This window comes from Somniosus microcephalus, chromosome 14 (genome assembly GCF_052327205.1).
Source record: "Somniosus microcephalus isolate GS21.2 chromosome 14, FLI_Smic_1.0, whole genome shotgun sequence".
NCBI classification, from domain to species: domain Eukaryota; kingdom Metazoa; phylum Chordata; class Chondrichthyes; order Squaliformes; family Somniosidae; genus Somniosus; species Somniosus microcephalus.
In genome coordinates, this window is record NC_141000.1 from 112945155 (window position 1) to 113229914 (window position 284760).

The window sequence follows — 284760 nt, forward strand, 5'->3', positions numbered from 1 at the left end:
ATAGAAGATATAATTACACTTTTCACCAGCCTTGTTAGCATATTTTCTCATTTCAGATCCCCCCGCCCCCAATCTGTTTCCTGTCCTCCTCTCCTGCACGCATCGACTAGTTTCCGTGGTTACAGTTTCATGGGTGTCATCCTGCCCAAGTGTCCACCTGTAAGCCTCGACAACGAGGCTTGTTACAGCTGTGAGGAACATCATAGACCAACCCAATCTTGCTGTCACATGACATCCACACACGTGACCTTTCTAACAGAGGTCTCTGGACAGGGCTCAGGAGCCCGAGCCATTCCTCCCTTCCTCTTGTAGTCCACTTTAGTATTCAACTGAGACAGAACTCCCCAATGGCTCAGCTGCGATGACATGAATTCATGCTAAAAATTGTCATCAATCCTATTCATTACTACTGCTGCCCTCCACGGCCTTGTCCCAACCTAACTCCCTTTCACGCCTTTGGCCTCCAGTGCATCGCCAACCTGCTCCACTCCTCTGTTGGCGGTAGTCTGGTAGGGAGTGATTTTCTGACATCAGAGGAGGCAGGTTTGGAGGCAGGAAAATCAGAATCGAAGAGGTCGGGTTCAGAACCCGCCTCCGTGGAATTGCGCCGGTGCCGGTTTTGGAGGTCGGGAAAACACTCCCGCCTCCAGCTGGCCATTGTGCTATTAAAAATCCTTAAATGCTCGTTAATGGCCTCTCTAAGCCTATTTTGAGAGGCCTTTGTGATTTTTCCAGCTTTTTGGCGTGATCCACGCACCTCCTAAACCACGCCAGGTAAACCTGGCGGGTTGACTCGTGGGTGTCCTCCTCACTGCTGCAGGTCTAACAAGATATTGTTTATTGCAGCAAGGATTACTTGCAGGTGCCAGACCTTGGCTTTAAAAGGTCTCTGAGCACTTTTAGAAGGCCTTCCGAAGTCGGAGGTGCTGCAGCCTGACTCCATCAACTGTGGGACCTCCTTGGAAGACCCTCTCCCCAATTACAATGAGCGCTTCCCCAAAGGAGGCATCTACAAGCAGCATGGGAACCATTCATTTTGTTTCTGCATGGACCTCAGATGAAGATGAAGAGGAGGAGGAGGAGGATCTGGAGGAGGAGGAGGAGGAGGAGGTCGGAGCGCCGGTGTTTCGACCAGTGACAGTGGCAGCACGCGAGCATATGTCTGCCCAGGATGCAAGGGATGAACTTATCATGGCCAGATTTGCATAGGTTGCCCAAGTTGGCACATGTCCTTGGCTCCATCCTAGGACATGTGACAATGGACATGACTCTCTGGCCTCCTTTCACTCAGGCCACCAACCTGACAACGCAAGTGTGGCGGTGCCTGCAATGTGGAGCTGTCTAAGGCAAAAGAACAGATGGCATAACGCCAACATTTTGGCTTCAAATCATTTTAATGCTTTCCAACAGGGATGGCATTTCATCAATACACAGAAACAGTCTCCCAATCTGCACACCGATCTGGAGGTTATATCCCTTGCCAGCTGTACCCACACAGCCTTGGTTTCTTTGGCAGGCCTCTTCCTCCGAGATGAGTGGAAGAGCACCTCCATGCTAGCCGTCACCCCCTCAAACAACATTTGCAGCGCCTCATCCGAGAGCCTCGGGTAGACCCTTGCCTTGGAATTGGACATAGTGGTTTCTCAAAAGATGTTGGAGGTGGTGCAGGAGACGCAGAAATGCTGTGGAATGAGCCAAGGGAGCAAGAAGCCATAAAATCAGACTGGAAAAGTGATGTCAACAGAGGCGAGTTTCAGTCCCAAAACACTAATTGAGTAAGGGCATCCCACACCTCTGAAATCAAGTGGCCAATCATGGGAAAATCGCAAATTTTTGACACCCATCAGTGGAAGCGAGTTTCAAACTCACACAAACTGAAACCCGCCTCCATCTCGCCTCCAGTGGGAAAATCGCCCCCGTAGTCTCTTGTAGTCTGACAGTCTGGCTTTGAAACAATTCAGCTCTCTGCCTCCCTCCCCACCATTAAAAACCTGCTCAAAACCCATCTATTCGACTATGTATATATATATCCATCCCTCTATGGTCTTGTGTATCCCTATCTCTTGTAACCTCCTTCAGCCCCAGAACCCTCCAAGAACTCTACGTTCCTCTAACTTTGGTCTCTTGGGCGTCCCCTACTTTCTTCGCCCCACCATTGGCGGCTGTGCCTTCAGCTGTCCAGGCCCCAAGCTCTGGAATTCCCTCTACAAACCTCTTTGCTTCTCCACCTCTCTCCTCCTTTAAGACTCTGCTTAAAACCTAACTCTTAGACCAAGTGTTTGGTCGCCTGTCCTAATGTCTCCTTCTTTGGCTCGGTGTCATATATATATATATATATTGCTGTGTGTCTTGGTGGAAGGAGATTGGAGTGAGTACATTGTGCTTTCTTGTGTTCTCGACATAACCTTTTCCACACTCGCCACAGTATCAGTACCCTCTGGCTGCGGTTTTCCCGCACTTGAACAATAACACTATTGCCAAGTGTAACTGGAGCATATTGTTTAAGTGAGCATTTGACTTATTCTACTATACATACTAGTTTTCTAACAAGGTAGGGTGCCAACAGGAGTTTAGACAACAAATTTAAAATGGTGCCTCTCTGTCGCCATTAGTGCACGTATATCTAGGGAGTTCGAGGCATGTTTCCCTAGAAAATGTTTGAATTTTACTTTAAAATGGTGCATTCTTATTCATTATAAACACCGTTCACTAACAAAATGTAAGAAAAATAAATATGAATGAAAGAACTTACATTTATATAGCGCCTTTCACGACCTCAGGACATTTAAGGCGCTTTGCAGTCACTGAGATACCTTTGAAGTGTGGTCACTGTTGTGGTGTAGGAAACGCGGTTTATTTGTCTTCCAAAGTTTACATTTCCACATTTTTTACCCGGACGTACCGGGGGGTAATTTAAAATCCCACAGGACGGGCGAGACATGTTGGGGAACATGACCTCAACTGCCCGCAAACGTGTTTACTTACCGTTTAACTGGGGTGGCAGTGGTCGGACGAGCAACCCTCTCTGGAGAGGTGGGTCGGTCACTAGAATAGGTTAATGAGGCCGCGTGCCTCAGATTTTATCATCGATTTGGATTTAATGGCCACGGGCCGGGATTCTCGAGGCTCGGGAAACCCGGCTGCTAAAGGGAGGCGAGAACTGCCGGATCCAGCAAGCAAATGCTTTTCCAGCAATGCTTGTGGACCAGGAGTGCTTCTCCCCACCCCAGGCCCCTCTAGTTAACCTGCCGTGGCTTGTCTCTCCCCCCGCGCCCCCTCCACACAATCGGCTGACCCCCCTCAGTCACCACGATCTCTCGGACCCCCCTCGCTGTGATCTCTCCTCCCCACAATCTCTCCCTGCCCCATCCCGTGATCTCGCAGCCACTATATTACATCAGGGGTCTCTGTTTGTACAATACAATTCTTTCCACATTGTACCAAAGGCAATAAAGGCCGGAGGAACAGGAATTGGAAAGACTTTCGCAGAACTAAAGCCAATGACTGGCAGTATAAATCCTGCGGGAATGTGAATTGGGCAAGAGGATTGGAGAGAAACATCTGCAGAACTCCAAAGTATGCCAAACTAGAAGAAAGATCATGGTTACCGAGGTGGATTTAATAGTAGGGAAGCTTTAACTAGGCGGGGAACTAATAAGTGAACACAACTGCTTCTGCCTGAAATAAACGGAGCACTTAAGACGTTGTAGCCGGCAACTTTGAAATTGGCGTTAATGCAAATGGCTTTTTGGCCGAGATAAGCGACTGTCCATGTTAAACGTGGACTGTAACACATACCACAACATTACATATGCAGTAACTCCCACACAACAGGCCAGGATATCCTTATTAACTGTAATAGTCAATCAAAGAAAGCAGAATAACAGGCACGTTACTTTGTTCTGTTCAAATAATGATGGGCTGAGGCATCGTAACCACAGCTAATAGTCCCGTCAATAGTGTAACTATTGCTAATGCACCTCACATTGTTTGCAATTCCAAGGCATAAGTCACCTTCAGAATGAACATTCATTTCCGGTTATTAACAAGTATTCAAACCACATAGCAACAATTACTCAGTCAGTGCCTTATATTTTATCGTTTTATTCGTGACAATTGATTTATGTGATGACTTTCATTTCTCCAGCACTTATAAGGCTAAAATAAAAACAGAAAATGCTGGAAATAGTCAGCAGGTCAGGCCGTGTCTGTGGAGAGAGAAACAAGAGTACAATTTCAAAATTTGCGGATGACACCGAATTGTGGGATGCAGTTAATACAGAGGACTGTGACAAAATACAGGAAGACATTAATAAACTTGCAGAATGGGTGTGTAATTGGCAAATGAACTTCAATATAGATAAGTGTGAGGTGGTACATTTTGGTAGGAGGAATAAGGAGGTTGCATATTCCTTGGAAAATAAGGGGGAGAAATTCGGTGGGCTGCGCCACCAGTTAGCGCCTAAAGAGGGCACTCAGTGGCTTTAGCGCCACTGGCCACGCCTCCCGCGATATTTAGCTGGGGCGCTAATGGCGGTGTTAGCCTGTTGCGCTGCACCGCCGCCGATGATGTCATCAGTGTGCGCAGCGCCCCGCTACCGCCCCGATCGCAATATTTGGCAGCGACCACCTCTGTAGTGCCGCTCGCTAATCGTGCCCGGTTCACGGGGCCTACCTGTGGCGGCACTGGTGCAAATTAAGGTGGAGGTGCGGGGCGGCCGTTTTTTTCAGCGGCCGCCTGCCAGCACCTCCGTCCCCGGCCTCCTGATCTCCGCCCGCGGCATTGCCGGCTGTTTTCCGAGAGCCCGGCACTTCTCCTCATTGCCGGGCTCTTTTGCCGGCACTCGCGATCGCTCATCGCGCTGGTGCAGGCCCCTCCCCCTTAACAATGGGAGGAAGGCCTGCAGTACCGCAGCGCGCCGTGCCACAGCGTATGGCGCTGCGGCACGTTGCGCTGCGATATTCAGTTTCAGCGCCCTAAGAGGGACGCGGAGCGCCTCGAGCCTCGCCCCGTGTCCCTCTTGGGGCGCTCAAGCTGAATTTCCGGCGATCGCTGCTGCTCCGATCGCAGCGCTAAATCTGGCGCCCAGGCGAGCTTGGCGCCCCGTTTGCGGCTCCACCCAATTTCTCCCCCAAAGTGTCTAAATGGAGTAGAGGAGCAGAGGGATCTGTGGGTACAGATACACAAATCACTAAAAGTAGCGACACAGGTTAATAAGGCCATAAAAAAAAAGGACCGGGGTTCATCTCTAGAGTGATAGAGAGGTTATGTTAAACTTGTATAGAACCTTGGTTAGGCCACACTTGGAGCACTGTGAACAGTTCTGGTCTCCATATTATAAAAATACATAGAGGCACTGGAGAAGGTGCAAAATAGATTTACTAGAATGATACCAGAACTGAGAAGGTTATAACCTATCAGGAAAGATTGAACAGGCCGGGGCTCTTTTCTCTAGAAAAGAGAAGGCTGAGGGGTGACCTGATCGAGGTCTTTAAGATTATGGAAGGGTTTGATGGGGTCGACGTGGAGAAGATGTTTCCATTTGCGGGGGAGTCCAGAACTAGGGGCCATAAATATAAAATAGTGACTAATAAATCCAATAGAGAATACTGGAGAAACTTCTTTACCTAGAGAGTGGTTAGAATGTGGAACTCACTACCATATGGAGTGGTTGATGCGTAGATGCATTTAAGGGGAAGCTAGATAAGCACATGAGGGAGAAAGGATTAGAAGGATATGTTGATGGTGTTAGTTGAAGAGGGTGGGAGGAGGCTTGTGGAGCATAAACACCGGCATAGACCAGTTGGCCAAATGGCCTGTTTCTGTGCTGTAAATACCTTGTAATACTTTGTAACATTTCAGATGACCTTTCATCAGAACTGGAGTCAGACACTGTTGCTGAGTAAAGAGATGTGGCTGTGAACCCCTCCAAACAGGTTCCCACCTTTGCCATAGCTGATGACACCGAGCTCTACCTCACCACCTCTCTCGATCCCTCCACCGTCTCCGATTTCAAACCCAACACAGACGGATAAGATGAAGGTCTCCTTTTTCTGTTGGGTGTAAGGATATCACTTAAAATAGGTTTTGTTCCTGGCCCATGAATTGTTTATAACTAATATAATCCTCTGAGCAACAGCATAAGGTGTAGGAACAGAAGGAAAGTCACAGTTGAAAGTGCTCTTAAAGGGAACATTACTGAGGGGTGACCTGATTGAGGTCTTTAAAATGATGAAGAGTTCGATAGGGAGTCCAAAACTAGGGGCAATAAATATAAGATAGTCACCAATAAATCCAGAAGGGAATTCAGCAGAAATGTCTTTATCCAGAGACAGGTTAGAATGTGTAACTCATTACCAAAGCAGGTAGAATCATAGAATGGTTACAGCACAAAAGGAGGCCATTCGGCCTGTCGAGCCCATGCCGGCTCTCTGCAAGAGCACTTCAGCTAGTCCCACTCCCCCGCCCTTTCCCTGTAGCCTTGCAAATTTATTTCCTTCAGGTACTTATCCAATTCCCTTTTGAAAGCCACGATTGAATCTGCCTCCACCACCCTCTCAGGCAGTGCATTCCAGATCCTAACCACTCGCTGCGTAAAAAGTTTTTCCTCATGTCGCCTTTGGTTCTTTTGCCAATCACCTTAAATCTGTGCCCTCTGGTTCTCGACCCTTCCGCCAATGGGAACAGTTTCTATCTATCTGCTCTGTCTAGACCCCTCATGATTTTGAACACCTCTATTAAATCTCCTCTCAACCTTCTCTGCTCTAAAGAGAACAACGGTAGTTGGGACGAATGGCATAGATGCATTTAAGAGGAAGCTAGACAAGCACTTAAGCAGAAAGGGTTAGAAGGATATGCTGGTAGGGTGAGATGAAGTACGGTGGGAGGAGGCTTGTGTGGAGCATAAAACGCACCTGCAGTTGGGTCGAATGGCCTGTTTCTGCAATTGCCGTAAAGTCTATGTAATATTATTTTTAGTTAAACTGCAAAATTGAGGGCAATTTAGGAAGTAGAGGTAGAGTGGAGGAGTTTCTCTGGACTACAGGCTGAGGAGCTGGTTGGTGCAAACCCGAGTGCTGCAGTGCCATCTGTTGTGTCCGTCAGTAATAAGACACAAGACTGCAGGAGAACGGTACAACAGGTGTTTACTCAACGTGGCTCACTCTGGAACTGAACTGTACAGATTACTACTCAGTGCTATATACAGGTGTGGTCACTGCCGGTACATGAGCTGTAAAAAGTAGTTCCCCCCTTAAAGGTATATACATTCTATATATACATTACAGTTCCTCCCCTTTTAGATTAACAGTACCATAACACTCATTTAACAATTAAATATCAAACTAATTACAATTAACACTTTTAACATACAACGTTATCTGAAAATAGTCCATTTATATATTCAGTCTTTGGGGAGGCTTTCTGATCCTTTCTGGATAATGTAGTGTATGTACCCGTCTACCTTTAAGGGAACTATTGAATGTAACCGTTCACCTTTAAGGGAACTACTTTAGGTGTGGCACTATTTGTTTGGCTTCTGTATACTGTAATACCGATAGTGACCACACCAGTATATAAGTGTTGTAGCAGGATTTCTGGGGCAGATTCGCCCGGACCTTCGAATAGTAAAGACCTGTTTGTTTGTTACTTCTGAAGTCTGTGTATTTATTAACTGCACAACCCACAGACTTTACAGTGGCGACGAGTCCGATCGTACCCTGCGGCAAGATTACCATAAGCAACGAAGAGCGTCGAAGAGAGACAACCGCCCTCGTCGTGCTACCAAAAGAAAACACGAGGCTGCAACAACAGAAAGCAGGAAGACTAACAACAAAAGCTGTATCAGCAACAGGCACTGACTACCCTTCTGCCACGGTGCGGAGTGAGCCGACCAGCAAGAAACAAGGCGGCCGACGAAACTGTGAGTAGGGGAAGGTGTAGAAGTATCCGGAGGATAAGGGCAGAGCACTCGACCTCGGTCGAGGGGGAGCTGTGCCGGCCAAAAGTCGGGTCCAACGGCGTCGGGTGACAGCCGGACCGCGATCGGCGGGAAAACTCCGGGCAGCGACCGCAGCCACGAAGCGCTGAGCCTGCGAGTAGGCGCGGGAAGAGAAACCCAGCCGCAGCCGGGGAGGGGAACACCGGTCTGCGAGAGGGCTGGGGAGGCGAACGGGAACCGTGCGGGTGAGAGCCGGGTGCGGAGAGAGAGACTGCGAGGAGCCGGTCCAGCGGCTGAGCTGTTCTCCACCAACGGGGTACTCAGAGCCGGCAAAACCGAACGTGCGGGAGTGGGTGAGAGACACAGCCGAAAACGGGGTGAGAGACTGCGCGAGAGCCAGTCCAGCGGTGAGCTGTTCTCCACCAACGGGGTACCCAGGGCCGGTAGCATCGAACGTGCGGGTGAGAGAGACAGAGCCGGGTACGGAGAGAGAGACTGCGCGAGAGCCAGTCCAGCGGCTGAACTGTCCTCCGCTAACGGGGTGTACCCAGCGCCGGTAGAGCCGTGCGGGCGGGAGGAAAAGACATAGCCGAGTAAGGGGAGCTGTGCGGTAGCCAGCCAGCGGCTGAACCTGTCCGCTGAAGGGGAAGCGTACCCCTTCCACCGGGAAGAAACACGGGAAGCCGCCATTAGGCGGAGAAGACGCCAGAAGCGGGAAACCGCCATTGAAGTGGGCGGGGCGAGAAAGGAAGAGCGGGAAACCGCCATTTTCGCGGGAAAACCGCCAACTTGATTGACATACCGCCATTGAAGTGGGCGGGGCGAGAAGGAAAGAGCGGGAAACCGCCGATTTCGCGGGAAAACCGCCATCTTAGAAACAAATAAATAAATAAGAAATACTGGTGCTGCTCCCAAGGGAAGAAAGATGCCTAAGCGAGGGAATATTAACGACTTTAATTCTGAAATAGAAGACTGGGCCACGTACGTGGAACGCATAGAGATCTATTGCGAAGCCAACAAAATAGAGGAAGACGACAAGGCGATAACATTGCTAAACTCGATGGGGGCAAAAACATACGGGCTCTTGAAGCATCTAATAGCACCAAATAAACCAGTGGATCAGACCTTCGAAGAGATTGTGGCTGTGCTGAAGGACCACTTGAACCCCACACCGCTGATGCTGGCTGAACGATTCAAATTCTACGCAAGAACGCAGAAGAAAGATGAAAGCAATGCGGAATACTTGGTCGAACTGCGTAGGCTAGCGAAATACTGCCAGTTCGGAGGGAATCTGACAGAAGCGCTGCGGGACAAGTTCGTATGCGGATTGTCCAAAGAAGGGACGCAGAAGCGACTACTGGAAGAGAATGACCTCACACTGGACAGTGCTGTCCTTATAGCTGCATCGCACGAAGCCGCAGCGAAAGGAACGGCGGAAATGCAACTAAAGGCGGCGGCACTCGGGGTGGACCAAATTACTTCAAGCACAACAAAATGCTACCGTTGTGGGAAGACAACGCATGACCAGAATCAATGCTGGTTTAAGAACCAAGAGTGTAGGAAATGTGGCAAAATGGGTCACATCGCGAAGGTATGCCGGTCCGGGAAAAAGATCAATAATCAAAGGAAGCCACCACCAGAAAAGTACAACAAGGTACACAAGGTGGCTGAGAAGAGTTCAGACGAACAGAATTCAGACTCAGACCCAAACAATCAGGAGCTGGGTAGTCTGAGAATCCACAATGTGGGTAAAGAAACGGATCTACAGACCATCTGGGTCATACTAAAAATAGCTGGAGTCCAAATAAGAATGGAGCTGGACACTGGATCAGCTCTATCAGTCATCAACCGAAGGGACTACCACCGGCTATTCTCTCACATACCTTTAAGAAATACCAAGTTCGTATTACAGACATACACGGGGCATAACGTATACCCCGTGGGGAAAATAAGGGTCAAGATCAGAGACTGAATCTATGAACTGTTTCCGCAGAGACGGAACCTGTGAACTGTTTCCACCGAGATTATATTTGTAAATTGTTTTATATGACATTGACTCCACCGAGATTATAGCTGTAATTTGTTTTATAGGAAGTTGAAGATATGTATGTTTAACGGGGACTCTGTAAGTAATAAGCTAAAAAGGGAGGATTGTAGTGTATGTACCCGTCTACCTTTAAGGGAACTATTGAATGTAACCATTCACCTTTAAGGGAACTACTTTAGGTGTGGCACTATTTGTTTGGCTTCTGTATACTGTAATACCGATAGTGACCACACCAGTATATAAGTGTTGTAGCAGGATTTCTGGGGCAGATTCGCCCGGACCTTCGAATAGTAAAGACCTGTTTGTTTGTTACTTCTGAAGTCTGTGTATTTATTAACTGCACAACCCACAGACTTTACAGATAATGCCTTTCCCGAGTGTCTCGCTCTTGGTGCAGAGGCGATTCTGGCACCCTGTCGTCGGTTGGGTCATCAGCTTCCGATGCTACTGTTTCTGAGGTAGATGCGACCTGTACGTCGGGTTCCTCACCAGGTCCACATGGGCGAGACATGGGGTTGACTTGTTCCTGTGACTCTAGGATCTGGTCAGCATGGCGTCTCACGATGTTCTCTCCAACGTCCACTGTGTACATTAGTGGGCCCTGTCGTGTGCATATCGTTCCTGGCTGCCATTTTTCTGTTCGGTAGTCGCGGGCCAAGACTGGTTGCCCTACATTGAAGCTCCTTGTTGGCTTCTCATGGATGTGCTGGAATTGCTTACTCTCAACATCTCTTCGTACGTTTGGTCTGAGCAAATCCAGGCGAGATCGTAACCTTCGGTTAAAGAACATCATGGCCGGGGCCTGGTTGGTGACTGCATGTGTCGCATTCCGGTAGGCGAACAGGAAATTGTCCACCTTATGCTGCAGCGGAATGTTGTCATTGTACATAGCCTTTATTGCCTTCTTAAAGGTTTGTATGAACCTCTCAGCCAATCCATTTGTGGCTGGATGATACGGGGCGGATGTGTAATGCCTTACCCCATTCTTCTTCATAAACCTCTGGAACTCTTCGGACACAAACTGTGGTCCGTTATCGGAGCAAATCTGTTCTGGCAAGCCGTTCCTGGCAAAAATGGTCCGTAGGACTGCAATAGTTTTCTCCGTGGTGGTGGTGAACATTTTGATGACCTCAGGCCATTTCGAGTGCGCATCCACAGCTATTAAAAACATTGAGTCCATGAATGGACCAGCAAAATCAATATGCACCCGTTGCCATGGAGATGAGGGCCACTCCCATGGGTGTAGAGGGGCATGTGGTGGTGCATTTTGGACTTTCTGGCATCCTGAGCAGCTCTTGGTCAGGTCCTCGATTTGTTTATCGATTCCCGGCCACCACACATAAGCCCTGGCAAGGCTTTTCATTTTTACCCCTCCCAGATGACCCTCATGAAGCTCATTGAGCACTCTATCCCTTAACTTGGGTGGAATTACCACTCGGGATCCACACATCAAGGTCCCCCGGCACACTGACAGATGTTCTCTTCTTGACGAGAATGCTAGCAACAGTGAGTCGCCATGTGCTGGCCATCCCTTCACCGTCAAATCATATACCCGAGACAGTGTCGGGTCATTTCGGGTCTCCTTTTCTATACGAGCGTTAGTTACCGGTAGGTATTCAACTATAGTCGAATGAAATATTTCGACAGGATCCACTGCTGGTGCTTCCTCCGCAGTAGGCAGTGGCAGGCATGATAGCCCATCAGCATTTCCATGCTGTTTCGTGCCCTTATATTCAATCGCATAGTGGTGCGCCCCTAGAAAGAGTGACCATCTTTGTAGTCATTGCGCAGTCATCACCGGAACGCCCTTCTTCGGATTAAAAATGGAGACAAGGGGCTGGTGGTCAGTCAGCAAGGTGAACTTCTGCCCGTGCAGATAGTGATTGAACTTTTTCACTCCCCACACTAGGCTGAGGGCCTCCCTGTCAATCTGGGCGTAGTTATGCTCGGCTGAGGTTAGTGATCGTGACGCAAAGGCTATTGGCCTCTCTGAGCCGTCCGAGAATTTGTGCGACAGCACCGCTCCAATGCCGTAGGGTGACGCATCACACGCCAACCGAATTGGTAGTGCTGGGTTGAAATGGGCCAATACCTTTTTCGATGTGATTAGTGTTTTGCTCTTCTGGAAAGCTCGTTTACATTCGTCACTCCATTTCCATGGCACCCCAGTTTGCAGTAGGGTGTTCAGTGGGTGTAGTATTGTAGACAAATTTGGCAAGAACTTATGGTAGTAGTTTACCAGCCCGAGGAATGACCTCAGTTGTGACACGTTTTCCGGTGCTGGAGCCTTGACTACTGCCTCAATCTTTTCTAGGGACTTATGTAACCCCTCTTTATCGATAACATGGCCACAATACGAGATCTGTTTTTAAAAAAACTCGCATTTGTGGCGGTTAGCTCGGAGCCCATATTCCTTCAATCCAGTGAGCACCTGCTCCAGGTTGGCGAGGTGATCACTGTCATTTTCGCCTGTGACCAGGATGTCGTCCAAATAACACTGGGTCCCTGGGATCCCTTGCAGGACTTGTTCCATTGCCCTTTGCCAAATAGCCGGAGCTGATGCTACCCCGAATACCAGCCGGTTGTATTGGTAGAGACCTTTATGGGTGTTGATTGTGAGGTATTGTTTTGATGCTTCTTCTACCTCCATTTGCAGATACGCCTGGGCCAGATCAATCTTAGTGAAGCGTTTCCCTCCAGATAGCGAGGTGAAAATATCTTCAATCCGCGAAAGTGGATATTGTACAGTGTGAAGGACTGGGTTCACTGTTACCTTAAAGTCCCCACAGACGCGAACCTTCCTTGGTTCCCCAGGCGTGCTGCTCAACGACTTTTTCACCACAGGGATGATGGGCGTAGCCCACTCGCTCCAGTCTACCTTGGACAGTACTCCTGAACGTTCCAAACTCTCCAGCTCTGCTTCGACGGCTGGGTGGATCGCACAAGGTACCGGTCTGGCCTTAAAAAATTTTGGGCTTGCGTTTTCTTCGATTTTAATTGTTGCTGTCATGCCTTTTAGTGTTCCGAGTCCTTGCTGGAACACTTCTTGTGCGTCGGTTAGGATCTTTGACAGTCGCCCAGGTGTGACGTCGTCATCCTTTTTGGCAGCCACAGTCAGTGCTTGTATGGAATGCCAATCCAGCTGTATTTTCCGGATCCATTCACGTCCCAGTAATGGTGGTCCTCCATCTTGCAATACATACAGGTCTAGTTTTGGTGTTTCCTTGCCGTTATATATAACGGTCACCCTTATTTTTCCTTTGGGGTAGACTTTTTGCCCCGTGTATGTCTTCAAAATAATTTTTGTGTCTCTCAAGGGTATGTGTGAGAATAGCCGCTCGTAGTCCCGTTGGTTTATGACTGTTAGGGCTGATCCTGTGTCCAATTCCATTTTTACCTGGACTCCTATCTTGAGAGTGACCCAAATGGTTCGGTGATCCTCCGTTGTGATCACATTATGTAGTTTCAGACAACTTAGCTCCCTGCTTTCGGAGTCGGTATCACTCTTTTGTTCGTTTGAACTATTCTCCATCACCTTATGTGCCTTCTTGTACTTTTCTTTTGGAGATTTCTTATTGCTGGTTTTCTTTCCCGACCTGCAGACTCGTGCTATGTGTCCTACTTTTCCACACTGTCTGCACACTTTGTCTTTGAACCAGCAATCATTCTGGTCGTGTGTTGTTCTGCCGCAGCGATAGCACTTCTCTGTTCTGTATGACATTTCGTTTGTGCCATATTCTTGTGGTCTCTGTTGTATCTCTGCAGCGCCCCGTGCTGTTGCTTCATATGATACCGCAATGCTGAAAGCCTTGTCCAGCGTAAGGTCCTTTTCAGATAAAAGCCGTTTCTGGGTTCCTTCACTTTGAAGCTCACACACAAACTTGTCCCTTAAGGTATCTGCCAGTCCCGTTCCAAACTGGCAGTGTTTCGATAGTTTGCACAGTTCTGTTAAATATTCAGCATTGCTTTCATCCTTATGCTGGTTCCGTTTGTGAAACTTGAATCTTTCTGCTATCAGCAGCGGTGTGGGGTTTAAATGTTCCTGTAGTATCGTTACTATGTCTCCAAAACTCTTTTCCACTGGCTTCGCTGGGGTTACTAGATTTCGTAATAAGCCATACGTCTTTGCACCCATTAAGTTTAACAATACCAGCGCTTTCTTGTCATCTGGCACTTCATTTGCCTTGCAGTATACCTCTATTCGTTCGACATATGTAGTCCAATCTTCGACTTCATTGTCAAATGCGGTGATACTGCCACTCTTCGGCATTTTGGGTGTGGTTTAAAATGGCGTCTCCCGTGCTTTCCTTCCTCCCCCGCTGCTGCCAACGAGTTTTCCGCGGGCCTTCCTACGCTGCTGCCAACGCCGCTCTCAGCGGTCCTCGTGGCAATGGCGGCGCCTCGCAGGTTTCTGCGCGTCTCTCTCCTCGACGCTGCTCGGCCCCTGAACACCGACTGCGCCCTGTGCGCTCTGCCCTCTCTCTCTCTCCCCCGTCGACGCTGCTCGGCCCTTTGCTGTGCCGCTCAGTCGGGCTCTAGCCCGCCGCTGTCCGGGAAGGGTCTGCGCACTACTTGTTGCCAGCCCGTTTCGTTGGACCACCGCGACTGGAAAGCCAAGCCTGGCTCTCAACAGCCTCCCCCGCAATTCTCAAGTCTCTGCTGCTCTGATGGATGACTGGGCGGTTGCCCATGGTCGACGCCCGTGTCTCTGGCCTTGACCTCCAATCTTCTGGTCTCCAGGAACGAATCCCTGGGAGGTGATGCAGAGTTGCAGGTAGGATCGAATTTTTCTCGTCGCCAATGTTGTGTCCATCAGTAATAAGACACAAGACTGCAGGAGAACAGTACAACAGGTGTTTACTCAACGTGGCTCACTCTGGAAATGAACTGTACAGATTACTACTCAGTGCTATATACAGGTGTGGTCACTGCCGGTACTGCAGTATACATGAGCTGTAAAAAGTAGTTCCCCCCCCTTAAAGGTATATACATTCTATATATACATTGCACCATCACTGGTGGGAGGATGTATATACAGCAGGACAAGTTCACATAGGCTGTTTCCAATATAATTGTTGACATAGGAAGTTATACTGGAGGACATTGACACAAAAGTGTGACAAAAACAGAACAGGAAGTGACTGTTTGTGGACAGGAAATGTGCGCAGACACAATATTTTTAACATATTGATACGTTAAAAGTAACATTTGTGGTGTAGACATGTGACCTGAAACTACGCAATAAAAGTTAAAATTCTCTTCACTACATTTTCATGAAGGTATCTTTTGTAACCTAGGTGCCAATATCCCCAGGGTACACAATTTAATAATGCTAGTTGATTGCCCGAGCCGTTGCAAATGGTCCGTTAGAGGATTACGGTGTTTTATAAGGAATGTTACATCATGTAATTATTTGAATGTGCATAACTTAGTATGTTCCTTTAAGCTTTCTTACTGTGCATTCCTGGGTCAAAGTAGAGGCTAATTAGGCATCAGCTTGGTTCAGTGAGCAAAACTTTTGCCCGAGTCAGAAAGAACCTGGAATTTGAGCTATTCTCACATTAAAACAGATTCTCTGGTCATTATCACATTGCTGTTTATGGGAGCTTGCTGTGCGCAAATTGACCATCACATTTCCTACATTGCAGCAGTGGCTACACTTCAAAAATACTTAATTGGTTCTAAAGCGCTTTGGGACACCCCAAGGTTGTGAAAGGTGCTATATAAATGCAAGTTTTTTGTTATTTAAAATATACTCTCTGGAATTTAGAAGAATGAGAGGTGATCTCATCGAAACATAGAAGATTCTAAGGGGGATTGGCAGGGTAAATGCTGAGAGGTTGTTTCCCCTGGCTGGAGTCTAGAACTAGGGGTCATAGTCTCAGGATAAGGGATTGGTCATTTAAGACTGCAATGAGGATGAATTTCTTCACTCAGCGTGTTGTGAATCTTGGGAATTCGCTACCCCAAAGGGCTGTGGATGCTGAATCGTTGAGTATATTCAAGGCTGGGATCGATAGATTTTTGGACTCTAGGGGAAATCAAGAGATATGGAGATCAGGCGGTAAAGTGGAGTTGAGGTCGATGATCAGCCATGATCTTATTGAATGGCGGAGCAGGCTCGAGGGGCTGAATGGCCAACTCCTGCTCCTAATTCTTATGTTCTTAAACGGAGCTGTATGTTTTAAATAATACAGCTGTCCCAAGGTCTGTGCTGAGGAAACCTTTTTAGGCATCTTCCCTCCCGCAGGAATGAGAAAAGCCACATGTCTGGCCCATAATGGCAACTAGTTTAATATGCCTTAGGTGCTTTTAATATCGCAAGTAGAATTTGAACTTTAAGCTGGTTCCAAGGAACGTGGCCTGTCTGGCTGCAGTCATGTTGGGTCCGGGTGGGCAGGAGAGGTGGCGGAAGTACCCACAGAAGCCATTTTGGCAGGTGGCACCGTCCACGTGTTGTGCAGACGGAGCTGGGCTGCCTCAGAGGTAGGTACGCAACAGCACCGCCTACAGTGACAAATGAGGCTTGGAGGACTTAAATCAAAAAAAGTAAGCAAAATTAAGCTTAATCGTGACAGAAAGGCATGACATAGGCCAGATGAAAATAAGTGTACCTGCTTTGGTAATGAGTTACACATTCTAACCTGTCTCTGGATAAAGTGAGACACAGGAAGTGAGTAAGACACAGAAACTGAGCACTACAGTATATGAAAGACCTTTAATATATCAGATAGTAACTACTTAGAAGAAAAAAAAATCAAAATTTTATTTGAAGTATAAAAAAGTGAGAAGAGTTAAGTTTATAAAAGGCAACTTCTCTAAAAAGAAATCAGTGTATACTTATTAAAAACTCAGTTCATAACTTGTACTGATTTTATTATGGTCCAAGATAATGTAACATTTCAGATAACATTCAGTGGAATTTGCGTTAATTTAAAAAGCAATACAGCAGAGTATGGGGATGGGGCAGGAGTAAGATATACTCTGGTCTGTATCTGTAACAATTATAAAAGGGATGTGTATAAAGAACAGACTACAAAGAGAAAACAGGAAATCTTCCCTTTCTTGTCTCAGTCTCAGCTACCCAGACAGATCAACAGATCAATACTCTACAAACTTCCCATCAATCAGTTTGGCTTTTCCACGATGCATTGTCTTTATGTTTTAAAAGGGAGCCAATCTGGACACAGCACTATATTATAAAGCCTGCTATATTAGACAGGCTATAAAGCCTGCTATATTACACAGGCTATGTCAATGCAGTATAATTGTCATCAATGTTCCCTCTAAATTGTCTTTGTTGTGCGCGGCCTGTTTATTTCAATGCACGGTCCCTTTAAATTTCTGCGCATGTGCGGTATTTCCAATGGAAAGGCTTGTGAGCAGCCTGCGCGGTACCTTGCAGATTTACTGCGGGGCCACGCACGCAGCTTAAAGGGAACACTGATTCTTCTAATTAATGAGTCAACAACTCGATCATAGCATGTGACTACCAGGGTGGTAGAAGGCCAACTAGATGGACCTCAGACTTTTCCAGTCTAGCAATTCTTATTCAAATGTAGTTACCGAAAGCCCACCCGGGCAAGAGATGTGCGATAACAAATAGGAAGTTTCTTTAGTAACAGCAGCCCCCCCCCCCCAAAAAAAAGGTGCCTGAAATGTATTCTCAATTTGTCACAGAATAAACATGGCAGACTTCCGAAAGCAAACTGAACACATTGTTAGCACCAGTTCTTTCATTCGCCACTCCCAATTTTGTCTTGTGCATTTTGGACGCTCTCCAGATTATTTAGAAATACGCGAGGCATCAGAGGCACATTCAGTGGACAATGAGGCCGAGAGAAAGGCGTACTTCGTCTTAAACACATCCCACGTCAAAAAACGTTTACATTTCCAACTATATACACGTGTGCAATATGCATAAATTATGATTTACATAAACACAAGTGCACATCTGTCACTAAAAAGCACCAGCTCAAAACCCTCACGGGAAACAAAGATACTAACACATTTCTGACCTTTAGAAGCAATTAAAAAATATATAAAACCAGTTTTTATTTAAAGACTGTATGCTGTTCTTGTGGACACATGACAGGACTGCGCCATTATTGGCAGTCTTCCTTTCCGTGTTAATCTAAAAACTGTATCTGTAGGCACTGGGAATGTTAGGGTGGCAACGTCAGAAATAATCTTTGGCATGGGAGCTGAGGATGGAGTTTGTTAATGTGGAACGCTTTGTAAACATTTATAATAGGAAAAAAATGGATAAAATTATGATTAGAAGTCAAGCTATTTCAGGAACATCCACACTAGTCAGTCATTGGAAATCAGAATCCATTTTAATTTTGAGTCTGTGCGAAGCAGTTTTGCGCGTGGATTGACATCCAACTGGCAGCATTAACTCCAGAGTCAGATCTAGTGCTGACCCCACAATGCAATGAAGCCAAGCTTCACACTGCTCAGAGGCTGGGCGTTTGAGTGGAATAGAACTCGTGGGAGGTGTGAAGCTGGGTTTAAACAGCGCTGAAGCAAAATAGCCCGTCCAATCTGAAGACATAACAACTGGCAACTCCACTTCGGAAGTTAATTCCTGGTTTGCGAAGTACTTCATAGGGCATCTCTACAGGAAACATGGTAAGGCACGGTAGAAATTCACGTCCCTTTTTAAAAATTAAGTAGCCCGCTGAATATTGTGAGCACTTTAGAAACACGCTCTAATCTTATGAAAAATAGCCTCAGGGGAGTGAAGTTGTATGCAAATGTACCGCCATACATGAGCTGAAAACTGGAGATTTGCAGTCCGCAATGTAAATCAGGTGTTGCGGATGTACCTCGCACTGTACAGCTATCAGGAACAGGCCAGTGCAGTGCAACTGCAGCCTAACTCTATACTAAAGTAATGGATTAGACATGGCAACAACTGCTTTAGAACTATGCTCCAAAAAGCCAGTGGCGTACACATGCAAGATGACAGGTGGGTTAGTTAGGGCTGCACAGTCCAGGCAGTGCCGTCAAAACTGAACTGCAGCGAGCAATTGTTAATTATTTGGCAGCAAAAAACAACCAGATCTGTCATAAGGATACAGACACATGTCCCCGAGTGAGATACATTCACAATTACTAAAATATAACGCAACTCTCGCGTGCATGGTGGGAGGTCCTTCTAATGCATGCAGAAAGCTACCTCTGCAACTGCAGGCTATTTCCCAAGCACCCATTAAAACTCAATGCATTCAGGCAGGAGGCAAAGAGGAAAGAGAACAGCACGTTCCAAAGTGATCTCCATCACTTGCTTTCAACAGAAAAATAACTTTTACTGGACGAGTATTTCCATGAAAAAAAAACGTCTTCTGCTTTACTGGGTATAGCGCCTCAAAATAAGACTCAAGAAGCTCGACACCATCCAGGGGAAAGCAGTCCGTTTCACTGGCACCCCATTAACCACCTTAAAAATTCACTCCCTCCACCACTAGTGCACCATGGCTGCAGTGTGCACCATCTACAAGATGCACTGCAGCAACTTGCCAAGGGTTCTTCGACAGCACCTCTGAAACCCGCGACCTCTTCCACCTAGAAGGACAAGGGCAGCAGGTGCATGGGAACACCACCACCGCCAAGTTACACACCATCCTGACTTGGAAATATATCACCATTCCTTCATTGTGACTGGGTCAAAATCCTGGAACTCCCTACCCACATCACTGTGGGAGTACCTTCACCACACGGACTGCAGCGGTTCAAGGCGGCTCACCACCACCTTCTCAAGGGCAATTAGGGATGGGCAATAAATGTTGGCCTTGTCAGTGGCACCCACATCCCATGAATGAATAAAAAAATGATTGGATGAGGCACAATATTGGCTATTAAAAATCCAATGGTACTTTTGATCCTGATATAATAAACTCCGACTGCTCTTAAAATGCCAGGACTGTTCTTTTTAAGAGCCAGTGAGTAGAGGGGGAATTTAAAAAAATAATTCCTGGGATATGGGCGTCGCTAGTAAGGTTGTGATTTATTACTTAAATGTACACACAGCTGGTAAATTCCTCCACAGCACTGGGAGGGACAAAGGTGGGGGCAGAAGTAGTTGAGCAGCTGTGTTAGATACAACAGCAAAGTGCTGTCAAATAATAATGATAAAGTAAACCTTGATTTATCAAAGCTCTTCTTTACAGCAGTAGTGTCTTTACACTGTAACCCCCCTAGTGGCAACTGCAATTAAAAACTATTACAAATAACACAGTATTAAACATCTATCGTACACACAAATGTTAGCTTTACACGTCTGCACTCGCTGGGTGCGCGGGACTGGGCTCCTGGTGGGTGAGGCTGCCAGTTGGGAGTGTGGTCTCGTAAAAATACCCTCCCACCTCAGACAGCTCAAGGTGAATCATGTTTACAACAGTGCTGTCACCAGGCTGACTGAGCACACTAATTGCAATACACGGCAGCAAAATCACACTGAAACCAGTATACAGGTAGACTATCCTTTTTCCGAAAACCTCGGGACCAGCCGAGTTTCGGATAAAGGAGAATTTCGGATTTCGGAAGGTGGGTCGGCGGGGGGTCGTGCGCACGACTTACGCTGACGCTCAGCGTAAGTCAGTCGGGGTCGGCGGGGTGGTCGGCGGTTGTCGGGGCCGGCGGGGTCCGCGGGGGGGGTCGGCGGTTGTCGGGGCCGGCGGGGTCCGAGGGGGGGTCGGCGGTTGTCGGGGCCGGCGGGGTCCGCGGGGGGGGTCGGCGGTTGTCGGGGCCGGCGGGGTCCGCGGGGGGGGTCGGCGGTTGTCGGGGCCGGCGGGGGGTCGTGCGCACGACTTACCCTTTATCCGAACTTCCAAAACTGGAACCCTCTAAAAACCGAAGGTTTTTTCGTTCGTACGCACGACTTACGCTGAACGAAAAAACCTTCGGTTTTTAGAGGGTTTCGGTTTTCGGAAGTCCGGATAAAGGGTAGTCTACCTGTACTATATTGTTCTGCAAACGGGCATGGAACACCTCAGGTTGCTCCCAGGACTACGAGTACCAGTGGCAGCCTTTGAGGTACCAGCAACATCATGCTACCAATATACACAACTCAAGTTTACAATGTCCAACTCTATCATTACAAAAAAAAACCAGAAAATGCCGGAGATACTCAGCAGGCCAGGCAGCATCTGTGGAGAGAGAAACAGAGTTAACGTTTCAGGTCGACGACCTTTCATCAGAACTGTAAAAAGGTGCTGCCTGACCGGCTGAGCAATGTTCCTTTAAATTTTTATTCGGGGCTGCGCAGCCCATTCAAAATACCGCACAAGTGCGGTTTTTCCTATTTAAAAGCCGGTGAGCCAGCTGCGCGGGAATGCAGAGCGCTGCGTGGCCACACAACTTAAAAGGGAACAAGGCCGCTGAGTATTTTCAGCATTTTCTGTTTTTATTTCAGATTTCCAGCAACTGCAGTATTTTGCTTTTCTATCATTACAATACTGGGTGCTGTCCACAGTTCAAGAGGACACAGCAGAGATTTTAAACTACCACCACAAATTGGTTTACTGGAATCCTAGTGACAACAGTTTTACAACTTATTCGACTGACGGGATGTCGAGTTAAAATATAAACGCTCGACGTCATTTCACAGTTTAGAAAATCTTCCATTTGATGGAAAGTTTCATGTGCTCATTGCTTTTGACCTTTTACAGATTGCAGTTAAGACAATCCAGTACAGAAGGCACCAGTGCATAAGCCGTAAACTGGACCCACGGTAAGTGTCAGAAATGGCTCAGCCACCTTGTCTAGTTTATAAACCGGGCAGCCTGTTTTTTTTTTCTTCTTTCCAGTAAGCTATCCGGAAATTTCAAAAATGTAACCCAAAGCATCAAGTATCTGAATGTTAAAAATAGAACACCCCCCTCTCCGCCATTTTTGCTCCTAGCTTACGATGTGGCAGTGTTGGTTAGCAAAGCTTCAACGACTTTCCATTCAAGCCAAGATCCCACTTCCCGTCCCAGCCACCTGTCGGGTTTCTGCAACTTGGCAACATTCCCTTGGCAACGAGACCTGCCCTCCTGTTTCAAGGCCATGTTGGCGGCAGGAAGAAGCAGTTTATAAAGGGTTCTGCACAGCCTGCTGCATTGTCGGGACAAGAGTGTTGCTGCTGGCGCTATGCGTGGGAGGAAAACACCCACCTGTTTCAATTTGTTATTGCTTTGACTTGCTGAAGGTGTACCGAAGTTACTGGAGGGAATCTGTAATGCAACACTGATTGGAAGATTAGGGCCGCAGCCACGATTTATAAGTCCAGTCCCGATGCCGCATGTCTCACGCTTTACCCCCTAGTTGTCCTGGCAACAAGGAGGGGCGGGGCGAGGCGAGGCGGGGCTGGGCTTAAAAATGGGTAAAACTGCAGTTGTACCAACATCGCAGACCCTGCACTAAGCCCAGGGGGCACAGATTTAAAGTAATTGGGGGAAGGTTTAGCAGGGAAATTTCTTCACCCAGAGAGTTGTGGGGGTCTGGGACTCACTGCCTGAAAGGGTGGTAGAGGCAGGAACCCTAACCACATTTAAAAAGTACTTGGATGTGCACTTGGGATGCTCTAACCTGCAGGGCTACGGGCCAAGAGCTGGGAAGTGGGATTAGGCTGGATAGCTCTTTGTTGGCCGGCGCGGACACGATGGGCCGAAATGGCCTCCTTCCATGCTGTAACTTTCTATGAATTGACCAGGGTCATTCTGTTTAACCAGGTTAAGCAGAGTTTGCTGGGGCTTCAGTTGTAGCAGTTCCACAATGTGGTGGGGCGGCTCCCTTCCAAATCTTAAAAAGGTAGCAGCCTGGAATTTGTGGTCAGCGGCGAAGCAAAGGCGCTCGCCACTGGCCCCAAAATAAGCTTCGCACAAAGATTTCGCCATCTCTGTGGTGAGAATTTGGGGTTTTCCGACACGCAATTGAAATCAACAGAAGTCAACAAGCTGTCTAAGCAGGCAATCAAAACACAGAATTCTCACAGACAGTGGGTAGGTTCCTAAAATTCTAAATTTAAAAAAATGTTAAGAGAGAGCAAAACAAAGATTGGGGCTCTCACATGGGGGAAAAGGCAAACCTGAAATAAAGATGAACAAACTTAAATTTTTTTATTTTTTAATGTTTCTTAATTTTATTTTTTTATTAAATCTATTTTATTAAATAGATAAATGTGACACTCCGCAAAACTAAAATTAGTTTTTCAGGACCATAACCTTTGTTTAGCAGTCAATACGCTGTTAAAACCCCAGTTATACCTAATCCAAGAGTCTAACTTTTAATGGGGTGTTTTAACAGCGGTATTATCGCAGAAGAGACAAAGTTCTCATCAGTTACAATGATTTGAGTGATTGCACTGATTGCCGGCTGTGAGGGGTTAGGTCCACAGCGCAGCCAGTGTCGGAGCAGTGAATGACAGACCGGAACTTCAGGATTTCTGCGTTAGGCTGCGCATGCGCTAAATCCTGACGTTGCGGTCAGTTTCAAAGTGGTAATAACAGCGAACGCTGCCAGTTCGCTGTCATCAGGACCGCAAATTCAGAGCAATTATTCACTCTCGGGATTATTTTATTTTATTCATGAGATGTGGGCGTCGCTGGCATGGCCAGTATTTATTGCCCATCCCTAACTGCCCTTGAGAGGGTGCTGGTGAGCTGCCTTCTTGAACCAGGCATCGCTAGCAAGACTGGCATTTATTGCCCACCCCTAGTAGCTCCGAGTGACTTGATAGGTCATTTCAGCAGACAGTTAAGAGTCAACCACATTGGTGTGGAACTGGAGTCACATATAGGCCAGACAGGATTAGGACGGCAGGTTTCCCATTCACACTGAAGGGCGTGAACATGCGGACTGACAGTCGCTCCAAAGCCTTGGTCGCACGCTACTGGCCACTGATCGTCCTGATTGTCGGGGTGAAGGGGATGGAGGTGAAGCAAGATTTAAAATTTCACTGACAGCAGTCACTGGCTATTTACCTCTGATGCCGGGATGGTGTTCCGTGCCACAGATGCAGGCAGCACTGTGATAGAAATGGGGCATCGATCTAAGCATCACAGCGCAAAGCAGATTATTGCTGCCCGAGAGTACGGGCTGTTCACCAGTTACAGCAAGAGGCTTACAGCAAATCTGAAATGTTGGAAAGTTCTCAAAACCTATGAAGCTTTAGAAACCCAAGCACTCCCTTTGGTTTTATTTATTTGTTGAAGTGTAACAAAGGTAAATCTGAGTCACGCTCCTCACTTTAGAACAGGTGAGGTCCATCATATAATCTTGATAAAAATTTCCATTAATAAACACTAAAGAAAAACCAATATTTGTGTTTAACGAGAAAGGAGGAAAGGGTGATTGGCATGAAGGGAAAGGGGGTTGCCGAATGTCAACATAGAACATATCACAGGGAAGGTTCTCCGCACACTGGGAAAAATAAACACCATTGCAACAGAACTGACGACACTGCCCACTCACCACGGAGTCATCTCTGGAACAGTCAGTCAGCTTCCTCTAGGGGATAGAACAATGCAGGTGCTGAGCCCACAGCCCATTTGGCAGCCTGCTTAATCTTCAGGCAGTGCTTGGGAGTACAGGGCTTAGCGAGGTGCCTGGCCCGATGTCACCATTCGCATCTGTGCCACGCCTTCTCAATTCAATTTTTTTTTTAAGGGAGAAAAACTGAGCCAGACACAGCGGCAGACACAGGTTCACACATACACCAGCCCTGGCTCTGCAGCCAAAAAAGTGACATCTCAAGAGGGGCCATACGGAGATACTTAAACGGGATAAAGTAAGCTTGTATCAATGCGTTAAGAGATGCAAAAGTAGGAGAAAAGGGTTCAGGGTTGGAAAGGGAAATTGAGAACAGACACCCGGGAGCATTTCTTTACAGGGAGGGATCAACAGATGCAACGGGATGCCAGGAAGAGTGGCTGTAGCCAGGACGCTGGACTTATTTAAAGAGCAGCTGGATATTGTAATGACAAGACAGGTGCCTAATATCTCCTCCACTGGCTCGGTGTCCATCATACTTCTGTGAAGCACCCTGGGATGTTTTTCTACGTTTAAAAGGGTGCTATATAAATGCAGGTTGTTGCTGGTTGCTTTTCAGAAGTAAGGGCCCTCATCATCTGAACCCATCTGGTCATCCCCTCAATCTCAACAATACAAGCGCAGACCAAGCTCTTCCTGACAGGAGAAGCAGGGGCAACAGTTAGAGAGAGGGACAGACCACCCTCGGCCCATTCCAAAGCAAACAGAATGCAGGCTTCTGAATTTGTTTGGTTTGCTTATAAAACGCCACATGCATGTGGAAAATAGACCCACACACATGTGCATGCAGCAGGTATTGAACGGCAGCTGTGGAAATACAGGCTTTGCCTGTCCGGCTTTCCCCCAACACCAGCTACATGCTCATCCTATCTTGTGTGTGGCACAAGGACGGAAACAACAGGAAAAGGTCCAAGGCGATATCCTCCCCACCCACCCCCGTACCTTTTCTTTAAATAGAATTCTCCCCCCACCCCAAAATCGCACAAAACCGTGTACTTTTTCCCAGGTTCCATTGGTCTTCTCAGGCCTCACACGCTTGCAGGGAAGAGGACTGCAGACCTGCTGCTCAGCCTCTGAGTTGGCTGCTCGGAGAGTGGTGGCCCAGGTTCCCCTCCCTTCACCGCTGGAAGATGCTTCGCAGGACAAACTGCAACTTCGTGTGGGAGAAGGCAAAATAAGAATTTGAAAATAAGAATTTGATCCAGAATCCAGTTGTTGGTTATCTAAAACACCTGAACACTGCAGCAAGAAGCAGCAGCCTCTCAATTCTGATAATGCAGAGTCAGCAGGACTCCGTTGAATTTTAACCCCCTACTTCCACTTTATTTAGGCAACCATTCCTTAAAGAAGCTAGGGACCACGGTTTTACCGACTCGCCACCAGCAACAGTGACTATCCGATTATCTGGATCCCAAGGCCTCGCGCTACTTTCTCCAGCGTTTCCACGGGGTCGAGGGAGGAGCTGTCTTCATTCCTTTCAGGGGCAGCAGGAGGCTCGGGCGCCACCTGGGCTACATTACTGAGGACACAATAGACAGGAGAGTCGCTTCCAGAAACCCCTAGTTCCTGCTCGCCCCCTTCCAGGGCTTCTGGGGAGTCACGCCGCACCAGCTGAAGGGCCTCCGGCGAGGGCCTGGCTGACGGGATGGCGGTTTCCTGCTGCCCGGCGCGCCTCAGCCGGGCGGCGGCGGCAGCAGCAGCAGCGAGGTAGTCATCCTCCTTGCCTGCTTTGCCGGCGGTGGGTTTCAGGGAGAGTGTCTTGCGGCGGGACTCCGGTGCTGGGAAACACACTTCAGTCGCCTTCCTCCGGGGCCCATGCCTCTTCTCCAGGTCCTTGATGATCTGCTGCGTCAGCTCAGCGGTTTCATAGCGGACCATGTGCAACTGCAAATATCCATCTGCGTGTTCTTTGTATCTAGACAGTTAAAGCAAAAGAAAAAGGGTTGGATTTTTTTTGGGTGTGGAATCCATTTTCACCGTCAGACATGAAATATTCAATTTAAATTGGGGGAGGGGGTGGACGCCGAGTGGTGCAGTAGTCTAGATACTGACCTTTCACCTCTAGGACTGGGTTCAAATCCAAACCGGGTTGACGGGAAACTCACACGGCTAGTGAAATCCCCGTGTGAAGTGAATTGGGTAACCTCAATCTGGCTAATGGGCATCGATCCACAGCATAAAATGGCACTCAACTGGCAAATCTCACTCGGAATGCCTATTGTTTGACCAAAGTGGAACAGCACCAATGTTCTTCACCTCGCTGGAACACAAAATCCAGGGGGGGTGGGGGGTGGAAATCTGAAATTCGGTGAAAAAAAACCCCCAAGTTCCTGCCCTGGTGCGCCCTCTGTGCCCACAGGGAACTGGACTGAATCTGCCCAATCTCTTTCACATGGGACCCAGAAGGTAGAAGAATTTGAGTCCGTCTGGATCTGAACCCAGGTAACAGAGGTGAAAGGTCAGTGTTTAAACCAGTACGCCACCCAATCAACAACGTGTAGGACTTTTAGAATTGAGGAAATTAAACTCTTTCCATTTTAGGCATTTACCATGAAGACCAGGTATTGCACAGACAGGGGTAACGTGATGCTCCCTCTATTCTGCTCCAACGACATGCATCAGCCATAGTCTAATTGCACCATTGGGTAAGCATTAGTAAAGTGGTTTCCTGCAAAACCAGGTATTAACCAACCAAATTTTAGGTGGGCAGTAACCGATGGTATTAAGGGGACGCTACAGTGATGAATTTACAATCCTGAAAATAGAAGATCTACGTCTTTTGTGTTGGAACAAAAAGGGGACAGAAATCCTGCTTATATTTATCAGTGCCCAGTGAAGAATCATCTTAGCTGTTTATAGGCTGGTCAACTACCCAAACTCACTTCACATCTGCTATAGTTATTATATGGTTCCCCATCTGCCATCCTGTTTTATACTGTTTGTAGAATGATAGGATTTCAGTTTCCCCTTTCAGATCTCTGCACTCGCCCCGCCCCCCACCACACCCAAATTGGCAAAATTAATTCCACAGTGCCCACTGAATATACCTTGGCCAGAGGGGACTGTAGATGCCTTCTGGATAGAGGAACTAAAGTGGCCAACCTCATCTGTATTTAAGGTGGGATCTCCTACTTCTTTCAACCTGCAGCATTACAAACCTTGACCTGACCGTTTTTCAAAGAAGCACCACTGAAGTCAGCTCTCCGAGTCGGAAGGTTGCAGGTTTAAATCCCGTTCCACACAGATTCACATTTTGGGTGGGGTCAGCGATGCTATCTTTTGCTAAATCCAATGTTGGGATCGAGAGTAGTTCTAAACTGGTATGAGAAGTGGGAAGTGGAAGAGCGGGACAGGGTGAACTCAGGCTTAGGTTATGATGTATTGAGCCCACTCAAAACCAAAGCAAACTGGACACGTGGTAACCAGGAGGTAGGATCCTTTATCAGAACACCCACCCAAAATGTTAACCTATCTGTTCTCTTTTAGATGCTGTTTACCCAATGTACACACACGTGCACATGCGTGCGCACACACACACATACTGTATTCTCCCAAGAAGCCATTGAACTTTCTTGAATCACTTAGGATTGCGAGAGGAAGCAAAGCGTTTTAGCTCTACACCTAAAGGCAATATACAGTCCACTGGAATAAACAGCATCAGCAGTAAGAAGACAACACCTTAGAGCTCTGGGCAGATCATTGTCCTACCTGAACCGTGCATGCCCAGAAGGCCACTTTAGCTGGTGGGTCTTGCGGAGGTGCATTGTTAGTGTGTAGGCCCAGGAAAAACACTTGGCACAGATGTGGCACTTGTATCGAGGCTTTGTTTCACCCTGCATAGGAGAGAGGCAGCAGTAACCCAGTGTATTGTTAACCTGAAAATGTTTTGAAAATAAAAACCAGTGTTCCTTTTACCACCCTAGTGCCATTAGATAAAGCGCTTTAAAGCTCATTGTCCTCCTGGGAGCTATTCTTCCCCAACGTGGCAGCCAATCTAGGAAGAGCCAATGTAATTCCCCATTTATGAGAAATCAATTCCAGTGGTTATTCAACATGTGTTCCGAACTCGCCAACACCAGAACAGCTGTGTAGTTGCTCAGGAGTAGCAACAAAACAAAAAGGACTCTACAATTCTGGCCACAGATCTTGCATAATGTTGAGGAAAGTCCACACAGAAACCCACCAAGAGTGGGCATGAGATACAGAGAGAAAAAAAAGAGGTGGCAAAGAGCTAGAGGGAGACAAAAACAAAGAAAAAGATGAATAAAAAGAGTTCCATGCCACTAGTCTGAAGTGGGTTCAAACTCGGGTCTCTGAGGTAAAGGTAGATGAAATTCCATATTACTTCACAGATCAGTTGGTCACCCACCTCATGTATTCTTCTGTAGTGCTGTTTAAGGGTTTGCACACTGCGGGCGCTAAAGTTACAGCCATCCGAGCTGCAGTGGTACGTGGGTTCATCATTGTGCGTTTCAATGTGCTTCCGCAGGTCGTACAAATTCTTAAAACTGGAAGTGAAGGAAAAACATGAGGGAAGCAGCTTTTAACAGAAGGAATTTTAGGAAAAGGTCACTGGGCCCAACGAGCCGGTCCCTCTCTGCTACATTAACCTCAGCAACCCACCTTCTCACTACATCCCTGAAACCCCTACTTTGTTCAGAAATAGATTTCATTGTCACACACCTCTCAATCTGCAAGCCTGAATATCAGGGACACATTATTATACCCGGCACAGCACTGTAATATTCAAATAGCCCAATATTTTCAGTTTTGTATTGCGAGTTTAATCCAAATCTGAGGGAAAAAAGCAAAGCTCGTCACTTCCACATAAAGCAAGAGCACGATAGTATCGCACAGCGTAGTTTCTACCTTTTTATGTTAAAATGACAATTAAGGCAAAATAAAAAGTTTATGGAAGCCTCTGCCCATCTCAAAACAAACCCAATGATTACCTCATCAAATAATCACCACGATCTGCTCCCACTATTCCCTGATCTTAATGACTAAATCGCAGATAAACCATTGCATAATCCAGGGAATTGGTCGCTACATGAGTTCGTATCAAGGGGATCAATAAAAGCAATAAGCATAAATGAAGTGGAGCAGAGAAACAGAAGCTTGTGTGTCTTTGGGCAACTGGATATTCTGCTAAATATTCCGATTAGGTGCAACACTTGAACTTGCCTTGCCTTGATGTTACATACTAATATCATCTCAAACAAGCCACAGCTTGCTCTACTGCACCATTCTTTGCCAATGCACAGAACTGACAAAGCTTAAAGATTAAAAGCCCATCTCTCAATTGTGTCAGCACTGCAGAACTGGTTCTGAAAAGTGTGAGTCAGACGTAGGTACAGCACTGCTCCTTGCCTGCACTCACCGCCCCAGCAACGAGCCACGCGATCAGGACAGCTTTCACTCATAGCACTGTTGGCAAAATACACTGCCCAGGGTGCCTTTGAATCATACAAGCCAGGAGGATCTAGGCTCAAGCTCTAATCTGCGCTGAGCTGCCTGATCTGAGCCAAGGCAGTAGTGGACACGTCTCAAATGCCCCGAGGTTCCTGGGGATAGACAGTAGGGAAAAAAAACGAACACACACACACAGCCTGGTGGTAAGAGCGGAAACCTGATCGAAAAGATTCAAGCAGGGAGTCGCAGGAATGATGGACACGGTTTTGGGAGACAACACATTTAAAGACTTGGGGGAATAAATGAAGGTTGGAGATGGGCGGTAGTTTGCAAGGACAGAGGAGTCAAGGCTGAGTTTTTTTGCGGAGGGAGTGATGACGGCGATTTTGAAAGGGAAGGGGTAAGTACCTGAGGACGGAGAAGCATTTACAATGACAGCTAGTGTGGGGGCCAGGAAGGGAAGTTTGATAGTCAGCCATTTAGTGGGACTGGGGTCAAGGGAGCAGGAGGTGGGTCTCATGGATGTGGGTCGCCGTGAGAGGTCATGTAGGGAGATCGGAGAGAGACTATCGAGAGACGCGAGTTCAGGGCTAGGGCAGGAGGGAGCCTGGGGAGTGGTTTGGCTTGGTGGGAAAGGGGAAAGGCAGCTGAATGGATGGTCTGAACCATCTGCGGTCTTACTATGTTTTTATAGATTCACCATTACATCTCAACTTTTATATTCTGTACCTCTTGCCATAAAACCCAGCATTTCTTTCGGGTTTTCGGCCTCAACCACTTGAGATGCTGCTTTTAATGTCTTGTGAATTTGAACCCATCATTTCCCCACTCGTCCACGTCAGCCAGCTTTTGCCAAAGTATAATTATTACTTTTTTAAAAATCATACGTACCATGTCACATTTACTAACACCGAATTCCATGACTTTTTTTTACCTATTCCATCAATCTTACCAATAATCCCTTTCAGTTTCCTCTGATCCCCTCAGAATTAATGACTGTAGGAACTATGCCTCCTATTTGAGCATCATCTGTAAATTTGGACACCACTCCCTCTAGCCCTATATCCAAATCATTGATGTACACAGTGAGCAGAAGCAGTCCCAGAACAGAATCCTGTGGGACATCGCTAACCACTTCCAACCATTCTGAGAAACTGCCCTCAACTCCACTCGGTTTCCTCCCTTTAAGCATTTAATAAAAATCCAATTTGCTGCTACCCTTCCCTTAATTCCATACCCTTAATCTTTTTCAATCGTCTCCTGTGTGGTACCTTGTCAAAGACTTTCTGAAAGTCCATGTACAACACATCCACTGCATTTCCCACATCCGCCAAGTCAGTCATCTCCTCAAAGAAGTCTGTCAGGTTTGTCAAGCACGATCTTTCTTCCCAAGTCAGGGTTGGCTACTTCTAATTATTCATCACTTCATCTAAATATTTAGTAATTTCATCTTTAATTAAAAGTGCATTCATACGGATGGTGGGTGTCAGTATAGGATCAGTTCAGCAGTATAGCTCACCTCCCTCGCTCCCATCTACAGTCAAATGACCTGCCAAAGTTCACACACAAGAGAGTGGCTGTGACGGAACTCCATGCACCCATGGAGACATACCCCAACATGAGTCAGTGCTTTCAGGAGCGGAGGGAAGATAATTGGAGGGGCAAAAAAAATGAAACTATGTAGTTCAGCCAGTGACCCAATGGGTCAGTGAACGAATGCCCGCCTCACATAATGAGAATAATGTGGCTTAGGAGAGCATCCAGATAGGAGTATAACAAAATAAAGTCAGCACTTTATTCTGTTATAGTACCTATATAGTTCTGGATCAGTATGCCAAGACAACTGTCCAATGCTTATGCAATTTGGGCAACAACCACAACACTACCTGTTCTCACAGAAGTCACACCCATACGGCCTCTCATCACAGTGGCGGAACTTGATGTGGGTCCTTAATGAGGAGAAAGTAGTGCAGGTCATGTCGCAGAGTGGGCACTTAAACTGGTTCACTGCAAAGCAGACATTAAACTGTTAGAGAACCTAGTTTCATTACCGGGTACATACGAACATACGAATTAGGAGCAGGAGTAGGCCACTCGGCCCCTCGAGCCTGCTCCGCCATTCAATAAGATCATGGCTGATCCGATTACTCCACATTCCCGCCTACCCACGATAACCTTTCACCCCCTTGCTTATCAAGAATCTATCTACCTCTGCCTTAAAAATATTCAAAGACTCTGCTTCCACCGCCCTCTGAGGAAGAGAGTTCCAAAGACTCACGACCCTCTGAGAAAAAATTTCTCCTCACCTCTGTCTTAAATGGGCGACCCCTTATTTTTAAACAGCGACCCCTAGTTTTCAGAATTTTTCAAAACAAAAGCAACTTTTATTCTGCCCGTCTTCTTGAACTATTTTCCCTTTTTAGCTTCTCTCGCTCTCTCGCCCTTTCCATCACATTTTGTGGAAGTGTCTAGCTTCTAATCCACTGGTGACTACAAGACAAAAGGAGCTGGGATTCTGGAGAGATGGGTGGAGCAGCAGGGGTTAAAAGGTGGCAGAAGGAAACCCACAATGCCTTGGAGCACCGGTGCACTGATCCTTAGATGGCCACATTTCTTCACACTGCCACAAGCCAAGAGATTAGCAACCTTCAGTTCATGTTAGGAAAAAAAAGTTATTTTACAAAATGATCAACTCCTACCTAAATTATAGTTCCAAATACTGTACTGCTAAATAGTTCAAAACTCTAAACAACAACTGTGCATCACATGGTCAACACAGGTTGCCTCTTTCCCCTCTCAGTGCTAATGGCATTGGAGATTGTACGGGTCGCCAATTCTGCATCTCTGACGACATCCAGAACGGACTTGCCACTTACCAGACATGGCAAAATATTGGCCACTTTCCATACTGGGCCTGTGATAGCACATTTTATGCAAAAGCGGGGAGGATCAGCACTCATAAGATCTACTGGATCAAAACCCACAACTGTCTTGCCGACAGTCCAGCGCAGTACTGAGGGAGTGCTACCCGGACAGAGGTGCTGTCTTTCGGATGAGACATTAAACCGAGGCCCCTTCTGCCCTCTCAGGTGGACGTCAAGATGCCGGCCCCGACCCCCGCCGACCCCGACCCCCCCGCCGACCCCCCCGCGGACCCCTGCCGGCCCCGACCCCCTCGCGGACCCCCGCCGACCCCGACCCCCACCGACTTACGGTCGGGGTCGGCGGGGGGGGGGGGGTCCGCGGGGGTCGGGGCCGGCGGGGGGGGTCGTGCGCACGACTTACGCTGACGCTCAGCGTAAGTCGGCGGGGGTCGGGGTCGGCGGGGGTCCGCGGGGGGGGTCAGCGGGGGTGGGGGGTCGGGGCCGGCGGGGGTCCGCGGGGGGTCGTGCGCACGACTTAAGCTGACCCTCTGCTCAGCGTAAGTCGTGCGCACGACTTACGCGGAACGAAAAAACCTTCGGTTTTTAGAGGGTTTCGGTTTTCGGAAGTTCGGATAAAGGGTAGTCTACCTGTAGGGGCCGAGGTTATGATCTGAAATTGTTGAACTCGACATTGAGTCCGGAAGGCTGTAAAGTGCCTAATCGGAAGATGAGGTGCTGTTCCTCGAGTTTACGGTGAGCTTCCGTGAACAATGCAAGAGGCCGAGGATGGTGAGGTTCGAGTGGGAGTGGGGCGGTGAATTAAAATGACAGGTGACCGGAAGCTGTTAGTTTTGTGTTGATTGATGGAGAATGTTGGCCAGGAAACTGGGAGCATCGCCTTGCTCTTCTTCACATAGTGCCATGGGATCTTTTACATCCACCCGAGTGGGTGGACGGGACCTCAGTTTCATGCCTCATCTAAAAGGTGGCACACCTGCGACAATACAGCTCTCCCTCAGTACTGCACTGAAGTGCCATCCTAGGTTACGTAGCAATTTTACTGTCTCCGGACTTTTATTTCAAAACTGCAGTACTTGGCAGCGAACTGCACTACGTAGGGCCAGTGTAGATATTTTCCACAGATCACTTGCAACCTACACTGTTTGGTTTGCCTCAGAGCACTGCCACCAGAGTCGGGCAGGGAAGAGCTGCACTGTCTGATAAACACATCAGCCTTGCCCCTCGGACCAGTGAAGGAACACCCGCGGCCTTCACAAACATCGACAAGCACTCTGCTGCGGCCTACCGTGATTTCGCACATGGTCCCGTAGCAGCCTCTCGTTGGCGAACTGCTTGTCACAGTGCTGGCAGGGAAAGGCCTTCTCTAAAGTTAAACAGAGGTTAAAAATTATAATTAAATGTCTTCTGTCAATCAGTGCAGGGACCATCCTTAATATCCATCCTTTTAATTTTCAGTACTTTTGCTGAGTAACTGTTCCCTCCCTCCAAATCAAAAGTAAAGGTGGGGGAGAGAAGAAAAAAAACACATCCAATGATAGAATGCTGAGGTAAAAAAAAACAACAAATCATTCGCTCATCAGTTCAATGCAAAAACGGTATTTAAAGGCTTGGCGTTGACAAAGAGAGATGAACTCAGCTCCAGTCATAGGGTACCTTCATTGAACCATCCTCCACTCAATCACAGCCTTACTCCAACAGCGTCAGAAGGATGCAGTTTGAAGGCAAGAGGCATTTGACGTCATGTTTAGATTCCCGAGGGTAGCCTACAAAAGGGAATTGAATACTTGAAGGAGAAAAAAAATCGCAGGGATTTGGGGAAAGAGCAGGGGAGTGGGACTAACTGATTGTTCATCGAAAGAACTGGCGCACAGACGCGGTGGGCCGAATGGCCTCCTTCTGTGCTGTACTATTCTATGAGGCAGACTCAGAGCACCAGCAGCAAAACTGGCCGTGCAAAGATCGGGTGTGCACAGTTGTTAAAAAGCTACGAGTTTCCCCAAGTTTCCCAGTTCTGTGCAGCCCAGTGTTGCAAAACTGCAGCATTGGCCTGAGCAAGCTGAGATTGGTGGGGAAGTGGGGGGCCGTTGGGGGGGGGGCGGGGGGTAGTGAGCGTCAGCCACGAGCCACCTTCTGGTGATGCCCCATGACTGAATAGCTGGCTAACCCTCACTGCCCAAGCCCGCAAATGAAGAATGGCCACTTGGGAAAGGTACAGCAGGGTCACTGATAATCAGGGAATTATGCGGCAACACTTGAATATCACCGCAGAGATCATAGCAATATTTACAGAAGACCAAGTGTTGAAAATAATTGCAAAAAAATAAATTAAAATAAAGGACAGCAGCAGGTATTAAATTAATAAAGTAAGGGAAGGGCTTGAGATTCAAATTCAGCCCCCAGTGACGAGAGAGACAGGGAAGTGGTGCTCAGCATAATCAATGTTTAGAAATCATAAGTGAGGTTGATGGGACACATGTGGGAAATTTATTTTGTGCAAAACCAGAAGAGGCTGGGAATGCTTATATGTTCAAAAAACTTTGATCGAAATAAACTTTTGAGTAACTACTTTATGCTTAGCGCCGTTTCCTATGGAACAGACTGCCCTCTAGTGCTGTGAATGTGAACTCAATTTAAAGTATTCGACAGAAACGTGTTCCTGATACATCAGGGGTTGAAGTGCAGGAGCGAGAAAAGCAGGTCACCGGAGTCCCAAGGCACTGCGACTACAAGTGGTAGGGACACGCTGCCAGTTTCTGGCCTCCGAATCTCAGCGGTACGGCAATAAAGGAGAAGTTAGCCACGTCCCCACAGGGGTCAGGCACTTTGTGCCTCAGACGAGATGTTTCCACTTGTGGGGGGAGATCAAAACTGTACAAGATAGTCACTAATAAATCCAACAAGGAACTCAGGAGAAACCTCTTTACCCTGAGAGTGGTTAGAATGTGGAACTCGCCACCACAAGGAGTAGTTGAGGCGATTAGCATAGACGCATTCAAGGGGAAGTCAGACAAGCACACGAGGGAGAAATAAATCGAAGGATATCCTTATAGGGTTTGATGCAGCAGGGTGGGAGGAGGCTGGAGCACAAACACCAGCATGGCCCAGTTGGGCCGAGTGGCCCGTTTCTGTGCTGTATGTTCTGTGCAAGACCACTGATGTAGGCATGGGAGGAGATTGCCGGTCTTCCTGGATAGGCACCAACAGTATGGGAAACGAATGAGGGTGCTGGGTGCAAACTGGCCAAAGGTTTGCCTGAGTGCTTAAATGACAGGGCAGTTAGATTGTCTGAATGACAAGCTCATTTAAAAACGAAAATCTTTGCTTAAAGACCTGACTGGCAATTTCCTTTTTATATAAAAGATGTGATCATTTTTCACACAAGCAGCCGATGCTCATTGCCAGCAGTTTGTAGTGTATAACCTGAAGTAACTACAAGGCTTCCGGGACACCACCCTCACCCAATAATACGACAGCAGCAAGCAAACCCGGATTCTCAACAAACCCGAGGATCTATCTGTACATGGAACAGCAGCATCCTCAGCTTGTGCTTCACCATTAGGGTGAATTAAAATACCAGAAATAGCATACTCGTCCCTTCAAATTCCCCAAAAGCAAATGCATCAGCTAAGTTACATCATCGGGAGAGGCATGATACAGAGACCCAGCACTCCTACACCCCACTCCATTTGGGGGTTGGGGGGAAATGGAAACAAATCAAAGATTCTGTGCACCCTATTGTCCTATCTGTTTTCATACAGACCAAGAGGTCAATCTTCATGTGTAAAATTATTGATGCCAGAAGGAAATTCAACCACAGAGGGCATCACATCGGAGTTCCTATCCTCGACTCACCTCACGCATGCACGCTCTCCACTGGGGCAGTCACTGAATAGTGAAGAGGAACTTTGCTGAGAATCCCCAATGCAAGGCACTGAGGCCAATTAAGTAAATATAAATATATACATAAAAACTCCCTATCCCCACAAGAGACATTATGCCAAAGGGTGTTTTTTTTTAAAGTTTGCAACACGATGCATATATGAACTACTTCTCCTGAATAATTAAGATAAATTTCAAGAAGTAATGTCGACAATGACACACCATTCACAGTATGCAAAATATATATATACACAATCGTTAACAATTCAGTTGCAGGAATCACATACGTTCGTTTGAGGTCTGCCGGCGGACATGGTCGTAGAACTTGGTGTTGTTGGAAAACATCCCTCCGCAGTTGGGGCAGGAGACGACCTTCTCCTGGGTGTGACTCCGCAGGTGCTCCCGAAGTTTAAACTTGATTTTAAATGTAGCACCACATCCTGGTGCATTAATAAAATAGAGAAGGAAAAAAAAAGGTTTGGAAATTGTTCATTAATTCTTGGGGCAGGTGACGGAACAAAAATGTACATAACATTCATATAATCTCACAGCACCGGAGGGGGGGCCATTCGGCCGGTCGTGCCTGTGCCGGCTATTCCATGACCATTTCATTAGAATTAAAAGGGAGTCCAGTGGCAGAGGAAGAGGGGAAGGGAAAACACTTCCCATTCACCAAGCTGCAAATGTCATCATACGGAACCTTCACCCTGGTGTCGGCTTGGTTCAGTTCCAAATCAAATCAAATCAAATCAACTTTATTGTCATTGTTAGTGCACAAGTGCAGTACAACGAAATGTAGGCTTGCGGCTCCCGAGAGTGTACATTTAGATTAAGACATTTAAACATTCAACATACATTTGGCTTGTAGTATATTAACATAAACATAACCCTAATAAAGTGCATTGGCAGATGTGCAGGCTTTAGAGTTTATTTGTGGAGTTCAGTAGGATGACAGCCCTGGGAAAGAAGCTGTTCCTAAATCTGGTCATACGGGTGCGAATGCATCTGTGGCGTCTCCCAGATGGCAGGAGGGCGAACAGACCGTGGCTGGGGTAGGAAGGGTCTTTGATGATGGACCGTGACCTCCGTAGACAGCGTTTCTGGTATATGTGCTCTATAGTCGGTAGCTGGGTGCTGGTAATTCGTTGGGCAGTTTTGACTACCCGCTGCAGGGCTTTCCGGTCACAGTAGCTACAGCTGCCATACCATACTGTGATACAGTTTGTCAGGATGCTTTCTATAGTGCAGCGGTTCCACTCTCACCTCAGAATGTCAAGCCCCAATCTAGGATCTGAGCAGATAATAGAAGATGACATGTCAATGGAGCAACAAGGGAATGTTGCATTGAAGTTGTGGATAAGCATTTAAAAACATTTTTTTTTAATGGACCATTTAGGATTGAGAGAAAGAAAGACTATATAGGGCCTTTCATGTCCTCAGGACATCCCAAAGCACTTTACACCCAATCAATTACTTTTGATGTGTAGTCACTGTTACAATATAGGAAACGCGGCAGCCAATTTACACGCAGCAAGATCCCACAAACAGCAATGCGATAAATGACCAGACTATTTCTTTTTAGGTGTTGGTTGAGGGATAAATATTGGTCAGGACACCAGGGAGAACTCCCCTGCTCTTCTGCGAAAGAGTGCCATGAGATCTCTTACTATTTAATGTTTTTTATTGTTTAAATAAACGATTTAAAACTCAACGACAATCCTTTAATCTCCAGTGCTACAATGGCCACAAACAAGGCCATGGCAATTGGAGGCAGAGGGAGGAGGTTTATGGTGGGTTAAATTTGCACGCCACTACACAGTGCTGTGGGAAGGTGCTCGGTGAGGGTCAGAGGCCTACCCACAGGGGGCAAGGCCATCATTCCACGGCTGCTGCGGTACAGACTTCCCTCGCCCCTGGATCAGAGGCGCACCGGTAGAGAACGGTGAAGCATGTCATCTGCACTTGGCTGCAGGAAAGTTGTTCCAGCAAGATTAAAAATAAAAGCTACAGGTTTCAGATAAATATATAAATAAACAAGTAAATGGGCAAAAGTGGGGTTCGGAGGACACTCAGACCCCAGAATTAAAATATCAGCCTTGTTACTTGCTCCACACAGTTGGTTCTCCAGATTACCTTTCCAGCAGCACGAAATGGCTTCATTTTTGTTAGGAAGCATTTCTTTATCCATGCACTGTCCATGCATGTCCACGTGCCGGTAAAACCATTCCGGATTGTCAAATGTACTCTGGAGGCAAAAAAAGAAAATCAATACACAAGTAAAAGATTTCAAATCGGGGTTTGAAAGCTGCGATGTTACACATTCAGGTCTAGTCTTTAAACTTTCAAGTGCATGTCCAGCCATCATATATCAACAGCTCGGCTTCACTCATTTTAAACGTTACAGAAATTCCAAGTAGGTTTAAGACAATTAACATGATAAATACTTCCGCTTATACAGTGGCATTGTCACACTAAAACAGCTCAAAATTCTTCACACTTTTAGTGTTAGGCGTGGCTCAGTTGGCAGCACTCTTGTGTTTTGACTCAGAAGGTTATGGGTTCAAGTCCCAGTCCAGAGACTTGAGCACATAATCTAGGCTGACACTCCAGTGCAGTACGGAGGGAATGTTGCATTGTCTGAGATGCTGTCTGGACGTAAAAGATCCCACGACTTTATTCGATAAAGAGCAGGGGAGTTGGCCAATATTTATCCCTCAACCAACTGGTCAACCTAAAACTGGTCGTTATCACACTGCTGTTTGTGGGAGCTTGCTGTGCGCAAATTGGCTGCCATGGTTCCTACATTACAACAGTAACTACACTTCAAAAAGTACTTCATTGGCTGTAAATCACTCTGAGGCGGCCTGCGGTTGCGAAAGGTGCTATATAAATGTAAGTTAGTTCTTTCTTTCACAATGAGTTACTTCATGCAGTGACTGTTATGTAGGCAAATCTGACATCCAATTATTTGTATTTTCTTCAACACCCTTCCCCCACAATTTTCTCCTCCCCTCTCCTAAAGGCACTGACTGTTGAAGGGTAATTTTATAGGTGCCAGCTGCCCATGAGTTCTTCCTCCATGTGGGCATTCCTCACACGTGAGCCAATCAGTGACACCCAACAGGGTATTGGACTGTGAGCAGTATCACAGCCAAGCTCATTTCTGTCCCTACCTGATGTCCATAGTGAATCACTGGTTAACAATCAGGCACCTTGGCGGATATGTTTTTAATTCATTCATTCTCGGGATGAGGGCATCGCTGGCATTTATTGCCCAGCCCTGCAGCAACAAGATGCACTGCAGCAACTCGCCAAAGCTCCTTCAACAGCACCTTCCAAACCCGCGACCTCTACCACTTAGAAGGACAAGGGCAGCAGACGCATGGGAACATCACCACCTACAAGTTCCCCTCCAAGCCACACACCATCCTGACTTGGACCTGTATCGCCGTTCCTTCACTGTCGCTGGGCCAAAATCCTGGAACTCCCTTCCTAACAGCATTGTGGGTGTACCTACACCATATGGACTGCAGCGGTTCAAGAAGGTGGCTCACCACCATCTTCTCAAGGGCAATTAGGGATGGGCACTAAATGCTGGCCTAGCCAGCGACGCCCACATCCCATCAATGAATAAAAAAAAAAAGCCCTGATTGTCTCAAGTTTGTTACAACTGAGTGGCTTGCTAGGCCACTTCCAGCGGGCAGTTAAGAGTCAACCACGATGGTATGGGGCTGGAGTCACCTACTGGCCAGACCAAGTAATGATGGCAGGTTTCCTTCCCTAAGGGACATGCATGAACCAGTTGGGTTGTTACGACTATCCAACAGCTTCAGTCACTTTTACCGGTAATCGAAGTTCCACTCAAGTTTTTGAAGCTCCGAGGGCTGTTGTGTAAAAGCCCAACACTCCCGTCCATACCACAGTGGCAGTAACGGCGTTACAACTGGCCTCTCCTGGGCTTTGGAGGGAAGGGAAAAGAAATGTCAGCCAAGGTTTCAGTCTTGATCGTTACTGAGCAATTCCGGTTGGAAAGTAGGTCAGCATGGATAGTCAGGAGAAGACGTGATCAGGCTCAGCTATGATGCCCCACTCAGTCGAATAGCTCAACTGCGCTGTCTCGCTTGGGCGAGATCCCGGAGGGGGGGGCTGAGGTCTGTGGAACTGTGCCCTGCCAAGAGTCAGCATCTCCAGAATAGGGGAGAAAATGGGAAGAAGAAGAACAATTTCCAAAAGGATTGGCCCAGATTTTGTTGGAGCGGGGCATCTTGCGGTTTGCCCAGTGAGCTGGAATTTTTATCCCCTCACCTTTCAGCTTGAAAAATGTTTACGTCACAAATTGCTGGAACTGCGAGCTCGGAGGTCAAAGATCATCTGGGACCTTGGTGAAAGACAGGACCAACAGTCTATCTCCTTAACTAATGAGATTTAAGGATTGAGAAAGAAAGAGAGGAACGACGGAGGAGGTAATAGGGTGAATTAGAGTCAAATCAGGCACAGAAATAGAAATAAAGAGAGGGAAAGGTTGGATTAAAAGAGAAAAATAGACATAATGGAAAAGGAAAAAAAATCATTTAATGTTTTACAAACCTCCCGGAACAATTTACTACCTGTAGGAATGAGACCAGAGTTTCAATTGTTCTCTTTCTGGGCCCCCAAGGTTGAGTGGCATTGCAGGAACATAAATCTCATTATTAAACGGGGTCCTTACGTTTTTATATACCAGCCCTAACTCTCTGCGGCGAGTTTAATTTGTTTTAACAGTGCAAATCCAGCAATTTCTTAAAACTCACGGGGAGGTTGAGGGTGAGCTGCTGTTCTCGCGAGGCTAACGGCGGAAATCGTCCAGCAACTTGTGGCGATTCGCAACTCACGGGGCATCTCATCCTTGCCACAAATTGCTGTTAATATTTTTTTATAAACACACTAATAACGGCTTGCGCCTTTAACTCGCCATTATTTCCCCAGCAACTTCTGGGTTGCTATTTTTCTTTCTAACAAAAAAAAATAAGCGTTGATAATCTAAGTCGATACTCACGTCGCAATGCTCCCACTGGCAGGTGAAGGTCTCGGCAATCTCCGGGATCAGGTTTTGGTTCTGGCTGTCCAGGGAGCACATGGGCAGATCGGGACGCAGGCGCTGCAGCTCCGAGCCAAAGTATTTCAGCTTGGCGTGATAGCTGTGGAAGTTCACGTGCACCACCAGCTCATTGGGGCCTTCCACAGCCAGGAAACCACAGCCCCGCCACAGACACTGGTACTCGTCTGAAAGGAGAATTTAAGAACGAAGGAGCTCGTTATCCAATGTAAGCTCATCTCTTAGCGATCAAGTCTGGGAATCATGGATTGATTGTTTTTGGTGTCCTACTCCTTGGTGTTCTCCTGACCCCAGGAGAAGTGGGAATGTTCGCTGATGATTGCACAGCGTTCATTTCCATTCGCAACTCCTCAGATAATGAAGCAGTCCATGCCCGCAAACAGCAAGACCTGGGCAACATTCAGGCTTGGGCCGATGAGTGGCAAGTTACATTTGCGCCACATAAGTGCCGGGCAATGACCATCTCCAACAAGCGAGAGTCTAACCACCTCCCCATGACATTCAACGGGATTACCATCGCCAAATCCCCTGCCATCAACATCCTGGGGGGTCACCATTGACCAGAAACTTAACTGGACCAGCCACAGGTCAGAGGCTGGTTATTCTGTGGCAAGTGTCTCACCTCCTGACTCCCCAAAGCCTTGCCACTGTCTACAGGGCACAAGTCAGGAGTGTGATGGAATACTCTCCACTTGCCAGGATGAGTGCAGCCCCAACAACACTCAAGAAGCTCAACACCATCCAGGACAAAGCAACCCACTTGATTGGCAACCCCATCCACCACCTTAAACATTCACTCCCTCCACCGTCTCTTACGTGACACCATCAAGACCGGAAGCTTGCGGTATGGGGAACGGAGGGAGCAAAAATTCTTGTCGCACACAGGCAATAAATTAAAAGACTGAATTGTGAGAACCCTTCCATGGGATTAGAGCATTGAAAGAATCCTGCATGCTTCACCGTGGGGAAATGGAAACGATTTTATTCCGCGGAGAATCTGCATTGCATTTGCTTGTCAGCAGATGTCCTTGATGCAGGTACTTCCTGAAACACTTTCCTCTCATCAGGGACACTGTCAAAGGGATATTGGCAAATTTATATTTTATGGTTGTCGTGATCAGGCCAAATCCTGGTGCACGGAGGTAGTTGTCTTCTCTCACATGTTATAATCACCAGCAAACTGCCTCGCTTGTTGCCCACAGCAAGTTGATGAATGCATGTTCTTTCTTTACAATTACAAGATGATACGAGGTAAACCTTTTTAACGCAACGAGTGGTTAGGATTTGGAATGCACTACCTGATAAGACCGTGGATACAGATTCAATAGTTGCCTTCAAAAGGGAGTTGGAGAAATGAATTGCAGGGATATGGGGAAAGAGCGGGGGGAGTGGGACTAACTGGATTGCTCTTCGAAAGAGCCGGCGTGGACTCGATGGGCCGAATGGCCTCCTTCTGTGCTGTCCTATTCTATGAGCCGGGAAGAGAGATTTCAGAAACACGCTCCACAGCTCCACCTACTGGCCAAAGCCTACAATTACATATTTACATGCAGCTGTTTACGTATAGGATTTATTACACACAGGATTTTCATTCTAACTGCTTATATAGGCAGTTGCAATGCTAAATGTAGACATAAAAGCATGACCAAAAATTGGAAGAGGAAGTTGTACAGGAAATACATGCTTACACTAAATTTTTAACATAAACAGTCTGCTGATAGTCATTGGAAAGGCTCACGCGTAGACTGACCACTTGGGGGAGGTACCAGCGCCCGTGGAACCATATGCCGACAAGAGTCAGTATCTTCAGGAAAAAGGGGGGGGGGGGGGGGAAAAGAGAGAAAATTGGGAGCGAGAAGGGGAAAAAAAGTCAAAGGGTGATCTCCAACGCAGTTTACCCAATTCTCCAAAGCTGTCATACTCATTGAGGTGCTCTTTCAAATGGGCAGCTATGTGGTCGCAGAACTCCTCCATCGTCTTCCCCACATGGACACAGCCTTCCCACTCACAGGGCAGCACCAGCTCCAAGTACTTGATGCTCTTTCCAGGGGCCATCTTCCAACCGGAGCCCACTGGGACCATACCACCAACGAAGATGTTCCTATCACCACCTGCTGTAGAAGATGGAAAAATGAACGAGATTCTCCAGAATGTTCTAAAAACATTTGCCAACTCAATAAATTATTTTTTTTGAAAGCTAAAAAAAAAAACCACGCAGAACCTCATCGTCCCTACACAAAATCTAAATGTGCATTTGGGGCTGCCACTGGAATATTTTCCTATAACGGCAGGTGTATCAAAAGTAAAACCAGATCTATTAAGGAGGCTGGATAATTAGGGAAAAGAGCTGCGTGTTTCTGGGAAATCAGGAACAATCTTCTAATAATATTAGGAGAGATTTAGCTTCAAACACTTGCAATAAGAGGAGAATCTGAGAGGGTTTGCTATGTTAAAGGCACTATATTGCTGGGAATGAAAATTATTATAAAGACTTGCATATATACAGTATAGCATTTTTCACGGCCACCGGACGTCCCAAAGCGCTTTACAGCCATTAAAGTACTTTTTGGAGTGTAGTCACTGTTGTAATGTAGGAAACGCAGCAGCCAATTGCGCACAGCAAGCTCCCACAAACAGCAATGTGATCATGACCAGTGATGTTGATTGGGGGATAGTTATTGGCCAAGACACCGGGGATAACTCCCCTGCTCTTCCTCGAGATAGTGCCGGGGAATCTTTTACGTCCACCTGAGAGAGCAGACGGAGCCTCGGTTTAACGTCTCATCCAAAAGGCGGCACCTCCGACAGTGCAGCGCCATCACTAAGACTCCCTGATTTTAATCACTCCACCATTGGCAGCTGGGCCTTCGGCTGCCAAGGCCCTAAGCGCTGGAATCCCCCCCCTAAACCTCTCCGCCTCTCTTTCCTCCTTTAAGACTCCTTAAAACCTACCTCTTTAACCAAGCTTTTGGTCACCAGCCCTAATATCTCACGTGGCTCAGTATCAAATTTCGTTTATTACGCTCCTGTGCAGCGCCTTGGGACGTTTTACTATGTTAAAGGCACTATATAAATACAAGTTGTTGTTGGTTTTGATAGTGTGAATTAGGGAAAGACCGTTTCTTCTGGTGGAGGACAGTAATGAGAAATCATCATCAATTCAAAACCGTTACCAAGAGAGTGAGGAGAGAGGGGTTGGGAGAAATATCATTACACAAAGGATTGTTGCAGCATGCAATGTTTTGCCACAGGGAGTAGTGGAGGCAGAAACAACTGCATCTTTTGAAGCAAAGATAACTATTTGAAGCAGAGCCCGATACAGGGCTATGGGGAGAGAGTAGGGCAGTGGGATTAGTTGCGGATTGCTCTAGCAAAGAGCCAGCAGTCATGATGGGCTGAGTGGCCTCCTTTATGTGCTATAAACTTCTACAGTTCTAATGCAGCTCTCCCTCCGTACTGCATTGGAACGTCAAGCCTCGATTAGTTACTCAAATACCGACGTGGGGCTTCAACCCACAATCTATGACTCAGAGGCAAGAATACATCCACTGAACAAGGTCAATAATTATTGTACATAAATAGGGTTTCTTTCCCTCCTCCCTAAAACATTTGAGAAGTGATATATCCATTATCTTGGCCAATATTTATCCCTCAATCAATATCACTAAAAACAGATTATCTGGTCATCAGCACAATGCTGTTTGTGGGAGCTTGCTGTGCGCAAATTGGCTGCCGCATTTCCTACATTATAAGTGACTGCACTTCAAAAAATACTTAATTGGCTGCAAAGCGCTTTGGGACGTCCTAAGATCGTGAAAGGTGCTATATAAACACGTCTGTCTTTCTTTTCATTAAAAAACATTTTAATGAAAGGCAACATGTTCCTTTCAGATTGTGGGATTTTTGTTCTTATGGAACAGGTATGCAGGATGGGTGCACCAGAGCTACCAGGAATGAGGGAGGTATGGGCTGGTGCTTGGGATGGATATTCCCTATCGGTACAGCCGGTGAGATGGTCCGCTCCCCTGGGGTCCACCTGCCTTTCATCTACCACATTCCTGGGCCAGGTGAGCATTCTCTACTTTTGACAGAATTCCCACGCTTCCTTCCCCCTTTGCTATTCTGCTGTAACCATTCACACCTCCTCTGGACACAGTCTTTTGTTTCACTAATTTCTCATGATCACCTCCTTTTGCCTTGCACCATTATCACTTCTGCCATTTTATCATCTCCTGCCCTCCACTCAATGACGGAACCCTCCTTTTTTTCCTTTGCCTGTCCCCCCCCCCTTTTCCATTGATTTATAATCTGTAACATCTTCTAGTTCTGATAAAAAAATCAACCTGAAACGTTAACCCCAATATTTCTCTCTCCAAAGACTACCTGGCCTGCTGAGTGTTTCCAGCATTTTATCAAGATCCTAAAACCAATCATGACCCTAAATCCAATCATGATTCTAATCCTAATCCATGATCATAAATCAAATCATGACACTAATCCTAAAACCCATTCATGACCCTAATCCTAAAACCCATTCATGGCCCTAATCCTAAAACCCAATCAGGACCCTAATCCTAAAAGCCATTCATGACCCCAGTCCTAAAACCCATTCATGACCTAATCCTAAATGTTGAATGTTTAAATGTCTTAATCTAAATGTACACTCTCGGGAGCCGCAAGCCTACATTTCGTTGTACTGCACTTGTGCACTGACAATAAAGTTGATTATGATTATTATGATAAATCCCATTCATGACCTAATCCTAAAATCAGTGACCCTAATCCTAAAATCCATTCACGACCCTAATCCTAAAACCCAATTATGATCTAATCCTAAAACCCATTCATGACCCTAATCCTAAAACCCAATCATGACCCTAATCCTAAAACCCATTCATGACCCTAATCCTAAAACCCCATTTATGACCCTAATCCTAAAACCCAATCATGACCCTAATCCTAAAACCCATTCATGACCCTAATCATGACCCCAATCCTAATCTTCAGACCTAAAATTTCAACCTAGTTAATTATCCTAAACCCGACCCTAAAGTTGAGCCCGAAGCGGCTCCTCCCTGAGCGCCCTCGGTGCCGGGAGCGGAGACTCACCGGCCGGGCCGCTCACCTCCTCTCCGCGCTCCCACCCCACCGACCGTTACTGTGGCAACCGGCCAGCCCACTCACCGAGCCCGAGGGGGGGGAGCCCCTCCCCCAATGTCCGGGTACCGGCCCTCCCCACGCGCGGTCTGGTCCACTCCACTCGCTCGCGAGCCCTCTCCCGCCCGCCCGCCAGCCGCCGCTTACCCTCGCATTTACCGCCTTAATGACGTCCGCCAACCCCGCCACGCCCATTGGTCGGCTCTGCCCGGCCCTTCTACGCACGCGCGAAAGACGGGGATTTCATCCAATGGGCAGCCGATGGCTGCACTGGACATTTGCCGATTGAAGCAGGGCGGGCGCCATCTTTGTGAGGGGCAAGAGAAGTTGCAGTATTTAAAAGGGATATCTTCACACATTGTCAGCTGTGGCTCAGTGGGTAACACTCTGGTCTCTGAGCCAGAATGGTTGTGGGTTCATAGTCCCACTCCAGAGCTTGAGCGCAAAAATCCAGGCTGACACTGCAGTGCGGTGCTGAGGGAGTGCTGCACTGTCTGAGGTGCTGTCTTCCGTCTGCTCTCTCAGGTGGACGTAAAAGATCCCATGGCAGGATTTCGAAGAGCAGGGGAGTTCTCCCCAGAGATTGGGTCGATTGGGCTTGTACTCGCTGGAGTTTAGAAGAATGAGAGGGGATCTCATTGAAACTTATAAAATTCTAACAGGACTGGACAGACTAGATGCAGGATGTTCCCGATGGCGGGGGAGTCCAGAACCAGGGGTCACAGTCTAAAGATAAGGGGTAAGCCATTTAGGACAGAGATGAGGAGGAATTTCTTCACCCAGAGAGCGGTGAACCTGTGGAATTCTGTATCACAGAAGGCAGTTGAGGCCAGTTCATTAAATATATTCAAGGAGTTAGATATATTTCTTAAGGCTAAAGGGATCCAGTGATATGGGGAGAAGGCAGGGACAGGGTACTGAATTTGGATGATCAGCCATGATCTCATTAAATGGCGGAACAGGCTCGAGGGGTCGAATGGCCTACTCCTGCTCCTATCTTCTATGTTTCTATGTCCTGGCCAATATTTATCCATCAATCAACACCACTAAAACAGATTATCTGGTCATTATCACATTGCTATTTGTGGGAACTTGCTGTGTGCAAATTGGCTGCCACGTTTCCTACTTTACAACAGTGACTACACTTCAAAAAGTACTTCATTGGCTGTAAAGCACTTTGGAACGTCTGGTGGTCGTGAAAGGCGCTATAGAAATGCAAGTCTTTCTTACAAGAACTGCCTTAAAGGGTTGAAAAGTATTTTTTGGACACAACAGACTAGCTGGACATTTATTTCATTGTTGTTTGTGGGACTTTGCTGTGTACAACCTGCCTTCAAAAGTAGTTTATTGGCTGTGAAACACCTTGGACCATCCTGAAGACATGAAAGGCACTCTGTAAATTCAAGTTCTTTATTTTACCATCTGTTAATCTTTATTTATTAATGGGAGATTCTGTGCTTGCCTAGTTTGACCACACTGACAATTAAACATTGTTCCACTCTTTTCACCAGGAGATTTTTTTTTTTCCAGTTCAGATATAGAACAGCAAGCTGCAGGCTAAATTAACTAAAGGACAGAAAACTGCTGGAAATATACAGCAGATCCAACAGCATATCAAAAGGAAATATATTTTCCCATTTCAAATGTCTCATCTACACTTTGAGTACATAATCCAGGCTAACGCTTCATTGCAGTACTGAGGAAGTGGCTGCTGCATTTCCTACATTACAACAGCAACTACATTTCAAAAGTACTTCATTGGCTGTAAAGCACTTTGGGGCGTCCTGAGATCGTGAAAGGCGCTATAAAAATGCAAGTCTTTCTTTTTATTGTTGTGTCAAAACTTCTCCAATAGCCTCTTCCCAAGATCCAACCCTACAGAAATTCCAACTGATCCCTAACTCTGTCCCTACACCCTGTCCCGTTTGCCATAACCACTGTTCTATCAAATTCAAAATCTTTGCCAGTTTCTAAATCACTACAATGGCCACATCCTAGTCCTACCTCCGCAATCTCCTTCAGGCTCTTGGTCTGATACCCAATACCCATTTCCCCAATGCTCCTCCGTCCGTGGCAGAGCTTTCATACATCTCAGCCTTACTCTCTGGAACTCTCCCTCTAAATCGCTTTAATTTGATTTTATCGCCCCACTTTTAAAAGCTTCCTTTTCCATTGTGTATTCAGTCATCCCTTGTAACTCTTTTAATAGCGCTGAGCGTCCACTCTCTCCGATATGAAGTGTTTTGGCACATTTTCTGAAAGGCATAATGATGATGGCGTTGCTATGCATTTCCAGCATTTTCTGTTTTGATTTCAGACTTACCTTTTTTTAGAATAAAAACACCTCCCACTCTGCCTTAGCCCCAACTGCAAAAGAGTGACACCAACATGAAATAAAAACTTGCAATTATAAAGCGCCTTTCACAACGTCCCAAAGCATTTTACAGCCAATGAAGTATTTCTGAAGTGTTGTCACTTAACGTGCTAGCCAATTTGTGCACAGCAAACTCCCACAAACAGCAATGTGATAATGACCAGATAATCCGTTTTTAGTGCTGCTGATTGAGGGATAAATATTGGCTCAGGACACCGGGGAGAACTCCCCTGCTCTTCTTTGAAATAGTGCCATGGGATTTTTTTACAACCACCTGAGAGAGCAGATGGGGCCTCAGTTTAACATCTCATCCCACACAATTTAGCACTGGAGAATCTGCGGAGAAGAGCAACATTATATGATTTTAAGGGAAAAGTAGATATACTATTAATCTCCATAGTCTGGAGAGAAGATAGCTGAGAGGGAGCCTCAGTGAAGTACACAAACTATTAAATAGCTTAGATAAGGTAAATGAAAAATACTTTAAAATAAGGTAGGCTAAGAGGACCAGCAGTTAAATATAATCTAGTTTTAGATCAGATATCAAAAAAACTTCTTCACAAAAAGGACAATGTTTGGACAAAAGCAAAATACTGGATGCTGGAAATCTGAAATAAAAACAGAAAATGCTGGAAATACTCAGCAGGTCAGGCCGCATCTGTGGAGAGAGAAACAGAGTTAACGTTTCAGGTCGATGACCTTCCGTCAGACGAAGGGTCATCAACCTGAAACGTTAACTCTGTTTCTCTCTCCAATAAATGTTTGGCGTTGGCTGCCACTGTGAGAAGCTAGAGGGATGAGCTTTCATGGGACAAACAGCCTATCATCCTTGACTTCTGTACACCCCACATCTTCAGTGTCAACAAAGTACACAAAAAAGCCCCGCAGATGCTGGAAATCTGAAAACAAAAAAATGAAAATGCTGAAAACGCATTGCAGGTCAGTCAGCATCCGTGGAGGGAACAAATTAGTTCATGTTTCAGGTGTAGATCCAGTTCTGGTGAAGGGTCTATACCCAAAACGTTAACTCATCTGTGTTCTCCACAGATGCTGAGCGAGCTGCTGTGTGTTTCCAGCATTTTCGATTTTTGCTTTCACACCTTCAGTGCTTGGCTGAATCTTCACCCTCAAAGTCTTCCTCAGGTTGGAAGATCAGTACTGCACACTGGAACATTTTTTCCTGTATACTTGAAAAGGGAATTGGGTTTGGGGATGATTACTGACTGACCATTCACTGAAAAGACCCAGCCAGTGGGAACCGGTCAGCAATAAGGTTATTCCTTCTCCAGCTCATGGCATTGTAGTGATAGCATTCATAGGTTTACAATTACATTAAAAAAAATTACCAAGAAAAGTAGCTCAAAAATATCAGTCAAAGCTTCATTACACATTCACGATGTAGAAATATGCATTTTACACCTCCCTCCTGGCATCGCTGGCGAGGCACTCTGTATCTGAGCTTATGTGCAGAACAGAAGGTTGCAGGCTCAATCCCCAGCAGGTGCTGAGTTGGGTGAGCTCAGTCAGGGTAGCACTTGGGGTTGTAACAATTGGCCTTTGTGGCCATAGGATAGGGAGAAAAAAAAATCTGCTGCTACTCCCGATTTCTATGCAATGCTGGAAGGTGTATGTGTACGTGCGCCAGATGAGGAGAGGGCGGGGACTGGATCTGATAGCCCCGCTGCACTCAACATTAAGAATGTCAATTTGGATAAGATACAAGATGAAACCAAACTCCAGCAGGGACCATTGCCTTTACTCCCTGGAGTTTAGGAGAACGAGAGGTGATCTCATTGAAACGTATAAAATTCTTAGAGGGCTCGACAGGGTAGATGCTGAGAGTCTAGAATGAGGGATCAAAGTCTAAGGATAGGTCAGCCATTGAGGAGTAAGATGAAGAGAAATTTCTTCACTCAGAGAGTTGTGAATCTTTGGAATTCTCTACCCCAGAGGGCTGTGGAGGCTCTGTTGTTGAGTATATTCAAGATGGAGATCACTAGATTTTTGGGTACTAAAGGAATCAAAGGATATGGGGATAGGCCGGGAAAGTGGAGTTGAGTTCGATGATCAGCTATGATCTTATTGAATGGCGGAGCAGGCTCGAGGGGCTGTATGGCCGACTCCTGCTCCTATTTCCTATGGTCAGTGGTGGAGGATGACAAGATTGGCAAAAAAATAAATGCATTTACTTCTATTGCCACTTTCTTCACACAAACCCGCTAAGTAAAACGATCTTGTACACCAGCCAGTTGTCCTTTCATGAAGAAACCTTATTGCTGAAGGTTTTCCTTCAGTTGGCCGACACACATTGCTCTCTTTTATTAGTGTAAGTGTTTGGCAGCTGTTAGTTGTTGCTCTGGTCAGCACACTGAGCAATCCCTTAGTAACTGAAGAAAAAAAGTTAAATATGTATGTTGGGGGGGGGGGGGGGGGGGGTGAAAAAACACAGATAGAAGAGACACAGCTCTAGATTTTCAGATCGGTGTTATCTTACCACCTGGCGTTAGTTAACACATTCACTTTAAATGGATGAGCGCTAGTTTTAAAATCAATCCGATTAAAAAAAATCTAGGCTACAGAATGAGAAAGAGACACAGATAAAGCAAATGGGCAGATAAAGCAAAACATGTACAGAGACAGAAAACCGAGCTGGAAATTCAGCAGCTGCACTGACTGATTCACAAATCCAACATATTTTTAAACTCATGTTCTGAAGTGTCACAGAATCAGAGATACATTTTCTTTTTAAATTGCGGTGCACTTCAAGTCTGATTTTTTTTTAATGATTTAATTTTAAAAAAATTGTTCATTTTAAACTGCTAATTTTACACTCCAGACACATTCTGCTGTGTTCAACAATCACGCCTCCTCAGCCAGGAAATCTGTGGAGTGGACTACAGTGAACACGGAAGGGATTTTGGTGCTGCGGAGTCACAAAAGTCTGGAGCGGATCAAGTGGAGTAGACTGTTTCTTTCCACTCTGTAAAGCCACTGAATGTCAGTCACAGTTTATTTTGCATTGATTGTTCCTAATGTCAGGAGGGTGAAAAGTTTATTTATTTTTTGTGGGGCGGCGGGGGGTCTTTAGTAGCTGTACATCTGTTGTTGGGGCTGTTGGGTTTGCTGTGTCTGTATCTGAACCTGCTGCTGCTGCTGCTGCTGCTGTTGTTGCTGCTGCGCCGGTGCCGGCTGAGGCTGGAGGATGTGGTGCGAATTGTCCGCGGCTTGGGGCACGGCCCTCCAGGTAATGGTGTGCTGCTGTTCGGCCAGCGGGCTCTCCACGGGGGCGATGGAGTTGACAAAGGTGGTCAAGTTCATGGACTGGGTGAGGGAGTGGGCCTGCGGAGGGGCGGCGGCGGCGGCAGCCTGCGCCTCGATCTGGATCTCCATCGGCCGGCTGTGCACCACGGCGGAGCCGCTGATGGAGTCGAAGCTGACCGTCAGGATGGAGTCGAGCTGCATCTGGCGGTCCTGCAGCGTCAGGTTGGTCACCGTGATGGGCTGGAGGTTGGTGAAGTGGGCGCCGGCCACCGTGCTGATGTTGGGCGACACCGCGATGTTTGTCAGCCCGGCGGAGCTGGTTGCCGTGGTAGCATTTGAATCTCCGAGTGTCACGACCACCTAAAGCAAAAAAAAATTTTTTTTTAAAGTGGTAAACACAAATTGTACAACAGAAAGAAAGAACTTGCATTTATATAGCTAGCGCCTTTCACAGCTTCAGGACGTCCCAAAGCGCTTTACAGCCAATGAAGTACTTTTGAAGTATAGTCGCTGTTGTAATGTAAGAAATGCAATGGGTGGATGTAAAAGATCCCATGGCACTATTTTGAAGAGGAGCAGGGACGTTTCCCCCAGTGCCCTGGTCAATATTTATCCTTCAATCAACATCAGTAAATCAGATAATCTGGTTATTTATCTCATTGCTGTTTGCGGGACCTTGCTGTGTACAAATTGGCTGCCGCATTTCCTACATTACAACAGCGACTACAAAAGTACTTAATTGACTGCAAATTGCTTTAGGACGTCTTGAGGTCGCGAAAGGCGCTATATAAATGCAAGTCTTGTCTATTTCTTTTACCTTTACCATCAGGGAAGCATACGCCGATATTACAGACTGATCCTAACTCGGTTTCTGCCACTAACCTGACTCATGTTCTGCACTGCTGAATCTGTCTCGTCCTCCACAGTTCCCGTGAATCCAGTCTCTTTATCCGTGTAAGAGTACAGCGTGGCCTCTTCGGGAGCTGCTGCTGAGTCGTCGTCGTCGTCTTCCTCTTCATCGTCCTCCTCCTCTTCCTCCTCCTCCTCCTCCTCCGTCTTCCGTTTCTTCCTTTGCCCTCGCTTCGATCTCTTCACCTGGCCCATTTCCGCTAGCTCGCTCTCGTGTAAGCTTATGTCCTGCTGCAACATGGAAAGGGTAAAATACGGCCAAACGTCAGCGACAAACGGTGTCGGTTACTGAGAGTCAATCCCTCCCCCCCACACACAAGGCAGCAATCAACAGCTCCAGCAGTCATAGAACAATACAGCACAGGAGGAGACCATTCAGCCCATCCTGCCTGTGCCGGCTCTTTGAAAGAGCGATCCAATTAGTCCCACTCCCCCTCCCTGCCTACTCTTTCCCCATAGCCTTGCAAATTTTTCCTTTTCAAGTATTTGTCCAATTCCCTTTTGTAAGTTCAACAGGGGAATCCATTCCGTAAGGAAAGGGTCGAGACCGTTTTGGTGAAATTGGTGCCGAAATGGCTGCCTCTTCACTGCTGTGATCGGAGTTCGAATCCAGCCCTGGCAATGGGACGATCGTCTCCTCTTTCTGCTGGTTCAGTTCCGAGGGGCAGGGGCCCACAGCACGGAATGGGTACTAACTGGCAACCCCACTCAGATAAACCTGCAAAACGGCTGGTGTGGGAAATGAGGAGCTCATACTGGCTCAGTAGAGGGCACTCTTCTGAGGATGGGGCATTATTGTTGATGCCAAGGAAAAAAAGGGGGCTTCACTCTGCATCTAACCGTGCTCGACCTGACCTGGGAGTGTTTGTTGCTTACACTAGGCGGCAGAAATGAGAAGAGGTTTTACTCCCAGCACCAACAGCCCAGATCTTGAGGGGTACAAAATAAAAGTTTATATTTTGGAGGTTTATACTGTGGAGAGAGTGGAGTAGCTTAGAGCAGAGAAGCTTAAGAGGAGATTTGATAGAGGTGTTCAAAATCATGAACAGTTTTGGTAGAGTAAATAAGGAGAAACTCTTTCCAGTGGCAGGAGGGTCGGTAACCAGAGGGCACAGATTTAAGGTGATTGGCAAAAGAACCAGAGGCGACATGAGGGAACATTTTTTTTTTTTTTAAACACAGTGAGTTGTTGTGATCTGGAATGTGCTGCCTGAAAGGGTGGTGGAAGCAGATTCAATAGTAACTTTCAAAAGGGAATTGGATAAATACTTGAAGGAAAACATTTACAGGGCTATGGGGAAAGAGCGGGGGAGTGAGAATAATCAGATATCTCTACCAAAGAGCCGGCACGGGCACGATGGGTCGAATGGCCTCCTTCTGTGCTGTATGATTCTAGTGCACAGTCATGAATCTGCGGTGGTTAGAGGGGGCGTGTGGCTACTAAATTGCTACACATTTCTAAATGTTACAGGTCAGAGCGATGATTTTCCAAACTGGGTCCACGACACCATCAGATTTCTGCATTTGTTGACTTACTGACATCTTATTTCTATTGCTGCGTACAAAGAAGGACACGTTTCCGCAATAAAAGCACGGTTTTCATTTTGTAACGGGCACCGTCTTTCAGGAGTTCTTGAGTAGATTGGGCCTATACTCGAGTTTAGAAGAATGAGAGGTGATCTCATTGAAACATACAAGAATGTGAGGGGAATTGACAGGGTAGATGCTGAGAGATTGTTTCCCCCTGGCTGGAGTGTCTAGAACTAGGGGGCATAGTCTCAGGATAAGGGGTTAGCCATTTAAGACTGAGGTGAGGAGGAATTTCTTCACTCAGAGGGTTGTGAATCTTTGGAATTCTCTACCCCAAAGAGCTGCCAATGCTGAATTATTGAGTATATTCAAGGCTGAGATCGATAGATTTTCGGATATTAAGGGAATCAAGGGATATGGAGATCGGGCAGGAAAGTTGAGGTGAGGTTGAAGATCAGCCATGATTTTACTGAATGGCGGAGCAGGCTCGAGGGGACCTATGGCCTACTCCTGCTCCTAATTCTTATGTTAGGACAGGAGGTCCCTCGCAGCATGTCAGTATTTGTAGTGGAACTCCAGAAATCAATAACATCTGCAGGGTTCCTGATTATGAACACCTCTATTAGATCTCCTCTTAAACTTTTCTGTTTGAAGGAAGAAGCTCAGTGTTTCTTCTCCCTCACCTTGCAATCCTCACCTCTATCACTATAGCTTGTACTGATCTAAAATGAAGCAGACTTGCTCCCTTACTCACACTATTGTAACGGAAGATCCCTCAATGGTAGTGGTCCCTGGAAGCTGCTGTATTGCGCCAACTGGTATCCAATCATCCAGCGGTCAAATATACAGTCAGTACGACTATTCTGCGGAGTTTCTACTCAAATGTGCCCTGTGATAACTGCGCCACATGATTGTCACGAAGCTGCACTGAGCTACTGTCTAATAAAAAAGCTTCAGGTGGGGCATGTGGGAGCGAAAGTCTGCATTACTAGAGTACCTCAAATGTTCTTTCTGGGCAGTCTGTCGGATCAGCACAGCACAGCATGTGTGGTAAATTGTGTAAGCAAGCCTAAAAGCAAGGATATCTTCACAGGAAAGTAAAATAGTCGAATGTGTAAGAGTCATTCAGCCATATCTGTAATGGTCTGGAATAGGTTAGCTTGCGTTTAGGGAAATGGGAAGAGTTTATGACGGCAGTTATGTCACTTCTGGTCATGACAATAAAATAATTAGAACAGTTAAATGCATGTTTGTTGGGTTTATGTTTTTCTGTTGGCATTTGTATGTATCTTTGATGTACTATGATTTATTGGTAGTATGCGTGGAACGTAGTAATCAAAGGTGAAATTTGATACAAAAGATGTGAGTGAACCACTGCTTAGCACTGGAATCGTGGAGTGTGACGTCTCACAGAGCTCACACTGGAATCGTGGAGTGTGACGTCTCACAGCTCACTGGAATCGTGGAGTGTAACGTCTCACAGCTCACACTGGAATCGTGGAGTGTGACGTCTCACAGAGCTCACACTGGAATCGTGGAGTGTGACGTCTCACAGAGCTCACACTGGAATCGTGGAGTGTGACGTCTCACAGCTCACACTGGAATCGTGGAGTGTGACGTCTCAGAGCTCACACTGGAATCGTGGAGTGTGACGTCTCACAGCTCACACTGGAATCGTGGAGTGTGACGTCTCACAGCTCACACTGGAATCGTGGAGTGTGACGTCTCACAGCTCACACTGGAATCGTGGAGTGTGACGTCGCACAGCTCACACTGGAATCGTGGAGTGAGACGTCTCAGAGCTCACACTGGAATCGTGGAGTGTGACGTCTCACAGCTCACACTGGAATCGTGGAGTGTGACGTCTCACAGAGCTCACACTGGAATCGTGGAGTGTGACGTCTCAGAGCTCACACTGGAATCGTGGAGTGTGACGTCTCACAGCTCACACTGGAATCGTGGAGTGTGACGTCTCACAGCTCACACTGGAATCGTGGAGTGTGACGTCTCACAGAGCTCACACTGGAATCGTGGAGTGTGACGTCTCAGAGCTCACACTGGAATCGTGGAGTGTGACGTCTCAGAGCTCACACTGGAATCGTGGAGTGTGACGTCGCACAGCTCACACTGGAATCGTGGAGTGAGACGTCTCAGAGCTCACACTGGAATCGTGGAGTGTGACGTCTCACAGCTCACACTGGAATCGTGGAGTGTGACGTCTCACAGCTCACACTGGAATCGTGGAGTGTGACGTCTCACAGCTCACACTGGAATCGTGGAGTGTGACGTCTCACAGTTCACACTGGAATCGTGGACTGAGACGTCTCACAGAGCTCACACTGGAATCGTGGAGTGTAACGTCTCACAGCTCACACTGGAATCGTGGAGTGTGACGTCTCACAGAGCTCACACTGGAATCCTGGAGTGTGACGTCTCACAGCTCACACTGGAATCGTGGAGTGTGACGTCGCACAGAGCTCACACTGGAATCGTGGAGTGTGACGTCTCAGAGCTCACACTGGAATCGTGGAGTGTGACGTCTCAGAGCTCACACTGGAATCGTGGAGTGTGACGTCTCACAGCTCACACTGGAATCGTGGAGTGTGGCGTCTCACAGCTCACACTGGAATCGTGGAGTGTGACGTCTCACAGAGCTCACACTGGAATCGTGGAGTGTGACGTCTCACAGAGCTCACACTGGAATCGTGGAGTGTGACGTCTCACAGCTCACACTGGAATCGTGGAGTGTGACGTCTCACACAGCTCACACTGGAATCGTGGAGTGAGACGTCTCACAGCTCACACTGGAATCGTGGAGTGTGACGTCTCACAGCTCACACTGGAATCGTGGAGTGTGACGTCTCACAGCTCACACTGGAATCGTGGAGTGTGACGTCTCACAGCTCACACTGGAATCGTGGAGTGTGACGTCTCACAGAGCTCACACTGGAATCGTGGAGTGTGACGTCTCACAGCTCACACTGGAATCGTGGAGTGTGACGTCTCACAGCTCACACTGGAATCATGAAGTGTGACGTCTCACAGCTCACACTGGAATCGTGGAGTGTGACGTCTCACAGAGCTCACACTGGAATCGTGGAGTGTGACGTCTCAGAGCTCACACTGGAATCGTGGAGTGTGACGTCTCACAGCTCACACTGGAATCGTGGAGTGTGACGTCTCACAGCTCACACTGGAATCGTGGAGTGTGACGTCTCACAGAGCTCACACTGGAATCGTGGAGTGTGACGTCTCACAGAGCTCACACTGGAATCGTGGAGTGTGACGTCTCAGAGCTCACACTGGTTTTGTGAAGTATGGAGTTCCAATAAAGTCCTGATCCTGCATTGCCACAACTGAGTGTGTGTGTGTAATCTGGCATTTAAAGTAACGAGATGAAAAGGAACAAGAAAGCAGTCCAACAGGGTGAAGGGCTGATTTCCCTTTTACCAATGTGTAAAAACAGAAGCTGCCATAAAACAGATGTTGAAACACTGCCCTCTCCCCTCCCCACCGATGGGATATTGTTCAGGTGGGTGCCCTTGTTACCAGAGCAGCCCCCCCTCCCGCCCGGCAGTCAGTCAGTCAGTCTATCCCTAAAACCTCTCACCTCGGGGTGTTTGCGCCTCATGTGCCTATTCATCGAAGCTCGTGTAGAAACCTTGGTGCCGCACAGGTGGCAGTTCTGGGCCTCCACCTTTTTGTGAGTCAGCTGTATGTGTTTGAAGAGCATGTACTCGGTGACGAACTTCTTCTCACAGACGCTGCAGGTCCACTGCTTTCCGACTGCATGGTGGGCGGAGGGAAGACAATAATAAAAAGGACTCAAAAGTGGGATCGCTGCTGACTAAAATTGGTTAATGAACAGTTGATGGATGGGAACACTCCTCAACAGAGATTAAAAAACAGTATGGATATAACTTGGTACTTTAACACAATTTCTCGTGCTCATTCCTGTGAATCCACGATATATTCTACAGATGAACCACCTGAACTCAAATTGGATTCCTGCTTGTAACTCAATCCCAGGTATGCTTTATTCCGTATATACAGGAAACTTTTTTTTATCCGGCACGGACGGGACCGACGTGGTGCCGGTTCATCAAAAATTCTGGATAACCGAACGCTATAGTAAAAGATACGGCGCTGAGAGCTCCGTATAAAGCAACAAACCCTGTTGCTTCAGAACAATGGCCACAAGTTGCAAGCGTCTCTGTAGCTTAGCAACAGCTGCAGCCACACCCTTGCACAGCAACAAATGGAGGAAGGCAAGTAATAAAAGTTACCTGAACCTACTCCTGAATTTTGCCGGTTAACCGAGATTTCCGGTTATGTAGGTGCCGGTAAATCGAAAGTTTCCTGTACACATTTTGTACCCATGAATTAAAACTCCACCCTGTAACCACGGTTTCCGCTAAGCTGCGCAGCCGCTCAGCTGTCTGGCGATCCCGCGCAGGCCGTTTTCCGGCTTCTCAATGGGATATTTTGTGCTCACGCGCAATTATGAATGGGCCGCGCAGCCCATTAAAGGGACCACGCAACCCAAAAAAAATGCGGGGGTAACATCGCCTGTAACTCACTCTTATGGTTATCCATTATTCTCCATTTAATTGGAATTATGCAGCACAGAAGACCATTCAGCCCATCGTGCCTGTGCCGGCTCTTTGAAAGAGTTGTTCAACTAGTCCCACTCCTCTGCTCTATCCCCATAGCCATGCAAATCTTTCCCTTTTCGTTCTCAATAAAATCAATCAGTAGGCTCTTAAAAATGATTCATCAGTGACTCCTGGGCCCCGAGACACCTGGTCCTAGCTTGAATGTGAACCAGTTTAGTTTGGCACACGCACCAGTATGAAGCAGTTTATGGTTCTCCATACTGTTCCTCTCACTGAAAGTCTTCCCACACAGCTCACACATGAAGTCCTTCACACCTGCAAAGAATAAAAAACACACACAATGCACATATTAAGAAAGTACACAACATGCAGTGTCTGTCAGCATGCATTACACCGAGCTGTACCACATCAAGTGGTGTGTATGGAAACCAGTGACTCCTTAAAAAACTCAGAAGTAATTCCTATGATGTCCTATTTTCTTGCGCTAGCTCTTATACTGAATTTTAAAATTCTCACCCTTGTTTTCAAATCCCTCAATGGCCTCGCCCCCCCACCCCCAATCTCTGTAACCTCCTCCTACAACTCTCTAAGATCTCTGCACTCCGCCAATTCTGCCCTCTTGCGCATCCCAGATTTTCATCGCTCCACTATTGGCGGCCGTGCCTTCAGCTGCCTGGGCCCTAAGCTCTGGAATTCCCTCCCTAAACCTCTCTGCCTCTCCACCCCTCTCTTCTCCTTGAAGACGCTCCTTAAAACCTACCTCTTTGACCGAGCTTTTGATCGCCTGCCCTAATATCTCGTGTGGCTCGGTGTCAAATGCTGCTTGATAATCGCACCCGTGAAGCGCCTTGGGACGTCTTACTATGTTAAAGGTGCTGCATAAATGCAAGTAATTGTTGTTATGCATCCTACAGGATTGAAAGGACAGTGTGGTGATCCTCTATGCCACCTGGCCCCGAATATACACATGCTTTAATAATACTTCAGGCCTAGGTAAGGAATGGTGAAGCTCCCCGTCACAAAATACTCAACTTCCACCTGGGGGGGGGGGGGGGGGGTGGAAACAGTTCGCAGCTGCAGGTAGGGCGAGCGAGATTGGACAGGTGCCAATTACTGCTTATCTGTAACTGCAAGGTTGATGGGTTTTTTAAAATTCGTTTATGGGATGTGGGCGTCTCTGGCAAGGCCAGCATTTATTGCCCATCCCTAATTGCCCTCGAGAAGGTGGTGGTGAGCCGCCTTCTTGAACCGCTGCAGTCCGTCTGGTGAAGGTATTCCCACAGTGCTGTTAGGGAGGGAGTTCCAAGATTTTGACCCAGCGACGATGAAGGATCGGCGATATACTTCTAAGTCAGGATGGTGTGTGAATTGGAGGGGAACTTGGAGGTGGTGGTGTTTCCATGCGCCTGCTGCCCTTGTCCTTCTAGGTGGTAGAGGTCGCGGGTTTGGGAGGTGCTGCCGAAGAAGCCTTGGCGAGTTGCTGCAGTGCATCTTGTAGATGGTAGACACTGCAGCCATGGTATGTCGGTGGTGGAGGGAGTGAATGTTTAAGGTGGTAGATGGGGTGCCAATCAAATGGGCTGCTTTGTCTTGGATGATGTCGAGCTTCTTGAGTGTTGTTGGAGCTGTACTCATCCAGGCAACGTACTTCCCTCAAGAAAGAAACTGCTTCCATTTACAAAGCGTCTTATTACGTCCTCAGGATGTCCCAGAGCACTTTACAACCAATGGATTATTTTTGAAACGCAGCCCCTCTTATTTGGGCAAACAGGGCAGCAAGATCTCACTGTTTCCTTAAACCTCATCCATCACCTTCAAATCTTTTCGGTCATCTCTCTCAACTCATCTACTACCCCCTAGGCATCTGTTCTGTCCTACATGATGTCCCTTATTATATTAAAGGCACTATATAAAAGCAATTTGTTGTTATAAAACTATTCCGTTTTAAGCACTGGTACTGATTTTATTTGGGCTTGTATCCCCTGGGATACAGATGGTTAAGGGGTGATTTGATTGAGGTTTTTAGGATTTTGAAAGTAACTGATAGGGTAGATTGAAAGAAACCTTTTCTGCTGGTGGGGGAGACTAGGACAAGGAGACATAACCTTAAAATCAGAGCCAGGCCATTCAGCAGAGAAGTTAGGAAACACTTCTTCACACAAAAGGGCAGAACTCTCTCATAAGAATTGGTAGCAGGAGTAGGCCATACAGCATCTCGAGCCTGCTCCACCATTCAATAAGATCATGGTTGATCTTCGACCTCAACTTCACTTTCCCACCTGATCCCCATATCCCTTGATTCCCCTAGAGTCCAGAAATCTATCGATCTATCTCAGCCTTGAACATGCTCGATCATTCAGCATCCACAGCTCTTTGGAATAGAGAATTCCAAAGATTCACAACCCTCTGAGTGAAGACATTTTTCCCCATCTCAGTCTTAAATTGCTGACCCCCTATCCTGAGACAATGCCCCCTAGTTCATTAACAACCTCTCAGCATCTACCCTGACACTCCCCCTCAGAATCTTGTACGTTTTAATGAGATCACCTCTCAGTCTTGTCTCCCACAACAAGCAGTAGTTGCTAGCTCAATTACTAATCTTAAATCGGAGATCGAAACATTTCTGCTAGCCGAGGGTATTAAGGGATATGGAGCCAAGGCGAGTGGATGTAGTTTAGCTATAAATCAGCCATGATCTGAATGGCCTAGAAGGCTCGAGGGGTTGAATAGATTACTTCTGGTCCTATGTAGGATGGACTCCCCTATTCACATGACACAGATACCGAGCAGGACAACCATTATAACTCCCATAAACCCAGAGTTGGGTTTGCGGGCGTTATAATGGTTGTCCTGCTCGGTATCTGTGGATCTCCCTGAACCAGGAGAGCCACAGTACTCCGATATGGAAACAGGTAGACGTCACATTGCGATTGGTCTTAGCCTGGATTACCCGTGTGCCTCTTGTAGTGTTTGAGCATGTTGACCTTCTGTGCAAACTTCCGATGGCACTCCTTGCACTCGTACTCTTTGATCCCCTTGTGGAGCTTCATGTGATGGCGTAGGGCGTGCTTGGTTTTCATCCCTGGGCGCCGAACGGCAAAGAGAAGGAAATCATTAACAAGTCTTGAGCAAGGCCGGAGCTTAGAATTCGCACCCCACAGCTGGCTGGTGAACAGACTAATAGACAGAAAGGAACGGGATCATATAACGGTTGATAAAGGGGTTGGAGGATTCTCGAGATATTAATACATTTGTTTCATTCACATGGAGATTAGGCAAGAGTATAGCAATCTTGGGTGGGTGTGGGTGGGTGGGAGAGGAGAGTCTGCGATTGCAGGAGATGTGCAGGAGCTGTGAAAGGAATAGGCTTGATGTCCTAATGGCCTTTTCTTGGCCAAGTTCTCTTATGATCATGAATTCTAGACAGTGGTTGGTTACATTTTTCAATAACTCTCCATGACATACCAAGGTGGCGCGAGAGAGAGGAGGGGGCGTGCGAGAGAGGGGGGAAGAGGGAGATGGGGGAAATGGGGGGGAGAGAGTGTAGACGGGGGAGAGTGGGAGGGGGGGGGTAAGAGAGAGGGAGCCGGGGGGGCGAGGAAGAGGGAGACGGGGGGCGAGGAAGAGGGAGACGGGGGGGGCGAGGAAGAGGGAGACGGGGGGCGAGGAAGAGGGAGACGGGGGGCGAGGAAGAGGGAGACGGGGGGCGAGGAAGAGGGAGACGGGGGGCGAGGAAGAGGGAGACGGGGGGCGAGGAAGAGGGAGACGGGGGGCGAGGAAGAGGGAGACGGGGGGCGAGGAAGAGGGAGGCGGGGGGCGAGGAAGAGGGAGGCGGGGGGCGAGGAAGAGGGAGGCGGGGGGCGAGGAAGAGGGAGGCGGGGGGCGAGGAAGAGGGAGGCGGGGGGCGAGGAAGAGGGAGGCGGGGGGCGAGGAAGAGGGAGGCGGGGGGCGAGGAAGAGGGAGGCGGGGGGCGAGGAAGAGGGAGGCGGGGGGCGAGGAAGAGGGAGGCGGGGGGCGAGGAAGAGGGAGACGGGGGGCGAGGAAGAGGGAGACGGGGGGCGAGGAAGAGGGAGACGGGGGGCGAGGAAGAGGGAGACGGGGGCCGAGGAAGAGGGAGACGGGGGGCCGAGGAAGAGGGAGACGGGGGGCAAGGAAGAGGGAGACGGGGGGCAAGGAAGAGGGAGACGGGGGGCAAGGAAGAGGGAGACGGGGGGCAAGGAAGAGGGAGACGGGGGGCAAGGAAGAGGGAGACGGGGGGCAAGGAAGAGGGAGACGGGGGGCAAGGAAGAGGGAGACGGGGGGCAAGGAAGAGGGAGACGGGGGGCAAGGAAGAGGGAGACGGGGGGCAAGGAAGAGGGAGACGGGGGGCAAGGAAGAGGGAGACGGGGGGCAAGGAAGAGGGAGACGGGGGGCAAGGAAGAGGGAGACGGGGGGCAAGGAAGAGGGAGACGGGGGGCAAGGAAGAGGGAGACGGGGGGCAAGGAAGAGGGAGACGGGGGGCAAGGAAGAGGGAGACGGGGGGCAAGGAAGAGGGAGACGGGGGGCAAGGAAGAGGGAGACGGGGGGCAAGGAAGAGGGAGACGGGGGGCAAGGAAGAGGGAGACGGGGGGCAAGGAAGAGGGAGACGGGGGGCAAGGAAGAGGGAGACGGGGGGCAAGGAAGAGGGAGACGGGGGGCAAGGAAGAGGGAGACGGGGGGCAAGGAAGAGGGAGACGGGGGGCAAGGAAGAGGGAGACGGGGGGCAAGGAAGAGGGAGACGGGGGGCAAGGAAGAGGGAGACGGGGGGCAAGGAAGAGGGAGACGGGGGGCAAGGAAGAGGGAGACGGGGGGCAAGGAAGAGGGAGACGGGGGGCAAGGAAGAGGGAGACGGGGGGCAAGGAAGAGGGAGACGGGGGGCAAGGAAGAGGGAGACGGGGGGCAAGGAAGAGGGAGACGGGGGGCAAGGAAGAGGGAGACGGGGGGCAAGGAAGAGGGAGACGGGGGGCAAGGAAGAGGGAGACGGGGGGCAAGGAAGAGGGAGACGGGGGGCAAGGAAGAGGGAGACGGGGGGCAAGGAAGAGGGAGACGGGGGGCAAGGAAGAGGGAGACGGGGGGCAAGGAAGAGGGAGACGGGGGGCAAGGAAGAGGGAGACGGGGGGCAAGGAAGAGGGAGACGGGGGGCAAGGAAGAGGGAGACGGGGGGCAAGGAAGAGGGAGACGGGGGGCAAGGAAGAGGGAGACGGGGGGCAAGGAAGAGGGAGACGGGGGGCAAGGAAGAGGGAGACGGGGGGCAAGGAAGAGGGAGACGGGGGGCAAGGAAGAGGGAGACGGGGGGCAAGGAAGAGGGAGACGGGGGGCAAGGAAGAGGGAGACGGGGGGCAAGGAAGAGGGAGACGGGGGGCAAGGAAGAGGGAGACGGGGGGCAAGGAAGAGGGAGACGGGGGGCAAGGAAGAGGGAGACGGGGGGCAAGGAAGAGGGAGACGGGGGGCAAGGAAGAGGGAGACGGGGGGCAAGGAAGAGGGAGACGGGGGGCAAGGAAGAGGGAGACGGGGGGCAAGGAAGAGGGAGACGGGGGGCAAGGAAGAGGGAGACGGGGGGCAAGGAAGAGGGAGACGGGGGGCAAGGAAGAGGGAGACGGGGGGCAAGGAAGAGGGAGACGGGGGGCAAGGAAGAGGGAGACGGGGGGCAAGGAAGAGGGAGACGGGGGGCAAGGAAGAGGGAGACGGGGGGCAAGGAAGAGGGAGACGGGGGGCAAGGAAGAGGGAGACGGGGGGCAAGGAAGAGGGAGACGGGGGGCAAGGAAGAGGGAGACTGGGGGGAAAGAGAGGGAGACAGCGGGGGGGGGGGGGGGGAGGGAGGAGAGAGAAAGAGGAGGGAGAATATAGCTGTAGCAAGCTTTATTCACACTCCAAGCGAGAATGGTCCTGATATTGCTCAGTGTTTTATTTTCTACAAAGTGCTGGAAGGATCCCGTGGTACTATTTCGAAGAAGAGCGGGGGAGTTCCTCCACGGTGTCCTGGCCAATAATTATCTCTCAACCAACATCACTAAAAAAAATAATCATTGCTGTTTGTGGGAGCTTGCTGTGATTACACTTCCAGTATTAACTTTGAGGAAACAGTTGCTACTCTCCTCTCCCACTCCTCCCCCCCCAATTCGGCACCTGTAGCAGGCTGGCTGAGACCAAGCTCAACTCCTCTGCGCTGCAGCTCGTGGACTGCAGCACCGGTCCCTCCAGTGTCGGGAGTGTGTCTCTCACCTTTGCCGCACTCTGCACACAGATAGTCTCGAACATTGTCGTGCACCCTCATGTGTTCCTTCAGCATGTCTCTCCGGGCAAAGGACTTCCCACACTGCTCGCAGGTGTGGCTCTTCACTCCTAAACAATGAGGAACAAGATAAAAAATGTCAATACGGAAAGACACACAACAGAAGCAAAGACACTTTCCGATGCCTGGCAGCCCAGGGTGACTCGGGAGTCAATTTATCTTCACAGTTTGACAGGCTTTTTTTGCAATAGATCAAAGCCCGAGGAATATTTTTAGGCCCGTTGTATTAATGGAAATGGGCCTTTTTTTGCAACAGGTATTTGCGGACTAGTACAGACCAAGATTGGGACTTTCTTTCTGTTCTTGGGATGTGGGCCGATCCTGCTTTGCCCTGGATGGCATCGAGCTTCTCGAGTGCTGGGGCTGCCACAGTTTTTCTCCAAAGGCAACTGTAGCACCCCCAAAGTCAGCCGAGACCAGCTAACTCCGCCCAGGCCGGGAGTCTTTAGAAAGGGGGAAGGTATTGATTGAATCTCTCCGGCGCTCTGCGTCGCACCCCCTCTGCAACCAGATGAACAGGCGGCAAGCCTCTGCCATTGCTACCCTTTCACCGGCCAGTAGATGGCAGCCACTCCCAGCCCATGGTTGCTCTGCTTTGATTTTCCAGGGGAGCCCCAGCCCACGTTTGGTGCCTCCGCGCACTCGCAGGATTAAAAATCTGTAACTCACCTCAGCGTGTGCGAGGAACTGCAGGCGTGGGTGCTTCTAATTTTAGTGAAAAACATTAAAGTTACATCCTGCAACTGGAAATTCACACCCTGTAAATTTCTACACTTGCGCAGGTAGCTTAAGAACAGCAACTTGGCAGAAAAGTATTATCAGGGATATACTGTAGCAAACACTCTGTGTTCTGAGCGGACTTGAATGAAAACAAATGACTTGCCCCAATTATTATTTGGAAAATACCTCTCCAGGTCTTATGATCGATAGCCTCCCCGCCACCCCAGCCCCCAAACAAAACATAGAATCTTGCTACAGCAGAAATCAGGATTATGGCAAATTAAACCAAAAGTCTAATCTAAATTGTACTTTGCTTTTTAATAAGGTGAGGTGTGGAGGGAAACCCAAAAGGAAGAGTTCAGATAACTTGGAGAATGCGATGGTTTACCTGTGTGGATTATTTTGTGACGTTCTAAGTTCCCAGTGCTGTTAAAGATCCTTCCACAAATATCACAGGGATGGATGTACCTGGAACAGAAATACAACCACACAGCTCAGCAGAGAGAGGATCAGACAGGAACAAATCCTGCAGGTGGGGCCACATCACACGCCACCGAGAAAGAGAGATTACAGCCTTAGAAATCGCTACAGCCAAACATATTCCCACCAATAAAAAAGGACATAGAGGCACTGGCAGAAGGTGCAAAAAAAAAGATTTACTAGAATAAATACCAGAACTGAGAGATTATACCCATCAGGAAAGATTGAACAGGCTAGGGCTCTTTTGCTCTAGAAATGAGAAGACTGAGAGGTGTCCTGATAGGGGTCTTTAAGATTATGAAAGGGTTTGCTAGGGTAGAGGTAGAGAAGATGTTTCCACTGCATTCCAATAGGGAATTCAGGAGAAACTTATTTTCCCAGAGAGTGGTGAGAATGTGGAACTCGCTACCACAGGGAGTGATTGAGGCGAATAGCGTGGATGCATTTAAGGGGAAGCTGGATAAACACAGGAGGGAGAAAGGAATACAGGAAACTTTGTGATATCCGGCACCGACGGGACCGAGCTGTTGCCGATCTATCAAAACTGCCGAACATACAAAGTTAATGTTGAAGCATACGGAGGTTTTCATCTCCGTATCTGACAACAAACACTGTTGCTTAGCAACAGCTTGTAAACAGTCAGCCCGTACCTTGGAAGCATCTCTGTAGCTTAGCAACAGCTTCAGAGAGACTTTCCAGAGCCCGACTGTTGAAAACAAAGCCACGAGAAGAAAAAAAACCTAACAAAACGGCTCCTGATTTCTGCCGGTAGATCGAGGTTTCCGGACATACAACCTCCGGATAAACCAAAGTTTCCTGTAGAAGGATATGTTGATGGGGCTGGATGAAGGAGGCTCGTGTGGAGCATAAACACCGGCATGGACCAGTTGGGCCGAATGGCCTGTTTCTGTGCTGTAAATACTATGTAATGTAGGTGCTTCCTCTCCTCTGATCCTGACTACTTGTTGGGATACAGTTCTATGAACACCAGTCATCTGCTTCTACCTAGCCCAAGTGACCATGCAAGTCTAGATGGTGAGCATCAATGTGCTATTCGGGCACACATTCAGGTGGGACAGTGGGGGCTGATGACCAAGAAATTGTACCAGGGCAAGTGTCTGCACCATCCGGAGAAGAAATAGGGAGCAGCTTAAACAATCTGAGAAATCTTCCACCCCATGGACCTGGCCTACAATGCTCTCTATATATAGGTCCATCTATTAAAAAATGGCACCGGCATCACAGGTTTCCTTAACTCCCCATCGAGGAGCTTCAGCCTGTGCCCACACAGCAGAGAGACCAAGATTGGGAACTCAGCATGCCGGGAAATCATAGGCCTGTCAACCCGTGCACCGCCACCTCCGTGAAGCGGCGTGCTGGAGATCCAGCCCATCCCAAACATTCACTCCCTCCACCACCGGCGCACCGTGGCTGCAGTGTGTACCATCTACAAGATGCACTGTAGCAACTCGCCAAGACTTCTTCGACAGCACCTCCCAAACCCGCGACCTCTTCCACCTAGAAGGACACGGGCAGCAGGCACATGGGAACACCACCACCTCCAAGTTCCCCTCCAGGTCACACACCATCCTGACTTGGAAATATATCACCGTTCCTTCATCGTCGCTGGGTCAAAGTCCTGGAACTCCCTCCCTAACAGCACTGTGGGAGTACCTTCACCACACGGACTGCAGCGGCTCAAGAAGGCGGCTCACCACCACCTTCTCAAGGGCAATTAGGGATGGGCAATAAATGCTGGCCTTGCCAGCGATGCCCACATCCCATAAACGAATTAAAAAAAAAACTCTCTGTATGTAACTGGGTACAGCATCTCTATGACAGATTATCTGGTCATTATCACATTGCTGTTTGTGGGAAGCCTGCTGGGCACAAACAGGCTGTCGCATTTCCTATACAGGTAGACTATCCTTTATCCGAACTTCCGAAAACCGAAACCCTCTAAAAACCGAAAGTTTTTTCGTTCAGCGTAAGTCGTGCGCATGACATGACCAGAGTGGCGCACGACTTACGCTGAGGAGGGCAGAGGGTCACTGAGTTCCCTCCTGGGTAGGAGATTGCAGGCCGAGCCGGGCAGTGTGAAGGAGGTATACCGGGAGAGTGAACCCAACAATACAGAGGCCCGTCCGATAGCTCCAGCGGCCTGTCCGATATTCTTTTCTCCCCCCCCGACCCCCACCCTTTCGGATAAGGGATAGTGTATCCTTTATCCGCACTTCCGAAAACCGAAATCCTCTGAAAACCGAAAGTTTTTTCGTTCAGCGTAAGTCGTGCGCACGACCCCGACCCCCGCCGACGCCAACCCCCGCGCCAGCCCCGACCCCTGCCGACCCCGAGCCAACCCCCACCCCCGACAAATTTCCCAGTCTTATAAAATACCTTCTGAAATCCGAAATTTTCCGAAAACCGAAACACGGCTGGTCCCGAGGTTTTCGGATAAAGGATAGTCTACCTGTACTACAACAGTGACTACACTTCGAAAGTACTTAATTCACTGTAAAGCACTTTGGGACGTCCTGAGGTCATGAAAGGTGCTATATAAATGCAAGTCTTTCTTCCTTTAAGTTTAAAATCTACGGAGGCCTCAGTTCTGTGGGGGGTTTGTTCAGTTTCTTGGCATTTTCTCCTTTGTTCGTGTCCAGGTTCAGATACTCATGACCTGAAGTTTGAAGTGGAGCCAATTTAAAAATACCACAATTCAATGGGCTGCTTGTCTCTCTCTCTCTTTTCTGTGGCATTTTCTTCTCTTACCTCCTGCATGGTTCCATGGTCACTCCTCAGTGCCGTGCCCAAGTGGCTACTTCATGTGTGAGACTCGAGAGTGCGTGACAAGAGAGTCCTCAGTCATGGGGGGGCGCGTCACAGACCAAATCCAATCCTACTCTCCCCTGACCTCCACATACACACACTTCCAGCATTGGTCTCTGGCTGACTTTCTTCTCTTTCACTCAAGGCCAATTTTCTACCACCATCAACCAACTCAGCATTGCTGGTAACTCAGCACCCAACCTGGCTCAATAAGAGGCGGTGGAGAGGTGCAGCATTCACTGGGGGGGGAGGGCCGGGTGGCTGGAATTCTTGGCATTCGGCTCCAGACAACTGCGCAAACCAAAGCATTATCTGGCAGAGTGGTCCCCGTTGGACACACAAGAAGCTTACCAGTGCTCAATGCTGGCACGCTGCTCAAACTCCAGCAGCACTCTCGTGCACACTTGGGAAGAGGAGGGGGGTCCCTCTAATGCTTGACCCTTACCAAGCTGCAGCTAAGTCTTCCGGGCTTGATAAGTAGGAAGTGCCCTGCGGGGGGAAGAGAGCGTGTGCACTACCTGAATGGATGTCTTAGTACTTTGGTTGGACACCTTGAAGGGCAACAATGGATTTCCCCAGGTGTTACTCGCCCAGCTGACCCACAAAGGGAGCCATGAAGCGATAGCGGAATTTAACGCCACTCACTTTTGCACGTTGGGGTCGGAGTCCGGCAGCTCCTCCCTGTGAATGACCATGTGGGCGTGATAGGTGGCCTTCAGCGCAAAGCGACGATTACAGATTGTGCAGCCGTAGCCCTTCTCTTTGTGAATCTCCATCAGGTGTTTCAAATACTGACTGCCTTTGGCAAACGTGGCCTGCAAAAAAAGGAACAAAGCTTGCAGCGTTCAGTGGGAGCCCTGATACAGTCAATTTAATCAAATAAGCTGTATATCAGATGGTCTGTGATGTGTACACATGTACCGTGTAACATTACCTTACTGAAAAAAAATCAGCCTTTAGAACGAATAATGCAGCAACATTTTAGATGCTAGAACAACACATTTTGTAAAGGTGCCATCAAGCGTGGCACTGAAGCAAAAAAAGAGCGAAAAGCCATAGGTTCAAGCCCGGGTCTCTGCTGAGCTAGCTGATGTCATAGGAACAGGAGGAGGCCATTCAGCCCCTCGAACCTGTTCCGCCATTCAATGAGATCATGGCTGATCTGTATCTTAACTCCATCTACCCGCCTTGGTTCCGCATCCCTTACTACCCTTTGCCTAACAAATATCTATCAATCTCCGTTTTGAAATTTTCAACGGACCCCCAGAGCCTCAGCAGCTTTTTGGGTGGGGGGGGGGGGGGGGCGGGGGGAAAGAGATTTCCACCAGCCTTTGGTGTGAGGAAAAGTCTTCCTGGCGTCACCCTGGCTCTAATTTTATGGTGATGCTTAAAATTAAAATTGCTCTAATTTTAAGGTGATGCCCCCCAAATGTTGCGTCAGTCGCGCATTTTTGAAGTGGTATCGGGCCCAACCATTCATGTAGCGTTGGGTGGGAGGGTAACATCAGCCAGTCTTCCCTACTTCTAATCATTATCCAAAGACCCTCTCTGCGGGAAGTACAGATATCGGGTGGGCGTAGGATTGAGTTTCACTGTGATGTTGCCCCTCGTCATCCCCACCCTTGGTGAAACTCATGGGGCGGGACTTGGCCTGCTGAGACGAGTTGGGGGCGGGACTGCTGCCTTCCAGATTCTAGTCCCGCCCCCAGCGACGTCCAATGCACAGACGCTATTTTCCCGATTGGCCTTGTTAAGCCCGCCCTGCGGGCTTGCTGGCCAACTAATGGAAAGCTGGTGTCAGATGACGTCAGTTGATGACGCTTCATCTGCCAGTTTTTTTTTTAAAGTGACATGAACCATTTATTTTTGACAGATGATTTGATAGTGTTTGACAGCATTGAGGTGCTGTCAAACACAGACAATCACTGTACAAAGGTGAGCCCTTGCACCCAGGCTCTCCAATGACTCTCTCCTTAGGATAAAACAGATGGCAACTGCAGGTGAGAGTACAGAAGCGATCTGTCACTTCTCCCAATGAGGTGAGGCCACAATGGAGTGTCCCATTGCATCCTTCACACCACCACTTCATCTATACAAAAACATTACAACAGGCCCACAGCACGCCTCACTTACCCTGGCGGGGTTCCCCGACGTCGGGAAGCCCGCAGTAGAAGTCTCAAAATGGGAAAAAGCCTCTTAACTGCCTGTTAACTACCTGTTAACAGGCAGTTATGTGGCTGTAATTCTCTTCCCGCCGCTAGGAGTTGGGTGATCTGCTCCTCCTGCGATATGTGGGAACTCAGGGACACTTCCTGTGTCCCTGACAACTACATGTGCAGGAAGTGCATCCAGCTGCAGCTACTGACAGACCGCATTGCGGCGCTGGAGCTGCGATTGGACACATACTGGAGCGTTCACGATGCTCAGGACAACGTGAATAGCACATTTACAGAGTTGGACACACCGCAGGTAGAGGTTGGACAGGAAGAAAGGGAACGGGTGACCAACAGGCAGAGTACTAGGCGCAGGCAGGTAGTGCGGGGGTCCCCTGTGGCCATCCCCCTCTCCAACAGATACACCACTTTGAGTACTGTTGGGGGGGATGGCTTATCAGAGGAAGGCAGCAGCAGCCAACTTCCTGGCACCAGGGGTGGCTCTGCTGCACAGAATGGGAGGAAAAAGAGGGGTAGAGCTATAGTAATAGGGGATTCAATTGTAAGGGGAATAGATAGGCGTTTCTGCGGCCGCAAACGAGACTCCAGGATGGTGTGTTGTCTCCCTGGTGCAAGGGTCAAGGATGTCTCCGAGCGACTCCAGAACATCTTGGAAGGGGAGGGTGAACAGCCAGTTGTCGTGGTGCATTTAGGCACCAACGATATAGGTAAAAAGCGGGATGAGGTCCTAAAAGCGGAGTATAGGGAGTTAGGAGATAAATTAAAAAACAGGACCTCAAAGGTAGTAATCTCAGGATTGCTACCAGTGCCACGTGCTAGTCAGAGTAGAAATAGAAGGATACTTCAGATGAATACGTGGCTAGAGGAATGGTGCCAGGGGGAGGGATTCAAGTTCCTGGGACATTGGAAGCGGTTCTGGGGGAGGTGGGACCAGTTCAAACCGGACGGTTTGCACCTGGGCAGGGCTGGAACCAATGTCCTAGGGGGAGTGTTTGCTAGTGCTGTGGGGGAGGGTTTAAACTAAAATGGCAGGGGATTGGGAACTTGAGCAGGGAGACAGAGGAAAGGGAAACAAGGATAAAAGCAAAAGATAGGAAGGAGAAAAACAAAAGTGGCAGTCAGAGAAGTCAACGGTTTAAATCAAACGTGGCCACAGTAAATAATAATTCTAATTGGTCTAAGAGCGTTAAAAAAACAAGCCTGAAGGCTTTGTGTCTTAATGCGAGGAGCATTTGTAATAAGGTGGATGAATTGGCTGCGCAAATAGAAGTAAACAAATACGATTTGGTTGGGATTACGGAAACGTGGCTCAAGGAGGGCCAGGACTGGGAACTCAACATCCAGGGGTATTCGATATTCAGGAAAGATAGGCAAAAAGGGAGGTGGGGTAGCATTACTGGTTAAAGAAGGGATTAACACAATTGTAATGAAGGATATTAGCTCTGATGAGGTGGAATCTGTATGGGTAGAATTGAGAAATACTAAGGGGAAAAAAACGTTAGTGGGAGTGGTTTATAGACCTACAAACAGTAAGGCGGAGGTTGGGGATGGCATTAAAAGAGAAATTAAAGAAGCGTGCAATAAGGGCACAGCAGTCATCATGGGTGACTTTAATCTACATATACATTGGGCCAACCAAATGAGTAACAATACTGTGGAGGAGGAATTCCTGGAGTGTTTACGGGATGGTTTCCTGGACCAATATGTCGAGGAACCAACCAGAGATCAGGCCATCTTAGACTGGGTATTGTGTAACGAGAAAGGATTAATTAGCAATCTTGTTGTAAGAGGCCCCTTGGGTCGGAGCGATCATAATATGATCGAATTCTTCATTAAGATGGAGAATGAAGTAGTTGACTCGGAGACTAGGGTCCTCAATTTAAATAAAGGAAACTATGATGGTCTGAGGAGCGAGTTGGGTAGGATTGATTGGGGAATGGCACTCAAAGGGTTGACGGTGGATAGGCAATGGCAAACATTCAAAGACCGAATGGATGAACTACAGAATTTGTTCATCCCAGTTTGGCATAAAATAAAACAAAAAAGGTGACCCAACCGTGGCTAACAAGGGAAATTAGGGATAGCATAAGGTCCAAGGAGGGGCATATAAATTGGCCAGGAAAAGCAATAATCCTGAGGATTGGGAGCAGTTTAGGATTCAACAAAGGAGGACAAAACGATTAATTAAGAAAGGGAAAATAGAATATGAGAGTAAGCTTGCAGAGAACATAAAAACTGACTGTAAAAGCTTTTATAGATATGTGAAGAGAAAAAGATTGGTGAAGTCAAGCGTAGGTCCCTTGCAGTCAGAATCGAGGGAATTTATAATGGGGAACAAAGAAATGGCAGACCAACTAAATACATATTTCGGTTCTGTCTTCACAAAGGAGGACACAAATAACCTCCCAGAGATGCCGGGGAACATAGGGTCTGATGAAAGGGTGGAACTGAAAGAAATCAGTATTTGTAGGGAAATGGTGTTAGGAAAATTGATGGGACTGAAGGCCGATAAATCCCCAGTGCCTGATAATCTACATCACAGGGTACATAAGGAAGTGGCCCTAGAAATAGTAGATGCATTGCTGGTCATCTTCCAGGGCGGTACCCATGGATTGGCGGGTAGCTAATGTTACTCCACTATTCAAAAAAGGTGGTAGAGAAAAGGCGGGGAATTATAGACCGGTAAGCTTGACATCGGTAGTGGGGAAAATGCTAGAGTCCATTATAAAAGATGTAATAGCAGAGCACTTGGAAAGCAGTGACTGAATCGGACAAAGTCAACATGGATTTACAAAAGGTAAATCATGCTTGACTAATCTACTGGAATTTTTTGAGGATGTAACTGGTAAAATAGATAAGGGAGAACCAGTGGATGTGGTGTATTTGGACTTTCAGAAGGCTTTCGATAAGGTCCCGCATAAGAGATTAGCGTGCAAAATTAAGGCACAGGGGATTGGGGGCAAGGTATTGACTTGGATAGAGAACTGGTTGGCGGACAGAAAGCAAAGAGTTGGAATAAACGGGTCGTTTTCCGAGTGGCAGGCAGTGACTAGTGGGGTACCGCAAGGATCAGTCCTAGGACCCCAGCTGTTCACAATATATATTAATGATCTGGACGAGGGAATTGGATGTAATATCTCCAAATTTGCAGACAACACACAGCTGGGGGGGAGGGTATGCTGTGAGGAGGATGTCGTGAAACTCCAGCACGATTTGGACAGGTTGGGTGATTGGGCAGAAACATGGCAAATGCACTATAATGTGGATAAATGTGAGGTTATCCACTTTGGTGGCAAAAACAGGAAGGCAGATTATTATTTGAATGGTAATAGATTGGGAGAAGGGGAAGTGCAAAGAGACCTGGGTGTTCTTGTACACCAGTTGCTGAAGGTAAGCATGCAGGTGCAGCAGGCGGTTAAGAAGGCAAATGGTATGTTGGCCTTCGTAGCAAGAGGGTTCGAGTACAAGAACAAGGATGTCTTGCTGCAGTTGTACAGGGCCTTGGTGAGACCACACCTTGAGTATTGTGTGCAGTTTTGGTCGCCTTACCTGAGGAAGGACGTTCTTGCCATGGAAGGAGTTCAGCGAAGATTCACCAGGCTGATACCTGGGATGGCAGGAATGACGTATGAGGAGAGATTGTGTCGATTGGGCTTATACTCACTGGAGTTTAGAAGATTGAGAGGGGATCTCATCGAAACCTATAAAATTCTGTCAGGCCTGGACAGACTAGATACAGGAAGGATGTTTCTGATGGCCGGGGAGTCCAGAACCAGGGGTCATAGTCTAAGGATAAGGGGTAAGCCATTTAGGACTGAAATGAGGAGGAATTTCTTCACCCAGAGAGTGGTGAACCTGTGGAATTCTCTGCCACAGAGGGCGGTGGAGGCCAGTTCATTAAGTATATTCAAGAAAGAGTTGGATATATTTCTTAAGGCTAAAGGGATCAAGGGATATGGGGAGAAGGCAGGGACCGGGTACTGAATTTGGATGATCAGCCATGATCTCATTGAATGGCGGAGCAGGCTCGAAGGGCCGAATGGCCTACTCCTGCTCCTATCTTCTATGTATCTATGGGTCCCTGTGCAAATCGGGGACCCAACTCCAGGGAAAATTAGTTGAAGGCAGGTTCGGGACCTGCTCCCATTCTTTTTGATTTTCCCAGCAGTCCCGCCTCCAGAGGGCTGGTAAAATCCAGCCCATGGTCTTGGCTGATACGTGAATACTGTCCACTTTGGCAAGACACAGGGAGGCTGGTCTGCACACTGGCCATAGCTTGCTGGCGGGGGGAGCTGCCCCCTTGCCAGCGGCTGCAGTTTTAATCCACAAAAGCGCCTGAAATCTATATTTATATATCGGAATTTATATATACAGCGGAAGGTACTTAGAGGAGAAAGAAAGCCAATTAACTCTGATTTACAAAGAAATCCAAACAGCAACAGAAAATACATTCCTGACAAAGGAGTCAGAATGTCTGTCATCTGTAACTGACCATAGCAATCACTTACAACAACAACCTGCATTTATATAGCACCTTTAACATAGTAAAACATCCCAAGGCGCTTCACAGGAATGATATCAAACAAAATTTGACCGAGCCACATAAGGAGATATTAGGACAGGTGACCAAATGCTTGGTCAAAGCGGTAGGTTTTAAGGAGCCTTTTAAAAGCCCGTCACTTAGGATTCTCAATGACAGAAAGAAAGAAACACTTACCTGGCATTTCTTGCAGCTGTATTTATGTGGAATGGGTTCCCCTGCTCCGTCAGAAGTGTCTTCCGTTTCCTCCGCCGTGATCCCAAGTTTGCTGATGAACTGCTCTCGTTGCTGCTCATTCATCAGCGGAATGTCCTGGACACGAGAGAAAGGAGAACGTCACACGGGGAAACTATCTCCCGGTGAATTACAGCGTCACTTCTGGGTACCGTACGATTCCCGCGCCTCTGTATAAACTTATTTATTTGGCTGCCATTTTGCTCGAAATGGCACTTTACTTTCGCGGTTTCGATTTTGGCAGAGCGGCACCGTACCGGCCTCCTGGCACACCCGCCACACGTTTACGTCTCCATCATCAGGTGCCGAGCAGACAGGGCCAGATACCCACGTAAAAGCAGCACTCTGCTTCTGCCACAGCTGCACACTTGCTCTTAAGAGAGAGCTGCATGTTTGCTGTTGGGAGGGTCGCAAGCTTTATCCGGAGGCAGAGCTGCGCGTTTGCCACGGGGAGATGTGCGGACCATTCAAAATTCCACACATGCACGGTTTTTCTATTTAAAAGCCAGCTCGCCGGCTGTGTGGGACCTGTAGAGCACGGCATGGCCGCACAGCTTATAGGGAACATTGTGCGTGGTCCCTTTAAAGTGGCTGTGCAGCAGCAGCTGGTGAGCGGCCTGCGCGGGACCTCCCGATTGGTGCATGGCCGGCCACCTTAGGGGGAACCTCTTATAATACCTTAAAATGGACGTGAGTGTGATCCCTCAGGACATCTACACGGTAGAATTTGCGCCCACAGATCTCACAGGTGTACTTCTTGTCCCCGTGTGTCAGCAAGTGCTTATTCATGTTGCTTCGACAGGAGAATACCTGCCAACAAAATGTAAAATGGGACACAGGTCATTTATATGAACGGGCACCGCGTTAAGACAAATACTTTCTTTCACCCTTTGAAATCATTCTATGCCCGTACACTAAATGGAAAATTCCAGCCCTGCCGTCTTATCGGATTGATTGTCACCCACTAGCCCCTCCCCACAACCAGAGGGAAAGGCAAGTCTGGGGAAGGGGCGACTTTATAATTCAAAGTACTCCCCCCCCGCACCTTTTACTTCATTGCGATTGTCTCTACCTGTGGGGCGCTCCAGAGACCAGCTGTATGTGTGGAACAGCACCCCAGAAAGGAGCAGTGCCTGCAGGAGAGGACGAGAGCGAATTGGGGAGAGGAAGAGTGAAAGAACAGAACGCAGAATTTAAGAATTGGGAGGGTGGGTCTGTGACGGCGGACGGATAGCCGAGGGGTGAGCATTATCCAGCATCACCCGGATAAAATTATTGGAAAAGAACAAATGGAAACGTTTGTTCATAAACACTGAGGGCAAACGAAATTTTTTTTTTTTTATATTCTCATATTGCTGTACTCGGTGTAAAGTGTCCATCACTGTTTGTACCTTTCCACAGACAGGACACCCCGACGGCTCCTTTTTGTACTTCACCATTCCGTTGGTCTCACTTTCATCTTTTTTCACACGTTTGCCACCTATTAAAAAAAAAAGATTTGGAAAAGTTAATTTAAGAAAAAGTGTGCCTTGCGCACAATACAAGTCAAACGTAGCAATGAAGCCCAAAGTGGCCAGTACACTAGTAATAATCCTATCGAATAAACAGAAGTGTCCAATGGTGAAAGTAAATAGTAAATTACTCCCACTAGTTGGTAAGTCAGTAGCGAGAAGGCATAAATTTCGGATTTGTACTAAATTCCTAAAATAAGCCAGCTCCTACATGCCCCCTTTTACAAGGGGGCAACTGCACAATGTGGACAGAGACTAGCCTGAATTTGGGAGATTTACCAAAGGAATAGCTTAACAGAATTAGTGTGAATGAGGCCCAATGCATACCAGTAGCCCGCCCAAGTTCCCGACCTTCTCCTCCCAAGTTTCTGACCTCCACCCCCCATGTTCCTGACCTTCTCCCTCCCCCGCACCCCCCCCCCAACCTCTAAAGGCTGTGGATGCTGGGGGACAATTGGAGCTTTCGAGACTGAGATGGATCGATTTTTGTTGGGTCAGGGTATCAAGGGATATGGAGCAAACGCAGGTGCCATAAATCGCAACTTCTGCAAGAAGTAACTCAGGAAGTACTACTGAACAGCCAGCTGAGGGCGCCGCCCGAGGAGTATAAATACTCAGGCGTGGGCCCAGCTTGGCCAGAGACAATCTGGAAACAGGAAGCTAGTGACTACTAACTAGACCTCCATGTTTTGTTACAAGTCGATTAAAGCCTTGCTTTATGTACAACCAAGTGCGTAGTGAGTCTTTATTACGTCAGCAGGTAAATGGAGTTGAGATACAGATCAGCCGTGATCTAACTGAATGTTGGAGTAGGTTCAAGGGGCTGAATGGCCTACTCCTGTACCTATGTTTCGGTTCCCGTACAATCTCACGCTAAATAGGATAAGGAGGAAACTTAGAATCGATTTACGTATTAAAACCATAAGGAAGTAACGCACACTTCTAGCATGTCCGCAATCGCTGGTGCTAACACCAGCAGAGCAATGCAACTGTCCTGTTTATCGTGAGCCCTGGAAAGCAGCGGGGACCTTTCACGCCACAGCGTACCTTCTGTGTGCCGCCTCTGGTGGTCCAGCATGACGTCCTTCCGGTAGAACATCTTTCCGCAGGTATCGCAGGAGAACTTCTTGTCTCCGTGTTTCTTCTTGTGTTTCGAGAGGTTACTGTTGGTTGAGAAGAACCTGAAGCACATGTCACACTGGAATGTTTTGTCGTCTAAAAGAAATAAATAAATAAAAACACACAAAAGATGCAAGAGAAAAGAAAAATTAGCCGCAAGACAGATTGCAGCACAGGCGGGTGTTCGCAATTATAGAATCATACAGCCCAGAAGCAGGCCATTCGGCCCATCGTGTCTGTGCCGTCTCTTTGAAAGAGCTATCTATCCAAATCGTCCCACTTCCCCATCTCTTTCCCCCAGCAATTTTTTCCCCTTCAAGTATTTATCTAATTCCCTTTTGAAAGGTACCACTGAATCTGCTTCCACCGCCCTTTCAGGCAGTGCATTCCAGATCAGAACAGCTCGCTGCGTAAAGAAAAAAATCCTCATCTCCCCATCAATTCTTTTAGCCAATTACCTTAAATTTGTGTTCTCTGGTTACTGAGTTAAGATAATTGGCAAAAGAACCAGAGGAGAGATGAGAAGTTATTTTACGCAGCGAGTTATGATGATCTGGAATGCGCTGCCTGAAAGGGTGGTGGAAGCAGATTCAATAGTAACTTTCAAAAGGGAATTGGATAAATAGCTGAAAGGGGAAAAATAAATCATCTGACAGACCACATAATGAAGAAGAAAGGAGAAGCCTCTTACGACTGGTAAATGAAACTGAGAAATGTTGTACTGAGCCATTTCGATCAAGAAGGCCACACGCTGAGTTCGCTGATCTCAGTTAAGGTAATATTGGAGGCCCTACATTTGGCCTCAGTACCCCTGCCTAGAACATGGAATTTAGGTGGGGCATAAGAAAAAAATTAAAAATCCGTCAATGTTCCAGCTCCTGATTGGTGAAAGAGGACAGGATCAGGATCAGCGGTGATGCCCTTGTGAGTGATCAGCCGGTGTGCACTTACCATTAACAAAATGGCCGCTTGATCAAGGACATCCTGCATGAGTCACCGCTTTCACAAAAGGGAAGCTAACCGAGGTGACATCTCTCAAGTCACCTCTTGTCCCTGCACTGGCTGTTTATAAATACAACCCATCGTGTGGAACATGAAGTGTCAGCAGGCTGGGCTCCCCGATGATCGGTCAGGTCGCTCCTCTCCAGGCCTCCGGATTACTAGTCCAGTAACGTGACCACTGCACTACCGCACCCCCTAAATGACTTTGTATTCTAAAGTAAGTAACCAGTAGTTTGATATTGCTAGTTTTTTGGGGTAATTTTGTATTGCTAGTATTTCTTGGCAGCTTTTCAGTAGTTTGTATTGGTAGGATTGTCAGTAATTCTTTATTACTATTTTTTCAGAAGTTTTGTATTGCTTGTTTTCTTGGTAGTTTTGGTATTACTAGTTCAGTAATCTTGTATTGCTCAATCGTTGCCTCAGAATATCAACAATTATAGAGTGCATTTAATGTAGCAAAACGTCCCAAGGTGCTTAACAAGAGTAATGTCAATAACAACATTTTTGACACCAAGCCACAGAAGATGATATCAGTACGGATGACCAAAAGCTTGGTTTTTAAGGAGCATCTTAAAGGAGAGAGAGGCAGAGAGGTTTAGGGAGGGAATTCCAGAGCTTGGGGCCCAGGCAGCTGAAAGCACGGCCGCCAGTGGTGGAGCGATGAAAATCGGGGATGCGCAAGAGGCCACAATTGGAGGAGCGCAGAGATCTCGGAGGGTTGTAGGGCTGGAGGAGGTTAGAGGGATAGGGAGGGGCGAGGCCATAGAGGGATTTGAAAACAAGGATGAGGATTTTAAAATTGAGGCGTTGTCGGATCGGGAGCCAGTGAAGGTCAGCGAGCACAGGGGTGATGGATTTTTAAGCATATAAGCTCCCTGTAATCCATGCGTATTTGACAACCTTGGGCAACACACTCTCTTCTTTCTTTACTTTGATGAATTTAATCTCAATGTGCCAACACAATGGCACGCAACTGGCCCAAGAGGTCAGTGAGAGAAGCCATTTAACATGCAGCACCAGTGCTGGGTGCCACAGAGGAGTCTGCAGGAGAATCCTTCAAAAAAAAAGTGGGAGTCTGTGGAAACCCAGCCACTGTAAGAAATGTAAAGGCGGGGCGGGGAGGTGTGCAACGCACGTTACATCCACAGGATTTCTCCCAGCTCCAAACCCCTCCATGGCTTTGTGACTAAACGCTGAGCTATACAGGCCCGGAAAATCCCAACTTCTCGTCCTGGTCCTGGCTCAGTCTGGGCAGCAAGTGAGCTGCAGTTGGCCTCAGCACCTCTGGGACAGGGACAGGCCAACACCAGTTTAACGGGAGTCAGAAAGTTTACAATGGGCGTGCCCAAAAAACAGGGCCGCTGCTTCCACTAACAGCAAATTTACCTCTTTTACCTGTTCGGCAGTTGTGAAACTCCAGCGCGGTCCTGATACGAAAAGCTTTTAGACACGTGGCACACTGGAACATGTAGATATCGTCCACCTGGGGAACAACAGCAGGGACTGTATAGTAACTGATATAACGTATAACTGGTACACAATGTGACCAGTGTATGGTATACAAACTGACACACATCATAATAACTGGTACACAATATCGTAACTAGCGCAATAAACTAGTATGTGGAATAACTAGTATAATAAAGTAGTATACAGTATAATTGGTGTAATAACTTGGTACATGGAATAAGGTGATATATGGTATAGCTAGAGTGTGGTATAATAATTGGCATAATAAACTGGATAATATCCAAAATCAACTGTATAATACAGGGGATAAAAGCTGCTCTATGGTATAACTATGGTATATAGTATCTGGTTGAAATGTAAACCAACAGGCTAGATCTTAAAGTGGAGTGTCTAGATAGTGTAAAAGCAAAATACTGCGGATGCTGGAAATCTGAAATAAAAACAGAAAATGCTGGAAACACTCAGCAGGTCGGGCAGTAACTGTGGAGAGAGAGAGAGAGAGAGAGAGAGAGAGAGAGAGAGAAAGAGTTAACGTTTCAGGTCGTTAACGTTTCCCTGCCTCTGTACTTGCTTAAAATCTGTTACATCTCTAACTTTTTCCAGTTCTGACGGAAGGTCACAGACCTGAAACATTAACTCTTTCTCTCACATGGTCGTAGCGGTTTGGTACAACTGAGTGGCTTGCTGGGCCATTTCAGAGGGTAGTTAAGAGTCAACCACATTGCTGTGGGTCTGGAGTCACGTATAGGCCAGACCGGGTAAGGACGGCAGATTTCCTTCTCTAAAGGACATTAGTGAACCAGTTGTGTTTTTACGACAATCCTGTAGTTTCACGGTCACCATTACTGCTTTTTAATTCCAGATTTATTTAATTAACTGAATTTAAATTCTCCAGATGCCCTGGTGGGATCTGAACTCACTTCTCCGGATTATTAGTCCAGGCCTCTGGATTACTAGTCCATAGTTACATAACCACTATGCTACTGTACCCCTTGCTGTGCACAATTGGCGGCCGCGTTTCCTACATTACAACAGTGACTACACTTCAAAAAGTACTTCATTGGCTGTAAAGAGCTTTGGGATGTCCCGAGGTCGTGAAATGCACTCCAGAAATGCAAATCTTTCTTTCTCCCTCAGTTTTCCATTCCTCATATAATCCAAGGGCTTTTACGATCCACCTGAACTACTTCCTGATTTACCTCATCTTCTCTCTTGCTCTTAGAGTTCTAGAGGCACAGAAGGAGGCCATTCAGCCCATCGAGTCCGTGCCGGCTCGCTGTAGCGCAATCCAGTCAGTCCCATTCCCCCGCTCTATCCCTGTAGCCCTGCAAGTTTATTTCCCTCGAGTGCCTATCCAGTCTCCCCTTGAAAACATTGAGTGTGTCTGCTTCCACCACTTCCGTCGGCAGCGAGTTCCAGGTCCTCACCACTCGCTGCGTAAAAAAGTTTTTCCTCACATCCCCCCGTATCTCTTGCCCAAAACCTTAAATCTGTGTCCCCTAGTCCTTGTACCATCAACTAGTGGGAACAGCCTTTCCCCGTCTAGCCTATCCAAACCCATCATAATCTTGTACACCTCTATCAAATCACCCCACAACCTCCTTTGCTCTAATGAAAACAAATCCAGCTTCTCCAACCTGTCCTTGTAGCTAAGATCCCCCATCCCTGGAACCATTCTGGTAAATATCCTCTGCACCCTCTCAAGGGCCTTCACATTCTTCCTAAAGTGTGGTGACCAGAACTGGACGCAATACTCCAGTTGTGGCCTAACAAGCCTAATAAAGGTTCAGCATAACTTCTCTACTTTTGTACTCAATGGCCTAGAAATTGGGTATAGCCCCGCTTGAGGCATTAGAACTGGCGCTGTGCAAAGTTTATAGCCAGACGAAACTTATCGCCGCCTGGCGCGATATTGGGTTGCATCGCCCCTAAAGGGGATTGAGGCGCGAATTCAGGCGCTACACGGGACTCCTAAGGCGCTAATCTTCCGGCGCAACCCAATATCGGAGCAGACGGGCGCAGCGCAGGTGCTCTCTATTACTGATGACCACGAGACTTCCAGGCGCCGGCCAGCTCTTAAAGGGGTGGGTCAGTCAGCTTCAGCATCCACACTCTGCACCTTGCAGGCCTCAGAATCGGCGCAGGCCCTTCTCTGGCGCTAAAAACTTGGACCAGATGGAGAAGGTGAGACAGAGAGCAGAGCGCTTCACCAATGAGGCTCTGGAGCAATTGGTGGCCGCAGTGGAGCGCCGGCGAGATGTTCTCTACCCAAACAATGGCACGAGGCCGAATCATAAGGACTACCGACGAGCTTGGAGGGATGTATGCCAGAGGGTCAACTCCAGCAGCATGGTGACCAGGAGCCCTGTCCAATGCAGAAAGAAATTCAACGACCTCACTCAGGTCGTGAGGGTGAGTGTTATTTCTGCAAACTTCTGCATCTCTTCATTTGCACCTGACTTTATGGCTACAGGGTGGGCTGTGCCCCATTGGCCATCTGCCAGCAAGCACCCATGGCCCTTTCTGGGCACACACATGCACATTTGACTCAAGGCGTCATGTAAGGGCTCTTGCACCATGGGTGGCATGAGATGATCACTCAGGGCATCGTGTAACATAACTTCCCCTCCTTTCCCCTGCAGTCCAAGCTGGCGAGGATTGGCAAAGACCAGCTTCGCACCGGTGGAGGACCTCCACAAGTGGTCCCTCTCATGGATCTCGAGGAGAGAGAGTCCACCAGATTCTTGGAGGACGTCTGAGTGGTCCTGTAACCACTGCAGCTACCGACCCCATTGTCGACAGCGATGGTAAGGTTCTCACCTCTTACAACTGTCTCCTTCCACTTGTTCCCCCCGCCAGCATGCTTTCTCACTGTGGACCCATGTCATAGCCTTGCCGCAATCTGGCATCCCTTGCTGCCAAGCTGTCCTTTTGCTAAAGCCACTCTTCCACCTCCCTGCTTTCAGATGCTGCATCACCAGCTCGGGAGCCGGGCCCTCAAGCTGCCAGTGCCAGTGCCTCCGAAGGCTCAATGAGAAAATTACTGTCCAACAGAAGGTCAGCAACTCTCTCCAGCAACGATCAGAATGGCCAGGCCAAATGGCTGCAGCTTTTATACTAGTGCTGTCCCCTTTAAATAGCGGCCCCCCCCCACCCCCACGAGTCCGAGAAGGGCCTGGGAACGCTCCATCCAACTGTCACTAATAGCGCCAGGCGAAAAGGTTGCGGGCGCCACCGAATATCCGGTTCGGGGCGCCAAAAAGGCGTTGCACACTGAAATGACGTCATGATCTGCCTGCGCCCGCGGGCGAGCGAAAAGAGTTAGCGCCGGCGCTAAAAGGATACTCAATATGGGAGGTGGCGCTATATTCACTGCGCCCGCCCGAAAATTGGGTAACGCCCCAATTCTTGGGCTCTTTAGGCGCTAATCGCTGGCGCTACCAACCTAATTTCTAGGCCAATGTCTCTATTTATGAAGCCAAAGATCCCATATGCTTTGCGAACCACTCTCTCGATATGTCCCCCCACCCTCAAGGCCCTATGCACATTAACACCCAGGTCCCTCTGTCCCTGCACACTCTTTAAAACTGTGCCATTAAGTGTATATTGCCTCGCCCTGTTCCTTCTGCCAAAATGCATCACCTCACACTTCTCTGTATTAAATTCCAGCTGCCACTTGTCTGCCCATTCTGCTAGCCTTTCTATGTCCTGTTGCAGTTGATTGGTATCATCACCACTGTTTGCCACACCCCCAAGTTTGGTGTCATTGGCAAATTTAGAAAGTCTACTCTGTATTCCAGTATCCAGGTCATTTATATATATCTTCTCAACATTGGTGGTGACCTTCATCGAGGTTTCAGAATCAGGAACAAAAGCCTCACAGTGGGCGGTTACAAAGCACATTACGAGAGATCCAAGAGGGCCGCTGGATGTCCTCTCGCTACGCTGCACGGCACAGGGATGGGGGAGGGAAGCGTTGAGTTTCTGCCCAGCTGACTGCAGTAAAAGTTGCTTACTTTAGTGTAGCAATTTCAATAAAGGGGCAATCCACCTCAGTGATTCAGTTCTCACCTCATTCCTGCTGTGCTTATAGGAGACGTGTTGTTTCAGACTCTCCTTCCGGCTAAATTCTTTCTCGCACTCTTCACATTTGTAAAGTTTATCACCTGTGGCCAGAGGAGAATCAAACAAACAGGTCAATAATGTCGTTACCCTGCTATTAAAGGGGCAGTCCAGCATGGGTTGGTAAAGCATCAGCAATGGTACAGGGGAAACTCAATGGGTCTCTACCCATTCGTGATCCGACAGGAAGAGCTCAATGACTCAGTGTTTGTCAGAGATCGTACAGAAGGAACTCAATGGCTCAATACCCAGCCATTATTGTAGAGCTAATCTTAATGAGTCAATTCCCCTACGTGATGGTATAGAAAGAACTCAATGGGTCAGTACGGAACGGTGATGCGAGGTGGAATTCAGTTAAGTATATGACGGGCACTGTAGAGGGAATTTTACCCTGCATCTAACACTTGTTAAATGTGATCTTAAAATGGTAATATAGAGAGAACTTTGTTCCACATTTAACCCTCGCTATATCTGACCTAGACTGAAGTATAGGGAGCCTAACTCGTGCCATACCTGACCTGGGGACATACGAGAAGGCAGTGCAGATGGAGTCTCGCTCTGTATCTAACCCATGTTATAGCTGACCTGGGAGTGCTTTATGAGGCAACGTGGAGAGAACCATGTTCTGTGTCTAAGCCACGCTCTATCAGATCCAGGGGTGCTTTAAGTGGCAGTGTAGAGGGAAAAGTACTCTTCTGTGGGCATTGGATGAGGTCAAGACCGGGTTCCTCCTCCTCCAATGAAATAGTTTATTGGCACTCATTGTCTAGGAGCAGACATGAAGAATCACCACTAGCGCAAGGTACCAGTGAGCAGCCAAGTGCCCTGGTGCCACACCCCAGCAAGGGGCACCACCCCCTGTGTCAGCTGTGGCTCAGTGGGCAACACTCTCGCCTCTCAGCCAGAAGGTTGTGGGTTCAAGTTCCACTCCAGACAACGGAGCACAAAAATCTAGGCTGACACTCCATTGCGGTGCTGAGGGAGTGCTGCACTGTCGGAGGTGCCGTCTTTCGGATCAGACGTTAAACTGAAGCTCCGTCTGCCCTTTCAGGTGGACGTAAAAGATCCCCGGGCACTATTTCGAAGAGGAGCAGGGGAGATATCACTGGTGTCCTGGCTAATATATATCCCCCAATCAACATCACAAACAGATTATCTGGTCATTATCACATTGCTGTTTGTGGGAGCTTGCTGTGTACAAATTGGCAGCCGTGTTTCCTACTTTACAACAGTGGCTCCACTTCAAAAAGTACTTCATTGGCTGTAAAGCGCTTTGGGACGTCCGATGGTCATGAAAGGCGCTACATAAATGCAAGCCTGTCTTTTTTCCACAAAGTTAGCAAAAGTTTTTTTATATATAACAAGTGGGGAAAAAGCATTTGGTATTTATATTTGCACCCCCTGGTCAGATATAACACGGTGTTTACATTTATAAAGAATATACATCACACAGGGGTCATGTTACTGCCCCCGAGAACGGCCTCGAGCATTTGCTTGTTTTAAGTAACAGGGCTTGATGTTAAAGCAGTGGCGTTACCATGGGAACGGATATGTCTTTTTAAGTTGCTGCTGTTGTTGAAGAACTTGTTGCAGAGGTAGCACTGATAGACTCGCTGGTCACCCAGACGTCTCAACATCTTCCTGCGCGTGTCGGGCCTGTGGGATGGTACAAGAGTACGCCTTAAACCCAACTGCATTACACTGCTCATAAAGGCATCTTTTCACAAAAGCACAAGATAGATATGGATTAAGAAATGCTATTTGTCTTGCCCCAGCTCATTCACAGAAGCACATCGAATTCACAACACAGAAACAAGTCCAGCTAGTCCACGTTGGTGTTTATAGGACCAGGAGGAGGCCATTCAGCCCCCTGAGCCTGTTTTGCCATTCAATGAGATTATGGCTGATCTGTATCTCAACTACATCCACCCGCCTTTGGCTCCATATCCCTTAATACCCTTGGCTGGCAAAAATCTATCAATGAATCTATTAATTAAGCTCGCATCTACTGCTTTTTGTGGGAGAGAGTTCCACACTTCTACCACCCTTTGCATGAAGAAGTGCTTCCTAACTGCTCTCCTGAATGGCCTGGCTCTGATTTTAAGGTTACGTCCCCTTGTCCTGGACTCCCCCACCAATGTTCCCTGTAAGCGGCGCTTTGTTCTGCGCGGCCCGTTTCTTTTACTGCGCAGTCCCTTTAAATTTCCGTGCCTGCGCCGTACTTACAATGGAAAAGCCGGTGAGCGGCCTGCGCGGGGCCTTTCCCATTACTGCGCAGTCGGGCAGCTTAGAGGAAGCATTGCTCCCCCCACCCCCATGTAGCCCCACCTACATGACCAGTAGTCCTAATCCCATGTACCTGCCCTTTTTCCTATATCCCCAGAAAATCTTTCCATCACAGAAGAAATTATAATCACATCCAAGACGAGGGGACAATTTTGGTGGTGCGCAGGCTGCTGGTAGGAAGAGGGGTGGGGGAGGGGGGCAGGGGAAGTAAAGAGACGGTGGACAAATAAATAAAATTTTCACCTCCTTGGGACTTGCCTCAAGTTGGGACGTACGTGACGGCCATTTCGTAACATTTTCCCAGGATTTAACACTTCACCCAATTTTCCTTCACGTGCAGGTGCTTCCAAAGGTACAGCTGTTAAAGGAGTTTTCACAACACTCTCAGACACTGCAAGAAAATACAGGAAAAAGAATTAGAGAAAGGGCAGTGCAATAGGTTTTAACGCCATCATTTCCCCTGTTGGGACCCAGATTCTACTCTTGCTGAGAGAGACAGAATCATAGAACAGTACAGAAGGAGGCCATTCGACCCATCGAGTCTGCGCCGGCTCTTTCGAAGAGCAATCCAGTTAGTCCCACTCCCCCGCTCTTTCCCCATATTTGTGTAATTTTTTCTTCAAGTATTTATCCAATTGCTTTTGAAGGCTACTAGGGTTGCAAAGGGGTGGAAAGTTTCCGGTAAATTTCTGGAAATTTTCCACGGGAAGTTTAGCTTGGGAATTTTGCCCAAAAAAGCACATGCTAGCATAATATTGTTTTTTTTGTATTTCTTTTTTTTCCCCACAGGTCCTCTCTTAAAATTACTAACAGAGATGGAATCTTAATTATTAAGGAATTTCTTAATCAATATATGTTTATCTTCTTACTTGGCTTGTTTTAATAATTACAAGTTTTGTATGTGACTGTGAACAAATGTGTCCTGATTGGTTGGATGAGTGGATGAGCGATTAGCTCCCTCTATTTGTAATATTTGCATATCAAATTGTGATTGGCCTGCAGGCATCTGTAAGACTGCTATAGTTTTTTTAAGATCCAGGTTAGGGGTCCTGAGGGAAGTCATTTTGTTTTCTGCTGATGTTGTGATGATGCAGTAAGTAAATCAGACTTTATACCAAATAAACCAGTTACTTGTTGAACTCTGTTGTCCTTCAATTTAAAATATACAAAATAATACACTATTGGTGATGTAGCGTCATGTGTTTACAGGTCATGCTTCCATCACATGGAGCATCAGCAAAAATGTACTCACCCTGTTGCAATCGTGCTGATTGACCGCAGTTCGACACAGAGATGAATGCCCTTTATTTCTCTGCATAGAACAATGCCACGTTTACCGTCGGATGTGTGGAAGCATTTTACCCCAGGCATTAAGGATGGAAAGACTGTGTACATGTGCAAACACTGTAGAAAGCCATATGTAAAGAATGCCACAAAGATGCAGCAGCATTTATCCAAATGCAACAACTTCACTCAAAGCTCACAGCAGTCAGCCCAGAGTTCCTCTGCTTCCATTCAAGAAGATGATGGTTCTCATTCAGCATCAGGCTCCTTATCATCAGCAACTCCTGGCCCACTTGGAAGGTTCTTTGATACAATGGATAACCATAGCCAGAAGAATGCAGATGAGTGCCTTGCTCGAGCTGTATATGCAACAGGCTCACCCCTCATGCTCACAGCCAATGTGTACTGGAAGAGATTTTTCAATGTTATTCGCCCTGCATACTGTCCTCCCACCAGACATGCTTTGTCTACTTATTTGCTGGAGGCTGAGTATAACAGAGTCCAAGGAAAGCTCAAAGAAACGATAGCAATGGCAGACTGTGGTGCAGTTATCTCAGATGGGTGGTCAAATGTACGAGGGGCGGGCATCATAAACTACATCGTCTCCACTCCTCTCCCAGTGTTCTTCAAGTGCACAGACACGAAGGACAACAGACACACAGGCACATACATTGCTGATGAGCTGAAAGCGGTCATCAACGATCTTGGACCACAAAAGGTCTTTGCAGTAGTTACTGACAATGCTGCGAATATGAAGGCTGTTTGGGCTCAAGTGGAGGAGGCCGACCCTCATATTACGTCTATTGGGTGCGCAGCTCATGGGCTTAACCTGCTCCTCAAGGACATCATGGGTTTGAGAACCATGGAAGCACTGTACAAGAGAGCCAAGCAAGTTGTTAAGTATGTCAGGGGAAAACAGGTAGTTGCAGCAACCTACAACTCCAAGCAAATGACAAAGAACAAGAACACCACACTGAAGCTGCCCAACAACACTAGATGGGGTGGTGTTGTCATAATGTACAACAGCCTTCTGGAGGGTAAGGAGTCGCTGCAAGAAATGGCAATATCCCAGTCTGGGGATATGGAAACCACCATCAAGAAAATACTGCTGGATGATGTGTTTTGGGAGAGAGTGGTTAGCAGCCTTAAACTACTCTCACCAGTAGCATCTGCAATTGCTCAGATTGAAGGAGATGACGCTGTCTTGTCAGATGTTCTCAGGCTTTTTACGGATTTAAAAGAACAAATCAGCATTGCCCTACCCACATCCCTGCTGCTCAAAGCAGAGGAGAAGGCAATTGTTCAATTCATACAGACGCGTCAAGAATTTTGTGTCAAGCCGATTCATGCTGCAGCATACATGCTGGACCCAAAGCATGTTGGGAGACCAATACTTTCTGGAGAACAGATCAACAGCACTAACAGTGTGATTTCTACCCTCTCACACCATCTCAATCTGGATGTGGGCAAAGTTCTGGGAAGTCTGGCAAAGTTCTCTACCAAGCAAGGTCTTTGGAATGGGGATGGGATATGGGAATCATGCAAACATATCAGTGCACATACCTGGTGGAAGGGACTTTGTGCATCTGAGGCCCTGTCACCCATTGCATCGGTGATACTCCAAATCCCACCTTCATCAGCGGCCTCTGAACGAAACTGGTCACTTTTTGGGAATACGCATACAAAGGTGCGCAACAGGCTGACTAACAAGAGAGTGGAGAAACTGGTGGCTATCTGGGCGAACCTACAACTTATTGAGCCAGATACAGAAGTGTCCATCACACAGCTAGACAGTGACACAGAGGAGGAAGTGGACACGTCAGAGCCAGAGTCAGAGAATCAGGAGGAGCAATGAGGAGTAGAAGACTCAGAAGACTCATGAGTAGAAGACTCAAAGGGACAAAATAAGGACAAATTACAGGCTAAATAAGCTGACGCTCTTTTTATTTTATTTTAGATGGGTCTTTTTTGTGGGGGTTCAATAAAGTTCAAAATTATAACCTAAATAAAGTTTTGAAAGCCTGTTTTTATTTGTATGGAACAGTATGTCTATTTTGACGACAAAGATAATATAAGGGTCAGAGACAAAAACCATCAGTGTGCAAAAAAACTCAAAATTCCCATAAATTCCCAAAGTTCCCATAAATTCCCGAAAATTCCCATGGAAAGTTTCCTCTTTTAAAAATTCCCAGAATTTTGCAACCCTAAAGGCTACTATTGAATCTGTATCCACCACCCTATCAGGCAGTGCATTCCAAATCCTAACCACTCGCTGGGTAAAAAGGTTTTTCCTCATGTCGCCTCTGGTTCTTTTACCAATCACCTTAAATCTGTGTCCTCTGGTTAGTGACCCTTCAGCCATTGGAAACAGTTTCTCTTTATTTACTCTACCTAAACCCTTCATGATTTTAAACACCTCTATCAAATCTAAACTTAGCCTTCTCTGCTCTAAGGAGAACAATCCCAGCTTCTGCAGTCTATCCACGTAACTGTATTCCCTCATCCCTGGAACCATTCTAGTAAATCACTTCTCTACCCTCTCCAAAGCCTTCACTTCCTTCCTAAAGTGCAGTGCCTAAAATTGGACACAATACTCCAGCTGAAGCCAAACTAGTGTTTCAAATAGGTTTAGACACAATTATAAATATAGATATATTATTATAGCCAGGTTAAGGTGAAGGCAGGCCCATTTGGTCTCCCCTTTCCAAAATAACAAGCCTGCCATCGCTGCGTTAACATCCACCTGAACGTTAGGTGTCAGCTGTGGCTGCGTGAGGTTGGGGGTTCAAGTCCCAGTCCAGAGACTTGAGCACATAATCTAGGCTGACACTCCAGTGCAGTGCTGAGGGAGTGCTGCACTGTCGGAGGTGCCGTCTTTCGGATGAGATGTTAAACCGAGGACCCGTCTGCCCCCTCAGGTGGGCGTAAAAGATCCCACGGCGCTATTTCAAAGAAAAGCAGGGGAGCTCTCCCAGTGTTCTGAGAAATATTTGTCTCCCAACCAACATCACTAAAACAAATTATCAAGTTATTTATCACATTGCTGTTAGTGGGACCATGCTGTGCACAAATTGGCTTGTGGCATTTCCCTACATTACAACAGTTAACTGCATTTCAAAAGTACTTCATTGGCTGTGAAGCGCTTTGGGACGTTTGAGGTTGTGAAAGGTGCTCTAGAAATGCACGTTCTTTCTTTTTATTAGGATAGGATGAGTACTGATGGGCCAAATTATCTTTTCATATGTGCTTGGTACCTACATACGTTAGTATGTAATGCTGCCTAATGAGAAAGCATCGCTCCCTCAACATTGCACTTGAATTTAAACTGAATGATGTGTTCAATTCCTGTAGTAGGGCACGAACCTTCTGACTCGGAGGCAAAAATGCTGCCCAACGAGTCAGGTCGATACTCAGACTGCAGGAAGAACACCTCGCACTGACAGCTGCAAAACAGAACATTTCTGGACTTTTATCAAATCTGCTTTTCAGATGCAGAAATCCACAACAGCAAACTGTTCTTGACTTGACCACCAATAGGAAATAGCTCAGCAATCTCACTGAAGAGACACTACAATTATGGGAAAGGATAACGCGGATTCAAGCAACAATACACTTGAAAGGTTGCGGCTGAGGCACATTGTTCAGCCGTGTAGAGGGAGCTCTACGCTGTGTCTAATTAGTGTCTTATCTGAATTTGGAATTTCTGACGCAATCAGCGATAAAACAAGAAGGGAGTTGTGGTAGAAGATTAGCCATGATCCTATTGAATGGCGGAGCAGGCTCGAAGGGCTGAATGCCCTACGCTCTTGCTCCTTATGTTCTTATTTGAGGGAAATACATTCCCAACAATCACAGCATCTCAAAAAGTAAGAGTGCCAAAAAACTGGAAACTATGGCCTAGAAATTCGGTGGGCTGCGCCACCAGTTTGCGCCCAAAGAGGGCACTCAGTGGCTTTAGCGCCACTGGCCACACCTCCCGCGATATTTAGCGGGGCGCTAATGGCGGCGTTAGCCTGTAGCGCTGCGCCGCCACCGATGACGTCATCGGTGTGCGCAGCGCCCCGCTCCCACCCCGATGACCATATTTGGTCGCGCCCGCCTCTTTAACGCCGGTCGCAAATCGCGACCGGTTCACAGGGGCCTACCTGTGGCGGTAGTGGCGCTAGTGAAGGTGGAGGTGCGGGGCGGCCGCCTGCCAGCACCTCCGTCCCCGGCCTCCTAAACCACCCCCCCCCCCCTCGCGGCATTGCCGGCTGTTTCCCGAGAGCCCGGCACTTCTCCTTGGTGCCGGGCTCATTTGCCGGCACTCGCGAGCGGGGATCGCGCTGTTGCAGGCACCTCCCCCTTAACAGTGGGAGGAAGGCCTGCAGTACCGCAGCGTGCCGTGCCGCAGCGTGTGGCGCTGCGGCCCTTAGCGCGCCGATATTCAGGGTGAGCGCCCCAAGCGGGGCGCGGGGAGCCTCGAGTAGCGGCCCGCTTCCATTTGGGGCGCAGAAACTGAATATCGGGATGGCGCAAGTGGCTCCGCTCGCAGCGGTAATTCCGGCGCCCAGGCGAGTTTGGCGCCCCAAACGGCGCCCAACTGAATTTTTAGCCCTATCTGTTTATAATCTATATATGTTACTAAAAATCTTACACACTTTCTTGTCTGCACCACTTGACTTCTTGTCACATTTTAGTCACATTGTCAACTTTTTCCCCCATTATAAATTCCTCTCTCCATTTTTATAATGGGTTCAGCCAGTGTAAATGCGATACTTGGGTTACACAGTCTGGCCACCGGGTTCTCACAAATTGCTTTCTGAAAATTATTTTCTCAGTAACTGAAATTTCTAATGTCCAAAAGGTACAAACAATTTTTTTTTTTTTTTTAAATCAGAAAGTTACAAATTCCACAATAACATGATTACATTTATCCGCAAAATTGTCGTTTGCGTTTTTCAATGCCACCATTTAGATAGATATATACGTATGTATATATATCTCAATTAGGGCCCCCCCCACCCCAGTCCAAACTGCTTTCTTTCTACAAGAACCACCAAGAGCCGAAGTCCAAACCTGCGGCCTGATTCCGATCCGGGGGCAATGGCTCGGGCTCGTCCCTGCATAGCTTCGGCTTCCGAGGCCTTCTGGTCCTCGTCTTCTGCTCCGGATTTGGGGCAACTTCGACGATGGGCGGGCAGTCAGAGGGGAGAGGGCCCACGACTTTATCGGGAGCCGAATCTTTCGTGGGCGGAGACATTCCGTGGACCTGCTCCAAGTGACTCATCAGATGGTCTGCAGGAATCGAGATTATATATATATTTTAAAATACTATCTTTAAACAAGGAACAACAATGCCCGCAGCCAAAGTAGAGCGAGCGGTGAATACGCCATCATCTGTCATAGAGGTGTGGTTAAAAAAAAAAGCCACGAATGCTGGAAATCTGAAACAGGAACTGAAAATGCTGGGAAGGTACAGCAGGTCCGTCAGCATCTGTAGCATTAACATTTTGATTCAACACCTGCTGAGGTAGATTTTAAACTCTGTGCAACTTTCCCGATTTTTTAATTTCCCGCGACATCGCGAGAGATGGGAGCGATGTAAAACAGGCGGCCGATTTGCCATTACCCGTTCTACACTTTCGCACAGTCAAAGTCTACCCCGCTGTTTTTTTTTCAAGCATTTTCCGTTTTGTCCCAGTTTCAAACATTATTTTCAGAGTGAATACCCAGAAGTCAATCCCAGGAATTGATCATTTTTTATGTAAAATCATAGAATGATACAGCACAGGAGGCGGCCATTCGGCCCATCGTGCCTGTGGTAGCTCTTTGGTAGAGCTCTCCAATTCGTCCCACTCCTCCGCTCTTTCCCCATAGCCCTGCAATTTTTTTCTTTTCAATTATTTATAGAATTCCCTTTTGAAAGTTACTACTTCCACCGTCCTTTTAGGCAGTGCATTCCAGATCACAACTCGCTGCGTAAATTTTTTCCTCCCTCATGTCACCTCTGGTTCTTTTGCCAATCACCTTAAATCTGTGTTTTCTGGTTACCGACCCTTCTGCCACTGGATACAGTTTCTCCTTATTTACTCCAGCTAAACCGTTCATTAATTTGAATCAAATCTCCCCTTAACCTTCTCTGCTCCAAGGAGAACAACCCCAGCTTCTCCACATAACAAAAATCCCTCATCCTTGGTACCATTCCAGTAAATCTCTTCTGCACCTTCTCTAAGGCCTTGACATCTTTCCTAAAGTGTGGTGACCAGAATTAATCGCAATACTCCAGCTGAGGCCTAACCAGTGTTTTATAAAGGTTTAGCATCACTTCCTTGCTTTTGTACTCTATGCCTCTACTAATAAAGTCAAGGATCACATGTGCTTTTTTAACAGCTTTCTCAACTTGTCCTGCCACCTTCAAAGATTTGTGTACAAACACCCCAAGGTCTCTGTTCTTGCACCCCCTTCAAAATTGTACCATTTAGTTTATATTGCCTCTCCTCATTCTTCCTACCAAAATGCATCACTTCACACTTCTCTGCGTTAAATTTTACTGCCATGTGTCTGCACATTTCACCAGAGCAGTGGTCCCAATACCGACACCTGGGGAACACCACTGTATATTTTCCTTCAGTATGGAGACCAACCATTCACCACTACTCTCTGCTTTCTGTCCCTTAGACACTTTTGTATCCATGCTGCTACTGTCCCTTTAATCCCATGGGCTTTAATTTTGCTATTACTAACAAGTCCTTTAAGTGGTACTTTATCAAACATCTTTTGAAAGTCCATATACACATTAACCGCGTTACTCTCATCAACCCTGTTACTTCATCCAAGAACTGAATCAAGTTAGTCAAACATGATATGCCTTTAACAAATCTGTGCTGACTTTCATTTATTAGCCCATACTTTTCCAAGTGCCAATTCATTTTCTCCTGGATTATTGTTTCTAAAATTTCCCCACCACCGACGTTAGGCTGACTGGCCTGGAATTGCCGGGTTTATCCCTTTCCCCTTTTTTGAACGAGGTGTAACATTTACAATCCTCCAGTCATTTGGCTATATCCAAGCAGGATTGGAAGATTGTGGCCAGAGCCTCCGCAATTTCCACCCGTACTTCCCTCAGTAACCAAGGATGCATCCCATCTGAGCCGGGTGACTTTTCTACTTTGAGGACTGCCAACCTTTTAAGTGCCCCCTCTTTATCTATTTTTATCCTATCCAATATCGCTACTGCCTCCTCCTTTACTGCTATGTTGGTACCATCCTCTTCTCCAGTGAAGACAGATGCAAAGTACTCATTTAGTACCTCAGCCAATCCCTCTGCCTCTACAAGAATATCTCCTTTTTGGTCCCCAATAGGCTTTACTCTTCCTTTAACTCCTCTTTTATTATTTATCTATACATATAAAACAGTATGTCTCTCTGTCTGTCTGTCTGTCCGGCTATACAATCAAAAGTTATAGAGCGTACCTACACATGTGTTATAGCAAAAGAAAGCTCATCATTAGGGGACTCTTGTAGGTGTATTTACTTTTTGGTCGGACAAAAATTGTTCGCACATTATACAAAAAACCTTCAAAATTCCACTCATTATCCACTCATTAGCATTGACTGACGTCAAGGTCGACCAATCCTGTGCCGTCATGATTGACCAATCCTACAGTTCAGTCACCTGATGGTTGACCAATCAGTGTGTGTGGGCGGGACTAATCGTTTTCATATCAGGGATCTGTCAGCCATTATACAGCAGCCAGGGCAGCTAAAACCTTTGGTAATCCAGGTCAGTTTCTTTTAAAAAAAAAAATAAGATTTACCAAAAATGTTTTATAAGTACTTTAACTTTCATCTTTGAAGGTATTAAAAGCTAGAAATGTTTAGGTTAAAAAACAGTGCAAAACGGGCCTAGGCTTCTCCAACTGCCGACAGCCCAAATCCAGTCCCAGGCTCCCGGCCCACACATCCACCAGCCCCAAAATTGCCCTGTAACGCGGGGCTCCCCTGCTAGTAAGTTTATAAAGTAGTGCTTCCGGACATCCGTCCTAATTTGACTTTTATTAGTTTGTACCTACATCCCGTTGTCCTGCAGTCAGGGTTCAACTTGAAATTATGCTCAGGGTTAATATTTTCTATTGCACTTCGTGTATATATATATATACACACCTCTATAAATGACCCCTTGCATTTGCTTCCTTTCAAGGATGAAGTCTTCAAGTTTTTTTTTTAACCTTTCCTCAAAGCTCAGTTTTCTTACACTGGGGATCATTCTCGCGATTATTCGCCGTACCAGGGCTTGGCCAGAACTGAATGCAGTGTTGAAGGTGCGGCCTGACTGGAGCATTATACAGACACAGCACGACAATCTCGAGACTTAAATTCTACTGATTTGGAAATATAGCTTAGCATTTTGTTAATTACTGCTCGGTAATGACTGGAGTGGTCTACCATTACTCCCAGATTGTTTTTAGCCTCTTTCTTTGCTTTTGGACACTTTCTTCCCTTCCTTTTCACCTCTTTCCTAGCTAGTTCAACAACATTCACCAAGTATGTCCTCCATTTCAAATCCCACTTCCGACATTCAGTCCTTTACATACAAGAAACAATTTTAACCATTCGGCCCCATCATGTCTGTGTCGTAAATTTCTATGATTCGATGATTTGTATCTTCCAATTTGCAGGACTGTTTGCTAATTATTATCAGCTGCTTTAATTCTGTACACTTGCAAATTATGTGCGAGTCCTTCATCAGAATCCGTGGCTCGCTCTAGTTTATCATGACTGCCGCTTCTGAATCTAAGTCATTTATATAATCAGAAGCAATGAAGGTGACATCACCAATTCCTGGGGCAGCCAACTCGATAAGTCAGGCAAAATGTAGCTTTGCTCACCTGTGAGAAGCTGAGGTTCCTGGAAGATAGCGGAACAAACTCTACAAGTCCACTGGTTCAGGTCCACCGCAGGGACTACACCACTCTCTTTATCCCTGACTGAAAAAAGAGCAAAATAAGCCATGACAGAAAATATCAGACATTTAAACTTCAGGGGATTTTGCCAGCCCTGGGGAGGCGGGTCTGCCGGGAAAATGGCAGAATTTGGGGGCGGGTGCCCAACCCGCCCCCATGCCATCTTGCCAGGAGGCGGGTAGCCGTCCCACGCCGGGTCCCATCTCCTTGGGGGCGGGAAGGGATTGCATCCACTTAACTGCCTGTTAACAGGTAGTTAACAGGCAGATAAGAGGGTTATCCCTATTTCGCCCACACAAATACGGGCTTCCTGAAGGCGCCGAAACCCGCCAGGGTCACCGAGGCGAGTAGTGGGTCTATGGGGGTCAGAGGGGTCCAAAAGTGCGCTGTGGAGGTGAGTGATGGGTGCAAATGTGGAGAGGTGAGTATGTAAGGTAAGTGCAAAGTGTTAGAAAACGTTTACTTACCTTTGTTTCTTCCTGCAGGCTTCAATCGTTGGGGATGCGGAGAGTCTCGCACCTCCGCGGCAGAGATGACAGATGGCCGTTGCATTCTCCAATGCAGCAACCATCTAATTTCTCCAAAAGAAAGAAGTTTAATGAGGTCTTGAATTCAAGAACTCATCAAACTACAGAGAACGTCAGTGTTTGACAGCTTCACAGCTTCTCTGTAACCGGCTTTCCCTTAATTGGCCTGCTAGACCCGCTGGGCGGGATTACCAATGTCAATCAAAGGAAAATAGCGTGGGTTGGCCAGAAGTCGATGGAGGCGGGACTGAAACCCGACAAGTGGGAGTCCCGCCTCCAAAAGCTCTCCATTGACAAAATCACCCCCTATGTGTGGAATGGGCCATCAGGTAGGATAACAAAGGCAAAAACCTAGACTCATTTAAGAAACGGCTACAATGGGGGAACTGTAGTTTCTTCCTGCGTGGATAAGCTAGGGTCTGTCAAATGACCTTACTCGTCCAGATCTATCCTGGAGCAAGTTTGTAAAGGAGTCTGTTAAAGGTTTCCCCTCTATGGTCGTTTTAGCGCTATTGTCAACATGTTCTTTTATACATTCACTGCACACGGCATACCAAAAAAAAATCCTAATTTCCGGGGCCACTTGAAGCAAAGGACCCCCCTCACACGCGGCCCTCGATAAACTTGCTGCTTACATCATCCTCTGCCTACACCACATTCAGTTGTGGGATGAGGCCAGAGTTAAAATTCAGGCTATTCCCTCTCCTCCTCGTGGTACAGCAAAAAAGTGCAGGAACACGATGAGGAGATGGGGCGATCGAAAGCATGAGTGAAAGGGCCACTTGCCAATCCCCACTGTGACATAGTTAACGTTAGCCCACCATGTAAGGGATGCTGGGCGCAAGCCCACATGCAATGACTCCAGGGTACAGCGCGCTGGAGTACAGAAGAAATGATGTCTGAAGCAAACACTGCTATGGCTCTTGTCAAAAAGTCAGTGAGTAAACACAACAACAACTTACATTTATATAGCCCCTTGAGCGTTCTCAAACAAAATTTGACACCGTGCCACATAAGGAGATATTAGGACAGGTGACCAAAAGTTTGGTCAAACAGGTAGGTTTAAAGGAGCATCTTAAAGGAGGAGGGAGAAGTAGCGAGCGCGGAGAAGTTTAGCGAGGGAATTCCAGAGCTTAGAGCCTAGGCAGCTGAAGGCACGGCCTCCAATGGTGGAGCGATGAAAATCGGGGATGCGCAAGGCTGAAATTGGAGGAGCACAGAGATCTTGTTAGGTTGTAGGGCTGGAGATTAGAGACAGGGAAGGGTGAGGCCATGGAGGGATTTTAAAATTGAGGCATTGCTGGACCAGGAGCCAATGTAGATCAGCGAGCACAGGGGTGATGGGTGAACGGGACTCGCACAGATGATGCGGTGTTGGGAGATACCCAATATTTTTCCATGTGCATCTGATCGAACCACCAGAGGATGAGAACATCACAACCTCCTTCAATGGGCTTGTCCCTCCCTATCTCTGTAACCTCCTCCAGCCCTACAACCCTCTCAAATCTCTTTATTCCTCCAATTCTGGCCTCTTGCATGTCCCCGACTTTAATCGCTCCACCACTGGCGGCCGTGCTTTCAGCTGCCTCGGCCCTAAGCTCTGGAATTCCCTCCCTAAACCTCTCCGCCTCTCTTGCCTCCTTTAAGACTCGCCTTGAACCCTATCTCCTTAGTCATCTGTCCTAATATCTCCCTATGTGGCTCGGTGCCAAATCTTGTTTGATGACGCTCCTGTGAAGCGCCTTGGGATGTTTTACTACGTTAAAGGCGCTATATAAATACAAGTTGTTGCTGTTCCAGTGGTCTGACTCGTGAAAGGTAGAAATGTCTCACCACTGGCTGGAACTGCATGCGAGTTCACTCGATCTTTATACGGTGGCAAGATGTTAAAATAGCTTTCAATGCATAACACATGGAAAGAGAAGCAGCAACTTGTCTCCAAGTAAAGATGCAACCGTTCCCAACGAGCCCACGTGACGAGGTCCTGATCAGGGACAGTGCCTTTCTATATACGATGGATTAAAGTGGGAAACAGGGCACAGAAGCTGGTTTGCATCATGTGTTCTTTGGCGCTGTCTTACAGGGACAATTAAAAAAAACATGGGGTCTGGGTGGGATAGTGTTTCTTGGATCTGAATCCAGTGCAAACTGATTCCCTGGCAGCTGCCAGGGAAAGAGTCCTGAAGGACCCGAGCTTGGACAGTCTCAGCCCAGCTCCCACCAAGTGTGGGCGGACAACGCTAAACTACCACTGCTTTGTCACAACTGAATGAATTAGGCAGGCTCACTCGGAGATGGAAAATCTGACACTGGTACTCTAGGGGTTTCTCTTGAGGTTGGGCCCTGAGTCACAGTACTTCCTGGAGTTAATGGAACTTTATCCTATTTTTAACTGAACTAGACCTGACCTCAGAGTGCTTGATGATGACACTGGGTACCTAAAGTTAGATTTAAAAAAATATATAATTGATGGTCAGGAAAAGAACAGCTGATCCATCAAGCCTACCCCACATTCATGATGGCCGGATCATCATAACTAGACACTCCACTCCCCCCCCCCCCGCCATTCTCTCCCCCTCCATTCCCTCCCCCTCCCCTTCCCAGCCCCTCCCAGCCCCATCCCCCCACCTTCCCTCCCCACACCACCCCATCCCCATCCCCCCCACATCCCCTTACCTTCCCTCTCCATCCCATCCCCACACCACCCCTCTCTTCCCCTCCGCACCCTTCCCCCCAGCCATCTCCTGAAAGAGGCACCAAACAGAGAAAACCCAGGGCCAATAAGGGACAAAATACTCTGGAAAACTCCTCTCCGACCCCCTCAGGCAATCAAGACCAGTCCAGGAGATCACATGGACCGTGTGTTATCTATAAAGCCACTTAGCATGTTCCATACCCCAGCAAGCACGTCCCCCACAACACGAGCACCTGCTCTCAGAAGCTTTAACAGACTGTGGCCCCTTTAGCAGAATGACACTGCAGTGAAAGGATACAGCATAGCTCACCTGGAGTCAGGGCCAGAGACACTGTGGTGTTAATGCCCTTGTCACATAAAGATGTTACAGATTGGATCTTTGGCAGCAGTTTGGCCTCTTCAATTTCACACTGCCTCTCATCTAGGGAAAAAAGGGGAGAGGCTTTTAGTGATACGCGTTTCATTCACTCAGAACTGATCTCTGTTCCAGCGACTTCATAACTGCAATTAAGGCATAATTAATGATTACAAGCCAGATTTATCCATGTTCATAACCTAGTCCAAATGGCACACTACAATAATATGGATTCCAAACAACATTAATTTTCTTTCCTCCCTCCTCCCAGCCTCGTGGGTGTAGGACCATACAAACCGAGAGGTCCCAGGTTTGACCCCTGTTTTGCGCTGAGCTAGTCAATCTGAACTGGGGCACTGCAATTGGCGTCATTGCCCTGGGCTACAGAGGGGTAGGTACAATGATCGGTCAGGGTCCCTGCTCTTGATTGCTACTCAGTGACCACTAGATGAGTACGGTAGCATAGTGGTAACGTAACAGGACTAGCAATCCAGAGGCCTGGACTAATGATCCAGAGACAAGAGTTCCCATGGCAGCTGGGGAAGTTAAATTCAGTTAATTAAATAAATCTGGAATAAAAAGCTAGAGTCAGTAATGGTGACCCTGAAACTACCGAATTGTCGTTAAAAACCCTTCTGGTTCACTAATGTCCTTTAGGGAAGGAAATCTGCCGCCCTTACCCAGTCTGGCCTGTATGTGGCTCCAGACACACACCAACATAGTTGCCCTCTGAAATGGCCCAGCAAGCCACTCAGTTATATCAAATAGCAATTAGGGATGGGCAATAAATGCTGGCATTGCCAGCGACGCCCTCATCCCGTGAATGAATTAAAAAAAAAAATTCAAGGGATTTGCAAGTGTGTGGATATCAGGCAAATATGGGACTGAGTATAGCCTGCCAACACTCCCTGTCTGGCTCGTATACGAAGAGTGGCTACTTGGTACCAGCGAGATACCTATACCAAAGAAACCCAGACCCCAGCATGATCCTACAGGTGAGGATCCTACCACGGAGAATTTCACAGCACAGAAGCAGGCCAGATAGCCGCGGCATTGCCAGATCTGTAATTTTGGTGTAATTCCAACCGGGAAACAGGCCGTTCGGCCCAACCAGTCTGAGCTGGTGTTTCTCCGCCACAGGAGCAGCAGCCCTAATCCCATGTGCCCCTCCCATTCCCACATCCCTGTGTTTCACTTTCCTTCAACCACCCATTCTTGAAAGTTGACACGGTCTTTTTTTCTCCACAAGGAACTCGGTCTAATCCCACTCTCCTGTTCCCTCTCCATATCCTTTAATATTTCTTTTACAAGCAATTATATAATTCCTCTTTAAAAAGAATTTAAGGACTCTGCTTCAACAGATTGTGGCAGAGAATTCAAGATCCCAATCATCCTCTGTGTAAAGAAATGCTTTCTCACCTTCAATTTAATTCTTCCTGTGATTATCTGAAATTTCTGACCCCTCATTAACATCTCACCGATCTAAGGAAACAATCTATTCCTAATTATAACCCATCAGGTCGCCTCTTAACTTTCTCAGCCCGTGTGATCAAAGTCCTAACTTCTCAAGTCTCTCTTCATAACAGGAACCCCTCATCCCTGGTTCATTCGTCCTCCAACATCGAAGACGACAGCCGGAATATCATCACATTTTCTGCAGTGAGTTCCTAGGAGACCAATTTTCGCTCAGAATGAGCGACCCAGATTGAACAGTGGATCCCGGATACACCAGGTTGAGGGAATCTTGATTTTTCGAGCGAGACTTCCTCAGCTTGTGATTACATTCAGCATCAGCGATGCGACGGACCTCCTCGTAGGAAGTGCTTCGTGGATGGATTTGCGCCACGCTTTCTTATCCTGAGCAAGTTGCTCTCACTTATGGACGTCCATTTTGCACAGTTTCAGAGTCGCTTTTAAGAAGTCTTTATATCTCCTTTGACGACCACCACAAAATTGCTTCTCAGTTGTCGATGAGCCATAAAAGATCTTCGAATTTCGTACCACGTGACCTTACCATCGTGGCTGTGCCTTCATGATCAGAGCATCTATGCTTGGCATGTCAGCTTCTTTACAACATTTGGTTACATAACCTATAACATCCCTCATCCCTGGTAACATCCTAGTGAATCTATGCTGCATATATTCCATTGTTCTTTTATATCCTTTCTATATAATGTGGTGCCCAAAAGTTACACAATACTCTGACTGCAACTTAACTAAAGTCTTGTACAAGTTCAACAATACTTCCTCGCCTCTGTATTCTATGCCCCTGCTCCAGCTACAAAATCATGCATTTAAAAAAAAAATGGTTTTATCTATTGGAGCTGGCACGTTTTAATGACTCGTGTATCTGCACACCAAGGTCCCTTTGCTCCTTTACAACATTGTCAGCTGTGGCTCAGTGGGCAGCACTCTCGCCTGAGTCGGAAGGTTGTGGGTTCGAGTCCCACTCCAGAGACTTGAGCACAAAAATCTAGGCTGACACTCCAGTGCGGTGCTGAGGGAGTGCTGCACTGTCGGAGGTGCTGACTTTCAGATGAGATATTAAACCGAGGCCCCATCTGCTCTCTCAGGTGGAAGTAACAGATCCCACGGCACTATTTCAAAGAGCAGGGGGGTTATTCCTGGCCAATATTTATCCCTCAATCAAAATCACTAAAAACAGATTATCTGGTCATGATCACATTGCTGTTTGTGGGAGCTTGCTGCGTGCAAATTGGCTGCCGCGTTTCATACATGACAACAGTGACTACACTACGAAAAAGTACTTCATTGGCTGTAAAGCGCTTTGAGACGTCCGGTGGTCGTGAAAAGCACTATGCAAATAGAAGTCTTTCTTTTATTAAAATCCTACCATTTGAGGCACATGGAGAAGGGAGCACCAGGAAACACAGAAACGGAAAAACATGCACCAATCCCACCCGTGAACCACCCCAACAAGTCCGGGCCACCGTGTTCCTGTTCCTTACCCTTCACTGCATTCGTTGTTTGTTTGAGCATTGATTTATCCATTTTCTTTGCATAAAACACAGCATACCAGACTCGAAGCTCGGTACCGGGCTGGATATCCTGTGAGGGAGAAGAAAAACGGCCTGAAAAAAATAAACAGACTCAGGCCCAATTCAAACAGCTCCCAGTGTAATCCTTTTCCCTCTTTTACCGAGTTACACTCAAGTAGTTACTGTCCTGTGCCATTATTTTTTTTTTTAAACAAATTATAGAAAGTGCACATTGAAGTCTCATTCATCAAAATTCTGAAAGTAGGGAGTAAGAATTCCTCTGGTCCAAATGAGCTTGTTGCGATACCCTCTGGTTGCTAGATTGCGTAATCCAGGTGCATCACAGTCCAGCTCCAATAATTCCAGGCTCAGGAAACAAACTGGCAAAATCACTACCAGTTGAGGATGCAGATAATACCCAGCCAGTAATGACAGGAAGGATGACAGGGTTTTAAAAAAAAATACTGTATGGCAGCGATTGGAAGTAAAAACAAAATAGAAAATTCTAGGAATACGCAGCCTATCAGTGTGAGCGCTCTAAGCCCGCACAACACCCATCGCTCCTGCTACTAGCAGAGCCAGAGATGTCACGGTCTCCTCCCTGCAAAAGGATTTTGCTCCAGATCACTCCTCAAACCCCCAATACCTCCAACCAACAGGGGATTTCTCTCTCTCTCTCTCTCTCTGTTCTCTCTCCTCCTGTAAGATGCTCCTTAAGAACATAAGAAATAGGAGCAGGAGTAGGCCATACGGCCCCTCGAGCCTGCTCCGCCATTCAATAAGATCATGGCTGATTAAAGCCTACCTATTTGACCTAACTTTTGGTCACATGTCCTAATATCGCCTTATGTGGCTCAGTGTCAAATTGTGGCCGATTACACTCCTGTGAAGCACCGTGGGGCATTTTACTACGTGAAAGGCGCTATATAAATGCAAAATGTTGTAGGTGTTGACAAATGGGCCTCTGAAGCCGTCTATGCTGACATGTGAATGACGGCACTGGACTATCACCAGTGTTGATGAAACCATACCCCAAAAGGAGTCAATGCCTTACGGAGAGGATGGGAGACAAATGTTTGTGAATAAAATAAGGCTAGTTCATGGGATTCTACAGGCACAGAAATGGGTCATTCGGCCCATCAAGTCTGCACCAGTGTTTTTTTCCAACTTTGTCTCATCCCACTCTCCTGTTCTATCCTTACACCCTTTAATATTGCTCTTTTTCAAGCAATTATTTAATTCTCTTTTTAAAAGAATTTATGTACCCTCCTTCAACAAGTTTGTGGCAAAGTATTTGACTCTAAATATCCTCCGTATAACAATCATTTTTCTAGCCGTTCCTTTAATTCTTAATTAAGTTTTAAATTGGTATCCTTTCGTCAGCATCTCGCCAATCAGTGGAAACAATGTCACTATTTATAGTATCAATCACTATTTAGCTTCATAACCTTTCATAATCTTAAAGACCTCCATCATCTCACCCCTTAACCTTCTCATCTCTGGTGGGGGGGAAAAAAAAGCCCCATCTTCACAAGTCTCACCGAAACCCCTCATACGAACATACCAAGTGATGGACAGGAAAAGACCGGCTGGTCCATCAAGCCTGTCCCAAACGGTCATGACGCAATGAGACATCATGGTTCCCCCACCAGTGTTCCCTCCAGTCAGTCGTGCAATCGCCCGGAAGAAGCAACTAAAAAAGGATTTTAAAACCCTAAGCCAATTCAGCAGGGGGAAAAATGTGGGAGATTTCTCTCCGAGCCCCTAAGGCGATCAAAACAAGTTCTGGAGGTCACAGTGGCGATGAGGTACATACACAACATCCCACCTACATCCTAGTTGGTAAAGAAAGTATGCCCGACCTCACCACGACCTTTCACTTTCCTTCAATTTTATTGGAAGTTTAGAGCATTGCCAGTGTATGGGTGCTGGGGTTATTGGCCAACTCGGTACCTGTAACGTGTTGAAGTAAACATCACGGCTGTGTTGACAGGCTGTGAGATTTTGATGATGAAAATCTGTTGCCGGTCTCACAAATATCATCCAGTTGCAGTCCTCTTCATTCGCGGTGTCAAAGCAAACATCAGGCCCATCCTTCTGAAAAACCTTGTACATAAAATTAAATAGAGTGGGAGATTACCACAGGTACAACTCGCAAAATAGCACTTACACAGCAAGGGAATCACACTACCGAGCTCCTAAACTTGGCTGCGTCAGTCAGCGAGGGGCTGGAGCGCAAGGCGGAAGGCAAATATTTGCTCATCGGAGGACGAGGAGAAAAGGAATTGCTAAAATAAATGCAATTATCTCCCCCCGACTGCTTTTTGCATACCTCTTAGGACAGTGACAATTTAATCCCAATGACAAAACCGTTCATGTTAAATGTGTTGTATTAACGAATGTGTCAGACCAGCAACTTCCAGGATGGCTGGCTGAATGTCAAGATGGCTGACTGAATTTCAAGATGGCCACCTGGGTGAACGTTCACATCACGGTTTTCTATTGCTGCCCGTGGTCATTCAAGAAATTTTATTTTCTCCCAGCTGGTTTCTTTCATCATTGCCAGTGTAATTTCCACAGCTCTTTGTTTCGCTGCAGGTCCAGGCAAATCGAATGGCCCTCAATCGATCTACTTTGTCATTTTAGGAAGAAACGACAGGCTTATCAAAACCCAGCTTGTTTCCATTTCAGGGTTAGAAAGCGTGAGGGTTTCTGTATGTTCCAACATTAAATGTAATACAGGAAACCTTTTTTTATCCGGCACGGACGGGACCGACGTGGTGCCGGTTCATCAAAAATTCTGGATAACCGAAAGCTATAGTAAAAGATACGGAGCTGAGAGCTCCATATAAAGCAACAAACCCTGTTGCTTAGCAACAGCTTCAGAACAATGGCCACAAGTTGCAAGCGTCTCTGTAGCTTAGCAACAGCTGCAGCCACACCCTTGCACAGCAACAAATGGAGGAAGGCAAGTAATAAAAGTTACCTGAACCTACTCCTGAATTTTGCCAGTTAACCGAGATTTCTGGTTATTTAGGTGCCGGTAAATCGAAAGTTTCCTGTATTCTGTAATCAGAGTCCAGATAAAATAAAGTCTAGGGTAGACTGGTTCGAAGAGCAACAAAGGCCTTAGAGCAGGAGAAGGTTAAGGGGAGACCTAATAGAGGTATTCAAAATTATGTGGGGTTCTGATAGAACAAGTAGGGAGAAACGGTTTCCTCTGGCAAGTGGGTCAGTAATCAGAGGTCACAGATTTAAAATAATTGACTGAAGAACTAGAGGGGAAATGAGGAGAATTCTTTTCACACAGAGGGTTGTTAAGGTCTGGTACGCACTACCCGAAAGGATGGTGGAATCAGATTCCATAGGAACTTAAATTGGACGTGTACTTCAAGAGGACTAATTTGCAGGGTTCTGAGGAAAAAGCTGGGGTGTGGGACTAAATTGGAGAGCTCGTTCAAAGAGCCGGCACAGGCACGACGGGCCGAATGGCCTCCTTCTGTGCTGTAAGATTCTAAGCTGCTCGCCAGCCCAGGAATCTTGAATGTGACTGGAAGAGCTTAGAGATTAAGAACAAATAAACGTTGAAGTGTAATGTCTCTCCCATGGCATTGCTCACAGTAATTTGGAGGGTATGCTTCTTTGACAATGACAGGAGCACGATATCATTTCAGACACAAAGTATGATTCTGTTGCTGTGGTGGGGCTGCAATTAACAGTCGCCTGTCCCCTTATGGCCACAAGCTTGGATCGCTGTAAATAGGCGTAGCCCAAGGTCAATTAGAGGCTAATTGTTTCTATGTACCAAGAAAAACCAGCAGGAAATGAATGGCTTTCTTTCTCTTCCTCACGCTAGGTCAGCGGGTGGTGGATGTTGGGAGTCCTTAAAAGGATAAATATTAAAATTGTGGGATGTGGGGAGAGCAGGAAGCGAGCAGGTATGGTGGGGGGGGGGGGGGGGGGGGGGTGATGGCTACACCACGAGCTGGTAGGATGTATGTTCATTCCCATAATTCCCCACACAGCCAGATCTTAGTTCTGCCTTAGGGAGCGGCAGGAAGTGGAACGATACCAAAGGTGAATCGGACACGTACCCCTCCCCAGCTTCCAAGGGGAGAACGGAAAACCCAAAGGATAAATCCCATACCACCACAGCAGATATAGGTCAACCAAGCGCACACCACCCTTGTCCCAACTCAGAGACTGGACGATGGGAAGGAAAGGAATGTGCCTTCTTTCCCCCACCAATCACACGCACTTTGTAACTAGGGAGTCAAAAAGAAATCAGCTCCTGAAAAATTCAGCTCCGGCATTTTGTCTTCTTACTGATTTTTCTCCGCTTTATCTTTTTCCCTTCTCTCTTGAAGATATGAATTCTTTGCTGGATACAGTCTCACGGGACCAGCATGCCCGCCATCACCTCACCCACGGGGTCTTTATCCGTCAGGCTCGGCAGCAAGAATCGTCAAGTTATTTAACCACAGGGGACACTGTGGCCGAGCCCAATCCTACCTTCAATGGACGTCCACATGCATGGATGGCAGCAGAAGTTGCTGGATAGCGATCAGAAACAGGAACCGAAACGCCTAGCCTATTTTCCCCTTTCCAGCCTATTTTCCCCTTTCCAGCCTAAGAGCAGGGGAGTTCTCCCCAGTGTTCTGGCCAATATTTATCCCTCAACCAACATCACTAAAAAAAGATGATCTGGTCGTTATCTCGTTGCTCTTTGTTGGACCTTGCTGCGCGCAAATTGGCTGCCGCATTTCCTACACTACAACAGCGACTACGCTTCAAAAGTATTTCATTGGTTGTAAAGTGCTTTGGGACGTCCTGAGTGGAGGTAATGAAAGGCGCTATATAAATGCAAGTTCTTTATTTCTAGGAGACTTGAGGGCAATGATAGCACCCCTATAGCTAAGACATACCTTAAACATTCACTCCCTCCACCACCAGCGCATCTTGGCTGCAGTGTGTACCATCTACAAGATTCACTGCAGCAACTCGCCAAGGCTTCTACGCCAGCACCTCCCAAACCCACGACCTCTACCACCTAGAAGGACAAGGGCAGCAGGCGCACGGGAACACCACCACCTCCAAGTTCCCCTCCAAGTCACACACCATCCTGACTTGGAAATATATCGCAGTTCCTTCATCATCACTGGGTCAAAATCCTGGAACTCCCCCCCCCTAACAGCACTGTGGGAGTACCTTCACCACACGGGACTGCAGCGGTTCAAGGCGGCGGCTCACCGCCACCTTCTCAAGAGCAATTAGGGATGGGCAATAAATGCCGGCCTTGCCAGCGACACCCAGATCCCAGGAGCGAATAAAAAGATTAGCGAACGCATCGCAGACCAGGAATTGAACCTGGGAGCACTCTGGTCTATTTGGCTCAGCTACTCCCTGAAGAAACTCATTGAGCCATTGGTGGAGCAGACTAAAGGCTCAGCCTACCTTCAGAGAAAACATCGCTTCTTTTTCCAGTTCGGAAACTCTTTTGGCTTCAAATGGTCCAAATTGCGTGCGTTTTACCAGGGGCGACAATGCAAAGACCCCTTCGCTTCCATCTTCCAACTGCCTGATCTCCAAACTGGATGGCAGTGAGGACCTAGACATTATAAAAATTACAGCATTTGTCTTCACACCATTGACCAGAATAATATGTCTTGGTAATTTATTTTTTTCCAGTATACATTAACTCAATCAGCACTTCTTTAACAAGTCTGACTTAGAAGGGCCGTAGACATAGAGGGGTTGATTTTAACTGGGGAGGAGGCAGAAAAGAGCACAGGCACTTTCGGGACGGATTGCGTCATCGGACCGTGACTTTTGAATTTAAATTAGGACCTCGCCTGCCTGCAGCGGGAACCTCGGCCGATTTCAAAGTCGGTGAAGACCAGATGTCGCCGGGCGGGAGATTGAAGTGGCTCCGGTGTCAACCCCTCCCGCGCTCCATTCTCGCTGGGCGAGGGTTAAAATCGACCCCAGACTGTGGAAATATTACCTTTGATTTACCATGTCACGGTAAATCATATAGATCAGAGGTCTGTGTTTATCTATGTGCTTATAGAGTAATATTAGAGCAGTCCAGGTTGACAGAAACTACACCGAGTACTTTCACTTTTAATCTGCTGGCAAAAAAAAAATCTAAAATTCCATTCGAATACAGAGCATAAATCCACCCCAGGCTTTCCACAGACCAGCCAGCAAGGACCCTAGAGTTCTTCCTCTCTCAGGAAAATAGCTGCCCAGTGTCTGCCTCATGATTTGCTGTCAAAAGTCTGAAAGGCATAATTGTCCCACGATGCTACAGAATGCTTTGCCATAAAACAAGACAGAATTAAAGACTAGGACAGGGCAGAGATGGAATCGGGTTGAAGTTCCGTCGGGACATTTGGCTGTTGATAAAAGAATCATTGCAAACCATGACAATCTCAATAAGCTAACACATTACACTACACGGGAATCAATGGAAAAAAATTCACATCAATTTTAGAAACAGATTTTTGCTGTTTGGTTTCCATTTCACGAATCCCTACATTTCTTACCGCGCTCTGCTCAAAACGAAAGAGTCGCTGACAGTCACCAGCGGGCCGAGCTCAGGACACTCCGAGTCATGGTACTCCCCACAGTCTTCACACCCTGTGAATAAGAGGAGAGATGATGCTTCCCCAATATGCCTTGGTCCAAATCGCTGGAGCATTCAGTCTGCCCGACAAATTTCTACACTATACTGGGGACCCACCTTGTTCCACTAGTTTCACAGGACACTGATGGGTCAGACTGAGCAGGAGTAAGGTACTGGCTGCAGAAGAATCCGGAGCAAGTTAGAAGCGACGTGACACAAATGGCTCGCTTTCAGCAACCACTTGTGTCTCTTTACACAACAAGTTTTAGTTGAAATTTATAATTTTGTATAATTTTTCGATAACTATTATGCCAGTTTCACTCAAGAGTCACGAGTTCAGATGTGGCAAAAGGTTTCAGGGAGTTTGATTTGCGATCTACTGACCCAATTTCATTAAAAAGCCAAATCATTCTCGATCTGGTAACGTTGCTCCTCGCTTTTTACTTTCTCTCCATGTCGTGAGATATGTCATTTATATATTTCACAAGTAGTGTAACAAGGGAGTCCCAAGGCTGACCATGGAGGGAGTGCAGCGAAGATTCACCAGGCTGATACCTGGGATGGCAGGAATGACGTATGAGGAGAGATTGTGTCGATTGGGCTTATACTCACTGGAGTTTAGAAGATTGAGAGGGGATCTCATCGAAACCTATAAAATTCTGTCAGGCCTGGACAGACTAGATGCTGGAAGGATGTTCCCGATGGTCGGGGAGTCCAGAACCAGGGGTCATAGTCTAAGGATAAGGGGTAGGACATTTAGGACTGAAAAGAGGAATTTCTTCACCCAGAGAGTGGTGAACCTGTGGAATTCTCTGCCACAGAGGGCGGTGGAGGCCAGTTCATTAAATATATTCAAGAAAGAGTTGGATATATTTCTTAAGGCTAAAGGGATCAAGGGATATGGGGAGAAGGCAGGGACAGGGTACTGAATTTGGATGATCAGCCATGATCTCATTGAATGGCGGAGCAGGCTCGAAGGGCCGAATGGCCTACTCCTGCTCCTATCTTCTGTGTTTCTAGGTTACCCTATAGGTACCCACAACCTATTTCCAGCTGGAATAGTTTCCATTTGTGGATACCCTCTTGTTTCCTGTTTTTGAGGCAATTGTCGAGTGCTCCACTTTTAAGAAAGTCTCTCATAAATGTTTCAAGTCACCTCACATACAATGGGCTGCTTTGGCGTGCAAAGGCAACTCCCGTCACGTAGACAAACGCAACAGCCATTCTACACACAAAGTCCCTCAGACGTGAATGACCAGTTCATGTTGTGGTGGTGCTGGTGGGTTTTTTTTTTTTTTAATTTGTTCACGGTATGTGGGCATCAATGGCAAGGCCAGCATTTATTGTCCATCCCTAATTGCCCTCGAGAAGGTGGTGGTGAACCACCTTCTTGAACCGCTGCAGTCCGTGTGGTGAAGGTGCTCCCACAGTGCTGTTAGGGAGGGAGTTCCAGGATTTTGACTCAGCGACGATGAAGGAATGGCGATATATTTCCAAGTCAGGATGGTGTGTGACTTGAAGGGGAACTTGGAGGTGGCAGTGTTCCCACGCACCTCCTGCCCTTGTCATTCCAGGTGGTAGAGGTCGTGGGTTTGGGAGGTGCTGCCAAAGAAGCCTTGGCGAGTTGCTGCAGTGCATCTTGTAGATGGGACACACTGCAGCCATGGTGTGCCGGTGCTGGAGGGAGTGAATGTTTATAGTTGAAAGAGAAATTGTTGGGATCCGACATTCCCTTAACACTGCAGTGGAGACACAGTTTACATTCCGTGCTCAAGTCCTGCAGTGTGGCTTGAGCCCACAACCTTCTGATCACAGGGCAATACCGTCAACTGAGCAAAGCTGACTTACATCCCTATTTCATGGTCTTTCATCTTGACCATTAATCTCCGTCGGGGAACTTGGTCAAAATCTTTGATGAAAGATTTCAGAAAATAGTTCAATGCAGTTTGATACCAGCAGGCCTGTAGTGATACTTTCTCCAGTTTTGAAATTAAATATTTTTTAATCACAAGTTTTTTTTGTGTGCTCAAAGTGAGGGAGGGTTGTTAGCGCTGGGAATGAAATTCTCCCTTTCTCTCACCCAGTGCCTGCATTACACACTGCTAGATCAGGTATAGTGCAGCCAGATGCAGAGGAAAGCTCCCTTCACTCTGCCTGAACAGCACAGCTCAGCCCCAACCTCGGAGGAGCACCGGTGTGACTTTTCCCCCCCACCCTCCGCCCCCCCCGGCTCCATCTTTCTGACTGAGGTTAATCATTAGTGTCAGGTTAGTGACAGTCTTTGTGCTGTCAGCCCATGCCCACTAGGAATCAGATTAGGCCTGTCCAAACTCGCTTCCCGTGATACCCTTACAGCCGACAGACAGAGAGGACTTTCATACAAGTCAAGACAAGAACCCAGGTCTAAACCAATGCGCCAGCAACTTTCCCCAAATTCAATTAATAAGTTTTCTCGAGTTCCAGATGCAGGGAGGATGTTTCCCCTTGGCTGGGGAGTCTCGAACCAGGGGTCACAATCTCAGAATAAGGGGTTGGCCATTTAGGACTGAGATGAGGAGAAATGTCTTCACTCAGAGGGTGGTAAATCTTTAGAATTCTCTACCCCAGAGGGCTGTGGAGGCTCAGTCGTTGAGTATATTCAAAACAGAGATCGATAGATTTTTGGATATTAAGGGAATCGAGGGATATGGGGATAGTGCAGGAAAGTGGAGATGAGGTAGAAGATCAGCCATGATCTTAATGAATGGCGGAGCAGACTCGAGGGGCCGAATGGCCCACTCCTGCTCCTATTTCTTATGTTCTTATGTAAACAGTGGTAAGATTGTCATTTGCAGAAGTCCCTCATTACAGAAGATCAGGCAGCCACCCCCTGCCACGCCCCATGCTCAGGGGGAGTGTGAAAACAGGGGGAGAAACTACAGCACTTGATTACCTCATCCACTAAGTCGCATTAGCATTGCAGACCATGCAGATTATCCTGAATATTTGCCGGAACATTCTGGGAACAAAGTTTTATGCACTCTGCACTCATTTGGGGGGGGGGGGGGGGGGGGGAATTTTGTTTAATGTATATTCACCCACAAGTGTTCGATTACTTACAGACAAACAATCTCTCTTCTGTACCATCTCCTGCCATCATCTGGATCTGTGAGAACAAAAATTCAAGCACACAAGAGTTACCCAGGGCAATGGGTTTTTTTCAAACTGTGTGTATGGAACCTGTATAAACAGTGAGACATTCCCAGAGCCCCTGAAAATACCAGCATGTGCCTGGGGAGCCCCTGCAAAGAGTGGCATGGTCCCACAAACACTCCACCCACCGCCCCCCCCGCATCACCCCACTAACACTGACACACTCTCGGAGACACCCTGCAAATATCAATTACTGGGAATTCCTAGCAAACAATGCCGCAATCCTGGGAATCCCCTATCCTAACTTCCAAAGATGCTAACTGCACAAAGAAAACGGTGCTACCACTGCTGAGAGCGTGTTTATGAACAACAGAAGAGATATGGTGTTAGCACATGAATATATACAGAAAATATAAAATCGAACGACAGATGGATAGAAATCTGATGACCTTGGGGAATCCAGAGAATCCCTCGTGGACCCTCTCGGATCCAGAGAATCCCTCGTGGACCCTCTCGGATCCAGAGAATCCCTCGTGGACCCTCTCGGATCCAGAGAATCCCTCGTGGACCCTCTCGGATCCAGAGAATCCCTCGTGGACCCTCTCGGATCCAGAGAATCCCTCGTGGACCCGCTCTGATCCAGAGAATCCCTCGTGGACCCTCTCGGATCCAGAGAATCCCTCGTGGACCCGCTCTGATCCAGAGAATCCCTCGTGGACCCTCTCTGATCCAGAGAATCCCTCGTGGACCCGCTCTGATCCAGAGAATCCCTCGTGGACCCGCTCTGATCCAGAGAATCCCTCGTGGTCCCTCTCTGATCCAGAGAATCCCTCGTGGACCCGCTCTGATCCAGAGAATCCCTCGTGGACCCTCTCGGATCCAGAGAATCCCTCGTGGACCCTCTCGGATCCAGAGAATCCCTCGTGGACCCTCTCGGATCCAGAGAACCCCAATTTGTAAAGTTATGCCCTGGATGATGGAGAAACCCAGAACTCCTCTCACCAAATAACCCAGATCTGGACTGAGCTCAGAAAGTAAAGGAACTTGCATTTATGTGGCACCTTTCACGGCCTCAGGGAGTCCCAAATCGCCTTACAGCTAGTGTAGTACTTTTTGAAGTGTAGTCACTGTTGTAATGTAGGAAATGCAGCAGCTAATTTGCGCACAGCAAGCTCCCACAAGCAGCAATGTGATAATGACCAGATAATCTGTTTTAGTGATGTTGATTGAGGGATAAATATTGGTCAGGGCACCGGGGATAACTCCCCTGCTCTTCTTCGAAATAGTGCCATGCGATCTTTTACGTCCACCTGAGAGAGCAGACGGAGCCTCGGTTTAAAGTCTCATCCAAAAGACGGCACCTCCGACAGTGCAGCGCTCCCTCAGCACTGCACTGGAGTGTCAGCCTAGACTTATGTGCTCAAGTCCCTGGAGTGGGACTTGAACCCACAACCTTCTGACTCAGAGGCGAGTGTGCTACCCACTGAGCCACAGCTGACACCGTGCAGCTCAAACATTAAGAGAACAAAAAACACTTTGTAAATGTAAAAAAAAAGTAAAAATATCAAAAAAAAATGACTGCTGGAAATAAACAGGTCAACACCTGTAAAGAGCAACGGCATTAATGTTTCCAGCGAGATCTTTCAGCAAGTAATTTTCCATTTCTATTCCAGAATTCAGGCTTTTCTTTTTATCTTCACTGGGGGGAAAATAACAGCCTATAGGTGTAGTCATATTGGCAATCCAACTTTACTATATCCTCCCGTTCTGCGTACTGCCCATTGGCTACCTGCTTCTATGGAACACACGAGTTAATGGGGCTGCGGTGGAAAGGGTGGACAGCTTTAAGTTCCTCGGAGTCCACATCACGGAAGACCTCTCCTGGTCCCTCAATACCTCCTCTCTGGTGAAGAAGGCCCAGCAGCGCCTATATTTCCTAAGGAGGCTGAAGGGATGTAACCTGTCACCCCTGATCCTCTCTAACTCTTACCGCTGCACAATAGAGAGCATCCTGACGAACTGTATCACAGTATGGTATGGCAGCTGTAGCTACTATGACCGGAAAGCCCTGCAGCGGGTAGTCAAAACTGCCCAACGCATTACCGGCACCCGGCTACCGACCATAGAGCACATATACCAGAAACGCTGTTTACGGAGGTCACGGTCCATCATCAAAGACCCTACCCACCCCAGCCACAGTCTGTTCGCCCTCCTGCCATCTGGGAGACGCTACAGATGCATTCGCACCCGTACGACCAGATTTAGGAACAGCTTCTTTCCCAGGGCTGTCATCCTACTGAACTCCACAAATAAACTCTAAAGCCTGCACATCTGCCAATGCACTTTATTATGGTTATGTTTATGTTATTGTATTACAAGCCAAATGTATGTTGAATGTTTAAATGTCTTAATCTAAATGTACACTCTCGGGAGCCGCAAGCCTACATTTCGTTGTACTGCACTTGTGCACTAACAATGACAATAAAAGTTGATTTGATTTGATTTGATTTGATTTAAAAGGGGCAGAAGATGTGCTAGACAAAATGACCCTCCGTTAGAGAGTCAGACAGGGTCTTTCTGAGCACTTGGCACAGACCTTTTGGTGATTTTATATTTGCCGATTTTGTATGATGAAAGATTACACACAGATTTCTGGCTTCATTCCCTCAGTCCCCAGGTATGCACCAGGCACTGAAGACCCCCCCCAACACCCGCTCCCCCCCCCCATCTCACCCCCTCACTGCCAGCCGCTCAGCAGCTTTAGTCGCTGATTGGATGAGCCTCAAAGAGAAGGCCAGCAAGGTCGCAGGTCTGACTTTGTGCTGAACTACCTCACAGACCTCGATCTTACATGAGCTGCAGGATAGAAACGGGCTCAGCTAGGACGGTGCCCTTTATTAAACAGATTAAATACAACTCTAGGCTCACACAGAAAGAATAGCTGCTTGGGCATCGAACGTCCATCGATCGAGAATGTCTTCTGGAGGGAAAGGGAGAAAATCGGCAAATATAAAATCACCAAAAGGTCTGTGCCAAGTGCTCAGAAAGACCCTGTCTGACTCTCTAACGGAGGGTCATTTTGTCTAGCACATCTTCTGCCCCTTTTAACTCACGTGTTCCATAGAAGCAGGTAGCCAATGGGCAGTACACAGAACGGGAGGATATAGTAAAGTTGGATTGCCAATATGACTCCACTCCCTGATTATAGAGAGTCAGGAAATTAGAGAAAACTTCAAGTGGAGCGAGAGAGAGACACACACACACGTCACATTGCAGGCCACAGTGAGTGAGAAGCATCATCATTTCAACGCCTGAGATCTGGGTACATATTATGGGACAGGCTGTGAGGTGATTCCCCTGTTTCAGATATAATGTGCCCCACCTGAAATGGTTAACTTACTTTCTCTTTCAGCTTATCAAGGACCTGCTCTGTATTTGCAGCATTTTCTGTCTTCATTTCAGAATTCCGGTATTTCTTGTTTCAATTATTATCTAAAACATAAAGGTTACATATTCTAAATCCTACACCCCTTCAGTGCATATTCTGCGAGATTTACAAAGGCCTGCCTCATGTTTCTTTCATATGACAGAATCTGATCTCCTGCATTCTTTAGCATACATACAGACACACTCAGTCTACCACATCCAAAGCAGGTTGCGACCATCACCGTTAATCTCTCACCTCACGGCCGTTGCCAGAAGAGGTTTTTAAGGGCGACGCGCCGGAAGAAAGACAGCCCGCCACATGTAATCCCTCAATGCGCTGGGCGTTTATAAACAAGATGAGCTAAAGTGGCTGGGACTGGTGCCGAAACAGCTGATTTCAACAGCAGCGGAGGCCTCAGCTCGCTCGGGGTGGGGGGGGAGAAACATCAGCCAGGGTTCCTGCTTTCGGATCGCTATCTGCTGACCCCTGCTGCAGCCTGCATGTCTGGACATGGCTGTGATGAAATTCACGGTCAAATAGCCAGCCGCTGCTCACCATCCAGACTCAGGCATGTAAAGTAGCCGTAGGCTAATTGAATGGCCAAACAGGGTCGAGGGGCTGAACGGCCTACTCCTGTTCCCATGTCTGCTCAAGGTACTGGGCGGTGTCCATGAAACCACATCCCAGCGTCAGAGAGGAGGTGGGGAGGGACTAAAAAAGATGATGGAGATGTTGGGAGTCTTGCTAGTCAAATCTCAGAGCTGTCAACACTGTCAATCTAGGAACATAGGAACAGGAGTAGGCCATAAAGCCCCTCGAGCCTGTTCCGACATCCAATTAGATCATGGCTGGTTCCCTATCCCTTAATACTCTTGCCTAACAAAAATCCATCAATCTCAGTTTTGACGTTTTCAACTGACCCTCAATCTCAACAGCTTTTTGAGAGAGTGTTAACAGATTTCCACTATCCTTTGTGTGAAGAAGTGCTTCCAGGCCTAGCTCTAATTTTAAGATTATGCCTCTTTATTCTGGACTACCTCTCCAGAGGAAATAGTTTCTATCTACCCTATCAAATCCTTTAATCATCTTAAACGCCTCAATTAGATCACTCTTTTTTTTATATCCATTGGATGTGGGCGTCACTGGCAAGGCCAGAATTTACTGCCCATCCCTAATTGACCTGGAGAAGGTGCTGGAGAGCTGCCATTTCAGAGGGCAGTTAAGAGTCACCACATTGCTGGGGGGGGGGGGGGGGGGGGGTCTGGTGTCACAAAGGTAAGGACGGCAGATTTCCTTCCCTAAATGACATTAGTGAACCAGATGGGTTTTTATGACATTCCGATAGTTTCATGGTCACCATTACTGATACTAGCTTTTTATTTCAGATTTTTTTATTTGCTGCCATGGTGGGATTTGAACGGATGATTAGTCCAGACCTCTTGCTTACTAGTCCAGTAACATAACCAGTATGCTACCGTACCTCAAACTCTTCTGTACTCAAGGGAATACAAGCCTAGTCTATGTGACCTGTCCTCAAATCTCACTCCACAGTGGCAGCATTAGGGAAACGTGAAATTTATGGGATGAATGGAACAATCCCATTTAGGATGTTGCTCTACTATACGTAGGGTAAAAAGCATATGGGATCCTAGGTTTTATACGCAAGAATACAGAGTATAAAGCAAAGTGGTAATGCTAAATGTGTAATAAACACAGAAAATGCTGGAAATACTCAGCAGGTCAGGCAGCATCTGTGGAGAGAGAGAAACAGAGTTAACGTTTCAGGTTGTTGACTTTGCAACTGAACTGGAAGAAGTTAAAGATTAAGCAAGTACAGAGGCAGGGAAAGGGGGGAGGGGAGGAAAGAACAAAAGGGAAGGTCTGTGATAGGATGGAAGGCAGGAGAGATTAAAAGACAAAAGGGATGATGGTGCGAGGCAAAAGCAGATGGTAATGGGACAAGTAAAGAAACAGAAGATGGGTCTAGAGGAGGTGTAAATGACAACAGCAGGATCAGCACCAGCACCTGCTGTTCATAAAAATGGGAGCAGTAATTATGATCTGAAACTGTTGAACTCAGTGTTGAGTCCGAAAGGTTGTAGAATGCCTAATTGAAAGATGAGATGCTGTTCCTGAAGCTTCATTAGAGACATAGGAACTGGAGGAGGGCATTCAGCCCCTTGAGCCTGTTCTGCCATTCAATGAGATCATGGCTGACCTGTGACCTAACTCCATATACCCACCTTTGCCCCATATACCTTAATAGCTTTGGTTAACAAAAAGCTATCAATCTCCGATTTAAAATTAACAATTGATCTAGCATCAATTGCCGTTTGCGGAAGAGAGTTCCAAACTTCTACCACCCTTTGTGCGTAGAAGTGTTTCCTAATTTCGCTCCTGAAAAGGTCTGGATCTACTTGTCCTTCTGAACTGTTAGAACAGTGTCGGCGGCCGAGGACAGTGAGGTCAGAGTGGGAGTGGGGCGGTGAATTAAATGCTAAACATGTCACTGCTTAGGCTGCAGTTAAAATACCGGGGTCAGTTTTTGGGCTCTGTACTTTAGGAGCGATGTCAAGATCATGGAGAGGGTAAATTCACTGGGACAGTACCAGGGATTAGAGACTTTATTACGAGGGAAGCCCAAAGAAACTAGAGCTCCTTTCATTAGAATAAAGAAGGTTATGAGTCGATCTGATGGAGGTGTTGAAAATGTATGACTGTTCTGATGTGAATAGGGAAGAACTATTGCCACTGATCACTAACTAGAAGGGATACATTTAAAATAACTAGGATGTGGAATTCCCCACCAGAAACAGTGGTGGGAAGGATTCATGACATCTATTATGAGGAAAGTGAACAGTAGGGGGAAAGGACAGTGAATAGCTCTTTTTGTAAACCAGAACAGACTCAATGGGCCGAATGGCTACCTTCTGTGTTCTACAATTCCATAGTTCTAAGTGATGTATCTCTGAGAAATCAACACTTTCGCTGCCTCCTGGATTTTTTTTAATACATCAATTATGGTACTTGGGTAGCACATTACAGCTCACTGCATGGAAACATGCAGGACACTATTGTGGCACGTCGAGGCAATTGTCCCAATTACAGGCATCGGTGCGAGACTGATGCCTGCTTTAGAATGGAGTGAGTTGGCAGCACTAAGTTAGTTACACTGTCTTCTCCTCCTTGTCACTACTAGGCCAGGCAAGCACAATGCCGACTAATATTTAGCATCAGACGTGGCTCAGATGCCAACAGCCTCGCCTTGGAGTCAGAAGGTTGTGGGTTCAAGCTCCACTCCAGAGACTTGAGCACAAAAATCTCAGCTGACACTCCAGTGCGGTAGTGAGGAAACACTGCACTGTCGGAGGTGCCGTCTTTCGGATGAGAATTTAAACCGAGGCCGCGCCTGCTCTCTCGGGTAGAAGTAAAAGATCCCGTGGCACAATTCAAAGAGGAGCTGGGGAGTTCTCCCCGTGTCCTGGTCAGCATTTATCCCTCAACCAACACCTAAAAACAGATGATCTGGTCATTTATTTCACTGCTGTCTGTGGGAGCTTCCTGTGTGCAAATTGGCAGCTGAATTTCCTACCTTACAACAGCAACTACACTTCAAAAGTTCTTATCGGTTGTAAAGCGCTTTGGGACGTCCGGAGGTCGTGAAAGGTGCTATATAAATGCAAGTTAGTTCTTTATTTAAAAAATAAGTTCAACAACCTCCCAAATGGCACAACAAACCCAAAGGGAACATTTAAAAGTTCTCGTTGCATAGGTTCCAGTTACATTATAGCTGGTGGAAAGCCTGGTGTGAGACTACCTCCTTCAGGTGATGCCACGTCACATGCCAGAATTCAATTTGTCCGACCTCACCTCCGGGTTATACTTCCGCGTACAGTCCGTGTTGACGCAAAGACCAAGGCGTTTTCACAGCGGCACAAACCCGGCTTGGCTGTTAAATGTGCTTATATTTCAGAATGAAGCGCGTCAAAACAGCTCGCACTTTTAAACCGCGCATGAACGGGTCGCACCACCAAACGAGTAAGAGACGGCAGACCTGCCCAATTCCAATGCTGCAGCAAGCAAGGGTAAACAACACACGCACACAAAACTGGCCGATATTGATGTGTAGAAACAGCCCTGAATCTATCTGCAACCAATGTCACTGACCTTGCAGAACCATACTCCCACTGCATATGAAAGTCTAAAAAAGCACCTATAAATAGGTTTTAAGGAATTCCAAAATACCGCCAGGGAAGGATTTAATAAATCACTTGTAATAAAAAAAAACTGAGGTCTAGCTAAAGGGCTTGATGAAATCTCTGCCATGGTTGTCCAGCCTAACCAAGACCCATTCGAGCCTCATTCCTCTCAACAGCTCTCGCTGTTGCAAAATAAACTCACCTCCACATCTTGAATGGGTTTACAGTTATGGCTCACTTTTTGGTTTAGTGATGACAGATCCAACAATATCACCTCCAACAGTTCTACACTGTCCTGGACCTTTAGTCTAATCTGGACCAGAGCTCATGTCATAGAGCAGGACATGCCTACATCTCCCACATGATCAGCAGGTCATGATTATTACAGATTATTCATTATCCACAGCATTTTCTTTTGTAATTTCTCCCTAGAAAATATACGTAAATTGGTCTGTGATCAATTGTTGCAAGATTGCAAACATTTTGACACACAAGTACAGCAGCTGGCAAAAAAAGTTGGAAAAAATTGTAATAATGTGGATTTTTGATGGAAGAATTTTTTTTAAAATGTCATTTAGGTATTAAAAAAACTTGATGCACGGTGACCCATTAAGGTATTAAATTAAAAATACTGATGCATGGTGAGCCTGCAGTGCCTTTCGTTATGCCCAGATTAAGAAGCACTGCCTATCCCTGCTGCTGGAGAGAGTTGAATGAGTTGCTCTGGATGTGGAGCAGATTGCAGGAGTGGGAGCTGCTCTGGATTATGGAGCAGATTGCAGGAGTGGGAGCCGCTCTGGGTTATGGAGCAGATTGCAGGAGTGGGAGCTGCTCTGGATTATGGAGCCGATTGCAGGAGTGGGAGCTGCTCTGGATTATGGAGCAGATTGCAGGAGTGAGAGCTGCTCTGGATTATGGAGCCGATTGCAGGAGTGGGAGCTGCTCTGGATTATGGAGCCGATTGCAGGAGTGGGAGCTGCTCTGGATTATGGAGCCGATTGCAGGAGTGGGAGCTGCTCTGGATGTGGTGGAGCAGATTGCAGGAGTGAGCGTTGCTCTGGATTATGGAGCAGATTGCAGGAGTGGGAGCTGCTCTGGATTATGGAGCAGATTGCAGGAGTGGGAGCTGCTCTGGATTATGGAGCAGATTGCAGGAGTGGGAGCAGCTCTGGATTATGGAGCAGATTGCAGGAGTGGGAGCTGCTCTGGATTATGGAGCAGATTGCAGGAGTGAGAGCTGCTCTGGATTATGGAGCAGACTCCAGGAGTGGGAGCCGCTCTGGATTACGGAGCTGATTGCAGGAGTGGGAGCTGCTCTGGATTATGGAGCAGATTGCAGGAGTGGGAGCAGCTCTGGATTATGGAGCAGATTGCAGGAGTGGGAGCTGCTCTGGATTATGGAGCAGATTGCAGGAGTGAGAGCTGCTCTGGATTATGGAGCCGACTCCAGGAGTGGGAGCTGCTCTGGATTATGGAGCCGATTGCAGGAGTGGGAGCCGCTCTGGATTATGGAGCTGATTGCAGGAGTGGGAGCTGCTCTGGAGGAGGCGGTTGTTGTGGTTGTTTTGGGGGGCGGGAGGATTGCACGGTCCGGGTTGCGCTGGCGATCCGGGCGCCGGCGCGCTATTTTAAGCCGGGTTTTAAGAGCGATCCGCTCGCCACATTGTAACAAAGAACAGGCGGAATGGCGGCCGGAATGGAAACCCCAGCGTCCCTGGCAGCGCAACCTTCCCGAGCGGGTCACCCGGGCCCGAGGCAAGCCTCCCGAGTGTAGGGCGGGCTGCAGCTCCCCACCCCATCCCCCCGCACAGCCCGGGCTCACCGAGCCCCCAACACCCCCCGGTGCCCCACCTACCTCCCTCCCTCCGGGGCCGGTGCCGGGACCACGGCCGCGCCGGGTTTTGCCCCCCGCTCCTTTCTCCCTTCCGCAGCTTCGAGTCTCGCGGATCCTGACTCCGGGTTCCAGTCCGCTCCCGCCTCAGTGCGCAGGAACGGACGCCTCCCTCGCCCAGCTGCCTGCCGGGCCTTGTAGTCTTTTTTTCTCTTCTCCGGCCGCGCTAATTGGACTACAACTCCCGTCATGCCATCTTGCTCAGCCCCCCCGGGAGTTGTAGTTTTTCCTCCCGCTGCCTGCCGGGAGTTGTCGTCTTTTTCCCGCCGAGTCCCCGGTTGAAAAGCGTCTCTCCGCGGCCTGGCGGACTGCAGCTCCCCCGCATGCCGCTCGGCTTTCTTCTTGACTGCGAAGTGGCTTTCCTCCTTTAAGACGCTCCTTAAGACTTACCTCTTTGACCAAGCTTTTGGTCACCTACCTGATATCTCGTGGCTCGGTGTCAAGTTTTGTTAGATAACGCTTCTGTGAAGCGCCTTGAGGCGTTTTACTGCGTTAAAGGTGTTATATAAATGCAAAGGGTTTGCCCCGAAACGTTGACTCTATTTTCTCTCCACGGATGTTGCCTGGCCTACTGAGTTTTTCCAGCATTTTCTGTTATATAAATGGAAGTTGCTGTTAAGGACAAGAGCAGCAGTATGATTGGGAACACCAGCACCTCCAAGTCACAAATCATCCTAAGCTGGATGTAAATTGCCATTCTTTCATCTTTGCTGGGTCAGTATCCTGGAATTCACTGCCTCGTCCCATTGTAGGAACATCATCACCCCAGGGACTGCAGCGGTTCAAGGCCCACCGCCATCTTCTAGGGATGGACAACAAATGCAGCCTTGCCAGAGTCGCCCACATCTCAAGAGCAAGGATTAAGGGCCAGAGTCACCTTCCTGCTGTTTCCAAATGTGCGTGTGGTACAGCCGTATTTCAAATCAAGTCCTGGTGAAAGCCCCTCAGGAAAAAAGTGTGGACCAGCTATTTTCCTTGTGGGTGCGATCATGGCACGCCCGTAGCTAGCATAGAGCCTGATAGTCATTTTCCTCCATTACAACAGTGCCTACACTTCAAAAGGACTTAGTTGGCCATTAAAGAGCTTTGGGATGGCCTGAGGCCGTGGAAGGCACTGTAGAAATTCAAGTCTTTCTTTTAGGACTCATTAACATTGGACAAAGAAAGTACTTTTAATTTTACTGGTTGGTGAAGTTCCTAAAGATCTTTTACAAAGAACACAACATGGGGCCCAAAAATGGTCTGATTTAGGGAGTACTGATTATTAGAGTAAATAAGGAGAAAGGGATTCCAATGGTGGGTGGGTTGGTAAAAAGAGGATATGGATTTAAGATAATTGGCAAAAGAAACAGAAAGGGGAGATGAGAAGAATTTTTTGAATGTAGTTATGATCTAGAATGCACTGACTGAAAGAAGCTGATTCAAGTCACTTTCAAACAGGAATTGGATGAATACTTGAAAATGTTTCCTTTTTAGGGCAATGGGGACAGCGTGGGGGAGTGGGACTAATTGGATAGCTATTCCAATCAGCAAACACAGGCACAATAGGCCAAATGGCCCATTCTGTGCTGTAAGTTTCTAAAATATCCTTTAGGGAAGGAAACCAGTGGGTCTGTATGTGACTCAATTCCCACACCAACATGATTGACTAGTAACTGCCCTCAAGTTGATTCAAAACTGTTACTTATCACAGACTGCAGCTGAAGGCCCACCACCACCTCCTTCGGAGAGCAACTAGAGATGAGCAAGAAGTTGCTAGCCTGGCCAGTAAAGCCCAGATCCCTAGGATCATTTAAAATTCACCCTAGAGGTTTGGTGGATAGATTGTTAAACCTGTTGGTTCAGTGTTCACAGGCAGTCAAGAAAGCAAATAAAACCTAGGAATGTATAGCCAAGGATGGGATTTTTAAATCTATGACATTTTAACTGGCCTTGGTGAGGCCACATCGGGAGTGCTGCGTTCAGTTTTGGGTTTTAAAAAAAAATAAAAGATGTAGAATTATTGGATGGAGTCGTTAATAGCTAATAAATTGATTCCTGAACTTGGTTTGAATTAGAACGGATAAAAACCTTTTATTTATATAGCTTCTTTCACAACCTCAGGACGTCCCAAAGCGCTTTACAGCCAATGAAGTACTTCAAGTGCAGTCACTGCTGTAATGTAGGAAATGCGGCAGCCAATTGCACACAGCAAGCTCCCACAAACAGCAATGTGATAATGACCAGATAAATCATCTTTAAATAGTGCTATGGGATCTTTATGTCCACCCAAAAGTGCAGACAGAGCCTCAGGTTAGTGTCTCATCTGTAAAGAAATCACCTCCAACAGTGAAGCACTCCCTCAGTATCGTATTGGAGCATCAGCCTAGATTAGGTGCTCAAGCCTCTGGAGTGGGGCTTGAACCCACGACCTTCTGATTAGAGGCGAGAGTGCTCCCACTGAAACCAAGCGGACACTAACGCAGGTTTTGTTAAAGATTTTCACAAAGAGGTATGAGAATTTGGTTCCAGGAAAGCACTGTTAGGCACAGGATTCAAGGACTAGAGGACACAGTTTAAAATTAAAGGCATCAAAAAATAAGGAAATTTAGGCAATGGCCCAGAAATTCGGGTCGGGGGCTTCCCGCGGGTGCAAGCCCCCGACCTGCACTTACCTAGCGTGCCGGCCATTGAGCTGTGGGCCCGCATGGGATGCCGATCCTGGGCCTCCTCCAACTGCCGGCGCGCAGTGCTTGCGTATCCCAGGGCGCAGTTAGTTCGATGCGTCCCCTAGGATCACGTGGGCCATGGAGAGCCAATGGTAGCAGGGAATGCTTCATTCATAAGTTTGACAGGAAGAGCTGTCAAACCTATAAAATACTATAAGCCCCAAAACATCACTAAAACCTCAAATAAATTTTAAAAATCACATGAAATAACTATTTTAAACAATAACTTTAATTTTTGAAAAAATTACATTTTCTAACGGGGCTAAAAATAAACTTACCTTTCTTTAAAGTATTTAAAAATAATAAACTTGTGGAAAAAATGTTTTAATTTTAATTAATTCACCACTTACCTTGTTAAAAGCAGGCCTTGCGCCTGCTTTTTAAAAGTGTAACTCCTGGAGACTTACCCTCCCGGAGAAACCTGGAAAAAAAACATAAGTTCAATGTGCACGCGCTGCCTCTCCAGCGCATGCGTTCAACTTCTGAACCCCTTCTTTCAGGGGAACGGAAGTGCCGGTTTCCCGCGCATGCACGAAACCGGCACTTTCGTTGGACCTACGCACGAGTACCCCGTGCGTACACACGCGTTGGGACCCGAATTTCTGGGCCAATATATTTTTATGTAACAGATTACCAGCAGGGTAATGGAACAGAAAGCCATGGCAGGGTACTAAAAAGGATTGAATGAATTCTCATTAGGAAAGGGCATACAGCAAGGAATCCAGAATCACAGTAAGGAAATTGATGGTTGGTTTGGGTAGCCTAAATAGACCAATATTAGCCACAATTGGGAATCCAGATGTGACCAATTGTATTTTTGAACGATAAATAAAAAGGTACTGGACAGTTGTCCATTATGATCCAATGATCGCACCCATTCACACGGTATTATGAGCGTGTACTTAAACCTTCTTGTTTAGTGTCAGCTATGGCTCAGTTGGTAACACTCTAGGCTTAAGTTTATGGGCTCAATTCCCACTCCAGAATTGGGCACATAATCTCGGCTGACATCTTATGGATGAGATGTTAAACAGGTGGACGTAAAAGGTCTGCCCTCAGGTGGATGTAAAAGATTCCATGGCAATATTTCAAAGAACAGCGGGGCCGGTGATGTCCTGATCAATATTTATCCCTCAACATCACTTCTTAAAACAAACCAGATTATCTGGTCGTTATGTTGCTGTTTGTGGGACCTTGCTATGCTTTTCCTACAATGATCGACACTTCAAAAGTACTTAATTGGCTATAAAGCACTTTGATTGTGAAAGGTGCTAAGGAAATGCAAGTCTCTTATGTTAAATACTTAATGCATTGCGCGCAAAGAGTTTTCTGCTAAAATGAGTGCATGTGGCTAGTCAGCAATTTCTATTGAACCGTGGCTGCAGTGTGTACCATCTACAAGATGCACTGCAGCAACTCCCAAACCTGCGACCTCTTCCACCTAGAAGGACAAGGGCAGCAGGCGCATGGGAACACCACCACCTCCAAGTTCCCCTCCAAGTCACACACCATCCTGACTTAGAAATATATCGCCGATCCTTCATCGTTGCTGGGTCAAAATCCTGGCACTCCCTCCCTAACAGCACTGTGGGAGTACCTTCACCACACGGACTGCAGCGGTTCAAGAAGGCAGCTCACCACCACCTTCTCAAGGGCAATTAGGGATGGGCAATAAATGCTGTCCTTGCCAGCGACGCCCACATCCCATAAACAAATTTTAAAAAACACGGAGGCAGACCACTGGCGGTCTTCTCCCCAAATGTGACAATGATGAAACAATCCCATCTGCCCTGCATTCGGCAACAAGAACAAAAGAGCAGAGAGTCACGATTCTCAATATTTATTGCATTAGTTACATAGAATTAAGACACTGTAGTTTTACATACAAAGGCAACTGGGGAACTTCAGTGTTTCTGCTTTGAAGCGAGACTTAACATGCAGCATTTCCTTTGATAAATCATCAATAACTTAGTGTGCAATCCATTTTCAGTTCTGTTTTCTGGCTCAGTTCCATGAACATCATACACGTATATATTTTTTTCCCTTTACTAATTCTAGGTAGGTAGAGAGCACCAAAGGAAGGTTCCAGTTACGGTTTACGGAAAGCCTACAATGTGCCCGTGCTAATAAAAAAAAATATTTACAAGTTTATACGGAAACAGTACACTTTTAATGGAGATATAGGATTCTTATAGGCAGTAGTAATATAGGGAGGGGTACACGGCCCTTTTTTCACTCTTTGGTCACGGGTTTAATTCCCTAGTAAACACTGGGCTCGACGTGCAATAATTCACATGCGAGGACTTGCCTGTTCCAATTTGATAGAGACTCTATGTAATTGGATTAATACCCTCTTCCCCCCCCTCATCTCACCCCAAACAAAAGGGCAGTAAAAGCTTGGAAGTCTTTTCAGGAAAAATAAAAGTTAGGTTTGAAAGAGTGGGGACTGCGGAACTGTGTACAGTACTTTGATAGCACACCCCCCTCAACTATCAGCGGGCGCTGTCAGTACTGAACACTAAAGTCCTGAATTGACAGAAACCACACACAGACACACACAATAATGATTGGCAGGTCACTCGTTGGGAATAATTTTAGACTCTATGCTACTTACATCATCATTACTTGTAATGTAATTTAATTTAAAAAAAAGTCACTGAGCTATAAAGAATACCTGGAAGTCCGTAGTGGAAGAACAGCATCATGTAAACCCAGCACACAAGTTTACCCCACCCCCAAAATAACTCAATAATGAAATAGAAACTGGGGGAGGGAGGAAAGAGAGCGGGGAGAAAGAAAGAGGAAAGCAGGGAAAAAGTTTTATTTTTTATTTTTTTTATTTAAAAAAGTGACAAAATCCACAGGGTCTGTCAAAAATCATGCCACCTCTCGGGCAACTGAACTGCGTGGGAAAGAGTAACAAGCTTTTAATTGGTCTCTATACCCCATTCAGTACTTGGCGTGGGCAGCATGGTAAAATGGAGATCTGCCCTAGGATACATGGAACTGGAATGGAATTCTGGAAGAGTACAAGTTATTTTGCCCTCATCTATTTGATGTTGTGGATTTTGTCACTACATTTGAGTTTGTAGCAACAGTAAATATTCCATCAGCATGGCTAGATGACAAAAACGGACATCAGTGGCATTGTCAGAGTGGCGGGACTAAAATATGGCTATAACCCAAGCAGCGCTAAATTCCAATACATCCTGAAGCGGAGGAGGAAAGACAGGCCACCACACAGTTATTCAATGACCCCCGAAATACTGTTAGGCAAAACTGACAGTAGCAAAAATAAAGTCACAGCATAAAGAGCAAGATGTCAATTGGTCGCCCTTGTAAACCAAATAATTTGGGAATTTTTTTTTAAAGTCACCCGAGGTAGGAAGGTACAAATTCTGAGGTTGTTTCCTTTTGCTGTATTCTTAAAAGTCCGACAAATGTTTCAGTCTGAAGCCTGGCTTAACATCCCAGCAAACATCAGGGATGCCAAGGTGGTCAGGCATTCACCCTCCAAGCCCAACAATAAAATGGCACCTTCAGAACTGGGTATCTGTAGCCTTTTTTTTTATTTTTATAAATTGCCCCCCACCCACCACCAGAAGGAAGTGCACCCTGAAGGCTTCAGAAGTAGCACAGCAGCAGCCGCACCACATTCCCCGGGCAGGACGGGAACTTGGGTCAAGTTACGAGAAACGGGAGGATTCAGGCGACAACTTCTCATCAAAAAAAAATTCAAGTGCAGTTTCAGAAGATTCCTCGGGTTCCACTAAACATGTGGCACTTAAAGTGGCACAGTGCAGCAGCATGCTCACATGGCCTTTAGGAAGCTCAAGATTGTTTATTTTATTTTATTTTTTAAACAGTGTTAAAGGTGATGTTACATTCCCTAAAATACTACCCAATGAAAAAATGGAGGGTGCTATTTCATATACACACACAAACCTACTGAACGCTGATTTTTGTCCTATTTCAAATACCTTCAACACAGTGAACGATTACATACTTGGTGTCATTACAATTCTATTTTTGTAGTGGTGGTTTTTCTTCTGTGTGCGCCTCTTCCTTGGTTCATAGTCCCAAACTGTAAGCTATATAAAGAGCCAAGAAGCAGGCTTGCAATCTTGTCAGAAACTTCGCCAATTCAGTGCCGTAGAGGGGAACCGGACACTGTCGAGCTCGATCCTGGAGCCCCTGTAGTGTAAAATATCAGGCTACAGGACATAGCTTCTTTTTGGCACACACCAAACTTAATGGTTCTGATATTTTGGCTTAAAAATTACAAATTAAACAAGGTCGCCCAAAGCTACTTAGTCAACAATATCAATATTTTTCATTTGAATTCCATCATTTGTGTTTTAGAAGGGACGCAGTCATTCCTCTCGCTGCGCTCATTTGATTATCTCGTCTCAGAACCTTCTCTCTGTTTCAGGGAATTTCACTCTGGTCACACTGCTTTTTCCCCCTCCGCGAGGAATTCTGTGCCAAGGGGGTCGAGGCAGGGTGCTGGTTCCCATACAGCACACACTTCACTTCCTGCCTCCCACCCCTGCTACACGATGGCTATTTGGCAGCTTCTACAAGAAGAACCACTGCTCCTCCGCGATCTCGTTCACCCACAATTCTCAAGGTACAAACGGTCTCATTAGATCGGCACCATTCAAAAAAAAAGGTAATTAGTGTTCTAACCACAAGTTGCTCACAGAATGACTCTCTTATCAGAGCAAGTCTTCTGAAGGAACAAAATGAAAACAGCGAGCATTCAAAGATTATGCCGCTTGTTCACTTCTTTATAATTGGCTCAGTGAGGCCTGGAATTAGGTCTTGGAGCAGACACATCCTGCTCAGGCCTGGGAGTAGGCCTCTCGGTCAGTTTTATAGACAAATGGGGAGATGAGAATGGAAGTGGTGAGGGGGGCGGGGGGGCAGTGGACGACAGAAGGAAGCAGCGAGAGAAATTACTGTAACAGGAGAGCAGAACAATGGAATTGAGGAAATGACAGGTTACTCGGGGTTTAAACCCCATTTTGTGTATATATACCAACTGAAAATTAGTCTGGACGCCAGACCTAAATCTATATTGCAAAGCTGCCTCTAACCTGGCAAGGTTAGCTCAGATAGAGATGAATACTTCAGCTGAAGAGGAAGGTTGCATCTTAAGCAGGTTTATCTGTGGTAGGAACTGGGTGAAACTTAGTGTTAAAGACGGCCCCGACATGTCTGAAGACTTGCACCATACCCGCTGCTCGTTAGAGAGAAAATCCAAAAGCCCACAGAACCCCTCCACACACACAAAATGGTGTTGCAATTTTCCTCAATGAGCAAGAAGTAAAATTTAAAAAAAATAAGCTTCCTTCTAAACTGGAATAATTCTGATGCAGCAAGCCTCAGTCACGACAAGTCAAATAAAATCTTGAGGCTATTGGTGTTTGCACATTCCCGAGTCACAGTGCAACAGAGTGGGACGGAGGAAGAGGGCAGGAAGAGAGAGAGAGAGGGGGAGAGAGAGAGAGAGAGAGTTAAACTCAAGTGTTCGGGACTTTTAATCCACGGTGGAGCTGTTAAATTTAGCTTTGCTTTTGGATTTCGGGAAAAGCCTTTTAATGTGCTTCCTGGCCGACTTCCTCTCCTTCTCCAGGGGCGTTGGCTGCTCCAGATAAACCAGGTCATTGTGCGACTGGCTCATCCCAGGTTCCTTCTGATGATGTCGCCGCCGGAAAAAGAATTTTGCGCCACTCCGCATAAAGCCACCTAAGAAAAACAAACCACATTTGCATAGCAAATCAGGTCCTGCACAAAAGCAAATCAAGAAATAAAACACACACAAAAAAGCAAAATACCGCGGATGCTGGAAATCTGAAAGAAAAACAGAAAATGCTGGAAATACTCAGCAGGTCAGGCAGCATCTGTGGAGAAACAGAGTTAACGTTTCAGGTCAATGACCTTTCGACAATATATATATTATATATTAAATTAAATGGTTTATTTTCCCATCCTTAATGGAAACAAACAGGCTTGTGTTGGAGGGTTTGTGCATATATTGAATTACAGTCTCTTCCCCCCCCCCCAACAATTGAGTGCGGAAAGCCTTTGTGCCATGTGGCAGCGGATCAGACATTGCCAGTTTCGCTCTCTTCTGTCCAGAGTTAGTGGATTTCAGCTGGGGTGTTGCTTCAATTGGACTCACTGCTCTTCAGCCGAGTTGGGAAAAAACCCACCAAGCTCCTGCTCACTATCTGGTAACCCTGACTGGAAGAATGCACGTGCAGGAGTTAGGTTAGGACAGGATCAGGCTCACTGCAATACTTCCTTCCTCTCCTCCCCCAAATACCCTTCCGACACGGAGTCTAGGAACACACGCACACGAAGGATGGCCACTTAGCGGAGGTACTGGAGGGCCTTATAGAATCACGTCCCAGCAAAACCTACTGGGTTCTGAAGCGGGGCTGGGGGGGAGCGAAGGAGGCTGCAGATTCTTCTTCTTCTTTAGGGACAATTCAAATCCAATAGTTGCAGTGGTTTCCTTTCCTTTTCCCAACGAAGGTGATGGACAGACAGCTGCCCTCAATCCCTTACTCCACTTTAAAAATCGGGTGAAGAGAAGCTCAGTTCTCCCTAAAGTTTCTTTCTCTCTCTCTCAATGCCTCCCCCCACTCCTCCTTACTGGTGCTCACTATTAACTGAACCTATATTCTCAACCATGGCACAATGCATTGAGGCAACAGGTCGCCGAGGTCTTGTACCAAATCAATCTCCTGCGCCAATGGTTAGCGTTATAAATTTCCCACACAGCAAGTTTTTTTTGTCAAGTCCCTGAATCTCTACAAATTCGTTGGTGAGGGGAATCTAATGATTTGCATTGAAGTCTCCAAAAAGCTACGCAACAAATATGTTTCAACAAAAAAAAAATCAAGGGCTCCTTCCTTCACCCACCCTGAAACTTGAGAACCCGAGCCATGGGGTAGGGGGCAGAAAAGAGGAACACACGGCCCTACCATTTAAGGAGGACTGACACAATGGCAACACAACTCTGGAGAGAAGAGATTCCAGTGAGTGAAGGTGGCTTTTCACTTCTCTCCAAAAAGAGTTAAAAAAACACATTTCCAGGTTTTTGGGAACTCAAAAGAACATTTACCTCTGGATTTTTTCATAGTTCCTGCTTCCGAGCCACCGATGGAAATATCGGACCTTTGTTCAAAATCCAGGTCTTCCTGAGAGCCATCGTTCCACTGGTTCAATTGGCGAGCAACTCGAATTGCGGGCGCAGCTCCCTCGCCAGCACAAAGCTCCGTCTCGGGTAAACCGCGAGTTCGTGTTTTTTCTGTAGAGAGCCCAGCGATGCATTCGGAGGAAGAGTGGGGATGAGGTTCCTGCCTCAGGGACGCGTCCATCGCAGCTGCATAATCAGCAGACGGGGTCATTTCATCATCTACAGCCAAGGGAGCCTAGAGGGCAAAAAATGAGAAATCATCTCTTCAGATTAGGAATTGCTTGCAACCAATTCAAACATCTTTTTGGGGGGGGGGGGGGGGGGGGGGGGGGAGTCTAAATTTGAACCAAATATTCAATGCCAACAAATCAAAACCATCAAAAAAATTTCCCTTGCGCCACTAAATGAAATCCCATGAATAGGAACCAAGTGTGCGTTAAGAGAAAACATCCTTCATGAAGTTTGACAAATATGCAACAGGTTTTTTAGAAGCAGAGACAAGACTTGGTGAAACACAGGTTATTCAGACACCCCAAAAGAAAAAAAATATTTCCACCACCAAGTGCGGAGATTCTAATTTATATACAAGTCTCCCAACAGGACAAGAGAAGCAAAGTCGCCTCCAAGTCACACACCATCCCGATTTGAACATATACCATTTCTTCATTGTCGCAGTCTCAATATTCTGGAAATACCCATCTAACGCCATCACCGGAGCACCATCACCAAAGAGCAAGGCGGCCACTACCAATGTTGTCGCTAATTCTTTTTTGGCTGTGCGGCTGCTTTAAAGGGGCGGCCCAGCCCATTCAAAATATCGCAAGCACAGTGGTTTCCATTACAGAGCCACTGATTGGCCTACGTGGGACCTCCAGATCGCTGCACCGCTTAACGAGAACATTGCCCATTACCAGGGATGGACAATAAATGCAGCCATGCCAGCATTGCCCACATCCCGAAAACATAACAAAAAACATACATCATACCACCTTGAGTTACTACAGTTTAGAAGAATGAGAGGGGATCTCGTGGAAACGTATTAAATTCTGACAGGGCTAGACAGACTGGATGCAGGGAGGATGTTTCCCCTGGCTGGGGGGGTCTAGAACCAGGGGTCACAATCTGAGGATACGGGGTAGGACATTTAGGACTGAGATGAGGTGAGGAGAAATGTCTTCATTCAGAGGATGGTGAACCTGTGGAATTCTCTACCACAGAAGGCTGTGGAGGCCAAGTCACTGAATACATTTAAGGAGATAGATAGATTTCTAGACACAAAAGGCATCAAGGGGTATGGGAAGAGAGCGGGAATATGGTATTGCGATAGAGGATCAGCCATGATCATATTGAATGGCGGAGCAGGCGCGAAGGGCCGAATGGCCTACTCCTGCTCCTATTTTTCTATGTTTTGTGCCCTACCAGCATGTGTGTGTATTGGTAAAGACGAGTGGCTAGAATACCCGTAACATTTTTACATTTCTGAGCTGAAGGGAGAGAAAGATCATCAGGTCCATCAATGCGAAACCCACTTCGTGCCTTGCCCTTAACACCAGTAACGTTAATCCCTAACCAAAGAAAAACAAATAAACCTCCATGACCAATTTGACCGGAAAAATCCTCCCCAACTCGACAAGGCAAACCAAGCAATCTCCAGGAGACCACAATTACCCATTACGCATCATATTCCACACAAACTATAATCACCGCCCCCCCATTAACGCGACGCCTAAAATGAATCCCAAATTTGTGAAGTGTAGACATTGTTTGAGAAAGGGAGAAGAAAAATTAAATTGACTGATGGAGAGGAAGCTAATCCCCGACATGATACAGCACCTACCTTTGTAACACCCGAAATTAGAATTGTACTTTTCTTGATGGGCGATTTCAACTTATGCTTTGCGGACTCAGTTAGTTGTCGAATCGCTGCTTCAGCCACCGGGTCCGAGCCACTCAACTGCAGGAGCTCTACAAGAATTTAAAGATTGAAATCAATGCACACATCACTTCCAAACACTCCGTGTGGTTATCACAGTAAGAGAAGTTGACCAAAGGCAAACTACACCTGGTATAACTACAACCAAATCCAAGTTATACATAAAGACCAATACAAAAGCAAAATATGGCAGATGCTGGAAATCTGAAACAGAAACAGAAAATGCTGGAAATACTCAGGTCAGGCAGCCTCTGTGGAGAGAGAAACAGAGTTAACATTTCAGGTTCTGACTAAAGGTCATTAGCCTGAAATGTTAACTTGGTTTCTCTCTCCACAGATGCTGCCTGACCTGCTGAGTGTTTCCAGCATTTTCTGTTTTTATTACACATAAAGATCATTCTCCTGAACTGGCTTATTCCTTTCTATGATGCCATACTCAAGACCCACTGACAATTTTAGTGTAGGGGCAGCAGCAACCAGTGTCCCTCTAGTTCCTGCTCAATCAGAAATCTTACTTTTTGTGGATTAGAATAATGACAACATTGGTTACAATAAGGAATAGGCTGCTGCCCATGTACGGTGTAGTTATGTTAATCCATTCAGCCCATATTCAAGTACTTCATTGCAGAACGTTTTAAAATTCTTGGTAAACTTTTAGAATTAAGCAGGCACATTAGATCAGCAACACTTGTGAACTATGGATGGATATGGGGAAAGGCAGAGTTGACCCTTCCCCAGTGACAGAGTTGCCAAATATCTCCCTACCAAGACAGAAAGATCAGAGCTTCCCCGTCAGGCATCTCCTCAAATCTGTCAAGAGCTCAGACAGTCTGCCCACCGTCTGCTAGAGTGCCGGGGACAATTCAGAGTGATTAATACAGTTCCCAGCTTTTTAGAAAGGAAGAATTTCTATAGCGCCTTTCACAACCTCAGGACGTCCCAAAGCACTTTACAGCCAATAAAGTACATTTTTTTTTGAAGTGTAGTCACTGTTGTAATATAGGAAACATGGCAGCCAATTTGCGCACAGCAAGCTCCCACAAACAGCAATGAAATAAATGACCAGATACGGAGGGATAAATGTTGGCCAGGACACTGGGAGAACTCCCCTGCTCCTCTTCGAAAGAAAAAAGTGTGTCATGGGAGCTTTGACGGCCACCTGAGAGCAGACGGGGACTCACGTTTACCGTCTCATCCGAAAGACGGCACCTCCGACAATGCAGCACTCTATCAGTGCTGCACTGGGAGGGGCAGCCTAGATTTCGTGCTCATGTCTCATGGGACTCGAGCCCATGACCTTCTGACACGGAGACAAAAATACTACCCGAGCCACGGCTGACACCCAAATAATAGGGTTATTAGTTAATAACCTTCTCTGAATCATTATGCTCATTTTTGAGCTTGCATCCTTGAGAGCTTTGCACCAACACATCTAAAAGGCAACTTAACTGAACCGAGGGTTATGGGGAGGGAGGGGGGTGAAGGGGAAGAGACACTTGTTGATTAATTTAGGTAACCATGGTGATCGAACAGAGGATACTGGACAGTCGAGCCCTGGCTGGCCAATCAACTGCCAAGCATGGGCTTTGCACTTCCTGCCAGGATAAAGGCACAGCAGCTGGCAATACATGGAGCAGTAATGAGCGCACAAGTATAAAGAAAATGGATATGAGCAAGTGAAACAAAGATAAAAAGACACAACAGGGGAGTAGATGCAGTGCTGAAAATATGATTTTTTTTCCCCCAAATTGAATTCTCTTTTTAAAGCCAGTGTACATTTTGAATGCCTGGTGCCTGAGGGGATGTGAGCGTGGTTACATTATACTTCCTTCCCATATCCAGCTGTGGTTGTAATTTAATCCCAATGCTCAACGCTGCTCTGTACTGGACAGTAGAAAAGCGCATTAAACTAAGATTTCTCCTTCCATCCCACGGGGAAATATCTTGATTTACATGAGGGGGGGGGAACCCCAAGAAAACAAAGTTCAATTGTTAAAATACAAAAAAAATGTTAAGACCGGGACAAGTCATTAGGTCCAAGAGGCCGACACCTTTTTAATTACATAGTATTTACAGCACAGAAACGGGCCATTTGGTCCAAGCCAGTGTTTATGCTCTACACGAGCCTCCTCCCACCCTTCATCTACATACCCTTCTATTCCTTTCTACCTCATGTGTTTACCTAGCTTCCCCTTAAATGCATCTATGCTATTCACCTCAACTACTCCTAACCACTCTCTGGGTAAAGAAGTTTCTCAAATTCCCAATTGGACTTGTTAATGACTATCTTATATTTATGGCCTCTAGTTCTGCTCTCCCCGCAAGTGGAAACATCTTCTTTAAGATTATGAAAGGGTTCGATAGGGTAGACGTAAAGACCTTTATCAGGTCTCCCCCCTCAGGCTTCTCTTTTCTAGAGCAAAAGAGCCCCCGCCTGTTCAATCTTTCCTGATATGTATACCCCTCAGTTCTGGCATCATTCTAGTAAATCTTTTTTGCACTCTCTCCAGTGCCTCTATATCCATTTTATAATATGGAAACCAGAACTGTGCACAGTAATCCTAGTGTGGGCTTACCAAGGTTCGATACAAGTTTAACATAACATCTCTGCTTTTCAATTCTATCCCTGTAGAAATGAATCCCAGTGCTTGGTTTGCTCTTTTTTTAATGGCTTTATTAACCTACATTGCGACTTTGTGATTTGTGGATTTGTATCCCCAGATCACTCTGCTCCTCTACCCCACTGAGACACTATATTCCAAGGAGTATGTGACCGCCTTATTCTTTCTACCAAAATGTACCACCTCACACTTATCTATATTGAAGTTAATTTGCCAATTACACGATCATTCTGCAAGTTTATTAATGTCTTCTTTTATGTTGTTGCAGGCCTCCTCTGTACTATCTACACCCCCCACCCTGACAATTTGGTGTCGTCTGTAAATGTTAATCAACAGCATCTACCCACCTGGTCACTATTCGCTATTTAGAAAATACATTGAATGGTCTAGATTCATTTACACCTTCAATAACCTGTCCTTTTGTTCAAAACAAAAGTTCTTCCAACTCCCCTTTCTGTCCTACTTGTGTTCCCTGGTATTGGAACAATTTTCCCTGAACAGTAAATCTGCAATTACTGTGGACACGTGGCCAAACCGACTCTTCATAGGTCACGTCAGATGCTTTGCCATAGCACTGAAGGATCAGACTCCAGAGTAAACAATCTTAGCATCAAATGTCCTTTAAAATTAGTTCCAGATTCACTAAAATCGTCAAGTTTTAAGAGCAATATATATTAGAAACTCAAGAAAAGTCAATGGCAATGAGACACCTTTCATTCCTTTAGTAACCAACTCAGCTAAGCATCTAGCTCCATTTTGAATGCCCTTAACGACTACTTGACTTCACCCAACGAATCATTCACCCAACAACTTTGACCAAGGACGTTTCTCCCCCCCCACCCCCCCCCCCCCCCCGCTACCCCCATACATCGATTTTACTTTTCACCAAGTTGATGTCCTCTGATCCTACTGGGCCAACATTCATTGAAGCAGCAACAGCTTGCATTTGTGTAGCACCTTTAACGTAGTAAAATGTCCCAAGGCGCTTGACATTTTGGGTTTATCTTGTCTATATACAATTTAAAACAAATTAAAAAAGTTACTTAAGGATAGCAAAATTCACAGATGGAGGGAATCAAACTACAAGAGAAGAAATTGGGCCGGAATTTGCTGAAAAAAATAAACGGCATGTGAACGACTTACGCCATTATTAATGTGCAAAAAATTGGCTAGCAACATGTGGGGAGGAAGAGATACCCAGTGAAATGTGAATCACAAGTTGCTGGCCGATTTGTGGCGCTCCGCCAGTAGCTTTGCGAAAGCGGCATCTTGCACGTAACCTCCAGTGAGTTTCATTAAGTTGCTGCATCTGCACATTAACTGCCCATTAAACTCACCTCAAAGTCAAGCCTAGCAATTAGTAGCATAAGTAGCCTTTTAACAATGTGGTAATTGTTAATGATGGCCAATCAACCTCTCTGGCCCAGAAAGTGAACAATTAAAAGTGTGGAGTCTCATTCCTTTAGGTAGTGAATTGTTGAGAGATTTTAAAAATGTCAAATTTATAATTAGAATTTTTTCTTTTCAACTTTTCATTTGTCTCTTGTCTCTCCCTCTCTTAATCCAGTCTTAATATTTCCCCCTCTTTCTTTTACAGTACCTAATTTGGCATTGAATTCACCCTCAGTCCCTCCTCTGTTTATTTCTCAATCCTTTAATCTCATTGGTTAAGGAGATAGACGGTTGGTCCAATCGTTCACCAAGGTCCCAGGTGCCCTGGCTGCACCGTGATCAGCTCGCACTTCCAGCAAGTTGCAGGGCAAAACATGTTTGAGCCAAATGGTGCAGGAACAAGTCTAATTAACCTGGCAAGCCGCGAGATGCCCCACTCCATTAAATAAATATTCTGCATCAGTTTTTACAAGTGATGGTATAAGAATGAATCATAAAATGGTTATAGCACAGGAGGCCGCCATTCGGCCTGTCGAGTCTGTGCCGGCTATCCAAGAACACTTCAGCTTGTCCCACTCCCCCGCCCTTTCCCCGTAGCCTTGCAAATTTTTCCCCTTCAGGTCTGCCTCCACCACTCTTTCAGGCAGTGCATTCCAGATCCCAACCACCTGCTGCATAAAAAGGCTTTTCCTCATGTCGCCTTTGGTTCTTTTGCCAATCACCTTAAATCTGTGACCTCTGGTTCTCGACCCTTGCGCCAATGGAAGCAGCTTCTTTCTATCTACCCTGTCTAGACCCCTCATGATTTTTGAACACCTCTCTCAAATCTCCTCAACCTTCTCTGCACTAAGGAGAACAACCCCAACTTCTCCAGTCTATCCACGTAACTGAAGTCCCTCATCCCTGGAATCATTCTCGTAAATCTTTTCTACATCCTTCCTAAAGTGCGGTGCCCAGAATTGGACACAATACTCCAGTTGAGGCTGAACCAGTGTTTTATAAATATTCATCATAACTTCCTTGCTATTTACTCTAGTGTCAGCTGTGGCTCAGTTGGTAGCATCCTCGCCTCCGAGTCAGAAGGTTATGGGTTCAAGTTCCACTCCAGGGACTTGCGCACATAAATCTAGGCTGACACTCCAGTGCAGTGCTGAGGGAGTGCCGCAGTCAGAGGTGCCGTCTTTCAGATGAGACGTTAAACTGAGGCCCCGTCTGCTCTCTTGGGTGGACGTAAAAGATCCCATGGCACTATTTCGAACAAGAGAAGGGGGGTTATCCTGGTGTCCTGGCCAATATTTATCCCTCAACCAACATAAGAGAGAGATTATCTGGTCATTATCACATTGCTGTTTGTGGGAGCTTGCTGTGCGCAAATTGGCTGCCACGTTTCCCACATTATAAGAGTGACTACACTCCAAAAGTACTTCATTGGCTGTAAAGTGTTTTGAGACGTCCAGTGGTCGTGAAAGGTGCTATATTAATGCAAGTCTTTATTTCTTTCTCTCTCTTTTTTAACTGCTTTCTCAACCTGCCCTGCCACCTTCAACAATTTGTGCACACATACCCCCAGGTCTCTCTGTTCGTGCACCCCCCTTTAGGATTGTACCTTTTAGTTTATATTGCCTCTCCTCGTTCTTATCAAAATGTATCACTATGCACTCTTCTGCACTTCATATCTGCAAATTTTGAAATTGTGCCCTGTACACCCAAATCACTAAAATATATCAAGAAAAGCAGTGGTCCTAGAACCGACCCTTGGGTAACACCACTGTATACCTTCCTCCAGTCCGAGCAACTGTTCACCACTAGTCTCTGTTTCCTGTCACTTAGCCAATTCCGTATCCATGCTGCCACTGTCCCTTTTAATCCATGGGCTTCAACTTTGCTGGCAAACCTATTATGTGGCACTTTGTCGAATCCCTTTTGGAAGTCCATGTACACTACGTCAACCGCATTGCCCTCATCAACCCTCTGTTACCTCCAATCAAGTTGGTTAAACACGATTTGCCTTTAACAAATCTGTGCTGGCTTTCCTTAATTAACCCACACTTGTCCAAGTGACTGTTAATTTTGTCCCTGAATGCATGTATATTAGGAAAAAAGATATGGAACGATTAGCAGTTGCTGTAGAAAAGGAAATGGTTCTACAAAAAAGAAATATGAGTAGAACTTGATATGGCTGTATCACTGGGCCCTGATGGCATACAACCTAGGTTGTTGAAAAATCAGATCACATTTTTCAATCCTCTTTAAATATGTACAGGAAACTTTGTGCTATCCGGCACCGAGCTGTTGCTGTCCCATCAAAACTGCCGGACAAACCAGCGCTAATGTTGAAACATACGGAGATTTTGAGCTCCGTATCTGGCAACAAACCCTGTTGCTTAGCAACAGCTTCTAAACAGTTGGCCGTACCTTGCAAGCGTCTCTGTAGCTTAACAACAGCTTCAGCGAGACCTTGCAGAGCCTGACTGGTGAAAAAAAAGCAACGAAAAGAAAAAAAAACTAACGAAACGGCTCCTGATTTTTGCCAGTGGCTCGAGCATTCCGGACAGTTAACCTCCGGATAAACCAAAGTTTCCTGTAGATTGTGCCACGACATTGGAAAGTAGCCAGCATAACACCTTTGCTCCAAGAAGGAAGAGACATAGGCTAGATAACTACAGACCAGTTAGTCTAACTCTTAGAATCCTAATTGAGATAAAATTAGTGAGCATTTACAAATGCTGAAGTTAATCAAGGGCAGCCAGCCAACATGGATTAATTAAATGAAATTTGTACAAAACATTGATTAGGTGACAGAATACCATGTGCCGTATTGGACAACCCATTATAGAAAGGACATGAAAGCCATTGAGTGTAGATTCACCAGGATGACACCAGGGATGGGAAACTGCAGTTATCAGGAGAATTTAGAAACTGGAGACTCTGCACCAGCAGAAATCATCCGAGGAAATGTTAGAGGCTTTTAAAATTATGAATAGTTTATAGAGGGAAAAGGAGAAAAAACATTTTATTTGGTTGTGGAGTTAGTGACCAGAGGTCATCAATCGAAGACCATCACTAAGAATGAGGAGTGGGATTAGGAGAAATGTCTTTATGCTATGGGTTGTTGGAACAGGAAATGATTCACAACAGGGAGTGGTTGAGGCAGATACCATTGCATCTTGTAAGTGAAAATTGGATACAGGGGTATGCAAAGACAGGAGCTGAATCACCTCTGCTCTAAACCTCTATAATTCTACTTCACATATCTGGATGAGATTTTCCTTCTCCACCTTCTTATCTGCAGCCTGTAGAGCTCAAGCTTCTCTAATCTTTGCCCATAGTGTCAGCCGTGGCTCAGTGGGCAGCACTCTTGCCTCTGTTAGAAGGCGGTGGGTTCAAGTCCCACTCCCGAGACTTGAGCTCAAACATCTAGGCTGACGCTCCAGTACGGTGTTGAGGGAGTGCTGCACTGTCGGAGGTGCCGTCTTTCGGATGAGACGTTAAACTGAGGCCCCGTCTGCGTTCTCAGGTGGATGTAAAAGATCCCCAGGCATTATCCCTCAATCAACATCACAAATAGATTATGTGGTTGTTATCACGTTGCTGTTTGTGGGAGCTTGCTGCGCGCAAATTGGCTGCCGCGTTTCCGACATTACAACAATGACCACTTCAAAAGTACTTCATTGGCTGTAAAGCGCTTTGGGATGTCCGGAGGTCGTGAAAGGCGCTATAGAAATTCAAGTCCGATTTTATTTTCATAGCTCATCTCCTTTACACGGGTCCACTCTCATTACTCTTCTCCGCATCCTTTTGACGCATGACCAAAACAGTACTGTACATGGAACTTCAAATAGGTGGCGAGAAGCTCCAGCATAATTTCTGCAGGGCTGTGCTCCATTTTTCTGGCTACATAAATGGTTCTTCACATGGAACTCTATAAAAAGGACTTTCACATCCTTATGCAAAGAATGTTTGCGCATTATTTACCATGATTCAAGGCGTTGCAATATCATACACTACTAACGTGGCTAACCCACGCCAATGGAAGAGTGTTCAGCAACAGAACAACTTTGCCTCTCATTCGTCACACATTTGGTCATCGCACTCAGCTATGCCACTGGATGCCAGACTTGCACAGTACAGGCCGAGGCACATTGTTGAACAAGTTCATAAAAGGAGCTTTAGTTCCCATCCAACTGTGCTACACCTAACCCAGGAGTACTCGATTTCGACACCAAGGACCTAAAATGGATTTAAAAAAAAGTGTTCCAGTCCTCACTCCCTCAACACAGACCCCTCACACAAAATTCACAATTATTTAAAGAAGTAGACCAATGTCCCTCTTTGGATGCTCAAACATCTATACAACCGTGAAACAAGAAGTCCCAGAAAAAGCACCACTAGCATCAGACAATTAGTACCTGTATCAGATGACGACAAGACTTTACTAACTGGGGCACCCTGTCCAGAGTTTCCCAGGGCCAAGGGCTCCTCGTCAGCATCTTTCACTTCTGTAGAGTTGTTTATGGGTGAGTCTGCAATATTGTGAAGAAAAAAAAAAGGCTTGAAGTCAATTGTTGTCAGGCAATTGGTTCTGGCACTGGACTCCTAATGAAAAGGGCCCTATGTTTCACTCTGTATCTTGGTTGTCTCCTGGTGCACCAGAATCATAGAAATTTACAGCACAGAAGGAGGCGGAGAAGGAGGAGATGAAGGGGTTGTCTTATGAAGAAAGGTTGAGCAGGTTGGGCCTATACTCATTGGAGTTTAGAAGAATGAGAGGTGATCTTATTGAAACGCAAGATTCTGAAGGGGCTTGACAAGGTAGATGCAGAGAGGATGTTTCCCCTCATGGGGGAATCTAGAACTAGGGGGCATAATTTCAGAATAAGGGGTCACCCATTTAAAATGGAAATGAGGAGGAATTTCTTCTCAGAGGGGCGTGAATCTTTGGAATTCTCTTCCCCAGAGAGCTGTGGAGGCGGAGTCATTGAATATATTTACGGTGGAGATAGACAGATTTTTGAATGGTTAAGGGAGTCCAGGGTTATGGGGAGCAGGAAGGGAAGTGGAGTTGAGGCCAAGATCAGATCAGCCATAATCTTATTGAATGGCGGAGCAGGCTCGAGGGGCCAAATGACCGACTCCTGCACCTACGTCTTATGTATCCAATCTTTCCTTATAGCTAAAATTCTCCAGTCCTGGCAACATCCTCGTAAATCTCCTCTGTACCCTCTCTAGGGAACAGGAAAGATAGATTAAAAAAAATACAAAGACTTGCATTTATTCCTCAATGACAAAGGTGTATGAACTGGAAGATGGTGGTGAAGTCTAGTATGCCAGGGATTGTGGGGGGGGGGGGGGGGGGTGAGAGAAAACAGGAAAGATAGGAAGAAGCAACCTGACCAGATTCAATTTCCACCTCCATACTCTGCCGATATGGAGCAGCAAGCGGCAAATCCCTGGTCTTGCAGTTGGAAGAGGAAACTGGACAATATGCAACAAAAAAAAGGGAGTAAAATGATACAAAAGCAAAATACTGCGGATGCTGGAAATCTGAAATAAAATCAGAAAATGCTGGAAATACTCAGCAAGTTAGGCAGCATCGAGAGAGAGAGAGAGAGAGAGAGAGAGAGAGAGAGTGTTAACGTTTCAGGTCGATGACCCTTCGTGATGGTCATTCTACCTGCAGATGATCACAGATTAGCAAAGATATCTGGGCATCGAATACATAGCAAGCATGTACACATACATTGGCATACATGATCGACAGAGTCAGAAAGAATTATGAATGTGTATAAAGGTTGAGACACATTGAAAAAGACAATGAATGCAAGTTAAATATCAGTTCCAACATTAGTTTTAAAAAAACCTGAACAAGATAGTTTAAAAATACCTTGATTGCTCTTCCAGGCAACATCTAGGAGCGGTAACATTAGAATAACCTTCTCAGCAATTTATTTCTTTGACAAGTCCGGCAACCGGCAGTATAAAAAATTCTTTCAATGTCTCTCCTGAACTATAACCGCCACAAGAAAACGAACATTCAAGTGCATTAAAAAAAAGTGTATGTACCCATAAAAATATTTAAATTTTAAACAGAGGCCTGTTCCTGATCTGCTGAATTGAAGATTTGTGGTACACAGCGGGTTGGCATGAGCAGGCCTCGAAATGCTGAGCTCCTTCCTGCAAGGATGTACCTGGACCTCTGGCAGAGCCGAGGCTGGGAACTGCAGACGTGAATCTGCATCTTATCGTTTTATAGACTGCTCTAGAGTTATTTAGTTCATACATTTACTTAAAAGAAGTTCCGTACATTGTTAGAGGTAAAACATTATTTTTACAAAAAAAATAGGCATTTCCATCTATAAATAAATCCCTCTAGCAATTAAAAAAAAAAAAAAAGTCTTCCCATTGACCTCAAGACTTAGCAATTACACCTTGTAGCCAAGTTGCACTTTAGCAAGCAGATACGACATTGTGCATTACATGGTATAATGCTCCTGATCCGATAGAGTGGTTTGCCCTCCAACTTACCGTGAGTAGCACTACAGGACATCGGCTATTGTACACCTACAACTGGTGTCTATGGGCTTGGGGTGAAGAGGAGAAACAGAAAAAGTAGAGTTCCCAGTTGTGATCGATGTCCATCGACTCCTGGTGAAAAGTTTGGATGGAGATCTCTGGTCAGGATGGGATGAGGCTCAGCTTGGAACTGCTCAATATTATTAGAATAACCCACTGACATTCTGTCGCAGCCAGTCTTCATGTTCAAACCACTTAGGTGAGGAAGATACTGGATGGTGCCCAGCATCTGCGGAACCATACTCCAGCAAGTTAGTTTCTTCATAGGAGGAGAGACGGCAACTTTAAAGATTTCAGCAGGACACGAAGGTGCAAAAGAGTCGTAGGAACAGAAGTAGGCCATTCAGTCCCTCAAATCGGTTATGCTATTCAATTAGATCATGGCTGATGTATCAACTCCAATTACTCACCTTGGTTCCATATCCCTTAATACCCTTGCCTAACAAAAAAAATCAATTTCAGCCTTGAAATTTCAATTGACCTCCAACCTCAACAGCTTTTTGGAGGAAGAGAATTCCAGATTGCCACTACCTTTTCTGAAGAAGTGCTTCCTGACATCACCCCTGAAAGGCCTAGTTCTAATTTTAAGGTTATGCCCACTTGTTCTGGACTTCCTCACCAGAAGAAAAAGAAACTATCTACCCTAAACTATATCCTTTAATCACCTTAAACACGTCAATCAGATCACTCCTTAATCTTCTATAATCAAGGGAATACAAGCCTGGTCTACACAATCTGTCCTCATAATTTAATCCTTTTAGTCCCAGTATCATTCTGAAGAACTTAAGAATTCAGAGCAGGAGTCGGCCATACAGCCCCCTCAAGCCTGCTCCGCCATTCAGTAAGATCATGGCTGATCTTCAACCTCAACTCCACTTTCCTCGTGTGATCCCCATATCCCTTGATTCCAAAAATCTATCAATCTCAGCCTTGAATATACTCAATGAGCATCCACAGCCCTCTGGGGTAGAGAATGCCAAAGTAATGAGAGTCACTCATGATGCGCAGATTTTAAACACTTGGGTCACAAGAGACAAACTTATAACTACTTCAGTCAATGCTTTTATTACCTGTAGGCGTTCCACAAGGCTTCCCATCGGTTCGAGGCTTGGACTTAACAGCAGTTACTGTGGTAACAACAGTGCCACAAGGCATGACCGTGCGATCCTTTTCCACTTTCTTTGCTGGAAGCAGTGTGGGAGATTGCCGGGATTTAACCTCATTAGGTTCCATGTAATAGAACTGAAATCAGACAAGGATTATGGTGTTCACATTGAAGAACTGTTACAAAGCCTCTTCCATCACACATCTCCAAGCTATGTCCCAAGACGGAGGGAGATTCAACTGTGGGTACAGAGTATCCTTGTGATCATGTGCTTTCTCCCAAAGCTCTCAAATGCACTCCAGGCAGAGAACAAGGAGTTTCACCATCTGTATTCCCTTGAAAAAGAACTGGGCTCTCCCCCATAGCTCAAGACTTTTGTCAAGCAAGTGTCTGACCCATACTGACCAGAAAGTCTCAGATTTGTCTCCGGCCTGTGCTTTTACTTGATGTCAGCCAGAACAGTAATAGAGACGCTAGAAGTAACCTCAATGCCAATAGGTTGGACTGGGTGGAAGAAAGATTTTTTAAAAAGCCACCGATCACTACTGGAAGTGCATATGTGGACCCCTGGGCGAGGACAGGATCGAGCTTAGCGGCAACACCTCTTCCTCCCTACCTCCACCCCGCCCTCCCAGCACACCACAGCTGAATAGGCTGCAGACACTCACCCATAAATAACAGGCTCCTGGTAGAGGCCCAAACCTGTAGTCAATCCGTTAAGAGGGAAGGGAAGAAAATGGGCAGGAAAAAAACCTTCAGTCTATTTCAGTTGTTTTTAAAAAGGAGGGGAAAAAAAGTTTTAAACAGCAAGAGCAGATAACAGGCAAAACCAAATATGAGAGGAGCACGAGCGTAAACCATGCATGAGGGAGGTACTTAAATTACAATGGCAGGATTGCTTAATAAAAGGTAAGCACTGAATAGTAATCATGACAAGGCATTGGAATGCTGTGGCACCCTGGAGTCTGATGTGTTGAGTAGGGGGAAATTAATGTTCAAACCTGCATCTGCATCATTGACCTTGGGTGGGTAGTTAGGTTGAAAGGCGGCAGTGCTGAGTGTTTGGTTTTTAACCTAGGTTTTATTTACAACAAAGTCCCCATAGTTGAAAAACACAAGAGAAAAGAGGATTGATGAATTAGGAAATAGTGATAGAACATCAAACCACCATTTTAAAACATTGGATTAAAAAAAAATATTTGGGGGGCAATCTGCAAATCGTCAGCCTGCTTGTCCGATATCCAGTGCGGGATGAGCAGAAATTCTCTCAAGTAAATATTGGGAAGACTGAAGCCAATATTTCGGTTCCCACCACAAACTCCATTTCCATGCCACGGACTCCATCCCTCTCCCTAACATCTGCGAGGCTGAACCACACTGTTCACAACCTTGGTGTCATATTTGACCCCGAAATGAGCTTCTGCCCACATATCCGCAGCATAACTAAGACTGCCTATTTCCACCTCCGTAACGTTGCTCGTCCCGCCCTTGCCTCAGCTCATCCGCTGTTGAAACCCTCATCCATGCCTTTGTTACCTGTGTCATCTCCTTCAGCCCCACAACCCCCCCCCCCCCACCCCCGAGTTATCTGCGCTCCTCTAATTCTGCCCTCGAGAATCCCCGATTATAATTGCTCAACTATTGGTGGCCGTGCCTGCTGTTGCCTGGCCGGGCCCTAAGCTATGGAATTCCCTCCCGAAACCTCTCCACCTCTCTTTCCTCCTTTAAGATGCTCCTTAAAACCCACCTCTTTGACCAAGCTTTTGGTTACCTGTCCTAATTTCACCTTGTGGTTCGGTGTCAAATTTCTTGTCTTGTAACACTCCTGTGAAGCGCCTTGGGACGTTTTACTACGTTAAAGGCGCTATATAAATACAGGTTGTTGTTGTAGTAGTAGTAAAGATTGAGGGAGGTAAGGGATTTCCCAGTTGTGAACATCTGGAAAAGATGCAACAAGCCTCGACTAACAAAGAGAATGAGGAATGTGTTGTAGAGGTGAAGTGCTTCATTACAGGGAGAAAAATTGGAATGGAACACCCAACACCCATCCCAATTGGCAGATTGCAGGGTATTACTAGAGGGCAGGACGTAGATGCTCTGCTCATTCTTTCCATAGTACGGTTCACTTTGTTCAGCAATTCCTTCCCACTAGTTTCCCCATCAGCGCTAATATTTATCCCTCAATCAACATCACAAACAGATTATCTGATCATTATCACATTGCTGTTTGTGGGAGCTTGCTGTGCGGAAATTGGCTGCCGTGTTTCCTACATTACAACAGCGACTACACTTCAAAAAAGGACTTCTTTGGCTGTAAAGCGCTTTGGGATGTCCGGTTGTCGTGAAAGGCGCTATATAAATGCAAGTCTTTCTTTCTAAACTACTTTTTGACAAGTTAAAAATATTTTCTTTCCTTCAGCTCTCTGTCCCTTGCAAATAATGGTCTGCAGCCAAGCACCAGCAGCCTGGATCAAGTCTTCCCCCCCCCCCCCACCTTTTGAAGCCACATGTGGGAATCGGAACTCGGCATGCAGTAGGATCCCACGTTATAGCGGGCTGGAGCTCAGATTAAAAATCCAGCAGATACAAATAAAACCAAAAAAAAAGTGATGAATGCTCAAGAGGGAGACAGGATGATTGGAAGGGGAAATGGGAATGGAGAAATGTCAGCACTGGTGCAGTTAGGAGCTGCTCTTTTGAGGTCAAGGCAGAGTAGATGGAGCTTACCTCTAGCCTCTAACCAGGACAATCTTCACCTGGGAGTGATCATTACCAACCGTAGGTATCCAAATGAAAAATATCCCATTCCCAGCATCAACATCCCTCACATCAAGTACAAAGATATTTTATTTTTCCAGAGGACGGCTAGTCACTTTCAAACATAACCCAATGAGTATTTGTAGGTATAATCAGATCATAGTTCGGTTTGAAATAAATTGATTTTGCTTCAGATTGGCCATTTCCTACCACCCAATTTTTTATTAAGCTCTAACCAATTTTTATTTGATTGAGTCACAATCTAAGTCAGTAAAACTGTGCAGGTCAATTTGAATAAAGGGCATTAAATTCCATTTTGAAAATAACACAGTACCCCCACCCCCAGAGATGCAGAACTCAGGATTGAACACAAAGTTTGTACTGATTATTACCTCAGCTGTGATGGATCCCGAACTATTCCCATTCTGTGCGTTTGCCAGACGGAAGCTTTGTCTCCCGCTGGGCTGTTTCTTGAACAGGTCTATAGGCACCGTCACCTCACCGAGGACTACATCTACAGTAGAAAGTAATATGATCAAAATGAAAAAAAAGCCTCAAAATATACACAGTGAATCAGTCACAATCGGAGAGCAATAAGCCAACCTTTCAGGTGGGACCACTCATTAGAACGAATAACATTTCCACCCATAAACCTCTGCTAACTGACCTGCTATGCATTTCCAGCAATTTCACTTTATTTTACACAAATAGCAAGCTAGATATTGCTATTTCAGACATCCAAGTTTGCAGATGACACCAAGTTAGGAGGCACAGTAAGCTGCGAAGATGGGATCAGGAAGTTACAAAGGGACACAGACCGATTAAGTGAGTGGGCAAAACTGTGGCAGATGGCACTCAATGTGGAGAAGCACGAGGTCAGCCACTTTGGATCGAAGAGAGACAAATCGGAATATTTTCCTAATGGCGAGAGACTAGGAACTGCGGAGGAGCAAAGGGATTTGGGTGTCCATGCACGCAAATCACTAAAAACTAGTGTAGGTACAAAAAGTAATCAAAAAGGCTAATGGAGTGTTGGCCTTTAGCCCAAGGAGGCTGGAATGCTTCAGCTGTACAGAGCCTCAGTCAGGCCCTATCTGGAGTACTACGCTCAGTGTTGGGTACCATACCTCAGGATGCATACATTTTCCTTGCAGGGGGGTGGGTACAGTGCAGACTCACTAGAATGATACCAAGACTTAAAGTGTTAAGTTACGAGGGCAGGCTGCATAGACTTGGCTTGCATTCCATTTTAAAAGGTTATGGGGTGATCTAACTGAGGTCTTTAAAATGGTAAGAGATTCAATAGGAAAAGATGCAGAGAAACTATTTCTTTTGGTGGGGGAATCCAGAACAAGGGGACGTAATCTTAAAACTAGAGCTAGGCCATTTAGGGGTAAAAATCAGGAAGCACATTTAAATAAAATTAAAAAAAAATAAAAAATGCACAAGGGGTAGAGGAAATCTGAAACTCTTCCTCCCCCAGAAGGCTATGGGCTGGGTCAATACAATAGAAATTTTCAGACAGATATACTTTCGTTAGGTGAGGGTATCAAGTGATATGGAGAAAAGGCAGGTAAATGGAGTTGCGGTACAGATCAACCAGAGCAGGCTCAAGGGGCTGAAGGGGCTGAAGGGGCCCACTCCTGTTGCTATGGAAATGAACTGAATTTTTTTTTCAACAAAAACTGGAGGTTCACTCTGTAGTGCATCGTGCAACAAACTTAACCTGGAAATAGTACAATTTAAATGGTTTCATGTATCAGAGCACTTAATCTCACGTGATGAATGTTCAATTACAGAAATAATTGGTTGGCACAACCCTAACGATGTTGTCAGCTACGCACTCTCTGAGGGTCTTCCATCCTCCAAAACCTGCATGTGAAGTTTCTTTGACTTGGCGCTCAACTCGCTGTTTTGGGGGGGGGGGGGGGGGGGAAAAGAGAGGGAGAGCAAGAGAAAAAAAGGGATAAAATTAGCTGTTGATTCCAGGCTTCTGATGCACTGTGCAGCACAATTTAAAATTCTCTTCTAACCTCAGATTAGACACACACACACCTCCACCAGTCTGAAAACTCTCGAGCACTCTACGTTCCTCCAACTCTGGCCCTTTGTGCATCCCCCCCCCCACTTCCTTCGCCCGTCTAAGCCCCAGGCTCTGGAATTTCCTCCCCAAACTTCTCTGCCTCTCCACCTCTTTCAAGACTGCGTGAAACCTGCCTCTTTGACCCAGCATTTGGTTACCTGTCCTAATGTCTCATTCTTTTGTTCGGTTTCAATTTTTGTCGGTTTACACTTCTGTGAAGCGTCTTGGGACGATTTACTACTATGAAAGCCGTTATATAAATGCAAGTTGTGGTACTGTACCTTCCAAAGAGCTGTAATTCAAAAGGCAATGGGCTGGATATCAGCGGAGGTGAGGGCTGTTGAGGTCCTGCCGAATTTAAACGGCAGGACCGGTTTACCATTTTTTGTCCGTTTCCCGGCCGCAGCCAGCCAGATTGAGAGGCAGGTTGGCAGGCCTTCGGCACCAGGCTGCAGCCAGGGAGCAGAGAGGTGGAAAGGATCGGAGGCCTTGGGGAGATCGGAGGGGTCGGTGGTGGAGATCATCGGTCCTCGCCTCCCTTTAGCAGACGGGTTACCAGAGGCCCAGGAAACCCAGCTGGACAAGGTTACATTTAAAATGGTGGTTAATGCCGAGGCACGCAGCCTCATTATAATATTTAAATGACCAACCAACTTGCGGGTGGTTTGGTTGACCCCCCACAGCCCATCAAAACCGGAAGTGGGCGGGTTTCAATTTTTAAAAAAATTTTTACATGCCACCTGACCTAAACCCACCAGTTTTTGGTGGTTAAAATTTCTCCCAATGAGATTGTGTTTCTGCATCAGGATTCCAATAATCCTCCCCAGGGACAGCAACAGGAGGGAGACTGACAGAAATGCAAGACAATTAAACAAATTATTTTTTAAAATTGCAATGTTCAAATAAATCACGACCACAGGATCAGATTTACTTTAATTTTCCAGAATACTAAAGTTCAAGGAGGTAACCCGTTTAAAATCCTAACGAAGCGTATTATAATGTGGTGTTTCCTGTATGAGGTCAAACACCCCACAGTACAGTCCCATCACATTTTGCTTCTTTGTTAGTTAGTCACCTAATAGAAAATGAATTAAAGCTAGATCAAGGCAAGGAAGGAGATTCAGGGCACTAAATTCTCAACCACACAGGAGTGGGGCGCAAACACAGCTAATCTTTACTCTGCCCAGTTCAAACTAGAGCAGAGGCACCTTCTTGCAGGTGGAGAAGGGGTTGAGGGTGGGGTGGGGAGAAGCATACCTCACCTAAACATAATCAAAGTTATGGACAAGAGCAGCACTCCTACCATAGGACTGCCATCACTCACCAGAGTCAGTCCCCAAGATCACCCACTAGCCAAGTCACTGCAAAACTCACTTATCACAGTACCACACACACACTGAACGTTGTATACTGTACAGTATAAATGTGAGATATGACAATGCATTTTAACCAGAAAACAATGGCAAGTAAAATAAAATAAAAGCCATGTTTGATTGTTCCCATATAGAACATTACTGGCAATCTGAGAACAGGTCAAATGTCCAGAGAGACACCAAGACCAGGCAGACTGCAGATATACATATAAAAAAATACATCGAAGCTTCATGTAGTGGGTTTTTTTGAGGGGGGAATATTAGGAATTTAAAAACACCTCACACAAGACTATTTTTCAACTCAGCAAACCTCAGGAGCAATACAACAGCAAGAAGAGCAAGACAGCGAGAAATGAGTGTCTGCTTAAAAAAAACTCAAAACACGCAATACTCACAACACAAACTGCTGGTCCCACAAGGGGTTGGAAGTGCTGTTCATCACCGAGCTGGAGACTTTCTGTCCTGGGTTGTCCAACTCTACAACACAGTATGGACGGACACTCTCTGTGACAATACCAAATACATTCAGAACATTAGAAAAGAAAGACTTGCATTTATATAGCGTCTTTCACGACCACCAAACGCCCCAAAGTGCTTTACAGCCAGTGAAGTACTTTTTGAAGGCGTAGTCGCTGTTGTAATGTAGGAAACGCAGCAGCCAATTTGCGCACAGCAAGCTCCCACAAACAGCAATGTGATAATGACCAGATAATTTAGTGATATTGATGGAGGGATAAATATTGGCCAGCACATGAAATCTAACTTTATCTTCAGTGACTGTAAAACAGAAACAATTGAATAAATTGCTGTTTAGAATTAATTCCACAATTATATAACTGTATATAACTTTAATTAATAATCCAACATTTTTAAAGAAAACTTCTACAATTTTAAGCAAGATTAATATCCTTAAGGTCCTAATACTTAAGTGCAAGCAACAAATGGCATTGAAACAGCCCAACATCCTAATTCACTGTGGTCAATAGGGCTTCAGCAATGCAGAGCTTGGAAATTTTCACACAGCCACAGCCACTGCATTTTATCATCAGCATTTCAGTAACAGGCGTGTGTTCCACGCAGTATTCCGTCTGATAGGACCTTACTGTACTCAAATGACATGTGGTTGGGTGTGCTTACCTGCAAAATCTGGAGCAGCAAGATCGTCCACTTTAATGATCTTCACAAGAAGTTTTCGCTCATGAGCTCTTGGTGGTTTGGGAGGCGAGAAGAGCGGAGAGGACAACTCTATACTTGGTAAATTTTGAGAGATTGGCAAATTCTAAAAAGGGAGCGGGGGGGCGGTAAAAATTACACAAGGTAAGAATGAATCCATCTGAGCAGCTATATTGCACCAGAAATCCAGCTGATTATATACTGAGATTAATGGTCAAGTTTAACATACAAGTACTTAATTGGTTTACCAAATAATAAAACTGCCCCTCGATATCCAGTAGTCCCCATAACTTGGTGGTTTATCTTGAAGGCAATTGAGTAATCATGGTGTAAACCAGATACATGTAGAATTAAAGCAGCTGGGTATGGGTGATTCTTTCAACAAGGGCTTTCCATCTACACAATGTCAATAAAAGCATCCAAAACTACCATCACTTCCTAATAATAGGACATTCTCTCTTCACCGCTTAGTACCATTTCTCCTGCCTGTTAAGACACCCCACTTCAGATTTCCCTTCTCTGCAGAGATTGCTCAGTTATCCATCAGATACAAGACCGTCAGCAAGCACCTCCCACAGAAACCCAAAGATCAGCTTTGACGCAAGAAAACTACTAGGCACTTGGTCTAAGCGTTAAACAAAGCTTTAATCAACTGTGTTACAACATGGAGGTCTAGTTGTGTCCTTCACTAGTTCCTGTTAAGAATGTCCTGCGCAAGCTGGGCCCGTGCCCGAGTATTTATACTCTCCCCGGACAGCGCCACCCACAGGCCGCTCAGTTGATTCATGTCAAGCTTCGTTCCCTCAGTAATTTCAACTTACACCCAAGCTCCCACAGCTCGTGTTTCCATTACTTACCCGCCTCCTAGTTTCACTCAATGGCCCTCCGCCACAAACCCTCTCTCATGATTGCTAACCCCTTGACCTTGCACAGCCTCACCACCTCCAAGATCTCAATCTCCAGTAAGGATATGGCCACTTCCTTGTCTCCCTTAGACAAGCCCCTGCTTTTCTCCACCACCACCACCCTTACCCCAACTCACTGTGGAAGAAAAACCCTCAAACTCCCTCTGCCTCTGTTGACCTGCTCCCTCACATCAGCTTTCACCAACCTCATTCCTGCCAAATCACTCAGCATTTCCCACCGCTGTTGTTGCTACCCTGGTACACTTCTCATCTTAATTCTCCTGTGTCCAAGGGCAACAAATTGCACACAACTGGCTGAATCATTCATCACTAACTCTGGTTTAAACATGTTCAGTTTTTTGTGGTCGCCATGAAGGAGAACTCGACTAGTCAATGCGCTCCTTGCTGGGTCCTCTTCATCCAAGCTCCATGAACTCCAGCCTGTTCAAAACACTTGGGGTACACACCCTGTCCCGCACTAATCCCGCTCACCCAACACCTGCCCTCGCGGATTCACACTGGCTGCCCATCCAATAATTCGTGAAATTTAAATCCCCTCCATGGCCTCACCACATTTTATCCCTGCAACCATCTCCAGTCTGACATTTCCCTGTTGGCTGTTCCCAACTGTCCTACTTGTGCAGATCTCTTCTTCCACTTCTACCTCCCATCCCACCCCCAATATTGGTGACAGGGCCTTCACCCACCTGGTCTTACTCTCTGGAATTCCCTCCCTAATCCCCTCTGCCTCTCCACCTACCTTTTTTTAAATTAAAAAAAAAAAGACTTCACAAAACCCATCTGTGTTTGGAGATCATGACTGGACTGTATCCTAACTCCATTACCCTTGTCTAGCAAAAATCTATCAATCTCATATTTAAAAATTATTGATTGAGCTTCAGTGGTACAGTAGCATAGTGGTTATGTTACTGGACTAGTAAACCAGAGCCTGGACTAATGATCTGGAGACAGGAATTCAAATCCCACTATAGCAGCTGGGGAATTTAAATTCAGTTAATTAAATAAATCTGGACTAAAAGCTACTGGATTGTTGTTTAAAACCCATCTGGTTCATGAATGTCCTTTAGGGAAGGAAATCTGCCGTCCTTACCCAGTCTAGCCTGTGTGACGCCAGTGGTTGACTCCTAACTGCCCTAGCAAGCCACTCAGTTGTAACAAAACCGCTACAAAAGAAGTATACGTGGACTGCAGTGGTTCAAGAAGGCAGCTCACCACCACCTTCTCGGGGGCAGTTAGGAATGGGCAATAAATGCTGGCCTCGTCAGCAACGCCCACATCCAGAGAACGAGTATAACAAAAAAAACACATCTATTGCATTTTGTGGGAGTGAGTTTCCAAACTTCTATCACCCTTTGCGTGACGAAGTGTTTCCTAACCTCTCCTAAATGGCCCGGCTCTGATTTTAAGGTTATGTCCCCTTGTCCTGGGCTCTCCCAGCAGCGGAAAAATTTATCTATCCTATCAATATACAAAAAACCTCAATTAAATCACCCCTTAACCTTCTATATTCCAGGGAACACAAGCCTAGTTTATGTAATCTCTCCTCGTAATCCACCCCTTGGAGCCCTGGTAACATTCTGGTGAATCTTTGCCGCACTCCTTCCAAGGCCATTATATCCTTTCTAAGGTGTGGTGCCCAGAACTGTACACAGCGCTCCAGATGTGATCTAACTAGGGCTTTGTATAGCTGCAGCAAAACTTCCTCTCCTTTATATTCTAGCCCTCTAGTTATAAAGCCTTGTTGATTTGCTGAATGTGTATATTTCAATCAGTTTCTCTTGGTGTTTCATCAGCTACATATAGGTAGAGTGTGTCAATAACTATGGGCTGGACATGCATAAAGAAACTTGTATTGCATGGATATCGTCTAACACAGTGTATACAAGGCACAATTCTACACAATGAACATTCGTAGAGTTATAGGCAAATATGAATCGTGGGGATTCATAATTCCAATGTGTTAGGCTGAACAGTGAAAAGTGAGGAACTCAGTGTGGGGGATATTCACTTTAGAAATGAAGACAATGTAGGCTGAAAACCCCCATACTCACATGGTTTTCCTTTAAAGGTGCAGCCTTCATACTCAGCAAGACCATGGGACGGGCAGAAGTTAACATGTCCTGTAACAGCGTATAGATCGTCGCCAGGTCTGTATCCCCTTCATCCGCCTAATTTAGATAAGAAACTAGTGAGAAATAGACTTCAAAATATGGTTAAAAGCGGTCGATTCAAAAGGCACAAGCTCAGAGGCAGGTCCAGTCACTTCCCTTCAAAATCGGCAAATTTTAGTAGATCCTAGCCTGAGTAAATGCAGAGAGATCAGGATCCCATTCAGCTTCACCCAACTGACTGAAGTGTGGAAATGGGGAATATATTTATAGAAAAGTACGACCATCACGATACCTTTAAAAAGTTACCCAGTTAAAGGCGATTGCAAACAAAACATCATCGAAAGTTGTTTTGTAATGGGATAACTTGAAGTTAGGGAGTTAATTTGCACAATTTATCATCTATCTACATTTTCTCTTGAAAAGAGAAGGCGGAGGGGTGACCTAATAGAGGTCTTTAAAATTATGAAAGGTTTTGATAGAGTAGACACAGAGAGAATGTTTCCACTTGTGGGGAAGAGCATAACCAGAGGCCATCAATATAAGATAGTCACCAAGGAATCCAATAGGGAATTCAGAAGAAACTTCTTTACCCAAAGAGTGGCGAGAATATGGAACTCGCTACCACAGGGAATGGTTGAAGTGAATAGTATAGATGCATTTAAGGGGAGGCTGGATAAGCATGTGAGGGAGAAGGGAATAGAGGGTTATGCTGATAGAGTTAGATGAGGAAAGACAGGAGGAGGCTCGAGTGGAGCATAAACGCCGGCATGGACTGGTTGGGCCAAATGGCCTGTTTCTATGCTGCACATTCTATGTAATCTTTGACAAGTACCTCCGATTTGAATTGGTAGACAACTCGGGCCTAGAATAGTTGCAGAAAAGAAGAGCATACTGTGTGAATCTCCATCCAGTATATAGTACTTCAATTCATTTTGCAATATTGAAGCCATCCAGACTGGGCTCAGAAGACTATGCCAGCTGGATGATGAACAGAGTCATTCTCTGCGCTCTATTCCCTTCTCTTTTAGTAATAGAATTGCCAGCACAGGAGACAATTCAGTCATCTTGCCTGTGCTAATTTAGGCCCTGCTCTCTCCAACAATTTACCCACCTAGATTGATATATTTAGGCAGCTACAACTTCTTCCCTATCCTCCCCCTAAACAAACACACATAGCACAGGACAGGAACATTTTAACTTTGTGCTTTATACATGCTCAGGGTATCTAAACAATAAGAATATCTACAGTCGTCCATTTTCTTGAAAGTATCAGAGTTGAAAACAGGATAATCAGTTTTTAAATAATTATATGCAGCATTCATTTACAAACACTCCCTGCTTCTAAACTTCATTTTAATGCCCAATTTGACAAATGATACAGGGCTTGTTTTTTTTCCCCATTCATGGGATGTGGGCGTCGCTGGCAAGGCCAGCATTTATGGCCCATCCCTAATTGCCCTTGAGAAGGTGGTGGTGAGCCGCCTTCTTGAACCGCTGCAGTCTGTGTGGTGAAGGTACTCCCGCAGTGCTGTTAGGGAGGGAGTTCCAGGATTTTGACCCAGCGACGATGAAGGAACAGCAATATATTTCCAAGTCAGGATGGTGTGCGACTCAGAGGGGAACTGTTTAAGGTCTGTTACTTATAAATAACTGTTTGCATGGATGTCGTCATTCAAACTCCCACCTCCTAGAACTCAAAATGGCAGACTTGGCCAGGAATTGGAAGTGGCCCCATGGGTTCTATTAAGACTGGAACATTAACCACAGCAAAAATGGCACTGCCGAACTGTACAAGTTAGCCACTTCCCTTTTCGAAATCATTAGCGCAGCCTTAACTGCAATCAAGATAGAACACTGTATTTGAGTCTGTTTCTCATACAGATCAGTATACATCGCAGCCTCCTAGCACTTCACACATTAAACATAGATGAGAATAAGCACAATTTAACAAAAACTTGATGGAACAAGACAGCACAATGGCTAAGTGCATTACCCTGTGAGAAACCAAGTCAAATGGATCAAATGGCCCCAAATTTGACTTCTAAGTTGTGCCAAGTTAGCAGATTTCAGCTGATCAGGGGTGCAGCAAATGGCTTCACTGCCCGTGGCCTGGGTGGGCAGGGTCCAAAAAGTTAAGTAGGATTCCCATTCATGGCCACTATCCAGTTTCTCCAGCTGGAAAATGCTTGGCTTTAGCCAGGGTCAGTGGTCAGTTTTGCCAAATCGAAGCGTGCAATGGAGATCTGCTTTCTAGCTTCTATATTCAGGATGCCAAGGCTGGAAAGTAATGAGACAACTAAAGTAACACCCGAAAAAACTAGTCAGTCACTCACTCACCTCCTTTCTTACTCTTGGTGTTACTTTCAAATTTATGTTTTGCGAGTCCACCAGACTCCACGTGACTTGGACAACATCAACTTCTTGAATGTGAATCTCCAGCTGTGGAAACAGGCGAAGTTACTAAAGGAAGAAAAATCCCCCCCCCTCCCAACCCAACACATTCAATTTAGGGCTCAGTTATGCTACATGTAGCAGTCTGACTTACTTGGAATAATGTGGGACTGGTAGGCCCAAGTTATACAGTGAGCTTTGCAGTGCCCAGATGTCACTTACATGGCCCTAATCAAAGTCATGAATTACATTCTCTGTCACTGTCCGTCCTCTCTACAACCTTTGACATGATCAATCACATTATCCTCCTTCAATGCTTCCCCTCTGTTGTCTTGACTTAGAAGGACTGGCCTCGCTGATTCCAATCTTTTGCACCCAATCGTAGCTAAACCATCACCATCAACGGCTTCTCTTCCCACGCCAACATGATCATCACAGAACTCCACCTGCACCACCCCATCCCCACACCAACTCATTGGGACCCATGCCTCCAGCTGCATAGCCCCTATGCTCCTCTCTAAATCCCATCTCTTTGATCAAGCTTTTGATCATCCCATCCAATACTTTTTTTTCTTTCTTATGCCTCTGTGAAGCACTTTGGTTTTTCTTTACCCTACCTTCAAAAAAAGGGGTTATATAAATACAACTTGTTATTGTAAATTTTAACATTAAAAGACTATCGATTGTAGTTATACTGCAACTGGTGTAAAGCCGAAACAAAACATTAGTAAGTTACCTCCTGGACATCTCACCAGGTCCAAATTCAAAACCTCATCATAGCAACACAGAAGGCTCGCTTTCTTCCAGTCTCCCCCCCCCACAAACACTCTGTACATGCAAAGTGCACCATGCTTGCTCCTGCTCTAGTAGCGATAAGTTACAACAGAATTTTTAATTGCTCAACCGGAACCTCGGGAAGATCACACAATGAAATTATGGAGCAAAAAAAGCCATTGGTCCCATCCCTCCAACAGAGCATGGACAAGCTGCACGTGCAGCTCGTGGGCTCCACCTAGCTTACACATTGTGAGGGAGGTGAATAACCACAGGAAATACTTCCAAGCAGATTTCTCACTGTCCTCAAAAAGGGCAAAACACAGTGAAAATTCCTAGTTATTGATCAAAGATCACAATTTATGGGGGGGTGAAATTGCACCGAACAGAAGTCGAGCATGCCACCTTTTCTCTAATTAATAATTTGCCGTCAAAAAAAAAACCTACTTAGCCCCGCAATTTCCATTAGTATTGTGAAGAAAAACAAGCCCACTCTTGGCTGTCCTTTTTGAAGTGAACTAAAGCGGCTTTTAAAGCCCATCGCGCTGCGTCCTTGCCCAAGAAATGGAACTCTGCTCGGAACATTTCAGATCGCTTGAACTACCAGAATTACCGATGCCCTGTCGTGGAGATTTTAGCAAGCTCTTGGGACGTGGGATGAGCTCAGATTTATTCAATTCCAATCCTTCATTAAGAGGTATAACCCTGGGACTCATACACCAGTTAGCTCAACATCAATGGTAAATAAAGAACTGGAATATATCATCAAGTAATTCAGAAGCATCTAGCAAGAGCAAAGGCAATAAATTACAGCCAATCCGTGGCAGTGGAAAGACTGCATTAGCTTACGAATGCACTGGGATCCTCAGGACAGAATGGAGAGAGTGGATATGGGCGATGCAGTTGATTTTATGAATCTAGAGTATCTGGTAGAAAGGCATTTCACAGGAGGGGAACAGCTAAAAATCAAGAACCCATGGGATCATGAAAAAAGCTGTAAATCGATTAGAAAGTAGCAGCAATTTGGACACTCCAGAATTGGAGTGGAATGAGCCAGAGAGAGTATTGCAAGCAAAATGCCCAATAACCTCATTATGGGATTTTCACATTGCATTTATAATTCAAGTGGTGCAAAACCCAGTGTAAAATAAGCCAAAAGTCAAACCTGCCCGCCGTGTGCTGCCTACACGCAACCTCCAAGGGTCTGGAGCAGTAATCTGGCATTGGCTCCACTGTAACACGAAGAGCAATGGGATTCTGTAACCCAACACAGGTCATGATGTGCGTTAATACCGCAGACCTTTGTGTGTCTGCACACGGTTACTCCTCAGGTCAGACTGGCAGGTTAGGTTACACCAGCTGTGCATGACAGCCTTCTCAGTGCTTCTGGCAGAAACCCAGGCTTGTGCTGCTCGAAAATGTCAGTAGAGTATAATCTGGCTACCAGAATTTTTTTTTCCAATTATTCATTCACAGGATGTGGACGTCGCTGGCAAGGCCAGTATTTATTGCCCATTCCCAATTGCTCTCGAGGAGGTGGTGGTGAGCCGCCTTCTTGAATACAACGGAGTGGCTTGCTAAGCCATTTCAGAGGGCAGTTAAGAGTCAACCACATTGCTGTGTGTCTGGAGTTAAGTTCCCATTACTCAATGAGCCTCTCATGCCAGCCAATTAGATTCGGTTCCCATTAGAAGATAGATCAAAGAGAAGCATGATTCAAGCATTCAGAGTCTTGGTGGAAATTAAAGAGAAAAAAAAATCCTAAGCTAAACAACAATCTGTTTTGTCAATCATTTCCAGCACATCACTGCTGTTTTGTGGAAAACTGCACACAACTTGGGGGATTGGGGGGGGGTGGGGGTGGAGGGAGGAGGAGGAGGAGCAGGGAAACGGGATGGAGACAGAGACAGACACAGAGCCTCACAGTAAGCCAAATGCAAATACACAAAAATATTCTTTGTATTTAAAGAGGTTGCGTCATTGAAAACTGATATTTAAAAAAAAAAGTGTTGGCCCCTATTTCAATGTTTAATAGCCTCCTTATAAAAAGAGTTGTTCATAATTCTTTCCAAGTTGTACCTGAATATGAAGTGGCGACACTTGGACATTAAAGGATTCCAGTCTCATGGCAACAGGCGAGTCTTGGGTCACAGTGATAGAAAACTGAGCGTGCTCTCCAGTCACATGGCATCCAAAAACCTAAAACCAGATTCACAACAAGCTTTACTGCAGAGTTTGTACCAAATTCACTACATGTCCCATCAGCTAGCCTATAGAATGCAGTTACTCACAGGTCAACTAGATGTTTACGGCAGTACTATACTAGCAGATCTCAATTCTCTATTTTACTCAGTTGTAGCCACTTAAATATGATTTATCTTTGAAAAGCAAACCCAGTTTTGTTTTGTTAGCCCTTTCCCTGCACCTGCAAGTGCTAACTCATGCTGGGGTATGCTCCCGCAAGTGCCTGGCCCCTTCTGATACTTCTCCATTCCTCATGCGAGTCTAGACAGCGAGTCTAGTGGAAAATGGGCTGGAGCCATCAGGAGCAGGAACTCTGGCCGACTTCCCTCTCCTTAGCTTAGGAAAGGAATGTGGAATCCAATTGCCGAGCCTTTGGAACTGCTTAATTCAGTATATAGATGAAGGATTGTACCTGAACCCTTCCTGATCGCTCATGCCTCAGCACTGTCTTTATTAACTAAGCCGTCAACAGAATTTTTTTAGCGAACGAAGGTTTAACAGCATTTGGCCGGTACAAAATTATGTAGAATTTTTCTGGTAAATCAACCACAAATTGTTTTCATGGAGTTGCAGCAATGACAATCGCACATCAACAACTCAGAGCACCGATTGGCAGTGGAGATCTTCAACCCAACCCAAGCCACCCTGGCACAAATTCACAGCTTCAATCTAATCCAAGGATAATCAGATGGTGTGGACAGGATTCACTAGTTTTTCCTCATACACAAAGCTAGCAAAACCCCTTGATTAGATGACAGCTTTGGGAACATCGCCAGCCAGGGATGCATGTGTTAAAATGTGTAAAAATATCAACAGTACCAATATTGTCACAAAAACTATTAAGTCTCCGTCAGTAATTTGATGGCCAAGTGAACTTCCCCACATTCGCGCAGAACAGAGGTTTCCAATCTTTGCTGAGTTAGCTGATCTCAGCCAGGGGAAAATTTGTGGGGTGCTACAATTGGCTCTTGTGGTAGGGAAGAGAGGACGGGTGCGAGGGAAAGGAAGAACGGAGGCGGAAAAAAGAGAGTAGGGACAGTTAAGGTCCCTGCTCCCGATCATCCAGAGTTATCTGCTGAAAAGGTTCCATGTGTGGACATTGGATGAGAACTCCCAAAACAAGCCTTCAATGCCCACACCACTAGCTGCATGGATGGAGGTAAACAGGTGACCCGTGGTCAGGCCTTCAATGCCCACACTACTAGCTGCATGGATGGAGGTAAACAGATGACCTGTGATCAGGCCTTCAATGCCCACACTACTAGCTGCATGGATGGAGGTAAACAGGTGACCCGTGGTCAGGCCTTCAATGCCCACACTACTAGCTGCATGGATGGAGGTAAACAGATGACCCGTGGTCAGGCCTTCAATGCCCACACTACCAGCTGCATGGATGGAGGTAAACAGATGACCCGTGGTCAGGCATCTGGCCAAAGATGAAGGAGATGCTCAAAACAAAAATGCACTAAATACAAGACAGTAGTTCTCCGATAATCACTTCCAATTTAACTTTATAATATGGTATATCATTTTATAATTCACACAAAAGTAACCAGTCATTTTTACTTCCGTCATCATTACTCATTTATACTTCAAAAGCTATATACACATCAAGAAATCACGTTGCAGAGATAAATATAAAATGGAGCATATATGGTGGGAGACAGCGCAACAAAAACCCAAGTAACACCTGGTGCATAAATCAGTGAATTACCTTTCTATAAACCAGAATCTTGTTGTAATGGGTTGCTTATACCTCACAGTGGCAAATTTAACAAGTTTAAAAAGGACTGAACACAAAAAAAAGTGTTTTATTCTCGGGCCACATACCACACAAGACTGCTGCATGTTCTGTGGTACCAAGTCGCTGTATTGTGACATGATCACGTGTGACAGTGGATAAATTATCTTTCTAGTGAAGGAGAGGCAAATATTGTCCCCCCCCACAACCTCATTCTAAATCTTCGGTTATGGTAAATGGAAGCATTTGGAATGAATACAGGAACCTGGGGAGAAAGCCGGTTTATATTGTATTGACGCATAGAAACATAGAAGATAGGAGCAGGAGTAGGCCATTCGGCCCCTCGAGCCTGCTCCGCCATTCAATGCGATCATGGCTGATCATCCAAATTCAGTACCCGATCCCTGCTTTCTCCCCATACCCCTTGATCCCTTTAGCCTTAAGAAATATATCCAACTCCTTCTTGAATATATTTAATGTATTGGCCTCTACTGCCTTCTGTGGTAGAGAATTCCACAAGTTCACCACTCTCTGGGTGAAGAAATTCCTCCTCATTTCTGTCCTAAATGGCCTACCCCTTATCCTTCGACTGTGACCCCTGGTTCTGGACTCCCCGACCATTGGGAACATCCTTCCTGCATCTAGTTTGTCCAGTCCTGTCAGAATTTTATAAGTTTTAATGAGATAAGAACATAAGAAATAGGACCAGGAGTAGGCCAATCAGCCCCTCGAGCCTGCTCCACCATTCAATAAGATCATGGCTGATCTGATCCTAACCTCAAATCTTCTATCACTCTCCATCCACCCGAACCCATGTGATCTCCTGGGAGAGGCAAAAAACCAGATAAAAAACCCAATGGCCAATTTGGGAGAAAAAAATCTGGGAAATTCCTCTCCGACCCATCTAGGCGATCGAAACTCGTCCAGGAGATCACTGTCCCTATATTTTCTACAGTACTTACCTTCTGTAAAAGGTGATCTCCACCCCAGCCAGGAACAGGAATAGAACCATCTCCTGAAATCTAACGCAGAATTAGAACACAAGTAGGAGCAGAACCAGGCTACACGGCCCCTGGGCCCGCTCCGTTACCCACAGGGCCATGACCGTTCCGAACATAGACTCATGTCGAATTTCCTGCCCGCTCCCCGTAACCCCTAATTCCCTTTACTTCTAAGAAACTGTCTATTTCTGTTTTAAATTTATTTAATGATGTAGCTGCCACAGCTTTCTGGGGCAGCAAATTCCACAGACCTACTACCCTCAGTGAAGAAGTTTCTCCTCATCTCAGTTTTGAAAGAGCAGCCCCTTATTCTAAGATTATGCCCCCTAGTTCTAGTTTCACCCATCATTGGGAACATCCTCACCACATCCACCCGATCAAGCCCCTTCACAATCTTATATGTTTCAATAAGATCGCCTCTCATTCTTCTAAACTCCAGCGAGTACAAGCCCAATCGTCCCAATCTCTCCTCATAAGTCATTCCTGCCATCCCAGGTATCAGCCTGGTGAATCTTCGCTGAACTCCTTCCATGGCAAGAACATCCTTCCTCAGATAAGGCGACCAAAACTACACACAATACTCAAGATGTGGTCTCACCAAGGCCCTGTACAACTGCAGCAAGACATCCTTGTTCCTGTACTCAAACCCTCTCGCTATGAAGGCCAACATACCATTTGCCTTCTTAACTGCCTGCTGCACCTGCATGCTTACCTTCAGCGACTGGTGCAAAAGGACACCCAGGTCTCGTTGCACTTCCCCTTCTCCCAATCTATTGCCATTCAGATAATAATCTGCCTTCCTGTTTTTGCCACCAAAGTGGATACCTTCACATTTATCCACGTTATATTGCATCTGCCATGCTTCTGCCCAATCACCCAACCTGTCCAAATCATCCTGTAGTTTCTCGGCATCCTCCTCACAGCACACACGCCCACCCAGCTTTGTGTCGTCTGCAAACTTGGAGATATTACATCTAGTTCCCTTCTCTAGATCATTAATATATATTGTGAATAGCTGGGGTCCAAGGACCGATCCCTGCGGTACCCCACTAGTCACTGCCTGCCACTCGGAAAAAGACCAGTTTATTCCAACTCTTTGCTTTCTGTCTGCCAACCAGTTCTCTATCCAAGTCAATACCATGCCCCCAATCCCATGTGCCTTAACTTTACACGCTAATCTCTTATGCGGGACCTTATCGAAAGCCTTCTGAAAGTCCAAATACACCACATCCACTGGTTCTCCCTTATCTATTTTACTAGTTACATCCTCAAAAAATTCCAGTAGATTAGTCAAGCACGATTTACCTTTTGTAAATCCATGTTGACTTTGTCCGATCCTGTCACTGTTTTCCCAAGTGCTCTGCTATTACATCTTTTATAATGGACTCTAGCATTTTCCCCACTACCGATGTCAGGCTTACCGGTCTGTAATTCCCCGTTTTCTCTCTACCACCTTTTTTGAATAGTGGGGTAACATTAGCTACCCTCCAATCCATGGGTACTGTTCCAGATTCCATCAAATGTTGGAAGATGATCAGCAATGCATCTACTATTTCTAGGGCCACTTCCTTAAGTACCCTAGGATGTAGATTATCAGGCCCTGGGGATTTATCGGCCTTCAATCCCATCAATTTCCCTACAAATACTGATTTCTTTCAGTTCCTCCCTTTCATCAGACCCTATGTTCCCCGACATCTCTGGGAGGTTATTTGTGTCCTCCTTTGTGAAGACAGAACCAAAATATGTATTTAATTGGTCTGCCATTTCTTTGTTCCCCATTATGAATTCCCCTGATTCTGACTGCAAGGGACCTACGCTTGACTTCACCAATCTTTTTCTCTTCGCATATCTATAAAAGCTTTTGAGTCAGTTTTTATGTTCCCTGAAAGCTTACTCTCATATTCTATTTTCCCCTTCTTAATTAATCCCTTTGTCCTCCTTTGTTGAATCCTAAACTGCTCCCAATCCTCAGGTTTACTGGTTTTTCTGGCCAATTTTTATGTCCTCTCCTTGGATCTTATGCTATCCCTAATTTCCCTTGTTAGCCACGGTTAGGTCACCTTTTTTGTTTTATTTTTATGCCAAACTGGGATGAACAAATTCTGTAGTTCATCCATGCGGTCTTTGAATGTTTGCCATTGCCTATCCACCGTCAACCCTTTGAGTGACATTCCCCAATCAATCCTACCCAACTCGCGACTCAGACCATCGTAGTTTCCTTTATTTAAATTCAGGACCCTAGTCCGAGTCAACTACTTCATTCTCCATCTTAATGAAGAATTCGATCATATTATGATCGCTCCGACCCAAGGAGCCTCGTACAACAAGATTGCTAATTAATCCTTTCTCGTTACATAATACCCAGTCTCCCCAATAGTGGCAGAGGTAATATGTCCCAGTGAATCATATTAGGAAGGAACATAGGAAGAGTGGGCCATTCAGCCACTTGAGCCTGTTCCGCCATTCAATTAGATCATGGCCGATCTGTATCTCAACCTATATGTGCCCATCTTAGCTCTATATCCCTTAACACACTTCTCTAATAAAATTCCCTCAGTTTTGACAGCTCGAATTGTCCCAGCATCCACAGCCTTTTGGGGGAAGAGAGCTCCAGATTTCTACTACATTGTGAGAGAAAAAGTGCTTTGATTTCACTCCTAAATGGCCTGACTCTAAATTTTAAGGTTATGTCCCCTTGTTCTCGATTCGGCCACCAAAGGAAACCGTTTCCCCATATCTAGCCCATCAATTCCATTTAACATTTTAAACACTTCGATCGGATCACCCCTCTATCTTCTATACTCAAGGGAATACAAGCCTAGTCTATGCAACATGCCCTCATAATTTAACCCTCCAAGCCCAGATGGTAAAGTAGTTAGATTTTTTTCATTGGTCGGCAATACAGTAACAAGAGGGCACAAATTAAAAGGTTAGAAAAAAATTGTATACAGTGTGATTAGAATGTGAAATTCTCTGCCAAAAATGTTCAAAGTACGAGAGTTCTTTGGGAATAAGATAGTTACTTGGGAAGAAAAAAAAAGATTAAAAGGACACGGGGAGCAAGCAAGAGAGGGGCATCAGGCGTGGAGCCTCAGGTGGGTAAAATAACAGGCACAGACTTACGGAGAGAATAGCCTGTTTCTGTGCTGCAACATTCAATGATTCTGTACAGCAGTTGATGAATTCTGTGTTCAATCAAGCTAACTGGTAGAGCCCAATAAATTAATCACCAATAATATTTTTTAAATGCAATGCTTAAATAACTAAACAGTAGAGCGCAGTATTGGGGGGGGGGGGGGGGGGGGGGAATTGTTTAAAAGATGATCATTGACTGGGTTAACATATTATAGTTTCATTATTTATTAAATGCTTTCACAAATAACCAACTACACAAAGATAAACCATATAACACAAAACTATGGTAATCTATTAATAGGTAATCTATTAATAAACAAAATGAGTGTGGACAGAACATTTCCTGTTCATACAAGTCACTTGAGATAATCACTCACTAAGTGGAATCATGGACCCGTGACTGGGAGGAACACATCAGAAGGAACGTAAACTGGGAACAAAACCAAGGCTGCCACAGCTCCGAAAGTGGAGGATTTTGATCATTTCCCATCTATGTACCTTTTAATTTCCTGCCATAGCAGGAATGCACCATCGCTGCCAATTCTACTTCCACTTCCCAGGACATACTGGTTTGAGAATCATTAAAAAAAAATTCTAAAAAGATTTCTCTGCGGAGACTGAGATCAGAACAGTTTGTACATTGCTGGTTAAAATGATAAAGATAAAACTCAATGTTTCATCCTATTCAGAAATGCGGAAAAACTACTGGTGAACCATCAAATAGCAGCAAACGGAAGGCTGCTAAAATAGCAAAAAGGTGCAACTGTTTATAGGTTAACAAAAAAACCCCGAGCCATTGCCTATGTAACTCTCACTAGGTGCAGTCTGCTATCACCAAGTCAACCAAAGCCCCTTAAAACCTAGGTCACTCCAATTACAAAGTTGCCATCCCCATTTGCAATATTTAACCACTGTGCATTCTAGCACAGACTACCCCTTCAGTTCCTTCCTCCCCTACCCTGCCTGCCTCTGCACCTGCGTAAAATCTGTTACATCTCCAACTTTTACCAGTTCTGAAGAAGTGTCTCCGACCTGAAAGGTTAACGGTTTCTCTCTCCACGGATGCTGCCTGGCCTGCTGAGTATTTCCAGCATTTTCTGTTGTTATTTCAGATTTCCAGCATCCGCAATATTTTGCTATTGTGCCAGATGGATAAGTTCATCTTTGGAATAATTAAGCTGTCTCTAAAATGAAATTCCAGAGTTCGCTTCCACTACAATTCAAATCGATAAGGAAGGATTAAACCTGGTTGTGTCAAAGCTTGGCTTGTGATGCTCTTGAACTATGTGGGCTTCGAGAGCTGGCCATTTGACGGCCTCATTGTTTGAATCACATCTACTTCAGCAAGATGCTTCCGTTGGAGCCAGCCACACTCACCAATATAGACTTTGCCATATGTGAAGAGATGAAATAGATGTTAAGCTTGATAGATGCAATTATATAGGGCCTTGGTGAGACCATGCCGGGAGTACAGTTTTGGTCTCCTTACCAAAGGAAGGATATACTTGCCATAGAGGGAGTTCTCCGAGGATGTATCTAGTGGAGTAGACAAAGGGGAACCGGTAGATGTGGTGTATTTGGATTTTCAGAAGGCCTTCGATAAAGGTCCCACCCAAGAGGTTGGTGAACAAAATTAGGGCACATGGAATTGGGGGTAATATACTAGCATGGATTGAGAATTGATTAACAGACAGAAAACAAAGAGTAGGGATAAACAGGTCTTTTTCAGGATGGCAGGCTGTGATTAGTGGGGTACCGCAAGGATCGGTGCTTGGGCCCCAGCTATTCACAATCTATATCAATGATTTGGATGAGGGGACTAAATGTAACATTTCCAAATTTGCTGATGATACAAAGCTAGGTGGCAGTGACAGTTGTGAAGAGGATGTGAAGAGGCTTCAAGGGGATCTCGACAGGCTCAGTGAGTGGGCGAGAACATGGCAGATGGGTGGATAAATGTGAAGTTATCCACTTTGGTAGAAAAAACAGAAAGGCAGAGTATTTCCTAAATGGTGAAAGATTGGGGAATGCAGATGCTCAAAGGGACCTGGGTGTCCTTGTACATGAGTCACTGAAAGTGAATGTGCAGGTGCAGCAAGCCATTAGGAAGGCAAATGGTATGCAAGCCTTCATTACAAGAGGATTTGAGTACAGGAGTAAAGAAGTCTTACTCCAATTATATAGGGCCTTAGTGAGACCACACCTGGAGTACAGTGTACAATTCTGGTCTCCTTACCTAAGGAAGGATATACTTGCCATAGAGGAAGTGCAATGAAGGTTCACGAGATTGATTCATGGGATGGTGGGACTGTCATCTGAGAAGAGATTGAGTAAACTAGGCCTGTATTCTCTTGAATTTAGAAGAATGAGAGGGGATCTCATTGGAGCATACAAAATTATTACAGGGCTTGATAGGGTGGGTGTTCCCTTGGCTGGGGAGTCTAGAACCAGGGGCCACAGCCTCAGGATAAAGGGTCGGCCATTCAGGACAGAGATGAGAAGACATTTCTTCACACAGAAGGGTGGTGAATCATTGGAATTCTCTACCCCAGAGGGCTGTGGAGGCTCAGTCATTGGGAATATTGAAAACGGAAATCGAGATTTCTGACTAGTAAGGGCATCAAGGGATAGGGCCGGTGAATGGAGTTGAGGCAGAAGATCAGCCATGATCTCATTGAATGGCGGAGCAGGCTCGAAGGGCTGAATGGCCTACTCCTGCTCCTATTTCTTATGTTATGTTCTATGTCTGTCCAACTGCTTGGTCAAGATTGGGAAGTCACTCCATAAGCAATTATAGGGCACACATTCACATCTTACACCTCTACAGCACTGTGTTGGGAACACAACATAGTCTTGGGATTGAATAAAGTGTAAGATACTCAAATGGATTCACTTCGCCGCCGTAAACACAACAAACCTACCAGAGCCCTACTGCCAACACACTGCATTATACTCACCAAGTGTTGTTCCGATTTGATAACACTGGTAACATGACTCAAAGCAAGTGGAGATGAATGTGGACCCACTTTATCAATGGTGAGCTGGAACGAACTCTACAATAAAAAACAGAAATGAATTCCCAGTTATTTGACAGCAAACCCCAAAAAGGTACATTATTGACAACCTGCGGCAGCAGGGGTTCAGTATTGTCGTTAAGACTTTATTTGTACCTGTAAGCTATAATGGAGGAAAGAAAAATGCATTCAACAAATGTTTAATGTTGTGCGACATGCTTTTTTGTGATCAACGACAGATGTGTAATGACTTGTTCTGTACTCCCGGTGTTGTATAACTCCTGCTACTCTCTCCAGACACATCCCAAGTTTGGCAATACAAGAGTCAAACAAGAAAGAGGAAGATAGATAGATCACACAGTAGTTTCTGTGCGAGTTCACGCAAATACATTTAAGCAAAGCACGAGAAACACCTGCAGCACAAACACTATGACCGAACTTGCAGAAGAGGTTCGATCCTACCCAGTGTCCAACCATAATGGCCCATAATTTGCAGTCAGCGGCAAAGCAAAGGCGTTCGCTGCAGGCCCCCAAACAAGCGTCCCACAAAGATCTCGCGATCTCCGTAGCGAGCAGTTCGGCTATTCCAACGTGCAATTGAAGTCAGCGTTAAGTTAATGAGGAACCCCTAACGCGAGCTGCTGTAACGTCAATGGGCTGTCTAAGCAGCCAATCACACTGCAGAATTCTCAAGACAGCGAACCAGGAAGTGGGTAAGCTTCTTTGATTCTAACCTTTTAAAAATGTTAGAGAGCAAAACAAAGATTGGGGCTCTCACATGGGGAAAAGACAAACCTGAAATAAAGATGAACAACGTTTCTTAAAAATGTAAATTTTATTAAAATGGATAAATTTGACACTCCAAAGTTAAGATTAGTTTTTCAGGGCCATAACCTCTGTTAAAGAGTCAATACGCTATTAAAACCCCAGTTACACCTAATCCAAGAGGATCTAACTTTTAATGGGGTATTTAACAGCGATATCACTGCAGAAAAGCCCAAATTTTCATCAGTTTTTCTGATTACACTGATTGCCAGCTCAGTGGAGGGGGGGGGGTGGAGCGCGGTTCCACAACGCAGCCAGTGTCGCTGTTGTTACCCACCGCAAAGTCTGGGCCAATATAAACTGGTTGTGAAATTCAGTCCCGTTGTAAACTGCAAGACTTGCAGTAACTCGAGCAGTTTAATCAATTATGCACAAACAAGTTTGGACGCACCGATTCGTTGGGCTGATATGATTAAAAAAAAACTCGAGTAAACCTAATGGAGAGGGGGGGGGGGAAAATGACGGCACTGGCCTTTCACCTCTCGGCTAAAGTTCAGCTCAGACTGATTAACGTGGGCTGCACCTTGCCTATAAAAGGTCCTAGTTTGGGGCAGCATCAATCTCGATTCTTGTGGCAACTGCTAATTTGGCCCCTACTTTAGTAATCTCATTCCAAGACGTCACAGAATCTTACAGCACAGGAGGTGGCCATTTGGCCCATTGTGCCTGTGCCGGCTCTTTGAAAGGACACCCCCACCCCTTCCCCATAGCCCCAGCACAGTACGAGTAGTTGGGGAAATAACGGGAGGTCACACAGGGATTGCTCTCAGAAAGAAAAAAGGTTCAAATTACTTGTCTTTTTAAAGAGCCTCGTGGATGCAGCCAGAAACAGGCTCTACAAGATTGATGCCATGAAAGTCGCTACCACTAAACCAAGGACACGGCGTTCGTAGCTTTGGAGAAATTAGGCTGGGAAACCAACAGGCAAGTTAGACCGCCCTATTCGAGTTTAACAGACAATAGTCAACGGTGGCGAGTGGACACAGAAGTTTATAAATGGATAGACAGAGGGTTGTGAAAAGCTTTGACCCTGGTACAATTTGTGGACTTTCTGGATAGATACAGAATGCTGAAGTGCAGCCACTGGCTCTTGCATTATTGGCTTAAATATGGAAGCTTGGCTTCGTGGTGGGCAACCTCTGTGGCGTCCTGTAGCGGACAAATAGTCTGGCCATATCTTACGGAGGTGGACAGCGGCATGGATTCAGACGTACAAGTTTATTGCCTGAATGATCAAGAAGCTAAACGCTGTGGGGAAGCAGGGAGATTTGGGGCTCCATGTACAGAAATCACTAAGAGCTGGTGGACGGGTACAAAAAAAGGCTAATGAAATGTTAGCCTTTATCTCAATCGGACTGGAATACAAGGAGGGGTGGATGTTATGCTACGGATGTATGAAACTCTGGTTAGACCGCACCCTCAGGAAGGATACATTGGCCTTTGAGGGGTATACAATGCAGATTCACCAGATCTTGTCTTAAACACGACCACCCCCTACGGTGCTGAAATGAAGTCAGTCACAGCCTCCTATTCTAACCCGGAGAAGTACACGGCAGAAAAAGCACCAAATATGCCATCCTGCAAACTCCAGTTGACAGCTGACTCGGCACCATCTCGACTCCCACTCACTTTTCCCAAAACTGTGAACGACTGACCTCCCTCCCCACCATTCTCGGGCTTCTAAAAGCTCAGGCTTGGCATGACCTAATCAAGCTGGGATCTTCTCCATTGTTCCCTTGGTGATTGATGCCCGCACTATGGACCTTGGCCCTTCCCCGCGTTTTCATCAAATTTAGGCTGCGCGCCAAGCTTCACTCTCACATTTACAGCATCCAGACTTCGGAGTTCGAATACTGCCAGGTATAATCCACCTTTCTCTGTATAGATCGTCCCATGTCTGAAGCTCATTTCCACATGATGCAGCTGTACCCTGGGCGTGTGTTACAACAGTTTTCCTGTTGTCAAAACAATGCAGGGACCGACAGTAGAGTTTTCAAACTTTCCTATAAGTACAGTCTGTTCTTACAATCAAATTATCTGGTTATTCAATTTTTAAACATTTAAAAAAAAAACTTCAAATCATCCGGAGTAGACCACATTGGAAACTATTCCTGGGGACACCCTGCAAATGCTGACACACTTCCGGAATCCCTTTCTCAACTTCCAAAATACAGAGTCAGCTACCTAAAAGGAAGGCCATTATTGCAGAAGATTAGCGTACAGCAACAAAAACAAGAAGCTAGGCTAATAAATACGGAGGAAAAAAATAGAATACAGAATCTCAAGACTCTGTGCTCACAGCATGCAATATGGCCAGCCCCAGAAAGACCGACCAGGAATATTGCCTATCTATAGACTGCCCGCAAGGTCATCATGCACCCCAGTGTGCAACCCTATAGGTTAAAAAAAAAAATCAGCTACGAACAAGTGGTCAGTAACAACTAGAACCACATCTCAAGCAATAATGAAGGACTGGAGATGGTGGGATTAGACACAGCAGTCATTCGAAAGATGGTCTGTTGCTTTCTTTTACAGCCCTGTTAAGAGCTGGAAATTGTCATAAGGAGCAATTTCCAACCATATCCTGTTATATATACACACACTTGCAAATGTTTCTGAATGGAAATACTGACTCTCAAGTAAGACGCACCACTGCAGTCTCTGCCATAACAAGGCTCACTTTATCATCCAGCTTGAAGATGTTTCTGGAACTCGTCAGACCCGAGAATAGGATGCGGCATGCTCAATAGCCAGCAAAACACTAGAATTTTGATAGACATTCCCTGTGGGTGACAGGGGACTGATGCAACATCGCCAGTGCAACTGAAACATTTGCATCAAAACAAATACGTCTTAATTCAGCCTTGGACTGAGACACCAAGGAGCCTCTCTTTCTCCCAACCCCCTCTCGTTTTCGATTCTCATTTTCTGAGGCAGCAACTCACTGAGGTACAACTCCACCAGCAGCAGCAATTCTCTGGCCTCCTTCCCAAGTGGCCATCCTTCACATGGGAGTCTAGGTAATGAATGCTGACAGACTACTGTAAAAGACTTGCATTTATGTAGTGCCATTCACGACCTCAGGGTGTCCCAAAGCGCTTTACAGCCAATGCAGTACATGTGGAAGAGTAGTCACTGTTGGAATGCAAGAAAGGCAGCAGCAAGATCCCACAAACAGCAATGTGATAATGACCAGAAAATCTTTAGGTTCTGATTGAGAGGTAAATATTGGCGAACTTGTCCTGCTCTTCTTCGAAATAGTGTCATGGGATCTTTCACGTCCACCTGAGGGGCACCTCCAGACAGTGCGGCACTCCCCCGGTACTGCACTGGAGCGCCAGCCTAGATTTGTGTGCTCGGGTCTCTGGGGTGGGACTTGAACCCACAACCTCCAGAGGCGAGCGTGCTGCCACTGAGCCACGGCGGACACTATTTTACCATGGGAGCGGCAACCAACAAGCCAATCATCTCCTTACTCCATGTTTATACACAGGAGAGAGAAAGGAATAAACAGGTAGGGTTAGATGAAGTAGGGTGGGAGGAGGCTGTTGGAGCATCATGGGCCATTTCTGTGCTGTAAATTCTAGGTAATCCAGCAGGAATCAGTTAATAGGTCCAGGTGCATCCATCAAGACTAATTATATCTAGTGACCCATTGCTACACTGGCTTGAGATCAGCTAACTCCGAACAAACCAGGGATTGAGCCTGGGACCTGTCTAGTCTAAGATTCAGTACAACAGCACATGGCGCACTTGCTCACGGAGCCATCAAGCATTTTTTGAAGCCCTACCACCTGAGAATTTTCACTGGTCCTGATTATTGAACCCAAGTGTCAGATTGGCCCAGTTAGAGGCACTCTTGGCCTCCATGTCCAGGTTATGGAGCACACAGGCTGACACCCTAGTGCGGTACAGAGGGAATGTTGCACAGTCATGAGCAATGTCCCCTTTAAGCTGCACAGCACTCTGGAGCTCCCGCGCAGCCAGCTCTTAAATGGGAAAAAACCGCGCGTGCGCGTTATTTTGAATGGGCCGCGCAGCCCCTTAAAAAAGGGGCCACACACCCAAAAAAAATGAAAGGGAACGTTCCCTTGTCATAAGAGCCATCTTTTGGAGGAGTCATTAAACTGAGGCCCTGTCTGCCTGATCGGGTGAGCATAAAAAGTCCATGACCTCATGCAGCAAGACCTGGACAACATTCAGGCTTGGGCTGATAAGTGGCAAGTAACATTCGCACCATACAAGTGCCAGGCAATGACCATCTCCAACAAGAAAGAGTCTAACCACCTCCCCTTGACATTCAATGGCATTACCATCATTGAATCCCCCACCATCAATATCCTGGGGTCATCACTGACCAGAAACTTAACTGGACCAGCCACATAAATACTGTGGCTATCAAACAGGTCCAAGGCTGGGTATTCTGTGGCGAGTGGCTCACCTCCTGAATCCCCAAAGTCTTGCCACCATCTACAAGGCACAACTCAGGAGTGTGATGGAATACTCCCTACTTGCCTGGATGAGTGCAGCTCCAACAACACTCAAAAAGCTCGACACCATCCAGGACAAAGCAGCCCATTTGATTGGCACCCCATCCATCACCTTCAACATTCACTCCCTCCACCACCAGCACCCCATGGCAGCAGTGTGTACGATGTACTGCAGCAACTTGCCAAGGCTTCTTCAACAGCACCTCCCAAACCCACAACCTCCACCACCTAGAAGGGCAATGGTAGCATGCGCGTGTGTACAGCACCATCTGCAAGTTCCTCTTCAAGTCGTACACCATCCCGACTTGGAAATATATTGCCCATCCTTAATCGTCACCGAGTTGAAATCCTAGAACACCCTCCCCAACATCACTGTGGGAGTACCTTCACCACACAGACTGCAGTGGTTCAAGGCAGCAGCTCACCACCACCTTCTCAAGGACAATTGGGGTTGGGCAATAAATGCCAGGCCTGAGCACGACACCCACATCCCAGGAACAAATTTTAAAAAGAATAAATAACAAGACAATCTGTTTTGGTGCTGTTGGTTGAGAAATAAATATGGACAAGGGCACCAACAAGACTCCGCTGCTTCTCTTCAAATAGTACCATGGGACCTTTGCTGTCCAATTGAACAGCTGTATAACACCATGAAAGACTGTACTTCTGACAGTTACCGCAGATGTTCACGTACAAAGTCACCCACACAAACCCTCCTCTACTTTCCAACCAAAAACATGGTGAAAAACAAAAAAATGATCCACTATATTACACTTCATCAGTCGCTATAGCTCCCGAGAGTTGGGAAATTTGCTTATAATGTGCACAGAATGTTCCACTCATCGCTGTCACGCCACACAAGGAGCAGGAGACTGGAGCCAGAGCAAGGGCAGCAGCACCACCCGAGTTCAGAACAGAGAGCAGGCCAGGACACCAGGCAGGCGTGCTCCCAGAGTGAACTGCAGTGCCCTCTACCACAATGAATGCTTTACTTGCAACCCTCAAAAGGGTGACCTACATTTTTGATCTTCTATAGGCACAAACAGAAAGGTACAGTGCTCCGCAGGAAGTTACTCCCCTCCTGATTACATAAATGAAAAGGCATAAATGTTGGAAATCTGCATTTAAAAAGAAACACAGCAAATGCTGGAAATACATCAAGAGTCATGCAACACCAAAGAAACATAGAAGATAGGAGCAGGAGTAGGCCATTCGGCCCCTCGAGCCTGCTCCACCATTCAATGAGATCATGGCTGATCATCCAAATTCAGTACCCGGTCCCTGCTTTCTATACATATCCCTTGATCCCTTTAGCCTTAAGAAATATATCCAACTCCTTCTTGAATATATTTAATGAACTGGCCTCCACTGCCTTCTGTGGTAGAGAATTCCACAGGTTCACCACTCTCTGGGTGAAGAAATTCCTCCTCATTTCTGTCCTAAATGGCTTACCCCTTAAAGAGTGAAAGACAGGTCAACATTTCAAATCTAATAGTGCAGCTCCAGAAGTTACAGGATGCAAAACTCAAAATACTCCAGCCTACACATACTTCCACATCCCTAGAGTTTCACTGCACTTAAAATCAAGACTCATGACACTTGACTCATTCACCCATCCTTCTCCTTCAGAGACTGGCCAACCCCGCCAACATCTTCCGCCGCTGAGTGAATCGGGTTACAGTGTCTGGAGCCTCCAACTCACCCCGTTCTTTGTGGCGGCCTCGTTGAGCGCGGCGACCCAGGCTCTCTGCCACTCGCGGTTCCAGCTCTCCAAGGCGAGCAGCCAGGAGAGAAGAGCGGCCGTCCCCTCGGAGGGGTGAGCCGGGGGAGAACCGGCCGCGGCCCCGGCCCGCACCTTGCCCCGGGGGGAAGCCCTCAAGAGCCGCTGGAGCCCGTACAGCGCCAGCGTCAGGACCGAGGCCAAGAACAGGGCCAGCGACCCAAACCAGCTCACCGCGGCCAGGACACCGGGCTCCGGCCCCGCGGCCAGGTCAGACATGGCTGAAGCCAAGCCGTAAACCAGCCCAGGCTCAGGGCAGCAAAGGAAAGGAAAGATTATACAGAGATATAAAATTAGCCACTGCACATTTTTAAAATACATTAATTGGAAATATTTTCTTCAGTTGGAGACATATTTAAAAAGAGCAAAAAAATAGGGTCAAAGCTATGAAAATTAATGAGCTTAGAAAATATATTAACATTAATTTACTATTTTTTTTAAAACTATTTAATTGCGTTACTTAATGCGGCGGGTGCCCGCTTTATCTTCAGCACTTCCTTATTATCGCCATCGCCCAGAGATGGGCAGAGGCCTAACCGCAGCACTCAATCCCCGGCCTCAATTACTGCCCGCAGGCGGCTCTCTCCCCCTCCCCGGGGCCCGGCCGCTCACACACACTCAAACCGCCCGACTACACCAGCGCTCGCTGATCAGAGAGCGCCGGTGAGCAGCGATCCACCTTCCTGGCTTTAGCTCCCGCTCCCGCTCCCCCCCGGGCATTTACTGAGCGGCACCGACAGCGGGGCGGAGCCCGGCCCCCCGCCCCGGGCCTTCTTAAAGCGGCACCGGCCCCGGCCCAGCCGGCAACCCACCCCAGCACCACTCGACATTCGTCTGACTCTATCAATCTATCTGTCCATCTATCTATCCATCCCTCTATCTATCTATTTATCTACTATCTGTCCCTCTATCTATCTGTTTGTCTATCTATTTATTTATTTATCTATCTGTCTGTCTATTTATCTATCTACCTATCTAGTCGTCTGTCTATGTCTATCTATCAAACCACTGCCTGTCTGTGCCCATCTATCTGTCTATCGATCTATTAGATAACTATTTATCTACTTATATCTATCTATATCTATCACTCTGTCTCTCTACTTATATCTGTATCTATCTAACTGTGTCCATCTGCTGTTTCTGCATCTATCCATTTATCTGTCTATCCTTTTATTTATGTCTATTTATATATCTATCTATAATGTGTGTCGGCCTCTCTGCCCATCATTCTGTTTGTCTCCCTATCTGTCTCTGCCTGTCTATCAATCTATCTGTCTATGTGTCTGCAAGCTATCCATCTGTCTGCTTGTCACAAGAGATGTTAAACCAATGATCCGTCTGCCTTTTTTGGTGGTAATTAAAGATCCAATGGCAATATTCAGAGAAGAACAGGGAGTTTTTCTAAGGTCGTAGCCAACATTCTTCCCTCAGCCAACACCACCAAAAAAATGACTATGCGCGAAATAGCTGTTGCATTTGTCTATATAACAATGGTAAGTGCACTTCAAGTTATTGTATGTGAAGTGCTTTGAGAAACATCTGAAAGATTTAATTAGGCACTATATAAATGTTCACTTGTTTCTAACCATCATCCTCCCACTACATGACACAGAGCACTGGAGGTTCAATGTATTTTGCTCCTACACTGTTTATATTATCACTTGTAAAGTTTAAATGGTACTGCCACTTATCACATGCTGTGGTGTCATGTTTAATTAATGTACAGATGACATTCACTGACGTCAGTTAAATACAATTGCTTTGTCAATGAAAATGATCATATCTGTCAGGAGAGTATAGTACAAAGTGGTTATCCATATTATGATTGATGACTAGAAGTAATAGACACAATTAGGAGAGTTGGCTTATTAGCTGTGTTCTGGTTAGAGAACAGGGGTTCAGGAGATGGAAATAGGCTGGTTTCACTGATATATAAGAGAAACAGTACAAGACGCAGAAGAGACCCTTCTAAGAATAAATTATTGACTAAGATAGCAACTTTCTGACACGGGCCAAAGGGTTCAAGAATCATTTTCCTCTCTGTTGTATCCGTGTGTTAATGAAGACACAGAATGCAGGAGTTGGTTTACAGGTGTTTACTGGACAAAGTCTGGAGGTGAACTAACAGATACAAGACACTATACAGGCTTATATAGCCTGAGTGGCCACTACCGGCATTACAGTACACAGGGGCTCTTAAAGGCACATACACCACAATTCCTCCCCTTTTAGACAACCAGTACATAACATTTTAAGTAATTGTTATTAACATTTGTACAAGAACAATAATCTAAACATTTGCTGCAGTTAATCAATTATAAGTCAGTCTCTCTGGAGGCTTCCTGACTCGGTCCGGATAACGCCTCAGTGGTGTAGTAGTTTTCGGTGGTGTAGTTTTCGGTGGTGTAGTAGGTTCTTTTGGTAAGGTCAATTCGGCTTGAATGCCAGTGTCGGGTTCATCTGGTTCCAGTATCACCGGATCGGAGGTAGATACTATGGGTATCTCTACTTCATCATTAGGCGTATAGAGTGGTGGTGTAGGTTGTCCCTTTTCGGATGACTCTATGATCTGGTCAGCATGGCGCCTTATTATGCTTTCTCCAATGTCCACGGTATACATCAGTGGTCCTAGTCGTGTGCAAATAGTTCCAGGCTGCCATTTCTCGGTACGGTAGTCCCGGGCCAAAACTTGTTGACCTATCTGGAAGGTTCTATTTGGCCTTTCATTCATGCCTTGAAATTGCCGGTTCTCTACGTCCCTTCTGATGTTTGGCTTGATCAAATCCAGCCGGCATCTTAGTCTTCTATTGAAAAACATCATGGCGGGAGTTTGGTTTGTAACCATATGTGTTGCATTCCTGTAGGCAAACAAGAAGTTATCTACCTTATGCTGTAGATTGATGCCTTCATTACCCATAGCCTTTATGGCCTTTTTGAAGGTCTGGACAAACCTTTCAGCCAATCCATTGGTGGCGGGATGGTATGGGGCGGATGTATAGTGCTTAACCCCATTGTTTTTTAAGAACTTTCTGAATTCTTCGGACACAAATTGTGGTCCATTATCAGAACAGATCTGTTCAGGCAGCCCATTCCTGGCAAATATGGTCCTTAATACTGTGATGGTTTTTTCCGTGGTGGTGGAGGACATCTTTATTACCTCCGGCCACTTGGAGTGTGCGTCAACCGCGATTAAGAACATTGAGTCCATAAATGGACCAGCAAAGTCGATGTGTACCCTTTGCCATGGAGATGAGGGCCACTCCCATGGATGTAGAGGGGCTTGTGGTGGGGCGTTTTGGACCTTCTGGCATCCTAGACAGCCCTTGGTCATTTCTTCGATGTCTCCATCGATACCTGGCCACCACACAAACGCTCTGGCTAGGTTTTTCATTTTCACTCCACCCAGATGCCCCTCGTGAAGCTCCTTTAGCACTTTATCCTGGAGTTTGGGTGGAATCACCACTCTGGATCCACACATTAATGTTCCTCGGCACACTGACAGCTGTTCCCTTCTTTGCGAGAATGCTGGCAACAGTGGTTCGCCATGTGCTGGCCATCCCTTTACCGTTAAATCGTAGACTCGTGAGAGAGTCGGGTCATTTCTCGTTTCCTTTTCAATGGCAGAATTTGTTACTGGTAGACAATCTACTATGGTAGAGTGGAACATTTCCACTGGGTCCACTGTAGGTGCTTCTTCTACCGTCGGTAACGGTAGACGCGATAAACCGTCAGCATTTCCATGCTGTTTTGATCCTTTGTATTCTATGTCATATCGGTGTGCCCCTAGGAAAAGGGACCACCTCTGTAGCCTTTGTGCTGTCATAATGGGAACGCCCTTTTTAGGGTTGAATATGGAGACGAGGGGTTGATGGTCAGTCAACAAGGTAAATTTTTGTCCATGTAGGTAATGGTTGAATTTCTTCACTCCCCATACCAGGCTGAGTGCTTCCCTGTCGATCTGGGCATAGTTACACTCAGCTGAGTTCAATGAGCGTGACGCAAAAGCTATCGGCCGCTCCGAGCCATCAGGGAATCTATGCAATAATACCGCTCCTACGCCGTAAGGGGATGCATCGCATGCCAGTCTGATTGGCAGTGATGGGTTGTAATGAGCCAAAACTTCCTTGGACATGATCAAGCCTTTACATTTATGGAAGGCACGTTTACAGTCCTCGCTCCATTCCCAAATTACTCCCATTTGTAGCAGTTCGTTAAGAGGGTGCAGAACAGTTGACAAGTTCGGTAAAAATTTATGATAGTAATTTATCAATCCCAGGAACGACCTTAATTGTGAGACATTTTCAGGTGCTGGGGCTTTTATGACCGCTTCAATTTTTTCAGGGGACTTATGCAACCCTTCTTCGTTAATTATGTGGCCACAATATGATATTTGTTTCTGGAAAAATTCACACTTGGGGCGGTTTGCTCGTAGGCCCCATTCTCTCAGCCTAGTGAGAACCTGCTCCAAATTGGCAAGGTGCTCGTTGTCGTTTTCTCCTGTTACAAGGATGTCGTCTAGGTAGCATTGAGTCCCAGGAATCCCTTGCAGGACTTGTTCCATAGCCCTTTGCCAGATAGCTGGAGCTGATGCTACTCCGAAAACCAGTCGATTGTACTGGTACAGGCCTTTGTGTGTGTTTATTGTGAGATACTTTTTAGAGGCCTCCTCAACCTCCATCTGTAGATATGCCTGTGCCAAGTCAATTTTTGTGAAACGTTTCCCTCCGGATAGTGAGGCGAAAATATCTTCTATCCTCGGAAGAGGATACTGTACCGTGTGAAGGACCGGGTTTACAGTCACCTTGAAGTCCCCACAGATGCAAATTTTTCTCTGTTCTTCAGATTTATCATTATTCAAAGTTTTCTTCATGACCGGGACGATGGGTGTTGCCCACTCGCTCCAATCTATCTTGGATAACACACCTGTCCTTTCCAAATTCTCCAGCTCTGCCTCGACTGCTGGACGAATTGCGTATGGCACCGGCCTTGCCTTAAAAAACTTGGGAATTGCCGCATCTTCCACCTTTATTGAGGCGGTGACGCCTTTCAAGGTTCCTAGTTCCTGTTGGAACACTTCTTTGGCGTTGGCCAAGATGCCTTTCAATCGTTCAGGTATGACGTCATCATCATTTTTTTTCTTACTGGTCACCGTCAGTGCCTGAATGGAGTGCCAGTCTAAACGTATCTTTCTGATCCATTCACGTCCCAACAGCAGTGGACCACCATTTTGCAGAACGTATAAATACAACTTCTGTATTTCCTTGCCGTTGTATACAACAGGCACCCTTATTTTCCCTCGGGGTATACTTTCTGCTCCGTATATGTTTTTAAGATAATGGATGTGTCTTTCAAGGGTATATGCGGAAATAGCCGCTCGTAATCCTGTCGACTTATGACGGTCAGAGCTGATCCTGTATCTAGCTCCATTTTAACTGGGGACCCTGCTATCGTGAGGGTAACCCAAATGGTCTGGTAATCTTCTTTGGCAATTACATTATGTAATTTGAGACAGCTTAGTCTCTCGCTATCGCTCTTCTGGTCTTCGGAGCTACTGTCCGTCATCATTTGTACCTTTTTGTACTTTTCTTTATTGATTTTTTTTTTGTCAGTGGATTTTTTGTTTCCAGATCGGCATACACGTGCAATGCGTCCCATCTTTCCGCATTGCCTGCATGCTTTGTCCTTGAACCAGCAGTCCCTCTGGTCATGGGTGGATCTGCCACACCGATAACATCTCTCGAAACCCTGTGTCATTTCATGGGTGCCGAAATCCTGTGGCTTGTGCTGTATCTCTGCAGCTCCTCTCGCTGCTGCTTCGTATGATACAGCCATGCTGAAAGCCTTGTCCAGTGTTAAATCTTTCTCAGAAAGTAGCCTTTTCTGTGTTCCTTCACTTAGGAGACTGCAGATGAATTTGTCTCGAAGAGAATCTGCCAGTCCTGCTCCGAATTGGCAGTGCTTTGATAGCTTCCTTAATTCGGTGAGGTAATCAGCGTTACTTTCATTCTTGTGCTGATTCCTCCTGAAGAATTTGAACCGTTCCGCTCCTGTAGGGTATCAACAATTTCCTTAAAATTCTTGTCCATCGGTTTGGCTGGAGTGATTAAGTTTCGTAACAGCCCGTATGTCTTTGCGCCCATTAGATTTAGGCGTATCGATGCTTTTTTATCATCCTCTATTTCATTTGCTGTGCAACATACCTCCACTCTTTCTACATATGTGGTCCAATCCTCTACATCACCATCGAAAGCAGTAATATTGCCAGTCTTAGGCATCCTGAAAAAAAAAAATGGCGCCTCCCGCGCTTTCCTTTCTTCCTTGTTGAAAAAAAAGGCGCCTCCCGCGCTTTCCCGCTGCTGTTGCTGCTGACAACGCTGTTCTCCACGGTTTTTAATTATACAAATATTTTTAATAGTCGGAGACTTGTTCCCGCCGGACTCTCTGAGACTTTCCCCTCCCTCTGCGTGGTCCGAACGCCGACCTGTTTTGCAGAGCTGGCCGTCTCCCGAGTGCTCCACCCTTCGTCTCTGTTTGCCTGCGCCTTCACTGCTTGGCCCCGCTGTAGAGCCAGCCGATCGAGCCCCAGCCCGCCGCCCAGGAAGGATTATTGCAGTACCTGCCACCAGCCCGGCTAGCTGGTGAAACCACAGCTTTTTCTTTTTTTTTCTTCCTTCGTCTGAGGAATCGATCTCCTTGAGGTGCTGCCGAATTGCAGGTAAGTCCGTTTCCAATTCATCGCCACTGTTGTATCCGTGTGTTAATGAAGACACGGAATGCAGGAGTTGGTTTACAGGTGTTTACTGGACAAAGTCTGGAGGTGAACTAACAGATACAAGACACTATACAGGCTTATATAGCCCGAGTGGCCACTACCGGCATTACAGTACACAGGGGCTCTTAAAGGCACATACACCACACTCTCCGCTCCCCAAAAAATCCATCACCTGTGTTAACAAATTAAAAAATCTTATAAAGTACAAGATATGTGCAATTTCAAAAATGTTCCCATCATCTGTGATGCTTAATTTTATCTGTGATGGTTAGGCTAGGGGTAAATCTTTCATTTAATAGCTGCATCCTGCAGCATGGTATGTATTTTACTATCTATTGGCTGGGAGTTATGCTGCTAATATATAAAAATCGAGCAGACATTCAAACAATGGAGGCAGTGCAGAGAGGAGTCAGGAGTTATTCCCCAGTGTCAGGGGTCTGAGTTTGAGGAAAGACTGGAGCGATTTGGGGTTTTCAGCCTGGAATGGAGGTATCTGAAAAATCATCTTATAAAAGTACATACCAATAACAACTTGTATTTATATAGTGCCTTTAATGCAGAAAAACGCCCCACGGCCCTTCACAGACATGTAATAAAAAATTTAATGTGCACCAAGCCAAAGAAGGAGATTTTGGGAGGAGGTGACCAAACGCTTGATCAAAGAGGTGGGTCTTAAACAGGGTCTTAAAGGAGGAGAGAGCCGTGGACCGGTGGAAGGGTTTAGGGAGGAAATTCCAGAGCATGGGGGCTAGGTGAATGAAGACACAACCGCCAATGGAGGGGTGGATGCACAAGAGGCCGGATTCAAAGGAATGGAAAATTCAAACGAAGTTGTAGTGCTTGAGGAAGTCACAGCGATAGGGCAGAGGTGAGGCCATGAAGGGATATAAACACAAGGCTGAGAATTTTAAATTTGAAGCGTTGAGAGACCGGGTGCTTATGTAGGTCAGCCAATACGGGGTGATGGTGAGGGGGACTTAGTGCAGGATAGGATACAGGCAGCAGAGTTTTGGATAGCTGAAGTTTATCGAGAATGCATGATGGGAGGTCAGCCAGGAGAGCAGGAGGTATAATCAAGTCTGGAGTTGACAAAGACCGGAGGGTTTCTCCAGCAGATGAGCTGAGTTAGGGGTGGAGGTGGAAGTAGGCGGTCTTTGTGATGGAAAGAATATGGGGTTGGAACCTCAGCTCAAGGTTGAATAGGGATGCCGAGGTTGCAAATAGTTTGGTTCAACCTGAGACCGTGGTCAGGGTGGGGTAGAATTGCTGGCAAGGGTGTGGAGTTTGTGGTGGTGAGGTGTGAAGATAATGCCTTCAGTCCTCCCGATGTTTAACTGTAAGTTTAATTGTGGCGCATGCAAGATGTCGGACATGCAGTCTGACAACACAGAGGCAGTGGAGGGGTCGAACGAGGTGGTGGAGAGTAAAGCTGGGTGTCATCAGCGTACATGTGGGTGCAGATCATGTCACCATCGGGGATTGAATAGCAACTTCTGGTCATTCAGGAGACATCAGTGCAGATACATTTCTTTGATATCTGCTAGTCTTTGAAGAGAGGCTTTATAAAAATCAACACAGACACCAGACAGTCAGTGAAGCAGCGGAAAGGCTGTGAAAGGAGTCATGGCAACAGAAAAGGAGAAATAACCTCTGCACTGTTGGCAGGACAGATAGCGAAATGAATCTATCTTACTTTGTTAAGTAAGAATCCCCTCAAATGGGCTCGAGTGTACATATTCTTTATTTTTGTAGCAATGAACAAACAAAAGTTGAACTGATTGTACCAAGTGTCTTTCAGCATACTCAGTGTTCTGTATGGTTTGTCTACTGTTAAATAAAGCAGCTTATGCACTGAACCAAACAGCACCGCACCTAGTGTTAACTCAGTCCACCCGCGGAGTGATTAAAGGAGTACACATACCTTAAGACACTGAGATCTGGTCCAGATCACAAGGGAGTTTCATTGTTACACTCCCGGGTCCCGTTACTGCGTTGACAGATTCAGAGCAATGGGAGTCAACACCCACAAAAAAAAACAAGCAACCAGCTCACTTAAGGGAGTGACTGATACCAATGAACCCAAGTAGATACCTGCGCCAGCTTTAAATAATTTTTATATAGTTAAACACATAAACATCGGTGCTGTAAACTTCTATAGTTCTATACAGGGCTACTGGGAGAAAGCTCTGGCAAAGAGCTGACAAAGACATGATGGGCTGAATAGCCTCCTTCTGTGCTGTATAACATCTATTATTCTATGTGGTGGTTAAAAGTACAATTTGGATATCAGATTTTTCCAGAATCACTATGTTGGACATTTCAATCTTTTCAGATAAGAGAAAAAATACTTTGCATAAGTTTTATATGCTACAAAATGATCGTTGTGAAATGAATACTCATTCTGGGTACAGTAGTGTCGTGGTTATCGTACTGGACTAGCAACCACAGGTCATAAGTGCATAAGTGGCGAGTTATGAAATTGAATTCAATAATTTGTGGGGTTGTACCATAAAATAAACATGAAAACCGTCAGATTGTTGTAATAACCAACTAGTTATTGAATGTCTTTCAGGGAAGGGAACTTGCCATTCCTATCTTATCTGGCCTACAGGTGACTCCTGTCTAAGAAAGAAAGTCTTGTATTTATATAGCACCTTTCACAACCACCAGCCACCCAAATCACTTTACAGCCAATGAAGTACTTTTTGAAGTGTAGTCGCTGTTGTAATGTAGGAAACGTGGCAGCCAATTTGCGCACAGCAAGCTCCCACAAACAGCAAGAATGACCAGCTAATCTGTTTAAGTGATGTTGATTGAGGAATAAACATTGGCCATGGGATCTTTTACATCCACTTGAGAGACTAGACGGGGCCTCGGTTTAACATCTCATCTGAAAGACAGCACCTCTGACAGTGCAGCACTCCCTCAGTACTGCACTGGAGTGTCAGGTTAGAATTTTGTTTCCAAGTCCCTGAAGTGGGACTTAGAATCCACAACCTTCTAGACTCAGAGGCAAGGGTGCTACCCACTGAGCCATTGGCTGACACTACACCAATGCCACCCCAATGCACAATTGCTTCAAGAGAATTGGATATATACTTGAAAAGGAAACATTTGCAGGGCTATGGGGGAAAGAGCGGGGGAGTGGGACTAATTGGAGAGCTCTTTCAGTGAGCTGGTACAGGCATGATGGGCCGAATGGCCTTCTTCTGGGCTATAAGATTCTATGATTCTAAGGAAAACTAAGGATGGGCAATAAATGATACCTTGCTAACCTCCTGAGAACAATTTAAAAAAAAAATCAAATTTAGGAAGTTTATAAAATTCAGCTAAACCTGATATTGAATTAATCCCTGAATCTGAGCTCCGGTTACGTGTTATTCATTTTTAGTTGTGTGCAGGCTCAAAAGACAATAATTGCACGCACCAAGGTTTGCTCTGTTTCAAGATTGTCTGACCATTTTTCCTAAGAAAGGATTCGGAACAGAAAGAGTTATTTTTAAGTGTTGGGTTTTAAAAGAAAGTGCAGGGTTAAAAAGGAAAACCATTGGCTACAGACATTTGGAAAATGTGTATTATAGCCAGCCGTTGCTACCATTGGCCAGAATGATCATGAATAAGGCTTAGAAATGCTGCAGGATCAGTTTGAAAACCCATTATTTTTTAACAACAACAACAACTTGCATTTATACAGCAACTTTCACATGGTAAAATATCCCAAGGCTCTTCACAGGAAGCTTTTGGTCACCTGTCCAAATATCTCCTTATGTGGCTCGGTGCCACATTCTGTTTGATCACACCCGTGAAGCGCCTTGGGACGTTTTACTACGTTAAAGGCGCTATACAAATGCAAGTTGTTGTCAAATCTGAGTCATTTGGAATAATTTTCAACACTCTCAGTTTTAAAATTGAATGCATCTATTCTCTCTCAAAAAAAACCCCAGCTCCCTATGTTTAAATGGGCTTTCAACCTGTCTCGCTCTTCTTGATCATAAATCTCACTCCAACTTCCCCATCACTGCAAATCGGTTTATAGAAAAATAGCTTTCTTTTAGTTAGTGCTTTAATCACAGTGAAAGCCAGAGGTTTGTTGTTTTTTTTTGGAAAAGTGAAATGAGAATCACCTGATTTCATTTCCAACCTGCCTCCTCTCCCAAATATGAGGATGATGGGAAGCAAATAACAGAAATGACCAACAGGGTAAATATATTTCAAGTAGAGTTGACTCGACTATTCCAACGCACTCCTGGCTGGCCACCCACACTCTACCCTATGTAAAGGCAACAAGCTGATCCTCCTTGGCGACTTTAACGCCAGAGTTGGAAAGGACACAGACCCATGGGGAGGTGTGATCGGCAGAGAGGGGGTAGAGAAAGCCAACTCCAACATTACCCTCCTCCTGACGAAATGCTTAGAACATGGCCTTGTCATAACCAACACCTTGTTCCGTCAGAGAGACAAGTACAAGGCTTTATGGCAGCACCCTCGCTCCAAGCACTGGCATCTGGTGGACTACGTCATCATCCGAGCGAGGGACCGCAAGGACGTACGCATCACCCACGCCATGACAGGAGCTGACGACTGCTGGACCAACCACCGCCTAATCGGCTCTATCATCTCCATCAATGTAGCCCCAAAACAGCGGCGGCAACAGAAACAATGCCGCAGGAAAATCAACGCTGGAGCTCTCAAAGACCCCGCTAAGAAGGTCCTACTCAGCCTGCACCTCACAAACAACCTGACGACTCCCGGTGATTCAGAGTCACAGAGTGTCCACAGCGCCTGGTCTGCACTCAAGGCCTCCATAATCAGCACCTGTGAAGAGACGCTCGGTCACTCGACCAGGAAACACCAAAACTGGTTCGACGAGAATGACCAGGAGATCCAGGAGCTAATAAGCCGCAAGTGCAAGGCATTCCTGATCTGGAAACAGCAACACAACTCGAGAGCAAGAAAGCAGCTCTACAGACGCCTGAAGGCCGAGGTCTAACAACAAACTCGCGACCTAAAGAACAGATGGTGGGTGGAGAAAGCGCAGGAGATCCAGCAGCTAGCCGACAACCACGACGTGCGTGGATACTTTAGCGCAGTCAAGACCACCTACGGCCCAAGCACCCAAGGTCCTACCCCACTGCGGGCCAAGAACAGAGAGGTACTCATCAAGGACAGAGAGGCAGTCAGTGCCCGCTGGAAGAAGCACGTCGAAGATCTCCTTAACCGAGACTCTGTTTTCGACGCGAGTGTCCTCAACTCCATCCCGCAGCATGCTACCCGCCACCACCTCAGCACAACCCCAGCCCAGCATGAGGTTGAAAAGGCCATCCGACAACTGAAGAACAACAAGGCCTCAGGAGAAGATGGGATCCCCGCCGAGGCACTAAAGCATGGCGGAGAAGCACTACTGGCGCGAATTCATGAACTCATTTCTCTTATCTGGAAGGAGGAGAGCATGCCAGGGGATCTCAGAGAGGCCGTAATTGTGACCATCTTCAAGAAAGGTGACAAGTCCGATTGCAGTAATTACAGAGGAGTTTCCCTGCTGTCTGCCACAGGGAAAATCATCGCAAGAATCCTCCTCAATCGCCTTCTCCCAGTGGCCGAAGAGCTCCTCCCAGAGTCGCAATGCGGATTCCGCCCACTAAGGGGCACAATGGACATAATCTTCACTGCACGTCAATTACAAGAGAAATGCAGGGAACAGCATCAACCGCTGTACATGGCCTTCTTTGATCTCACAAAGGCCTTTGACACTGTCAACCGTGAGGGATTATGGAGTGTCCTCCTCAAATTCGGCTGCCCTCAAAAGTTTGTCACCTGCTTCATGATGACATGCAAGCCGTGATCCTGACCAACGGTTCCACCACAGACCCAATTCACGTACGAACCGGGGTCAAGCAAGGCTGTGTCATCGCACCAACTTTGATCTTCCTTGCTGCAATGCTCCATCTCACCCTTAGTAAGCTCCCCGCTGGAGTGGAGCTAATTTACAGAACAAACGGGAAACTGTTCAACCTCCGTCGCCTCCAGTCCAGATCCAAGGTCGTCCCATCCTCTGTTGTCGAATTACAGTATGCAGACGATGCTTGCGTCTGCGCTCACTCGGAGGTCAAACTCAAAACCATCGTCAACACCTTCACCGAAGCGTACTGGAGCATGGGCCTTACACTAAACATCGGTAAGACAAAGGTCCTCTACCAACCTGCCCCCGCCACACAGTACTGCCCCCCGATTATCAAAATCCACGACAAGGCCTTGGACAACGTGAACCACTTTCTGTACCTCAGGAGCCTACTGTCAACAAGGGCAGACGTCGATGACAAAGTCCAACACCGCCTTCAGTGTGCCAGTGCAGCCTTCGGTCACCTGAGGAAGAGAGTGTTTGAAGACCAGAACCTCAAACCTGGCACTAAGCTCATGGTCTACAGAGCAGTAGTGATACCCGCCCTGCTGTATGCCCCAGAGACATAACCCATGTATAACAGGCACCTCAAAGCACTGGAGAGGTACCACAAACGTTGTCTCTACAAGATCCTGCAAATTCATTGGCAGGATAGGTGCACCAACGTCAGTGTTCTCGCTCAAGCCAACATCCCCATCATCGAAGCTTTGATCACGCTCGATCAGCTCCGATGGACGGGTCACATCGTCCGCATGCCCGATACGAGACTCCCAAAACAAGCGCTCTACTCGGAGCTCCGGCACGGCAAGAGAGCCCCAGGTGGGCAGAGGAAACGCTTCAAGGACACCCTCAAAACCTCCTTGAAAAAGTGCAACATCCCCACTGACACCTGGGAATCCCTGGCCCAAGACCGCACAAAGTGGAGAAGAAGCATCCAAGAAGGCGCTGAACACCTCGAGTCTCTTTGCCGAGAGCAAGCGGAAGCCAAGCGCAAGGAGCGCACATCAACCCAAGCACCCCACCCACCCGCCCCTTCAACCACCGTCTGCCCCACCTGTGACAGAGACTGTAGGTCCCGCACTGGGCTCATCAGTCACCTGAGAACTCATTTTTAATGTGGAAGCAAGTCATCCTCGGTTCCGAGGGACTGCCTAAGAAGGAAGAAGACCCTACGTAAACTTGAGGTCATCCAAATCTCGGCTGTCTGTGTCCTAACTCACGCCAAGTCCCGTTCACCCATCACCCCTGTGCTCGCTGACCTACATTGGCTCCCGGATAAACAACGCCTCGATTCCAAAATTCTCATCCTTGTTTTTAAATCTCTCCATGGCCGTCACCCCTCCCTATCTCTGTAATCTGCTCCTGCCCCACAACCCCCCCCCCCGAGATATCTGCGCTCCTCTAATTCCGCCATCTTGAGCTTCCCTGATTATAATCGCTCAACCATTGGTGGCCGTGCCTTCTGATGCCTTGGCCTCAAGCTCTGGAACTGCCTGCATAAACCTCTTCACCTCTCTCTCCTCCTTTAAGACGCTCCTTAAAACCTACCTCTTTGACCAAGCTTTAGGTCATCTGTCCTAATATCTCCTTATGTAGCTCGGTGTCAAATTTCTTTGTCTTATAATACTCCTGTGAAGCACCTTGGGATGTTTTACTACGGTAAAGGCGCTGTATAAATACAAGTTGTTGTTGTAGAGAGAAAAGACTCCTACAAACTCTATTATCATGTCAGCTGTGGCTCAGTGGGTGGCACTCTCACCTCTGAGACAGAAGGTTGTGGGTTCAGGTCCCACTCCAGAGACTCTAGGCTGACACCCCAGTGCAGTGCTGAGGGAGTGCTGGACTGTTGGAGGTGCTGTCTTTTGGATGAGACGTGTAACCTGCTCTCTCAGGTGGCCGTAAAAGATCCCATGGCATTATTTGGAAGAAGAGCAGGGGGAGTCATCCCCGGTGACCTGGGCCAATATTTATCCCTCAATCAACATCACAAAAAAAAAACATTATCTAGTCATTATCACATTGCTGTTTGTGGGAGCTTGCTGTGCGCAAATTGGCTGCCCCGTTTCCTACATTACAACAGTGACTTCACCCCAAAAAGTACTTAATTGGCTGTGAAGCGCTTTGGGACGTCCGTGCTAGTGAAAGGCGCTATGTAAAGGCAAGTCTTTTTACAAGCATTACGCGTTATCGTCGTTGGCGTTTTTTGTCCTAGTCAGGATACTGTAGTCACTGAAATTCACTTAACTCCTCCCCCCCCCCTCCCCCACGGATAGGATGATGTCACCGGATAGAATGTTTACAATGTAGCTGAAACTGACCGCGTTCGATCCATTGTTAAATGGTTACATTGTTTCGCCGAAGTTCTATCAGTGTCAATCCTCGGGAATCGCCTTGACAGAGACACAGAGACAGACACCCCAACCCAGGATGAACTGCAGATCCCAGACCCTGGAGCTGACGGTGGAAGCCAGGCAGATCGAGGAGACGGTGCTGGCCGTGCTCCACACCGTGCTGCTGCACAGGAGCTCGGGCAAATTCCACTACAAGAAGGAGGGTACCTACTCCATCGGCACGGTGGGCAGCGAGGACGTCGACTGCGATTTCGTCGATTGCACCTACGTGCGGGTATCGTCGGACGAGCTGGACCGCACGTTGCGCCGATCGGTCGGCGAGTTCAAGGTGGGTTTCCTCTTCCTACCGGATTGATTTCTTTTTCAAAAGCCCCCCCCACCACCAGATATCGGGGATTGTGACCGATTCAAAATATGCACCGTTTGTTGGTGGCGAGACCACACTGTTCAAATCTAAGTGGTTCGATTGTCTCAGACTGCATTCTTTTCGTAACGATTTACAGCAGGCCTACAATTCTAGAGTCAGCCTTGTCTCAGTGGGTAGCACTCTATCGCCTCTGAGTCAGAAGTCTGTAGGTTCTGGTCCCACTCCAGAGACTTATGCACAAAAATCGAGGCTGAGACTTCACTCCAGTGCAATACTGAGGGAGCGCTGCACAGTCAGAGGAGCCACAAGACGTTAAACTGAGGTCCCATCTGCCCTCACAGGTTGAAAAAACTTGCATTTTTATAGCACCTTTCACCAGACCTCCCAAAGCATTTTACAGCCAATGAAGTACTTTTTGAAGTCTAGTCACTGTTGTAATGTAGGAAACGCGGCAGCCAATTTGCGCACAGCAAGCTCCCACAAACAGCAATGTGATAATGACCAGATAATCAGTTTTAGTGATGTTGATTGAGGGATAAATATTGGCCAGGGCAACAACAACTTATATTTATTTCTCTCTTCACAGATGCTGCCTGACCTGCTGAGTTTCTCCAGCATTTTCTGTTTTTATTTCAGATTTCCAGCATCTGCAGTATTTTCTTTTTATATTTATAGAGTGCCTTTAACATAGTAAAACGTCCCAAGGCACTTCACAGGAGCGTTATCAAAAAAAAAATTCGACACCGAGCCACATAAGTAGATGTTAGGGCAGATGATCAAAAGCTTGGTCGAAGAGGTAGGTTTTAAGGAGAGTCTTAAAGGAGGAAAGAGAAGTGGAGAAGCGGAGAGGTTTAGGGAGGGAATTCCAGAGCTTAGGACCTCGGCAGCTGAAGGCACGGCCACCAATGGTGGAGAATTTAAAATCGGGGATGTTCAAAAGTCCAGAATAGGGGGAGCGCAGAGGTCTAGGGGGGATTATAGGGCTGGAGGAGATTACAGAGATAGGGAGCAGCGAGGCCGTGGAGGGATTTGAACACAAGTTTGAGAATTTTGACCTTGCGCCTATTCTTGTGGTGGCCTTGGGTTTGCCGTCTCTGAAGGGGTGGTAGTTTTCTGGAACATGCTGCACATGTACATAAGTGGCCATCTGTCCGGTGGGGTACTTGTAATGAGTTAGTTTATATTTATATCACCCTTCACTTACTAACTTGTATTAACTATTACCAGCTCAACTGTGGAAGAAATGTGGCTTGGCCTTTAGTGTCTGACTACCATTTCTGCACGTCTTCCTTGCTGTCCGCACCCACTAGGGGCAATTCTTTGAGACATCTGTACACCTCCTGTAGTTGTTTCCCTTTTTTTTTGTATTTTTCCTTTTACTATCATTATTGAGAAACCCAGGGGAAGGCCCGAGCCTCCGAGTGGAGCGCACCACTAAGACTGAGAAGAGAAGATGGAGTGAGTCGAGTGGTCGCTGGGTGACGCTGAGCTTGGTTTGTGAAAAGCCTCTCGAGGCCAAGGGGGGTAAGGAATTGCAGAGTTTTGGAGCTCCTGAGAAGAGTAGCAGATACTTCGATAAGCCATGATTTCAGCAACGTGAGGAGGAACAACAGCTACAATGACTTGCATTTACATAGCGCCTTTAACGTAGTAAAACGTCACGGGGCGCTTCACAGGAGCAGTTATCAATCCAAATTCGATGCCGAGCCACATAAGGAGCTATTAGGACAGATGACCAAAAGCTTGGTCAAAGAGGTCGGTTTTAAGGAGCATCTTAAAGGAGGAGAGAGAGAGAGAATGTTCGTCACGGTTTGCAACTTTAAAGGAAGAAGAGAAGAAAGTTCGGAAGAACAATGACAATAGCAGCATTGATAAAATACCAAATAAAGATAGAATACTTTGGCTGCACCCTATTGCTGTGTTATGGAAACAGAATGCCTTTAGGTTTCCCTGTATTCTATCCTGGACGGAAGGGCAATGGCCCAAACCCAGGGGTCCTAACAATATTGATGTATAGCGAGTGCTGGGAGGTGAGTGTGACCACCCTGGAGTTACTCTCCCTCCACCTCATATCCCTCCTATCTCTGTGGAGATATCTCTTGCCTCTAGGAACAAGAGTAGGCCATTCATCCCCTCAAGCCAGTTCTACCCATTCAATTACATCACGACTGATCTGTACCTCAACTTCATTGACCTACCTTTTCTCCATATCCCTTGCTACCCTTATAGAAACATAGAAGATAGGTGCAGGAGTAGGCCATTCGGCCCCTCGCGCCTGCTCCGTCATTCAATGCGATCATGGCTGATCATCCAATTTCAGTACCCTGTCCCTGCCTTCTCCCCATACCCCTTGATCCCTTTAGCCTTAAGAAATATATCCAACTCCTTCTTGAATATATTTAATGAATTGGCCTCCACTGCCTTCTGTGGTAGAGAATTCCACAGGTTCACCACTCTCTGGGTGAAGAAATTCCTCCTCATTTCTGTCCTAAATGGCTTACCCCTTATCCTTAGACTGTAACCCCTGGTTCTGGACTCCCCGCCATCGGGAACATCCTTCCTGCATCTAGTCTGTCCAGTCCTGTCTTATCTAACAAAAATGTATCTATCTCAGTCTTGAAAGCTCCAACTGACCCTTTGGGGAAGAGATCTCAGAAATCCCACTACCATCTGTGTGAAAGAATGCTTACCGATTTTAATGGCCCACCTCTAATTTTAACATCGTGCCCCCTTGTTCTGGATTGCTCCGCCAGAGGAAATACTTTCTCTGTATCTACCCTATCGAATCATTTTATCATTTTAAAGACTTCGATTAGATCACCCCTCAGCCTTCGAAACTCAAGGGAACACTAACCAACCTGTCCTCAAAATTGAACCTTTTAAGCCCTGGTAGTATTCTTGTGAATCTACGGTGTATACCTCCCCACACTCCCACCCTTCAAGAATAATATATCCTTTCTGAGGTTCGGTGCCCAAAACTGAACGCAGTACTTGCTCCTGACAGCTCAGATTGAAAACTTACTGCATCGGAAATTGAGAGGGAAAAACCTGCAGCTTACCGCTCGGACTTGGACTTGGGTGTACAGGGCACAATTTCAAAATTTGCAGATGACACAAAACTTGGAAGTATAGTGAACAGTGAGGAGGTTAGTGATAGACTTCAAGAAGACATAGACAGGCTGGTGAAATGGGCGGACACGTGGCAGATGAAATTTAATGCGGAAAAGTGCAAAGTGATACATTTTGATAGGAAGAATGAGGAGAAGCAATATAAACTAAAGGTTACAATCCTAAAGGGGGGTGCACGAACAGAGAGACCTGGGGGTATATGTGCACAAATCGTTGAAGGTGGCAGGGCAGGTTGAGAAAGCAGTTAAAAAAGCTTACGGGATCCTGGGCTTCATAAATAGAGGTACCTCCTGCACCTCTGCCCTCACCCCTGCCCCTCCCTCCCGGAACTACGATAGAGTTCCCCTTGTCCTCACCTTTCACTCCTCCAGCCTCCACATTCAACGGATCATCCTCCGCCAACTCCAGCGTGATCCCACCACCAAATGCATCTTCCCCTCCCCTCCCCTTTCAGCATTCCATAGGGACCGCTCCCTCCGCCACACCCTAGTCCACTCCTCTACCACCCCCAACACCCCTTCCCCTTCACCTGGCACCTTCCCGTGCAAGCGCAGGAGATGCAACACCTGCCCATATACCTCTCCCCTTCCCGCTGTCCAGGGCCCCAAACACCCCTTCCAGGTGAAACAGCGATTTACTTATACTTCTTGCAATTTAGTATACTGTATTCGCTGCTCATGATGTGGTCTCCTCTACATTGGGAAGACCAAACGCAGATTGGGTGACTGCTTTGCGGAACACCTCCGTTCAGTCCATAAGGGGGACCCCGAGCTTCCGGTCACCTGTCACTTTAATTCTCCACTCCACTCCCACTCAGACCTCACCGCCCTCGGCCTCTTGCATTGTTCCACGGAAGCTCAGCGTAAGTTCGAGGAACAGCACCTCATCTTTCGATTAGGCACTTTACAGCCTTCCGGACTCAACATTGAGTTCAACAATTTCAGATCATAACCTCGGCCCCTATCATCATATATATATTTTTTATCCACACTTTTTGTTTGTGCCTTCCGTTCTTCTCTCCCACATGGCAGCTGTCTTTCATTCTGCCAGCGCAATTTACACTTCATCTAGAGCCATCCTTTGTTTCTTAACCCATCCCATTACCATCTCCTTTTGTCTTGAATATCTGTTAATGTCTCTTAACCTCTTGCGCCTTCTATCCTATCACAGACCTTCCCTTTTGTTCTTTCATTCCCTCCCCCCCTCTCCCAGCTCCCACACTTGCTTAAAAATCTGTTCCATTTCCTGCTTTTTTCCGGTTCTGACGGAAGGTCATCGACCTGAAACGTTAACTCTGTTTCTCTCTTCAAAGATACTGCCTGACCTGCTGAGTATCTCCAGCATTTCCTGTTTTTATTTCATAAATAGAGGCACAGGGCTGGATTTTGCCAGCCCTGGGGAGGCGGGTTTGGAGGCAGGACTGCCGGGGAAATGGCAGAATTTGGGGGCGGGTGCCCAACCCGCCCCCAGTCCGCCTCCATGCCATCTTGCCAGGAGGCGGGTAGCTGACCCGCGCCGGGTCCCGCCTCCTCGAGGCGGGAAGGGGATTAATGCCAATTAACTAACAGGCAGTTTTTTGGCTAATCCCTATTTTGAACCCTGAAGTGTGGGCTTCCTGATGGCTCCGAACCTCGCCAGGGTCAGCGAGGCGGGCCGTCGGTCTGCGGGGGTCGGAGGGGCCGAGATGTCCGGTGTGTAGGTCAGTAATGGGTACATGTGTGCAGAGATAAGTGTGTGAGGTGTGTGTAAAGTGTTTTAATAAGTTTTACTTACCTTTACTTCTTCCTGCAGGCTTCCTCCCTTCAGGTCTCCGGTCTCCCTCAGCTCACCGGCTGCTGAACTGTCAAAAGCTGCAGCCTTTTGCTTTCTGGTCAGGGAGGCTTTCTAATTGAGTCTTGAGTAAAGACACAACTTAGAAGACAGATTGTCAGTGTTTGACAGCTTCACAGAGCTGTCAAACGATGACATTTCATCTGTCAAAAGCTCTTGACAGATGAAACGGCACTCACTGACGTCACCTGTAACTGTCTTTCCCTTAATAGCCCGCTGGGCGGGCTTAACAAGGTCAATCAAGGGAAAATAGCGTGGGTTGGCCACAAGTAGGTAGATACAAAGGGCTAAAGACGGAGGAAGCCCTAGAGGAGTACAAAAAGTGCAGGGGGATACTTAAAAAAGAAATTAGGAAATCAAGGAGGGGCCATGAAATAACACTGGCGAGCAAAATAAAGGAAAATCCGAAGATGTTTTATAAGTATATTAAGGGTAAGAGGATAACTAGGGAAAAAATAGGGCCCATTAGGGACAAAAGTGGCAATCTGTGTGTGGAGCCGGAAGATGTAGGAGGGGTTCTAAATGAATTTTTTGCATCTGTTTTCACTATGGAGAAGGACGATGTAGACATAGAAATAGGGCGGGGGGACTGTGATATGCTCGAACATATTAACATCGAGAAGGAGGAGGTATTGGCGGTTTTAGCTGGCCTAAAAATGGATAAATCCCCAGGCCCGGATGAAATGTATCCCAGGCTGCTGTGTGAGGCAAAGAGGAGATTGCGGGGGCTCTAACACATATATTCAGGACCTCTCTGGCCACAGGGGATGTGCCAGAGGACTGGAGAACCGCTAATGTAGTACCACTATTCAAGAAGGGTAGTAGGGAAAAACCGGGGAACTACAGGCCAGTGAGCCTAACATCAGTGGTAGGAAAATTATTGGAAAAAATCCTGAGGGACAAAATTTGTCTCCACTTGGAGAGGCAAGGATTAATCAGGGATAGTCAACATGGCTTTGTCAAGGGACGATCATGTCTGACTAATTTGATTGAATTTTTTGAGGGGGTGACTAGGTGTGTGGATGAGGGTAACGCAGTGGATGTGGTATACATGGATTTCAGTAAGGCCTTCGATAAAGTCCCGCACAGGAGACTGGTCAAGAAGGTAAGAGCCCATGGAATCCAGGGTGCCTTGGCACATTGGATACAAAACTGGCTTAGTGACAGAAGGCAGAGGGTGATGGTCGAAGGTTGTTTTTGTGACTGGAAGCCTGTGGCCAGTGGGGTACCACAGGGATCGGTGCTGGGTCCCTTGCTGTTTGTGGTCTACATTAATGACTTGGATATGAATGTAAAGGGTATGATCAGTAAGTTCGCGGATGATACAAAAATTGGTAGGGTGGTAAATAGCGAGGAGGGTAGCCTCAGTCTGCAGGACGATATAGATGGGTTGGTCAGATGGGCGGAACAGTGGCAAATGGAATTTAACCCGGAAAAGTGCGAGGTGATGCACTTTGGGGGGACTAACAAGGCAAAGGAATACACAATGAATGGAAAGACCCTAGGCAAGACGGAGGGTCAGAGGGATCTGGGTGTGCAAGTACACAGATCCCTGAAGGCGGCGGAACAGGTGGATAAGGTGGTAAAAAAGGCATATGGGATACTTGCCTTCATTAGCCGAGGCATAGAATATAAGAGCAAGGAGGTTATGATGGAGCTGTATAAAACACTGGTTAGGCCACAGCTGGAATACTGTGTGCAGTTCTGGTCGCCACACTACAGGAAGGATGTGATCGCGTTAGAGAGGGTGCAGAGGAGGTTCACCAGGATGTTACCAGGGCTGGAGCGCTTCAGCTATGAAGAGAGACTGGGCAGATTGGGTTTGTTTTCCTTGGAGCAGAGGAGGCTGAGGGGGGACATGATTGAGGTGTACAAAATTATGAGGGGCATAGATAGGATGGATGCTGAGGAGCTTTTTCCCTTAGTAGAGGGGTCAATAACTAGGGGGCATAGATTCAAGGTAAAGGGCAGGAGGTTTAGAGGGGATTTGAGAAAGAACTTTTTCACCCAGAGGGTGGTTGGAGTCTGGAACTCACTGCCTGAAAGGGTTGTGGAGGCAGAAACCCTCACAACATTTAAGAAGCATTTGGATGTGCACTTGAAATGCCATAGCATACAAGGCTACGGGCCAAATGCTGAAATATGGGATTAGATTAGACAGGGCTTGATGGTGGGCGCGGACACGATGGGCCGAAGGGCCTCTATCCGTGCTGTATTACTCTATGACTCTATAAGTCTATAAGTCGATGGAGGCGGGGCTAAAACCCAACAAGTGAGAGTCCCGCCTCCAAAAGCTCCCCATTGACAAAATCCAGCCCATAGAGTACAAAAGCAAGGAAGTTATGATGAACCTTTATAAAACACTGGTTCGGCCAATTCTGGGCAGCGCACTTTAGGAAGGATATGAAGGCCTTAGAGAGGGTGCAGAAAAGATTTACGGGAATGATTCCAGGGATGAGGGACTTCAGTTACGCGGATAGACTGGAGAAGCTGGGTTGCTCACCTTAGAGCAGAGAAGATTGAGAGGAGATTTGATAGAGATGCTCAAAATCATGAGGGGTCTAGACAGAGTAGATAGAGAGAAACTGTTCCCATTGGCGGAAGGGTCGAGAACCAGAGGACAGAGATTTAAGGTGATTGGCAGAAGAACCAAAGGCGACGTAAGAAAAAACTTTTTTACGCAGCGAGTGGTTAGGATCTGGAATGCACTGCCTGAGAGGCTGGTGGAGGCAGACTCAATCGTGGCTTTCAAAAGGGAATTGGGTAAGTACCTGAAAGAAAAAAAATTGAAGGGCTGTGGGGAAAGGGCGGTGGAGTGGGACTAGCTGAAGCGTTCTTGCAGAGAGCAGCCAAGGGCTCGACGGGCCGAATGGCCCCCTACTGTGCTGTAACCATTCTATGAAGAGGGGTAGCCCAATCCTGTTCACGCCTGACACTTGCACATATCCCTCAAGGAATCACTTTAATAGCAATTGGGTGTGGGATCCCTGGCTGACTTCCCACCTGTCCCCCCCACCCACCTTTCCTGCCTAGGAGTACCGGGTCTAATTGTGGTGCCCCCAAGTACTGGATGAAATCAACTCCGAACATAATAGAAATCAAACTTGGGACCTTCTGCTCTCCATGGTTTAGAATGGCCCTAGACCTTGAATTTGTGGGGAATTGCGCAGTAAGACTTTAAGCTAATAATTGGCATTTGGTCAATAGTCCAGAGCGATAGTCAGTCTTTCTCATGACATTTTCCTCCTTTAACTGTAGGACGCCCTTCGTAACTCTGGCAGTGATGGGAGCGGTCAAATCTCCCTGGAGTTCTACCAGAAGAAGAAGTCGCGCTGGCCGTTCTCAGACGAGTGCATCCCATGGGAGGTGTGGGCCTTCAAACTCAACGTGGTGAACCTGGCCAACGAGCAGGAGAGGCAGATCTGCCGTGAGAAGGTGGGCGAGAAACTAGGCGAGAAGATCATCAACATCATTGAGGTCATGAATAGGCATGAGTACTTGCCCAAAATGCCCACGCAGTCGGAGGTGGACAATGTCTTTGACACGACCCTGAGAGACGTACAGCCATACCTGTACAAAATCACCTACCAGATCACTGACTCTCTTGGGACATCTGTTAGTACCACCATGAGGAGGTTGATCAAAGACACCCTGGCTTTATAATCTGTCAAATTACCAGCAAAAAACAAACTGACACTGTTGCATTTTTACTTTATTCCATTTCCCCGGCCTTCCCTTTCTGCTGCCGTTGGTTTTTTTTTCTTTAGCCATTTTTGGGGGAGCCTGTCCGGTTTGAAATCCCAGCAGATTATGTCCGCTACGCCGCACGATTTCTTGCAAAATTTCGTTCTGTTAGTGATGCTCAGCATGAAGGAGATCTTGCAAAGTTTACATGTATTTATTTTTTTAAATAGTCGGAGATGGTCAGAAAAAAATTGCAAGTTACTAGAAAGGGCTCCAAAAAGGAGAAGCATTAACAGGACAGTCAGGTTCAGGCACTCTACTCTTCGCTGTTGATAATTCCCCTATCAAATGACCGACTCACCCCACCCACCTCACCCCGCTACCCCCCACCTTGCTGGATAGTATCTTATGCATGTGGACTACAGGCAAGGATATGGTTGGACTTGCATGCAATGCCCTTCACAGTAAAATAGCCTACCTAGTACTCATTGCCTACGTTCACACATAATGGATTGCCACTAAGAGATAACTGAAGTCTGCTGGCAACTGTGAGCAGCATGAGCTGTTACCTTAAGGAGAAAACGTAAGATGGGAGGGAAGTGGGGGTGAATAAAGAGCAGGAAAAGGCCCATCAGAAAAGTGTATAAATACTTATATTTAAAATATTAGTGGAGATACAGTGTTCTGAAGTTGATTTCAGAGGCCTTGTTTTAATTTTCGTATGGCACAATCCTCTATGGCAAGACTGAATAAACCAAAAATCCATTTAGAACATTTATTTACTTGCGTTCAAATGATGATACTTGCTGGTTCCAGGTAGCTTGCCTGTGTCGACGCCACCGAGAGGCCTATCTGCCTTTGGTCACTGCAGCTACAGCAACTTGCGCATATATAATCCCACAAAGGAGATAGGGAAAAGGGTGAGGGGACTCCCGGTGGGGTTTAGGGAAAGAATGGCAAAGTACAGAATAATGATGACTGAAGGCTGTGCCACTGATGGTGGAGCGAGTTTGGTGGGGAGGGTCACACACTGTCCAAGTGGTTCTGAGGAAGCCTTTGTACATCATTTTTAGTGTTAATTTCAGTGTTTTCCCCCACATTTATATTAATAAATTTGATAAATAACTCATCTAAAAACCAATCAGAAGAAATTGTTGTGTTGGAACATTTCCCCTATTACAACTGTGGAAAAGGGCACAACCTGGTGTATTACTAAGCCATTTTTTTTTTTGGTTAGCTGGGTGTCTGACGTGCACAGAAACCCATTGCCATGCTCAAGAGTCTCCAAACCAAGCTATTGAGAAGCAGAATTTCTCCTTCTGATATGGAGTGCACACCCTCTCCCTGTAGGGGGGGATCTTCTCTCCAACCAGAGAGCTTAAGCACACGGTGACAATACCCAAGGCTTAGTGTGTGCAAAAGGTACTGCTGGAGCTGAACCCAGCTAAAACCGCCCAGCCTCCCAGCACAGAGTCACTGGTAAGCTTCCTGGTTCTTGTCCAGACAGGACCGCCCTACTCGCAGGGTTAGCTGGAGTTGAGTGGGAAGGATCCCAGATCCAATTTACGTCCACCCCTCCAAATGAGGCAGGCTGGCTGTTGTCCAAGTGCACTGTGGATTTACCTGGCTTAGGTATTAATCTACTGGGTCTGTAGAAGTGAGACTTGGTTCCGAAATTCCATTGCCAGGCATGTCATCTTAAAACCACCTCCAAAGAGATCCTGCCTACCCAAGAAGAACAGTCACTTGTTCATCATTGGACATTTGACAAGCATGGTGAGTAGCGTAAGTCACCGATAAAAATGTGTGACTGCGTCATCCTACATACTGTTGAACAGTGGTTCAATCAGTTGGAGATCGATCATCAGATGCTTGCCTCTCTGCAACCCAATCCTGGTAAATGCCGAACTCTGGGCCTTGAGGGAATATTCTCACATCCAGCCTCCGAACCGAGCTTCTCCAGCACCTTTTGCACTCTACTGAAGGCAGTACTAAGCCAACAATGGTATAAGTTTGATCATGAGTTAGGTCTGTTCCAAGTTAGCTGATTTCAGCTGTTGTGCATGTAGGTGTGTTAGAATTGCTCTCATTGGCCTTGGGCAATGGAGGAGGCAAAAAAAAACTGTGGCTTCCTGCCTTTGGGTGCTATCCAGTGACTCTTGCTGCACAGTGCAGGCTTGTGGACAAGAGCAGGCTGACCTGTGATGCCTTTTGCAGCCAAATAGCCCACTGAAAGTCAATGGGCTCAGGCATGAAGAAAAGCCATTTAGGAGATGGAATGGAAAATTGGTGTGTGTGTGTGGAACGATATACCAGAACGAGTCAGTGCCTTCAGGAGGGGAATAAAGGGAAGAAGAATAGTGGGTGGGTGGGGGGGTGAATAGATGTCTAAGTTACAATTCTTAAAGAATAAACAGTGATATTCTTCATGCAGAAGCTAGCAGCTTCACCGAGATAGACATGCACACTAGAAAAAAGTAAGTTAGTTGTATGATTTTATTTTAAATGCATTGCATGTATTTTAAGTCAGGTTGTTCACTGTTATGCAAAATGACAGACTCCTTCTCAGCATACCTGATGTGTATAATATTGTCTATAACAGTGGACTGTGTAGCACAGTAAAAAAATGCACGTAATGTAAGCAGGGAAAAATATCAACACACTGTAATAGGAGTTACTCAGATTTGACCATTAAAGAGATTTATAGAAATTCAAGAAAAATTTAATTTTCTTTTGAGAAACAAAAACGTTGTTTGGTGTAAGAAATAAGAGCAGGAGTCGGCCATATGGCCCCTCGAGCCTGCTCCGCCATTCAGTAAGATCATGGCTGATCATCAACCTCAACTCCACTTTCCCGTCCCATCTCCGTATCCCTTGATTTCCCCCTAGAGTCAAAAAATCTATCTATCTCAGCCTTGAATATACTCAAAGACTCAGCGTCCACAGCCCTCTGGGGTAGAGAATTCCAAAGATTCACAGAACCTCTGAGTGAAGAAATTCCTCCTCATCTCAGTCTTAAATGGCCGACCCCTTATCCTGAGACTATGCCCTCTAGTTCTAGACTCTCCAGCCAGGGGAAACAACCTCTCAGCATCTACCCTGTCAATCCCCCCTCAGAATCTGGTATGTTTCAATGAGATCACCTCGCAGTCTTCTAAACTCCAGAGAGTATAGGCCCATTCTACACAATCTCTCATCATAGGACAGCCCTCTCATCCCAGGAATCAATCTAGTGAACCTTTGTTGCACCGCCTCCAAGGCAAGTATATCCTTCCTTAGATAAGGAGACTAAAACTGTGCACAGTACTCCAAGTGTGGTCTCACCAAGGCCCTGTACAATTGTAGCAAGACTTCCTTACTCTTATACTCCAACCCCCTTGCAATAAAGGCCAACATGCCATTTGCCTCCCTTGTTGCTTGCTGTACCTGCATTCTAGCTTTCTGAGGTTTAGAGTTAAGGCCATTGCTATGGACCTGTTGTTGGATTAACCCCATTGGCCTTAATTCAGTACCCAAATTATTGTGTCGGGTTTTGAATTGGGTTCACGCTATTATTGGGCTGTTATTTCAGGAACAAGACTCCCCAACATCAAAAAAATCTAAGTTGTAAGTTTATATCTATTAGCTGTCTCAGTAGAACGCGGTTAGTCATTCCCACCTTGGGGTACGGTCGCATAGTGGTTATGTTACTGGAGAATAGATCCAGAGATGTGAGTTTAAATCCCACCACGGCAGCTGGGAAATTTAAGTTCTTTTAATTAAATAAATCTGGAATAAAAAGCTAGTATCAGTAATGGTGACCATGAAACTACTGGATTGTTGTAAAAACCCACCTGCTTCACTAATGTCCTTTAGGGAAGGAAATCAGAGTGGGCTGCACAATGATCCTAAATGGAGTGCTTCTAGACAGAGTGCTAAATTGGGAATTTGGAGAGAGTGGGAATTCAGAGCAGAGGGGGAAGGAGGAGAGGGCAAGAGGAGCGGCCGGAGATAAAGGTAGGCCCGAGAGCCCGGAGGGAGTGCGAGTGTTAGGGAGCGAGGTAAGTGACAGGTCAGCACAAGGGAAGGGGCTGAAGAGAAAAAAAACAAATTGGTGAGTAGCTGGTGATTGTTCTTTTTTAAGTCTTGAGTTTATTTCTGTTAAGCTAGTTAATAATCTAGTAAGTAGAGGCATGGCAGGGCACCTCAGTCCTGTGGAATGCACATCCTGTGCCATATGGGAAATCCAAGATGCTACCAGTGTCCTGGACAACCACATGTGCAGGAAGTGTTGTCAGCTGGAGGTGCTCAAGCTCCAGGTTTCGGAGTTTGAGCAGCAGCTGACGTCACTGCGGTGCATCCGTGAGGCTGAGATCTATGTGGATAGCACATTACAGGAAGTGGTCACCCCGCAGTGTAAGGATGTGCAGGCAGAGAGGAAATGGGTGACCGCCAGACTGACGAGGAGGACCAGGCAGGTAGTGCAGGAGTCCCTTGAGTGCATCTCGCTCTCCAACCAGTATTCAGTACTGGAGGAAGATCGGGAAAGCAATATTGGTAGGGGATTCGATAGGGGAACAGACAGGCGTTTCTGTGGCCGCAGACGTGATTCCAGGATGGTATGTTGCCTCCCTGGTGCCAGGGTTAAGGATGTCACCGAGCGGCTGCAGAACATTCTGAGGGAGGAGGGTGAACAGCCAGAGGTTGTGGTCCATATCGGTACTAACGACATAGGTAGAAAGAGGGATGAGGACCTGCAGGCAGATTTTAGGTAGCTAGGAAAGAGATTAAAAAGCAGGACCTCAAAGGTTGTGATCTCTGGATTACTCCCGGTGTCACGAGCTAGTGAGTATAGAAATAGGAGGATAGAGCAAATGAATGCGTGGCTCAACAGTCATAGAGTCATAGAGTTATACAGCACGGATAGAGGCCCATCGTGTCCGTGCCGGCCATCAAGCCCTGTCTAATCTAATCCCATATTCCCGCATTTGGTCCGTAGCCTTGTATGTTATGGCATTTCAAGTGCTCATCCAAATGCTTCTTAAATGTTGTGAGGGTTCCTGCCTCCACAACCCTTTCAGGCAGTGAGTTCCAGACTCCAACCACCCTCTGGGTGAAAAAGTTCTTTCTCAAATCCCCTCTAAACCTCCCGCCCTTTACCTTGAATCTATGCCCCCTAGTTATTGACCCTTCTACTAAGGGAAAAAGCTCCTCAGTATCCATCCTATCTATGCCCCTCATAATTTTGTACACCTCAATCATGTCCCCCCTCAGCCTCCTCTGCTCCAAGGAAAACAAACCCAATCTGCCCAGTCTTTCTTCATAGCTGAAGCGCTCCAGCCCTGGTGACATCTTGGTGAATCTCCTCTGCACCCTCTCCAAAGCGATCACATCCTTCCTGTAGTGTGGCGACCAGAACTGCACACAGTATTCCAGCTGTGGCCTAACCAGTGTTTTATACAGCTCCATCATAACCTCCTTGCTCTTATATTCTATGCCTCGGCTAATGAAGGCAAGTATCCCATATGCCTTTTTTACCACCTTATCCACCTGTTCCGCCGCCTTCAGGGATCTGTGTACTTGCACACCCAGATCCCTCTGACCCTCCGTCTTGCCTAGGGTCTTACCATTCATTGTGTATTCCCTTGCCTTGTTAGTCCCCCCAAAGTGCATCACCTCGCACTTTTCCGGGTTAAATTCCATTTGCCACTGTTCCGCCCATCTGACCAACCCATTTATATCGTCCTGCAGACTGAGGCTACCCTCCTCGCTATTTACCACCCTACCAATTTTTGTATCATCCGCGAACTTACTGATCATACCTTTTACATTCATATCCAAGTCATTAATGTAGACCACAAACAGCAAGGGACCCAGCACCGATCCCTGTGGCACCCCACTGGCCACAGGCTTCCAGTCACAAAAACAACCTTCGACCATCACCCTCTGCCTTCTGCCACTAAGCCAGTTTTGTATCCAATGTGCCAAGGCACCTTGGATTCCATGGGCTCTTACCTTCTTGACCAGTCTCCTGTGCGGGACTTTATCGAAGGCCTTACTGAAATCCATGTATACCACATCCACTGCGTTACCCTCATCCACACACCTGGTCACCCCCTCAAAAAATTCAATCAAATTAGTCAGATATGATCTTCCCTTGACAAAGCCATGTTGACTATCCCTGATTAATCCTTGTCTCTCCAAGTGGAGACTAATTTTGTCCCTCAGAATTTTTTCCAATAATTTTCCTACCACTGATGTTAGGCTCACTGGCCTGTAGTTCCCTGGTTTTTCCCTACTTCCCTTCTTGAATAATGGCACTACATTAGCGGTTCTCCAGTCCTCTGGCACATCCCCTGTGGCCAGAGAGGTCCTGAATATATGTGTTGGAGCCCCCGCAATCTCTTCCTTTGCCTCACACAGCAGCCTGGGATACATTTCATCCGGGCCTGGGGGTTTATCCATTTTTAGGCCTGCTAAAACCGCCAATACCTCCTCCCTCTCGATGTTAATATGTTCGAGCATATCACAGTCCCCCCGCCCTATTTCTATGTCTACATCGTCCTCCTCCATAGTGAAAACAGATGCAAAAAATTCATTTAGAACCCCTCCTACATCTTCCGGCTCCACACACACATTGCCACTTTTGTCCCTAATGGGCCCTATTTTTTCCCTAGTTATCCTCTTACCCTTAATATACTTATAAAACATCTTAGGATTTTCCTTTATTTTGCTCGCCAGTGTTATTTCATGGCCCCTCCTTGATCTCCTAATTTCTTTTTTAAGTATCCCCCTGCACTTTTTGTACTCCTCTAGGGCTTCCTCCGTCTTTAGCCTTTTGTATCTGCCAAAAGGCCTCCTTTTTTTCCTAATCCATTCTCGTATATCCCCTGACATCCAAGGTTCCCTGTGGTTTTTGGAACCACCCTTGACCTTTACGGGAACATGTTGCCATTGTATGATCTCAATCTCCCTTCTGAAAGCCTCCCATTGCTCCAATGCGGATTTTCCTACAAGTAGCTGATCCCAGTCCATTTTGGCCAGATCCTGCCTTATCCTATTAAAATCGGCCTTCCCCCAATTTAGAACCTTTATTTCCGGCCCATCCCTGTCCTTTTCCATGACCACCTTAAATCTCACCATATTATGGTCACTGTCACCAAAGTGCTCAACTGCTAGCACTTTTTCCACTTGGCCGGCCACATTCCCTAGAATTAGGTCCAGTACCGCCCCCTCTCTTGTAGGACTTTCTACATGCTGGCTCAAAAAGCTCTCCTGGATGCACTTTAAGAATTCTACACCCTCTGAGCCTTTCACACTTTGACTATCCCAGTTAATATTGGGGAAGTTGAAATCCCCCATTATTATTACCCTATTATTTGCACATTTCTCTGAGATTTGCCTACATATCTGTTCCTCTATCTCCCCCTGACTGTTTGGAGGCCTATAGTACACTCCCAGCAAAGTGCTTGCCCCCTTTTTGCTTTTAAGCTCCACCCATATGGCCTCGTTAGAGGAACCTGCTAATATATCATCCCTCCTTACTGCAGTAATTGACTCCTTAATTAATATTGCGACACCCCCTGCTCTTTTACCTCCCCCTCTGTCTCGCCTGAAGATTCTGTACCCCGGAATATTGAGCTGCCAGTCTTGCCCCTTCCTCAACCATGTCTCCATGTCAAGTTGAACCAATGTCCTCGCAGGGTCTTTGTTAGTGCTGTCAGGGAGGGTTTAAACTAATTTGGTGGGGGGATGGGCACCAGGATGTAGCATTAGAAAAGAGAAACAAAGTGCACAAAGGATTGGGAGCAACAGATAGCACTAGAGTAAGAAATAGTAAGGCATTAGCTGGGGTCAGACTAAGAGAGAATACAAGAAGGTGTAAGATAGGTTTACAGTGCATGTGTGTAAACACACGAAGCGTGGTAAATAAGGTTGGTGAGCTGCAGGCGCAAATAGCCACATGGGAATATGACATCGTGGTGATAACGGAGACCTGGCTCAAAAAAGGGCAGGTTTGGGTATTAAATATTCCTGGATATAAGGTGTTCAGGAAAGATAGGGAAGGAAAGAAAGGAGGTGGGATGGCAGTATTGGTTAAGGAAAATGTTACAGTGCTGGAGAGAGAGGATGTCCTGGAGGGGTCAAGGACAGAATCTATTTAGTTAGAGTTAAACAATAGAGGTGCCGTTACACGACTAGGTGTATTCTATAGGCCACCAACTAGTGGGAAAGATATAGAGGAGCAAATTTGCAGAGAAATTACAGAGAGGTGCAAGAACTATAGAGTAATGATAATGGGGGACTTCAACTATCCTAATATAGACTGGGATAGTAATAGTGTAAAGGGCAGAGAGGGGAAGAATTTCTGAAGTGCGTTCAGGAGAACTTTCTTGATCAGTATGAATCTGGCCAAATGAAGCAGGATTTGGTTCTGGGGAATGAGGTGGGTCAAGTAGAGCAAGTGTCAGTAGAATATTTAGGGAACAGTGATCACTATCATAAGGTTTAGATTAGCTATGGAAAAGGACAGGGAGCAACCTAGAGTAAAAATACTTAATTGGAGGAAGGCAAATTTCAGTGGGATGAGTATGGATCTGGCCTGGGTAAACTGGAATCAAAGATTAGCAGGCAAAACTGTAATCGAACAATGGGCTGCCTTTAAAGAGATGCTTCGGGTACAGCCAAGGTACATTCCCACGAGGGGGAAAGGTAGGGCAACTTAAGCCAGAGCTCCCTGGATGACGAAAGAGATAGAAAGTAAGATGAAGCAGAAAAAGAGCGCATATGACAGATGTCAGGTTGAGAATATATCTGAGAATCCGGCTAAATATAGAAAGTTCAGAGGGGAAGTGAAAAAGAAAATAAGGGCAAAGAGAGTATGAGAATAGAATGGCAGCTAACATAAAAGGGAATTCAAAAGTCTTCCATGGCATATAAATAGTAAATGGGTAGTATGAGGAGGGGTGGGGCCGATTAGGGACCAAAAAGGAGATCTACGCATGGAGGCAGAGGGCATGGCTGAGGTACTAAATGCGTACTTTGTATCTGTTTTCACCAAGGAAGAAGATGCTGCCAAAGTCATAGAGAAAGAGGAGGTAGTTGAGATACTGGATGAGATAAAAATTGACAAAGAGGATGTACTAGAAAGGCTGGCTGTACTTAAAGTTGATAAGTCACCAGGACCGGATAAGATGCATCCTAGGATGCTGAGGGAAGTTAGAGGAAATCGCGGATGTACTGGCCATAATCTTCCAATCCTCCTTAGAAATGGGGGTGGTGCCAGAGGACTGGAGAATTGCAAATGTTACACCCTTGTTCAGAAAAGTGTGTAAAGATAAACCCAGCAACCTCAGGCCAGTCAGTTTAACCTCGGTAGTGGGGAAGTTTTTAGAAATGATAATCAGGGATAAAGTTAACAGTCATTTGGCCAAGTGTGGATTAATTAAGAAAAACCAGCACAGATTTGTTAAAGGCAAATCATGTTTAACTAACTTGATTGAGTTTTTTGATGAGGTAACAGAGAGGGTTGATGAGGGCAATGCGGTTGATGTGGTGTACATGGATTTCCAAAAGGCGTTTGATAAAGTGCCACATAATAGGTTTGCCAGCAAAGTTGAAGCCCATGGAATAAAAGGGACAGTGGCAGCATGGATACGAAATTGGCTAAGTGACAGGAAACAGAGAGTAGTGGTGAACGGTTGTTTTACGGACTGGAGGAAGGTATACAGTGGTGTTCCCCAGGGGTCGGTACTAGGACCACTGTTTTTCTTGATATATAGTAATGACTTGGGCTTGGGTGTACAGGGCACTATTTCAAAATTTGCAGATGACACAAAACTTGGAAGTACAGTGAACAGTGAGGAGGATAGGGATAAACTTCAAGAAGACATAGACAGGCTGGTGAAAACAGCAATGTGGTTGACTCTTAACTGCTCTCTGAAATGGCCAAGCAAGCCACTCAGTTATACCAAACTGCTACAAAGAAGTATACAGCACTGTGGCAGTACCTTCACCACATGGACTGCAGCTGTTCAAGAAGGGCAATTAGGGATGGGCAATAAATGTTGGCCGTGCCAGCGATGCCCACATCCCATGAACAAATACAAAAAAATGGACGACAGGAAGTGCGTTGAGTGAGGAAGAACAAGTAACTTTTGGTTTAACCTGCTCATAAACATTTCCTCTTAGTGTTGCCATGCATCCAGAATTGGACCGGTCAGTATGGTTTTTGGGCGGGCTGCATAGAAATTTCTAAGATGTAAACCAGACCACGCAGGGGTGTGAAACAAGGAACTGTAGAGGAGCAGAGAGATTTGGGAGTTCCAAATACACAAATCGTTAAAAGCTACTAGACAGGTACAAATAGCAATTGTAGTGTGACCTTTATCTCACGGGGCTGGGATACAAAGGGAAGTTATGCTTCAGTTATACAGATGAGTTTTGGGCACCACACCTCAGGATGGATAATATTGGCCTTGGAGGGGCTGCAGCGCAGATTCACCAGAATTGTACTGGGGGTTAGGAGGTTAAATTGAGGACAGGTTGCATAAACCTGGCTTGTATTCCCTTGAGTAGAGAAGATTGAGGGGGTGATCTGATTGAGATGTTTAAAATGTTAAAAGGATTTGCTAGGTTAGACACAGAGAAACTGTGTCCTTTGGTCAAGAACAAGGTAACATAATCATATCAATTAAGAGCTGGGCCATTCAGGAGCTAGTAGAAATTTGGAACTATCTCCCTCAAAAGGCTGTGGATGCTGGGGGACATATTTGGAGCTTTCAAGACCGAGATCGATAGATTTTTGTTGGGTAAGGGTATCAAGGGATATGGAGCAAGGGCGGGTAAATGGAGTCGAGGTGCAGATCAGCCATGTTAGAATTGAAGGGCGGAACAGGCTCAAGGGGCTGAATCCTTCTAATGTTCCTATGTAGATTCTGCTGACTGGGCAAGAATTAGTGGGGTGCTTAATTAGCAGGCACGCCACTGTTAGTGTGCTGACCCTACTGCAACCTCTGGCTTCCGCCTCATGTACATGGAGTCAGCAAGCTCATGACATCAGGAATGACAGTAATTGGGTGCTTGCTGTGTTACTGTTTTAAAAAGCCTGCAGCAGCTTAAAGATTGGAGCATTTTCTGGCCGCGATCTTTAATGATGGGAGCAAATTGGGAGACATCTGGAAGTAGTATCGAATGCAGCACTCCCAGTTTCAGCATCGCGACCGTCAAAATATTAGTGCAAGAAGTTTGTCAGGGTTATGCTGAACAGAGGGTTACGCTGATAGATTTAGATGAGGAAAGACGGGAGGCGGCTCGAGTGGAGCATAAACGCTGGCATGGACTGGTTGGGCTGAATGGCTGGTTCCGGAGCTGTATATCTGATGTAAAAGGTGAGGGGGGCCTCCTGGTGGAATGATCCTCTTAGTTAGTACTTTGCTCTCAGGGAGACTCCTGTATTCACCGAGAGGTTTACTGTAAAAGCTGAGTTTTATGTCTCACATATCTCCCACTTCTGATTCTCACATCTCTTCTGATCTGCTGCTCCCCTCACCCAGTCCTGCAGCTCCTGCTACTCTGCTGTCGATCCCGGTGCTGATCTCACCGCTCCTGATCTCCTAATCTGGGGCACCAAAGCCCTCCTTTGTCTGCCTGTGTGATAGCTGAGTGCGAGTGATGCTGACCTGTGGCTGCAGGCTGACCAACTGTTCCGAGTCGGTTTCCCAGTCAGCTGCTTGCTGTTACAGTCTCTGTCTCTCCTTCTCCTCCTCCTCCTCCTCATCAGGCACTGCAAGTTTATAGTGCAAGATTCTCTGCCTTGTGCTTGTTAAAAAAAAAAATTGCTGTTGCTACAAAGACATGGATTTTTTGTAGACCACTTGGTAACATGCTGAAGAATCTACATTCTCTTGCCACAGAAATTGGCCTCGAGATGTCTCAGAATTATAAGGACCCTGTGTATAACACAAGTTAGATGCAGAGTGAAGCTCTTCCTGTTCTGCCCCAGCCTTAAACAATATCTACATTTGTCCACATCCCAATATCTCACATCAGCTCTGCTGAAGTAGCTTTGCCATTTTGATGCTAAATTGGGGGCAGTTTTGGCCACTAGAAACTGAGTTGAGACTGCCTAAAATCTGTTCCCTAGCTACTGATTCCATGCCCCTCACCTGCCACTGTCTCCGGCTGAACCAGACTGTTCGCAACCTCAGCGCCCTGTTTGAGCCCGAACTAAGCTTCCAACCCCATATCCTCTCCATCGCCAAGACCGCCTGCTTCCACCTCTGTAATATCGCCTGTCTCCACCCGTACCTCAGTTCATCTGCTGCTGAAACTCTAATCCATGCTTTTGTTAACTCCAGACTTGACTATTTTAATGCTCTCCTGGCCGGCCACCCGTCTTCCACCCTCCATAAACTTGAGCTCATACAAAACTCCACTGCCTGTGTCCTAACTCACACCAAGCCCCGTTCACTCATCACCCTGTGCTCACTGACCTACATTGGCTTCCAGTCCACCAATGCCTTGAATTTAAAATTCTCATCCTTGTGTTCAATGCCCTCCATGGCCTCACCCCCACCAGCCCTAAAGTCCTCCGAGAGCTCTGCACTCCTCCAACTCTGGCCTCTTGTACATCTCCAACTTCCTTTGCCCCACCATTAGTGGCCGTGCCTTCAGCTGCCTAGGTCCTAAGCTCTGGAATTCCCTCCCTAAACCTCTCCACCTCTCTTTCCTCCTTTAAACCTACCTCTTTGACCAAGCTTTTGGTCATCTGCCCTAACATCTCCTTATATGGCTTGATGTCAAATTTTGTTTTTGACAATGCTCCTGTGAAGCACCGTGAGATGTTTTACTACGTTAAAGGTGCTATATAAATGTAAGTTGTTGCTGTTGCTTATATAGCACTTTTAATGTATTAAAACATCCCAAGGCGCTTCACAGGAGCAAAGTCAAACAACAATTGATACCGAGCCAAAGAAGGAGACATTAGGAGAGGTGCCTTCTAACCTTGATTGAAAAGGTGGGTTTTAAGAAGCTTCTTAGAAGGAGGAAGGAGAGGTGGAGAGGTTTAGGGAGGGAATTCCAGAGCTTGGGGCCTTGGCAGCTAAAGGCACAGCCACCAATGGTGGAGCGATTAAAATTGGGGATGCTCAAGAGGCCAGATTTAATTCAAAATCCTTGTCTGCAAATCCTTGCATGGCCAAGTCCCATCCTATTTCTTCAAGTTCATCCAGCTTTATATCCCATGTCACACATTTTGGTTTCTCCCTGGACTTGTGTCTTTCCCCCCATTCCCTTTAACCCCAACATTAACCGCCGTCTCTCCACAGCTAAAAACCTTCTTAAAACCCACCTTTTCAATCAAGGTTTCAGTCACCTCTCTTAACTCTCCCACCATGGCTTGGCATGTTCCTTTTATCTATTTTTCTCAATCCCATCCCCCTCTGTAAAGTGCTAAAGAAATGCAAGTTGTTAATTTGCCCCAATAACATTTTTCTGAAATTGATTTCCATGGAGGGATTAGCAACAATAGTCACATCTGCATGTGTGATTCTGTTGGACAAAATGAGGAAATGTCCTATCACCGTGCCACTCAATTCATGTTTAACTTTTCCGTTAAGCCATAAAAAAAAATTAAACGTTCATTACTAAAACCTACCGGTGATCGTCTGTCACCGTGGCCAGGATTATCCTCCCAGCAGCAGTTTGGGTTAGATGGCAGTAGGCCTCACTGACCACATTTTCATAGTCACATCATTATCTCCCGTAATCTAGCCCAATTTTGGGCGGGATCGTGGAGGAGAATCCCAGCCCTCGGGTGTAAAAATTAAAACGAGGACACTAAAAATTAAATTGCCTCCACCACCCTCCCCCCACACCTCGTGTTTAAATGACTGCTGCCGGGCTGTAGGCTGCTTTGTGGTATTTTATCCAACTGGCCATTCTGCATGGGGAAGCCTGGAGAGTGAGCGATGGTAAAAGTGAGGTGGCGTTGATGGCATTACAGCTGATGGATGTTCCACGTGTGCACTTTCCAACAGGGGTTACTGGACTGTAATCAGGAGCAGGAACCGTGACTTGATTTTTTCATCTCTGCAGTCAGAGAGTTTGGACAACCTGTAGAGCTGCCACTACAGAGATCAGCCAGCAAGATTTATTTGTTTCTTTTCAGTTTTCTCTCTTCCTGTTCTGAAGGTATTAAATCCTTGCTGGGGTGTCGGGCATCCTCAAATACCTTTTCCAAGTGACTGACTCGAGTGAGCCTTAGGAGTCGAGTGTCAACAACCTATTTGAGGACAGGTGGGCATCAGATCTGAGCTTGCTCCGATCACCACCATTTAGCATTAAATTTAAACATCTTCAATCCGAGTCATGAGTGAGACAATCAAGCCCCAGGGCTTGATCCCCAGCATCAGTGAGCAGAGTTACAAGGAAAGACTGAAGAAACATGCATTTCAGCCTAAGGAAATGGCTGAGAGGGGACTTCACTGAGGCATTTAAAAGTATATAAAGGTTAAATCCAGAATACCACTCTAAGTTAAACTGGGACAATAGGTGAACTTCAAACGGGAAAAAGGCAAATTTAGGACTGCTATCAGGGTGTTCTTCTGCACATAAAAAGAGTGACCAACACATGGAAGAGGGTTATGGGTGGAGTCGTGGGATAAAAGTGTTAGAATCACTCAGGGCATGATTGTGATGGAGGGAGACTAGGTTGTTTCTGGATGGAGAATGGGCTGAGTGGCCTTCTTTAGTCAGATTTATGTTGTGACTTTGATTTTTTGGGTCTTTTAAAAAATAAAATTGGTTATTAAAAATTTCTCCCTTAAATGCAAAATAGAAGATTAAAAAAAACATCAAAATCGGTTAAGTTTGAAAACAACTCATTTATTACCATGTCTTTATAAATGTATTACACAAAGACATTGAAGTCAAGTGGTTAATTCGAGAGCAGAACAGTCAAAAGCCTAAAGCTATTGGTTAATCTTTGGTGTCTGTGTGAGCACAACTACTGCATGACAATGTACAATCGATATTCCTGGTTTTGAAAATACAGTGCTTCAAAATAACCACACTTCATTTAGCAATTTAAAAAACTCAATTAATTTATAACCGTTTCTAGTCCAGACTGAACAAAAATAAAGGTCCAATTCAGCTTAAAGACCAGGAACTTGAAGCTTTGTACAGTTTTATTTTATGCCTAAACGGACAAAATAAAAAAAATCTAGAGGCCAGAACAATCACAAAATGTTAAACTCTTTACAGATTTAGTCAGACTTTGCAGGTACCTTTCTGACTTCATTAGTAAATAAAGTTATAAAGTAACAGAACACTTTTGATAATGGGCTTGATGGGGCTTAAACAAGTTTCCTTTCTATGCAGTCAACATGTTCCGAGAAAGAGAAAGCAACACAGATCAAAATGACCTCAAGTTTAAAATACATTCCACATGATCAGTAGTATATTCTAACAGTAAATTTTGCAAATGGACACCGGCATGTAATGCAACCACTTGTAAATATAAACTTGGCATGCAAAAAACCCCAAAAGGTATAGTTGTGATGTATTTTTTTTTTTAAAAGTGAATTGGCCAAACAAGCCAGGAAAAATATCGACAGCAAAAGGATTTAACAAAGAATTTTCGGCAGCAAGAATCCTGAGGGATTTCCATTTTCTATACTGTGAACCCAGGACTCCGTGAGAGACTTGTGAATAAAAAGGGAGCTTTTATTATTTCTCCTCGCCGCCCCCGCCCCCCCTTCCCCATAATGTTTTCCTAAAGTAGCTGGGTGATAGTTTCACAGGCACCAGCAGCCTTGCTCAAGTGGTCACTCTTCTGTAGTGAGCTTAAGCAGCGAGTGCCGGTGAGCTACTAAAGTACGACAGGTCTGAGCCTATCCTCACCCAGGGGCCACTAGTGATAATGAGCAGGAAAGCTGGTTGATTTTCCAAGTGCGCTGTGGTCCATTGTAGTTCCCAACTGCTGCCCCCTCCCCCCTACAGAAAAATAAAAACAGGCTGAGATTTGATCTTATCCGAGATCCTAAATGACTTTGGGAAGAGGCATGATTTTTATCAATGATGTGAACTGGCTGGTACGGAGTTTAGGAAACCTGAGCAAGGCTGTAACTTTTACAAGGGCTGCTCTCTATTCCGAGTCAATATTCTATGTGTTGTTGCTGTTATTCACTGGGCCTGCAGTGTTCTCTCATAGTTTTTAAACACACACAAAGAAAGTAACAGCAAATACAGAGAGCCACTGGATGGCACACTGAATACCCCAAAAATAATCTTCAACTGAGTTAATGACCATGTTGCACATTCACTACCTTTGCACCCCCCCCACATAAATTTGCATCATAAATTTGATAAATAAAATTAACAAGTGTATAATAAAAATAACTCATGAAAACAGGAAGTCCTGGAAATACACAGCAGGTATATTTGAAAGGCAAAGACAGGTGAAAGTTTAGATCTAATGAAGGGTCCACCTAAAACATAGACCCATCTTTTGCTGTCAGATGCTGGACATTGCCGCCATTTTCCTGTTTTTTAAATTTCATATTTCCAGCTTTTGCACTTTACGTTCATCAACAAAAATAACTGTGCTTTAGTAGGTTTATAATCTGTTTCAGTCCCTGTAAAAGATAACCAGTAACTTGCAAGACCCCTCTTTCATGTGTGAAATAAACTCCATATTCTTGTGGTCAGTGATTTACTCCCTGCATAACGATCTTTTCCAGACTGCAGTAGCATTTTTGCACGTTAAAAAAAATAAAGTACACAATTATAATTTTCACATTTCATTCAAACAATAAGTATTAACTCAGAGTATTTTTATAGTTTTATGCCTGATGGGGAATCATTCCTTAGAAGTATTGTTGGGGAAAAAAATCTAGCATTCCAAAATCCACTTCTATTCAAAACCAGATGCAGTCTTATTTTAAAACGTTTAGTGTTTATAGAGGAAAGAGGAGGGCAGCTGGATTTAAACATCTCAATTTTCTTCAAGTAAATTTTACTGCTGAAATTATAGATCACCTTCATTTAAAAAAAAAAATCATGACGTGAAATGTGATCAACAAATTGCATTTAACATAATAAAATGTCCCAAGGCGCTTCACAGGAGCGTCATCAAACCGAACTCCAGTTTCTGCAGCTTCAATGTGCACCATCGGCCCCTCCCCAGATACGCCAATTCCTGACTGAGGAGACAAGTGGACAATCAATGTTCCATGTCTTCACCCAGTGCTTTTTAGCGGAGTGGTAGGAGGTACAAAGTAATGGGAAACTCAAACAAAAGCCGGGAGAAAATTACACATATTTATAAAATTGGAGAGGGGAACAAAGGAGCGCTGGAGGGTGATTGGGTTATCCAAATGCCAAGCCCCTGATCTCTCTATAGTGGAAGCCAGACGCCTCGTCATAATGCTGCAGTGAGAATGCAGGTGCTTTTCTCATGGTGTAAAAAAAAGCTCAGAGGCATCTCACCCCGGCCCACACTTCCATATATTAACAAGCAGGTGCTTTCAGAGCAGCACTGGCACAGACTTGGGAACCGTTCATCCTCCAGATATGATGCATGGTCAAAGGGAAACATAAATCAAAAGGGCAATAATCGCTTTCTCTTTTCCTTCTCCCATGCCCTCCCCTTTACATAGTTCTGTAAACTTGTTTGGGCTTACTTCAACTCAAATCTTCATATATTAAAAAAAAACACACACAAATCAGTTTTTTTTCTTGTTCTACAAGATAATTAGTGAATACTTCATCAACTGCATTTGCCTTCTGCCCTTTCAACACTTCATAGTCCTATGAATTAGAAAAGGAATCCAGACAGAGAAAAACAGCACAACCATCACTTCAGCTGTGGGTACTTCAGATGGGAAAACATTTCTGAAATCTCCGCATCAGGACAAAAAAATTCCAAATGTCACTTCCTGGAATCATAATTTGCTGAGCTAGTTCATTTTGGTACACCTTGGATGGGAAATTCAAACCTTATACGGTCAAGAATATGTTGCATTACAGTCGCACCGAGTTCACTATCATCTAGGGTGATGGCGGAGGGGTGGGGTAGCATGAAAGAACACGTGAAATGTGAAGAGGGTAGCTCAGTGACCTTCTATGTAGCCCCAAACTAGACAGAGTGCAGGACAGGAGCCTGATCCTGCTCCTATTTCGTGTGTCTAATTCTGTTAGATTCAGGAGATGGTTCTGTGATAGTGGATTGGCGGTTAGGATCAGATCAGCCATGATCTTATTGAATGGCGGAGCAGGCTCGAGGGGCCGATTGGCCTACTCCTGCTCCCATTTCTTATGTGGTGGGATGTGACCATTGCTCAAGTTCAGGGATTTGCTCTGCTCCTGATAAAATTCATTGAAAAGTTCAATCACCGTAATAATTAAAGCCTCCACAGCATGAGGCATTGAAGTAAGTTGGAAAAAAATAACTTGTTTAAAGAAAGCAAAACTTTTAGTGTCTAGTTTAAATTAGGTTAGAAATTTCTGGGCAAGCCACACAAACCTGGACTGTCCAGAAATGGGGAAATTGGCAACCGTCATGGGGATGGGGTTTCCAGACTTGATCAGCAGCCTCTTTTCTAGACAATTTTGAGCAGCATTAACAGAGAACATAATTTAAAAAAAAACAGACTGGTCCAGACGATCTTATCCCAGCCACCTACCCTGCAGGAAGAGAACACTGAAAAATTGCTGAGTCAGTATGGAGTATGGTTATAAGCACCGAACTGCAGGAGAAACACAGAACCTTTCCTGATGGTCTGGTTCCAATGTGGATCATTTAAACAGGAACACATCATTTTCCCCTTCCCCACCAGTGGGAAAAAATAACAACAAAACATTTCTGGAGAAAAAAAAATGAAAACCATCTGTCAGGGTCATCATGTAAGAACACAAAAGTTAACTTTAAAAAAAATGTGACTGCAGTCATGCAAAAGAAAGGAATATCTGAAGGAAAAAAGTTGCAGTTACAATAATTATTTCTGACAAATATCTATAAAAATCTCTTAGTACTATATTATCTCAGGTCCCAAGATCAATAACAATTTACTTCCTTATTGTTATTGCATAGCCAAACAGTATTATTTCAAACAGGGACGTACGTAACTATCAAAGTACAAATACTGCGCGATACATTCATTCATTTTCTGAAAAGAAAAACAGTACATTACACCTGTATGCCATTCTATTGTGAAACCTATTTGCAGGCACTTGGATACAACAGTCACCAACCCCCCCCCCCCCCACACTCTAGTTATATGCAGTGAATCAGTCAAGTTTAAATAGTCGATCCAACTCCATCCACTTGTTAAGTTTTGGTTTTTCCTGAGGGGGCATCAGGACTGAAACAAATACTTTTTCTATTTGACAATCTGTATTGGCATCAAGAACTCAAAGGTCAGTTACAGCAGACTGGATGGATGCAGAGTAGAGCGACATCTACTCTGCCTCACAATGAGTCCTAACCTCAACCTCAATGAGCACCAGTATGACATTTTCCCACACCCGCCACGTTGAGGACTTCTCTGACTCAGATTACCAATTTTTAGTTCGAATTTGCAGGCAGTTTTGTGCTAGGAGTCTGCACCTACTGAGAATTGGGTTGAGACTGCCCAAATTCATTTTCAACTAGGAACCTGGCCGACAGCAATGAGAGGAAACATTCATTCCATCTGTCTGCATTGGATTCACACACAGAGCTGAAAGAAGAGAGCTAATTTATGCCATGTGATTTCAGGCCCCTCCTTCACCTGTACTGGAAAAGTACTTTACACTGGCTTGCTTTAAGAGACTGAAGTAGGCCGACAGATGGGAGCCGCCCCAAGTTATTGATACAATTGTTATTTTAGAGATTCTCTAATACAAATCAAATTGCCGTCTCTTTTTGAGCCTGGGTTTTTATTTTTCAGAATTGTTGTTTGCAATCTCATGGCCATATTTATGCTAGTGCTGCTCCTGCTTTTAGCAATATATTGGGATGATATGTTCCAGATTATTTCAGACAACAGGTTGTGGTTACGCCATCACTGGAGAATCTATTGGTGTAACTGACCTTTTTTACTTTTGTATTGTACTGTACAATAATATAGTATGTGCTAAAGCTCCTGTGCAGTTTCATATCCGCACCATACAGGTGGAAAATGTGGAGTCTGTGGCACCTTGGAGTGTTTGCATGCACTAGAGACAATGCCACAAATGCAGATGTTGTGAAATAAACTCACTGAGAACAGACCAATGTAGTGTTTATGGGCACTTAGCTCAATAGAAAGATAAGTCAAGTTTGAAAACAGGTTCACACATTCATAGGATATGAGTTATATTCAAAGATTTGTTATCGTGCGGATATGAAACTGTGCACAAGATCTTGAGAAGAAATGTGGTGCATTCACTCCATAGGTTCCAAGTATTTGTAGCCTTAATCGCTTTACACAGCCCTTTCTGGCCAAATAACACTGCATCTCAATTTTGCCCCCAAACATCACTAGCTTCCCTCTCCCCTCTTCTGAATTTTTAAAATATGCTAGCAGAAACGATGCAAGGAGTAATTTGGTAATATTGCACTCTTGGCAAGGAGTCATGTCCCACAGAAGGTTGTGGATTCAAGTCACACTCCAGAGACCTCAGCACAAACATCTAGGTTGACGCTGCAGTATTACAGATGAGATGTGAAACCGAGGCCCCGTCTGCTCTCTCAGGTGGACGGAAAAGATCCCCATGGCACAAAGAGAGCATGGGAGTTCGCCCCGGTGTCCTGGGCCAATATTTATCCCTCAACCAACATCACTAAAACAGATTAGCTGGTCATTATCACATTGCTGTTTGTGGGAGCTTGCTGTGCGTAAATTGGCTGCCGCATTCCCTACATTACAACACTTCAAAAGCACTTCATTGACTGTAAAGCACTTTGGGACATCGGTGGTCGTGGAAGGCGCTATATAAATGCAAGTCTTTCTTTTTTTCCCAGCCATTGGGAGTTTGAGTGTGCGTGACCTACAGCTCTCTGACCATTTAAAATAAGCATTGGAAAATCATGTGCCATGCATACCTGAATTTCTGATATGTGCTCCTGGCAGCAAAGTTGGAATGTCACCAATAACATTTCTTATTAGACAGTAATTTTACACACAGCCAATCCCAAGTGTCAAAGGAACATGCTATGAGGCAAGACTAGAGTTTTAACTCTACAGTCTAGAAAATTATGGCCGCCTTTAACAACATATTAAATTGTGTAGATGGCGCAAACCCAGACTATTATATAATATTTAAAAGTATAGTTACCAGTCAGAACTTCTTTATAGAGTCGGAAATATTTGGGAGTCATCTGCCACATGATCTTGTATAGACAAAAACATCACGGATAATCAAAATAAGGTACAAAGCTTTAATATGAGAGTTGGGGTATCAGATGATGAACTTTGATGGATGGTCTTTTCTCACCCTTGAACTTTCTTATGTTCTCAATATTTAATGTGCTTCTCAACCCCACAAAGTAATTTTATATTTACTTTTTTAATATGATTTCTGCCTCATCAAGAACACAGAGGCTAATGCTGGGGGAAAATAACAACTTTTTATTTCTAGAATAAAGTGCAGGCATCAAGTACTCCCAGGTATAACACAAACAGATGCACAGCAAAGCTCCAACTACACTGACAACTGTGACTTAACACCACCTCAGAAATGCAATGCCTAATGCAGCAATATGAATTTATCCATTTTCTGCACCATCTTTGTTGCTTCTGAGTGAAACCCATTTTTTGCTAATCTGTGGGCAGTTTGTGTTAATGGCCTGCACCCACTAAAAATTAGATAAACTTTCCAAAGCTCACCTTATGTGGGCACTTTTCTAACAGACTAGATCACCCAATCCATCTTTTTACATTACATTAACAAATATTGGTGCTTAATTCCATAAAGTACATATCTTAAACCCTCTTTGGAAACAATTCTACATTCTATTATGTATCTTCTCTTCCCCATCTCCCATCATTTCTTCCTCCATACTTCAATTATTCAAAAGAGACAATCTACTAAAATAGTTGTTTACAACAAATACCATCAAACCTCTTCTAGTGAACCCGTGTTTTCAGTCATTTCCTTATCACAAGATAAATACAGATGAGGAAATCCATTTGGCCCATCTTAATTCATCCATCCAGAGAGATCCCAACGCCCTCCACTGTACCATCCAATTGTTTCTTGAATGATTCCAGGGTTTTTGCCTCCACGACTCTATCTGAAAGTTTATTCCACACATTGGTCCATTCTGTGAAAAGTAATTTTCTAGTATCAGTCCTGAAATTAAATTTTTACTGGTTTGAACTTGCGTCCCCATGGTCTACTCCAAGTTCGGCTTTTTACTATACCCTTAACAATCTTGTATGCCTTTATAAGGTTACCATTCAAAAGCCTCCCTTCCAGGCTGAAACCCCCCAAGTCTTAACTCATAACCCAGACCCTGGGGAGCAGCCTTACGGCTCTTCTCGGCATCGTCTCCAGCACTTGAATGTCTCTCTTGCTTCTTGGTGACCAGAACTGCATGCAGTATTCCAGGTGTGGTCTGACTAGAGCGTTATACAGTTTGATCATTACCTCCTTTGACTTGTTTCTACTGCTATGTAGCTTTACATCCTATTGGTGTTGTTGATTGCTGCTCAAGACTATTTATTTATTTGATGTCAAATGGAGCAGAAACCTGTGCACTAAAGTTAGCTATTGATTATTGGGCACAATACACTAACACTGGAGGTTCCCACACTGTGACACTTTTGTGTAACTGACATTTTATTTCACAATTTCATTGTCATCATTTGCATTCATTTAACCTACTCTTTCTGGTATGCAAACCATTCTCTGAAATGTTATTTAAATTGCCACAAAATCATATTTTGTCATGCTCATGTTTTTCTATTATGTTAAACTGTTCAATTAAAATAAGCTTGAATGGCCTAGCCCACAGTGGCCTACAAATAACCAACAGAGGAATTATGGCAGAAAAAAATGGTTCATTCACAGCAGAGGCATTGAAAACTATTTTCCAGAGGATCTGTGAAAGTAGTGGCCAACTTTATGATTTGGACTTAATAAACATACAAATTAATGTTCTTCTCTCTCCCCAACCTACGTTTTCTCTCCTCCTTTCCTAAAGGCAGTCACTAATTCTCAGACTTCAAAGGCAACACCAACTCTTCAGTGCCTTACCCAAGTGCCTATACAGTGTCAGCAAGCTATTCTATCACAGGGGGGGAAACACAGTTATCAATCGTCAACACTAGCAATTTCCAACACTGATCACAAGACAGTAACCAGGAGCCATGCCAGACTTTCCTCTTCCTAGCCTGGGAACAGTGAAGCCAACCGTAACACTTCAACCCACCCTCAAGTAAAGATCAGCAAAATCGCCACAAAACAGAGAGTGACCTAGGACTTTACTGACCTCTTTAGTATCATACCACGTGGTGCATTTACTTGCTGAGTCACAGGCAGAGCCACAAGTTAATTTTTCTTTTGACTAACTGGTAACATTGCTAATAAGGTTTAAAATTTGACCATTCTGACCAAATAAAAACTAGATGGCATTACGATCCTTCTCAAACCTAATTGAACATATCCTAAAATTTGGATTACTAATTATAGATATACTTAATATATATATATTGAACTGTGTGCTTCGTTGATACAATTTTCCCTTGTTTTGCTGCCTCCCGAGTTGTAAAATGGCTAATGCACCGAAGTTATTGATCAAGCCCACTTTTCTCAACTTGACATTAAATCCAATATTAGGCTCCTGATCCAATAGCAACTGGGAGTTGTGAGTTCTGCATCAGTTCAACTCCTTACTTATCCGGCTTGATATTATGAAGATCATACTGGGAGTAGTGTTAAATCTAGTCATATAAAAGGATCCAAAGGATGGTATTAAACTTGGATACTCCATCAGCATAAATCAAAAACTAAAGTTGGGATAGTAGAGAATGTCTGCCACTAGCGTAATTAAACTCTCATTTCCTATTTACAAAACATTGCAAATACTTCGAGGGTGGATCATTAATCCACTTTTTCTCAACTTGACATTAAATCCAATATTAAGCTCCTGAAGTCTAGACACCGAGTCTGAAGAGACTCCTTGATCCAACAGTGACTTGGAGTTGAGCTCTGCATCAGAGTCAATGCTCCTCAAATGAAAACCGTCCTGATGTATAAACTATTGATTCTTGATTAGAATAAGGAAATAACACATTCTGCAACTAGAATATTAAGATAAAAAGTATGAAGTCTCCCATCATCATTCCTAACAAGAATTAAAGGATGACTGTATGCATCAATAAAAAAAAATTGCAGTGACCAACTGCCCGTGATATTCATGGGTTCAGAGAAGGATTTCAAAATAACTTGCCCAGAAAATTTACATAACTCATTTGAGAAGATAGATGCACGCTAATAGAAAATGTTATACTAGTGTTAAAGTATATCTCTGTATGTCAGTTAAGGGAATATATTGTGAACTGTTGGTACTCCTAATCTTTTTTCTTGTTCAATATTAAACACATATCACTAGGAAAAAAAATAAATGATCTTCCTCAAGTCTTTTCTCATTAGCTGATTATGCAAGAAAATTACTGGTCTGTTTCAAAGATTGTATCATTTGAAAAATTGAAAATATTTCTACACAACCATTGTATTGGACTGGACATCAAATGCACTTGCAATCTCAGCCCGGGGACTGCTGCAGCATTGAGTCATGCAACGTTTGCAGGAATAAGTTTTGTTAGCGTTCAAAGTTGAAGTCTGTGTAATTGGTGAAAATTTTGCTTTGCTATGACATTGGGTGCGTACAGTGTGGTAATACTGAAGGGCGGCAGCTGGCAGGAGGGCCTCTGGATAAACAAAACCGATGGTCAGGTCAAGCTCCCAAAGTTACATCACAGCAGGATGAGTAAAGGCAATTGCACAATTCTTTCACTGTACTGAAAACCTTAAGGGACATTTCAATTCATTTTGGTTCTCTTACCACATCAAAAGAAAACATGATTTGATAAGAAGGTGAATAGCGTAAAATGGGCATTTCTTTAAAATGAATTAATAGTGCGTACATCAAATTAGAAAAAAAATTGTAGTCAATCCTCATGCGTGACCCTAGGTACGATGTATGACTATTGGATGGGGGGGGGGGGGGGGGGGGGGCGGTGGGAGAGAGGAAAGAAGAGAAATCACAGCTGAGCCCAATGTTATCCTCACATGATGTCCACACAAGTGCAGATTCCAGCTAAGGTCACTGAATAGCAATCAACAGTGAGAAAGGAGGGGTGTTGTGGCCAATTGTCGCACCTCTTACTGCTGCCCTGTCTAAGATCAGCTAACTCAGCATACACTAGGGGCCAAATCTGGGCCTTCTTGGTCTGTATAACTCAGAACCACACCAAGATGTTTGAATGTCAATTGCTGGTTAGTTCAAAACTGGAGTAGAAGTGTTAGTAACTTTAAAAGGTCAGTGGACAGCAGACCCCCAGTGTTACAGTAAGCTGTAACAGAAGAAAGGACTCATCCCATGAAACAAGTTACCTGTCACTAATTACAACCTACCGTGCAGCTTGTCCATTACAAGCTTCAAAAATCATCTGGCTAATGGATTATACAGATTTTACTGATGTAAAGTAAAACAAATATGGAAACCAAACAGCAGGTTAGTCAGCATCAGAGAGATTAACATTTTGGATGAAATTCCTCAGCAGAACAGAAGTTCTGCTGAAAGCTCTCAATGAAACACTAATCAATGTTTCCCTTCCAAATGCTGACTGGATTGCTGTTTATTTCCATAATGTTCTGCTCTTATTTTAGAATTCCAGTATTTGTGTTTTCTTTTCTTTTTATCTTTATTAATCTAAGGTGCAGAAAAGATTTACAAGAATGGTTCCAGGGATGAGGGACTTCAGTTACGTGGATAGACTGGAGAAGCTGGGGTTGTTCTCCTTAGAGCAGAGAAGTTTGAGAGGAGATTTGATCGAGGTGTTCAAAATCATGAGGGGTCTAGACAGAGTAGATAGAGAGAAACCGTTCCCATTGGCAGAAGGGTCAAGAACCAGAGGACACCAATTTAAGGTGATTGGCAAAAGAACCAAAGGCGACATGAGGAAAAACTTTTTTTTTTTTTTTTTTAAAACGCAGCGAGTGGTTATGATCTGGAATGCACTGCTTGAAAGGGTGGTGGAGGCAGATTCAATCGTGGCTTTCAAAAGGGAATTGGATAAGTACCTGAAGGAAAATTTTTTGCAGAGCTACGGGGAGAGGGCGGGGGAGTGGGACTAGCTGAAGTGCTCTTGCAGAGAGCCGGCACGGGCTCGACAGGCCGAATGGCTTCGTTCTGTGCTGTAACCATTCTATAATTCTAAAATTCTATAACTTGCTCCAGGAGTTCATATCTGGTTCATCACTTTCCTCTGCGCACATAACAGACTCAAACAAGCAGCGAGAGCAAGGACAGCCTTGAATTGAATGTATAATAAATGAAACAGAAATAAAGCTACCCTTGTCACTATGGGCAAAATTTGGTAATGTTAATCATTTAAAAAGTGCAAGTGAAATCTACACTACAGTGCAACCAAATATAGTGATCAGCTTCAGCCATAGCACTTATATTGAACACGTCTTCCTGCAATGTACATCAAGATCATGTTAGTTCCTTCCCCTCTCCTCCTCTGATAAGTGATTCAGGGGATTACCTGCGACTTGCCAATATAAAACCTTTGTGCTGCGGTACGAATCTTCTCTGTGGCTTTGAAAACAAACATTACATTTTGTTCAATGATTGTGACCATTTCTGTTGGCAGCAAGAGCAGAAATATATTTACTTTTAAATACAGGCTGTCCGTACTCCTCAGTGTACCAGTGCTGTCTTATTTGCTGGATTCAGGCCAAGTCATGAAGTAGTGGAAGATTAACCAATCAAAAAGGGAAGCTCGTGCTAAAGGTTAGCAAAAACACAGTAAATCAGTTAATCATTAAAGCCCCATTGTCCATAATTAGTTAAGGATCTCAGCCAGTCTTGGTTTCATTTAGCAGATTAGTAGAGGTATTTTCTTCAGATGAATCTTACAAAATGTCATTTTTAATGTAAGGATTTGAACAATAGTATTAACTGTGGAAAGAACCTTTTAAATTAAAAAAGGCAATATGTGGCCTCAGAGCTCTCAACTTTATTCTTCTACACTTTAACATATACTGTTAACAAGGGAGATGATAAGGAATAATATATAGATCTCTGCTTCAATAAGTTTTACTGCAATAAATGACAAGTACAACTGGAAACAAGGATTTTAAAGATGCTAATTGCTGTTCTGCTGTAAACAATGTAATTCTGTGCTCAGAGTACTAAACAGCACTAAATTCATGACATCAAGAATTAAGTTGAGAAACTCCAATATATTGTCTTTTAAAATAATAACAATTTATAAAAGGAAATGTTTAGTTATAATAAGTTGAACTACCTGAACTCCCCTTGTAACAATAGGATTAAAAAGAATGATGCACTGATAATTGTGATATTACAGTTTACTATTAGTCTTGGCAGTGTTGCTGGAATTTTTATTATCCCCAATTTGGGAGGGGTGAGAAAGACTCATTCTGGTCTTCTGAAGCATTTTTATGCCAATCACAACTGGGTGCAGATTGTGGGGGGGGAAACAAACACTTTTTATGATTTTACGTATCTGGACATACCAGTATAATGTTGAAACAGTACCATCCCTACAGCGGAATCCTGTCATACGATCCATATTTGAATGTCAAACACAGGCTAACCAGATGTCTTTGTATTAGTTCCATGTATAAACCAGTTAATTATATGTAGCATACCCTTAGAGCTAGGGTGGAACGTGTTGAGGTGACAAGTTTGAGCCATTGGCAGATTCCAAGGAAGTCTAAATTCTTAGAACCTGGCACAAATACAAAGGCCACGAAGATGCCCACCCCCCCTGCACTACACTTCCCCCCCTTCCTAAGTACATTCTACAGAAACAAAGTTAGTGTAATGCTCCATTTTCTGTGCCACCACATTTCACTGTTACCTCGATTTAGAATACAAAATACTTTTTATTTACTACAAGTTGGCCTACACAGTAATGTTTGGCTCATGATTCTGGAGGACATATCCTCTTTCCTGACCTCATTTGTTGTCATTACCAGCAAATCAGTCTTTCACTAAATTTCAATTCACTAATTTAGTTTAAAAAAATCCACAATCAATTATTAAGCAAAGAAACCCAAACAGGAGACATTCCAACATTGCTTGTCACATGAAGGGGAACTTGAGGTGCGAGAGTGGTTGTGCTATACTGCGCCCATTCTACCACTCTCCAGTGTTGCTCATGTCACCATCTTTCGACATACCCCAGTGCTGAAGGACGAACATGGTTCGTGGAGATAGCATTTTGTTTCTTCTCTCTTTAGTTTAAGCTCACACCATTTAGAACTCCCATTAGTTGTCTGCTACCTTTGGTCCTGGTCATGGTACAGGATTTCTAGAATGTCACTGTGTGTATCCAACACCACAATGGAAGTACTTTTTCTTTAATAGGTACTGTATAAAAATCATTGAATGACTAAGTGCACAAGCATTAACATGTAAAAGAGGATAATCTCTAGCCCTCTCTGGTTGTAGGTTGCGAACCATCTTTTGGAGTCACCTTGGTTAATACGCCTGTTTGCAGTAGATTCCCATCCATGGTGCTAACTGGGGAAGTGTGATTGACAACCAAGCTCCTGTTTCTTCTCCAATCTGCTGACTGGCTGAGGCTCATCACTTGCAGCAGATCCCAATCATTCCATGAGCCTCTTAACTAGTTAAGCCCACGCTGATGGATCATTGAGCTACAAGATGTACTGTAGGCCTTAACCAGTGCAGAGACTGTGTTCAGAATCATACCTTTTCTGTGCTGAAAAAAAACTGATCGAAATGGCCACATTCTTCTTTCCCTAGTCAGTCTGCCCAATAGTCCATTTGCCAAAATGGCTGAGCCAGTGAATGTTAATTGAGTTGGTGCTAACAGAATACAATTGCTTTGATGATATTACTGAAGCCCCACATATATTACTGAATGTTAAAAACACATGATAAAGGATCCATCTCAATGCATGAACTGGTTCAGCGGTATTAATCCAGTCTCACTTAAAACAATGATTGTGTAACACTGGCAAACTCCCATCATATAAAAAATATGCTTCCATGTAGCACCCAAGTAACAAGTATGGTGATTTTTTAAATTCTAGAGATTTTACTTTGTTCTGTCAGCAATATCAGTTCCATATATTACCTTTCACCTTTCTTATCCAACTCTTTATTTTTCTAACCCTTCGGAGAATGGATTGTACATTATATTGCCTTATATTCAGTCCACGACCTTGGCGCACGTTTTTCCAAGTTATCTTTAAAGATAAATCTAGTGGAATTCCAAATCAATCACAGAAGACTTTAAATCTTATTTCAGTTGTGAGTCTGTTCGTGGCTCCACAGACTGAAAGCAGTCTTGAAAGTCCTACGGCAAAATTTGCACATGAATGGCCTTTCAAAGGTGGCTGCTGCAAGAGGAGGGGCATGGGAAAAAAGTGTCTCGGATGCCCGTGGGCTACTCGACTGGTCCGAGTGATTTGAGGGCTGTTCCGGCTCAGGAGACTGCACCTGGGATGGCGGTGGGAGTGGTGGTGGAGGGGGAGGAGGAGGACGAGAGGAAGGGCTCCTCGCAAGTTTAGAGAATTCAAGATGGTCTGCGGAATGAGAGATATGGGACTGAAAGTGGCTCCAGAGGCGGAAGTTGGTACGGAAGGCTTTATGGCAAACGTGGCAAATGAATGGCTTGACAGCGCACAGCAATTCCTGATGACGCTCCAGCTGCTTGTGTATGGTGAAGATCTTGCCACATTTTTCACATGGCCAAAGACCGCGTTCTCCTTTGTACATTAGGTCCTCCTGTTCCCCGCCGCAGCTGTTGGATTCAGATGCCACGTCTTCCAGATGGATGGGATTTGTGGAGACTGCATCAGGCAGATGATTATCTTTAGTGCTTGTATTTCTGCGACTAGAGATGCTCAGATCTTCAGGAAAGCAAGAGGAATCTTCAGAGTCGACATACATTGGTTCTGAAGAATCACTGCATGCTTCATCTTCCTTTGAAGTACTTGGGCTGGCTATAGAGTCCTCGGCTACTTCAGTTTGAACCTCTTTGGGCAAGACACCATTGTGACATATTGGATCCAAGCAGGATTGTTCCACTGGGGCCATTGTGTTTTCATTGTGGACTTCGATCTGATGACGCCATATGCTGAAAGAGGACTTAAATGTGCGTTTACATTCTAGACAGGTTAGCTTCTTATACTCACACTGACTTTCATGCTCTTGCTTTAGTTCTCTGGAACAGAACCTAAGGCTGCAGTAGCAGCACACAGTAACATTCCTACAGATCCTCTCGTGCTTTGTCTTCTCTGCCAATGAAGACATCTTGGTATTACAATGTTCACACTGATGTTCAACATTATCTTCACTCACAGGTTCAGGAACACCTTGTTCCTTCGATTTGAAAGCCTTGTTATAGAGCTTGCAAACAAAGGGCTTTTCACCCGGGTGGGTCTTCATGTGTTGCCTGTAACGTGAAAGGAAGCGGAACAGCTTGCCACATGTTGTACAAATGTACACGCCTTTGGTTGCAGATTTCAAATTCTTTTTGAATCCTTGTTCTGACCGCAGCCCTGGGTAACTATGAGAGACCTGCTTGCGCCGCAACTTGTGAAAAAGGGCCTTCTTGATCTCCCTTTCACGTATCATATCGCTCAGTTTCTTTTGAAATTTTTCTTCTGAGACTGGACTGGAGCTGGTAGCTGCTGATGGGTTGATAACCACTCCATGTTGTGTCTGGCAGTGTGTCCAAACTTTGAAATTGGTAAGAAATCTCTTGTGGCAGATATCACAGGCATATGGCTTATCTGGGTTATGGTACATGTCAACATGCCGGAAAAGACCTGCTGTAGATCGGAATATCTTGAAGCAGGTCCTGCATTTGAATTGCTTGCCAGTTATTGCTGATTCAGACTCAGAATATTCATCCTTGTTCTCATCAGTCTTCGACAGATCAAGATTAGTATCATCTGCAGTAGGGCTTGAGCTTTCCTCAAAACTTTGTGTTATAGTGGGAGAATGCTGGAAGGCTTCGGACTTCTCAAAGGAAAACTTTGCATTTTCAGCCTGGAACCGCCTCTTCACTGGCAGCATTGATGTTCTTCTGTTCCTCTCTACATTTTTCACAGAGAACTCCTTACTGGTAGATGGAGACGTTTCTCCCACAGTAACCCTAATTATATCAGAAGTATCTGAGACAGGGCTGCAGGGTTCTGTTTTTATTTTAACAGCTGTTGGTAGTGCGATGGCCTCAGCTTCAGCAGACTGAGATACATTAAGTTGTCTTGGTCGACAAGGCTGATCAATCTGTGGCTTATCCTTCAGAAGTCGCTGTTTGATTGAGTCATCAACGTTCGATGGCTTTTGAGATGATTCACAAGTCAACTCCAGTGGTTCGCGTTTACATATCTGTGATCCGTACTTCATTTTTAGATCAAGAGAAGAAGAGTAGCAAGGGACTTGACTATCCATGGATAATGACCTACGAAGGAGACTTTTCACCAATGGACCGCTGCTGACAACACTCTGGCAGTTAGGCGGCAATCTTGGAGGTTGAACTGTGGGCCCTACTTTGGCGTAATATAGCAAATTACTCTCTTCCATTCTGCCAGCACTTACCGTCTGCCCAGATTTCTGTTGGGAATACAGAAGTCCTGTGGTTCCATGAAATGAAAATGCAGGTGAAAGTTGTGGCCTAGACAAAGGCTTTCCATTCACCAACAGGTCAGTCAGACTTTGCCTTGTATCACAAACATTGACAGTAAAACTTGAGGTGTCATCTACACTCATGGAATTTCTCCTATCCCACCAAAACTTCATTCTACTGTTTCGATCTTCCAGCGATTTGAAAGTTTCATGGAATTTAGTGTCACCTAATGCCCCATGCATATCCTTTAACAAAGGTTGTCCTTTATCATCCAATAATTGAGTTGCCTCAACATCTCTGGATGTAGCACTAGAATTTGCCCTTAGGGCATTCATCAACGATGAGGCCTTAAAACTGTGTCTTGGATCTTCCTCTGATGGCCCCTTTTTCTGACTTGAATCCCCTCCCTTTGCTTCAGAATCAACGTTACTTTTATCAAGGTCACTGCGACTCTGACATACAATGACGCTCCGTGGCTGGGAGCTACTTCCATCTTCACCAACTTTGCTGAGTTTTTTAATAGGACTCGGGGTGCAGGAAATCTGAGGCGTCTGTGACGGAACGCTGGTTAGAAAAGAAATACCAAGGCTGCCACCTAGATCGTGGATGGTTGCAAGACTTTTCTTATCTATGAAGAGGGATGAAGAATAGATGTAATTCAGAATATTCTCAAAGATAGTTGCTTCACAGAGATCCAGCTGGAAGACCGACTGGCTCTCATTCTCCTTCTTGGTAAACAAAGCCCGGAAGTAGTCACTGCTGGCAGCCAGAACGTTCTTATGAGCCCGGAATTTATGGTCACCAACAATTAGGACGACGTCACACAGCTGGCCTTTCAGACGATCCTCGTTGAGTGCACTCAGGAGAGAGATGGCATGTGCTGGGTTGATGTAGTGAAGTAACCGTTCCATGGTCTGCTCCACCTGCAAGACAGCGGCAGAACAATGAATGTCAAACTTGGAGAAAGGAACAGAAAACATAGAGTATTAAAGTATCATGAGAATGTATCAGCTTCAAATTGAGGTTTACAGCCACTGTAGAAGTTTGTAAAACTACATTCCAAGAGTTCTCAACATTTTGTATCAGACACCAGAATAAGGGAAGAGTGATCATAGTATCATAAGGTTTAGATTAGCTATGGAAAAGGACAGGGAGCAATCTACAGTAAAAAACACTTAATTGGAGGAAGGCACATTTCAGTGCGATGAGAATGGATCTGGCCCGGGTAAATTTGAAACGAAGACTGGCAGGCAAAACTGTAATCGAACAATGGGCTGCCTTTAAAGAGGAAATAGTTCGGGTATAGTTGAGGTACATTCCCACTAGGGGGAAAGGTAGGGCAACTAAAGTCAGAGCTCCCTGGATGATGAGAGATAAAGAGTAAGATGAAGCAGAGAAAGAGCACGTATGACAGATGTCAAGTCGAGAGTACATCTGAGAATCAGGCCGAATATAGAAAGTTCAGAGGAGAAGTGTAAAAGAAAATAAGAGGGGCAAAGAGAGGGTATAAGAATAGAATGGCAGCTAACATAAAAGATAATACAAAAGTCTTCTATAGGCATATAAATAGTAAATGGGTAGTAAGAGTGGGGGGTTGGGCCAATAAGGGACCAAAAAAGGAGACCTATGCATGGAGACAGAGGGCAAGGCTGAGGTACTAAATGAGTACTTTGCATCTGTCTTCACCAAGGAAGAGGATGCTGCCATAGACATAGTAAAAGGAGGATGTAGAGGAGATACTGGATGGGATAAGAATTGATAAAGACAAGGTACTAGAAAGGCGGGCTGTACTTAAAGTAGATAGGTCACCAGGACTGGATGGGATGCATCCTAGGATGATGAGGGAAATTAAGGAAGAAATTGCGGAGGTACTGGCCATAATCTTCCAATTCTCCTTAGAAACGAGGGTTGGTGCCAGAGGACTGGAGAATTGCAAATGTTACACCCTTGTTCAAAAAAGGGTGTAAAGATAAACCCAGCAACTACAGGCCAGTCAGTTTAACCTCGGTAGTGCAGAAGTTTTTAGAAACGATAATCAGGGACAAAATTAACAGTCACTTCGACAAGTGTGGATTAATTAAGGAAAACCAGCACGGATCTGTTAAAGGCAAATCATGTTTAACCAACTTGATCGAGTTTTCTGATGAGGTAACAGAGAGGGTTGATGAGGGTAATGCGGTTGACGTGGTGTACATAGATTTCCAAAAGGCGTTTGACAAAGTGCCACATAATAGGCTCGGCAGCAAAGTTGAAGCCCATGGAATAAAAGGGACAGTGGCAGCATGGATACGGAATTGGCTAAGTGACAGGAAACAGAGAGTAGTGGTGAACGGCTGTTTTTCGGACTGGAGGAAGGTATACAGTGGTGTTCCCCAGGGGTCGGTTCTAGGACCACTGCTTTTCTTGATATATATTAATGACTTGGACGTGGGTGTACAGGGCACAATTTCAAAATTTGCAGATGACACAAAACTTGGAACTATAGTGAACAGTGAGGAGGATAGTGATAGACTTCAAGAGGACACAGACAGGCTGGTGGAATGGGCGGACACGTGGCAGATGAAATTTACTGGAGTGTGAAGTGATATATTTGAGTAGAAAGAATGAGGAGAGGAAATATAAACTAAAGGGTACAATCCTAAAGGGGGTGAATGAACAGAGAGACTTAGGGCTATATGAGCACAAATCATTGAAGGTGGCAGGGCAGGTTGAGAAAGCGGTTAAAAAAGCTTACGGGATCCTGGGCTTCATGAATAGAGGTATAGAGTACAAAAGCATGGAAATTATGATGAACCTGTATAAAACACTGGTTCGGCCTCAACTGGAGTATTGTGCCCAATTCTGGGCACCGCACTTTAGGAAGGATGTGCAGGCTTAGAAAGGGTGCAGAAAAGATTTAAGAGAATTATTCCAGGGATGAAGGACTTCAGTTACGTGGATATTGGAGAAGCTGGGGTTGTTCTCCTTAGAGCAGAGAAGATTGAGAGGAGAATTAATCAAAGTGTTCAAAATCATGAGGGGTCTGGACAGAGTAGATAGAGAGAAACTGTTCCCATTGGCGGAAGGGTCGAGAACCAGAGGACACAGATTTAAGGGGATTGGCAAAAGAGCCAAAGGCGACATGAGGAAAAACTTTTTCACGCAGCGAGTGGTGAGGATCTGGAATGCACTGCCTGAAAGGGTGGTGGAGGCAGATTCAATCACGGCTTTCAAAAGGGAGTTGAATAAGTACCTGAAAGAAAAACATTTGCAGGGCTACGGGGAAAGGGCGGGGGAGTAGGACTAGCTGAGGTGCTCTTGCAGCGAGCTGGCACGGGCTCAATGGGCTGAATGGCCTTCTTCCGTGCTGTAACCATTCTATGATTCTAAGGCCAATAAGTATGCATGAGAGTACCTGAGGGACCACTGTTTAGTTATCCTGCTCTAAATGGTAAAAGAATGACTATAAATGAAACCAAAAACACAAATTGGGACTGTTCTTAAAATGGCCACATTTTTTTGGTCTGGAAAATATTTAACACCAGAAATATTGGCCAGCACCTCCTGTCCCAAAGATAACTAACATTTATCTCAGCATTAACCAAGACATTCCAAGGAGTTTTCTCATTTTGTGCACCATCAACAGTGAATAATAGATCTGTTGGAGTGATTACAATACTGCAATCTGAGCAAGGGGTTTGAAGGGCATCATAAATCATAGTACAAAAGCCAGTGTTTGCAACCATTATGTGGACCACAAGATCAATTATAATACAAGCTTTAGGTAAATTGTGTGGCAAATATAGTTCATCACAATTGATATGGGACAGCATTCACATTATAGGCTTAACAAATAGGACACCTCACTGTAAGCTTAGAACAGAAAGCAAGAACAGGGAAGGACCATCTCGACGATCTAGTTTGTTTAGCCATTTAGATTCACATTCAGGAGCTGCTCACATGATTTTTTGTTTCCCTTTTGCCTTGGCACTAAGTCTGTTTAACAACCAGCTGCTGAAAGAAAAACTGTTAATTCCAGTCAATCCTGCATTCTGTAGAATGGACTCAGTAATTTATAGAATAGATAGATTGCCATCTAAGTGCAAAGCCGTTACTCCTTGAATTACTTTTAACTCACTGTTTCCTTAGTTTACAAACCAAGTACCCTAGTTCCCTTCTGCTTCTCACATCCATTCTACGGATTCCATTCACGAGTTAAAAAACAACTTGAATCGTGTCCCGTTCTTTATTCTTTCAACAATTTTGCTTCTTTAGCTTTTCATAGCCAAGTCCTGGGATTCGGGTGAGGAGCATAAACCACTTGAGCTGTGGTCTCTCAGTTGCAGGATAATTTAAACCTCATAATGGATTACAGGTTATGGCCTTGTAAATTATCTACTAATCAATTCACACCAACAATAGATATTCTTTGGTAAGCAGCCAAAGATGATTTCCTGACAGGCCTGTGATGCTAATTCTTCACTGTCAACAATATTACGCAGCAACAATATGTAGTGCACCAACAGATGGCATTGGCATGGACTGCTGCTGGATCCAAACTGAATATCCTCCTTCCCCTACCCACAACATTAAAGTAGTAAATATTTTTTAATGGATCTGTGTAAAACCATTCTTGCTTTTCTCTTTTGGTTTAGGATACCATCTAAATTCATAGATTAGATTACTGCCTTATTGTCACTTCCAGGCAACTATTATAGACTTTAAAAGAAACTTTGTTTAGTTGCAGATTTCCATTACACATAAACATCCCGAGGTTCTGACTTTGATAACTGTATTTAGATGCCCCATTTGTGCTGGTGCTGAGTCTGGCCAATCCCACAGCTTCCCTTTGCTATAATAAAAGAAAGTCTTGCATTTATATAGCGCCTTTCATGACCTCAGGACGTTCCAAAGCGCTTTACAGCCAATCAAGTACTTTTTGAAGTGTAGTCACTGTTTTAATGTAGGAAACGCGGCAGCCAATCTGCGCACAGCAAGCTCCCACAAACAGCAATGTGATAATGACCAGATAATCTGTTTTGTTATGTTGATTGAGGGATAAATATTAGCCAGAACACCAAGGATAACTCCCCTACTCTTCTTCGAAATAGTGCCATGGGATCTTTTATGTCCACCTGAGAGAGCAGACGGGGCCTCGGTTTAATGTCTCATCCGAAAGACGACAGTTCCAATACTAGACTGTCCACCTTGTCTGCATTACAGCACTAGGTAGTTGAATATGAATGGTTTGGTCGCACTTCTCAGCCCACCGGTAGGGAATATCTTTAAATGACATACCGTTAGGGCTTTGTACTCCTTATTGGTGACAAATTTCACTACCTTGCTAACTGCAGCTGTCTCCCTGTAAGGATGCAATGGAAATTCACTTATTTCTGATTCCTTGTTTGCTCCAGTGCCAAGCGAGGTGCTAATGGCCAAGGTGAGTTAGCCCTGTGGGAAGGACATTTAGAGAGCTGGTGCTTTAAGGCACTGTTACCAAATAACTTCAACTTTGAGCTTGTGTCTCCATGGACATCATCAAATTTCTAGCGCACTTTAAATTTCTGTGGCATCATAGAGGCTGATAGAAACCAAAAGCAACAAAGCTAATTCTCTTTTAAATGAACAAAGCATGATGTTCCAATAGCAAGATTATAGTTTAGAAAACTTGGATTACAATAGGACACAATTACTCTATCAAGTTGTTTCTCGTGGTAATCTACCTTGATTGTCTTGTGGTCGTTCCATGGTATCCATTACTTTCAATATAACCTCCAATAGGCATCATGCAGAAACAAAAATTAGAAATAGCTTCTAACTTACTAAATGTGATATAGATCTCAAAATAAAATGAGGAACAACTGCATAATTCAGCGCTTTGACAGAGCTATTTTTTCTGTGGTTATTTTAGTTCCTTCTTGCTTTTTTGATCATTTTAGTTTCAATATTACTGTTGCTTGTTTCAGTTTCATTATTTTCAGTTCTTTAAAAATCTGTTTTTACTTTTTCTTTACAGAATTGATTTTTTTTTAAAACACGCTTTATCAACTTACAAGCTTTGTTTTGATGATCATTCCTGGACTATAAACGGGTAAAGATCACCGATGGTTCTTGCTCCTTCTTTCCCTCTCTGTCAATTTTCATCTATTATGCTCCTGAGGCTCATGCAAGAAACATAACATAAGAAATAGGAGCAGGAGTAGGCCATTCGGCCCTTCGAGCCCGCTCCGCCATTCAATAAGACCATGGTTGATCTTCTACCTCAACGCCACTTTTCTGCTCTATCCCCATATCCCTCGATTCCCTCAGTGTCCAAAAGTCTATCGATCTCTGTCTTGAATATACTCAATGGTTTAGCCTCTGGGCTAAAGAATTCCAAAGATTCACAACCCTGAGTGAAGAAATTTCTCCTCATCTCAGTCCTAAATGGCCGACCCCTTATCCTGAGACTGTGACTCCTAGTTCTAGACTCTCCAGCCAGGGGAAACAGCCTCTCAGTATCTACCCTGTCGAGCCTTCTAAGGATGTTACACATTTCAATTAGATCACCTCTCATTCTTCTAAACTCCAGAGAATATATGCCCAGTCTACCCAGTTCTGACGAAGGGTCATCGACCTGAAACGTTAACTCTGTTTCTCTCTCCACAGATGCTGCCTGACCGGCTGAGCATTTCCAGCATTTTCTGTTTTTATACTCAATCTCTCCTCATACGCCAACCCTTTCCTCCCAAGATCACTACCCCAGTAACACTGATTCATGTAAGGAACTCTACCCAGCATGCAGGAGGGGAGAAGACAAAATTGGAAAAGTTGGAAAAAGTAAAAATCAACCTTCAAAAATACTGCATTGTAAAAACCAGCACATTGGGCATGTTCGCAATCTTGATGCCGAGTTGCCGAGTGAATTGTTGGCGCCCAAGGCAATAAATTGTAATCCCATTTAAAATCTTGTAGGAAGCTGTGACCTATGCAACAGGTTTAATGGTAGTAAGCAATATTCACAAATAATTCCAAGTATTTTCCCAGAAGAAAAACAAATCATGTTGAAATTCTTCAGGAATTTTATTTTTGAAAAATGTTGACTTGCTGTCAGCTTAAATTGCCTACACTGCTTAAAGTATTAACTGTGAAATGGAGTTTTAAAAAATGCATTCATTCTTGGGAGGTGGGCGTCGCTGGCAGGGCAGGCATTCTCTAGTTGCCCTGATAGGCTGTAGGGCCTTCTTCATTTAAACCTGTCCTGTGAGATTGTAAAAACAAAACCAAAATGCATTAAAAGAAAAATAAGTTATTTTATTGATCAGCGACAAAGAAAGGCATGCTTAAACTTTCACAATGACTCAAATCCTCTGGCCCTCAGGAAGGAAGCCAGCGCTTCCGGAGACAGACTGGAACTGATTTAAATGGATGTGTTTTTGGGTAGTGGTGGCGGGGAGTAAACAAATTAGTAAATGGACAAAGAAGTCAAATTCATAAAACAACTTGCATTTATATAAAGCCTTTAACGTAGTAAAACTTCCTAAAGCACTTCACAGGAGGGTTATAAAACAAAATTTGACACTGACCATATAAGGAGATATTAGGACAGATGACCAAAGAAATAGGTTTCAAGGAGCGCCTTAAAGGGGGAGAGAGAGGTGGAGAAGTTTAAGGAGGAAATGAGCGCGCTGGGGCTTAATAAGCAAACAAGTAAAAATGTAGAACACTGCAAATATGGACAGTATTTCAAATCTGAATTTCTCTCCTTTCATACATTATCATATACCTACTAATGGTTTCCTGTGACATTGTTCACAGGAAGTTGGAGTTAGCAGGTGGCAGTGGCCACTTTAGACACATTTAAGTGTGTTTTAGCATTTTAATGGCAGCAGCAGCAGTGGGTGAGTGGGAAATCTGGGTCAGCTGGGTGAAGAGCGTCAGGTGGCTACTCGGGTCAGCTGGGAGGACAGGCAGCAGGCAAATAGGCTTTTAAAGAAAAGGGGGGGGGGGTAAAGGATAGGCAAAAAGCAAAGTAGCCAAATGGGCATTGAAAAAAGAGAACATCACAAAAAAATAAAACCCTTGAGGCTAGGAATACAGACCTGGTGAGAGCTGCTGCTTTAGTTAGGCCTCTGGACCACAATGGAGCTGGAAAGACCAAGGCTGGATGAACCACTTGGTCCTCCCAGATGCTTACCTCTGATTAGCTACGACTGGAAGGAACAAGCCTGTGAATGACACACGCCAGGGAGGAGTAAAATAGCACTGAAAATACCATATTTTAGCATAACAGCCAGGTGTGACAGAAGCAGCTGGGACAGGAAAAGGTGGAACAGTTACAGGTAACGTTTCACAGAAATTGTGCAGGCATTTATTATATTCCAACAGACCTCCACTGGCATTGCTCATGGCAAGTTGCAGGATATACTATTTTGTAACAACAGGGGTATTATGTACAGTGGGCTATAACATTAAGGCTATTGATTTATGGTGATTGAATAAGTACAATTCCATTTTTATTATATGGTATTTTGAGATTTTATAGTTGCTCTGGGATCAAAATCTGTGCCTTGCTCCAGTATTTTTTAAAACCTGTAAATGAGTGAGATATATTAATTTCCTATATATACTTAATTTTTATTCCATATAAAATATAATATTTTAAAGCGGAGGATACACGACAAGATGCTTGATGTGCCATTTGAAAGTGGGTAATGAATGGTAGCTGTACAGCTGGTCAGGTTTAACTGCACTGGAGAGCAGTCCTGTTCTTTGGTAGTATTAGGAGTGATCCTGTATTTTGGTTGCATTGGGAGAATTGTCCTCGGGCTTGGCAGCACTGTGGCGGGAGAACCCGGAGGTTTGGCAGAACTGGAGGGTGGAAATGGGATCTGGCTCAGTGGTGTGTTCCTCGAATCTGCTAGCAGCGAAGGGAGGGGAAGGCATGAGCTTGGCAGCATGGGGAGGGAGGGAAGAGGAGATTCCCCATGTCTGGTAGCACTGCTTTGCAATTCTAAGAGATTGCTGCAAACACTGAATTCAGAGTTTGTGATGGTCGCTCGATGTTCACATTTGCCACTAATTAGAATGTTTACATTTTCAAACTATCAACAAATCGCAGGTGATCTACATCAATGATTTGGATGAGGGGACCAAATGTAATATATCCAAGTTTGCTGATGATACAAAGCTGGGTGGGAATGTAAGTTGTGAGGAGGATGCAAAGAGGCTTCAAGGGATATAGGCAGGCTAAGTGAGTGGGCAAGAACATGGCAAATGGAATATAATGTGGTGAAATGTGAAGTTATCCACTTTGGTAGGAAAAATAGAAAAGCAGAGTATTTTTTAAATGGTGAGGGATTGGGGAATGTTGGTGTTCAGAGGGACCTGGGTGTCCTTGTACACGAATTACTGAAAGTTAACATGCAGGTAGAGCAAGCAATTAGGAAAGCAAATGGTATGTTGGACTTTATTACAAGAGAATTTGAGTATAAGAGTAAAGACGTCTTACTGCAATTATATAGGGCCCTGGTGAGACCACACCTGGAGTGTTGTGTACAGTTTTGGTCTCCTTACCTAAGGAAGGATATACTTGCCATAGAGGGAGTGCAACGAAGGTTCACCAGACTGGTTCCTGAGATGGGGGGATTGTCCTATGAGGAGAGATTGAGTAGACTAGGCCTATATTCTCTAGAGTTTAGAAGAATGAGAGGTGATCTCATTGAAACATACAAAATTTTTACAGGGCTTGACAGGGTAGATGCAGGGAGGATATTTCCCCTGGCTGGGGAGTCTAGAACCAGGGGTCACAGTCTCAGAATAAGGGGTCGGCCACTTAGGACTGAGACGAGGAGAGATTTCTTCACTCAAAGGATGGTGAAACTTTTGAATTCTCTACCCCAGAGGGCTGTAGAGGCTCAGTCGTTGAGTATATTCAAGACAGAGCTTGACAGATATTTGAATATTAAGGGAATCAAGGGATATGAGGATAGTGCAGGAAAGTGGAGTTGAGGTAGAAGATCAGCCATGATCTTATTGAATGGTGGAGCAGGCTCGAGGGGCCAAATGGCCGACTCCTGCTCCTATTTCTTATGTTCTTATGTGATGGTAATCAGACCTTTTTATTTCCCTGAGAAGACACCAAAATTCAACTCATTTGTTTTTTTTTGGGGGGGGGGGGGGGGGGAGCGGTGGAGGAAAGAAAAGGAACTTAAATTAGGATGAGGATAGACACGCTTTCTGAACTAAAAATTTAATAATGTATTTAAAATTTAGTTGAAAACCTGCTCAAACTCATCGTCCAGTATGCATTTAAAACATTTTCAAAAATACACTGCAACACTATTTGACTTTTCCACTCAGAAAAATAAGTAAAATGTTTATAATTCAAACATCAAACGCTTCAACAGATCTATAATCAGTAGTTTGTCATGTTTGAAATGGGTCACTTTTAAAAAAAATCTTTCTATCTCCACAGACAGTCTCTCTTTAAAAAAATATGAACTGTACCTGAATAAAATGTTTGAAATTGTTTGTTAGCTTGTCCTCAAATAACTTTGAAAACAACCAAGCAGAGTCAGCTGAAGAAAAACATTCGAGTCGTTGGAGTGAATAAATGCTACGGTGCCCCCTGGGAAATTGTGTACACTGCAGGATCAGACAACAGGGTCTGCATTCGACAAATAGAGGCAAGACTCAGAACAAGAATACCGAGTCAAAGCCCAGACTTTTGAGGCTGCGGACTTGAAGTAAAAGCTTGAATGAAAGTACAGTATAAAATACACAAAAGACAATTCAATGGGTAAGTGTTACTATGAAATATGTATGTCTTTTATTTTGTTTTAAACTTAATAATCCAACTGCTGCCTAACTGAAGGTTTCTACAAGTTCAATATTATCTCCTGACTTTTGTACTCTATGGGCGCGATCTTGCCAGCCCTGGGAAGGAGGGACTGCCGGGAAAATGGCAGAATCTGGGGGCGGGTACCCATCCTGCCCCCAACCCGCCTCAGTGTCATCTTTCCAGGAGAGGGGTAGCCGACCCGCACCAGGTCCCGTCTCCTGGAGGCGGGAAGGGGATTACAGCCACTTAACTGCTTGTTAACAGGTAGTTAACAGGCAGTTAAGAGGATTATCCCCATTTTTCCAAAAGAGGCGCGGGCTTACCGACGTCGGGGAACCCCGCCAGCGTCAGCGAGGTGAGCAGTGGGTCTGCGGGGGTCGGAGGGGTGCAAAAGTGCGCTGTGAAGGTAAGTGATGGGTGCAAGTGTGGAGAGGTAAGTATGTGAGGTGAGTGAAAAGTGATAGAAAATGTTTACTTACCTTTGTTTCTTCCTGCAGGCTTCAACCGTTGGGGATGCGGAGAGTCTCGCATCTCACCGGCAGAGATGACAGAATGGCTGCTGCATTCTTCCGATGCAACAACCATCTAATTTCTGCTAAAGAAAGAGGCTTGATGAGTCTTGAATACGAGAGCTCATCAAACAACAGAGAATGTCAGTGTTTGACAGCTTCACAGAGCTGTCAAACAATGACAATTCATGTCAAAAATTTTTGACAGATGAAACGTCATACGCTGACATTCTCTGTAACCGACTTCCCCTTAATTGGCCTGCTAACCCCGCTGGGCGGGCTTAACAAGGTCAATCAAGGGAAAATAGCGTGGGTTGGCCACAAGTCGATGGAGGCGGGACAACGACCCGACAAACAGCAGTCCCGCCTCCAACACGCCCCCGTTGCCAAAATTGCCCCCCATACTACTAGATACAAATATCAAGGATTCAACTTACCATTTTTATGACTTCATCTACTTGCATTAACTTTAATAACCTGTGTATATCTGCAAATCAAGGTCCTTTGAATTGGAAGGAAGTGACTAGAGATGTCCCACAAGGATCTGTGCTGGAGCCTCAACTATTCACTATACTTATTAATGACTTGATAATGCACGAGAGAGCCATATATCCAAGTTTTCTGATGACACAAAGATTGGTGGTAGTATTGTGTGCAGTTTTGGGCACCCCATTATAGAAAGGTTACAAATGCAATGGGAAATGTGTGTGATATGTCACTAGAATATTACTGTGGATGAAAGGTCAGAGTTATGGAGAGAGACTTGTGAAGTTAGAATTCTCTTACATGGAGCTGTAGACGGGAGCATAAAATTACAAAGAGAAGTTGATAGATTAAGTGAGTGGGCAAAACTGTGGCAGATGGATTTCTACACTTAACTGCATCTGCTATCTGCCCATCCTGCTAGCCTACCCATGTTCTCCTGCAGTCAGTCACAGTCCTTGTCACTATTTGCCATACCCCAAACTTTGTATCATCAGAAAATTTTGATCTTGCTCCCTCAATTCTGAAGTGCAGATCACTTACATATAGTAAATAAAAGCAACAACAATCACCAAATCTTTCCTGTCTAATAACTTTCCTTTTACAGCACCGAAACAGGCCATTCGGTCCAACCAGTCCATGCCAGCCTTTATGCTCCACTCGAGTTTCTACCCCTACCCTTTGCTTTCTGCCCTCCCAATAGCCCTCGATCCATGTGACCACATTTACCTTCATTCCAAGTACTATCTTTTCCTATGTGGTACCTTATCAAATGCTTTTGGAAAATCCATGTAAACCACATCCACATTTACTTTATTCACCCTCTGTTATTTCTTCAAAGAGCTCTTTGAGGTTGGACAAGCATGATGTGCCTTTTAGAAATCCATTCTGACTGGTCTCGATTGACTCATGTTTTTCCAAACGCTCAGTAATTTCATTCTGAATTATAGCCTTTAGTAGTTTGCCAATAACTGAAGTAAGACTAACTGACCTATAATTTCCTGGTTTAGCTGTGTCTCCTTTTTTTGGAAGAGGAGAGTCACATTTGCCATATATAGCCAAAGGTCACAGATCTAGGCTGTTGCATACTCACAGAATCGGAAATTTCAGCACAGACATAGCCTGTGCTAATGTTAATTCCATATTCGCGCTATCCACTAATACTGTTTTTGTGCACTTTCCCTTTAATATTTTTTCTCCTTAAATGTTTATCTAATTCCCTCTTAAAATTCCCTGATTGTCTTGGCTTCATAAGCCTCTTGTGATTTTGCATTCCTTATGTGAAAATAGTTCCTCTAATTTCCCCTTTCATGTTTTTAGTATTAATTCTAAATTCATATCCATTACCAATTCACCAACAATAGAAATAATTTACTTTCCAATATCTCCTTAACCTTTCTGCTTCAATGAAAACAGTCCTACTTTTTCCAAGTCTAAGGTGTCAGCCTTGGCTCATCTGCCACTCTGAGGGATGTGGGCCCAAGTCCCACTCCGGAAACTTGAGCCCATAAATCAGGCTGACATTTCAGTGCAGTACTGAGGGAGTGCTTCATTGTCTTTCAGATGAGACATTAAACTGAGGCCCCCTCTGCCTTCTCAGGTGGACGTAATCTACTGTAATCTGTGCACTTAACTATTAAGGTTAAGAAAAGTTATATTTGACTGTATAGTATTAACACAATGTCAGGCATTGAGCCCAAAGCAACAATTTAATTTCAGGACAATTCGAGTTAATTATTGCTTCGTAAATCATTACCAATTTAGTGTAGATTCTCCTACATATAATTATTGCAAACTGTTGCACTGAGTGAAAAGTTATAAAAATACTAAGAATTGTTAAAACAAATACAAGCTATTTAGTACCTTAAATGACTAAATCTGGGGATTAAGATTAAAAGAAATCTGTCAATCTCCCAAGGCAGTGGGAAATTGTGGACCTTGGTGGATCGTTTCCCATCCCCTCCCCCAATTACACGCTTCCCCCACCCCATCACTCCCATTGTAGCCCCTACAGCGTCATCTTCCCAATACGGTCCGATCAAAAACATCAAGTTCAAGCCCAGGTTTTATGGAAGAGGCTGAGGCCTTTGAGTTAAAGCTTTAATGAAGACATTAAAAGGTGATTTAACTGATAAATATAACCATTATGAAATATGACTTTTTTGAATTTTTGTTTAAACCCTTATTTTGGATATTAGAAATTCCAATTGCTGAGGGAAAAAAGGCGGATTTTTTTTTTCTAAAAACAATTTCGGGAAACGCAGTGGTCAGACGACACAATCTTAAGGTCGTCGTTGTACGTGTCTTCACACTGTTCCCTTTGGGGAACTGTATGAAGTGGTGGAAGGATTTCTGGCCGTGTTAACGCTCCTTCCGTGACCGTAACCATCTTCATACCAGCCATTAGGGTGGTTAGTCCTATGGCGGGAGGGTTTTACGGGCTCCCACAACCCATACGAGGGGGGGGGGGCCACCCACACCCACAAGTATCCCGCTGGATGTCAACCCAGAATTTAGAGCCAGAGCTCCGACTCCACTTGCCGGGATTGTCTGGAGCGGGGTTCAAAACCCTACACCTTCGGGCCCAGCGGCGGGGATGCTACCGCTACGCCCACTCCTATCTTAAGGTAATATACTCTAATGATAAAATAGCAGCTGTTGTGCTTCGCACAGTGTGATACCTTGAACATTGAAAAGACCCATCACAATGCCTCCTACAACAACTTGCATTTACACAATGCCTTTAACGTAAGAAAAATCCCAAGGCGCTTCACAGAAGCATAATCAGACAAAAATGGACATCGAGCCAAAGGAGGAGACGTTAGGGCAGGTGAGGTAGGTTCGAAGGAGCCTCTTAAAGTACGAGAGAGGCGTGAAGAGATTCGGGGAGGGAATTCCAGAGCTTAGGACCAAGACGGATCTGCACACTCTGGTCCAATTATCCCCTGCCCGCCAATCACGCTTCTCCTAGAAATCACTCTTGGTCTTGACTACCCATGTGCAATGCCAGGCGAGATCGCCTAGTAGGTTATGAAAAAAGAACACTACATTGGGTAATTATGACTTATTTGATCAAACATTACTCGCTAATCTTTACCTATGCAGCACTAGTCACCCTCAAGTATTCCCTATGTATTGGATAAATTGCTTTTCGAGGTAAAAAACACGGTTTTAAAATAAACTACAACCCACCTACACAAATCTGATACAGGCGGACCAAGTTGAGACATTCCCTGCAAAATAAAAGTTTAAGTACTAACACTGAATATGAATGTTCTTGCCTACTAAGTTGACTTCTCACTGCACTTATTCATAAGGGGGATTTTAAAGTCTAGATGCATCTTGCAGTGTTGCTCAATGTTTCCTTCTCAAAAAGAACTAGGAGATTTTTCTTCCCCCGTAGCAAAATTGCCAAAAACATAAGAACATAAGAAATAGGAGCAGGAGTAGGACATTCCCCAATCTCACACATTTAAAAAATACTCTGTTTTTCTATTTTTCCTACTAAAGTGGGTAACTTCACATTTCACCACATTATATTCCATTTGCCATGTTCTTGCCCACTCACCTTAGCCTGTCTATATCCCCTTGAAGCCTCCTTGCATCCTCCTCACAACTTACATTCCCACCCAGCTTTGTATCATCAGCAAACTTGGATATATTACATTTGGTCCCCTCATCCAAATCATTGATGTAGATTGTGAATAGCTGAGGTTCAAGCACTGATCCTTGCGGTACCCCACGAGTTATAGCCTGCCAACCCGAAAATGACCCGTTTATTCCTACTCTCTGTTTTCTGTCCGTTAACCAATCCTCAATCCATGCTAGTATAGTACCCCCAAACCCATGGGCCCTAATTTTGTTTAATAACCTCTTGTGTGGCACCTTATCGAATGCCTTCTGAAAATCCAAATGCACCACATCCACTGGTTCACCCTTATCTATTCTGCTAGTTACAACCTTAAAAAATTCTAACAGATTTGTGAAACACGATTTCCCTTTCATAAATCCGTGTTGACTCTGCCCAATCCTATTATTATTTTCTAAGTGCCCTGTTACCACCTCCTTAATAATATAGATTCTAGCATTTTCCCTACTACTGATGTCAGGCTAACTGGTCTGTAGTTTCTCGTTTTCTCTCTTCCCTCCGTTCTTAAATTGTGGGGTTACCTTCCAATCCATGGGAACCGTTCTAGAATCTATGGAATTTTGGAAGATGACAACCAATGCATCCACTATCTCTATAGCCACCTCGTTCAAAACCCTAGGATGTAGGCCATCAGGTCAAGGGGATTTATTGGCTTTCAGTCCCATTAATTTCTCCAGTACTATTTTTGTACTAATACTAATTTCTTTCAGTTCCTCATTCTCGCTAGAACCTTGGTTCACTATTTCCGGGAAGTTTTTTGCGTCTTCTTCCGTGAAGACAGACACAAGGGCCCCGATTTTCGGCTTGTGTGGGAAATGGTCGGGTTTCCCCGAATGTGGGGTTTCTGACACACATAAAAAAGTGTCAGCCAGCTCCACGCAATTTTCCCTCAAGTGGCCAATTAATTCCCAGCATGTGGGAAGTCTTGCTAATTGTCCAATTCGAGTCAGAAATCCCCACAGTATGATGTCATCATTCGTGGTGCTTTCAAGGTCCATAGCAAGCACTGCATCCTCTGAAGGCTTCCAAACGAACCATACAGGATGGCAGAGGAGCCTGCAGCAGCTGTGGCCAGTGCCAGACCCCGAGCTGCCTTCAAATTCAATGAGGCTTCACTGCAGGCATTATTGGCTGGGGTTAGGGCCCACAGGGAGGTCCTCTTCCCTAGGTCAGGGAGGAAGAGGCCTCCCACTGAGACCAATGCTGCATGGATGCAGGTGTCAGCAGATGCCAACTCGCTGGGAGTCACCAGAAGAACCTTGGCATTACATCTCTAACTCCTTCCTTTATTCCCCCACAGTACTATCCAGAGCCCCCGTCCTCACTGTGGAGGAGGAAGAGGCTGTGCAGCCAGACTCCTCAGAGGAAGCTCCAACCTCTGAGGGCGCAGCGTCAGCAGAAGTAAGCGCACCCAGCACCAGCGCAGATACTCACCTCGGGGGGACCTTCGGGACATAAAGTAGTGTTGTCACCTGGTGTTTCGCAGCTCACAAGTGAGCCTCAGCAGATTCTGGAGACAGGGACAGCAGTGGAGAGTCCTTGTCGGAGGGCGCAGGACTCTGCCAGCTCAGCTCAGCTGCGCTGCATGTCGACCCTCTGCCTCTGGGTCCATCCGCAAGAGAAGAGGTGATGGATCTCCATGCACAGATGCAGGAGTCTCTGGCAGGTTTTGTCTCCAGGGTCGCTGCGAGTGTGGAGCGAATGGAGGAGTCCATAGCGACCATGAGCAGAGCCTTTGTGGAGTCATTGGCGCATGAATGCATCACCATGGAAAGGTTGGCAACCTCCATGGAGGAGATAACTCGCCAGGGTATGGAAAACATGGTGAGTGCTCATAAGAGAATGACATCTCTTGAGGAGCGTTGGCCATCTGTTGAACAGAGAAACCAGATCTTCATGGAAGTCCTTCTGAGTAGGACTGCCAGTGCAGAAACGGGTCCCCATGGCCCCCTAAAGCGCAGCAAGGTGCTCTCAAGCCACTTCCAAGCGCTGGCCCCTTCTGGCCTGTGCAGCTTCAGGTGAGTGAGCAGCAGCCTGGTGCTCCTGTTGCTGATCCTGCTGTTCCTGGTTCTGCTGCTGCCGCCTCTGCTGCTGGAGATCCTGTAATGGCAAGAAGGGAAGGAAAAAAAGGCGTCCCATGCTTCTCGTAGATGCCTCCGTTGAGGAAGCGCTGAGTGAGAGTGGCGAGAGGGGCTTCCCAGGAGATCGCATTGGAGAAGTGTGTGAGGCTGTGCCTAAGCCTTGAAGAAGTAGCCCCAAACCTGCAACAAGGTCCTTCAACATACAAGTGCTGTCCCTTTAAATCGCAGCTTCTCCGATTGACCTGCAGCTGACAGCAAGCAAGCCGGCAAGCTTCACGCTAGGTCTCATCAGCGGGGTTCCCCGCAGGCGTGTTTCACGTGGGGAAAGCCCCAAATTCGCAACGGCCCCGGAAAATCTACTTCAACAAGGTAATAATTGGTCATTAGTGTTCAGACGACCAGTCCCGCCAGCGGTGGCCGGGACTGAAGCGTGTCACGGAGAAACGGCGGTCCGAAAGTCGGACGGGGCGGGGAATCAGGCGGGGGGGGGTGGCGGTCGCGACCCACTTTTTCGGTGATTTTCGGCCCCCGGCCGCCTGAAAAGCCGCCCGACGGCTGGCAGAAAATCGGGGCCAAAGTATTTGTTTAATTTCTCTGCCATTTCCTTATTCCCCATTATAATTTCTCCTGTCTCAGCCTGTAAGGGACCCACATTTACTTTAGTTAATCTTTTCCTTTTTACATACCTATAGAAGCTTTTACAGTCTGTTTTTATGTCTCTCGCTAGTTTACTCTCATATTCTATTTTCCCTTTCTTTACCAATTCCTTGATCCTCCTTTGCTGAATTCTAAAATCCTCCCAATCCTCAGGCTTACTACTCTTTTTGGCAACATTATAAGCCTCTTCTTCCTTTGATCTAATACTATCTTTAACTTCACTTATTAGCCACGGTTGGACCACTTTTCCTGTGGGTTTTTTTGTGCCTAAAAGGAATGTATATTTGTTGTAAATTATGCATCAATTCTTTAAATGCTAGCCATTGCTTCGCTACTGTCATACCTTTTAATATATAGTTTCCCAATCTACCTTAGCCAACTCGCCCCTCATACCCTAGTTTCGGATTTAACTAAATCACTTTCAAACTCAATATAAAATTCCATCATATTATGGTCACTCATCCCTAAAGGCCCCTTTGCTACAAGGTTATTAATTAACCCTTTCTCGTTGCACAATACTAGATCTAAAATAGCCAGTTCCCCAGTTGGTTCCTCAACATACTGATCCTGAAAACTATCTTGCATACATTCCATGAATTCATCCTCCACACTATTACTGCAAATTTGGTTTGCCCAGTCTATATGTAGATTAAAGTCCCCCATAATTACTGTATTACCCTTGTTACATGCACCTCTAATTTACTGATTTATACTCTGCCCTACATTACAACTACTGTTTGGGGGCCTATAAACAACTCCCACCAATGTTTTCTGCCCCTTGCTGTTTCTTAGCTCCACCCAAACTGATTCTACTTCTTGATTTTCGGAGCTAAGATCCTTTCTCTCTACTGTCTTTATCCCATCCTTTATTATCAGGGCTGCCCCTCCTCCTTTTCTATTTTGCCTGTCTCTTCTAAAAGTTAAGTAACCTAGAATATTTAGTTCCCAACATTGGCCACATTGCAGCCACATCTCAGTTATGGCTATTAGATCAAACCTGTTAATTTATATCTGCGCTATTAATTCATCTATTTTGTTGTGAATGCTTTGCACATTCAGATATAGTGCCTTTAGCTTTGACTTATTTCTATTTTTCCCTGATGGCACCTTAGTCACTGATGCCCTATTACCTTCGTTACTCTCTGTCCCTTCCTGACCCACTCTGCTTATCTTCACCCAAAACTCTACTCTGCTCTAGAGCCTTGACATTTATCTCGCTGCTTTTAAATTTACTCTTTCCTGAATCCTCCCACCATCCCTCTTCATTAGTTTAAAGCCCTGTCCACTACCCTAGTTATTCGGTTCGCCAGGACACTGGTCCCAGCCCAGTTTAAGTGGAGCCCTTCCCAACGAAACAGCTCCCTCTTTCCCCAGTACTGGTGCCAGTGCCCCATGAACTGAAACCCCTTCCTTCCACACCACTCTTTGAGCCACACATTTAAACCTCTAATCCGTTTGTCCCTATGCCAATTTGCGCGTGGCTCAAGTAAAAATCCAAAGATTATTACCTTTAAGGTTCTGCTTTTAGTTTGGATCCTAGCTCCTCAGCAGAACCTCATTCCTAGTTCTACCTATGTCATTGGTTCCTACGTGGACCACGACAACTGGATCCTTCCCCTCCCACTCCAAGTTTTCTTCCAGCCGCGAGGAGATGTCTTTAACTCTGGCACCAGGCAGGCAACTCAACCTTCGGTCGTGGCTGCAGAGAGCAGTATCTATCCCCTGACTATACTATCCCCTACCACAACTACATTCCCTTTCACTCCCCCCACTTGAATGGACTCCTGCACCATGGTGCCATAGTCAGCTTACTCATCCACAGAGGCAGCAAGAACCTCATACCTATCGGACAAGGGCAATGGCTGAGGCTCCTCCAGCACTGCACCTGGGGTCCCCTTACCTGCCTGAGTTGCAGTCACACCCTCCTGTCCCTGATCACTAACCAGACCTGTACCACAACCTAACCTCAGGGGTGTGACTGTCTCCTGGATCAACATGTCCAGGTAGCTCTCCCCATCCCTGATGCCCCACAATGTCTGCACCTCAGACACCAGCTCAAAAACTCTTGAGCTGAAGTTCCTCAAGATACAGGCACTTACTGCAAACGTGGTTGTCCGGGATTTCAATGCTCTCCACAAACCCCCACATGCTGCAGTTGCGGCACACCGCCTGCACTGCCATCCCTATATGGCCTTGTTTTATTTAATTGAATTTGTAATTAGGTAACTTAGTTTAGGGTGTAGTTTCCTGACAACTTACTTGATCTAGATTAAGTTATGGGTACTGAAATTAAATATCTACCTGTAACACAAAGCACTACAAGTCGTGTAGGCAAAAAGGAGCAACTCCTTCCCCTCTTCCCAAATAAAACACTCTGTTTAAGTACACTCCGTTTTAATCCCGCCCTGTGCAGACTGCTCTCAAAAACAGTAATTTTTGAAGAGAAACTCTTGAAGAAGGACTCGGATCGGAGTGTTTCAAAACTCATAATGGTTGCAAGTTTCCCCAATGACCTACTGATATTAATCCGTAGAACAGAGACACTCAAATTTGATTGCTCCTGTCTGTGCGAACTGATCTCAGCTTGGATGCTAACATTCTGAGAATTAGGGAAAGTCAGTCAGGATCTCAGCTCCTGGTCATTATCCAGTGACTTCTTGATAAGAACAATCCAAGCTTGGTTGTGATGACCCCCATGGTTGACTATCCGACTGGCATTCATTACCTAGATTACCTAGACATGAATGGGCAAGATATTGGAGGGCTGCTAGCGCCTGTAGAACAATACCCCATCATTAGTCAGCACCGTCAAGGTGGAAAAAAAATACTTGTCTAACATCCTATTACATCTCTTGGAAACACCGCAAAGTGCATCACATACAATGAATTACTTTTAAGTGGCTGTATTTTGCCTATGTAACACTTCAAAAGTAATCTATTGCTTGTAAAGTGCCTTGAGGCATCCATTTGGGATGCGATATAGCGCTCTGTAAATGCAAGTTCTTTCTTTATGTAGGTAAATGCGAAACCCACAGCAAGGTCTCACGAACAACGACATGAATGGCCAGTTAATTAGGGTATTTTTTGGCCCTGTTAGAATGTTGGCCTGAGGAAGAAAAGTAAATTGTTGTGATGATTAATCTATATCTAAACTGTCTTCCAGCTTATAAACAAGATAATTGAGTCGCCCCATAGAACAGGAATGCTGACTGTACATGGGCTGGGGCTGACCTCATCTCTCGTAAAATCACTAGTAAATTTATATAGACCACCTAGTTTCATAAATAAAACTTCCACCAATTGATAACCCAGCCAATAGTGGAAGAATGCGGTAGAAATTAATAGTTTTTAAAAGAATAGATGAATATCTATTACACGCAACAAAAAAATGATTACTAGGAAGTCAGAACGAATTCAGTCAGATAGAACGTCGTGCATCAAGACGAGCCTTGGATGTGGGGCACAGAACGCCCAGGAAAAGGGATATTGTTTCTTCAAACATGCAGCTGCACTGTGACAAAGCGCACATTCATCAGCCGAGCCACACAGCAACATCAACTCACCAGTAACTATTTCCGTTGATGAGTCACACAAGTGTGATTTACTACAAATGGCAGCAATCCAAAAGCACAGTGCTTTTTCACTTTTTCCAAGCAGCCCGAAACCACACTGAAGGCTGTAAGTTTCTGAAGCAATAACTTTAAACAGTGTTGACACATCTGGGTAAAAGTACCTGTTTGTCCTGACATAAAAACAATCATAAGATGTACTTAACTGAGGGAGAACAGGGGGATGCTTATCTCAAGCTCATAACACGAGTTGCCGTTGGCTACATGGACTAAACTTAGTGTTTGACCACTTCCCTACTGAAGGCGGGACATCTCATTATTAGAAAAATAGCAGCCGTCTACAAAAAGAGAATATTGTGTGGAATTCAGAATGCCAAAGGAAGCAGACCATGTGTGTGGCTGCAGTGTGGGAGGTGGAGTCTGACAAAGGATGCTAAAGGAATCTTGGCAGAACCTGGGCAGGGGCATTTAAGTTGCTTTGAAAGAAAAGACAGACGCTAAACTCAACCCTGCCCAAACTGTTGCAGAATCTTCTCTCTTTTCCACCCTCCATCCACAAATATGGTGGCACCTAACAGAACTAAAATGCTCACAGGCCATGGAGATAAGAAAACTGGGTCTAGAACGGGCAGCCTTTTCAGATCTCTGGCTAAAATTCCCGCAGTGTTGCCAACAAAATGAAAAATACATTCATTCCAAGTTTTACATTGCCCATCATGTAGGAGAAATTAGCCAAAAAGGGCATAAAGATACACGGGCTCTCCGCATGGAGCTAGACTGGTACCTACTCGGCCGACAGTTGATGTTCAGACTCACTCCATTAGAGTGAAAGGTCCAGGAGCGCCCGGCACCCCTGGAACTCGGTAAACATTCAGTGCCTTTAGAAGCAATGGGGATGGAAATAATTAAAAAAAAAAAAAATGCTGCAATTGCACTGCAGGTTAGTCGGTGTCTGAAACAGAGACGTAGCTTAATGTTTCAAATAAAACCCTTTGGGAGAACTCTGCATTGTATCCAAAATGGCAGCTGTTTTTCTTTTTCGGATGTCCTGGCCTGATTTACATTTTTCTGCGAGTAGACATGCCTCAGGATTGAATCCAAAGACCTCTCCTTATGTGAAATGTTATTTCAGGTAGAAATTGCACATTTTTGAGTAACTTCAGGTTTTGGATGTGTTGATAAGCAAAATGCAAAACTGCACATTACTTAACTGCACTGGGAAGGAATCTGTAGCTCGTGTTCAGAGATTCACTACTGCTCATTTAAGAACATAAGAACATAATATATAGGAACAGGGGTAGGTCATACGGCCCTTTGAGCCTGCTCCGCCATTTAAGATCATGGCTGATCTTCGAACTCAACTCCACTTTACCGCCCGATCTCCATATCCCTCGATTCCCCTAGAGTCCAAAAATCTATCAATCTCCGCCTTGAATATACTCAATGATTCAGCATCCACAGCCCTTTGAGGTAGAGAATTCCAAAGATTCACAAGCCTCTGAGTGAAGAAATTCCTCCTCATTTCAGTCTTAAATGGCCGATCCCTTATCCTGAGACTCTGGGCTGGATTTTCCAAGCCCCGTGGAGGCAGGAGTGGGGGGAAAATTGCAGAATCGGGGGGCACGAACCCTTCCCGCCCCCAACCCGCCTCCATGCCCGTTTCCCAGGAGGCGGGTACCCGACCTGTGCTGGGAGCTGCCTCACCGAGGCGGGAAGGGGATTAATGCCAATTAACTGCCTGTTAACAGGTAGTTAACAGGCAGTTTTTGGCCTAATCCCTATTTTTAGCCCTGAAGTGTGAGCTTCCCGATGGCTCCAAACCACGCCAAGTTAGCGAGGCGGACCGTCAGTCTGAAGGGCTTGGAGGGGGTCGAGATGTCCGGTGTTCAGGTGAGTGATGGGTGCATGTGTGCAGAGGTAAGTGTGTTTGGTGTGTGTAAATTGTTTAAATAAGTTTTACTTACCTTTACTTACTAATGCAGGCTTCCTTCCTTCAGGTCTCGGGAGTCCCTCATCTCACCGGCACAGAAAGCAGAATGGCCACGAGCTGTCAAAAGTTGCAGCATTCTGTTTTCTGTTCTGGAGAGATTTCTAACCGAGTCTGTGGAGAAGGACTCAAGTTAGAAGTCAGATTGTCAGTGTTTGACAGCTTCACAGAGCTGTCAAACGCTGATATTTCATCTGTCAAAAGCTCTTGACAGATGAAATGTCAATCTGTGACATCACCTGTAACCGGGTGTCCCTTAATTGGCCTGCTGAGCCCGCTGGGCAGGCTTAACAAGGTCAATCAAGGGAAAATCGCGTGGGTTGGCCACAAATCGGTGGAGGTGGGACTACAACCCAAAAAGTGGGAGTCGCGCCTCCATCACGTCCCCATTGACAAAATCCAGCCCTATGCCTCCTAGACTCTCCAGCCAGGGGAAACAACCTCTCAGCATCTACTGCATTCCACATCAACCTTTCCAAGAATGACAAGGCCACTTTAAAGACATATCCTGCAACATCTGTTTTCCTTCCTACCCTACCAATTTTTTTATAATTTGAAGATGTTGACTCTTGCTGGGCTAGAGCTCCACAAGCACCATCCTCCAGTTCCTCATCCAAGTGGCTAATTTTCACAATTGAGCCTAAACAGTTGATATCAGCAAGTTACTGGGAGACATTATAGCCAAGAATGAACTTGTCCTAATCCAACATCCACACTTTCCATGGGTGGACAGCAATCAGAAAAGGGAATGATGGAGGATTTCCCCCTATTCAAATCAGGCTGAGGCCTATTGCAGCACTACTACTACTGCCACCCTGGCTGAGATCAGCTAACTCCGTACAGACCTACCAGTGAGCCTGGGCCCTCCCTGGTCTGTACTGCTCAGCTACTCACTGCCTTCACCAATTCATCCAACTGGGAGCTCTGTGCCAGGAACTTCTTTTGGGAGGGTTCTCCTAATCAGCAGCCAGAGCTTTGGCGAAAACAGGGTTTCCACTGATCTCCCGGCGAAGCTACAGCAGCCGGTCGGGAGAACCCAAGGAAATTCCCAGTGCTGTGTATTTCTTTAATACGCTTGTGGATCCATCATGGTATTGCTCATGGTAAGTCGGATCAAATCCCTTTTATAAAGACTGGGTTGTGTAATAGCAGAATAATACACTGTGCATTATATTGTAAGGTAGAACTGTTTCTTTTTAAGATCTGAGAGTCTAATGGTTGTTAAATAGATACAGGCTCAAAAAATCTGAGTTTCACCTCTGTTTGGTCAGGTAACTTTGCAGATTGGAAAGTGCTTGGCAGTTTCAGGTTACAAGTCAGAAGCACACAGTATAAAAAAGTAGACACATTGTTTTAAAAATATATTAGATGGATATTCTTTCTTCTCTTCATAATTCCCACTCTGTCCTTCCCCTCCCCGATAACCTGTTTCCTGACCGTAGCCAGTACTGTTCTTGAGATAGACTTGAGGACAGTGCAGAGTAATCTCCCTTCACTCTGAAAAATCATGTAAAGAACTGCAGGTACAAATACTGGCCCATCATTCAGTGACTAAGTTGCATAATTAGTTTGTGCAGTAGCAACAAAAGAAAAGCCTTAATCAACTGTACTAATTATATTGTATTACAACCCTGCCCAGCTTTAAGTAACTACATATTTACCGCTTTTTGATTGGTGCCGATGACCATAATTTCCAGTGACTTAAAAGGATTAGGGACCATGATATACCGGATGCTCTAGTTAAGATGCCCCCTCTACTGAGTAAGAGGACACAGTTCAACCTGCGCCCATGCCTATGAACAGATGCATGAGAGTGGACTAAATGGACCCAATCACTGATTTTGTTCACCTATCTCCCTCCCAGTTCACGAGAGTGAACCACGCTGACTCATTCTCCAGCTTTCCCCCTCTGCCTGTTACAAAATTCTACAGCTGAGCATCTCACATAGAAACATAGAAGATAGGAGCAGGAGTAGGCCATTCGGCCCCTCGAGCCTGCTCCACCATTCAATGCGATCATGGCTGATCATCCAAATTCAGTACCCGGTCCCTGCTTTCTCCCCATACCCCTTGATCCCTTTAGCCTTAAGAAATATATCCAACTCCTTCTTGAATATATTTAATATATTGGCCTCTACTGCCTTCTGTGGTAGAGAATTCCACAGGTTCACCACTCTCTGGGTGAAGAAATTCCTCCTCATTTCTGTCCTAAAAGGCCTACCCCTTATCCTTAGACTATGACCCCTGGTTCTGGACTCCCCGACCATCGGGAACATCCTCCCTGCATCTAGTCTGTCCAGTCCTGTCAGAATTTTATAAGTTTCAATGAGATCCCCTCTCATTCTTCTAAACTCCAGTGACTACAAGCCCAATCGTCCCAATCTCTCCTCATATATCATTCCTGCCATCCCAGGTATCAGCCTGGTGAATCTTCGCTGAACTCCTTCCATGGCAAGAATATCCTTCCTCAGATAAGGCGACCAAAACGGCACACAATACTCAAGATGTGGTCTCACCAAGGCCCTGTACAACTGCAGCAAGACATCCTTGTTCCTGTACTCAAACCCTCTCGCTATGAAGGCCAACATACCATTTGCCTTCTTAACCGCCTGCTGCACCTGCATGCTTACCTTCAGCGACTGGTGCACAAGGACACCCAGGTCTCGTTGCACTTCCCCTTCTCCCAATCTATTGCCATTCAGATAATAATCTGCCTTCCTGTTTTTGCCACCAAAGTGGATAACCTCACATTTATCCACGTTATATTGCATCTGCCATGCTTCTGCCCAATCACCCAACCTGTCCAAATCATCCTGTAGTTTCTCGGCATCCTCCTCACAGCACACACGACCACCCAGCTTTGTGTCGTCTGCAAATTTGGAGATATTACATCTAGTTCCCTTGTCTAGATCATTAATATATATTGTGAATAGCTGGGGTCCAAGGACCGATCCCTGCGGTACCCCACTAGTCACTGCCTGCCACTCGGAAAAAGACCAGTTTATTCCAACTCTTTGCTTTCTATCTGCCAACCAGTTCTCTATCCAAGTCAATACCTTGCCCCCAATCCCATGTGCCTTAACTTTACACACTAATCTCTTATGTTCACACAGTGCTGAACACTGGGCGTGCATGGAGAGAGTAATCAGGCACCTTAACCCAAGTGCTACCACTCTGTGGATTAAACATGGCTACATTAACAGCAGCTATAAACTGCAGTGCTATGTATAAACTTCTAAAAATTGTTGCATAGTTGATAGATCTGCTGTGGGAATAATCCAGGGGCACAGATAAAGTGGAATTCTGACCAGCAAATACATTATTCAATTATTAATATATTCTTTTACATGAGAAAGTAATTATGTTTCATTTAATAGCGGTCACAAAATGCAGTGCTGTATATATATTTCTATCAATTTCTTCATTTTACACATGATCTTTATTTCTAAGTATTTGAATCCAGTGACTTCTAGCTACGTACAAGAGGCATGACAGAAAGAACCTTGGATGCAAATCCTAGTTTGCGATGATGCCTGCGGTCACCCATTGCCCAGGCTCATCGAACATAACATAAGAACTAGGAGCAGGAGTCGGCCATACGGCCCCTCGAGCCTGCTCCGCCATTCAATAGGATCATGGCTGATCATCGACCCCAACTCCACCCGATCTCCATATCCCTTGATTCCCCTAGAGTCCAAAAATCTATCGATCTCAGCCTTGAATATACTCAAAGACTCAGCGTCCACAGCCCTTTGGGGCAGAGAGTTCCAAAGATTCACAACACTCTGAGTGAAGAAATTCCTCCTCATCTCGGTCTTAAATGGCCTGAGACTATGCCCCCTAATTCTAGACACTCCAGCCAGGGGAAACAACCTCTCAGCATCTACCCTGTCAATCCCCCTCAGAATCTTGTATGTTTCAATGAGATCACCTCGCAGTCTTCTAAACTCCAGAGAGTATCGGCCAATTCTGCACAATCTCTCATCATAGGACAGCCCTCTCATCCTAGGAATCAATCTAGTGAACCTTTGTTGCACCGCCTCCAAGGCAAGTATATCCTTCCCTAGATAAGGAGACTAAAACTGTGCACAGTACTCCAGGTGTGGTCTCACCAATTGTAGCAAGACTTCCTTACTCTTATACTCCAACCTCCTTGCAATAAAGGCCAACATGCCATTTGCCTTCCTTATTGCTTGCTGTACCTGCAGGCTAGCTTTCTGTGTTTCTTGCACGAGGACACCCAAATCTCTCTGAACACCAACATTGGAAAGTTTCTCACCATTTAAAAAAGATTCTGTTTTTCTATTTTTCCTACCAAAGTGAATAACCTCACATTTCCCTACATTATATTCCATCTGCTACTGCCCACTCACTTAGTCTATCTATATCTCTTTGCAGACTCTGTGTTCTCCTCACAGCTTACTGTCCCACCTAGCTTTGCATCATCAGCAAACTTGGGTACATTACACTCGGTCCCTTCATCTAGGTCATTAATATAGATTGTAAATAGCTGAGGCCCCAACACTGATCCTTGCGGCACCCCACTAGTTACAGCCTGCCAACCTGAAAAATAACGGCTTACGAGAGGTAAAAAAAAAAGGGCAACCAGTGGTCATGGAACTGTACCCTGGTATAAGTCAGCATCTTCAGGAGAGGGGGAGGGAAAATTGGGAGGGGGATGGCGAATGGGGATTTTGTTTTTTAACAAGTTTCTTCGCTACCTATTTAGGAGAAATTAATTTACAAAATTAGGGCACTTTAGGTTTAAAGCCAACCTCTTGGTTCTACGTTCACATACAGGTCAAGAATTTACTAGCTTCCAGTTTGCCCACTCCCTTTTTATTTTAAGAAGTCTGAATATGTTGTTTCCTGTCTGCATCTTCCGTTTCCTTGAGCCTGTTTTTATAGCGGTACTTTAAAACCCAACATCTCTATCAGCTTGGCTCAGTGGGTAGCACTCTTGCTTCAGGATCCGGAGGTTCTGGGTTCAAACCCCATGCCGAGATTTGAGTATATTGTGGCGACGCGCCACCACTGGACATAATCCGCTCACGGCGGCACGGACAGTTTAAGCAGACGCCCCCAGCCGGGGGCCCTTTCCTCCAGCAACTTGTTTCCCGCAGGGACAGGCTGGCGGGAGCACTTCCTGTCTGGGGAGTATTTAAGTGGATGCGCGGGCTTTTCCAGTTCCTCTTTGCCATGAGGTAGAATAAAAGCAGTTGTGTTTTACTAGCTCTGGTCTCGACTCCCACGTTTGCCGCGGTATCTCAACACAGGTGACCCCGACGCTCAGGACGAATCCTAAGCTAGCATGGCGGATACAAACGCAGCCACGGTTAAACTACCGGACTTTTGGGAGAACCTGGCCGAAGCCTGGTTTGTTCAAGCTGAGTCCAGATTCCGGCTGAAACACATTACAGTCGACGCCACAAAGTACGACTACCTCGTCTCCTCTCTCGCCTACGCCACAGTCCCCAAGGTTTGGGCAGCGCTGCAGGATCCACCACCGGAAGGCTGCGCTCCTTAAAAAATTTCAAACGTCCTCTTACCAGCGCAACTGCCAACTCCTTGACCTCCCCGGCCTTGGTGACGCTTCACCCTCGGATCTGCTTTCCCATATGCTGTCCCTCTCGGACGACAAAAACACCGGCGCCCTCTTTCGCACGCTTTTCATTCGGCAGCTCCCCGCCAGCATCCGCCCGCTCATTGTGGAGTCTGGCTCCACGGACCTGAATGACATAGCCGAAAAGGCCGACCGGCTGCTCTCTGCACAGTCCGCTTGCGACGTCGCGCCCGACCTCAAAGCAACGACCACGCGGTCTTCCCGGCCCACTAGGCCCGACCGCCCTACCACTCCGGGTCACTGCTACTACCACACCCGTTTTGGCACTAGGGCCCAACGCTGCACGCCACCGTGTACTTTCAAACCTCCCCCCGCACCGGCCCCCGCGATGGCCGCGGGGCAAAAGGGGCCTCTACTGTACGTCACCGACGACAGAACCAACCGCCGATTTCTGTGCGACACGGGCCCAGCACAGCATGACCCCCGCCTCCGCCCTCGAAATCCAACGCGGCACACGGGGTATCACGCTGGCCACAGCCAATGGCTCTGACATCCGCACATATGGCACCCGCATGGTCACGCTCGACCTCGCGGGCCGCCGCTACCGCTGTATGTTCCTCACAGCCAAGGTCCTCTGCCCACTCATCGGCGCCGACTTCCTACGCGCCCACGGCCTCCTTGTCGACATTCCGAGGCACCGCCTCGTCGACATCAACACTATGGCCCCCATCCCCGGCGCATTCACCCCGGCCCGTTCGGCCGGCCTGACGACCTACTGCCTCGCCAGAGCCACGGACGACTACTCGGCACTCCTAGCCGAGTTTCCCGCCCTCACTAACCCGACCTTTTCGGCCAAAGCCGCCAAACACGGTGTGGAGCACTATATCCCCACCACCGGCCCCCCCAGTTTCTGCCCACGCCCGCAGACTCAACCCGGCCAAGCTGGAAATCGCGCGGGCCGAGTTCACCACCATGGAACAACTCGGCATCATCCGCTGTTCCAGCAGCCCTTGGGCCTCGCCCCTCCACATCGCCCCCAAGCCCGGCGGAGGCTGGCGCCCTTGCGGGGACTACCGCCGCCTCAATGACGCCACCACCCCCGACCGATACCCGGTGCCACACATCCAGGACTTCTCGGCCCGACTGGCCGGACGAACCGTCTTTTCCAAGGTCGACCTGGTGCGCGGTTACCACCAAGTCCCCGTACACCCCGCGGACATCCCCAAAACGGCTGTCATCACCCCATTCGGCCTGTTCGAGTTCCTGAGGATGCCCTTCGGCCTCAAGAATGCGGCCCAGGCTTTCCAGCGCCTTATGGACTCAGTCCTCCGGGACCTGAACTTCCTATTCATCTATCTAGACGACATTCTCGTGGCCAGCTCCTCCAAACAGGAACACCTCGAACACCTTCGCACCCTGTTTGGGCGCCTAGCCCAACACGGGCTCATCCTCAGCCCGGCGAAGTGCCAATTCGGCCTAATCAAGATCGATTTTCTCGGTCACCACATCACCCCTGCTGGGGCCGTCCCCCTGCCCAACAAGGTGCAGGCCGTCCAGCAATTCCCCCGCCCCACAACCATCAAAGGCCTCCAGGAGTTCCTCGGGATGGTGAACTTCTACAACAGGTTCATCCCCAGAGCTGCAGCCCTCATGAAGCCCCTATACGACTCCCTCCAAGGTAAATCCAGCAAGATGGACGTAGCCTGGACCACTGACACGTCAGCCGCCTTCGACGCCACCAAAAACGCGCTCGCCGACGCCACCCTGCTCGCGCACCCGAGGGCCGATGCCCGGGTCGCGCTCACCACCGACGCCTCCGACCACGCGGTCAGCGCCGTGTTCGAGCAGTGGGTCAATGGCGCATGGCAGCCACTTGCCTTCTACAGCCGCCAACTGCGCCCCCCGGAGGTCAAATACTCCACTTTCGACCACGAGCTTCTCGCGCTCCACCTGTCGGTCCGCCATTTCAGGTTCCTCCTGGAAGGCCGCCCCTTCACCACGTACGTGGACCACAAGCCGCTCACATACGCGATGGCCAAGCACACCGAACCCTGGTCCGCTAGGCAGCAGCGCCAGCTCGCGGCCGTGTCCGAGTTTACTACGGACATCCAGCACGTCTCCGGTAGAGACAACGTTGTCGCCGACTGCCTTTCCCATCCCGCCATCTGCGCGAATCACCTCGCGGTCGACTACGCGCAACTAGCAGCGGCCCAGCTCACGGACCCAGACCTCCTCTCGGCGGCTACCAGCCTGCCAGGGCTACGCCTAGCCAAGGTCGCGCACGGGCCCAAAGCCACGGCAGTCACTTGCGACATCTCACTCGGCCAACCCAGGCCAGTCGTCCCTGCAACCTGGCGCCGCCGCATCTTCGACGCGCTCCACGGGCTCTCCCACCCGGGTTCCCGCGCATCCGTCAAACTCCTCTCCCAGCGCTTCGTCTGGCGCGGCTTCAGCAGAGATGTTCGGACTTGGGCCACCTCCTGCCTCGCCTGCCAACGGGCTAAGGTACAGCTGCACACAAAAGCACCCCTGGGAGACTTCGAGGTACCCAGCCGCCACTTCGACCATGTACACGTCGACATCGTCGGTCCTCTGCCGCCATCGCAAGGCCAAACTTATCTCCTCACGATGGTCGACCACTACACACGCTGGCCTGAGGCAGTGCCGCTGACCTCCACTACCACAGCCGACATCGCCAGGGCGTTCGTTAACACCTGGGTTGCGAGGTTCGGCGTACCGGCCGACATAACCTCCGACAGAGGCGCCCAGTTCACCTCCGAACTCTGGACGGCCACAGCATGCAACCTCGGGGTGACGCTCCACCGAACCACGGCGTACCACCCGCAGGCCAACGGGCTTTGTGAACGCTTCCACAGGTCACTCAAGGCCTCACTCCGCGCCGGCCTGCAGGACAGTACCTGGACTGACCGCCTACCGTGGGTGCTACTAGGCCTACGCACCGCGGTCAAGGAAGACCTCCAGTCCTCGGCAGCGGAGTTAGTCTACGGACAACCGCTGCGCGTCCCAGGCGAATTCCTTCCGGAGGCTACCACGCCTTGGTCGGCCGAACAGCAGCGGCTCAACTCTTTCTCTTCCGCTCAGCAGTTTGCCCCACTTTTGGTCAACCGACACGGCGAACTCGCACCTCACGTCCCGCCAAATTTACAGCAGGCGCGCTTCGTCTTCGTGCGACACGACGCGCACCGCGGGCCCCTGCGACCCCCGTACGACGGACCGTACGAGGCACTACAAACCGGGGACAAGGTCTTCAAGCTGCGACTCGGTGACAGAGTCAACACAGTCTCCATCGACCGGCTCAAACCAGCACACACAGAACCAGGGGAACAGGTCCCCGTGGCCCGGCCTCCAACTAGAGGCCGTCCCGCCAGCAAGCCGGCACAGCCGGTGGCGAACCACCCGGCCCCACCAACTAGACCGGCGACCACTCAGAGCCGCTGCGGCAGAACCATCAGACCACCGTCACGACTCGTCCACTCCTCCTAAGCGGATTCTGGGGGGAGCTCTGTGGCGACACGCCACCACTGGACATAATCCGCTCACGGCGGCATGGACAGTTTAAGCAGACGCCCCCAGCCGGGGGCCCTTTCCTCCAGCAACTTGTTTCCCGCAGGGACAGGCTGCCGGGAGCACTTCCTGTCTGGGGAGTATTTAAGTGGATGCGCGGGCTTTTCCAGTTCCTCTTTGCCATGAGGTAGAATAAAAGCAGTTGTGTTTTACTAGCTCTGGTCTCGACTCCCACGTTTGCTGCGGTATCTCAACAATATAATCTAAACTGACAATTTTGTGCAGTACTGAGGGAGTGCAACATTATTGGAAGTACTGTCATTCAGCTGAAATCTGATGGATGCCGAGGTGCCCATGGTATTATCTGAAGGAAATCGATGAACTCTCCCAGTGCTCTTACTTAACCAACACCACCAAAAACAGGTTAATCCCTCACCTCATTGCTATGTACAAATTGGCAGGCACATCTGCCTACCTACAGTCAATTCACTGTATATGAAACACTTTGAGAGATTGACAAGGTGCTAATAAGTGCAAATCTTTCTTTTTACTCTCCCCTCCCCATACATCCATTTCCTAATTGGAGATATGGCAACTAAACTAAATACAACATTCCACTATTCAACTTGTATTACCTGCTTAGCCTGAAGAACACTTGAAATGACTCACTTTCCATTGTATTGTCTCTGTCCCTGTTCACGGTAGAATTTCATAGCAGAATCTCATTCTCTTTACTGGGTCAGCCTTGGCTTGGTGGTAACAGTCTCAACTGTATCAGAAGGTTGTGGGCTTAACCACGCTCCAGAATTTTGAATTTATAATCTAGACTCACACTTCAGTGCAGCGTTGAAGAAGCAATATATTGTGGAAGATCCGGTTTTCCAGTTGAGACATTAAATTGAGGTCCCGTCTGCTTGTTTAGGTGGAAGTAAAAGATCCCATGGTACTTTTTTGAAGAGCAGGGAGTTTTCCTGGTATCCTGGCCAATCAAGTGGCCATTCAAGCAGCACCACCTTTTACTGCTGTTTGTGGGACCTCGCTTTGCGCAAATTGATTTCTGCATTTGTCTACAACACAGTTCAAAAGTAATTGATTGTGAAGCATGACCAGAAATAGGTCATTCAGCCCCTCAAGCCTGTTCAGCCATTCTATTAGATCATGGCTGATCTATACTTCAACTCAATTTACCCACCTTTTCTCCATATCCTTTACCTAACAAAAGCACATCAATCTTTGTCTTGAAAATTTCAATTGACTCAGCAGCCAGACTTTTTTTGGGGGGTGGTTGGGGGGAAGAGAGTTTTTAGATTTCCATTATCGTTTTTGTGGAAAAAAAGCTTCCTGATTTCACTCCCAACTGGTCTACCTCTAATTTTAAGATTATAGCCCCTTCTTCTGGATTCCCCCACCAGAAGAAATAGTTTCTCTGTATATATCCTATCAAATTCCTTTATTATTTTATTAAACACCTTGATTCGATGACCCCTTATGCTTCCAAACTCAAAGGCATACAAGTCAAGCTAATGAAGCCTAGCCCCAAAATTTACCCCTTTAAGCCCCAGTATAATTCTGTGCCGTATCGCCTCCAAGGCCAAAGGCCTGGATTTTCTGGGGCCCGTATGCGGTCGTAAGTGCCCCGCAAGTTTTGGGTTTCCGCATACGCGATAGGCTGGAACTCGCGATCTGTCAAGTTTCAGCTCGACAGATCGTCCACATGCGCAGGAAATAGACATTCGCTGGTGCAGGGTGCCCAGCTACTGCCCAGCGAATGCCCATGAAACGCTTATGCCTGGTAAAAGCAGGCGTAAGGCCGCCTTCAACCAGTGTAAGGGTTTATATTTAAATAATTTTTTAAAAAATTTAAACATTCAAAAACCTTTAAAATTAGTTTAGGTTATTTTTGGCCCCTTTAAAAATGTTTAAATTTATTTTTCAAAAAAATCACATTTGTTTCAAGTCTTTAATTAAATTGTATTTTAATTAAATAAAAATAAATCATCACAAGTTAAAAATTAAGTGGGGTGAAAGTGTGTTTTTGATGTGATTCCTATTCATGCTTATGGGGATTCTGTACGTAAATGGAATCCCCATAGGCAAAATGGGAATTCCCTTTGTGATTGGTTGGGCTGGCCCACGTGATCCCAGGGATGCTTGCGAACCGCGTGTGCCCCTGGGATACATGGGCCTTCACGCGTCTTCGAAGGCACCAGCTAGGTGCGGACTTTTCTTGCGGTTCGTGGGCCTTCGCCCGCGGGAAGCCTCCGACCGCAATTTCCAGCCCAATATATCTTTCCTGAGGTGCAGTGGCCAAAACTGAATGCAGAATTCCAGATGGGGGTTCGACCAAGGCCCTAAACAACTGTAACATCACTTTCTTACTTTTATATTCCAACCCTCTTGAGATAAAGGCCAACAATCCATTAGCCTCTTTGATTGATTTTTGTAACTATACACTAGCTTTTACAACAACAACTTGCATTTATCTAGCACTTTTAACGTAGTAAAATGACCCAAGGTGCTTCACAGGAGCGATTATCAAACAAACTTTGACATCAAGCCACATAAGGAGATATCAGGGCAGATGACCAAAAGCTTGGTCAAAGAGGTAGGTTTTAAGGAGCGTCTTAAAGGAGGAAAGAGAGGTACAGAGGCAGAGGGGTTTAGGGAGGGAATTCCAGAGCGTAAGGGCTTGGCAACAGAAGGCGCGGCCACCAGTTGTGGAGCGATTAAAATCAGGGATGCTCAAGAGGCCAGAATTGGAGGAACGCAGAGATCTCGGGGGGTTGTAGGGCTGGAGGGTATTCCAAGGCCATGGATGAGAATTTTTAAATCAAGGTGGTGTACCTGGATACCTAAATCCCTTTGCTCCTCCACAGCTCCTAGTCTCTTACCTTTAAGAAAATATTCCAATGTCTTTCTTGGATCGAAAGTGAATGACCTCACACTTCCCCATATTGAACTCCACCTTCCATAGTTGTGCCCACTCACATGATCTGTCTGTCCTTTTGTAACTTCCTACCCTTTCAACTTACTGTTCCTCCTAAAATAGTGTAAACTTGGTTATATACACCTCTCTATTCCTTCATTCAAGTCATTAATATATATGGTGAAAAGCTGAATACCCCAGTACAGAGCCCTGTGGAACATCACTTGTCACATTCCACCAATGAGAGAATGTTTCCTTTATCCCTCCGGTCTCTCACCTCCCAACCAATTACAACCCATGTCACAGAGTTATCTCCAATTCCGTCGCTTTCATTTTTGATCATCTCGTGTCCTGAATCCGGAGAGCTTTGGAAAATTATAGCTAACGCATTTGCAATTTCCTCACCTATTTCTTTTAGTACCTGGGGTGGAAACCATCAGGTCCTGGAGATTTGTCTAAGCCCCTCAGGATACCTGGAGGGCGTGAAAGGTAGTAGATAAATGCAAGTTCTTTCTTTATTTCTCCAGCTGTGATCATGTCCTCTCTTTCGTTCTGTATGTAGGGTTAGTACATTCACACCATAAAATCCAATGAATAAATTTGTACCTTCACTCGTTTTTTGTAACCTGAGGAATTAAATTTATGAACTGATAGGAATGGCCCTTTGCCAATCTATAAAAAAAGCACAGGTGCAATTTGCACGACAGACAAGTTTGGCGAGTGCCTGACAACCTCCAGACATCACACTTGAATGTGTCAAAAACATTTTAAAAATAAAGGCACACTTTTTTTCTGACTTAGAACTAAGAGTTTACAAGAACCTGGCAACCTGTTAACTCCTCTCACCAAACAGTAATGAAACTCTAATTGACTTTAGGATCGAGCTAGAGAATTCTTTTGCAGGAAGCACCCATGGCCTTAAAGGGACGGGCCAGGTTAGTACTAAACAGTAAAACTGTGCTCCAGGCTAGGAGTGAGCAATGTCATGAGAGATCAGATATCCTTTATAATATAAATTTAAGGATTTCTTGCTGCTTTTATGGTTTTTTCTGTAACAGAGATGTTGATACTTGGATTTGAAAAACAGATGACAAACTCCCACATGTGTACCATATCTTTTGGCTGTAAGTGACAATCAGGAGCCTTTGTAGGGTAGTTATCTCCGAAGGCTTGGCCAAACAAATGGGGTTTAAGGGGAATTTTACAGGTGTTGTGGGGGGGTGGGGGGGGAAATAGAAAGGCAGAGGCTTTTAGGGAGGAAGCTCCAGAGAGATAATTGAAGGTCCCGCAACCAATGATGGAACAGAGGATTGAAGGGAGAGGGGAAGGAACAGATGCCCAGAATCAGAGGGCTGGAGGGCACAGGAAGAAACGTTGGACTGAAGGAGATGGCAGAAGTACAACGAGGGGAGGCTGTGCAGGGATTTGTAGATCAGGATGAGGATTTTAAATTCAATGTGTCGGGAATGGGGAGCCAAGTAGAAAGGGGGTGATGGGCAAACTAGATTTAGTGCAGGTCAGAATGTGGGCAGAGGAGTTCTAGACAAGTTGGAATTTAGTCCGGAGGTGACAATGGCATGGATAAGGGTTTTGGCAGTGGCAGAGACGAGGTTCGGTAGAGACAGGCAATGTTCTGAAGGTGGAAATAAGTGGGCTGGGTGACGAATGGGAGAGAGATTTGAAGCTCAGCGCTGGGATGAACAGCGCACCAAGACTGCACACAGTTATGTTCAGCTCGAGTAAGTAGCGAGGGAGGTGGATGGAATCAGTGACAAGGCAGTAACAGTTTTCCAGGGACATAACGCTGGCTTCAGTCTTCCCTGCTTCCAATTGGAATTATTTTCCCAATATACCTTGCAAATACTTTACAGCTGTTTTTGCATAGATACACACTGCACTCCATCCTTATTCTAGGACAATCCTGGTGAACCAAGTTTCTGTAATGCGCATCCAACAAGCATGAAAATGGATCATGGTGATTTAGCAGACATGTAAATATGGTCACCTTCAATGTGGACAAGAAGCAACTACAACCTTTAATACATATTGTGATACAAGACGGGGCATCCAAATGAGACATTTCTGGTTCATGCAATCCCAATCTCATCCATGAAGCCGTGGAAAATGAATTCTATTTGTGCTTAGATTTCTTATTTCCTGATTTTCCAGGTTTGCATTTTGTGGGACAGCAGTTTTGGAAAGGTTAGTTCTTAGTCTGTTGCCTAACTGATGGATAAATCCCAAAATAGAACATCTCGACATATTAGATTAATTAGAACATTAATTGAAACCTTATGTTTCACAAGGTTCCATAGTAAGCACCTAAGCAGCCCACAGAAACAAAATTCCTTCTGCACTGAGAACCAGTTCTGAGGTGTAGTGATGGTAGCGGGGAGCAGGGGTGGAAGGAATGTACCGCACAGCCATCAGACCAAATGAGTCTCGTTTCCTGCTGAGTCTTGTGCTTTTAGAGAACAGCAGACGTTGACTGACCTGGTGTATTCCCAGCATTCTGCCTCTATTTCTGATTTCCAGCAATTTCAGTTTTTACCAGACAATTAATTACATTGGCAAACAACCCTTGTGAACCAAGTTTCTGTAATGCGCATCCAACAAGCATGAAAATGGATCATGGTGATTTTAGCAGACATGTACACATTGAAGGTGACCATATTTACAAGAAGCAACTACAACCTTTAACTATACATATTGTGATACAAGACGGGGCATCCAAACGAGACATTTCTGGTTCACGCAATCCCAATTGGTTGATTAATTGACAGGTAATTGTCAACCTCATTCAGATGGGCTACTGGGAAATGGAATAATTGTCACACTGGTACAGGATGCTCTTCTGAGATTGGAGCCGAGGGCACATTGTTAGGGCAGAGTAGACGGAGCTTTACAGTGCATTCAAACTACAAGTTGTATGGGTTAGCAAAGCATCCGCTTCACACCAACACTAAACCTTTGGATTGTAAAAAAAAAATTCTTCGGACCACTCTGTCCTCGGCCTCCTACACTGTTCGAACGAAACTCAACAGAAGCTCGAGGAACAGCACCTCATAGGAACATAGAAGATAGGAGCAGGAGTAGGCCATTCGGCCCCTCGAGCCTGCTCCGCCATTCAACGAGATCATGGCTGGTCATCCAAACCCTAGCACCCGGTCCCTACACAGACAGCCATCCCACCCAAGCCCTATCCCCATAACCCCGCGTATTTAATCCCCCCTAACACTAAGGGTCAATTTTTATCATGGCCAATCAACCTAACCCGCACATCTTTGGACTGTGGGAGGAAACCGGAGCACCCGGAGGAAACCCACGCAAACACGGGGAGAATGTGCAAACTCCACACAGTCACCCGAGGCCGGATTTGAACCCGGGTCCCTGGCGCTGAGGCAACAGTGCTAACCACTATGCCACCGTGCCGCCTCATCTTTCTATTAGGCACTTTACAGCCTTCTGGACTCAACATTGAGTTCAACAATTTCAGATAATAACCTCTGCTGTTGCTGATGATATTTCCATTTACACCTCCTTTCGACCTATCTTTTGTTTCTTAACTTGTCCCATTTCCATCTCCTTTTGCCTCGCACCATCATCCCTTTTGTCATTTAATCTCTCCTGCCTTCCATCCTATCACAGACCTTCCCTCCCCCCTTTCCCTGCTTCTGTACTTGCTTAAAACTGTTACATCTCTAACCCTGTCTAGTTCTGACGAAGGGTCATCAACCAGAAACGTTAACTCTGTTTCTCTCTCTCCACAGATGCTGTCTGACCCGCTGAGTATTTCCAGCATTTTCTGTTTTTATCTTGGATTGTAAAATCAGGTGTCAAGGCCTGAACTGACCTGAAGCGAAACACAGTAAGACTGCCTCCTCCTGGGAGTCTCACTCCTCTTTATTCAGGGTTCAGCCTGGGCCCCGACTCTGGCTGCAGCATTTGTGAAATGAAATTTGTACCTTGATGCTGATATTTGTGTGTTCATCAAGGTAAGAGATGTTAGCAATACATTCCATAGTACTAACATCCCTTAACCTGGTGAGCACTAATGTATTTCAAATCAGTTGTAGATAATAACATGCTTGAGGTCATAAAAATTACAAGTATTTAAATGGTGTTAACATGGAACGGTCTGATCTCTACTTTGCTACTTAATCACAGCTGCCGCTAGTGTAATACAGTCGCCGGTTAAACCTATTAACCTCTCATCAACGTCTCACTCACAATTTTAATATTGCTTTATGGAATATCATTATTTCAATTAGGCTCTAATGGGCTGTGCTGTCTATTTCTATAACTGGTTTCCTATAATTCATATGGTGTACAAGCTTTTCAAACTCATCACATCACTTGACTCCTCTGTTGTTTTATCTGCAGCTAATACAAATCAACTTGACCAGAGATAATAAGCACAGGTCTAGAATGTTCCCACTAAAACCACTGGAAATGTGACCAATGTCACATGCTTTCTAGAATAAATTTGATTTGGTTTAACTTTTCAGGAGTTTTAGGTCCTGTTTAAGTATTTCCACGTCATCGGTACACAATACAGGAAACTTTTTTTATCCGGCACCGACGGGACCGACGTGGTGCCGGTTCATCAAAAATTCCGGATAACCGAGAGCTATAGTAAAAGATACGGAGAGCTGAGAGCTCTGCATAAAGCAACAAACCCTGTTGCTTAGCAACAGGTGCAGAACAATAGCCACAAGTTCCAAGCGTCTCTGTAGCTTAGCAACAGCTGCAGCCACATCCAATTACACAGCAACAGATGGAGGAAGGCAAGTACAATATGAAGTAAAACTTACCTGAACCTACTCCTGAATTTTGCCAGTTAACCGAGATTTCCGGTTATTTAGGTGCCGGTAAATCGAAAGTTTCCTGTATCTCCTTTCCCTCCAAGAAGAATTTCTTCAGTCAGAGGGTTGTGAATCTTTGGCATTCCCTTTCCCAAAGGGTTGTGGATGCGGAGTTATTGAGTATATTCAAGGCTGAGATCGAGAGATTTTTGGGCTCTAGGTGAATCAAGGGATATGGACGGGAAAGTGGAGCTGAGGTCGAAGATCAGCCATGAGGGACCGTACGGCCTACTCCTGCTCCTAATTCTTATGCAAGATAATAAACGTGCATAATTTTATACCATTTAAGAATACTCTATTTTAAAATAAAAAGTAGTTTTCTTTTCACAACCCAGTTACGATTCGTGCCTTTAAAAATGTTTGCTCTTTCAGTAGATTGTCCCCCCATGACCTGGAAGCTGTGTTACTTTGTGTGATGTCCCTCACATGCTTGACAATTACCCTAATTGCAGTTAACTGAATACCAGAATTTACCTATGCTCTTCCCAACTTTTAGTTACTTTGGCATGCAAAATATCAACACGCAGATCTGGCCTTTTGCAGGCGAAGCTGAATCGCAGTATTTTTTTCCCCACAATTTGAAGAAGGCTATGAAACAGAACTAAGGTTTGGTGATACTGCTAAATGGTCCTTTGCAAAGTTCACAGTGGGTCATTTCACTCTCGAGGCTCTGCTCCCATAAAATTCAGGAAACGGTCCTTTGTCGGTTTAAATCACAAACAGCCCTTTAAGCCATCCTCCGGGACCATCATTTGCGATTTTGGAATCTTCCTGCTTCCTGAATCCAGCAGTAAAGCTCGTGTCTGGTTGCCTCATGTTGCTCTATACAAATACTGGTCTCGGGATCCAGCAACAAAGAGCATACCACATATTTCCTTTTGGTCTCTGCATTTGCAATGGCATTATGTTAACAGATCACAGTTTTTAGGATGATCAATTACCAATGAAGTTGAACGATCCAAGAACTGCTTTAAGTACAGTACATCCAGACAAGAAAAAATGCTTCACGAGATTGTACTTCAACAAGAATAAACATTTCCTATTGACACCCAATCTAGTTTGCAATGTGAAAACCCAATCCAACCTAGGTTGCAATATCGAGGACCCTCTACCACCAGAACACCTTCATGTCTGCGTGAATATAAGCAGCAACCTATAGCATCACTCAACAAACGAAATGGCCGACACAACGCATTGCCTATGCTGCTTTTAAGAATGCAATTATGCTACCGGTTGCAGACGTGTGGGCCTCTCACATCCTGGGGCAATACCAAAGTAAACCTGCCAAGATTCACTGAGGCCTGGGGCTGGGAAGACTCTCTTAAAAATGGGATCTTCTCAGCTGCTGGCCAGTTTACTTTAGTGCTGTGCGAGACCTGTGCACTGGAGCAAGCAACACGAGTGCAATAGAAAAGCAGCTTTTAATATCTCAAATGGAAGTACTTAACCAGGCTCGAGGTCACTGAATCAGGATTCTTGTGGGAGGAAGAGGGAGAGCTAGCTGACCATTTGGATAAGTTAGACAGTATAGAACATAGGCTGACTTTAGGTCAATCAGGTTAGTTCAATCAGATTTTAAAATATGGATAATCATAACAGGATGCAATTTGAGCCTTCAATACAAAAATTAGAAATGAAAACTGGTAACAAGTTTTACAAATATAGAACTTTTTGGGGGTGTTTAACTAGAGATTGAACTAGCAGCATGTTATAAAGGGGGAACCCAAGATGCATTTCCAAACAGCTTAAAAAACACACACACAGCCCACTCTTCTCATTCATGTTATTGGAATTGAACTTTACATCATAACCATGGGTTTTTCCACAAAATCTCCATTGCCAGGCTGCCTCCAACCAACAGTTTTAAAAGTATAAAACACAACAACACACAATGATGAAGAGGCATCACAAAGTGTGCAGATAACCCCATTATAATATTTAAGACTATTTAGATAGTTAATTGAATTCTATTACTCTTTAAGTCTCAGTGATTAACTGTTGGCCTACTTTTTGATTTTTATGCTATTAATAGCAAGTTGTTGTCAAATGTGGTCGAGTACAAAAAAAAACAGAAGGCGATAACATCAAAGTGTGGGCGACAGCCTCAAAACAAGAGCGAGTTGGAAAATCTGTACTGGCCTGCTTTGTGCAGCGACATGCTTTTATAGTTGTGGGGCATAAACTACACAACAGATTCCCCACAATCACTGCAACACTTTGGTTTCTGATGCTAGAAGGGATCTGACACAATTCGAAGTAGGCGATAGGGAGGGGAAAGCTTTGTACAGTATCCCTGTAATTGCATAAATTGTTGATTGGCAGGACAAATAGTGGTCAACACACTCAAGAGCTCTTTAACTAATTCTTCTACAATCCAGAAAAAAGATAATACAAATTGATAGCTGATTATACACTTCTTCTGAGTGTAATAATGCATTGTGCTTTTTAAAAATATTGATGGTTTGATTAGCAGTACCACGGGACATATTTTAGAGTCAGCAGATTTTGCAGTCTTGGCCTCTACAACAACAACATCGTGTATTTATTTAGCGCCTTTAACGTAGTAAAAGGTCCCAAGGCGCTTCACAGGAGTGTTATAAACAAAAATTTGACACCGAGTCACATAAGGAGGCATTAGGGCAGATGACCAAAAGTTTGGACAAAGAGGTAGATTTTAAGGAGCGTCTTAAAAGAGGAGAGGTAGGGAGGCGGAGAGGTTGAGGGAGGGAATTCCAGAGCTTAGGGCCTTGGCAGCAGAAGGCACAGCCACCAATGGTGGATTAAAATTGGGGATGCTCAAGGGGCCAGAATTAGAGGAGCACAGATATCTCGGCGGGGAGGAGTTGTGGGGCTGGAGGAGATTACAGAGATAGGGAGGGGCGAGGCCGTGGAGGGATTTGAAAACAAGGATGAGAATTTTAAAATCGAAACGTTGCTTAATCGGGAGCCAATGCAGGTCAGCGAGCACAGGGGTGATGGGTGAACGGGACTTGGTTCAAAGTTAGGACCCGGCAGCAGAGTTTTGGACGACCTCAACCTGAGGGGAGGGGTCGAGAGAGGTGGTGGTGGTGAGGTTGAGCTACCTTAATTTCAACAGACAATGCTGGAAACACTCAGCAGGTCAGGCAGCATCTGTGGAGAGAGAAACTGAGTTAACATTTCAGGTCGATGACCCTTCGTCAGAACTGGAAAAAGCTGGAGAGCCATCTTTTGTTTCTTAACTTGTCCCATTACCTTTTGTCTCTTAATCTCTCCTGCCTTCCACCCTATCACAGACCTTCCCTTTTGTTCTTTCCTCCCCTCCCCTCCCCCCTTTCCCTGTCCCTACACTTGCTTAAAAACCTGTTCCATCTCCAGCTTTTTCCAGTTCTGACGAAGGGTCATCGACCTGAAACGTTAACTCTGTTTCTCTCTCCACAGATGCTGCCTGACCTGCTGAGTGTTACCAGCATTTTCTGTTTTTATTTCAGATTTCCAGCATCTACAGTATTTTGCTTTGGTACCTTAATTTCAAACCTGGTCTGCCAGTAATGAAATTCAATAAACATAAACTGCAGACTGGATTGAAATTGTTTACATTGTGTAGTTTTAGAATGCTATTGTGTATTTACAATACAAGTTTAGTGTTGGTATGAGTCCTTCCTTCAGGGTGTCTTACTCCACTTTATTCCTGTATCAGTTGGGGCTCTGACTCGAGATTCAGGCTGTGTTTACTCTAACTGCAGCAATGGGGTGAAGCTAAACAACTTTGCACTGATTCTACAATTGTAGTCTAACTGCATTTTTAATTTCAATTCACATAAAATGGTGAATGGGGATTATTCAATATTTTAACATTACAACAGTGACCACAGTTCAAAAGTACTTCATTGGCTGTAAAGCGTTTGGGACATCATAAGGTTGCAAAGACAATATAATCTTGCCCAACTTTAAGAAAAAAAAATGTATTGCAAAGTAAACTGAATATTGCAGTTAGCGAAAGTGAAGCATACCGTGGAGTTTTGTCGGAGGGCAAGCTCCTCAGCCAGGCATAGCGGAGTCTGAAAACTACTGAAATATTACTAAGTGGACTTTACATCATACAGTACATCTTCGGCAACACAAACATTTACAATCCATGAATTCCTTCCTCCTTGACTAACTGACAAGTTTAGTAAACCTGTATAATGACTGTCCTAATCAAACTATATGCACAAGATTATTATTCAACCACTTTGTAGATTGAGATTTGATTAGTTTATTGAAAATGCATACAGTAATCAAATACACATCAATGATTAAATCAATTCACTTGACAACATTTTGATGTACAAAAGTAAATACAAACGCACATGAATTTTCTAGTTGTATTTCACACAGGGATTTTATGTTTTCATTTAAAATACAACAAAGCACGTTAAAAGTAAAAATAAGGATATTACTAGGATCTCACTGCAGGATTTAGGTTTCACACACAAGACTAACCCCTTTTAAAAATCCTTTTCACTGCATATTTTGCCAAAAGCAGTTCAATAATAAAAAGCCAATTTCAGGCAGACAGAACTGGATTTCATTTGCAACATCTCAAAGTCACAAATGCATCTTAAATCTCAAATGCAACACCAGAAAGAGGGAGGGAGGGGGGCGGATTTCAAAAAGGAATGCAGTTTGTCAAAAAGGGGGAGGAGGAGGAAGGAGAAGGGGGCTGGGGCAGAATCACAAAATCACAGAAACCCCACAGTGCAAATAGAGGCCATTTCGGCCCATCGAGCCTGCACCGACACATATCCCACCCGATCCCCGTAACCCCTACACCAACACATATCCCACCCTATCCCCGTAACCCCTACACCAACACATATCCCACCCTATCCCCGTAACCCAACGTATTTAATCCCCCTAACACTAAGGGTCAATTTATCATGGCCAATCAACCTAACCTGCACATCTTTGGACTGTGGGAGGAAACCGGAGCACCCGGAGGAAACCCACACAAACACGGGGAGAATGTGCAAACTCCACAGTCACCCGAGGCCGGATTCGAACCCGGGTCCCTGGCGCTGTGAAGACAATGCATTTTAAATGGGAATACTTCATGAAGATTTAGTTGCTCCCCTGTATAATAGGTAAAACCGTTTTTTCTTATTTGTTCACGGGATGTGGGCATTGCTGGCAAGGCTGGTATTTCTTGCCCATCCCTAATTACCCTTAAACAACCACATGGCTTGCTGGGCCATTTCAGAGGGTTAAGAGTCAAACACGTTGCTGTGGGTCTGGAGTCACATATAGGCCAGACCGGGTAAGGACAGCAGATTTCCTTCCCTAAAGTGAATCAGATGGGTTTTTACAACAAGCTGATAGTTTCATGGTCACCATTACTGATACTAGCTTTTTATTTAATTGACTGAATTTAAAATTCCCCAGCTGCCCTGGTGAGATTTAAACTCATGTCCCCGGAATCATTAGTCCAGGCCTCTGGCTTACTGATGCAAAAGCAAAATACTGCAGATGCTGGAAAGACGAAGGGTCATGGACCTGAAACATGAACTCTGTCTCTCTCTCTCTCTACAGATGCTGCCTGCCCTGCTGAGTGTTTTCAGCATTTGTTGTTTTTACCTCTAGATTACTAGTTCAGTTAACATAACCACTACACTACCGTTTCCGGCGAAACAGTTGGGAATTTGGTAAAGCCATTCAAAAATAACAGGGGATAAAAGTTACCGCGCAACACTAAAATAAATAAACAGAAAGGAAAACCAACTCATATAGTTCTGCTATTTTTCTCGCGCGCGCATGCGCTCCCCAACCCAGCAGGGTCAATGAATAACGCATGCGCAGTGTTGACAATCCGGCCTCGCCCCCCTCTTCACGCGTCCCGGTGCGCAGGCGCGCAGGGTCGAGACGTCACGGCCGGCGAGTGACGCCTGCGCAGTGGGGAGGTCGGGGGCCACAAACCAAACGCCGCTGCTCCCGGATGGGAGGAAAAAACCGCCTCGGAGTTACGTCAGGGCAGGCCGCGTTTTTTTTCTCTCTCTCCCCTCACACACGAGACAAGTCTGGAGAACTTCCACTATTGCGCTTACGATAAATTCAGTAATTGCTCACCTTCACCGGGTGTCTCAGACTTTGAGGGGGGAAAAAAAAGTCGCCGTGAGATCCCCGCTTCCGGTTGTTATTTTTTTCGCTTTAGAATTTGGTGCCGCGCGCCGCCGCAGTGATTCCATCCATCTTGAATTTGACGTCATCCCACACTAGGGATGAGGTCATTCCATGGGCCGCTCGTCACGCACGCCGCCTTCTGATTGGCCGAGGCTCAAAGCGGTGAAAGGCGGGCTCCAGACGTCACTTCCAATCTCGCCTGTCAATCAGCGCTTTGGCCGGGACCGCGCTCAAAAAAAAATTCTTAAAGGCGAACCGACAGGTCTTTCTTTTGATCTATAGACACAAATTGAAATGTTGATGATACAGTGCGCCTATGTGGTCAGCGAACAGCACAAATCTCTTAATGTGAAAAATAGAAAATGTTGGAAATACTCAGCAGGTCAGGCAGCATCTGTGGAGAGAGAAACAAGAGTTAACGCTTCAGGTCGATGACCTTTGGTCAGAACTGGAAAAAGTTAGAGATGTAACAAATTTTAAGCAAGGGCGGGGAGAGGGGAGAAACAGACAACAGGGAAGGTCTGTGATAGGGTGGAAGGCAGGAGTGATTAAATGACAAAAGTAATGATAATACAAAGCAAATCCCTAGTTGGGACTAGATTGTCTGAAGTGGGCCTGCAATGGGGAGTGCGGCAATTGACTTTTAAGGCCTCTGAGATAGGGAGGGGAATAAAAGTATCAACCAACCTTTCCGCTTTCAATTTCTGTCCTGTGACCGCCCCTCTTACAAGTAAATCATGCAAGGAAAGGCTGGGACTTGGCTGTGATGCACCCCATGCATGAATAGCCTGCCGAGAAATATCAATGCCTGAACTCACTTGGAAAAATTACATTTTGAGCGAGGTACTCCAGGTGGAGTGGCTGATACCTGTGGGTTTGTATTCTGATGAGAATCAGCACAGGGGGAGGAAAAAAGAATACGTGTTGTGGGGGAGGAGAGAGTGCGAGAGGGGGAGGAATAGATCTTGATACCAAATAGGTTAGGATAGGAAGATTAATAATGGCAAAAATGATAGTTTGTAACATTCCAACATTTGTCTGCAGGTAGTAAATTTATACGAAAACACTAATATTAAGTATAATTAAAATTTTACAGCAGCCACAGTAGTATGAATGATTCATGTCTCAATAAATACATACAATACATATAATCCTATAACTTACCTGAAGAGACAACTGTGTAATACCAGTACCTCATCTACTGATGTCAAAAGATATTTGATGATTAACGTATGCCTGCTGACATCACACTAAGCAACCTGAGATGATTTCAATAAATTAAAAGGTGGCAGTTTTAAGTAATATGAAACATATAGAGAAGCTAAGGTCAGGTAGGCTATTTAACTTGGAATTCCCGCCGCCCCCCCCCCCCCCAAAAAAGATGGACGTGTAGTTAATTCTGGGTCAGTTGATATCATTAAAAAAGGAATTGGATCAATACCTGTTGAGAAAGGGGTTGTGGGTTTATAAAGACATTAACAGATCTGTTTGATTAACGTGGAGCTTAGGAAGAGAGAAGAAAACCTGGGGAAGTGGGAAGAAACCATGACCGAGGTAGAATTAGATGGATTGTGGACCGAGTGGGCCAATCTTCCAGTATTTCTTGCATTTTTAAGTTGGGGTAATGGTGGGATCATGGCTTGAGTCCTGATTGTTTATTTATTCTTTGATCGTATTTATTGAAAATCTTAGTAACCAGTAATTAATGCCTCCACATCATAAGGCAGCAGAAGTAAATCGCTGACCAGAGACACTGATGCTAATTGTAATCCTGTACCACCATCACCTTGGCTGCAATCAGCTAACTCCACAAGAACCAAAGATCAGCCCGGGTACTCCTTGTCATGTGTGGCTCACTGCTTGATAAATCTTTTAAATATAAAAATACCTGCATCTGTTTCAACAGCTGAGTGAGGGTAAAACTTCTTGCTCCTCAAATAAAAACATTTGTGCCAAATTCGATAGCATGAAGGCAATACCTGCAAATGTACAACATATAAAAATCAGGCTCACAGAGCATTAAAGATGGTTCTGTGTCCCCCACAGGGCCAGCCCTTTAGCCCACTCTCTGGAATTCCTTCCCTAAATCCCTCCACCTCACTTTCTTAAAACCCACCTCTTTGACCAAGGATATGGCCATCCCTCCTAATCTCCCATTTTGGCTCAGTACCTGTTTTCCTCACACCTCTGTGAAGACATTTTTCTGTTAAAGGTGCTATATAAATAGAAAAATAGGAGCAGGAGTAGGCCATTCGGCCCTTCGAGCCTGCTCCACCATTCAATAT

The 284760-nt window shown here is 45.8% G+C and overlaps 5 protein-coding genes across 13 annotated transcripts; 1 reads left to right on the forward strand and 4 right to left on the reverse strand.

Annotated features, from left to right (window-relative positions):
* Positions 1–4102: 4102 nt before the first annotated feature.
* On the reverse strand, positions 4103–45458 carry LOC147107856 (histone H4 transcription factor). 2 transcript variants are annotated; one of them, XR_015080898.1, is made up of 11 exons: positions 43695–45458; positions 41737–41963; positions 38835–38946; positions 36989–37141; positions 34108–34185; positions 31824–31944; positions 28895–29033; positions 28234–28358; positions 22149–26440; positions 5839–6054; positions 4103–4208 (listed from the first exon to the last, which is right to left on the reverse strand). XR_015080898.1 is itself a non-coding variant. In XM_086007215.1 (9 exons), exons 1-9 carry the CDS (start codon positions 43876–43878, stop codon positions 25918–25920), a joined length of 1662 nt encoding a protein of 553 aa, XP_085863341.1. In that variant the 5' UTR covers positions 43879–45458; the 3' UTR covers positions 21267–25917. The 2 variants fall into 2 exon arrangements, 1 of the variants encoding a protein (XP_085863341.1); XM_086007215.1 differs by lacking the exons at positions 4103–4208; positions 5839–6054 and having other exon boundaries at positions 21267–26440.
* Positions 45459–52064: 6606 nt separating this feature from the next.
* prdm15 (PR domain containing 15) lies at positions 52065–124622 on the reverse strand. Of its 6 annotated transcripts, none has more exons than XM_086007217.1 (26): positions 124484–124608; positions 118403–118494; positions 114970–115015; positions 111791–111884; positions 110697–110850; positions 107196–107348; positions 105213–105312; positions 102199–102309; positions 98592–98690; positions 94780–94998; positions 88681–88828; positions 87689–87807; positions 86101–86195; positions 81946–82042; positions 79486–79653; positions 78319–78407; positions 77606–77737; positions 76871–77005; positions 70625–70794; positions 67062–67141; positions 65884–66003; positions 62594–62725; positions 59875–59958; positions 58638–58813; positions 53471–53725; positions 52065–52948 (listed from the first exon to the last, which is right to left on the reverse strand). In XM_086007217.1, exons 2-26 carry the CDS (start codon positions 118457–118459, stop codon positions 52412–52414), a joined length of 3570 nt encoding a protein of 1189 aa, XP_085863343.1. In that variant the 5' UTR covers positions 118460–118494; positions 124484–124608; the 3' UTR covers positions 52065–52411. The 6 variants fall into 6 exon arrangements, with proteins under 6 accessions (XP_085863343.1, XP_085863346.1, XP_085863342.1 ...); XM_086007220.1 differs by having other exon boundaries at positions 53471–53728; positions 88696–88828; positions 124484–124607; XM_086007216.1 differs by having other exon boundaries at positions 52089–52948; positions 53471–53728; positions 124484–124607.
* Positions 124623–129051: 4429 nt separating this feature from the next.
* c2cd2 (C2 calcium dependent domain containing 2) lies at positions 129052–180874 on the reverse strand. Its single transcript, XM_086007223.1, has 14 exons — positions 179802–180874; positions 172728–172823; positions 163729–163848; positions 160822–160923; positions 158425–158541; positions 155412–155553; positions 154670–154778; positions 152663–152727; positions 151211–151332; positions 148027–148198; positions 144793–144906; positions 136275–136402; positions 134363–134672; positions 129052–132978 (listed from the first exon to the last, which is right to left on the reverse strand). The coding sequence occupies exons 1-14, from the start codon at positions 180198–180200 to the stop codon at positions 132770–132772; spliced, it is 2205 nt and encodes a 734-aa protein (XP_085863349.1). The 5' UTR covers positions 180201–180874; the 3' UTR covers positions 129052–132769.
* Positions 180875–194728: 13854 nt separating this feature from the next.
* atg101 (autophagy related 101) lies at positions 194729–206621 on the forward strand. The gene is made up of 2 exons (XM_086007226.1): positions 194729–195229; positions 203486–206621. Exons 1-2 carry the CDS (start codon positions 194978–194980, stop codon positions 203888–203890), a joined length of 657 nt encoding a protein of 218 aa, XP_085863352.1. The 5' UTR covers positions 194729–194977; the 3' UTR covers positions 203891–206621.
* Positions 206622–218755: 12134 nt separating this feature from the next.
* On the reverse strand, positions 218756–282628 carry zbtb21 (zinc finger and BTB domain containing 21). Of its 3 annotated transcripts, XR_015080899.1 has the most exons (4): positions 282422–282501; positions 232298–236645; positions 230632–230873; positions 218756–226178 (listed from the first exon to the last, which is right to left on the reverse strand). XR_015080899.1 is itself a non-coding variant. In XM_086007225.1 (2 exons), exons 1-2 carry the CDS (start codon positions 282559–282561, stop codon positions 233391–233393), a joined length of 3375 nt encoding a protein of 1124 aa, XP_085863351.1. In that variant the 5' UTR covers positions 282562–282628; the 3' UTR covers positions 231889–233390. The 3 variants fall into 3 exon arrangements, 2 of the variants coding, with proteins under 2 accessions (XP_085863351.1, XP_085863350.1); XM_086007225.1 differs by lacking the exons at positions 218756–226178; positions 230632–230873 and having other exon boundaries at positions 231889–236645; positions 282442–282628; XM_086007224.1 differs by lacking the exons at positions 218756–226178; positions 230632–230873 and having other exon boundaries at positions 231889–236645.
* Between the last annotated feature and the right edge of the window lie 2132 nt (positions 282629–284760).

What these genes read in the sequence shown, in the direction of transcription:
- c2cd2 (XM_086007223.1), bottom strand. Translation starts at nt 180,200, where the DNA reads ATGTATTTTAAAAATGTGCAGTGGCTAATTTTATATCTCTGTATAATC. An exon ending in TGCTGCTCCAGATTTTGCAG is followed by an intron (nt 154,779 to 155,411) that starts GTAAGCACACCC and finishes GTATTGTCACAG; the next exon opens with AGAGTGTCCGTCCATACTGT. An exon ending in GGATGGAAGACCCTCAGAGA is followed by an intron (nt 151,333 to 152,662) that starts GTGCGTAGCTGA and finishes TTTCTACTGTAG; the next exon opens with ATGTAGTCCTCGGTGAGGTG.
- prdm15 (XM_086007216.1), bottom strand. Translation starts at nt 118,459, where the DNA reads ATGAAGACAGAAAATGCTGCAAATACAGAGCAGGTCCTTGATAAGCTG. An exon ending in TTGAGGCAAGTCCCAAGGAG is followed by an intron (nt 87,808 to 88,680) that starts GTGAAAATTTTA and finishes ACCATCCCACAG; the next exon opens with GCCCGACACGCGCAGGAAGA. An exon ending in ACAGCTGCAAGAAATGCCAG is followed by an intron (nt 70,795 to 76,870) that starts GTAAGTGTTTCT and finishes CTTTTTTTGCAG; the next exon opens with GCCACGTTTGCCAAAGGCAG.
- zbtb21 (XM_086007225.1), bottom strand. Translation starts at nt 282,561, where the DNA reads ATGACGTCAAATTCAAGATGGATGGAATCACTGCGGCGGCGCGCGGCA. An exon ending in CTTTTTTTTCCCCCCTCAAA is followed by an intron (nt 236,646 to 282,441) that starts GTCTGAGACACC and finishes GCTGTCTTGCAG; the next exon opens with GTGGAGCAGACCATGGAACG.
- atg101 (XM_086007226.1), top strand. Translation starts at nt 194,978, where the DNA reads ATGAACTGCAGATCCCAGACCCTGGAGCTGACGGTGGAAGCCAGGCAG. An exon ending in GATCGGTCGGCGAGTTCAAG is followed by an intron (nt 195,230 to 203,485) that starts GTGGGTTTCCTC and finishes CTTTAACTGTAG; the next exon opens with GACGCCCTTCGTAACTCTGG.
- LOC147107856 (XM_086007215.1), bottom strand. Translation starts at nt 43,878, where the DNA reads ATGGTCCCAGTGGGCTCCGGTTGGAAGATGGCCCCTGGAAAGAGCATC. An exon ending in CATTTCGTGCTGCTGGAAAG is followed by an intron (nt 37,142 to 38,834) that starts GTAATCTGGAGA and finishes TTAATGCACCAG; the next exon opens with GATGTGGTGCTACATTTAAA. An exon ending in TGTGACTTCTGTGAGAACAG is followed by an intron (nt 29,034 to 31,823) that starts GTAGTGTTGTGG and finishes CTTCACTTCCAG; the next exon opens with TTTTAAGAATTTGTACGACC.